The sequence below is a fragment of the Zosterops lateralis genome, assembly GCF_965231275.1.
Source record: "Zosterops lateralis genome assembly, chromosome: 30".
Lineage (NCBI taxonomy): Eukaryota > Metazoa > Chordata > Aves > Passeriformes > Zosteropidae > Zosterops > Zosterops lateralis.
The window spans coordinates 5,510,979-5,793,934 of record NC_139790.1 but is presented as its reverse complement, the minus strand read 5'-3'; the positions used below and the strand labels follow the sequence as shown (position 1 = coordinate 5,793,934).

General features: G+C 47.5%; 6 protein-coding genes and 1 pseudogene across 16 annotated transcripts in view; 3 read left to right on the top strand and 4 right to left on the bottom strand.

The window, feature by feature from the left end:
• LOC310920488 (hexokinase-2) overlaps positions 1-13,805 on the top strand; it is a 27,922-nt gene extending 14,117 nt beyond the window's left edge. The window contains exons 4-18 of the mRNA XM_083880484.1: positions 1-63; positions 1,981-2,076; positions 2,194-2,293; positions 2,569-2,752; positions 3,646-3,801; positions 3,938-4,171; positions 4,353-4,657; positions 5,240-5,388; positions 6,117-6,236; positions 6,323-6,418; positions 7,208-7,307; positions 7,412-7,595; positions 7,841-7,996; positions 8,492-8,725; positions 9,682-13,805. The exon at positions 1-63 is cut by the window's left edge and continues 57 nt beyond it. Of these exons, the coding sequence (XP_083736610.1) occupies positions 1-63; positions 1,981-2,076; positions 2,194-2,293; positions 2,569-2,752; positions 3,646-3,801; positions 3,938-4,171; positions 4,353-4,657; positions 5,240-5,388; positions 6,117-6,236; positions 6,323-6,418; positions 7,208-7,307; positions 7,412-7,595; positions 7,841-7,996; positions 8,492-8,725; positions 9,682-9,826 (2,322 nt within the window). The 3' untranslated portion in view covers positions 9,827-13,805. The remainder of the gene's footprint in view (positions 64-1,980; positions 2,077-2,193; positions 2,294-2,568; positions 2,753-3,645; positions 3,802-3,937; positions 4,172-4,352; positions 4,658-5,239; positions 5,389-6,116; positions 6,237-6,322; positions 6,419-7,207; positions 7,308-7,411; positions 7,596-7,840; positions 7,997-8,491; positions 8,726-9,681) is intronic.
• A 717-nt stretch (positions 13,806-14,522) lies between these two features.
• On the bottom strand, positions 14,523-31,230 carry GMCL1 (germ cell-less 1, spermatogenesis associated). The gene is made up of 14 exons (XM_083880499.1): positions 31,006-31,230; positions 30,447-30,570; positions 27,629-27,725; positions 27,191-27,288; positions 26,148-26,260; positions 25,600-25,665; positions 25,356-25,440; positions 25,088-25,178; positions 24,737-24,877; positions 21,306-21,375; positions 18,045-18,120; positions 17,175-17,320; positions 16,917-17,004; positions 14,523-15,830 (listed from the first exon to the last, which is right to left on the bottom strand). The coding sequence occupies exons 1-14, from the start codon at positions 31,179-31,181 to the stop codon at positions 15,702-15,704; spliced, it is 1,500 nt and encodes a 499-aa protein (XP_083736625.1). The 5' UTR covers positions 31,182-31,230; the 3' UTR covers positions 14,523-15,701.
• A 625-nt stretch (positions 31,231-31,855) lies between these two features.
• On the bottom strand, positions 31,856-42,862 carry ANXA4 (annexin A4). The gene is made up of 13 exons (XM_083880389.1): positions 42,561-42,862; positions 39,170-39,225; positions 38,002-38,077; positions 37,523-37,617; positions 37,128-37,241; positions 36,867-36,957; positions 36,140-36,219; positions 35,702-35,758; positions 35,200-35,293; positions 34,602-34,697; positions 34,113-34,171; positions 33,704-33,826; positions 31,856-33,446 (listed from the first exon to the last, which is right to left on the bottom strand). The coding sequence occupies exons 2-13, from the start codon at positions 39,170-39,172 to the stop codon at positions 33,387-33,389; spliced, it is 948 nt and encodes a 315-aa protein (XP_083736515.1). The 5' UTR covers positions 39,173-39,225; positions 42,561-42,862; the 3' UTR covers positions 31,856-33,386.
• A 7,712-nt stretch (positions 42,863-50,574) lies between these two features.
• Positions 50,575-119,832, top strand: AAK1 (AP2 associated kinase 1). Of its 6 annotated transcripts, none has more exons than XM_083880602.1 (21): positions 50,575-50,819; positions 74,202-74,320; positions 76,259-76,367; positions 78,516-78,658; positions 83,349-83,470; positions 84,875-84,956; positions 86,778-86,910; positions 88,132-88,235; positions 89,179-89,258; positions 90,006-90,160; positions 90,244-90,524; positions 90,719-90,916; positions 93,990-94,210; positions 94,846-95,003; positions 95,362-95,478; positions 97,230-97,325; positions 104,756-104,857; positions 105,885-105,986; positions 106,846-106,956; positions 109,742-109,846; positions 111,423-113,465. In XM_083880602.1, exons 1-21 carry the CDS (start codon positions 50,660-50,662, stop codon positions 111,515-111,517), a joined length of 2,793 nt encoding a protein of 930 aa, XP_083736728.1. In that variant the 5' UTR covers positions 50,575-50,659; the 3' UTR covers positions 111,518-113,465. The 6 variants fall into 6 exon arrangements, with proteins under 6 accessions (XP_083736728.1, XP_083736723.1, XP_083736724.1 ...); XM_083880597.1 differs by lacking the exon at positions 111,423-113,465 and adding an exon at positions 118,704-119,832 and having other exon boundaries at positions 50,576-50,819; XM_083880598.1 differs by lacking the exons at positions 104,756-104,857; positions 111,423-113,465 and adding an exon at positions 118,704-119,832 and having other exon boundaries at positions 50,576-50,819.
• A 2,033-nt stretch (positions 119,833-121,865) lies between these two features.
• LOC310920554 (smad nuclear interacting protein 1-like) lies at positions 121,866-125,668 on the bottom strand (annotated as a pseudogene). Its single transcript has one exon. The product of its transcript is annotated as a smad nuclear interacting protein 1-like (transcript).
• Positions 125,669-126,556: 888 nt separating this feature from the next.
• Positions 126,557-172,104, top strand: LOC310920463 (glutamine--fructose-6-phosphate aminotransferase [isomerizing] 1). 5 transcript variants are annotated; one of them, XM_083880444.1, is made up of 24 exons: positions 126,557-126,620; positions 128,018-128,124; positions 128,480-128,615; positions 130,354-130,420; positions 130,897-131,011; positions 145,729-145,836; positions 146,218-146,325; positions 147,700-147,825; positions 148,560-148,618; positions 149,600-149,734; positions 150,657-150,718; positions 151,380-151,459; positions 152,397-152,450; positions 155,033-155,138; positions 156,136-156,299; positions 156,803-156,898; positions 157,172-157,269; positions 158,369-158,489; positions 160,027-160,184; positions 161,945-162,059; positions 162,415-162,542; positions 163,324-163,491; positions 163,817-163,978; positions 171,587-172,104. In XM_083880444.1, the coding sequence occupies exons 1-24, from the start codon at positions 126,574-126,576 to the stop codon at positions 171,614-171,616; spliced, it is 2,550 nt and encodes an 849-aa protein (XP_083736570.1). In that variant the 5' UTR covers positions 126,557-126,573; the 3' UTR covers positions 171,617-172,104. The 5 variants fall into 5 exon arrangements, with proteins under 5 accessions (XP_083736570.1, XP_083736569.1, XP_083736571.1 ...); XM_083880443.1 differs by lacking the exon at positions 171,587-172,104 and adding an exon at positions 164,556-168,416; XM_083880445.1 differs by lacking the exons at positions 152,397-152,450; positions 171,587-172,104 and adding an exon at positions 164,556-168,416.
• A 10,911-nt stretch (positions 172,105-183,015) lies between these two features.
• ANTXR1 (ANTXR cell adhesion molecule 1) lies at positions 183,016-254,965 on the bottom strand (the record flags this gene model as incomplete). The annotated part of the gene is made up of 18 exons (XM_083880474.1): positions 254,399-254,965; positions 247,251-247,322; positions 246,521-246,592; positions 244,047-244,128; positions 243,134-243,167; positions 242,266-242,345; positions 240,511-240,579; positions 237,700-237,780; positions 232,449-232,509; positions 230,481-230,579; positions 224,369-224,438; positions 224,028-224,106; positions 215,926-216,021; positions 206,499-206,540; positions 199,381-199,476; positions 198,747-198,914; positions 192,846-192,926; positions 183,016-183,279 (listed from the first exon to the last, which is right to left on the bottom strand). The coding sequence occupies exons 1-18, from the start codon at positions 254,548-254,550 to the stop codon at positions 183,016-183,018; spliced, it is 1,698 nt and encodes a 565-aa protein (XP_083736600.1). The 5' UTR covers positions 254,551-254,965.
• Positions 254,966-282,956: the final 27,991 nt, after the last annotated feature.

The following is a 282,956-nucleotide window of genomic DNA, read 5'->3' as shown; positions in this document are numbered from 1 at the left end:
GACAAGAAACTCCCCCTTGGCTTCACCTTCTCCTTCCCATGCCACCAGACCAAGCTGGACGAGGTGGGTGAGGAGCTGGGACAGGCTGAATTCTCGCTGTAGGTTCCACACCAGTTTAAGCTCAGGATTTTAATTTGATTTGGGGTCCCATGACCTTTCCAGAAGGGCCACATCTCTCATTTCTGTAAAGCCATTTCCCAAGTTCTGGGTGAGAGAAGCTTAGGAACATCACTGTCCTTTTATTTTTATGAATATTTTTTGTCAGTACAATGACTCAGTGGCTGCAGGGTCAAGGACAGAGAGGATGGAACATTCTTTCAGGGAATGCAGAGCTTGGCATCACTTCCCAATAACCCTGTTGCTTGTCGTCTTCTTCAAACACACTATAAACCCCCTGTTTAAAAGAAAATTAATGTTTGCTAAGGATATGTGCCAGATTGCCTTTTTAAAAGCTGTTTGATGACAATAAGTGGTATTTGATCTCCTGGTTTAAACACAGCTGGCCAGGTTTTCATAGGAGCCTGGAGTGATTTGGGTTGAAAAGGACCTTAAGGACCATTCAGAGTTCCCCTCCCCTGCCATGGGCAGGGTCACCTTCCATTATCCCAGGTTGCTCCAAGCCCTGTTCAGTCTGGCCTTGGACACTTCCAGGGATCCAGGGGCAGGCACAGCTGCTCTGGACAACCTGTGCCAGAGCCCCTCCCCATCCTGGGTTTTTGGATTTCCCCTAATTTATCTTGAGGATTTTTTAGCTCCCACCCATCTGTGAGCTTTGACAGAGTCACGTGTGTACCAGCCGGGTGTGGTGCTGGGATGTGTCCCAGGAACTGCAGGGGTTTGGGAGCCAATGTTTCCGTGAGATGCCTCCATGGAAAACAGCTTTTCCCAGGCTGCACCAGAGCTGCAGCCGCTCGCAACCCCAGACTTGCTGAGCATCACATCCTCCCGTGCAGCCGGCGCAGGGAGAGCAGTCCCCTGTCCCCCTCTGACAGCCCCGGGCACTGATGGCTGTCACTGTCACTGTCAGCTCTGCTGGCGTTCTGGGAGCCATGACCTCGCCGGGAGACCAAACATCCTCAATCCCAGTGAGGAATGTGTCCCCTGCTGCCACCCATCTGGCGCTTGCTGGCTGCCCTCGGGGCCGGAGGGGGCAAAGCTCGCTCTCCTTGCCCTTATCTCACCCACGAGATGAGCAGCGGGCTGGCTCCATGGAGCGCAGCAATGCTGGCACGTTCTCCTGCGGGATGGGGAACGGCGCTTGTGCCCCAGTGGCTCCAGGGAGGGTTAACGCTTTCCTCCTGTAGACATGGGGTTGTAAAGAATGGGAAAATACAGAAGCTGCAGGAGGAAGCGTCTGTGCCCCGTGACCTCACCCAGGTTGCGTTGCTCAGCACCTCAGTTTCCCCAGCTCTAAGGCAGGGCAGGTGTCTGCCTCCCTAAGGAGGCTGTGGCCATAGGGTTGGAGGTTTCAAATGTAATTGAGTCCTTTTCCGCAGGGCTCAGCTCAGCCCCTAGCTGGTGTTTCTGGCCATGGGGGACTGTGAGCCCCACACCCCAAGGGATGGCTCAGGGATCATTCCATAGATACAGCGAGCCCCCCACCCCACAGTGACGTGTCAAGGACCATTCCATAGCTACAGTGAGCCTCTCACCCCACAGAGCTGGGTCAGAGAGCATTCCATAGGCACGGCAAGCCATCCACCCCTCAGGGATAGGTCAAGGAGCATTCCTTGGGCTTGTGAACAGGTTTTGCTGCAGGGCTCAATCAAACCTGGTCATGGGAACCATGTTCCTCCTGCCAGGGGAGCAACAAGCAGCTCACATGTTATTTCATGGCCATAAACTTTATCTGACACGGAAGCTGTGGCTGATAGTGCAGCTGGTGAGCTGATAACGGGGGGCTTGCCTGCAGGGCCACATGTCTCTTGCGCCAGGAGCCAGGTGTCACCTTCAAGCTTCCCTCTTGCTGTTTCCCTGCAGAGTATCCTTGTGACATGGACGAAGGGATTCAAGTGCAGCAGCGTGGAGGGGAGGGATGTGGTGTCTCTGCTTCGCAAGTCCATCAAGAAAAGAGGGGTAAGAGGCTGGGATGGGGGCACACAGGTCCTTGGTACAGGAGACCTTGGCTCTGTGAAGATGTTTTGGTTTATTTTATCTCTTTTGGGTCACCGTCTCTCATTTCCACCATCTCAGGACTTTGACATTGACATTGTGGCTGTGGTGAATGACACTGTGGGAACCATGATGACCTGTGGCTATGATGACCACAACTGTGAAGTTGGCCTCATCGTTGGTGAGCTGCAGCAAGGGGGAGGAGCTGGGGTCCATCCCTCCAGGAAAGCCAGAGGGAGATCCTGCTTCTTGCAGGCCTTGGGGTCCTTGGGAAAAAAAAGAGGGGGATACCAGTGTTGGAAAAGAGCATTGTCCAGTGCTTGTATGCTTAGTTCTTCACTTTCCTTGGTGAGTTGGGCTGTGGCCAAAGGGAAATTGGGAATAATGGGAATGAAGAGTAATGGGAATGAAGGAAAGGCAATGTCCTTGCTCACCCTGTCCCCATGCTTGGCCCAGGTACCGGTACCAATGCCTGCTACATGGAGGAGATGAGGCACATTGACCTGGTGGAAGGGGATGAAGGTCGGATGTGCATCAACATGGAGTGGGGGGCCTTTGGTGATGATGGTGTGCTCAACGACATCCGCACCGAGTTCGACCGTGAGATCGACATGGGCTCGCTCAACCCTGGCAAACAATTGTGAGCAGATTCTTGGCTTGGGCTCAGGCTCGTGGTTTGCTCAGTATTGTCCATCCTCCCATAGCACTGGTGTTACTGGGACTGGGGAGGTCATCCCAGCTAACTGGATCATTGCGTCCTCTGCCACCAGTGCAGAGAGAGGCTGTGTCCCAATCCAGGGCTGTGTCCCAAACTAGAGCTGTGTCCCAGCCTGGGACTGTGTCCCCAACCAGGGCTGTCCACCCTACCTGCTGCCCTCATGAGCCCTTCATGTGAATGTGCTGATTCCTGTTCCCTTCCTGGCCAGCAAAGTTACCCACCAGCCCAGGCAGACACTCTCACCTAATGCCCACATCCCAATCCTACAGATCTCCCATTCTCCACAGGGCTGCTGTGGCATCAGGATGATCTGGGGTTCCCTACAGACTGACTGAGCCCCTTCAGGTGGCCACAGGTTCTCTTTACAGAATGTCCACATGCCTTCATATTCTCAGTGATGGGATAAACTGCTCTGGGAGGAGATTACCTAGATTCTGTTTGGGATGGAGGTTGCCAAGAGGTTTTCAGGTCAGCCTGTGGCCACCTCGTGGCACACACAGCCAAATACACACATCGTTTAGCCAGGAGAAAAGGACACTCAGAGGGAGCTTATGGTGAGATAGGAGAGGTTTAGGTTGGATATTAGGGAAGATTTCTGCTCTGGAAGGGTGGTCAGGTGAGGTATAGGCTGCTCAGGACTGGGGTGGTATCACCATCTCTGGGGGGATTTAACAGCTCTATGGATGTGGCACTTGAGGACATGGGTGAGTGGTGGCCTTGGCAGTGCTGGGGAACGGCAGGACTTGATAAACTTAGAAAGCTTTTCCAGCCCAAATTCCATTCCCTGATTCTATCTCATGCCTCCCCACGGGCAGGTTTGAGAAGATGATCAGCGGGATGTACATGGGGGAGCTGGTCAGGCTCATCCTGGTGAAGATGGCTAAAGAAGGGTTGTTGTTTGGGGGAAGGCTCACACCGGATCTGCTCACCACTGGCCACTTTGAGACCAGATTTGTCTCTGCCATTGAGAAGTAAGTAGGATCCAGGGGGTTTCCTGGGTCCCAGCCCATCTTCTGACATCTGTGGTTGGACCATCACTGAGCAAACCTGGACCATCACACAGCAAAAGTTGGATTCCCAAGCATGAACCCCTTTTTGTCCTTCCAGGGAGAAGGAAGGGCTGCAGAAAGCCCATGAGATTCTGAGCAAGCTGGGCCTGGAGCCATCACATGAGGACTGCCTGGCCACGCTGCGCATCTGCCAGATCGTGTCCACACGCTCGGCCAGCCTGTGTGGGGCTACGCTGGCTGCAGTGCTGCGCCGCATCAAGGACAACAAGGGCGTGGAGCGGTTGCGCTCCACCGTGGGTGTGGATGGCTCCGTCTACAAGAAACATCCGCAGTGAGTCCGGAGTGGTGGGGACAGGCGCAGGGATCTGGGGGTGCTGCAGACAGGGACACAGAGAGGGATCTGCTGCTTGGCACAAGAGAAGCGCCTCCAAATATCCCCTCAGGCACCTTGTTTGGATTCCAGGGGGCCCCCAGAGGGTCACACTCAGGTCTCCTTTCCTCCTCCTCCACAGCTTTGCCCGTCGCCTCCACAAGACCGTGCGGAAGCTGCTGCCGGACTGTGAGATCCGGTTCATCCGCTCGGAGGACGGGAGCGGCAAAGGGGCGGCCATGGTGACAGCGGTAGCCTACAGGCTGGCTGCACAGCACAAGGCCCGGCAGAAGATCCTGGAGCCCCTCAAGCTGAGCCACGAGCAGCTGCTGGAGGTGAAGGAAAGGATGAGGAAAGAGATGGAGAAAGGGCTGGGCAAGGAGACGCACGCGGAGGCGACAGTGAAAATGCTGCCCACCTATGTGTGCTCCACTCCTGATGGAACAGGTGATGTGTCCTGTGTAAAACCTCTGTGTGTGAGCCCATGGATGTCTTCCATCCTTGGGAGTGGCTGGATCCTTTGCTATGGCTAGTTCCTCTTTGTGATGGGAGTGGGACAAGCCTCCAGTTTGATACTGGGCAGAGGACTGATCCTCTGGGATGTTCTGCACCTGATTTAACACAAAACCTGGCTCTGCATGGCCACAAATCCTGCCACAGAATTCTCTCCACCCTCATCCTGGGTTGTGCTCCTGGTTCTTCCTGTGGCTTGGGCAAGTGCCTGACCTTGGCTTGAAGCTTGTGCAGATCCTGTGCAGGGCCAGAAGCTGGACTTAAGTTATCCTTGTGAGTCCCTTCCAAATCAGGTTTATGATTTGAAGCCTCATCATCACCCCAAGTCTGGAGCAAACCTCTCCATCCTCTTCCTACCTGCACCCTCGGTTCTACCTGCATCCCCAGTCTCCATCCCTAGCCATGTCTCCATTTCCATCCCTCTCCCTGGAAGAGAGCAGATTCGTGTCTGCTCTGTGCCACATTCTGGATGCCCTGTGCTGGGATCTCTCCTGATGATCCTCTCTTGGGTTGCAGAAAAGGGAGATTTCCTGGCCCTGGACCTGGGAGGAACCAACTTCCGTGTGCTGCTGGTGCGCGTCAGGAATGGGATGCGGCGCGGGGTGGAGATGCACAACAAGATCTACTCCATCCCCATGGACATCATGCAAGGGACGGGAGAGGAGGTCAGGATGGGCAAATGGAGAGAGGAGAGGGGCATCTTCCCTGGGGTGGCTGGAGCAGTGCTGACCATGGAGCTGGTTTTTCCTTTCCAGGGAGCAAAACCAGAAAGTGGGGGGAGGGCTGGTGCTCTCTTGCCCTTAGAGCGGTGAGTTCTGCCCAAGGCTCTGAAGTTTGGGAAGCTGGAGGCTGGTTTTTAGGTTAGGAATGGTGTTATTCCCAGACAGACTGAACCTCCTTGAATCCCACACACTCCACAAGGGCAGATAAGCATCATCCCCATTTCCCAGATAGGAAACCACAACACAAGCAGTGAGACGTCTCCGGAGATGCATTTGGAAAGAGTTTTACGAATCACTACAGGCAGTACTTGGGGACTGGGAGTATCTCCAGTAGACTGGGCTAGAGGGCTGTGGGGATCCCTTGCAGAGAGACCGGATTCCCATGTCATGTTCCTGCTGGCCCCCACCCTTCCTGGGCCCTGCAAGATGGAGATAATGCAGGGATTTGGCCACACTGTGGGTGGGGAAGAGGGTGAAATGGAGCTTTTTGGGGTTGCTCACCTCCCACTGTGCAGCTGAGCCATGTCCTGTTCCATTTAAAGTCCTGGAAGTGATTTGAACATTCCAACTGGCCTGGGAATGGGTCGAAATCCCCAACAGTCTGGCCAGGCTGGCTTCCAGCTAGCCTCTGGCTGTGGTGGTAACTTCTCCCTTTGGCTTTGCTTGTCCAGCTCTTTGACCACATTGTCCACTGCATTGCTGACTTCCTGGAATACATGGGAATGAAGGGCGTATCGCTTCCGCTCGGATTTACCTTCTCCTTCCCTTGCCAGCAGAACAACCTGGATGAGGTAACCCCACCCCTCCTGGCTGGTACCTGGCTGTGCTTCCCACCTGGTATTGAGAGGCACTCACTGGGGGTTTTTTTCTGCAATAGGGAATTCTTCTGAAGTGGACAAAAGGTTTCAAGGCAACGGGCTGCGAGGGAGAAGACGTGGTGGGCCTGCTGAAGGAGGCCATTCACAGGAGAGAGGTGAGCAGCCATGGGGCTGGGAGAAGCCGGTGGCTGTTCCCACATCCTGGCTCTCTTTAGTGCCATTAATTGGCCCGTAAAACAAATTACTGGGCTGAGCTCAGGGTAATGAGTGTCGGAATTTTCACAGCCGCCCTTACTCATCACTTGAGGTTGAATTTTCAGACCCTGGAGCTACAGGCTGGCTCCTGGCCAGGGCTGGAGCAGACTTGTCTGGTCCTAAGCTCAGGAGACACCATCTCATTTCCTTGGCACAGAACACCCTGAGCTCCTGCCCAGGGGCTGCTCCTGGCAGGGCTGACCCGGCCCCTCAGCAGCTAGAATGTCTGAGGTCTGACCTCTACCTGCAGACAGGTGAGGCTGTGGGAAGTCAGTGGGTGCCTCCATGTCTGTGGAGGTGGATGGTCATGGAGAACAAGGAAGAACAGTTTTAAACTAAAAGAGCAGAGATTTAGGTTTTATGTAGGAAAAAATTCCTCCCTGTGAGGGTGGTGAGGCCCTAGTACAGGGTGCCCAGAGCAGCTGTGGCTGCCCCATCCCTGGAAGTGTCCCAGGCCAGGTTGAATGGGACTTGAAGCAGACTGGGCTAGTGGAAGTTGTCCCTGCCTATGGCAGGGGGCAGAATGGGATGGGCTTTAAGGACCTTTCCAACCCAGACCATTCCATGATTCTGTGACTCTATGACTGCCACAGTCACCAGACAGACAGGTCCTTTCCCAGCCATGGGACCAGACATAGCAGGAATTCCAAGTCCTCCAGGAATAACTTGTGCAATCTATCCCTCTGCAGGAATTTGACCTGGATGTGGTGGCAGTGGTCAATGACACAGTTGGCACCATGATGACCTGTGGGTACGAGGATCCGTATTGTGAAGTTGGTCTGATTGTCGGTGAGAACTGAAAGTTCTTTGCAAAGCTCCTGGTCTGTGGTCCTACACCTGCCCTGTGGGGTGTGAGAGGTATCTCAGGGCTCTGATCCTGCTCCTCTCCGCAGGCACGGGCTGCAACGCCTGCTACATGGAGGAGATGAGGAATGTGGAGCTGGTGGAAGGGGACGAGGGAAGGATGTGTGTCAACATGGAGTGGGGGGCCTTCGGGGACAGCGGGTGCCTGGATGACATTCGGACGGAGTTCGACCTGGCTGTGGATGAGCTGTCCCTCAACCCTGGGAAGCAGAGGTGGGTGGTGGTTTTGGGGGGATGGAAGGGACCCCAATGAGGCTGAGAGTCCAGGAGCAGTTCTGCCCCACCAGCCCCTTGGTGGATCCAGGGAGATGATGAGCAGGACACCGATGTGTCCTTTGTCCCCTGCCCACGGGCCTGCTGAAGGGATTGTACTGAAGGCATCTGGCAGAGCTGGAATCCCCATTCAGTCCCAGTGTCCCTTCCTGTCCTGATGTCCAGCCTCATCCTCTCCTTCTCAGGTATGAGAAGATGATCAGTGGGATGTACCTGGGGGAAATTGTCCGCAACATCTTGATAGACTTCACCAAGAGAGGGCTGCTCTTCCGGGGACGGATCTCAGAGAGGCTGAAGACCACAGGGATCTTTGAGACCAAGTTCCTGTCCCAGATAGAGAGGTAAGGTCCAGCAGGGAGTGAGCACCAGCTGCCAGTCAGAGCAGGGATGGAATTTGGGGGAAGTGCTCCCAGGGCTGGTGGGAGAAGTTCCACGTGTTTGGTCTAGAGCCAGGGTGATGCAGGATGGTGCCACACAGATAAATCAGCAGAGCCCACATAGTTCTGGCAGCACCAGTGTGGAGAGACAAGGAGGCTATGTGGGGCTAGCAGCACAGGTGGCTCTTTATCCTCTGCCCTGGGCAGAGAGGGGCCATGAGTTAACAGGGGTGTCACACTCCATGGCTTTGTTCTCAAATAGCCTCCCTGATTAGGATGTGACAGCAGGCCATATCCAGGTCTGAAGGCTGAAGCTGAAGGGGGGCTGTAGGGTCACCCCAGGCACTGTCACCCAAGCCATGAGTCCCTGGGCTCTGCAGGATGTAGATCAGGAAGGGGAAGCCATACATCCTGGCTGCTCCATCTCCTAACGCTGTCCATCCCCTGTGTCCTTCCCAGCGACTGCCTGGCCCTGCTCCAGGTGCGCTCCATCCTGCAGCACCTGGGCCTGGAGTCCACATGTGACGACAGCATCATCGTGAAGGAGGTGTGCACGGTGGTGGCACGGCGCGCGGCACAGCTCTGTGGTGCCGGTATGGCTGCTGTGGTGGACAAGATCCGCGAGAACCGTGGCCTGGACTTCCTCAAAATCACCGTTGGCGTGGATGGGACGCTCTACAAGCTGCACCCTCAGTGAGTGGCTCTGGTTGTGCTCCATTGGGGCTGCCCGGGGACAGTCAGGGAGCTCAGGGGGAAGGTTCAGGGGATAATGGGAGTGGATTTGAGGTGTTTGAGGGGCTCAAGGCTGCCAGGAGCTCACTGACCCAAACTTGAGGCCCAGCAGGAGTCAGCTGCTCCCTTAAGGACAGAGGCACCAAGACAGGTAACACTGCAGAGTGGCTCCTCCAGTGCAACTGGACCTGGCCCAGATGTAGTGATCAGGTTCAGGCAGGGCTCCAAGTCATGGGGGCAAGGCAGCTCTAACCAGCAATGTGCTGGGTCATGAAGGTTCATGGCCACACAAAAACTTGTCCATGGCAGAGCTGGCTGGCTGCTGCTGCTGTACAGTGGAGCTCAGACAGGGACAAAAGCACTGGGCTGAGCTTAAATAGGGCTCAGGAGCCTATGGGCAAAGGGAGATGCTGAAGACTTCCCCCAGGTGAGGCTGGTCAGGGCTGTTGAGGCTCATTAGTGCTTCTGAGGCTTGGTGGGACTCGAGAAGGGGCTGGGTTTAGTCATGAGTGAAGGCACGGTTGTGTTGTAACTGTGGGCTTGGGCTGAAGTGTGGAGACTTGGGCTTTCTAAGCATCATAGTGTCATCCCTGGCAGCTCTGTCTCCCTTCTTCCCTTCCCTTCCCTTCCCTTCCCTTCCCTTCCCTTCCCTTCCCTTCCCTTCCCTTCCCTTCCCTTCCCTTCCCTTCCCTTCCCTTCCCTTCCCTTCCCTTCCCTTCCCTTCCCTTCCCTTCCCTTCCCTTCCCTTCCCTTCCCTTCCCTTCCCTTCCCTTCCCTTCCCTTCCCTTCCCTTCCCTTCCTCCTCAGGGTCTGCATTGCTCTTTGAGGCCCTGTGCAAGGCAGACTGGGGGTTGGCATTTGACACCTTTACCCCATGGCCAGTTAATTCAGAACCTCTCCCTCCCCTTGCCCTGCAGCTTCTCCAATGTCTTGCACGAGACAGTGAAGCAGTTGTCCCCCAAGTGTGAAGTGACCTTCCTGCAGTCGGAGGATGGCAGTGGCAAAGGTGCTGCACTCATCACGGCCGTGGCCTGCCGCATCCGTGAGGCTGGGCAGCGGTAGAGGGAAGCAGGTTTGCCCAAAAGCTTGGTTTCAGCTAAACAGGACATTTCCTCACCCAATCCCTCTCTCTCTCTGCATACACTCACACACCCATGCATCCCCTCCCCTCTAAGCAGGCTCGTAGCTTTACTTGTTCTCTGAGGCACCATGGTGGGACTGGAGATGCCGTGGGCTCTGTACAAAATGTTGTTGTAGGAGTTTCCTTGCATGCCATAAAACCGCCTGTTGAGTAAAGCTCACAGTGTCTTTTGGCTTCTCCCTGCATTTCCAGGTGGAGCTGGAGCTGTCCCACCTGCAGCCTCCATCACACCCCAGCTCCCCTCCCACCGCTCCAAACCACTGGCCCTCCCCTGACAGCAGTAGGGATAACACTCGGATAATTAAGACACTGCATTGTCACTTTAACAGTACCTATTTATGTATGTCGGAGTTGTAGCTGTCTGTGATGTAGAAGCAAACCTCTAAGATTGGGCTAAAGACCTCCACTAGTCTTTTACCCTGTTCAAGGCTGTATTATTTCCATGAAAGTCATGGTAACTCTTAAAGCACAGGGTGCAGAATTCCACCGGCGTGGCCGCGGCTGCACTGGAGATACCACGTATCTCCCTTGGTGAGCAATACTAGAGAACCTGCTGGAGCCGGGCTGGAGGGGCCCCTCAGCCAGCCTCTGGCAGAGCATGTGCCTGGAAATAACTGGGGACTCAGGGTCTAATCTCATTTCCTGACCTCTCACCCACACCCTGAGTAGTGTGTAGGAATGTGGCATTTATATATAGGGTCGTGTTTCACCCCAGGACACCACCACCCCTTCCCTAGTGCATGTGCAGGCATGAGGAGCCACTGTCATGGGTTGGTGTCTCCCCTGCCAAGCCCCAAACTCGTGGCCATGTGTCTGCCCTGGTGTGGAGAGTCTGGTTTGCTTTGTGTCTGTGAAATAGTTGTGCAGCTGCAGCCTTTAGGTGGCACCTGGATTTATACACTGTGTATTTATGTTTTAAGAGATCTGATGTCTTTTTATGTACATAGTCTTGGGGGGGTTGTATCGCTTGGTTTTAACGTCACCTTTTCATGTTGTTGAAGAACGGTACAGAGTAATTATTTTCTTTTTTTCTTCTGTTTGCGTAATTTTTTTTTAATTTAAAATTTTATTGGGGTAGACTGGAGAAAGAGACCCAAACACCTGAGGACGGTTGTACAAGAGGTTTGGGCATTCTGACTTTATCATCAGGACAAAAGGGAAAGCAGAAAGCCAGGGACACAGCATGAGGAACAGAGGGGCCCTGTGGTGATGCTGTCAGGTTCAGGCTCAGTTTAATCTTAGGAGAGAGAGGTTTTATTTTGTCCCCTGCCCTCCCCAGCTGTGCTCTGAAGGTCACATCCATGGGTGGATGACATAACCCAGGGCCCTGCACGCAGGACTCTTGACCTCACGTCACGATCGTGGTTGAGTGCTGGTACTGGCCAAGCTGAACTCATTTCTTGGTGAGGTTACAGCAGCTGGTGTCACTCCATCCCCATGTGGCATCCTCAGGGCTGCTTAGGAGCATCCCCAGGGACTCCTGTGCCCGCAGCATCACTTGTGTGCCATGGCCAAATAAGTGCAGGGATCCATTCGTTCCAAAAGAAAACTTCATGAACTAAAAGCTGCAGGTCTCTGCCTCAGTGAGCAGATGCAGACAGAGGGTGGGGGAGAGTTTCCTGTAAATATTTAGCAGCAGTTAATGAAATTCCAGTGATGTACAAAAAAAATAATAACTAATAATCCCCATAAACAGCCCTTCAGATTGGAGGATAGAGTTTTTGTCTATTTTTATGTATATTTTTATACTGCTTGGGGTAACTTCATTACCAAAAGTCTCTCTTCTATGTTGGGGGTCAAGTTCAGTAGCACAATTTTAAAGCAAAATTACTCTTGGGCATTTTAAATGCTTATTTTTTTATAAGCCTCAAGACAACTATAACAAATAAAACCTGTGTATAGAAATTATGTACGAAACCAAGTTTAGTGGGAGTTTTAGAAGCTGTTAAATAAATCTTTGAAGGATGATACAGAAATCCTCTAATCTGGTACCAAGCAGTTTTGTGTGATTTTTTTTTCCTCATAAAACCAGCATTTTGCCTACTGAAAAATCGAAACAGAAATCTTTTTAGCTGCTGCACTGTGCAGAATTGCATTAGTGGCTGTTTTTACTTTTAGCCAGCTGTACCTCTTCTGAAATCCATAGTGTTTTCATCAGTTAGTGAGGGAAATTTTATACAACAGTAGTTTTGGGAGCAGAATGGGAAGGACTGGGATCTGAGCAGCCCTGCTTTTGATTCAGGCTCTGTTGGAGCAGGGGATTGACAGGGTGAGAGGGAAACTGGGGAGCTGAGATGCCTGGCCTAGAGCAGGGTCACCACAGCCCCCTCACCTGTCTGGGGTGAAGGAGAGGCTGTAGCTCCACAGGGGTGAGGAAGGATCACCCTTGAGCTTGCAGGGTGGTGGTGGATTTTTGGCTGGGTTTGGTCAGTGATACCCACCTGGGTATCCAAGGCTCCCATAATGCTGGAAAGCTTTTGCTTAGACTCAGAATCAAACAGGGTCTGGAATGCTCCCAGTTAAAAGCAGTATTTGAAACATTACAATACACCCGTGTTACCTGTGGGTGCAGATCCGCCCTTTTTGGGGCTGGAGTGAGGGGCTTGGGGAACACTTGGAGGAGTTTGTGCTCCCTAGGGTCCCCAGGGGGATGAGCACTGGAGGTGCTGAATGTCCATTCTGACTGTGACGGCTGAGACCAGAACCTCATGCCAAAACGTCGCCATGGGATGTTCTGTGAATGTGTTTAAAATTAAGAAGGGAAGATTAAATCCCAATTATTGATATGAAGGGAAGATCAAATGATTATCTGTAGGGACAGACAGACAGACCGCTCAGCCTAATTCGCCCAGTCTGCATCTTCCCTGCAGCAAGAAGTGCTGCTTTGTGGATTTAGGATGGTTTTGTTTTCTTGGTTGTTCCCATCTGGATGCATTTTCTTTGTGCTCCTGGCGTGCTGGGATGTTCTCCAGCCACACAGGCAACAGGGAACAGAGTCTCTGCCCTTCCTTCCCTGACAAATCTCTCCTTGTTGGTACTTTGGACAGGATTTTATTGGGTTTTTAATATATATATAGATATATACACAATCAGCAAATTACTGAGCCTTGCAAGCAGAATTTACCTCTTCCCTTCCTGGAGTCCAAGGCTGGGAGGGAGAAGCTCATGCTCAGTGGCCTGAGTGGTACAAGGGTATCAGTGGGGCACAGATCTCTGGCCTGGCAGCAGCTTGGGTGCAGTTTGACCTGTGATAACTCAGTGCCTGCTCTCCCTTATCAGGCAATCCAAACCCATCTGGCTGTCAGAGAGATAAGGGGGTGAAAGGTCCAAGTGCATGGGAGGGCAGAGATGTAAAATAGTGGCAAAATGCACCATGCAGGGGTTGTGAGGTACAAGGTAACAAAATCCTGGAATGTGGGGAGCCCTTGCCCCAGTCCTCTCCCCTCCAGATAAGGAAAATGCCTGCTTTGGGTAGATCATTCGCTTGCTCTGGTAGAAAAATGGGCACTGAAGGCAAAAAAGAGGCAATTCCTGTTCTCAAGGCAATTTGGAGAGAGGAAAATTCTTTCCCTTGTGACATCCCTGACCAGTCTGCAATCTTTCTGGCCTGAAGCAAAGAAAATGCATCTTGATGTGGGTGCTGGCTCTGCGTGGGCAGGGGAGTCATAAAGCCAAAGATTGTGTGGCTGCTGGCAGAAATGAGTGCTGTAGATTCACCTGATATTGTTCTTTCGTGTTTACAATATTTATTTTTAGCAATTGACTGCAATGATATTATATATAGGCTTCCTTATTTTTGTACTTTTCATACCGTTTTCCTAAGTGTGGTGTTGTACTGCTCAGCTCCCCTTGGCCACCACTGCTGCTCCTAGTCAGTGACAATAAATGAGAGAAAAACAACCACCACCCACTTCTGGGGTCAGTGTTGTGTGTTTCGGGTCCTGTGCTCCCTTCTCCCCCGCAGCAACCCCTTAGGATAGGCACCTGTGCCCACCCCATCCCAAATCCCTGATCCTGGCCCCTGGGAAGGGGGACCCAGCTGGGAAGGGGGTTATTCCCTTGCACTGACAGTGCCCCCATGGCCAGGAGGGCACAGGGAGACCCAGGACACCCAGGGATCAAGGGAAGGAGTTGTTGCATGGAAAAAAAAAAAATAGCAACGTGAGTTTCTTGCTCCACATCACACATCCTGGTGATACTGGGTGGGTTCCAGCAGGGGGGGAGCCCTGGTACCCAGAGGGCAGAGCAGGATCAGGCCCTGGCAGGGGTGCAAAGCCCTGCAAGGCTCAACCCACCCCCAGCTCAGACTTTGATATGCTGCAAAAAGCCACCTGGATTTAAGGTACCTACTCCCTCTGCCATTAACCAGCAGCCCCTGTTGCTTTCAATTTCCACTGAATCAATTTTAAGGAGTAGGTACTTCTAATTAAAACCAGAGGTAAGTATCTAAATAGATTTAATTTGATAAATAAATTCTGTGCCATAGCAGCTGAACACTTGAAAATGCTTCTGCCAAAGCTGTGACACAACACAAGATCACATGGAGGTGCTGAATCCACATGGTGAATCCAACCCAAAAAGCTATTCCCAGCAGGAAAGGACAGACATGGGCAAGTATTCCACTTGAAATCATTTATTGACACATTACCATGTTTTTCTATCTTGCCCAATGCATTTTTATCCTTGTTATAAAGTACAAGTGGGTTTATAGTTTTCTGACATTAAAAAAATAGGCTAAAGAGGCAAAAATTTTGAATCAAAAAATCCTGCTGTAAGAATTCAAAATTTTAAGAGACAAACATAAAACCCAACAAAGACTGAACAGACTGTACCATGACACGACTCATCCATCAAACCAAGTGGAGAGGAATCTCTTGTTCCCAGCTCTGCCTTTGGATCCTGTGACCTTGCTGAACTGATGTGAAGTTGGTGTTACACATACTACTCAAAAGGCACTCAAAAGTCACAAGTTCCTGAGCTAACATGGGATGTATTCCCAAGGTAACAGCTAAAACAAGCCACAGAAAATTTTTAGAAACTGGTATTTGGTTTGTGTGAGTAGAGTCAGCACTCAGAACTCCAGCTGAGAGCTGTGCTGACAGGACTCAAGTGATGGTGAAGACATTGGAGTGTTTGCTGTACATGGAAAAAATAATTCATTAATGAACATGCTTATTAGTAAATTAACCTGCTAAAAGACAGAATTATTGGCTGCAGTGTTAGAACAAGACCAAGAATGAAATGTTGTGTGTATGAGCTACAAAAAAGGCTTAAATCCAGCAGGTTTAAGCCTCTGTATTTAAAAGGCTTAAATACAGAGGCCTCTAATTTACAGAGATTATTTGGCCCTAATGGAAAAGGATCAGGAAAAAAGCAAAATATGGATCTGGTATTTACAGATCAGTTATTTAAAAACCCAACAAATAATACAACCAAAATCCACACTAACAAAACCCACACAACCTGCAATGTGTGCTCAGAGTCCAACAGGTAATTTCCTAAGCTGTGATCTACACAAATTCCCTATTTCCAATTTGGCTCAATTTTCACCCAGAAATGCCCAAGTGTAACCCTTCTCAAACATGGAATGACTATCACCTGACAATGCAGAACAGAAATAAAATTTAAAAAATTAAGAAGTGTAACTAGTTTCGGCCTACCTAATATCTGATCTTTTCAGAGCTGCATAGGAGAGCACTAAGGCCAGGGCTGTTGCTACAGTGTAAGGCCTGCCTGTCCAAACTTTGGAGCAGCATCCAGGGTGGGAGAGGGGCTGCCGCAGACCCTAGGGAGGTCTCAGGCTTCCAAATTATCCAGATGGGCCTCGTTGTCTGCCCTCTTCTCTGGTGATGTGTACAGGAAGTTGCAGCAGATGTAGAGGGGGAACATCAGGAGTCTGCTGTCCAAATTCATCACGATCTGCTCCTGGAGCACACACAGGACATTTGCGTGGTTGAGGGGGCATCAGAAAGCGCAACACTGACACAAAAGTCATTCTGCACATCTTAGTGACCACAGATTAAAATCAGAATATAAAAAAATAAAGCAAAGACAGTTCACCTTCACCTCAAGTTTATAACACTAACACATTCTCAGCCTGCCCACAGCTCTCACCCCAGAGCTCCCAGCTCTGCAGCACAGGGAACAGCCACAAGAAATGCTGCAGCAAATTTCCCCTTCAACATGCTTGGGAGAAAGAGACAATTTTCAGTTTTCAGGCATTCCACAACAGTTTATACTTGAAAGCAAATTTCAGGGAATTTTTTTTGGTTTCACTCTAGGAACCGCTTTTGGGGTAGCAAAATTGAAATTTCAACCTCATGAGGATACAAAACAATTCAAACTTCAAAATGGAAACTTCACCCTCCAGTGAGGATGGCATGGACAAAGAAAGCTTTTCTGTGTTCTCACCACCTTTGTATCACTGCTGGCCAGGATTTGAGAAACTTGATTAACAAGTCCCACGCATGCCTCACTAAATCCTGCTGTGAGCAATGGGTGGAAAAGGGCACTTCCTCTAAGAAAACCACTCCTCTCTGGGGCTTTCATCAATTTATTTAATAGAGTAATAAATCCGACCCTTAAACAACATGTAGACCTTCTTTTAACTCCTCAGCTTACGAGAGTCTTCAAATTCTGAATCTGCCTCTAAATGAGGAGTCTGATAGACAGATTGTGCAGAGGGGTGATGTAAGCAGTACAGGAAGGCTGGGAGAGCAACCGAACATGACACTGGGAGCAGACACCATCACCACAGGCACTAGTTTCATTAATATGGGAACTAATTTCATGTTATCAACAACACTAATGAAAATCACATTGCCCTACTCTAAATCCACTTCAAAAATTAGCTTAATTACCCACTACCTCTGACAGGATTGCCTGAGATTCCACATAAGCAATGACAACAAGAACAGCAACTCCCTTTCAAAAGCATTGGTGACTTAGCATTTTTTTAATGCCTTGAACTCCACCATTCAAGTTCAACAGCTCAAAAGCACACAGACACACCTGGTCCTTCTCCAGCGTCAGGATCTGATAGCCCGTTGTCCTGCTGCAAATCATCTTCCCACTGCCATCGAACGAGGCCAGGCGTAACCTGGGGAAACAACAGTGAAATCACTTCAGTCTCCAGTATTTTTTCAGCACAAGAAGTTTCTCCTGAGAAGATGGTAACATTTTTTAATGTCACTGACTCGGTGGCAACAACACCTAATGCCAGCAGGGCTGGCAGCACTGAGGGCATCCCCAGGCCCCCTAGGCTGGCACCTGAAGGCGATGCTGCGGCGCGGCTGCAGGCTGACGGAGCCGCTGCACGGCTGGTTCAGTGTGTTGCGCTTGAAGATGATGTAGCGGTTGGTGTAGGTCACCAGCAGGTCCAGGCCAAAGTTGAAGCCAGTCCAGCGCCAGCAGTACTGCAGGACAGAGGGGACACAAAGGGGACATGGCCCAAGGATGGGCTGTGACATGGAGTGGGAGTGCCACACCAGCTCTGAAGGGTCAGTCCTGGGAATGGGGTTTTGGGCTACACTGGGGGTTCAGGTATCCCTGCCAGCACCTGGTTGGAACAGAGAACTCAGTGGGGACAACCTGTACCAGAGGACTGTGTGACAGCAGCTGAGTGTCAGCTGTGTGTGACACATGTCACACCAGTAGGTATCAAATATTCAGCACTGGGTAATAGGGCTGATCTGTGAGCCCCAGCCAGGCCCAAAGCACTTTTCAAGTCGTCAAGCACTCTTCAAAGTCAACAGCCTTGGGTTATGTGACTTCAATGGGAAAAATTAATGTTTTCTCTTTATTTCACCTGTTACCTAAAGACACAGAAGGCCCTGGCTCTGAATGTTACACATTTTATCTAGAGAACTTCCTTTTCCACCTAAAAAGACACCAGTCATCAGAGCTCTATTTAACTGTCTGGACTAACAGTTTTCCCAGTCTCACAGCACATGAGCACAGTGAAACACCAGTTCCCTGCTCCTTGTAGAGATAATTGTTTCCATACCTCTGGGGATAAAAAAATGCTATCTTTCTACACATCATTTGGATGCAGTTTGACAATGAGGACCTACATGATTTGGAAATGCCTGACTTGTCTCAGCCATGCCAGCTCTGCAGTTTGCCACATGCCATACTTACATCACCATCTTTGGCCAGTTTGCGACCACACCTCATGCTGTTTCCTTCCAGTTCCTCTTTATTGATTTCTTGAGGCCTGAAAAAAAACCCCAAACCAGCATCTTTAAGGACACTTCAACAGTTTTGTATGATACCTTAATGTGGGGAAGATGAACAGACTGGAGTAAACTTCTCTGACCACAAAATCATGGAATACCCTGAGCTGGAAGGGACCCACAACTGACCTTTCTTTAAGCAGAGGTGTGACTGGATGAGCTCCCAGAGTCTCTTCCATCCCAAATTGTCCCATAAACATCCACCTACACTACAAAACTGCAATACAGACCAGGTTGTGACGCCTCAGTTAGGCAGACTTCTTTTACGAAAGAACTTTTCCAGATAATGAAAGAATTGCTGTTGCGATGAAACACATTCTCCCAGCCTTGTAAAAACCCAATTTTTTTTTAAACACAGCAGGCTGACTTCTTAGGTAAAACCAGAGACAAGTGCTGGGGCACAGCTGCAGGGCTCTGCACAACAACAGTGCTATGAAGCAGCAGCCACGAGACACTGGGCGAGGTTTCTCAAGGGGCTGGTTATGCAACTCAGCTAAAAAAAACCACTTCCCCTCAGTGCTCATGAAGTGCCAGAGCCTCTCAGAGCTCCTGAGATACCAGAGCCCTCATCCATGTCATCCCACACCAATGTCAGCTCCTTTCACCCAACAGTTCCCCTGAGTCCAACACAGAAAACAGCCTTGCAGAGCCAGCACGAGTGAGATCAGTCTTGATTTTCCAGAAGCGTGTTATGCATTTTGCCTCACACACCATGACATCATTAAAAAGTGTTCAAGTTACACCAGGCCAAGGGCTGGCAGTGAACTCTATTAATCCCAGTGACATCAACCCTTGCAGGTTAAATTGCAAATCCACAAGACCCAACAGTGCCCTCCAAGCCAGAAGAGATGCAGCATCTGTTCTCCTTCTACTGCTCACACTCCACAGCAACTCACAGATGAAGCTTTTATAAATTCAGCCCAGGTCTTTTCTCTTGTTTCTGTAAAAACCAGTCCTGGGAGGTGAAATGTTCAAAGAACAGGTTATGCATACAAGCTCACAACACTTCCACAAATTCACCCAGGAACCTCCTGTGTGCTTTTCCACATCTTCCAGCTGAACTGATTCTGTGGCTGACCTAAACACAGTAATGGTGATAAAGGATTTATTTCTGTTTAATTAATGACAAGTTTCATAAACATTTGTCCATAATGCTCAGACTGACATTAACAGCCCCCTCTCTATCCCTTGAGCAGCCTCAGATAACACAGAACTTCAGCTTTAACCACTTCCACCAGCTGCCACAGAGTGAACAGTGGAGTTATTCTGCTTCCTTCTTACACACTGCCAGAGAGACTGCTATAAGAAGAACTGATTCCAGTCCCAGACTCGAAAGACCTGTCTGGCTTCTGCCACAAAACACATGTTTAATTTAAAAAAAAAGTGATCCACTTTAACACAACAAGTAAACCCTGAGCAGCTACAGTTCAAAGCCACAAACTCCACTGCTAACACTAAAATATTCTACAATTCTGAAGAGTGGATGTTTAATCCTTTTAAATGCAAACTCAAAAATAGAAAGGAAACATTTTCTTCTCTTCCCCTCTGTAAATTACCATGACAAACCACATCACACATTTCCAAGCAGTGCCATTTCCATGCTGGCAGTGTTAGAATAACCAGGTACAATTACGCCCTGCACCAAGTGGGATATGGAAAAAGAGCCTTACTTCAGCTCAGATTCATGCCTTGCTGATTCCTAAGTCTGCTTCCTTACCCCTGAGGGAAAATGTGTTTGGTATTGACATGGGCAGTAGAGGTGTGAGAGGAAGAGTAGCAGAGAAGGATAAATGATAAGCTTATAAAATGTGAATTCTTTTCCTGCAGCTACACATTGGTCAAATGGCCAAAACATTTGCATTAACACAAAGGAACAGTTGCATATGCGCCCTTCTAAGGCTGCGACTTTTGGTTTTCACTGCCTTAGAAGAAATAATAAACTCGTACTGCAAAAGAGAAAACTAGACAAGCAAAAATGTGGAAAAATACTCTGCCTATTCCAAGGGCCATTGAAATCCTTAGCTGTAGTTAAATTTTAAAACTGCTCTTTTCCAAGCTGGATGATGCCCATAATCCTCACTGCAGCTCTGTGGGAACTCACTTTTCCAAAAGCATGTTTATCCAGTGGCTGACAATTGAAATGCTCCCACTGCACTGAGCTACCAAAACACATCAAAATTAGCAAATATAGCATCTTATATCAGAATTCTGATGACTCACTTCCCTATGAACTCTCTTTTCCCATGAGCCAGGAGGTGACACCTGTCTGCTCCCAGAGACGGCCACAGAAGCATTGCAAAAGCCAGCCCAAGAGAACAGCTTCAGAAACAAGCCCTGGCCACTCAAAATTCATCTGCAGGAATTGAATGTGAGAGCCACAACTGTGCACTTTACCTCCACCACTCCCTAAGGGACTGCTACTTAAGAGAACAGCTTTTAAAGGTCTTGGCTATTCTTCAGACCAGAGTTTGGGGCTTTTTTGAAGCTCCTGTTGCAACCCAACACATCCCTGCCCACAATGGCACCCGCTGGTTGACACTGCTACAGGTCAAAGGAGGAACTCAAGTCTGCTGGGTTTGGGGAGGCAACAGGCCATTTGCAGGTGCCTGACTTGGCCTTTTTCTCCACAAAACACTCTAGAAGCCAAGAGAGAAGACAAAGGCAGGATCAACTCCCCCAGCTACATTTTGCCATGGTTTTGGCGTTAAATCGGGGACCTGGCTCACTGCAGCAGGCCAAGAGCGAGCAGAAGGAAGAGAAACAGTTTGATGGCCAAAGTATCCTTAAAATGAAAGACTCAGAAATTACCCCTTCCACAGCCTCAACAGAGATTTCCAGGTGAAGTACTAGTGAGAAGCATTAACCAACATAAAGGAAAACACAAGAACTCGTGCCCCCACCCAGCATTTCTCTCTGGTCCCATCAGACCAGTTTTCCAGAGTTCTACCATTTGAGGGATGGGAGACCAGCCAGCCTAAGGGAACAGAGAGCTCCACAGAGATTAACAGTTTAAAAGCACTGAAGTATGCTCCTCCAATCCCCTCAAAAAAATGAAGTATGCTTCCCTCCCTCCTTTTAATGCAAACTCCAAAGTAATTCATGTCAGAATTTCTATGAGAGGAAGGTTTCTAATTAAAGAAACAAATAAAGCCTGTAATATACCTACCCAATATCATTGTCTTGTTCTGCTCTGAGCATGGCAAACCACTGCTGTTTGTAAACAGAGGACAGCCATTCTAAAATTAAAAAAAAAAAAAAAAGCTTGGTGTTGTCTTTGGAGCTGGGAATGGGGATGCTCATATACATTGAAATAGAGAAATAAAATGACATTGAAATAATAAAGTTACACGTATAAACTGCACAGTCTATGCAACCCAACCCCTGATACTCCCTGTGTTCTCCACTCCCAGCCCCAACCACAGGGGAAGGATAAACATCCACAACTAACAGGCAGTCACTCCAGACGATGTTCATTTCCTCAAACACCCACTGCTGCCACAAGTGATGCAACTCCACACATTTTCTCAGCACACAAAGCTCCATTCAGCCAAGGAGCTTGTTAACAAGCTCTTGGGAGAAGCTGTTTTTTGAATCCCCAGTGGAATTCTACGTAAGGTAAAGAAGAAGAAAACACAATCAAGGGATAAAAGAAAACAGTGACTTAACACAAATATGGTAAAACAAACAGAAATTGTACCCTACTAAGAATAAGCATAAACCATGTCTTCCTCGGAGAACACACAAAGATTTTATTGGCTGTATTAATGTAATGTTGCAACTAAGAGATAAAACAGAACAAAACTCAATAGTTTGTCAGGCAGTTACACAAAAGGGATCCCAAAAGCATGGGGTGTAAGAAATTCTTAGTCAAGATAACAAATGGGGCAAGGGGGCAAGGTCACCTATGAGAACCAGCTCTGGGAAATGGTCTGAGTGAGAGAACAGGGAGAGCCAATGTGACCAAAAACAAACCAGGAAGCTGGCAAATGTGACAGAAGGGAAGAGGGGAAAGATCATGGATGGAAAACTTAAAACCAGCCTTTGTCCCACTGACCCTAGAGTGAAAGTACAGACTGTGATAGGAGCAAACTGGGAATCAACCAAAGTACCACAGAAAATAAAAAACGAATTAAGGAAACCTACACAAGTGAGGAACAGAGAATGGATGTGCTAGAGGGGAAGGAAAAAAGTATCAGCAGGGAGAGCATCTTCTCTATTTGTGTATATGCACGTATCTATATTTCCTACCTCCCATTTCAGCTGCAGTTCATCTGCTGATTTATGAAGAGGGAAAGCACAGCTGAGGAAATGTTCACAAGCCACCAAGTAAAACAGAACAACAAACACTGTGCTCACAGACACGTTATGTATTCCTGTCTCTTGCACCTTTTCTGCACAAAGATCAGACTGCTGTGAACTCCTAACACAGAATTTCAGTTTTCCCCTTCAGGACATACACACACAGAGTATATAAATAAGTAAATAAATAAATAAGCACAGTACTACTTTCAATGACTTAGTGTGATTTGCTTCTCTACTTCGTTTTCATCTGGAGAACAATTTCATCTGGAATAATCTAAAAGGCTCCCAGCAGAACACAAATTACCCAGCAATGGCCCTATCTGTGCCTCTCAGGTACGAAGCATCCCCTCAAATACTGAATGCTGGCAGCCAACAGCCTGTTCCAAAGTGCAGCCCAGGAAGGATTTATCGCAACCTCCTTGTAAATGAAGAGCAAAAGTTCTGATCTAACACAGCTTGTAGCTACACCCTGGCACGAACAGATTACAAGGGCAGGCAAGTATCAAAATCTAAAAGCACTTCCCAACATGCAGATCATCCTCCTGCACTCAGGATGTCCCTTTTCCCTGCACCACAGTGCCACCCAGCCAGCACGGTGCTCATTGCAGCTCAGGGACTGCCTCTCTGCAGAGCCAACACTTGTGAGCTATGCACAAATTTCACACTCTTTTTCAATGAGCACAAGGAAATCAGCCTCAAAGATACAATAATCTCAGAACAATTCTTCCTCTGACAGACACAGGTAAAGGCTTCAGGGTTTGACAACAGACAACACTGATCCACTGAAGAGAACTATGAAAAGGCTGCCCATCACACTGTAAGTGGTAACAGCAGACATTAGGAGGAGGAAATGAAGTGTAGCTCCAGAAAATTTCTGGTTTTCAACATCTTAGTGACATGCTGACAAAGCCACTTCACAGGGATACAAATTCACTGTTCTCCTGTGTCGCCATTCAAGATCTAAATAGTCATTCACCTGAAGTTATTTTTTGTAATAACCTTTGTACTCAGCCTATAGCCTGTACCAGTAACACTCTGAAGTGAGATGGATTATATTTACTTCATACATCACTTACGCATGTAAAATATCATGTATTAAACCTGAGACCTGTTCTTTTAGGATTTTTATGCATAACAAAATGTTATCAGACATCAGCAGCAGGATGAGAAGGGGTTTTTCATTTTCCAGTGATACTGGGATGTTAGCCTTAGTAATCTCTAATAATACGAAATGGTATTTCCCTCTCTGGGCTTCAAAAAGCACTGGGGCCTAGGAGGAAGATGTATTTTATACAAGTCAAAATGCAGACAAATGAACAAGAGTGGAATACTTGAATATCCTCTCTGCTCCAAATCATCCTAAATCTCTATTAGTAAATAACATTTGTTTTAGAAGAGGGAAGAAAAGCTCATGGCATCTTGTGCTTTTCATGTTAATTTTAGGGTTTTATTCCAAATCCTATCCAAACCCATTGAGCTCTTTTTAGAAACTAATGGCTAGAAAATAGTTGAGTCTCAGCAAGTTTTATTCTCACAAAAGAAAAAGGATTTTCCGCTTATCTGGGCCCCTGGGAGCATTTAAACATTGATAAAGTACTATATATCTATTGTAGAGCATTCTGATGACTTGACCGATGAGCAGAATTGCTTATCACATGCTGATGACACCTACATGGGTGGCAGGCTTTTATGCCTGTAATTTTCATACTCAGCCTCTGCTGAATCTTCAACCACAAACCAGATGCTGGACAGGCTGGGGAAAGCACACAGAAAGTGATCAGTCAAGAAGAACCATGGAATGATTTGGGCTGGGAAAGTTCTCTAAGATCATGAGTCCAACTGCTCCCCCAGCACTGCCAAGGCCACCACTAACCCATGTCCCCAGGTGCCGCATCCACACAGCTGCTAAATCCCCCCACAGATAGGGACTCCACCCCTGCCCTGGGTAGTGTTCCAGAGCTGGACAACTCTTTCTATGACAGAATGAATTTTCCCAATATCCAACCTGAACCTCCCATGAGACTGTTTCTTCTTGTCCTGTCCCTACTCCCTGGGAACAAAGCCTGACCCACCCCCCCGGCTGCCCCCTCCTGTCAGGAGCTGTAGAGAGTGAGAAGCTTCCCCCTGAGCCTCCTTTTCTGCACCTCCCTCGGCTGCCCCTCATCAGACTCATGCTTCAGACCCTTCCCCCGCTCTGTCCTTCTTGGGACATGCTCCAGCATCTCCCTGTCTCTCTTGGGGTGAAGAAACTGAAGCCAGCAACCAAGGCAAGGCCTCAGCTGTGCCCAGACTCACCTGAGGGCAGCAGGGCATCTCTCTCCACGATTCTGGCTGAAGCCAGGTCACTGATGATGTACTGCAGCCTCAGGTGTGCAAACACGGGCAGGAATGCACTCCCCTGCGCCGACTCCAGGAAGGCAACATCACCTCCAAACTCTGCAACACACAGCACACACATTATGAGTCACCTCCCTAAATATTTTCCAGACCTTGTTTATACTGGGTTTTTTACTTATTGATTAGAGAAAGTTATTATGGGCATTTAATGGCTTTTATTTTATTACTTTTTTTAATAACTTTTGCCATTAAAATTAAGGAGTGACTCATGTTCAAACCCCAAACCAAGGCCTGGCCAACGCTTCCTACCTCTCCTGCGCTCAGCAAACCAGGCATCAGCTTCGGTTAACACCTGCTTGAAAGAGCCATTCCAAGAAGGCACGAGCTGAAGAAACATCCACTGGGCAAAACAAATAAATTCTAGTGAGTCAGCTGAAGAAGGTTTCAGGTAAGTAATCTGTATGTTAATCAGAGACATTTCCACAGTGCATTCATTTCTATAAAAGTTCTGTTACTCCATTAAATACTTTCAGTCAATCCCACAAATGTTCCACTGCATTGAATCCCAGGCAAGTACCTTTTTGAGAGCAGTGTACACATCCATTTCCACCTGCAGCACAAACAGGTTGGAGGAGCTGATCAGCTGCTTCATGAGGTTTATGCTGGAAAAAATTGTAACAGGTCAGTGAGACAGAAAAGAGAAAAAGAAAGGGAGGCAGGAAACAAGCAACCAGCAATAGCCCAGAAAGCAATCTGCAGTGAGCTCCAGACTTGGGCAGGGACTGTCCTTCATCCCTGCAAGGGAACTGCAGCCCCAGTACCTGAGCTCCTTGAAGAGTCCAACACTTTGGTGAGTCATCAGATTGTTCAAGAGCCACTCAAGGCACCTGCATGGAAAGCAAGGAATTAGGACCTCTGCTTGTTTCTATGTCAACATTCCTGCAACAGCTGCTCCCTCAGTAAATTTGCAGACAACACTAAGATGGGTACGATTGTGGATGTAATGGAGGGCAGAAGGGTTCTGCAGAGGGATCTGGACAGACTCAGTCAATTCAGATTAGGTACTTGATTTTTTCCCCTTTCTTTGGGTGGTCAGGCATTGGAATAGATTGCCCAGGAATGTGATGGAATCACCACCCCTCCCTGGAGGTGTCTGGATCTGGCTCTCGATTATGTTTTTTAGAGGTTTCAGCGGTAGTGCTGATTGGATGGTTGGACTGGATGATCTTATAGGTCTCTTCCAACCTTGATGTTCTATAGTTCTACTCTAAAAAAATATTAAAGCAATTAACCTGGTTGTTATGGTACTGTGTGTAAAATCACTGTTAACTGGCAATGTCCAAAACAGCTTGGAGACAGTAATTCTTACTTTTTCTTCACAGAGTCCAGCCCATACATCCCTGCAGAATTATAATAACCACACACAGTTTGGGCAGTGATGGTTTCCTTCATTGTTTCACCACATTGCTGGATTAAGCCATCCTGCAGGGAGGAAAAACCACACAAATGTTCTGAGTGTTCATTTCCCAACAGGAAATTTCAGACACTGTGCTGTTCATACAGATTTTCATGCCTGAGCCATCCTCAAAGTCCCACAGGCTGCAGTGGGACTGGTGCCATGCTGTTCAAAACATTTAAACCATCATTCCTCAGAAACATGGATGTTCCCTAAGAATATTTCCCATGAAACAAAAGGATAGTGAATGCCTTCAGGGTAGAGCAAACGAGCTCCAAAACCTATTTAATCTACTTTTGCATATCACTCTCAAATCACTTAATCTCACACTTCAATCTTAGTCACAGCATTTTTCAATAAACCCACTGCATGGTGTTTGGCTTTTCCCCAGTTAGCCTGAAAAGCTGATTCATTCCTCTGGGTGAAAAAGGCCACGTGGGCGAGATTGTGGAGTCCCTTCAGCCACTCAGTGTAATACCCAGGGCCTGGCCTTGGCAAGATAGACCATAGCTACCCCTCCTGCCTGAGGGGATACTTTCAATGTGCTCTGTACACAATGGCTTGGTCGGTTCTGCCCCTCTCAACGACCTTGGCCTTGTGTTTCCTTCCCCCTCGGTGTGTCTGCATTGGCTTCAGGTCACTGCCCTTACCTTCTCCTTGCCCCGCCCCAGACCCTCTACTCAAGGGGAGATGGGGATGGGGTTCTCTATCTCGCCTCTCGGCCTCCCTCCTTTCACCTTCTCTTCCCTCCCCGGCTCGGGCTGGGGGGAGGGAAATAAAATGGACTCTCCTGCTTAACAAAAGAGACTTGTCTCCTCTGTTTCCCTGTCGGAGGCTGTAACCTCCCTGGACACGATGATTACTGTTGCCATACGAAGCAACACGAGATATGAGATATTCTGAACTGCTGTGTTTCTTTTCAGGTAAAGACAGGAACAGTGGCATTTCTGACTTACGAGCTGCAGCATGCAGGCTGCTGCCAGCAGGGCGACCACGCGGCTGGGGTTGATCAGCACATCGTCTCTGTAGAGCGAGCCAAAAGCCACCTGCAGGGCTGCAAAGGGAATGGGAGTCAAACAGAGACACAACACTGAGCATGGAGCAGTAAAGAACCCTTAAATACAACCAAACCCCTTCACTGCACGCCTTCTCTATGGTCTCAGTGCTGGCTCCTTATCTAGAGCAACTGACCACAAAGAAAACACAACATGAGGCAGTAACCAATCCATTTCTGAGCTCCCACAATTTAAGCAAACTCTTCAGCACCCCTGAGAGCTGAAAAAGAGGTGCACAAAAAGAAGCTAAACCTCATGAGCCTTCTCTGAACATCACGAGGTTTAACTTAACCTCTCCTTTCAGGGTTTTGTTAAAATAAAAGGCTCCCTTTTACTTACCTTCTACATCAATATTTTGGTCAGGAATCTCCAGCTCTATGACATTCATGCTGGATTCTTTCCAAGAACCACTGAACATACTGGAAAAGTAGCCTGACTGTATGAAGGAAGAGAGAAAAATAACTCAACTGGGAGACTTCATCCCACTTGAGACTGCCAAAAGCAGCATATGGAACCAAACACGGTTAATATTTACCTTTATGTAGAACAAAATATACTAAGGGAACTTTCACAAGCTAAAACATTCTGACAGACTCAAGGGGCTGATTGTAGTTGCTGTTTCTGACACTCAAAATGCCTACAGGAAAATTTGGGCTACGTGTGTGTAACTAGAGTAAGGAAAGAGTTTGAAAAGGCCAGAAAAGCTACACAAGCTCTTTTCCCACAAACACATCACCAGTGGGAACAGAATTACTCCAAGAACTAAGTCCTTAAGGTTACTGGCAAACAACAAACCCTGCAGGCATTAGGGAATGCCAGTTTGGGGACTGGGGGGAAAAAAACAAAATAGGCATGCAAGACATACAAATTACTGTACATAGCTGTAGCCTCATACCAAGGAGACACACACACACACACACACACACCATTTACAGCAATATACCTTTTATTATTAAGTGAAAAGCACATAAAACTAGAATTTGAGAATTCCATCCAAAGAAAGGGAAAGATAATGCTCTACTAGGGTTCCTGATTTTCCTTCCCAGCAGCAGATGTGCCCATTATGAGATGCTATCAATGAAGTTTACCTGAGAGATCAAAAAAATAAAGTCTATTTGTACAGCACCACACTCCCTGACCTCTTCCCTCAGCATTTCAGCTCAGGACAGCAAATAACACAAAACTAAATTCTGATTTCATTTGATAAGGTCAGCATTTCTGTACCCTACACATATCCCTAACTCTGAAACCCACAACATATTCCTATCAAATCCAGGACCTCACTCATCTTTGTCCTCCTCACGAGGCTGCCTCAGCTTTGCCACAGAGATCAACTCCCCAGTTTCATAAGGATTTATCATTTTTATAACAGCATCATAAAAAAGATATCCCCCACTTCTCAGAGCTGCCATGACCAGGCAGAGCAGCACCTTACTGTCCTTCATGGGACTGGAGGCAGTGCTTGGCGAGAGCAGGGGAGTAGAAACAGCCAGGCTGAGACTGCTCAGGGGCGCAGAGGAGGAGTCACAATGGCATTAAGACTCATTTACATAGAGTTATTACTAACCTCCACCACTATTTTACCTACAGTAACATAACAGCAATGCAGGAGTGTGTCCTGAAACAGAACCTGCCTAAGGAGAATGGTTAACTCCCCCCTGCCCCCAGGAACACCACTCCTACAAGGCCTCTACAGACAACATCACAACTTTCAAACCCCTCTAAACAGCTGCATCCACAGAAGGGATTTCACACCCAATTTCAGTCACCAACCCACGCTAAGGTCTCAGGAGCAGCTTCACTCGAGCTGAAGCAACCACAGAGCCACAGCGACAGGAAACACCAGCAGCCTGAGGCCACAGCAGTGCTGTGCCCACCCTGCACAACTTAGCCCTGCCTGTCCTCTCCCTGGAGTGCAGAGTGGCAGTAGGAGCTGTGCCTGCCAGCTCTGCTCCTGCCATACACCCCACGGCCCCTTCAGTGCCACTACTCCCACTCTGGCTCACACAGAGGACTCTATTGACTTCAGTTTATGCTTTTTAAAAGGTTCTCACACTCCAAAAAGAAAAGGTTTTTTCCTATAAGAAAGCAACGAAACACTTCAATTGCTCGGATCATCCAAGTAATTGCTGAAGCTGCTCTGGAATTTGGGCACTGACACAGCAACAGCCATAAAAAACCCCCAGAATTTGCTCTTCATGTCACCTGTTGCACCAGAGAAACTGCAGCCACGTGCAGAGCACCTCCCAGTGCCACCCCTGCGCTGGTTCCCACTGCAGCTGACATACAAGTGCCCTCCTGTCCAGTTACAGCACCTGAGGGCTTCATATCAACCCCTGCCAAGGCCAGAACCCCAGAAAGACATGGGCACGAGTGAATTCAGTGTTTCAGGGCACAGTCATGGCTCCTCCGCGTTTCTGTCACAGCAGGAGTGACACGAACAGACAGTGAAGCCCACAGCACCTCTGCACTCCCAAAATACAGACACAAAGGAGGACACCTGAACACAAGCCCAACAGAAAATGTTTGTGGAAACAGCACTGGTTTTGGATGTATGCACTAAGGTTTATTCCTTTTTAGAATTCCTGAGAAAACATTCCTCCTGCAGCAGGCAGGGAAGCTGCAAGGAATCCTCTTGCAAAGGCTCATAACAATCGCGTAACACCTACAGAGACCCAGAACCAGCAATTTCCCTGCAGGTCCCTGCACACAAGTCCAGTGGACAGCAAAATTGAGCTGGGGCACCCCAAGCTTTAAAAATCCCTTCTGGAAGCAACCCCTTTGCCCTGCAAGAATATTCCTATCACAGGAGTCTCAGCCATTTGTTCAGCAAACAAGAACATGCTCTCAGGACATCTAAGACAACTGTCAGTACTGTTTTCACAGAGGATGCACCAAGATTAATAACAAAATAAATTAAACAAAATAATTAAGCAGTAAGAGAGAGAAGCAAAGACATGTTTCAAATATGAAGCTACAGCTCTGCTTCTCAATATTGCTAACAGGAGCTGGTCAACTGTTTGCATCTACAAAAAGAGCAAAAGTCCTAAATATGAAGCAGGAAAAAAGAAAAAATCTCCAGTCATACTTCACAGTTCTCAAACATCCTTTTATCAAAAACACAGTTCCTACTGGGAGTTAGAAAGGAGCCACTTACCTGACACAAATAAATCTTGTGCAAGTTCCACTCCTCTCCCAAAGCACAAATTTTAATATCACTGTTCTCCCCATTCAAAAACAGTGTCTGATAAATATATTTCGACGTGCTTTTCAATTTTTTCCTAGTAAAAACAAAACAACAAGCCACAATCAGTGAGACACACTCCTTGAAATTCTCCCATTACAGCGGCAACAGTCGGTTTCAAGCCCTCGGGGGATTCGTCCTGCCCAGCCCAGCGCGACTGCCATGACACCGTGCCCGCCGCTGCTGCTGGCACCTTTCCTGAGCGCCCCAGAACCACCCCCTGACCCGAGTAGCTTCATGAGAGGCCTCACCCCTCTCCCCTCCAGCCCCTGCTTCTTCCTGCACGACGGGCTCCCAGGGGAGGTTGGGCAGGGCCTTCGAGTGTCCCTTCATAGCTGCGCCCTAGCCCGGCCCTGCATCTCCCCAGCCCCTCTGCCCACCTTAGCCTGGCCCCGGCCCTGCAGCTTCCTCAGCACTCCCAGCTCCCTCAGAGCCGGCGGCCCCAGTGCCCGTCCCCCAACCGCCCTCAAACCTGCGGCCCCGGAGGTGCGGGAGCCGCTCCTCCCGCTCGGCCTCGCCGTCGCTGTCGCTGTCCCCGGTTCCCTCGGCTCCGCCGCGCTTCCTCTTGCCGCCCTTGCCCGCGGCCGCCGCCTCGCCCCGCGGCAGCCCGGCCTTCCGCCACAGTACACGGCTGCCCAGCGAGCCCATGGCCGCTCGGCCGCGTCATGGAGCCGGAGCGGGGCCGGAGCGGCAACGGCGACTCGCTCCCGGCCGGCGGCGGCCGCGGCCCCCGCAGCTCCACGCCTGCGCGGGCAGGCGCTTTTCCTGCGCCCCAAGCGGCGGCAGCCAGATAACTTCGTAATGAATATTGGTTAATGGTTTAAATTGATTTCTGGATTGTTTTTCTTAATCATTACCTATATATATATTAGTAATAAGTAGTGCTTTATTCTTAAATTACTCTTAGCCAGCGTTTAGCAAAGTTACTATATGCTGCGTTTGTAGAAAGACAGCTCGGAAAATTACTGAAACTAAGTTTTGGTAAACAAACTCTGATGCGCTTCAATGAACAAAGCCTGGGAGAGAAACGTATTGTTGAGATTGGATGTGGCGACTGTAGAATTTATGGACGACAAGGAAAATTTCCAGAAACCAGAAAGTAAAGAAGAGACAAAGACTGAGTTTATACGTTGGAAAGTCCTTACCGGAAGAAAAAGGATACTAAAAAGACTAAAAACGTGGGCTAATTAGCACAAGAAGCAGCCCTGCTCCCCATCCCGCCTAGGCCCTGTGGAGTAGCGGCCTCCTGTCGAACTCAGGAGTTCGGGACAAAACAAGTTCTTCCCGTGTCCCCTCCCAGAACACACCATCAGGTCAGGAAATACAGAAACAAATTCTTTATTAAATTTTCAACACTCAGCAGCCTGACCCAAGGCACTGAAACCCAACATGACCCACGGCATGAAAACCCATCCCCAGCCCGAGCACCTCCGCAGCTGCTGTGCTGTGCTGGGCATTTTCCTGTCCTGGGCAGAGCCCTCAGAGGAACTGGATACAGCTCTGCCTCCTCTGCCGGCAAAAGTCAGGAAGGTGTCTCCAATAGCAGCCCAGAGAACGAGAAAGAAAATTAATTTATTGGATGCCACAGAAGCATCTCCTATTCCAGCCAGCAGCAGACTGCTTTAGAAGAAAATAAGTGACAGAATTGGGGTGTGGCCACCTCAGTGTCTGAGCTTTGACAATGAAGCCTCAATCTCATCCTTCAGAACAGGATTATTATACACCAGTGGTAAAAAATAAATTGATAAGCCAAAGCAGAATCCCATTTTTGGAGTGAAAATGATGAACAGGCTGTAGGGTCTGGGGGAGAAGTCTCTCCTGGAGGTCAATGTGGACATCCATGTGAGACCCAGGCACAAGCATAGGATCTCTTACTGGTCCTGTGACATGGGGCAGCTGTCAGTCAGTGTGGGGAGATGTGGGCAGGTGTCCCAGGCAGGTCTGGGGAATTACCTCAGGGAGATTTGAGGAGCTCCCTGGAGAGCTGCCCCAGCACCAAGCTGTTGAGGTGGGGTTTTTGGGACAGGTCATTCCTTAAAAGCACCATTCCAATGACATCACTTTCCAAAGCAGGGTTTATAATACAACCCTAATTATTTATACTCCAATGATCCAGCAGAGAGACCAAAACCACAGGGCTGCTCTGGTGCCTGGTTAACCAGGTAAGAAAAAGGTTTTTCTCATGTTACCAGTGACAACTTCCCCACTTAGAGACCTAGAGGCAACATACATACACAGTACAGCCAGGCTGCTAATGTTCCACACTAACAGAAGCAAGTTAACATGTAAACATGCTTGTATTTTAGATATTTGGTTTCTTTGTGTTCTAATTACACTGACAAACTGAAGCAAACCCGTGTTCTGCAGTCTCCGTGTACCTATGAGGTTGGCTTTTCCCTGCGCAGCCTCTCACACTGTGCATCCAGGTTAGCTTTACTTGATGCATTTTGCTGGTGAACACAACAGCAAAGGGGCAGTTGGTCAGGAAACAACTTTTATACCTTTGGTTACAGCATTCTGTGTAAGAGGAGCCTCACCAGCCAGTTAGTAGGCAAATGGGTGTTCTAAGCATAAAAGTATCAAAAGGGTCAACCAGAATGGTCACTATCTAACCAGAGCATAACCTTACCTAAGTCAATAATCAAAGTAATTAATAAGGCATCTGGGGATAAAGAAAAAAAAAAGGAAAAAAAAAAAAAAAAAAAGGAAAAAAAAAAAAAAAAAGGAAAAAAAAAAAAGAGAGAGAGAGAAAGAAATCTCTATTGTGATTAGGCTCAATGAACTTAAAGATCTTTTCCAACCTAAGCAATGATCAGCTGCTTCCCATCACCCAGCAGGTTCCCCAGGCTTCCTTTAATCCTCCCCACCACACAGCCTGAGCAGAACCTTCCTGTAGTCTCCTGAGCAGTCTCCCTAGAGAGAGCAGAAAAAAGGCACACCATTAATTTTGCAGCTCCATGGAAAGCAAGATTCCTTTCAGCATAAATGACTTATTGTAGTGTTTGTATCCTCTTTGACAATTTAATAACCAAGAACATTCAGGAAGGTTTTCAGTACATAAATGTAAAGTCTCCTTAATTCCACCTCCTCTGAAATACCCAAAAAGTTGTTGAGAGGGTTTGCTTGAAGCTGCTTAGCAAATCCAAGTCTTTGTAAGATTCCAAGCTTACCTTAATGAAGGAGTGGAGCGATTTGCCATACATGGCCAGGAACTCCCTCCTAATGTAGAGCATGTCTATCTCTGAGCGGGACACCATCACTCGGATCAGCGTGCTGTCATCGGTGCCCAGGCCCTGAAGGGACACAACAACAGCTACAGCTGCACAGCACTGAGGACAGACCAGTGACAGCCACAGAGGTTTGGCCTTCTGTGGAATCCATTCCTGATTAGACCATTTTTGCATTAATGCGGGATCCATTACCAGCTCTGAGCTTCCTGAAGGAAAAGAGGACCACAGAAAGAGGACCTCAGACTTCTTTTTTTTCCCCCAATTAACACAGTTTCTTTCTCTCTAATTGCTGTCATGCTATTGACTTAAGCATGGAGAGGCAGGGGGAAAAATAGCAAAATCTCTTTACCTTCATGGATCTGTACAGTCTTTCAGCAAAATAAGCAGGTTTATTCCTCAAGCACTTTACTGTAAGGGAGACAAGAACAAGAGAATTAAAACAAACACTGAAGGATAAGGTCTTTCAAACCTTTCCAGCACTTTCCCAGTGCAGACGTTTTTTTCTGTAAAAATGCAACTCAACAAGCACAGTGCAGATAACCAGAGTCAGTGACTTGCTGTCAATTGATGTCTCCATGCCCAGTGCACGGCAATAAAATATTTTTAAGGCTTTAAAGATTACACAGAGCAAATGTTATCTGCCAAAGCAGCCCTTGGCAGAGAAATATAAAGCACAGAGCCTTCTTGCCAAGTCTTTGGATCTGCAAAGATTAAAACACTGTGGCTTGTAAAACAGTGAAAAAGAATCTGCCTCCTGAAGCTGTGCAAACAGTCAGGGCAAGAGACAGTATCTTTATTTAATTAGTTTGTAGACAAAGTTTTAAAGCAGGGAACTCACCGACAGCTAACAAAGCATCCTCAAGGTCTCCCGACATCTCAGATTTTATGCTGTCTGTGATATCCTTATTAGCAATAACTCTGTACACATCAAAAACTAGGAGGAAGAGTTGGATAAAAGAGCCAAGTGAGCTGCTTCAGTGTGGAACCCCTGAGGATCACTTTACAAGATCAAGCTCCTCATACCCCGTACAAATACTGCACCATTACCGTGACATTGTAAGCTAAATCAGGGCTGCCCCTCAGAAATAATTAATTTTAATTATCAGCCATCTTGCTAATTAGCCTACCACTGCTGCTAGGATTTTCCAGAACTGCTATTTAATGTAGAAAGTTTCCATGCTTAGCTCTGTCCCCTGGGAGTCACACTTCATTATCTCCAATTCACAGGCTAGAGGAAGCTGTATGGTTTTTCTTTTCTCAACTCCCATTTTGCCTCAGGAGGAAATAAAATGGTCTAAAAGAATTGAATCAACTGGCCCTAAGAATATCTCTTGTCTCAGGAAGGGATCACAATCAGCTAATGAACAAGTACAAAACTCCTACAAAAGTACTGTCCTCAAACAAAGGAAAAACCCAGGACACCAGAGAAGTTCTACCTCTGAGTAGGTGGCACCTGTTCCGTGTGCAGAGGATGGACATGAACTGGACCTCATCCGTTCCCCATTTCTTCTCCCCAGCTTCATACAGGCACTTGAAGACATGAACAAAGTGAGGATAATTGAGAACACCAGGTGTATATAATGAGATTTTTACTTCACAGAACCATTTGGGTTGGAAAAGCCCTCTAAGGTCATTGAGTTCAACCCTTCCTCTACACTGCCAAGGCCACCACTAACTCATGTCCCCCCGTGCCACATTCACATGGCTGTTGAATCCCCTCAGGGATGGGGACTCCAGCCCTGCCCTGGACAGCCTATGCCAGAGCTGAACAACTATTTCCTAATATCCAATCTAGTCTCCACCTGGGGCACTGCTGACTAGCACAACTTCAGGCTTACTCATCTACTTCGAGAAAAAGAGATAGAAACAGCAGGGATTCACCACACATCACACATACAAACCCAGACAGTTCTTGCAAGGAAGCAAATTATTACACACCTGAGCATCTTGTTGAGCAAGGGCCTCATCCACAAATGTTCCCTCATCTCTGTTACCCTGTGGAAATACAAGGATGAAAAATTCATTTCAACAGAGCAACTAATGGAAGTAAGTCCTGCAAATTCCCCATTCAAAAGCAGTTACTGGAGACGTATAATAGGATTCTTAACATTGAGTAATGGGTTACAAATACAGCAAAACATGATTCAGATGTGATTTGTTCTTTCTTTTGAAACAAGAAGCCATCCACTTTAAATTTAAAAGAGCATATGGCATTAAGGCATGTCAGAGTGAGGCTGGTCTCCCTGCAGAAGCTGGTGTGAAATGCTGGCGGGGTGAAATATAAGAGAACTGAAATAGCCTGAAGCACCTCATCACTGAGTGAGAGATGTCCAGCAGCACATTCCACCCCCATTATTTCCCCTGTCCTGGACTCACCGTGGCGAGGGACACGAGGACTCTGCGAAACATGGAGGATGTATCAGAGACAATGTCGTCCTCAAGAGTGGAGCCATACTCTGCCAGAGCGCACACACAGCAGATCTGTTACTAACAGGTCACAGAATCACAGGATTTTCTGAGTGGGAAGGGACCCAAAAGCATCATCACGTCCAACTCCTGGGCCTGCATAGAACCATCCCCAAGAGTCCCAGGATATGCCCAAGAATGATGTCCAAACACTCCTTGAGCTCCATCAGGATTGGTGCTGTGCACATTTTTCTAGGGAGCCTGTTCCAGTGCCCAGCCACTCTCTGGGTAAAGAACTTTTTTCTAACATCCATCCTAAGCTGTCTCCAGGATTTGAGTTGCCTCAGCAGTGCAGCACAGGGAAACAGGCATGTCCTGCTGGCCACATTGTGACTGGGACAAGCCAGGATGCTCTTGCCCTTCTTGGCTTTCATCACAGCAATCCAGCCATCATATTGAGGGATATAGGGCAAAATTAAGAAGCACAACCACTATAAAACTGGCAAAAGATCCACTATGGATAGACCTCCAGCTGACAAACATAACAACCCCACCCTATTATATTTACACCGACTCAATTTCTGTGCGTAATTCTCTTCCTTGATGCTGACAGACCCTTCTCCTGCCTCTCCACACACACCTGCTTACACACAAGTGGCTTCTGACCCAGTATGAAATTGCAGAGTGTGCTACATACCGAGTTTGTAGTTCTCATTGATGTGCCGAATCTCTGCGTTGGTGCGAGAAGCCAGGATTTCAATCAGGCAGCCTTCATCTGTCCCTGCTCCCTAGGGAATCACAGAGACAAGAGCCAAGATTTTGACAACTGTTTTGAAGGGCAACTATGACTTTTGTTTAATAGATATGGCTTAGTAAGAAACTCATAATTAATATACAATTATCCCACTGCATACTGAATTGACCATAAGCCATGTGACATAAAAAAGGATTTCCAAACCTTTAGAGCCCTCCTCAGTTCATGCACGTCATACATGGTGGTAGGAGTCATCAAACCAACGATCACCCTTTCAAAATTCCCACTCAGCTCAGACTTCAAGTCATCAATCAAATCCTAGAAGACAGAAAGAGAAGAAAGGAGAAAAAGACACAGCCTTTGAGAAGAGGAAGAACTTCTTCACCACTTTTCATCATGCTCCAGCCCTCCTTGGATGAACAGTTAACTTTGAAGTGAACAAGACCAAAAAAACCTGGCCAAGGAAAGCTTGTGCTCAGTGCCAACCATACTCTTGTGGAGACTGAGATGTTCTTCATATTTCACCTGAGTGGTACAACCCCAAAAAGTCCACATCTCCCAATTAGAGCCACAGGCAGTGATCTTTGAAGAGCACCTACCCTGCCAATAGTGCTTTTATAGGTGATCAGAACTTGCTGACGTTGGGAAACGTTCAGCTTGGTCAAGATCTCAATGATGGCATCTTCATCTGTGCCTGGAAGAAACCAATGAAAACCAGTCAAGCTGCTTGTACCAGAACCAGAGGCCTGCTCTGGCCTTGCCCAGGATGTACCATTGGCCACACATCCTTGCACAACCTGGGTCTCATCTGCGCATGAGTGCCTCAGCCCAGCAGCACCACACCACAGGACAGAGAAAACAAGAGCCAGATATTTTTATGTCTTTAGACATTTTTATGGCCAAGACTTGGATTTCCAGTGGGGTTCAAGTTGCCCAATTCCCTCCAGTGCCTTCACACAGCAGTGAGATGATGCAAATGGCTGAACTTCCCCTCAAAAAAAAAAAAAACCACCAGTAAAAACCTTCCCAACCTCCAGAGCTAAAAAAGAAGGATTGACAGTTGAGGGAGATAACTTACCAAATCCCTTCATGGCCTTCCTTAGTGCTTGTGCTTCTTGCTCAGCACTGAAAGTTGAGATGCCCTTGATTGTTGCCTAAACCCACAGGAGAGGAGTTATGAAAAGTAGCCACAAAGTGAGACATTTACAGAGTAGAGTTGAATTTAAAAAAGAAAGAAAATTCAAAAGATGCAAACATCTTTTTTGGAAAATGACAGCAAATAAAGTCCACCCTCCAAACATGAGTGATTTTATACCAGGGTACATCCTATTCTAAAAAGAAATGGTTTGTTCCACAGGGACTTCCCAGCTACATAAGAAATAAGCCACAGGGACTCAACTGAAAGGAGAAAATATCTTGATGTGGCTGCACACGGTGTATCTGCTTTCCAGTTAAATAAGGGCACACAGCCTAACATCTCTGTTCAGTCCAGCTTCTTCCCAGCAGTTTTCCATGTAAACCATAGAAAAAGCTGTTCCCATCAAAGCCCCATTCCTGACTTCTCTAAGAGCAGTTAAGGACCATCATTCTGTTAAATAACACACCAGGAAGTCCAATGTTTTACCTGAAATGGTGATTCACAAACAGGTTCTCCTGCCTCTGGTCTAATGCAATTTCTGGGGAAATACACTTCTCTTGCAAAGCTCTTCATGTTCCCAAGAAAATCATCAGCAAAATACCACTTGAGATTCAATGGGTAGAAAAATGTTCCCCTGTCCCTGGAAGTGTTTTAGGCCTGGCTGGACAGGGCTTGGAGTAGCCTGGTCTAGTGGAAGGTGTCCCTGCCCATGGCTGGAGTTAGAACTGGATGGTGTTTAATCTGTTGATGTTTGGGTTCCTTTCAACCCAAACCATCCCAAGATTCTGTAATAACAACCATAGAAATTGCTGCCTTGCAAGCTCAACCTGGAAAGAATAATATGCCTAGGAAGTTTATCTGGAGAAATTAATGTTCTTTGAATTAATATCTGATCTGGTTTTCCATTAACTCCCCAAATGCAAAAGCCTGTATGTGTGGGTCATTCTCCTCTATAACAAGGAAGCAGGAAGAGGTGATAAATTTACCCCCTTGAAGGCACAGTCAGTGACAGTGTTCTTCCTGCTGTGTCCTTATCTGAGCTCCACTCCCTATGTTTATCAGGTCAGAGCAAAGGCTCGGCAAAGCCTGGCACAGCAAACACACTCACCATCGTGCTCAGATCTCGTCAATCTGTTATTGTCTGTATCCAGGGCACTTAGACAGCTGTAATAATAATAATAAAAAAAACACTGGGAGTGTTAGTTTTCTAGCAAATAATTAATAGAATACACCTTCCCTTGAAGGTTAATGAGACTGGTTAAGTAACTATCTAATTCTCTGTCAACTAAAAGCAAGATTGAGCAGCCCAAGTGAACACTCAGGCAGCTTCCTGGAGTGTTCAGCCCTGCTTTATGCTGAGCAAAGGCTGGATCACGACAGCACAGGGCCAGAGCCAGGCTGGAAGGGATGTGGTGGACAGACAGGTGATTAGCACTGGTAATTTAATGATTCTTCTCTATTGCCTGCATGACAGCCTGGCTGAGGCTACAAGGAGAAGCAGACAGTGTTGCCCTGGGAGCAAAGAAAATAGACTTGATTCCCATGTCCTTCAAAACACATGGCTTTGACCTTGGCAGGTGAGAGCCTGAGGGTGAGCAAGGTGAGGATGAAGCAGGGTGAGGATGAAGTAGTGTGAGAATGCCCACACACTAAACTTGCCTAACCCTTCATGGATCCTGCCTGGGAGGCAGAGACATTGTGGTGTAGGTGAGCACACAAAAGATAACCTCACCTGAGCACTGGGCAGGAGAATGAATTTCCCTCTTAGTATTTTAACAGAATATTTTATATTCAACATCTCTCAGTTTGGTGCACTATGTCCTTCCTTGTAGGGTTGTAGTTTTAGACAACAAAACCCTTGAAAAACCCCGAAGCTACCTTGCCATCTGCCCAGAGTTATTAGTTCTGTTCATGATTTTGTTTTCAATCAGAGAGCCTTTGCATGGACACACCCAAATTTTCCTGTGTCCCTGATCACTCGACAGTATGTCACATACCAGGGCAAGGTTCACTTCCCTACAACCCAAGTTCATCCCAGCATCACAGGAGAGGAGTTATGAAAGGGAGACTCAAAGAGATACCTATATACAGTAGGGTTGAATTAAATAAAAAATAAATTAAAAAGATGCAAACACAGTGACAGCAAGTCAAGTCCATCCACCAAATGTGTGGTTTTATTCCAGAGTTGAGGGAGTTCTCTCATTGAAGCAGAAGCAGAGGTGCCAGCAGTGAATGACATCTCTCCCTAATTCTCCTCGTGGTGTTTAATAGCTGCTATCCATGAGCCCAGAGAGTTGTGCAAGATCAGGAGTGCGTTTGCTCCTGCTCCACATGACTCCTACAGACCTGGAATGCACAGAGCGAGCTGTTCAGCCCAGTTAACTCTGTGGTGGCACTTGCCATGGATGTGTAACACACAGGCATTCGCGGGTGCACCTCTACCTTACTACACCCTGTGCAATCCATAATTGCAACATATGGCAAGTATTAGTGTTGAGTTTGCTTTCTTTCATCTGATCATGAATTCCAGTGATCACAGTATGACCTAGACCTCAGAAAAGCCATCTTTGCTCTTCTCTAATAATTTTACAGAATAGCCAATTTTATTTGCTTTAGTTAGACACTAATTGAAGGCCCCAAATTTTACTGGTTTTTTTTATAATGCAGCTGGTTTGTACACAGAAGCAGGAATATCAGATAGGCTGGTTTAACAAGTCAATTAGAGGGCAAAATAAAGGTCAGTAGAAAGGAAAAGAGAAGCAGAGAAACTCTGAGTACAAATGAGCTGGCAGAAGGAAATCAAACCATGAAGAGAGGCTGCATGTACTGCACTCAGGGCAAATGCTCTCGCAACATCCATTAACAGCAGAAATACCACACAATATTGACTGCAAGACTCATTTCTTCCTCCTGGGAACTCTACTGGGAATTGAAAGAGCAGAGCACTGAAAAGGCAGCTGTACAAACCTGCTGCTCATTTTGCAAGCGCTAGTTTGTTCCCGATGCATTTCTGTGTGAGAATGAGCCACTGAGGTTACAGGTGGGAGAGCGAAGCAGTTCAGCCAGGCTGTCCAGCAGTGGCCCCTGTAACCCTTTCACAGCTGAAGGGGTCTGCAGGAACTGCTCATGCTGGGGTTTTAGATGAATGAAACTCTCCTAAGCCACCCCTTGGCAAGCAGAGAGAGAAAGGAATTGCTCAGCAGATTTGCCAGTGCTCAGCAGCTTAACACAATTCCTGGCCTACAGGGAAACATAGCTTCAGGACAGGAACAATACTTTGCTCTGTGTTTTGAAGAATTAAACTACGCATGCAAGTGTCAGCCAGCCAGTGCTATGGTCCTGATGTTATTTGCTTCACCCCAGAATAAAGGCCTGGTACAGTAAACCTGGCTTAGAAAAAGCTCAAAAGACTGTGCCTGGATCACAAGAGTGCAAGTGTAGGAGGGATCCCTCCCATTACTCATTTTTTTTTTCCATGGATGATCTTTTCCTGGCAGGCTTTATTAGCTAAATAGACTTTTTAAAGTCCATATCAACATCCTCTAAAAGCTGGATCCAGAATAAACTTAATTTATCAGAAAAGTGATGACACTATCATGTGTGCTGGCCAATTCAAGTTTAGGCTTGCGCACAATCAGGTTTTCCTGACTCTGCTTAAAGCACGAACACAGGAACCACCAAGGAAAGCTTCCAGCCGCTTAAGAGAATATAAACACAGGGCTTTTTCTCTCCCAGTTGAAGCTCGCACCCCTACACCTCGGATCTGGATGGAAACCCACCGCTTTGTGACCCTTCTACTTGTGAGGCAAACACTGGACTTGCCCGACGAGTTCCTTCATTTGGTGCACGTTTACCCAAACACAACCCACACCCTTCGCCGGATCAGATTTTCCACAGTTCCGTCCCCGCCAGCTGTTCCCAGTGTGCGGGATGCAATCCTGGCTGTGCTGCCGGCGTGCCCGGGCTGGAGCTGGGCTTAGCCGCACAGTCACCGACGCCGAGTTTGCAGCTCAGAAAAGGATCTCCCGTCTGCCACGAGCACCGAGCCACTTGAAATATCCCAGCGCCTCCCACACAATGACCTTTACCTGGCCACTGCCCTCAGGAGGAATAAAAATATGATTCTTATAGTCTTGTACGCCTCATTCAGCCTGTGCTCCCACCTCGAGTCACCCCCGCCCCCGCCATGCCCCCAGCACTCCAGCGGCCAGCGGGGAGGACGTGCCATCCTGGGCACGGCACAAATAGGAACCGAAACCCGCACTCCCTGTGCCCGGGAAAGGTCAGCCCTCCCTCCATCCCACAACTCCAGGCCGGAGCCCCCGGGCTGCCCCACTGCTGTGGCAGCGCTGGCATCGCTCAGCCCGGGGCTGCCACTCCCGCAACGCCATCACTGCGCGTTGGAAAGCGGGGATGGCGCTTGGGACTTTCCCAGGCCACTCCAGCCGTGCGGCCCCGTCCCCATGCCAAGGAGGTTTCCCCGTTCGCTTGGCACTCACCTGCTGTCCGGCGCGGGTCCCTGGCAGAGATGTGGAGAGCTTTGGTGGCTCTCCTAGGTGGCAAAGTCCCCGCCCTGGAGACACGCGACAGTGACGTGAAGGAGCTCTAGCCCTGCCCTGCCCTGCCCATCTCTGAACAGCTGGTTGTGATCCAGAGCAGGGAGAAGTTCCCGGGAGAGCCTCACTCACATTGCCTGTTTGGGATGTAACCCCCAAAGAGCACTTTTGGGATTATACGGAGGGCTGGCAGGCTGGGACGGCTTCCACGCTCCCCGGCATTCTCCGTAAAAGCCCCTGGGAACAGAGGGACTCTGGCCGCAGGCTCTGGTCTCTCACTCCCGCCTGCAGCAGGGCACACACGAGGGGGGAGCGAGGGGGACGACGGCGTGGAGCACACAGGCAGCAACATCCTCGAGCAAGAGTCCTGTTCTTTCCCCGGTGTTTGCGGGAATTTCTTATCCGTATCACCTGTGCTCCCACAGCACCTCTTTGGGTCTTCAGCATCCTCACCCCTTGTCTAAGAACTCTGCATTGCAAACAGGCATGATTTCAGTAAGGATGATTCTTTGCATAAAGATTATTCCTTTTGCCCCAATAAATGGCAGTGCCCTCAAGCCAAAACCCTTCAGACAAAGGGACTTCAGTTTTACGGTGATGTGACCCAGCCATGGACATAAACACAAGGCTGACAAAGGGAAATCAGCCTTGCAATAGATGTATCTTGTCTTCAAGTATTTATCCTCAGGAACTTTGGTCTCCTCTGATGCCAAAAGTGCTGTCGTTATCACGGCTAAACCAACCCTCTCAGTTTTCTTCCAGCTCATAGGACAGCTCTGTCTCATCCCTGTGCCTCTTTGCACATGCTCGTTTGCTGGAAGGGAACTAAATTTAGCAGCCGGGCTGCAGGCAAGCTGTGCCTCAGTGAGCATGTCTGTGTGGGTTGTTACAGCTCCTACTGCAGCTTAGCCTCCCAAAAGAGCCCCACAGAGCCCAGTACCTACTGCTGATGCAAGAAGACATGACCAGGGGAACAGAAAAACCAGGTTCGAGCCTCAAGCCTTTTCTCTTTTTGCACTGCAAAGCCTCTTTCCTTGCAAAATCTGGCACTTGACCCTGACCAGGATCCAGTGTGGACTAGCACATATTATAAACTGTCGCAAAGGAGAAACTCTTCTCTTTCCTATATCTGTGAAAGTTTCTATTCTCATCCCCTCTCACATCAGCAGTCCCTGCTCTGGGCCCATTTTAATACACCAGCAGAACTGTTGTGTTTCTCCATCTTACATTGCCAGTGATTTCTTTAGCCTGTGTATTTTCATCCTCCTGTTTGCTTCCCAGTCTCTTCAGCCCCTAGGACTAGAAGGCTCTGTCACTGCAGTGACTGGTATATGCAATAGTAATTATTTAATACCATAAGTTATTAATTTTCTTTACAAATTAGTTAAATATTGCACCAATCCTGCCATTCATTATTTTCATAATTTAACCTTTTCTGTCCCCCTGGGAGAGGCACCAAGTAGGAGGAATACTTAAAGATACAAAGTGTTTGTGTGGATATTTTTGGCCACCTGGAATTAGTCATGTAAGTGTAGTCCATTCAGCAGCCAGATCCTGACACATCACACAGCCAAGTTCCCTGTAATCTTGGCTGGTTTATGGGTGCTGGCTCCAGAGCCATCTGATTCAATCATGATTATTTTGACCAGAAAGAAAAAAAAAGAAAGGGAAAAAAAAAAAAAAAAAGGCACAAAAGCTTCTGAGCATACAGAGAGTTGGCTGAGCTTCTCTGGAAGGTGGCTAGAATAATAGGGGATTTAGGGAACCCTGTTGTAACTTGCTACAGGAGCTGCTCCCTTCAGGAAGGCGAAGAGTTGCTGCTGTATTTTCCTAGACAAGGTTCAGGTGACAAAGCTTTGTCTCTCCAGGAGCCCTTTGTGCAAGGTCTGCTCAGCTTTCAGCTTTGTCTTCATCTCTGAAAGGATGGAAAGGCTATTGTTTATCTTTCAGTATCTCCAGCTGAAGCACTGACTGGCATAGCTTTGCTGTCCTTGCATCCAAAGACAGCAAGGGACAAGCCCACAGTCCTAGCTCAGTGCAGTGACAGAGCATGTTGCTCTTCTGTACACGAGTATTTAATCTGTCCCATCAATTATTTTAACTACCTTTGTTACAAAGCTCTCAATCACCCAGTTTACTCAGTTGCACACATACTTTCTATTCCCATTCCATCCTGCTGTTTTCCCATCTACAAAAGACCTAATAAAAATTAAAGGTCACAGAAAAACAGACAGGGCAGTGTGCATTAAGTAAATAAATTGAGCTCAAGTAGCAGCCCATTAGGAAAGGGATATTTATTCAAAGTCCCACAATGAGAACAGAACTGAACCTCTAGAAAATGGCAGCACTTGTTTTTGCCTGAAGGACCTGACCTTTTAAATTTGTACTTCAGAAAGCAAAGGAGCCTTGTGCTAGGAGGAGAGATTTTCAGTGTGTCCTTTCATTAGCAGGTACTTTAGCTCTAGAGCTCAGGCCTTTAGCTCTAGAGAAACAGCCTCACATCATTCATTGAGCTCCAAATTCTGACATTAATGAAGTCATTCACCGAGCGAGAGTCAGAATTTGAGCCTTTGGGGATTAAGCTGGTGTTTTTAGGAGGTTCATAAGGGAAGTGCTCATTTTCATACCTGAATTTCCAAGCAGCAGACCCTGAAAATGGGGTTATTTAATGGTTGCACAAGGGCTGTGGGAGTGTATTGGATACTGTAGCTCAATGTTGTCTCCATAGCAGCAGTACCCGAAGGTAGGGTGGAGGCTGAAAACCAGCCCTTGCTTTTCTAAAGCACTGAGTTCTGTGTGCTTTTAAGAGGGTAATGAATGCTCTCATTCTGTGTATTAATATCACAATAGTCCCAAAGTGAACTGCAGTTGTTCCATTAGGGCTCGCTGGAGACATCCAGGGGCACTTCTGACCCTTAGAGCAAGGTTGTGTCCTTACCCGCTGTTCAGCACCGTGTAAGGTGAAACAGCCATTTCCACAAGTCAGAGATGTTTTGGGAAGAGGTGTTTTGAGGAAGAGGCAGCCTGGAGCTGTTGATCTATGATCAGAATAGAGCCCTTTTAACGCAAAGAGAGGAAGGAAGATGAAACACTCCCAGACCTGGGTAAGCAGTGCTTGTTTGAGGTGGGAAAACGGAACTATTCCAATTCACATAAGAAATTGGAATGTTCTTAATTCTTCATAACCATTAGAAACGCTGCTTCTGCACTCAGTATTATCAGGGGAATGCACAGCACTCTCTCTTTTAGCAATCCAGGCAGGATTTAGAACCCTGAGCACTGCTATGCTCAAAGTCAAAGTCTCTTTGGGTAGATTACATAAACATAAATGTCACATAGGGCCAAGAAGGAACTGGGGAGTAAACTGATTTGAGAAAATTCCTGTAACCCAAGATGCCTTTAAAATAAGAGATCACTTGGAACTCGGGAGCCCACATGCCTCAGACAATAATCTCTAAGGGGAGACAACGATGAGCACGGCAAGGATGAGACAGCCAGGAGTCGAATTGCCATTTCAAGTGTACATCAATCACCAGGTTCTCAAGGTGGGGATGATACTCGTGTGTTCTGCAGGCAGGCACACAGGAGGGGATCCCAGATGCTCTCACATTTCCTCATGCTGACAGCGCTTGCAGCATCTTGAGTGTGGGGGACTCTCCACACTGCTTTCCCCCAGCATATGCTATGCTGACACTGCATCAGAGATGCCTACCCACTCTGCCTTTTTCCCACAGAGAAACTGAAGGCTGCACTTGGCCACAGGTGCAGTCTGCTGTTTTCTTATATTCACTAAAGCTATATACAGCAGGGAATGCAAACAGTCCAGGGCCATCAGGTGGTCTGATGGCTTTGCTGGCTGCCTGTGTCCATGAATCCATCCAAATGGGAATGGGAGTCAGGAAATACCTCCAGAGTGGGAGGGGGATTAACGAATGTTTAATTAGCATACATATAGTTATGAAGAGGAAATGAGTAGCTTTAACTTTTTTCTTCCTAGCTAATATCTGCCTCCATGTAGTTTAATCTTACTTAGCTGCTCTGTAATTTGGCTATAACCCATTCGTAGAGGATGGAAACAGAGCTATGACTGCCCAGCTCAGGATGACTTTTCCGGACCCTACATTTAAACAGAAGTTAGCAGAGGGCGTGAGCAGACCCACGTGAGGTAGCTTGGGGCAGGAGGACACCCAACAGGATCCTGACACTTGAAACAGCTGATAAACCCCTTCTCAGGGAGAAAACCCAACCCGCAAATTTCCCTTAGTGTAGCAGCAGCTGCTATAAAGGACAGTGGGGAGCTGTGATGCAAAGTAATGTTCCTTGAGAAACACAGCTCTTTCCCACCCAGTGCTCCACCCCCTGGCTGTACACAGGGTCAATCCAGGCCATTGCGTCCCACCTGTGTTAGCCTGCAAGGCTCAATCAGCTCCATTATTTCTGGGTGTGCCATTACCTTGGATGGAAGATTGGCTTCCAGCCACAGGAAGCAGCCATTGCTGGAGCCAGTGAGGACGTCCTGCAAGGGCAAACAGGAGCACCAAGGAGGTGGAAACTTCCAGTTTTTAAACATGTAAAATACAGATCTGAGTTCTGAATAACCGTGTGATTAAGACTTAATTGTTATGCGGCGAATCCAGGAAAATGTGACTATGGCATTTTCTCCCCTAGACAGTTAAGTGTCAGTCACCAAGCACAGGAAGCTGTACCAGCTCTGTTCTCCGTCGTTGCTGCTCTTCGGGCTCTCCAGAAGGGGCCAGTGCGCCCTCGCCTTTCGGGGACCACAGGAAACCTGTCCAGGCCTGTGTTTTTATTTAGAAAATGCTGAACTGTCTGGAAAGTTTGATGAAGAGGGATGCAGCTGTATTAATGTGATTTTTCCTGGGGATTTGAATGCATTTTCTGAGCAGTGCCGGAGGACCAGGGATCAGGGAAGCAACTCTGTTGACCACACTTGGATATTTTAAACCTCATATCATGGGATTTTAGCAGCTTAAAATTTGGTGTTTAGGATTGAGCACATTTGTCAGACTCTGCAGCAGGACAAGCCTGGGAGCACTCTGGAGTCGTTCTGACATGGGAGAAGCACCAGGCCACATCTGTGCTGCAGCCACTGATCAGCTTTTTAACTTGGAGCTTTCAGGCTCAGTTCCCTCTCATTCCTGTGAAGGTCACTGGGATTGCAGCAGTGCAGCCAAGCCTTGCACCTTCTGCAATAAAGAATATCCTTAGCATCAGCAGCCGGGGATGGCTCCTGCTGTGCTTTCGCTCCCCAAAATGGTCATGGGTGGGGTTTGTGTGCCCGTGGGCTGAATATCAGAACCCCCAGCTGTGCGTGGGTCTGACACTCCCTGCATTGCACTGCAGGTATGGTTAAAAAAAGCCCTCTCAGAGCCAGAAAGGAGGCTCAGCAGAGCATCTGCAGCTCTCTGCATGCAGTGGCTTTTATCTTTTTTAGTTGGAAATGAGTCATTTCCCTGTACTGTACAGAGATGCACAATTTCTTTGGAAATTGTTCAGTTCTGCAGAGTCCCCAGAAATCCCCAGCGATGGGACCCAACTTTTCCACTGGGTGTTTTACCTGTCGTGAGAGATGCCTGGGGATTTTCACAGGTTAGAGAAATTAAAAAAAAAAAAAAAAGCTTTAATGGATAGAAGCAACTGAGACTTTACTCAGTTCATATTTATTCCAAAGGGCACGTGAACCTTCTGTATTGACCACTTGCAGTTAATTCATCACAGAGCCCCAAAGCAAAGCCAAACATGTTTCATGCAGATTAAAGCCTGCAAATGAAAAAGGACTGTTTTCACACGTGTGTTGGCTGCCTGGCTCAAATGATTGTAGTTCCAGCTGTGTGGACTTGGGATGTACTTGGAAATGAGGTGCAGTCAGGAGCCACCCTACAAATTACGGGTGGCTGAAGGTGGTCAGAGGAGGACTTTGGGGTCTGCAAGGTGGACCCATACCTTTAAGACCTGCTGTGGACAGGGATGGTGGAAGAGGTGTAGCATTATCCACAGTGAAGAGGCACAGTGGCTCAGCAGAAAAACAACCGTAGTGATGTGCTGTCAGATCTGTGTATTGCTAAATGTTACCACCAGCAATTTCACCTGCCTGTTCTGAGAGCCATATGCATCTTAAAAGTCTTCAAACACTGTGAGGAAAAATCCAATTAGACCCATTTACAACATGCTGATCCTATCTCACTGGCAGTGCTGGAAGCCCTGACCAAAGCGAGGCCGGATGAAGAAAAGGGCTGTGTGAAGGGTAAATACTTTTGTCATCCCAAAGCAACCAGGCCAGGCCTATCCACTGAGGACGGGCTGGCAGCAGGATGGCTGTAGTTATTATCATACTACAGGAAATAATAGTAATTGGGAAAACGGGACCATGCTTTGGTTTCCTCCTCCATCCCAGTCAGAGGAGAGGAAAGAGAGTGGTGTTTGTCATGGAGGTATTCATTTGGCAGCCGCATGCTGCTCGGGTTTTGTATTCTGGGGCTTCATTCCAGAAAAAACAATTTTTGCCATTTTAACATTTCCCTCTGCTGTTTGAAATCCCAGCTCTGGCCTTCAATAGTGCATGAGAAGAGGAGTCAGCTGCTCTGGATACCATAGGCTGGGAAAATCTCCTGTTTTCTGAGGAAAAAATACTGAAAAGAACCCGAAGTGCATTTAAAGTAAGTTTCCCAAGATCTGAGCTAAACTAAACCTTTCCAAAGCCTGACCCAATGGCTTTGGGCTCTGGAGGAGTTGCAGTGCATCTGATCAACATCTTGTCAATACCCGGGAGGCAAGGAGGAGAAAGCTGTAATTTAACAGCAAATCCAAGGCACAGGTTTTACAAAACCAGGTGTAAACCACTAAAGACATTTTCAGGGCTTGGGATAGCTCTGCTTTTAGGATTTTTCCTCAGGCTTTCAAAGCAGGTGCTAGCCAGGGCCTGTGTGAAGATAAGCCTCGTGCTTCAGGTTGATCCCAAGATGTCACAGCAGTGGCCTTTTATTATTATATCACAAAATCATCGAGTTTAGCGCATTATTTCAAAGATAAACGTAAATACCCGTCACTATGCAAAGCCCTAATGTGGGCCGTGCTCCCTCACGGGTAGAATTTCTGCACTCATTCCTCGCGTCGAGGAGGACGCAGACCCTCTGGGCCGCGTCCACTGTCCCCCAGGCGGCCTCCGGTCCCGACCGGTCTGAGGGGCAACCCCGCCCCGGGCGCTGCGCCATAGCCCCGTCCCGGCCCCCCCGGCACGGCGCCCCCTCCCGGCCAGAGCCGCGCAGCATGCCGGGACTTGTAGTCCCCACCGCCCCAAGGGCACCCCCTCCGCTGGCGATGGGGAACTACCACCCCCAGCGTGCCGCGCGCCCCGCCGCCATCCCGCTGAGCCCCCGCTCCCCCTCTCGCCGCGCCGTGGCGCGGGGGGCGCTCCGAGAGCTGCGGAACGGGACATTCTGGGACGCGACATCCCGGAACGCCGCGGAGCGGGACGGGACAGCCCGGGACGAGGACTCCCCGGGGCGGCGGGGCCGGGCCCTGCAGCTGGCGGAGGCGCGGGGGCGGTGCTCCTGACGGCAGCTGGGACTTCCTGTGACGGCCCATTTCCTGGTCGGATGGGGCCGGTGGGGGGCGGCGGCGGGGTTGGTCCCTGTCCCTGACGGGCTCGGTGGCCGCCGGTGACGCCGCCAGGCAGCGATGCGGGCCCCGGGCCCTGCCGGCAGCCGGCCCCCGCCGTGACTCGGTGGGGCTGTGCACGCCGGCCCTGCGGGGTGCATGGAGGCACCCGCCGTCCTCTGCGAGGTACCGGCCAGGTTCCCTACGGGTTGGGGCTCGCGGAGGGGCCCGCGGGGTTAACGCCGCAACCCCGTTATCCCCTGTGGTTTTGCAGGTGTGAGTCTCCGGGGAACAGCGCGCCTCGGCTCGGCCCCGCCAGGGGAGCGGCCCCGGGCCCCCCTCAGCGGCCGCGACAGGAGCCAGGAGGGGCTCGGGACCTGACACCGGCATCGCCCCCATCGCTGGCAGCTGCCGCCTCCTGAGACATGAAGAAGTTCTTCGACTCGCGCCGGGAGCAGGGTGGCTCCGGGCCCGGGTCGGGCACCAGCGGCGGCAGCGGCAGCAGCGGCCCGGGCAGCGGCTACGTCGGCCGGGTCTTCAGCATCGGCCGGCACCAGGTCACTGTGGACGAGGTGCTGGCGGAAGGTAAGATCCCGGTGCCTTTCCGATCGCTCGCCGTATGCTGCTTTTTCCTCCCCTGTTCCCTCCCGAAGCGAAAGGGAGGCCTTGAGTTGTCCCGGGCACCCAGCCTCCTCCTCCTTGACGCCCAGATTCTGAATATTTCATTGTCCTTGACAGAATTGCAGTCCAGTGGTGTCTGACATGTTTGGTCTTCCCATCCGTAAATTCAGTGTGGGTTTGCTGGATTTGGTGCTTTTTCTAAATGCTTTAGAAATTGAGGGATTTTCAGAAGTTAATTGTTTCCCAGTCCTAAGCTGGGAGTTTAAAAAAAAAAACCCAAAAGAAACACCCAAACCAAAATTGTCAAATATTTTGGTGCAGAGCAAGGTGCTGTAAATAAAGAAAGCAGTCTCCTTCACTCTTAAACTTTCTTTAGTTGTTACCTCCTTTCCTACCTCAGAGGATTAAATCACTGGAGTAAATTCTTTGTAGCTATGTTATGTACATAGGTAGACTAAGCAGGACTGGCATGACCTGGGATGAGAGATTTCTTTGTGTGGGGTTTCTGCAAGGGGAAGTGGTGATCCCAATGGCTGCTTTTTTTTTTTTTTTTTTTTTTTTTTTTTTTTTTTTTTTTTTTCAAATAAAACAGTTAGAGACCTAAAAATGAATCCTAGGAGTTAGAGAACTCACAACATGTGCAGGCCTTGCAGTGCAGCAAGCTGCTGATGGCATTTGTTTAATTGTAACCACCTCTGCTGCTTGAACTGTCATTTTACATTTCATTTGTTAGGAGGCTGTAAGGAACCTCCTGAATGGCTTTGGCTGGTAACCTTAGCCTTGACCTTCAGAGAGATGTTGGCCTCCTTAGACCTGCTGCTGGTCTCTCTTGCGCAGCATCCTGGGGAAATTTAGTCAAAACTAAATGTGTTTTGTTTTGATGGTGAAGGAGAGGAGAGCTGCTGGGAGAGAGCTGAGTGGGAGGACCTGTGTTAGCTTTTACAGAAAGAGCCATAAAATGGAAAAGGGACTCTGTGTACGCTGCCTGTGTTCAGATTTATAAGAATTCACTATGGTGTACAAGAAAATAGGTCTGTGACTGTTTTTTAGACTTGTTTTCTGATACGTTCTGCTGAGAGGAGCACTGAAACCAGGCTTTTAAGTAGCAGCTATAGTGATTTTTTTTTTTCTTGAAAATTGCAATATAGGTTTGCCTGGACTGATATTTCCAAGGCCCTTTTGGCCTTGGAAGCTTAGGACCTACATAAGCTAAATTTGAGAAGCTGTCACAGTCTCTTTTTAATGCAGGATGGCCCCATCCTGGTAACATGGGAAGGCAGAGGGTGGTTTTTTTTTTTTTGTTTTTTTTTTTTTTTTTCTGATGAGTAATCTGCTGGCAGGTTCTGCCCTGTGCTGACAGCCCTGGGAAACGAAGCCATGTGTCACCGGGCTCTCCTGCTCAGCAGGGCTGAGCTGCAGCAGAGGTGGAGGTAGGAACATAGATTGCCTGGGAGAAAAGAGCCTCCTTTCCCTGCCTCTTTGCCCTAGGGGAACTGCTGCTTGTGGCGGCTTTTCCCTGCAACTCCTAGTTTCTTGGCCAGCTTGTGGGATGGAGCATGGCCTGCAGCTCTGAGATCCTCACACGCAGGCTGAGCACACTGGTGAAACAGGTGCTGTGTTCTGTTCCTGTGAGGCAGAGGGGGTTCTTCTAGTGAAAGGTGCTGCCCTGGTATCTCCCTCACAGTGAGACTCTGCTGTGGGCAGTCTGAAATCCTTCTGCATGTAGAATGAAGCCTCTGAAGAGATGAGGGTAAGGTAGTATGTTGGTTTGCAGATTGTCACCTTTTGTTGGAAACAGTGAAAATGTTTCCTCTGTAGGAAAGCTGGGCCAGCTGGGAAGCAGTTTGGTTCAGAAGTGCTGTATCTCTGCATGCCAATGTCTGAGTGTGCTGGTAAATGGCCTTTTCTCCCTGACTCAGCTGGAGACCTGGCGAGCTCATGGGCAGCCTGGTCCCTGCACTCTTGATGTCTGAAACCTCAGCTGGAAAACCTCTCTGTATCTGCAGTGGTGTTTCAGTAGTGCTGAAAAGGCAACTTGTGGCTATTTCTGCTAAAAGGAAAAGTCCCCTGGGAAGCACTTCGTAGGAGGAGTAGCCTGTCTGGGAAGGAAAGGAGCTCTCATCCCCTTTTCTTTAGGAGGGAGTGGGGAGGCATGTGTTTGGGTACAGCATGTGAAACATGAAAAATGAGATGTAAAAGTGGCTTAGAAGAGAGAATCAATGAAGTGATGAATGGTGTGGAGGAGATTTGAGTTGAACTAGAACTTTTGGAATTGAAGTTTTGGAATTTGCCTCTGTCTGTCATAGCTGTACCTGGCCATCCTGAATTCTGCTGAGCAACTCTGCTGATGAGGAGTGCCCTGGCTGCAGCACTGCCTGTGCCAGGTGGCAAGTGGCTCCATGTGCCTCTGGGCTCTTGTGTAGATCACCCAGAGTATCTCCTGTGGTTAGGTCCACCCCCTACCCCTGAAAAATAGTTCTGTCTGGATACTTGCCTTCCTGGACAGGGAGGAACATCCCTTCCTTTTGGAAGGAAGTAGATGGGAATAATACAGAAGGAATTTGAGGGGTTGGTTGCGGGGTTACGATACTGGTGAATCAGTGTTTTTTTTTACAAACAGGGTGTTGCAAAAGGTGTTTCCTATTGGGTCTTTGTAGCTGTCCTGCTCTAATCCATATAATAGCACAAATAATCTCTTCAAAAGTTCCCCTCCGAGTTTGCACAAGGATTATCTGTAGTAGGAGGGCAGTGCTTCTGACCCTGGGGGTCTGCAGGGCCAGGTTTAAAGTTACACAATGTCCCAGTATGGGCTGAGAGGTGTTGTGACTGGTTTTGGGGTGAGTGGTGTTTCACAGAGCTGAAGTGAATGCCCAGGAGCTCTTGGGGCTGAGTCAGGCTGCTGTCTTGCTGTTTCCTTTCTGAAAGGAAACCAAAACAGTGTTGGACAAAATCAGATACTACTCTTTGTTTCTGCCTGTGTGTAGGGAAGAAACCAATACAAGAAAAACCCACCCCAGAGCCCCACAACCTTTTAGGGAGGTTGGTGTCCCTCTGATGGGGATCAAAGCAGCAGAAACATTGAGATGGATGTTGCCATAAATGAGGAACTTGCTAAGGAGTTTGAGAGATGTGTGTGTGGCAAAGTACCACAAAGCACGGGTACTCCTTTGAGCTAAAACAGGTTGCGGATTGCCCAAGTGTCCCATTTTTGATGGCCTCTGTGTTTTGTGTGACTCTGTACTCACAATGTTGCGAGAGAGTGCTGAGCTGACCCAAGGTGTGTAAACACTGATGGGGCATGCGTTTGGGCAAGATTTTGTTAGTCTTGCTCAGCTTCTAGCAAAAAGTACAGGCTGTGTTTCTGCAGGTCTATGAAAAGTTACTTTTAAAATTACTTACACTTTTTTGAAGGTCTTTTCCCCTTAAAGTGTGTAAGTAAGGGATTCAGGTTTAATAATTGTTGGATATCTCACTGAAGTTTTTCAGGTACGTGCCTGTGTGCTGGTAGCTAGTGTTGGTTTGAAAGCATTTAATGGTTGGTATTACAAACCAGTGCAAAGTCACAAAACCATCTTACATTTGCCAGCTGTATTTTTTCCTCTGTTTTGAGCAGAGGGACATTGTGGAATACATCCTGACTTTCCATAGTAGACCTGCAGGCTGGTGGATGTAGGAAGCAGCTAGGAGAGACTGTGAATGCCCAGCCTGTGTCTGGTGGGGTGGGGGTTCCCTAAGCACTCTGGGTGCCCAGTGGTGTGGCTGGCCTGAATGCAGAGGGTTTCTGCTGACCCCTGCCCTGCTCACCCTTGGCACCTCCTTTCCCTGCAGCACCATAACCTGAAGTCACTGAAAATACACATGAGCTTCCCCTGAAATAATTTCACTTTAAAGCAAACACTATCTGAGGTACATTTTGCAGATTTATATGATCCTCAACCCAATTCCAGTGTGGTTGTGTTCAAGACGTTGCTTTGAAGTGCATTTTGTGAGTTACTGCTTTCTAACTTCAGCCAAGGGCCAGCTGCTAATCAGCTGACTAGTGACATTTGGATTAGGAATTAAACTGTTTCTCCTCTTGGAATGGGACATGTGCTTTTTATTTTTTTTTCATTTTTTCCCTGTTGCTTTATCTGTGTTTCTTGTGAGGCAGAACATGTACTCTGCACTCTGCTCTGGCAGGTAAGGTGTTTGAGTCTGTGTTCTAGCAATCTGTTTTTCTGAGAGTAGGGGCCAGGGGAACTCGTGAAGAATCCCAAAGGAGTTATTTGGTAAATGTTGAGGTATCCCAAGTGTTTTGGTACTTTTAGCAGCACAGCTTTTGCTGGGACAACATGTGCTGTGTCCTGACATGTAATCAGGGAGGAAAAGCAGGTGTTAGTGGATTTAAGTGCATAAGAAGTTGTGTAGGCCAGAGACTAGACTGGCCTGGCCTGGCTTGTACGCTTTGTGCAGCCTGTCACAAAAGGGATCTGGGTTGTATGCAGGGGGGCTGGTTTCTTATAGGACAGCTGTGGTAGCTAAAGGCTGGTTTAAAGGCAGCGTTAGCCCAGCGCAGTCATCATCCCAGGAAGGAACCTTCCATGTTAAACCAAAATAGTTTCTCTTTCAGGCAGTCCTGCTGTGAAGTTGTCAGTTAGTATAAGAAAGCTTAGTTTTGGGATTCTGGCTGTGGGTAAATACATGGTTTAACTCTCCAGCTGGGGTCTTGTAGAAGTGTTCTAGTAGTTGTAAAGGAGCAGGTTGCTGACTTCTGGTTGCACGTGCATTGCCATAATGTTTTTATTGTGTCATGGGCCTTTTCCCCTTTGTGCAGGAACTTGTCAACAGCTTGAGGAGAGCAGGTGGGAGGTTATAAATGTGCTGAAGGCAAGCTGGAATCCACTCTGGATTTAGCACTTCTTGCCTTCCAGGCTTACCCACCTGCATTAATCATGGCTAATAAGGGGGTCTGAACTGGCTAGGTGCTACACACTTGGGGACCGGGAGCTGCTTCCCTTGAAGGTGACTTTTTTCAGTATAAATGTTCTGGGCAGGCCGAGGCTGTTGGGAAGGCAGCGTGCCAGCTGGTGCTGCTTCTCTGGAAAGTCATAACTGATTTGCCTTCACTTGTGCGAGGTGTTTACTTGTGTTCTATATGGGGAGAGAGACAGGAAGTCTCTGTGGAGAATGTGCCATAAGCGAAGTTGGTTTATGGAGGAGTTATCTTCTGATAACAAGAGGTAACTAAGTAAGTTTCCTTGGACAGGGTGCTGGCTTCCTTGGATGGGGGAAGCACAGGATGTCCTTGTAGTGGTATCATGCTGGAAGCAAACCTCTTTGGATCAGATGCTGGCTGCTGTACTTCTTGAGAGTAGGAACAATACTGACAGTGATTTACAAGTACAAGGAAAAGATTTGGAAAAGCTTAAGTGAGGCATTGCAAGGTAATTCTCATTTGTGGCTTTTTGTCATTATGGAAACTTTCTCCTTTTGTAGGAGGTCCAGGAATTGCTGCTGAATGAAATGCAGGTTATTGTTAGCTGCCCACAGTGTGATGCAGCAGAGTGAAACAGAGGGGAGCTGCTGCAGCTCCTCTAATGTGAGGAGCTCTCATTACTCAGAGTATCTGAGCCCTGGCACAGTCTGTGAATGCGTCCTTCCACCCCTTTTAGGGCTGCTGGGAACTCAGGGAGGTGAAGAAATGCAGAGCATGTATGGCCAAGTCAGGAGTTGATCTCTGGCCTTCCAGATTGGGTGCTTTAATTGCAGTCTGTGTTTCCTGTCAAGTGCTGCCTCAGTGTGATTTCAGCGAATGTGCTCTTGGCACACAAGTGATTTGGGTGTAAATTCATGGTTGCTCTGTGGCAGAACCCCTGCTGACACCAGGACCCTGGGCCATGTGTTGCAGGATTGGATTAAAGACATTTTTGGAACAAGATGCTCATAGCATCTGGTTTGCTTCGTGATTTTGCAGAAACAAATTACGTACCAGTGATGGGTGATCTCATAGATTAAAAATTAAAAAAAAGCCATCAGCAGCTGAGTTCCCTGAGCAGGGATTTGCATGTGCATCCCCCTACAGCTGAGCTGGAAGCTGGCTGGTGCTGTGATGAGGACAGGTAGAGCTGATCTTTATTCACTCTTGGTCACACACTAGATTTCCTTCCCATTAGGTGATCATAGGCCTGTGTTAGGGGGGCCCAAAATGCGCCTGTGTGAACTTAAAAAGCAATCTGACAAGCTGTTCTCAAGAGTGTGGCAGCAAAATGCAAGATCTTCTGGGGTTCTCTAATTGCATAGCTGTTGTTCAGATACCATCTTTGCTTGTCTCTCCTTCCGTAAGTGAAATGATGCTTGCAGGGTTGATGTGTGCTGTTACTGCACACGTGGAAGCAGTAAAATAAGCTCAACCTTGTCTCAAAGATGTGCGGTATGCTCCATGAGGATATAATGTGCCTGGTTCCTGTGGCTGTCACTGAACATCAGTCTCTCCTCGAGGCACCAGAGTAAGCAGGAGGAACTCTTGGTTTGGTGTGTTATACATGTTTTTATGACTTCACTGCTATCCCAGGTTGTATAGGGGTGCTATTCAGATATTTATGAGAGTGATGCAAAATTTGGACTTTCAAAGTGGTTTGAAATATTTAAATGGAACACAAGAAATCGGTGCTGATATGAGAAGCATGGAAATGGAGACCTTTTGCCTTATGTGGTGCCTTCTCTGCATGACCTACCTGCTAATTCAGTGTTACTTCAGTTACCTGTTGTAACCCTCTGAAGGATTAATGGCTTCTGACTTGGGAAGTGCTTCAGCCATAAAGACTTCTCTGGCACTGAGCTTCTGCTTGGTAGAAGGGAGCTGGATAGATGGGAAATCCTCACTTATGGCTGCACTGTGGCCACATGAAGGTTATCTGTGTCTGCTGCTGGCCCAGGGCTCTGCTGTAATGACTCTTTTCATGACCTTTGGCAAGACGTGTTTTATACTGGGGTATGTAGATGGCTGGTGGCATGAACAATACCCTGAGATTGTTAAAGAAAACACTCTCTGGAGTTGGAAGGATCTGTGAAAGCACCTGTGTGTGTGCTGGGACTCAAGCGCTGCCATGCTTGCCTTTTCACCCATCTAATGAGATCCCGCTGGTTCTTATGTTTGTGGCTTTTATTGGTTATGTTTGTAAGGAAATAAAGAAATGCATCACAGAGCCATGATGTGTGGGTTGTGGGGTAGCAAAGGATGGAGGAGGGACAATATGGCACAGAACGGGAGGGGGCAGTAGAGGGAGGTCACACTGTCCTGTCATCCTTGGGCACATATTTCTAGGAAGAACAAATCTGCTGAATGTCAGAGCCTTTCTTTTGGCCTTTACCTGTTGCTTTTGAGTCAGCCGATGTACTTGGATATATGGATATATAAGTTTACCCTTCTGTTTCTGCACTCCATTGCCAGTTGTAGTTTGAAATGCTGATCTGTCTCTGCTTTCTGGAGAACACAAAGGCTCTGTGTGTGAGGTATTATACCACCTGTGGTTCTGTGCCCGTCCAGATGGTGGCAGGGAGGCTTATCAAATTATTTTACAAATGAGAAGCTGAAGCCCATGAAGATGAAGCCATTTGATAAGGGCTGTGTAGGAGAGCAGGGACATACTTGTATTAAATACAAATATAACTCCTTGCCTGGTGTTTTAATCACAGGGTCATTAATATTCATGTCACCACAGTATCCAGGAACTTTTATCATGGACCAGGGCCCTGTGTCACACAATGCAAATGCAGAAAAAAGCCTGTCCCTACTCCTTGGAGATTCCTAGCCCTTCCCTGTGCCTGCTGATTCTCAGCACCCTGCTTGGTACCAGAAAACACTTGTGTGCTGCTGCCTTAGGAAGTGTGTTCGGAGAGAGGATGTGAGGTGCAAGCAGCTGTGACGATACAGCTGATCATGGTGTGAGAGTCAACACACAGGATATTCTGGAGATCTGATATTATTAGAGACCACAGGAAACACACAAACTCAGCCTTGCTCACCCAGCTTTCAGCAGAACGTGTGACAGGGTTAAATTTATTGGATTTTTAAAAAAATTAAAATGCTATTTTTGAAGGTGGACAGATGGTTGTTTTCTACCTTTTGTTTTAAACTTAACATAAGAAGCCCTTACACTGTACCTCTGAAAGTTTTTCTGCAGCTGATGCATTTAGTGATGTTATTTAAGTTGAGATATAAATAAATAAAGCATTTTTTTATGTTCATTTGAATTTACAAATTCAATCCCAAATGGTTACAGCCTTGGTTCCCAAATGGTTACAGCCTTGGTGAGTAACAGTCACAAAACTGCAGGTTCTGGATCCCTGCAACTGTTTCCTGTTCTGAGACATGTGACAAATGGAGTAGTTCATAGCTCTTCCTCTTCACCTGTGTATGTGTGGAAAACTCAAAGCCCTGTTTTATGTAGAGCTGATATTTTTTCCCATTAAATGCTGAATGATGGATACTTTGTGCCCCTGGCTGTATCTGGGTGTTTAAATTCCCTGAGACCTACCTGGTGGGATACCTCTCTCCATGCTTGGCATGTACTCAGGAGTTGAAAAGTTCATTGCTGCCTTCAGGCAGGGATTAGCATATGCCCTCCAGAGGGATGGAATATAACCTTAAGTTGTGTTTTCCTGTTACTCAGGGAGGTGGCATGTCAATGGCCCAAGGTTACCTGTAACCTGTAGTTACACAGCTACCCGTAACCTGTAGTTATCTGGCATTCCTGGAAAGGTTGAACTCTGGATTCCTATGTTTAAGGAGAGGAAGCTGGTTGGAGTGAAGCCTCCGTATGCTGCTGTGAAGCTGTGACAGGGTCCTGTTAGCTGTGAGCTTGGGCTCTTCCTGCAATGTGTGGAGTTCTGCTTGTAATTCTCTTGCTGCTGTCCTCAGGAGGTGTGTCTGGGTGCTGCCTAGGAATCAAAATTCCTAAATGCCTAACTTGTCTGTTGCCATGAGCTGTTCTCAGATCCTTGCATAATTGCTTCACAAATGGAGTGTGCTGTTACCATGACACTTCTCCATGGCCTGTTCTGCCTGGCCCTTGCAAGCCAGTCCAGTTAAGGACCAGTCCCAGCCCTGGCCTTCCTCTTACTTTCTCCCTCCTCTACACCTCCAGCTACAACCTGCTCTCTGTTCAACTAGTTTTGATTTTCTCTTCTCTCCTGCTGACATGATTCATGGTTTCCTTGCCTTTCCAGGGAAGCTTTTCAGCTGCCTGCAGTTGCTGCAGCTTCTTGCTGGCTTTGCAGTTTCAGTCGTGTTCACTCAGAGCCCGTGATGCCCTGCAGCATGTCAATGCCAGTGCTAATTTCACTTGGTGCTGACCAAGGGCTCAGATGCTATTAGCAGCTGCTGGGAATAATAGCAGCTGAAATGTGCTTTTTAAAGGGCTGACTGATAACTAAACAAATTATTTTTTTTAAAATTTTCTTAAGCCATGAGTTATTCATGACCCTTTTTTTTTTTTTTTTTCAGATTTACAGTGGAAGTTCAGGGACTAAAATTACTACAATAGAGAGGGACAGAGTCTGCCTTGCCAAGTAATCTATTTGGAGGCAGCACATCTTGCTGCATAGTAATAGAACACTGTTCTATCAGCTTTGGTTTTCCAAGTCTGCCTGTCATGGAGTAATGGAGAGGATGCACAGGGCTGTGCAGCAGAGCACATGCCCAGCAAATCTACCCACGTGAACACTTAAACGTGCTTCCTGCTGTGACAGCCAGTACAGTTCCATTGCCTCCAGTGAGTTTCTGTTTGTTATGAAATTGCTGTCCCAAATACTGGGAGACTTTAATACCCCTGAATTGGGGTGTCTGAGCTGTGCTCTGCCACTGCTCTTGGAGTGCCAAGCTACTGCTGCCCTTGGACTGGAGCTTCTGACAAGACTGTGGATTTAATGCACAACCTGGATCTTGCCCACTGATTGTTTTAGGCTTTTAAAATGCTGTTGCATGGCAGAGATTAATTCCCTTCCTCTCCCTTCTCTGCTGTGTTGTGATTCATGGCTTCCTCTTTTGTCTTTCTCCATGGACCTGGCTGGGAGTTGCAGGATTGTGTGAGGAGTGAGGTGTCTCCTAGAGGTCTGTAATGAAATGGGGTCCTGAAACATACAAAGAAATGAAGCTGAATGGTTTAAAATCAGCTCTATTGAAATAAACCTCCGGGGAAGTGACAGAAGACAATTATGCTTCTCCCATGTCATCCATGCAGTGAAAATGCCTCTAACTATATAATTATTTTGTGTCTGTTTGCTGTTGTGAGTGAGCATCATAGCTGACAGACTAAATGTTCACTCTCAAAACTGCTAAAATCAATAGACAACCAGTCTTGCTCTCCTAAAATCAGTAGATGTAAAGGCTGTGCTGGTGTTGTGTGTTGGATGAGGTTCCTGGTTGTATTATTTTGCACAGTTCAGGCACTCATGGCTGGGACTGCCACACCAACATTTATTATGGTGGTGTCCTGCCTTTTTAAAAGGAGAAGGTGGAGCTTGTAAATCTAAATCTGTCTTGTCATGGCCTAGATATTGCAGCAGTGACATTAAGCAAGGGCCCTATAATTATGCTGGTAATATTGGATAATCACATTAGGATACTCAACTATGGTAAATCTGTGTAGGGCTGACTATGGCCCTGCCTTCCCCTGGCTGAGAGTCTGACTCACAAACTCTGTGTAAGCTTAAACCTTTGTTGTACTTGGGGAGAAGTCTTTTGCTCAGATGTGCTGGATGTTCTAATTAAGTTTTCCTGGTGCTATTTAAAGCCTAAAGCTTAAGCAGTCCTGCAGCTAGAGCTGGAAGAGCTGCTGCTTTCTGGAGTTGGGAGCAAGAAGGGTTTGTGATAAGCAGGGCTTTGCCTGGTTAGTTCTACTCTCTTGGAAGCAGACCTTTACCCTGATGGTGGGTGTTTTCTGATGGACTCTGGAAGTATTTTTGAAGCTGGTTTTTTAGTTTTTTTTTCCTTTTTCTTCCCGCCTCCCACTGAATCCCAGTTGCATTTTGTGTGGGCACCAGGCTGACACAGATGCTGAGCTTTTTGTGCCTGGAGAACTTGGTCAGCATGAGGCTGCCTGAGGGATTTCTGCTGGCCAGCCATGGAGGCTCCTCTGCTTCCTGCTGTAATGTGGAAACTGTTGCTTATGTGCAGATTGACTTTGTGCAGGTCAAGTTCTTCACAGCTTGAATGTAGAGCTGTATGGAGAATTTCTGGCTGCGTCAAATGGTTATTATTGGAAGGACAGTGCCTAACTTTGGCAGCTGTGGAGGTGTAGGGCTGCACATGTATTTCTCTGCTATGGACAGTGTGAAACAGTGAGTTGTTACCTGCCCTGTTCAAGAACAGCTGTTGTTGTGAATATGAACCGGGTAGCACAGAATCCACCTCAGTTTCCCAGCACTGCTTTCCTCTGGCCAGGAGGATGAAGCCTGGGAAGCCCCAGCATTTGCTAGGAGGAAACAAGCTGTGCACATGCTCTGCAGGGAGGGAAGGGGAGCTGGTGATTTGCCCAGCAAAGCTTGAATATTCTTCGAGAGTTTGTCTTATGCCCGGAGGATTTTGTCCTTGGCTGGCTTAACACACAGCCTGTATCTGTGACCCTTGGGTAGTTTCTTCAACTAAAGTATCACTAGAAGTACTCATAAAATAGCTGCATTTCCTGTATGTTCACTTTAGCTCTGAGCTCTCTTGACTTTTTACGGTTGTAACTGTTACCTGTTACAATCTCCTTTAGAGTATGTTCACTATTAAATTCCTGATCTTGTTACAAAAATGCCTTCTTAGCTAATTTTCCGTCTGGGGAGATGCAGGATTCAGCTGATTCTCCTGATACCATGCACCTTTCAGGTTTCCTGTCATGAAATACTAGTTGTCCTTTATGCTTTATCTAGGTGCTTTTCTACTTTCCCTGCAGTTCTGGAGCTCTGATTGCCTCCTACAGAGACTTAAAATGGTCAGAACAGGGTTGAAATTTGAGTTACTGTGGCCATTGCTCCTTACATAGATGAAGCTGGAGTTAGTGGTGTGCCCTCACTTTTTTGCCCTGAAGATAAAATTTAAATATTCAGACTATTTAATTGGCTGTTGATGTTTCAAGATCTGATTTGGTAAGTTTCCCAGAGCAGTTCTATCTCCACTCTAGGATGAAACCTTTTAAAGTGCTGTTTAGGGGCAGTGGAAACAGCCCAAAGGAACAGATGAAGCCACAACTGGAAGCTCAGTGAACCACCCAGAGTGGGCACTGACTTTTGTTTCTTTTTAGTGTGTTTAACTCCCTGTACAGGTGACTGTGGTGAGGTCAGGCACTGAGAGATGGATCTCTCCTCTTGGAAATGAGCATGGGGAGCTTCACAGGGACTGTGATGGAAGGAAGTGTGATGCAGTGTTTTCTGCAGTCTCATTTGCTTTGTAGCTTTCAGGCCTGCCATGCACTGTAAGGACTCGTGTGTTGGTGGTTCAGAGCCCTGAGCTGAAGGAGAGCAGCACTGCCCAGAGCCCTCCTGTTTGCCCTGCAGAGACCAGTGGTTTGTGTTTCTGATATGCAGAACTTGAAATAGCTCACTCCAAATACTGCTCTGGGAGATGCTGGGACAGGCCTTTAGATTGAAGCAGTCCCTTAAACTTGGCACTGTTACACTTTAGATAAGTCAAGGGACTTGACATAAACAGCTAAGTAGAGCTTGTTATTTCCTTTGAGGTAGAAAATCTGGGCTGAGAGAGGCCCTGTTTAATTTAGTGTTATCTGCCCTTCTTAGTTGGGGGAGGCTGTTGGCAGGGGATGAGGGCTTGTTTTGTTCTTGTTTAGAACTGGACTGTGGTTTATAACACATGTGTACACAAATACATGCTCTGTTTACAGATTTTTGGGTGTAGTAAGACCAGGAGATCCACGTTCAGGCCCTCCTGGAGCAGATCCTGGTGCTGTTATGTGTGTGGTATGTCCTGAGTGTCACCTCTGCCACCTTCAGACAGTTGTGCAGCTACCACTTACATCTGTGGGTCTGTGTGTGAGCAGGTGACTGAGCACGCTCTGTCAGTGCTTTCTGCTTCAGCGTGCTGACTGTTGGCACAGTTTAGCTCAGGTACAGAAAATCCTGGTTTTTTTAGCCTGAGTTATGGGGAACAAACACCAGTTTTGTCTATGTACTCCTGAGAGGTGATGCAAGCCTATGCCTTGGGACAGACTGTGTGTTTTCTGTGCTTGCAACTTGAGGGTGAATAATCTTCACTTAAATGGATATAAAATGGCATGTAAATACCTTACTGTAACTAGAGGATTATGGAGTTGGGTGGGAGAGTGAGTCACAGGCAGTAATTAAATCCCAAACCCCAAGTGTTATGTCTCTCCAACATGTGGTACTAAAACAACAAAATGCAAACACAAAGGAGAACATTAGTACAATCACCACTGCTTTGAGTCCTTCTAGTCTTCTTGTGCTGGATCACCTGGAAAATACTCTGGGTAGCATCCTTCATCTCCATACCCAGGAGGCAGAGGCGAAAAGATGGGTTATAGCTACACTGGTGTGTAGGGGAAGAACTTGGGGTTGAAATCCAGTGGAGATTTTGGTGAGACTTCCTGATGGTGACAGGGTGACAACATCCAGGAATAAACTGCTGCAGAGCATGTGGGGAATGTGAGTAGACTGGTGAAAGAACAGGATAGAAAATGTGCTGGGAGGGACTGTGGGCAGTGTCAGTTCTGCCAGAGAGAGGCTGAGTTGGGTGAAATCCTTTGTGGTACCTGGCAGTGCTGAGAAACCTCTAGAAGTGTTTCTTCCTGTTGGTAACATGTTCTACCATAGCCAGAATGTCAAGAGAGGTTCAGAGGACTGAATCTTCAGTCCTATACTGTTGGGATGATTTTTGCCATCTCTTACTAGGATGTGATTTGAGGGGTCTGCTCTGGGCTGAGACCACCTGAAGGTGCAGTTCCAGCACGAATTTGCTTTCTGGAGCCAGACTGCAGAGCTCCTGAGAGAAGGTCTTGGGGACATGAGCTGAATGAGCAGGACCTGTACCTCACCCTGCTGCTCTCAGTGGTGTTGGCAAATTGACCCAAACATTCTCTTGTCAAGTTCTAAGGATTTTGCCCTTTTCTGTTAATCATGGGTTTTCCCACCCCAGTAATGTCCTTTTTGAACCCATGGCTCATAGAACAGAGAAATTCCTTGCAAATTGCTTGTGTTTCTGACTGTCTCTGTTCCAAAGGAAGGGTGAGCATAGATAATGTTCCAGGCTGAACTCAGTAAATCATGGATTGTACCAGTCTTGTCTTTACTTCCTTTGGTATTTTCATGGTCTTGGATATTACAGCCCTAATTCAAAGTCTGCCCCATTACTGTGCCTTCTGAATTATGTCTCAAATGACTTTAAAAACAAAATGGGGGAGTTGTATTTTTCTGTAAAGGTGTTAATGCTGACACACCTTTATGTGACTTGAAAGGTGTTCCAGATGCTTCATAAAGCAGAAAAAGCAATGTGCAGTGATCTTGTTCATTCCAACCCCTTGTTATGTATCACAGTAGAACACTTCACAATGCTGCCGCTGGTTTGTGGGCACATTTGGTAATAACAAGGAATAATACTGGAACAGAAAGCTTAATTTGGGGTGAAATATCCTGTCCTGGAAACAAAGAGCTCAGAAGTGATGCAAACGTGGGATAAAAACGGGGAAAATGGGATTTGAAATGGTGTGTTTTCAGCAGGTATGTGCAGCAATACCTTCCTGCTGGGCAGTGGAAGAGTGGAATAAAGGCAGCAGAAAGAATACTTTGGTGCAGATTAATAGCCACAAAAATAGCACTGTAATCCTAATGCAAATCATGGGGAGCTATTACTGAAATAAAAAGCCCACATTAAAATATGCCAGCAAATATTTACTTGTGTGAAGGGTCACACCAGATCATTACATGAGGCAGGATCAGTAAGACTGTTTTCTTTGGCTCTCCTCCCCGTCAGTGCTGGGTTTGTGGGCCAGTTAGGTGCTTTTTATAGGAGCTGCTGGGGAGTCTCCTCAAGACTTGTGGTGTGGTCCCAGTGGCACTTCCCAGCAGTCAGAGGAAGGTTTTTTGGAGGTCTCAGCAACCCCAGTGTTCTCAGAGGACAGGATCCCAGGCCACCTCTTTTGCTTATCCTACAGATGAGTCACTTGTCCATCTTCATCCTGGGTTTTCAGTGTGGGGAACCAGGCTTAAGGTATCCCTTTAGCTTTGTTGAAAGCTGATCTGGAGAGCTGTAGGAGAGCAGCACAGGCGCATGGAGAGCTTTTTCCTGATATGCTTGCAGAACTCTGCCAAGCTTGGCTGTTGTCTGAAATAATTACAGATTATTGTGTTGTTTAACTTTAGTCAAAATGTTTTCCTTGGCCTTTTTTCTTTGTGATGATCCCACTTTTTAAGTGACTCCAGAGCTGAGGTTTGCTATAGCCATCTCTGTCTCTGGAAAAGATGCCCAAAAGCATTGGTGCTTCAGGATCAAGAATCACATCATAGAATAGTTTGGGTTGAAAAGAGTGACTACTGTATATACACAACTTGGGAAAAAGTTGTGGTGTGTTTTTGTTGTTGTTGTTGTTTTTGCTTTTGTTGTTGGTCTTGTGGGTTTTTTTGGTTTTTTTTTTTTTTGTTTTTTTTTTTTTTTGAATGACTGTATGTTGCTCCGGTTAGAGGAGCCAGAGGTGCAGGATGGCTTCCTCAGGATGACAGCAGAGAGAAAATGGTTCTGTTGTTGCCAGTTGATGATGTCCAGTGATAGGTAATGTGCAATGCCTGTGTGGCAGCTACTTGTGGCTGTGACTGGAGGAAAAACACATTACTGTGTTTTAGTAAAGCTTTGGGAATGGTGAGCTGGAAACACCCCATGTGAGGGGAGTCACTGTGGTTTTCCTGTAACTGGATCATAGCATCCTGACTGTGGGGAAAAAAACAAAACCTGAGTGAGCCTGCCCTTTTATTTAGGAAGGTAAGTGCTAAAGAAGTTCTTCTGACTGGTGAGATAAGACAAAATATGACATAATTCTTGATGGATAAGGATCAGTAAGTATTGGAATTGTGGAAGTGGAGTGGCTTTGTGCCTGGTACAGTAAAGCACTTAAAATTAAGTGCCTGCTGGTATAGCTGGAGCTTAAAATGCCTCGCTGGCAGTCCCTGGAGGCTGAATGTTCCCAGGTCAGTTTTGGGGACATTTCAGTAGCACTTGGCTTCCCTTCAGCTACAGTGCTGTAGCACAGTGGGCTATCTGCATGCAGAGCATTGAGGGGGGATGAGATGGAGCTAAAATATAGAAAGATGGGAACAATTCAGTGGAAAACCATGTCTTGTTTGTTGGAAAAGAATTTCACCTCTGAGGAATAAAAGTTTTTAATGGCATCCACAGTGTTTATCAGGAGCTATGGTAATTCCAGGTATTGTAATTTGTTTGTGGAAGGGTGATGGAGAAAATCCAAAACGAAACAGGGATATTTTTATTTATTTTTGCAAGTGGAAATTGATGACTTGACCATTTCAAGGCCGATGATTTGAGTGCCTTAACTGAAAAGAAGAGTGATTCCTCCTCAAACCCAACATAGCCTCAGAAAAAAATGCAGGATGTGATTGGAGGAAAACCTTGGCAGTGTTTGCAGAGGGAAGACACATCTGTGGAGATGTTTTTGTAGCTGCTATTGCAGAGCTCAGATGTGCAGCTGGTAGGTCATAGAGCCGTGTGTCTCCTTTGCTCCTGGACAAGCAGCACTCATATCTCCGGGAGGAACGTTGAGCAGGATTTTAGGAGGAGGTTCTGTCTGTGTTTGGATGAGACTGTTCCTGTTTTGTCAGTGTAGCTGCTGTTTCTCGCAGAGGCTGTTAGATCAGCATAGGTGGGCAGCACAGAAATGCAATGTGTTTTGGGAGCACCGATGGCTCATGGAAGCGTCTTTGGTCCTGCAGATTCCATGAAATCAACCTGCTTTTCTGTGTGTGCACAGGGCAGAGTCCAGCCCCGCTCCTAGAATATGATTAGCTCGGGTGAACTGATCTGTTGAGCTGGGGCTTCAAAAACTGTCTGGCTACAGCTGAACTTTCTTTATTTTAGCATGGCATGGACAAAGTGTAGTGGGATTCTCCGACTGTCCTGTGCAGGGCCAGGGGTTGGGCTAGGGTGATCCATGTAGATGTCTCCACTTCAGGATATGCTGTGATTCTATGAAAACAGGCTTTTCCTGGGTGTTGTCTGGCAGGCACACCACCTGTCTGTGGACATGCCTTGTTTTCCTCTCTGCTGTTCCAGGTTACGAGGGGGAAGATCTGGAGCAGGCCTGAAGAGGTGGTGGTGTGTGATGTTACAGGTACAGTGCTGGTAGGAAGGAGATTCTCAGGACAAGACGTTTGGGGTGGTTTCTCTGCCACTCCCCTGAGCGGTGCCATCCCAGAAGAACCAGGTGGGTCTGTGGAGGGTGAGGGGTGGTGTCCAGAGCACAGCTCAGCTGATTTGTGTGATCCCAGTGGAAAACAGCTCTGGAAGTGCTTGTCACCAGAGGGTGAGGGAAGGAGACTGTGGTTCTCCCTCACCATAACATCAGTTGGTGCAGATTCTGTGCAGCAGCAGTGCTGTGCTTGGTTACAGGCTGGCCTTTCTGCCTGGCTGTGGCTTGCTGGCTGCAAGAGGATTCCAGGCTTGCAATCCATATGAATCCATTAAACTCAGCACAGTGCTATCTCCTTACCTTGGAGGAGCTGAGAGGGATCACGTGCAGCTCTGTGCAGCTGCTCTTACCTAGTTTAGAAGTGCTTGCCTGGCTGTGAGGAGTTCTGCATCCTGCTGAAATTACAGAAGGGCTGAAAACATAACTACCAGAGCTGGCAGCTGGCCAGTGCCCTGACACAAACCTGCATGGAAAATTGCTTTGACATCTGTATTGACTGGAGATAACTGGAACTTCCCAGTATTCTTTCAGCTTATCCTAAAACCTTTTAGGATAGAACATCAAGAACAACAGTCAGGCAGCAGTGTGCAGCATAACCATATTTCCATGCTGTTGAGGCAGGCCTAAAGTGCCAAAGAGATGCAAAAAAAAAAAGTTTCCCTAGTGAAACCCCTGTAGCTGATGGTAGCTCTAAGCTGATGGTGATCCCAGCTGTGTGCTGCTTGCTCAACAATATTAATGTCTTAAGGATGAACAGAGAATAACTTCTCATGTTTTAGAATGGGAATGGTATTTTAGCTTTTGCTGGCTAGTGTGGGAAGAGCGTTGAATTTCCTTCAGAACCTAAAATCACAGGCATGTGTATAGGGGAAAACTGTCCTCTGAGGTGACTCTCAGGCTTAGCTCTTGCTTTTGTCCCTTCTGGTGCTTACAAGTCTCTGGAATTATTTATTCTGTTGCAGTTGAAGCCTGCACTGGTCTCGTGCTTTTTGCTTTCCACACGTGTACTGGAAAAGAGGCTTTACCAGCAGAGATACGGGGATTTTACTGGTGCCTGGAATACTTTACCTCTAAGCTGTGCCTGTGTGTGACCCACCCTCCCTGGACATGTGTAGCACAGGCTCCTGAGCTGACCTTGGCTGATGGGAGCTTCTCAGATCCTGGGATGATCATCTCTAGGATGGAGCCAGTGCCTGGCTGTTGTCTTGCTGTTCTCTGAGAATAGAAGTAAATGGTCCTGTAATGTGTATCTGGCAGGGCTTCATCATAATTGCTTGTAAATTTGTCTTTGATCTATTTCCTTTCAACTTTACCCAGATTTAGCCAAGTTGGGATTTGGACTGGAATGATGAGGGAGAAATTGGTTGTGGTCTGGAGCTCTGGAAGCTGAAAGCCCTTGAGGCTGAGGGGGTGGTGGTGTAGATGTGCAGTGGGCAAGGAGGAAGGGTTAACCACTTGTCAGCAATTAAAAGATAAGGTAAGTGTATGATTTTCAGCATGATGCTGACTGTGAAAAACAGAGTTCAAATGGGTAACATGTTTGGGCTAAGCCTGGCTGTGGAGTGGGCAGTGACCAGGCAGGGCTGCAGCCATCCTCACCTTGCAGCCTGTGTGAGACCCCCACCAGCCTCTGGGAATGGCCCCTCCTCTGCTGCAAGTGCTGGGTGAAGGGGAACTCTGAAATACATCAGAAAATCCTGGATAAGCAGTGCTGGCTGCAGCCCAGGTGCTGGATAGCTCAGTTCCTCCCTAGGCTGTTGTGGGCTGGCTTATGCTGCCTTGGAACACTGTTGGCCATCTGGTGGGTCCTGCTGCCCCTCTGCTGTCACACCTGAGCTGTGTTTGCTCTACAAACAGTGCTGCTTCTGAAGGCCCTGAGGAGCCCAGCTCCTTCTGAACTGCTTTTTGGTGTGAATGTCATGGCTACAATTGCCCATAAAAAGTTTAAGTACTTCAGTGCTTCGAGTGTATTTGCCAGTAGCCTGTGTATGCACCTGCTCCCCAGCCTTAAAATGCTGCAGCTTTTCTGCAACAGTTTGTGGCCATTTTCTTTATCTTTGCACAGTCCTTGAGCAGTCAGTAATAAACATTTTGGGCATTCAGGAGGTGAAGGATGGGCCAAAGCTCCCAGACTCATCTCTTGTGCACAGGAAGGAGCTTGACAGAAAATCTCAGGACTGGGTGTGGAGTGCTAAGCATTCCTGCCACTATCTGTCTACCTATCTAGATAGATGTAAAAACATATATAAATAACCATAAATAACATATATAAGTTAAAACATATTTTAAAATCAAAATTAGATAGATAGATAGATAGATAGATAGATAGATGTGTATAACAGAGCTTGTGGCACAAGAAGCCCATAAGCAGATGTACCTACAGCTCTAACCTTGGCCTGGGAGGACCTGCAGCCCCAACACTCTTGGAAGGAGCAGGATTCTTGCTCCAGCCTGTGGAAATGCCCAAGCCCTGTTCCTGTAAATTTGTGTGAAAGTTGGTGGTCTGATTTCTCTGCCCTGTCTGCACTTCCTTCAGAGGCCGGGTTGGAGGGGAAGGTTCTCAATCATCTTAAAATTGACCTGTGTGTGCTGCTGGTGGACTTAGATCTTACACACAGAGGGCTCTAGACATACAAAGAGGGCAGCAAGAAGTGCTGCCCTTTGTGCTTTCCCTCTCTCTCTTCTCTTCCTGATGTTTTCCTGTTTGCAGTCCCATTCCCTTCCTGCCAGACTAGGAGCGCTGAAACCAATTAGCAATGGGAAGTGTAATAAATGCAGATAAATTCAAATTTGGGTGATATTTGTCATGCCTGATTTAAATGTGAAGCGACCACCTGAGGGCAGTTAGAAGTTCTTGATTGTGTTGTGCCTTTCTGGACTGAATCCTGGGTACAGTCAGAGACTGGGAAGGAATGCTGTGGTCTGCTTTGGCTGGGACACTGGACCAGATGATGTAGGAGTTTCATAGAAAGCGCGGCTCTCAAATGGATGTGGATCATGAAGTTTTGCTTCTCCGATGGCATGGTCACTTTCTCTAGTTTGCTGTGTAAAAATTGCTGTGTTTTCCCCAGTGGAACCAATCCTTATTTTCTCTGGACAGAGCCATGCTGTTTTTACCTGTAGTAGAATTGTCACGCTTTAATCTTCATTCAGTGGGAACTTAATAATAAAGTAACCACATTGGTGAGTTTATTTGCAGACAAATTCAACGGTTTTGCACATCTTCATGTGTGGTGTTGTCAGCTGAAGTTGCAGGAGTCAAAGATGAGGGAGAAAAGGACTCTAGGTGTAGTTGTACTGTGACTTCTGTTAGTGCAGATGTTGCAGGTTCCTCTTCCTTGGATGTGGCTTCACCTGATGTGTTTTTGTCTCACTGTTGCATTTGGAAGATGCTCCAGGCCATGAGTCTGCTGATGTCTCAGTCCTGCATCAGAACCCATTAGCACAATTTCTACTATTATTTTTTTAATATTACGAACATCTCTTTCCTTGGAGCTCTTGGGATGCTTTATCTATGTTCTCCCTTGCACAGACTGTATTTTTCTGTGCCAGCTGGCTTGTGTGCCATGTGCATATTTTAACGAGGGTGCTCTGGAGGTGACTTTGTTAATTAGCCCAGGATCCTGGTAGAGGGAAGGGACCTGTGAATGAGACATTAGCGGTTGGTCTGAAGAGGCTCCAGTCCCACTTAGCTGAAGCAAAGATTTGGGAGGAGGAGATTCTTGAGGTTAGTGAAGCTGCTTTAAAAAAAAAAAAAAAAAGAAGTTTAATAGAACTACTTTTGCTGCTCAGCTCGTGTTTCTTTCTGCTGAGCACAGCACTATAAACAGAGATCCTGTATCCTGCTGGCCTGGCCAGAGCTGGGAAAAGGGAACTGAGTCCCTGGCATGGAGTGGAGGCTTCTCGTGAGTGACTGCTCATTTTAGGAGGGGAGGGAAACCCAAAAGTCTCGTGATTACCAAAAGATTTTGAGGATGTCTGAGACTGTAATAAACTTTGAAAAACCAACCCTTTGGTGTTTTGTTTGGGTGCTTGGTGTGGGTGGGTGGTGTTGTTGTGGTTTTTTTTTTTTTTTTTTTTTTTTTTTTTTTTTTTTTTTTTTTTTTTTTTTTTGTTGGTTTGGGTTGGTTTGGTTTGTTTGTTTGGGGGGGAGGTTCCCTTGCCCCGGTATTTTTTGGAGATCCATGGAAGTGTTGTACAGATTTTTTTTTTAAAAAGGGATTCCAAACCTGGTCTCTCCAATGATTCTGAAAAATATAGGCTGTTAGGAAAGTAGGGTTTGGGAAAATTGTGTTGGTTATGGTCCCTTATTTCTTCCTGGCTCCATTTTGGATTATAAGAGGGGGAAGAAAAATCAGTGCAGTGCTGTGTTACTCTTTTCCACAGCCACTCTTTGGGCTGAAGATTCACAGCGGGATGTACAGATTTCTTCTCCAAAAACGAGACAAATGTGGCTGGGGAGAACAATAAGGCTACTGCTGTGGGTTCAGAAGCTCTAAAAAATTTCTTGTAATTTGAGATCCTCAACTTGAAGCAGCTTCAGGGACAGAGTCAGGGTTATTTTTGGGTCTGAATCGAGCAGTGTGCACAGAGGCTTCTCCAGAGCTGCGAGGGGGTTTGAGCAGCTGTGATGTGCTGCATCCCAGGGCCATGTACCAGTTTTCTGAATTTGAGTGTCCATTTTGCAGCCTGGGTATAGTTTTCAAGACCTTTAATTGAAGTCTCGATGCCTTTTTTTTTGGTAGGTTTTTTTTCTTGGAGGTGGAGGTGTGATTTTTTTGTTTTGTTTCTTCTTTCTGCTGCATCTCTGGGGCCGCTTCTAAAAGTCAGTGGGGCTTCCTTGGAGACCGTGCTCTAGTTCCTGTAGCAAACTGTGCTGTGTAAAACTGAAGGATTTGCCTGCCAAGAGACATTCCTGCTGAGCAGTTCCCATGCTGGCAGGTGTGTTACCTGCATGTGTAACTCCTGTGTCAAGGTGGAAGAGGAGCTGAAGTGTAACTCACTTGTGAGCTGGGCCTTTACAAGTCCTTGAACATAAAAGAAATATGTGTGCAGTGTGAGGTACTGGAGAGCAGATGTGGTGCTGTTGGGCTGGGACTTCAGCAGTATCATTGTGCCTCCCTTTTCACTAGTGTGCAGCACTTCTAGATGCTTGGATTTGTGCCACTCTGACCAAATTCATTCTGATCTCTGGAGCCCAGTGTGAAACTTTTGATGCCTCTACCCCTCCATCCTTGATCAGCTTCCTATTTCTGCCAGGACTACAAATGTAAACCCGTGTATTTGGATGGAGAGCTGACAGAGATATAAAAGGCTTTCATCTGAAACAAGTCAGTTTATCCTGGGAGTCCTGACTTAACTAATAGTAATGACCACAGAATGAATTGTGGGCTTTTCCCATGTTCTTCTGTCCTGATTTAAAAGCATTAGCATCAAACAGCTTGTGGGAGATGTTTCTTCTGCTTCTTGCACAAATCAGCTTTGTAATGTAACTTAGATGCTTCAAAGTTGCAGAGCTTTTTAAGTTTAGGCCTTTGGTGGTTTGGTGGGTGATCTGTAGCTCTGATTTCTGTCCAAGGCAGCATTGCTGTCCTTCAGCTTTCTTCTTTATAATGGGAATTAATAGAGCAATGAGAGGCTGTCTGGTGGGACCAGGAACTGGTGTAATTGCTTGTTTCTGTGGAGATGTTAACTGTTAACTTTGTTGCCATTAATTGAAGATTACCCTCTTGGATCCCTTTTAGATCCTAGAGATAACTGTCCAGGCAGAGCTGGAAGCTCTGGAGATGGGCATGGGAAGGAGCATTCTCACTGTGGAGTGGTAGGAGCTGCTGAGTGCCTTCCCTCTTCCTGCTGTGCTCCCCTGGCAGGGACAGGGTTGGGGGCAAAGGCCAAGAGGTTTCTTGTTGATGGACAGGTGATTTTATGTCTTCCATAGGTGGCTTTGCAATCGTGTTCCTGGTGAGGACGAGCAATGGGGTGAAGTGTGCCCTGAAGAGGATGTACGTCAATAACGAATATGACCTGCAGGTCTGCAAGAGAGAGATCCAGATCATGGTGAGTCCCTGCTCTGCACTGGGCCCCCAGGCTGGAATGCAGGGGGGTGGGAGCCTGGTCACCTTTTGCTTGGGAACTCCGTGGCATCAGGTCACAAATAGTGCATTTTCCTAGCAAAAATGGCTTTTGTGTGGAAAGACCTGACCTCTGGAGTTGTGTGAAAATCTAGTACTGAACTACTTCCTGTCCAGTGGACAAGGAAAACCTGGTACCTGAAAAAAACCCAGGAAATTCCAGGAAAATGAGGGGAGAACTGCATGTCTTAGTGGGAAAAGGAAGGGCTTAAGATGTGAGCATGGATGGGGGTGGAAGAGCCACTTTTGAACTTGTATTTAAAGATACTGATGAGTGTTTAGAGCAGCTGCCAGGTGGGGAAGGAAATATAAAATCCTCATTTTTTGAATTTACCACATGAGGTACAGGTTTTGGGTAGAAGATCTTCATATCAAAAACTCCTACCTGTAGCAATTCTGTGTGTGATTTCTGAAGTAGCTTTTAATTAGGTGTGGTTTAGCATGGATGTGAGTTTGTTGGTTTTTTTTAAGAAGGTATAGCATGGATTGGCAGCTTAGGTGACCAATAGAAGAATTGTTTACGCTTCTGGACAGTTTAGGCTTACATTAGAGATTTCAGGTGACTTGCCTTTTTTTTTTTTTTTTTTTTTTTGGCCAGTAAGGAGTTAACATTACTTCTAAGTCAGGGGTTTGGGTCTAAGCCCCGGGGGCCAGGCCCAGCCAGGCCTTTGGGGTGGTGTGGATGGCCACTGCCTATGCCAGAGCTGCCGGGCTGCAGTGTCCCCTCTCCCCTCCTGCCGATGGGGACAGGAGGAGGATTGCAGATCGGCAGTGCTATTGGTCTTGGTTTCCCTATGGCTACATGGGAAAAGGTGAGATTGGATCTCACATCAAAGGTTTAGCTGTGCTCGGTAATCTTGTTTACTTGGATTTCACTCGCTGCTGCTTTCTCTTGTCTCATTGTCTTTGGTGCCTTTGGAATAGTGGGTCGTGGAAAGTGAGGGTGAGGAGGTGCAGGGCTGCTTGTTCCTGGGCTGGATCTTATCCCAGACATTTGTGTCCTGAAGAACCAGTGCATCCCTAAAAGGAAATATTTACTTTTTTCCCAGCTTTTCTGCAATAAGGAATTACTTTACACTTAACTGCAGTTTTTGCAGCCCTACAGTGTTACAGCAGAATGTGCCCAGCAAAACCTTGATTTCTTTTACTGGTGAAGCCGAGCATCAAACTGGGCTGGCTGTCACAGATGGGAGTGTGTGTGAAGCTGGCAGTCCCAAAGAAACAATTTTTTCCTGCAATTTAGCATGTGTCTCCATAGCAGGGGCTTGGAGCCTGATCATCTTTAGGGTCCCTTCCAACCCAAACCAGTCTGTGATAAGTCATCAATATGAGAACTTGTGCTTTAATCCGTCAAGTTACTTAAAGCACTTCTAAAAGCAAGGTTAAGATTTTTTTTTCTTGTTTTAGTGGGTTTTTTTGAGTATGTGAAGATTTGAGATGTGTTTTGTCAGCAGAAGAGTTAGAAGGAAATGAGACAAGTAAGGCCAACAAGTCCTGCATGGCCACTGCCCCCCTCTGCCCTGTTCTCCCCTCCTTGTAGAGGTGGAGCAGCTCCCAGGGTCTGCCTGGGGCACCTCAGGGATTGTGCCAAAATCTGGACCAGGCCTGAACAAGTTAATTCATCAGGTTGGCTGTTTCTCTGCTGTTTGTCTCAGATCCTTCTGGAAGGAAAACAGGTAGAAACAAACCTCGGGTTTGCTCAAGCTCTGGGTGACAATTAATCCCAAGTGACAGAAGGCTTGTGCAGCGTGGAGGAGCCAGATGAAAATGCTGCTTGCTCTCCATTGCTGGTCTATGGTGTGAATTTGGCTTGTCCGTGGTGTGAATTTGGCTGGTCCATGGTGTGAATTTGTCTGTCTTGCAGCGGGATCTGTCTGGCCACAAGAACATTGTGGGCTACATTGACTCCAGCATCAACTCTGTCAGCAGCGGGGACGTGTGGGAAGTGCTGATCCTCATGGACTTCTGCCGGGGTGAGTGGAGGCATGTTGATCATGGGTGGGTTTGTCCTTCTGTGCTTACAGGGAACTTGAACAACATCTTCCTTTTGAAGAAAGAGCTGTCCCTAAGCTGCCAGGAAGCTGTTCTGAGCTGACCAAAGCCAGGACTAGGGGTGGAGAAGTGGATGTCCCATGGGGCTGTGTTGACTGTGCTAATGGGATTGGTACCATCTTTGCTGCTGCTCAGGGCAGTCCTGGACCCCCTCTGTTGTGAAGGAGAACCCTTAAATATATCTTGCTGTCATCTTTAGAGTGGTCCACACAAGACGTGGCTCCTATTAAAGCTGCCAGGAATGTAATTTTTCTTCCCTTTATCCACATCAGCGTGGTTTAGGATTGTTCTAGAAGAAGCATGAAATGGATAATGGGAAGCCAAAAAGCATTCCTCTTACCTCTAACCTTTTTGCTTGGCTGTCTGTAGCCAGACAGTCTCTTCCAGCTGTCCCAAAGCTTTGGTCTTTGTGGCTGGGATGTGATGTTTGGAACATGATACGTGTGCTGGGCTGAAATGCTTCTTGCAGGTAGAGTGTTCAGCAAAAATAATGTTTTGGCCAGGTGACTTCAGGAGCCTGTGGCTGGTTTGGATGGTGACAGCCAATGGAAATCAGTATTTTTGGGCCTGTCTGGCTTTGAACTCAAAAGCATTGTAGTGAAGACATGTGGATGGGTGTAAACATGCCCAGTGCATGCTTCTGTTCTGCCGTGTCCTCTTTGCTGCTTTGTTTTGCTGCAGGAATCTTGACTGCCTTGCACTGGGTTGTTTGCTGGTGAGAGAAAGAACTTTGGGTGCAGTTTTGCTGAAGGAATCACTCCATAAGCTCTCTTTAGGCTTCAACCTAAACATGACAAGAGCTGTTGTAAACACAAGGCCTGGCAGTACTTGCAAATCCCTGCTCAACTTCATGTGCAGAGTCCACTGTTGAGGGAGGTACAAACCTGAGTTGTTCAGATGCACCCCCCCCAGCTGCAGTACCCAAATTCTGGGCTGACGAAGTAAAATCTGTCTTTCTAAGGAGTTTCCTTTCATTGAAAAGAGGAGAACTGCAGGGTGGTATTTCTCACGTGGCTCCTGCCAGATGCTGTGCTGAGCACACGCTGGCCACTGCAGCCTTCCCACTGCAATGGTTGTTACATGCTGATTTTCCCTTGTTACTTTGCTTCTGTGGCTGACAGTTTCCAAACCAAATCAGCATCTTTGTGTGCAGAACTGCATTCATTTTGAGTGTAAAATGTTTGCAGCTGTAGTATTCATTAAACTGAGCTTTTCTTTCCTACCACGAAAGTTTTCCAGCACTTGTGATGTGGAATGATACAGTGCTGCTTAGCCAGAGCTTCAGAAAGGAGATTTTCTCTGTCTGTCTAGGGTGTTTAGAGGAGAAAAAAAAAAACCCTCTGAATTGTTTTGGAAAGGCCTTCACAGCAACAAAACCCAAAAACTGAAAATTCAGGACTCGTTCATGAAAACTTGATTTTGTTTGTCCAGAGTTTCCCTTGTTACAGATATATTTTTAGTTTCTTTGCCAGTTGACAACTTCAGCCAAGACACTTAATGTGGGGGTTTTCTGAGTGCCTCCCTTCCTCCCTTCCTTTGCTTACATGTGGCAGACTAATCTGTGGACTGTGGGTGCCCCAAATTCAGCCTTTTATTCCTCTAGTAACACAAAAGAAGTCCTATTTGGAAGAAAAAAAGAAAATTAGTTAGAATTACTTGAGTGCTGACACAGCCAGGGCAAAGTGGGCTGTGGGAGTTGGTGTGAAGGTTTGCTCAGAACCCAGGTGAGCTATAACACCTGCCCACAGGTTCTGCAAACCCCTGGGATGTAGGGGAATGAAACAAGCTGAATAAGCAGTTTGCGAAAGGCCTCCAGGGAAGGTTTGTTAGTTTGAACTCCTCATGTGCTGACTGTGGAGCCCCAGTTTGAGGAGCAGCCCAGGACCAGGGATGTCAGGGGTCTGGGTTTGGGGTGGCCAGAGCTTGTTTTGTGCCCCATGGTGTGATGTGGGGAGGAGAGGTCTCACTATGTGCCTGCTGTGATTTGGGGGGCCCAGAGGTCACTGTCCCTGCTGTGACTTGGGATGGCCAAAGCTCACCGTGTCCCTGCTGTGCTTCTGTCTTGCCAGGGGGGCAGGTGGTGAACCTGATGAACCAGCGCCTGCAGACCGGCTTTACCGAGAGCGAGGTCCTGCAGATCTTCTGCGACACCTGCGAGGCTGTGGCCAGGCTGCACCAGTGCAAGACTCCCATCATCCACAGGGACCTGAAGGTGAGCTGTGGCTCTGGGGGTGCAGCAGGGGGGGTGCATCCTCCTTGTGTCTGCGAGCTGCCCACACCCCAGTGCTGTGCTTTGCTTGCTGATAATGAGGGAAGGTGGGCATAAAAACACCTCTCTACTGGAAGATAAAAAAAGGAATGAGCCTCTCAGTGCCATTTACCATATGTTTGCTGTCTATAGATCTACTTAAACACAAATGTTTGTTAATAATTCTGTCTTGCACATGTGCCAGAATATACCTGATGAATTATTCACAGTGACCTGAAACACTGCTTATTTAATGTAGCTCACAACTAGTGTGCTATGACGTAGTTTCCTGGACCTAGATTAAAAGCAGCACTCCAGAAGTGTTGGCCTTGAGGCAGAAATCCGTAGGAGCTTTTGAAAGTGTCCTCTGGAGCTCTGACCATGAAAGTGTGTTGTAAAACTCCACATACTGAGCTGGAAACAGAGCTGGGCCACTAGGGCCAGCTTGGGAAAAATACCACGCTTGTAATCCAGCAAACAAAAGGATGTTCCCTTTGCTCTCAGCAAGCTCGTAAAATGCCATAATGAAATACTCAGGCAAGAAGGAGGCTGCTGTGTATATTTGAAATTCAGATGTGCTTTGTGGGGCAGGTTCTATTTTCAGAGCCCTCACAGATGTTTGTTTGTCCCATTGGCCATTGTTTTACACAATCCAAAGATGCCACATGTACTAAGGAGAGCCAGGTAGAGCAGGGGAAAAATCCTCAGGGTTTGGTGGGCTCTGGCATGTGTGAAATGACAGTGATGCCACTACTCAGTCAGTTTGGATATAGAAACAACTCCTGTGTCTCTTCTCAGGGGGAAACTTACCAATCTGAGTCCTGGATTTAAAGCTTTAAAGTCTACGGGCAGCTTGCAGGAATTTGTATAGGTCAGGAAAACAGGGTGAGAGGATGAGGAACAGGAACCTCCCCAGTGGACATTAACCCCTGCCCTTACCTTTCTGGTGAATCCCTGTGGGGTTTAATAAAGAACTCTGTGTGTTGCAGGGGAATAAATCTGGGACACCTGTGTTGGATTAGTGAGTTGATCTGGAGTGTTACCTTCTGCTCTGAGTTGCAGTTGAAATGGGCTGTTGGGGCTGGTGTCCAGCCCACTGTTGCCTGCTTAGGTCAGGGGAGGTTTTGCAAGGCCTGACTCTTGGTAAGCTGCGCCTAGAGTGCCTTTTCTGCTTGGAGACATGTTTTCTGTTTGAGTAATGTATTGTTTCTGTCATGGTGACATCTGGGGATCTAAGTACTAACACAGATTTAATATTTTTATATATTTTTTGACTTTATCTGTGTTAAAATATAATACTGTCAAGGCAGAGTTGCAAAGCCAGGAGAGATTAAGGACCAGAGAAGTTTTTTACAAGTTCTGGCTGTAAGGAGGGACATCCATTGAGTAAATGTTTTCTTGGGGTGAATATAACCCTTCTGAAAAGGGGGCGAATGTTGGGGCTTGGAGATCTTTTTTGCCTTCCAGCTCTTTGGTGTTGCTCTAGTGCTGGAGGTACCTGCCTGGAGGGCTCTGCCAGCAGAAGGGATGCTGTGAATGGGCTTTCAGCCCTTTCAGACAAGTGCAGCTGAAGAAGTTTCAGTGGTCCCTGATTTTGAATTAACCCAAAGCTTTGTCTGAAGCAGAACAGCCTGCTGTTGGTACAGTCCCCAGCTGGTGGGAAGTGACCAACAGCTGGGGACAGCGGCTTCTTTATCCAGCATGTCCATAGGCAGAAGGGGACATGGCACTGTGAGTAAGGACCACAAAATGATCCTGTGTCACCTCTGGGTATGTTTAGGGGTCTCCTCCTGGGCTGCTGGTTGATTCAGGTGCTGTGGCACTGCTTGCTTTGCAGTACAGGCTGTGATGTTTATTTTATGTGCTTTAGTTGCCACAAACCAGGTTGTATATATCTGGATGGTGGATGAGAGGATGATTTTTACTGTAGCAGATACGCAGCAGGACACACCCAAAAACTGTGTCAATCAACCCAGAGGATGCTGTTGACCCAAACCTCTTCTTTCCTTTCCCTGCTTTCTGCAGTGCCCAGGAAATTGTTCTTTCAGGATGAGGATGTGGTTTCTCCTGCTTTACTCCAGCAGGAGCCCTCACAGTGCTGCCCTGCTGTGGTGTGCTCAGACAGTCCCACCATGCTGTTGTCATCTCACTGCGTTCTGTTGCTCTTTGCAATGCCAAGTCTTGCCCTTGCCACCAATGAGACTTTGCCTGGAATTTGTTTGGAGGGGTCTGTTGAATATGATCTGTAAAATTGTCCAGTCCCCTCATTCGTGGTGAACCCTTGTAGCCCTGGTTCCATGCCTGAAGTATTTTGGTTTTCTGAAATTCTTTTCCCAGGGAATTTTCTATAAACAGAAGTGTTTTTGTAACTGTATCTATGTTATTCATTCCTTTTCCTAGAGGGACGACTTCTTGACGTCCCTCTGGTCTGACTAATGTGATTGAAGAGGTTTGCCTTTGTTTCACCAATCAAATTGGTCTGTGTAAAATAGTATAAAAGGGAGACACATCCCAAAAATAAAGGAGTCATTTTCAGCCTTCTGAATCTCGGAGTCTGTGTCGTTGTGGTGTAAAACAGCATCAAATCCTCATGCTGGCCACGTCAGGAGTGTGCCTGTGCCAAAATCAGTCACTGCCACGTGGCTCTAACTCTATGCCATCAAACACTGCATCAGCTTTCGAAGGTAAATAGTGAGCAGGGTAGAAGGGAAGTGAAAACATCTCTGAAGAGACCTGACAGTGCTGCAGAGCAGCCAGGAAATGTGCCCTGTGGTCACACATCCCTCCCAGATCACTACCTGAGCTCAGGAATACTGGCCTTGAAGCTGTTGCTCTCAGGAAAGAGTCACAGGTGTTGAATAAGTCAGCTAAAGAAAACCTGTCCTCATCCTTCCCCAGCACGTCTGTACAGTGGTTTTTATTACTCTGGTTCTGTTCTAGCAAAGAAGCATTTATTTTGGAAGGACTGAAGCTGACTACACTCTGTAACCAGCAAAACTTCAGCCAACTCATTATCTCCTTTTAAAGGCTTTTGTTTGAGGTCTAAATCTAACTGTGCTGGGTGTGTCAAAGGCTGCAGCCAGAGTTAGTAGTGCTGGAAGCTGGAGTGCAGCTTTCTGAGTGTTTGACCAGAAGACACCTTCGTACTCCTTTTAAAGACACTTTTCTCTGGCCTGGCAGTGGGTAGCAGTAATTTCTTTTGCTGTGTTTATTTTTTCTTTCTCCTGGCATTTGCTGATCAAAACTGGTTGCTGGATAGTCCCATGCTGATGTTTAACACACCTCACAGGGTGTTTGAGTATAAATTCACCTAGAATTCTCAGCCAGATAAAGTGGGAGGACTCTTGGGGAAATGTTGAAGGAGTATTTGCAGGGAGCAGGGAATAACGCTGCCAGTGTTGATCTGCTGGGAAGAACATCTGTGTGCAGTGCTTTATTCAAAGCAGATAGATGGCAGAGGGGGAAGGGGTGTGTTTAACCCTTGGTTTCAAGCCAACATTCTCCCCCTCAGCTGCTCTAACTTGGCTGCATTTTCTGATGCTTAAAATGCTGACTCCTTCTTTTTCTTTCATTCTTGTAAAGATCATCCTTGATGGGAGCTGTACTTCCAAAGGGCTTTGTTAGCAAATGCTTATGTGGTGGTTTTTTTTTGTTTTGTTTTTTTCTTTTGAACTGTGTGAGCAGTATGTTTTATCTCATTGTTGTATCTGAGAATTTGACACTGATTGAAGATAAAGACATGAAAAATGGTGTGTTCCCTTGAGAGAGCATGCTGTTAATGCTACTGCACAGATGAGGAGTTGGAACACAGGGATGTTCTGCCGAAGCAAAGAATGGAACACAGGATTTCACACATTTTAAGTCAGTGTTGAAACAGGCAATTTTCTTAGGTGAAAGCAAGGTAGAGTTTTGTTAATGCATAGTTGTGAGTACTGAGGAGAAGGTTTCTGCTGGTTTTATTTGTTTCAGCATTTATTTCTGTTGCCTGATTCAAGGTACCAAATAATACTTGAAAGAAAGGGGTCATCTCAGCAGACTGAGGGAGCCTCTGCTGCTACAGCCCCTGTTTAGGGACTGTGGGGAACCCAGCAGACTCTGAGAGCAAACAAATAGATGTAAGCATGAGCTGAGGTTTCTTTTGAACGAGACCCTCAGGGACAGGTAAAATGCAGGCAAAGACCTGGAGATGTGTTTTAATATCATGAATATAGAAGTGTGTGTGTTATTTGTTTGCCTCTCCTCTGTCCCATAGACAGTGAGGAGTTACAGCCCATTGTAAAGCTGGGATAGCTTAGATTTACTGTCCCCAATTCAGATGCCAGACTAGGGGCACAGTGGTTTGGGAACGTTGAGCTCCAAAGGCACTGGGACACTGAAGTCTTAGAAGAAGCAAAGAAATGTGCTTGCAGGAGGAGAAAGGAGGGGTGGCAGGATGGAAGGCAATGTTACAACTGTGCTTCTATGATTTGACTTCTATTTTTAGGAGATGTGACAGAGTTTTAAAGCCTGTTTTCTTTGCTGTCACATTAGGCTTTAGTGTCAGATGTGCCTGATATGTCTTCAGGCACTTAAAATCTGAACTCATCTGAAAAAAACACAGACCCTGAATATTTTTTTGTCTGAGTAATTCTGTCTCTGTCTGTGATGCTCCCAGGTTGAAAACATCCTGCTGCATGACCGTGGCCACTATGTCCTGTGTGACTTTGGAAGTGCTACTAACAAATTCCAGAACCCTCAAACAGAAGGGGTGAATGCGGTCGAGGAGGAGATCAAGAAGTAAGTGTCCTTTTCCTTTTCAGCTCAGCTGTAGTTTGTGTTTGAAGGGTAATTTTTTTCTTGTGCTGGGAATAATTTTGCTCAGCCTGTTGCAGCAGATTGTCTGTACTGCATGGCAGTGTCTGCTGCAGGTGAATGAGTGCCCGGGGGAAGGTGAAACAATAAATTGAGCTTGATGTAATTGCTTTGGTCCTGGAAGACTGAGATTAATGCAGAGAGGCAGCCCCACCTCGGCGAGGCAGTGACCTGTTCTGTCCTATGCAGAGTCAGCCTGTCTCTGTCCTTCATCTGTCTTGGCTTCTCTGAGCTCCAGACAGGGATGGCACAATCCCATCCTCACTGAGCTCCCCTCCCCACAGATCCAGGCACTGACTGAGGCTCATCCCAGCTCTGCATGGGAAATGTCCCGGAGATGTTCAGTCCAGCTCCTCCTCCTGCCCCGCACACTGCCAACTGTCATGGCAGCATCTCTGGTGCCCCTTGGTGCTTTTTAAAAGGGGGTTTCACCTGCAGTTCAGTGAGCCTTGGATCAGGGGTGGAGCACACTCCAGGTCCTTGGCCTTGCTTTACTTCTAACAACATCACTGCTGCAGACTTGCTGCTCCTGTTAGTACAACTTTCTGGCTAGTTAAGAATGGGTACAGATGCCTCTTTTTTGTTGGGATTCAACTATACCTGCCTAGATTTCCTAGATTTGTTTGACTGGAGTTTTCAGAGTGCTCCTAATCTGGCATTGCAGTCCCCTTGGAATGTCCTATTTGTACACTTAAGCTTACAAAATCTTCACTTTTGGGAATGCTTTCCTGTGATCAGAGTAAGCAGCAGGCAGAAATGACAGACCTGCTGGTAGGAAATCTTATCAAAAGAGCCTCATAATCTGTGGAGCAGTTTCCAGCTTTTCTGTTTGTTGTGATCTGTTAAAATGAGGCAGATTCTCACTGCGGTTTGAGGTACACAGTGACCTATCCCTTGCTACAGTGCCTCTGAGCAGGATTCCTGATGTGGAAATGGACTTTTTAGGAGCCACATATCCAGTTACAATCTCTGTAATACAGTTTGCCACAGCCTTGCAGTAAGGACATTGCAGAGGACATCTGATTACTGACCTTGTTAATGCTTTGAATCCTTGAATGTTTCTGTTCTTAAAACGACTGCACAGTTTTCTGGTGAATTGTGTGCTTTAGAAAGGATTGTGGTTACTCTTTTGGCTTCCCATGGCAGTTTGAGGGGTGTTTTATTGTTTGAGCTGTGTAGCAGGTGATGCTGTTAGAAGATTTTTCTGATAGATATCTTTAGCATTCCTTTCCTTAAAATGAATAGGAAAAGAGTGAATTTTTAATTATTTGGGAATGTGACATACCTGATATACCGCTTTTGAGCTCCCTGATCCACCTTCCCTTGCAGGTACACGACATTATCCTACAGAGCACCAGAGATGGTGAACCTGTACAGTGGCAAACTCATCACTACAAAAGCAGACATTTGGGTATGTATAGAAACCATTGGGCATCCTCCAGCCAGGTTGCTTTCATTGCCATGGTAGGGAAACAGGGCTTGCCTTGTTTTCTGAGAACCTGGACAGTTTCTGAGTGAAGAATTCCTCTGATGATGTGTCTGATGAGTTCCTGCTGAACAGAGAGGTCACTGGAGCAGACGTGTGTACTCTTCTTGTGTGGTTTGAATTTAGAGATGGATGGAACTCCAGGGTTGAGTAGGGCAAATGTGGTTTCACATCTTAAGGGTTAAACCAGAAAATTCAGGGTATTGTGGCTCATTGTGCCTGGACTGGGTTGTTAGTATGTAGAATCAAAGTTCTGGTCAGAATTGAGTAGAAACCTGAGGAAATGCCCCCAGCAGCAGCAGTGTGCTGATCTTGTGTAGCACAGGGCTGAGTTGTCAAACTGGCCAAAGGCCAAACTTCTGCACTGTTTCTGATGATCAGGGCAATCCTGCCATGCTCTTTCTTCATGGTGAGAACAAAATCCAGCTGTGGTGGAATCCATTACTGGCTAACCTTGTCAAGTGGGGAAGGCTCCTTTGGGTGGGACAGAGGTAAGAAAGAGTCTGTGCTGTTTGGAGTGGCAATTCAGCACATGAGTTTAAAATGCTAACTGGGCCCATGTTTCGTGTTTTTTGGAGCCCTGAGCTAGGAAGTAACATGGTAGAAGCAGAAGAAGAGTTTTGATGTATGTTCAATAGTTCTGCATCTACAAAAGGGAGAATTGCTGGTGTGACATCTGCTGGAATTTCCTCAGTGAGCTTGGCTGCTGCTGGGGAAGCAGCAGCTCTTGTGGGAGCAGGTTTAACCAGGGATCTGTGGGATCAGCCCTGCACTGTGCAGGGTCACTGGCTTGGAGTACAGAGGGGAGGCCACAGCTGTGACAGCGGGAAAGGACAGGACCTCAAAGGCAGCCAGAGGACAACCAGGATTTGCACTCCTTCCTGTGATGCTGTGGAAACAGGGAGATCCAAAGGCTCTGTTTTTCCTGGCATGGCAGGAATTCTGTTCCAGTGACACTTAGAGCATGTCCAGAGCAGTGTATGGTGGTGAGCACAGTGAGGCCTCAATTTCCAGGCCTGTTCCAGTCCTTGTCCTGCTGGAAACCTTCCTTTCCCTTAAATCTTACCAAGGTTTTTTTAAGCCTTTTAAGAGTTCAATTTCATTGTGAAATCCTGTGACAAAAAAAAAAATGAGTTGATGATCAGCTTCTTAGGATTAGGAAGCGTTTCCTACTCCCCCCCTCTGAGACAGTGGGAGTTTCATCATTAGCCCTTTGTGCAAAAATGGTTTTCTTTTGCAATAGATCGTGGTTCTTGCTACCAAAAACATTATGGCAGTAAGAGGGAAGGGTAGTAGGACCTGGCAGCCTGCAGAATGAGCTATACTTCCCTGGCATTTATTTATAGCAGTTGAAAGGTTGTTTGAATTTAATCTTGGAAAAAGTTTTCATTTCTCTTTGTCAGAATGGATGTATTAATGATGATGGTTGCCACTTATTTGTGCAATTACTTTGCTCTTTCCTTCCAGTGTGTGGCAGAAAGGCTTTGCCTGTTCAGTGACACGAAGGGTCATGCTCTGCGGAGCTGTGAGGAGTGTGATGATGAACAATCCCCCAGATATCTAACGAGGGAGTGCTCTACATGTGTTCATCTTCCCCTGCAGCTTTGTCTGTCTCAGGCCCCTCACAGGGTGTTGGTGCTGGCCTGACATCAGCAGGACACCCCTACTCCCTGCCATGCTCTCAGAGCTGTGCTATGCCCTGCTAGGCTCAATTTGGTGAATCCTTCTCCTGTTCTCTCTCTACAGGCCCTGGGCTGTTTGCTGTACAAGCTGTGCTACTTCACCTTGCCCTTTGGGGAGAGCCAGGTGGCCATTTGTGATGGCAACTTCACCATTCCAGACAACTCCCGGCACTCTCAGGACATGCACTGCCTCATCCGTGAGTGTCTGATAGGGGCACAGGTCTAAAAAACAGTGCAGGGGGTTTGCTCTTCCAGCCCCTGCCCCTACAGTAAAACCATGAGGTTTTCTCTCTTTTTCAGGGGCTTGCTTGCACACAGAAGTGGTTGAAGTGGTCTTCTACTAGTTTAGGAGATCACTATTGGAGAGACAGTCATGAAAAAGAGATTTCTGTTTGGCCAGGCTGGCGTGAGCTCTGTGGAAAGGCAGGAACACAGACAACCATTTGGTTTGAGTCCTGCAGAAACTTGGACAATAAGCCTATTTATGCAGAAACGTATTTCTGCAGTAATAAATCTGTTTGGATAAGGAACTGAAAAGACTACAGTGACTTAGGCTAGTGATAAGAATTCATCTTCTGTGAACTGGGAAACAGAATTGAAATGATTTATAAATATCCCACTCACTAGAGTGAATGTGTAATTAAGTGTACAATGCACTACTCTTGGCAAAGCTGGGGCAGCTCTCTTGTTTCCAGCACAGCTTTTGATTTTTTTCTTTCCCTAGCCACAGTCTTGACTCACACAGAGTTGGATGTGTTTGCAGAGCAGGCTTGTATTTTCTTTGCTGATGTGGAGGTATCTGCAGTGGTGCCTGTGGATGCCCTGTCTCCCTGTCCTGGCAGCACACTGGGGCTGGATCAATCCTTTTTCCTATGGGTTCACTTGGAAGTGCCCAGCCCACCCAGTGCTGTTCCTTGGCCAGGCAGCATTTCCCCTTCTTGCTCCAGAGGCTTCAGTAGCAGCTGCAGGTCCCAGCTCTGCTGGAAGATCTGTCCTTGTCCATCCTGACTGTCTTGCCCTGTTCCCAGCTGAGCCCATGGTCAGCTCAGCCCTGGTGAGCCTGCACTGGCCATGTGCTTTGAAGGAGACAAGACACCCTGCTAGCACCTGGTTGTACCAAATGTGGAGTCATGGAATTTTTTAGATTGGAGGGACTTTAAAGCCCCTTCAGTGCCACCCCTGCTATGGGCAGGGGCACCTTCCACCATCCCAGGCTGGTCCAAGCCCCATCCAACCTGGCCTTGGATGCTTCTGGGGATCCAGGGGCAGCCACAGCTGCTCTGGGCACCTTATGCCTGGGCCTCCCCACCCTTGGCACAAAAAAGTTTTGTTGTATCAAGTCTGATGTGCTGCCACAGTTGCCTGCCTTGCATCTGTGTGTCCTGTTGCTCTGATCTCAGTATCTCTGTCTCTTCAAGGGTACATGCTTGAGCCAGACCCTGATAAGAGACCTGACATTTATCAGGTCTCCTACTTTGCATTCAAACTGGCCAAGAAGGACTGCCCAGTGCAGAATGTCCAGGTGAGCATAGGAGTGGCCTGAGGGGGGCTCTGGGAGGGGCTGGGGAGGCAGTTGCTGAATACTGAGCATTTGGCTCTGTTCTGTCAGTTGTTCCCCAGTTCTGTAATTAGGAGGGTTTTGGTTTTTTTGTGACAGCACAGTTTGGTTTGGATTTTTTGGGTCAGAAATCAGGGTTTCTCATGTTACTTATTTCTTTTTGTCCCTGATTTACCTCCTCACCCAGTTCACCAGTGTGAGGGCCAACCAAGAGATCTTGTGCATGTGAAAATGGAAATTAGGCCATGTTTGGGAAACCGATATGATTTCCAGGCACACTCATCATAGCATGTGTAGTTTGGCCTGCACTTTGGTTTGAATACAGCAGTTCTGGATCTGTTGGCTGGGGACTTGGCATTTGAACTATATCAGACCTTACACAACCATCTGCCTCTTCTTAGAGATGTCAGCTGAAAAATGGAGTTGACAATTATTTTCTTATGCTGTTATGGACACCTGTGACAGACATTTTATTTTGTTGTTTCTACATAAATAGAAAATTTGGCTTTTTTCCCCATGTTCATGTGCCTATTTATGGTCTTTATGAATAAGAGATAGTTTGGGTTCTATTATGCCTGTGTTTTTATAGCATCATTGATAAATTCTGTCACTACTGTCTCCCAGTTGTCTTTTAAAAATGCCTAGGTTTTGCTGTGGAACTTTATGTTCTCATACTCTATGTTCAATGGTCAAAAGGCCAAGCCCTCTTTTCCTCCTTTGTAAAGACTGTCCCAAACTCCTGTCTCCCTTTGACATGAACATTGTGGTGTCTGTTATGTGTCCAACATGAGGAGTAATTGCTTTGGGAATCCCCAGATCTCCCTGTTTTATTGTGATGTTTTTGCACATTATTTGACTCTGTTTTCTGCCCTCAAAATATCAAATTGGGCGCTTTTGGGACCTGCAGAACTCTCCAATCCCTGCTAAACTCCCAGACCCAGTTAAAGCAAGTGAAGCTGCTGCAAAGAAGAGTCAACCAAAGGCCAGGTAACCCCACCTGCATTTTACTCCTTCTTTTGTTGCCTCTTGTCTCTGCTGATTATTAGCAAAGATGTATTTAGCTGCTTCTATGGGGACTTAGTTGCCAAATGGTGACTGAGCACAATTATTCTCCCATTAGTCAGGTGTGTCAGCTATCAGAAACAATCTGATATCAGGTTTCTTAGTTATCAAGAACAATTTGGTATCTACAAACCACAATGTTCACAGATGGCTGGGGGGAATGACTGCTCCTCTCTCTTACTGTGCGTTTTTGGAGCTCAGTAAACAGTGAGCAGAGATCAGAAGAGTTCAGTGACCTGATTCTGGGGTGGATGTACCAAAGTTAAAGTACCTCTAAAGATGACACTTTAGACAGCTCTGCCCAAAGGTACCAGCTGCTCATGTGCTGATCTGTGTCCTTCGTGCGCTCATTCAGAAGTCTGAGTGGTTTCAAGCAATATGTTGTAGGAAATAGTTGGATATAAGTTGAGTGGTTTTGACAAGTCCCAGCTGTCCACCAGAAGATGCCACAATTGGCAGAGAAATCAGAACTATAGTGTTGAATTAATTGTTGTGAATGCATACAGGAGGTTTTACTGTGCTTAGTGTGTCTGGGTGCCCATGAGTGTTTCACCTTTGTCAGTCACATTCATCTGAAGTGTGGGTAAGTGTTTAACCCTGCTGTGTGTTCTGTGCACCAGCTGCCCAACTCACAGGCTGTGCTCACTGCCCTTCCTTCTCCTTCCTTAACAGGCTCACAGACCCCATCCCTACGACAGAAACGTCCATAGCACCCCGCCAGAGACCTAAAGCAGGACAGACCCAGCCCAACCCTGGAATTCTGCCTATCCAGCCAGCCCTGACACCCAGGAAGAGAGCCACAGCCCAGGCAGCCATTCAGCCACAGGGTGAGCGATGCGTCTATGTGGTCCCTGCACCCCTGTGTGCCTCAGGGCAGTGACCTAATGCTGGGTTTGGGTTCTTGTCTCAGTTGCAGGCCCGACTACCCTGGGCAGTGCCCAGCCCTCACTCCCTGCCAGCACCCCCCAGCCAAAAGCAGCCCCCCAGCAGCCTCCAGCCCAGCCCCAGGCCAAGCCGGCAGTGGCACCCCAGGCACAGCCCCAGGTCCCCTCAACACAGCCCCAGGCCACCCCTCAGCATCAGCAGCAGCTTTTCCTGAAGCAGCAGCTCCTGCAGCAGCAGCAGCAGCAACAACAACAGCAGGCTGCCTACTTCCAGCAGCAGCAACAGCAGATGATGCAGGCACAGCAGGTGGGTGCGTGCACCGGGTTCATCACATCTCTGTGTCTGCAGTGCTGTAGCTTTGTGTTTATGGCAAGTTTCCTGTTCTTTTGGGGGGAATGGGTGCAGCTTTTAGGCATTTTCCAGTGCATCCCCAGTCCTCTAGCAAGATTTGGTCTAGGTCCACCACACCTCAAACCTCTCAACCAGCGGTTGTTTCCCAGTTCCCAGTGATGCAGCAAGGAGCGCCCGTGCAGCAGCAGTTGATGCAGAACTACTACCAGCAGCAGCAGCAGCTGATGGCCCAGCAGGCAACTATGCAGCAGAAGACCACAGCAGCAGCAGCTCAGCAGAAGCAGCAGCCCCTGGCACCAACGCAGCCCCAGGCCCAGCCCAGTGCGGCACAGCCGCAGGAGCAAGGGGTGAGACCTTGGGGAAAGGGATGAGGCACTGGGACTTGGGCTACAAATGCTCCTCTGCCAGCTCCCGTGTGCTGGAGACACTTCAGTTTGCTTTCAGGCCCACAGAGCCCAGATCACAGATGCCAGGGGAGGTTTGGGTTGGATATTAGGAATTTTTTTCACCCAAAGGGTTGTTCGGCCCTGGCACAGCTGTCTAAGACAGTGGTGGAGTCCCCATTCCTGAGGGATTTAACAGATATCTGGATGTGGCACTTGGAGACGTGGGATAGTGGTGGCCTTGGCAGATCTGGAGAAATGTTGGAGTTTTATGACCTTAGAGGCCTTTTCTAACCCAAACAATTCCATGATTCTGGGGCCTGATTAGTAATAATTCAGTTATTACTGAGTCACAAATGTCAGTGGTGACCTTGCTGCCTCAGGGATGTGCAGTTGTTTGGATTTCACATTCCAGAAGGATGCTGAACTTCAGAATTGTGCACTGGGTCCACAGAAAGGAGATGAGTAATGGATGAATAGAAAGCAGATGAGGAGATCTCAGTAGCTGCCTAATGCAGCTTCTCTCCATCCCCTGTCATGTTGCCATAGAAGACATGTGAGAAACTCTCTGAAACATTATTTGTACTTAACACACCAGGATGGCCACCAGAACTACTTTATGTTCCCGCTTGTTTGGAAAATTTTTGCCTGATGCTCAGAGGAAGGCACAAACAGCTTCCTGGTTGTTCCTAGCACTGGGTTAGCTTTTTAATAAATATAGTGGGAAGGAGACTTTTCCAAGGAGACTTTTGAAAGCACCATATCTAAAAATAAATAAATCAATCATCCACTTCATTAATCATCTGAATGTGCACCTAAAATAAATGCTCTTTGCTTGATGGAAAATACATCCAAATGAAGAGGAACAGGCAGCTGCCCACAGGGAGGGGCGGGGAGCTGTGCCAAGGTGCCAAAGTGCTCTGCAGGGCTGTGGGATGAAGCTGTGCTTCCATTTCTGGGCAATCCCGTCTGTTCTTCCCTGGCTTTGGGAGCTCAGAGAGGTGTCCCTAACTCTGGTTGTGTGCTAGGAGTAATCCTGGGCACTTGTCAGGAGGAGGCTGCCAGAGTTTGTGCTGTACCTGGCTGCAGGTGTGCAAAGTGGGCAGTGTCTGATGACAGCCCTGGAAGTATTCAGGGCTGGGCTAGATGGGGGGTGAGTTGCATCCCTGCCCATGGCACAGGGTGGAACCAGGTGACCTTTAAGATCCCTTCCACCCTAAACCAGTCCATTATTTCAGAGGTACACAACTCTTTAAGTCCAGGCTAAGGGTCACTTTATGCTGGCTTGTTGTGAGCTGCCAGTTAATTCCCCTCTCCTTGTTTCCTTGGAAGTGCCATCAGGAGTTCCTTTGACTAAAACTCCATAATCCATTAACTGAGCAGTGTTGGGGCAGCTGTTTGCTCTGGTCTCTGAGGTGCCTCAGGGCTCTGCCATATCCCCTTTCCTGTTGTATTTCCAGCCCTGGTTTGGGTTGGGGACATGCTCTGAGCTATTGTGTTTCTGGTCTTCCTGTTACGGTGAATGACCTGGGGCAGGTCAGTCTGTTGAAGTTGGTGGGAGATTTTTCAGTATGTGCAGACAGGTTTTGAGTGTTGCTCATTATTACCCTGTTCCTTTTAGGACAGAAATGCCTCAAATGGAGCATTGAATCAAGAGCTTTGCTGTGATTTGCTAGCACAAGAAGCCTTAATTTTATTTAATCAGCTTGCTTGGAAATTACCCTTATTCCCCTGGTAGGCTGATAAGAATGGACACATCTGGACTCTTTCCTGCTCCTGCAGCAGTCACGAGGGAAAAACAGTGGTTGGCTCATTTAAAAAATGGTAGTGAAGTCCAGTCTCTGCAGAGCAGAGTCTCTGAGCAGAAGACACGTAGCCAGGACCCGTCAGAACCTTTTCCCATTGGGAGATTCCAGCTTACTAAGCTCTCCCTTCATTCCTGCGGTGATTTTGGCACTGCCCTTTTATCTCTCAGCACCAAATGTCCTGTTCTGCAGTGACCTACATAGGGACGGTGGGTGCGTGGGGAGCAGACAGGGCACTCTGCCTCTCTGCAGTGAGTGAGCGTGCTGGAATGCCAGAGGAAAAGCAGGACAGCTCCCCATTGTTTGCCTTCTGCTGCCGGGGTTCAGCACCACACTGGGCAACTCCTGTTGCCCTCTTAGGTCTTTCCAAGCCCTTCATCTTGGTTGAAAAAGGCCTGGGAACAGGGAGGTAGTGCCCAGGCAGGGGAGGCGACATGCACAGCTTGCTGCTCTTTGTATTCCAGTTTTCCTGTTTTAAATCCAGCAGTGATATCTCCCTGACAGACATATTGTGAAAAATCATGCAATCACAAGTGATGCTGTTGTTTATCATTACAAAACCATATTTCAAGTATTTATGGGTTTGTGAGTGTAACACAAGACTAAGGTAATGGAAAAATAAAATCAGTGTGAAGAAAGCCTTTGCAGTTTTCACAGGGTTTGGTAGCTGGGCTGTCTTGGCTCACACCTAAACCAAATGTGCTTAGTTTTCTCTTCCACATTTTAATGACAAATGTTGCTCCTGTGGTCCTTGCTTTCTTTTTTTCCTTCCCCTCAGAGGAAGGTTTTTTGCACAAGATTTCTGCACAAGACATCCACCCCTTTAGGCATTTGACCCCAGTCACACGTTACATGCTGAAGGCAGTGCTGCCCTTCACAGTGTCCCTGTGACAAGACTCCTGTGCACTGTGATCTGAATTCTTACCACCTTTGCTCTGGATCTTGGCCTCTACACATGAGCAGGTTTGAGCCCAGCCAGCCTTTGCCAAGTCCTAATGGAGGTTTCACCTCTAGAGCTGCACCACAGAAAAGGAAGAGACTTTCTGCCTGTGCAGTAATCCTGAAATACTGCAGAGCAGCAAATCCCACCCTGGCCCCATTCCTTTATTTGTCTGGTTTTTCCCTCCAGACCATCCCCAGTCCATGACAGGAATGCTGGGTGCTCCAGCAAGAGCTGTTTTCTCCCCATGACTGCTGTTCTGACTGAGGACACTGCTTTTTTCCCCTGGCAGGTGCAGGCTCAGGCGAGGCAGCAGCAGCAGCAGGCACAGGGTACGGTGCAGGGGCAGAAGGTGGGCTCGCTCACCCCCCCGTCCTCGCCCAAGGCGCAGCGCGCAGGGCACCGCCGCATCCTCAGCGATGTCACCCACAGTGCTGTGTTCGGTGTGCCCGCCAGCAAATCCACCCAGCTGCTGCAGGCCGCCGCTGCCGAGGCCAGCCTCAACAAGTCCAAGTAGGTGCCCAGGGCTCCCGTGTGGGATGTGGATTGAGGGCTGGGTCAGGCTCTGGGAGGTGTTCAATGCAAAGCTCTAAATGGAGGTATGCACAAAGTTCTTAATAAGTATTTGCGTTCAAGACCTCAGTTTAGGGCTTGGCAGGAAGCACTGGAAAATTTGTTCCAAAGTCCTCATGAGTTGTCTGAGCTCCCAAAAAGCTTTGAGTGACCAGGGCCTTCTCTGGCTCACAAAAGGCAGTGTCATTTCAGCCACAGCCCTGATGTGCACTTCATTCTCACTGCTTGACACCAGCACTTCCTGGAGGTTGGACTTGATGCTCTTGGAGATCTTAATGGAGCTCTGATTCTCTAGGAGTATTTGCTAGGTCACTTTTACAGTGTCTACAGGCAAGAAGCCTTCCCAAGGGGAATGCCGTTCCTGGTAGGATGCTTGTGATGCTGGTTTTAACCCCTGAGATGTGGGTGCCCAGCCTCAGTGCTCCCAGGCTTTGGAGAATGGGAGTGCAGTAACTTGCACTGGATGTTTTGATGGGGAGATCATTAGAGTGTAGTAGCCTGGAGCAGCTGATAGTGCTGCCCAGAGGATTTCAGATGAGTGGGTAATGGCTCTTGTTTGGGACCATCACATCCAGATCTGCTTCCACCACACCCTCGGGCTCACCAAGGACCTCGCAGCAGAATGTCTACAACCCTCCCGACCTGTCCACATGGAACCCCTTTGATGATGACAACTTCTCCAAGCTCACAGCTGAGGAGCTGCTGAACAAGGACTTTGCAAAGCTGGGGGATGGTAGGTCCATGGGGCGCTTTAACACCTGCATGCTCTGGAAAGGGAAGATGCCATGGATTGGGGGTGCTTTTCGGCAGGGACTGCTTGGGTACCCCATATAATAACAGTCCTCTGGCTAATTCTTTGCAGTTTCTTTCTGTTTGCAGTTCAGTGCTGCCTCAAAGGCAGAGGTACCAGCTGCTTTGACAATACCCCTGCTCAGGTGCCTGTGGAAGCTGCAGTTTGAACTCTGCATCTGCAAGTTGGGATTTGCAGGAAGGGACTTAAGTCACTTAGGGAAACAGTGTTCTAAAAATACAGATAAGCAGACTACTTTCAGAATAGAAGTTTTTCCCCTAACTCTGGGTCTGCATTCCAGGGAAAGCTCCAGAAAAGGCAGGCAGTTCCACAGAGAACCTGATCCCGGGTTTCCAGCCAGCTGCGTCCCCAGCCCCGGCAGATGCGTTTGGTGGCTCTTCCTTCACTGCTGGGCCAGGTGAGTCTGTGAACATGAACAGCATGGAATGGCAACTCTTGGTCATAACCTCTTTGAAAGGGAAGGAAAACTGATACAAACTGAGCTAGGCCTTGGCACTGAGATCCGCAGTGAACAAGGTTGGCACTTCAGGAGAGGAGGGAATGTACAGAGGGTGCATTCCCTTGTCATAGTTGGGTGACAGAGACAGGACACTGTGTTGAGGCAGAGGTGGGGCTTGTGGTGAGGGAAGAAACTGAGCCCCTTAAGTTCCCAAGGAAGCTTCTTAGTGTATGGAAGTTCCATAACTACGTGGAGCTCATAACAAAGAGTAAAACCTGTCATGTGCAGTGAAGGAACTGGCTTGGAGGTACTGGTCAGACCTGCTGATCTGTTTGGAGGAGCAGAGGAACAGGCAGGGATAACAGTGTCTCTGCTGCAGAGTGAGGAGGACAGCAGGGATAAGTGAGCAGTGGAAGTCCTTAGAGGAAAGCACAGTTTCATAATTGACATATTAAGTGATGAAGGCAGTAATTTCTGCACTGGCTGGGCTGTGTGGCTCCAGAGCCCTTGGCTGGTCTGAGGGGTTTCTCTGCAGAAGCCTCTGCCTGTGGACCTTGTCTGGTGTCTCCTTTGGTCCTGGTGTCCCAAGGTTTTGCTGTGAGCAGCCCCTCCTATGCCAAAAACCCTTGGTGAGTGCTCCTGCTCATTTCTAATCCTTCAGCATCAGTTCTCACTCAGGGCAGCTAAGATCTGTCAAGCACAGAGATGCTTATTCCAGGAGCTCCAAATGCCTGGGATCCTTCCCCCTAGTGGAAATGCACCCCACAGAAGCAAAACAGCTCTTGGTGAGAAGAGTCTGGGAAGAGGCTAAAGAATCATTTGTGGGGCAAGAAGTGATAAATCTATTGACGCTTATTTCTATTTATAAAAGGAGATTTAGGGGTGCTTATAACTGAGCTTGATATTGGTTCTTACCGGAGAATTAGGGAGTTGAAGTCCCTGACACAGGAGTGCTCCTGGGGAATTGCTTTCTGAGTTTGTCTAGCTGTGAGCAGTTTGTGCTTGTTCCATCAGCCTCTGTGAATGCTGCTGAGCAGCAGCAGCTCCACGTTGAGCTGTAAAGCACCTTCTGCAAAGCCTGAGGAGCATCTGTGTACCCTGGGCTCTGTGGTTTCTGTACCATGGTCACTTCTTGCAGCGTCTGTCTTTAAAATATGCCCCTTGACTTTCCAGTCCTGGGGTTTGAGCCCATAGGAAGGTATCTTGGAAATCTTGGTGCTGGCCTGGGCTCTTCTGGCCCTTCTCTTTCTTTCCTCAGAGAAGGAGCCTGTCCCAGCCTGGCTGGTGCAAGATGCTGCAGCTTTTATTGCAGATGCAGAGGACCCACATGGGCTGTGTGTCCTTTGTGAGGCCTTTCACCCTTCACCCTTTTGTGCTGCTGTGAAGGCAGATAACAGTTCTTCCCTGCCGAGGAATGTTCTGAGATCTGTGGGTTAAGCTGTGTTGGAGAGCTACATGGTAACAGTAGTTTTGGGGTTTTTATGTTGTTGGTGGTTTTTTGTTTGTTTGTTTGTTTTGGTTTGTTTGTTTGGTTGGTTTTTTACTTTTTTTTTTTCTTTTTAGTAGTACAGTTGGTCAGAGTGTGCCTGTGTGTGGTTGTGTCAGGCCAGAGCTGGGGCTGTGCCTGTGCTGGGGTTTTGCTCTGTGCTTTCTCCTTTCCTCTTCTCTGTTCACTCTGCCTTTTATTTTCCTTTCCTCTTCTCTACCAGCTGAAAAAACGAAAGACATTCTGAGTTTGGACTCTAGCCCTCCTCTTCTGACTGTGCCTGATCCTTTCATTCCTCTCCCGTTATCTGACACACCAGGTAACCAGAACTGAAGGGCTGGAGGGGGGCAGAATCTTGGGCTTTGTTTTGTCCTCTTAATCTCCTGGTTCTGTTTGTAGGCACACCTGAAATCCTGGGCACTGCCAGGCTCTGCTGAGCTCACTGGCTGTGGGGATGGTTTTCATGGCAGAGCCTGGGTTATCTCATTGTTCCTAATGCCACAAATATTGGTGTCTTTAGAGGCATTCAAAGCCAAAAGTGGTTGGAGGGCTGGAGTCCCTCTCCTAGGAGGGAAAGCTGAGAGAGTAGGAGTTGTTCAATCTGAAGCAGAGAACGCTTTAGGGAGACCTCAGAGCCCCTTCTACTGCCTTGATGGGCTCCAAGACAGCTGAGGACAAGGGCCTGGAGGGACAGGACACACAGCTTCCCACTGCCAAAGGACAGGCTGAGATGGAATATTGGGAAGGAATTGTTCCCTGTGAGGGTGGGGAGGCCCTGGCACAGGGTGCCCAGAGCAGCTGTAGCTGCCCCTGGATCCCTGGAAGTGTCCAAGGCCAGGTTGGACGGGGCCTGGAGCACCCTGGGACAGTGGAAGGTGTCCCTGCCCATGGCAGGGGGTGGAAAGAAGTAGGCTTTAAGGTCCCTTCCAACACAAACCATTCCAAGATTCTGTGAGAAATAATCCCCATGTAATTAATGACCTGTTCTGACTTAATCTGTTTTCAAATTGTCTCCAATGTTGAAATTGTAGGTTTTATTATTGTTAATTATTCTTTCCTGTAAAAGTCAGTGTTCCTTTGGCTTCCAAAGTCTGTTGCATATCTGAGCATCTTGTGAAGCAGAAGTTACATGTGACCTTTTCTGATTTGGTTGGTGCTGTTGGTGCTGTTTCATTTACTTTGCAGTACTGCTTCTAAGCCTTCTCCTCTGTGCACCTTTCTGACTGCAGCAGCCAACACTTTTTAGCACAAGATTATGTAAATGCTTAGGAGCTTATTTGCAAATTGGTGGGATTTGGAATATGGGAATGTTTTTATCTTGGAGCCTCTCTCAGCCCTCTGATGAATGCGTGTGGCAAGTCCCACGTCAATGAGCCCCAGAGCACAACAGCAGCTCCCACCCTTTTCTTTAGGCCAGGCTTTGGATCACTGCTGGTTTGGAGGACCCAAGCTTCAAAATGTACTGTCAAAGTGACATCTCTCTATGGAGAGTTGAGCAGTTCAGGAGAAAAATAAACCTTTTATTCATAACTCTGTGGAACTTGCTTCCTTCTGGTGGATGCTCAAAGAGCAGAAGAAACGTGGTTTGGTCCAAAAGGGATTTTACCCATAAATGCAGTTTGAGAGTAGAAACAAAACGCTGAGTCTTTGTTCCCTGTGTGAGCACTACCAGGAGCTGACCTGCCCAGCTCTACCTTGAAAACAACCCACAGAAGGCAGCTGACTGCACATTTTCCTTCTTCTTCCCCGCAAATGCTACTGGAAGTGTTGGTTGTCCTGACTGAAGTCACCCAGGCCATTTATTTCCCCGCCAGCATCCTCAGCTCACAGTTGGACACTGATGGTGTTTCTCTTGTTGCTTTTCCACACAGCAGGACCACAAGGAGCAGCAGTTGCAGCCTCAGCTGTGGGAACTCTGGAATTCCTACTAGAGGAAAAATGCCTGTGGAGGAGTTATCAGCCTTGCCCTTGGGGCAGCTCATCAGAGCAGCAGTAGATGTAGGCTCTGTGGTGCCAGGTTGCTTCTCCTGCAGATCTGAGCCTGCCTGGTTATGGATCTCTGCAGGCAGGTGCTAACCCTGCTCTTGCTGCTCTCTCTGCTGCCTGTGGTTCTGTTCAGTGCAGTGGATCCCCTTCCATGGAGGCCAGGCCATGCAGGAGACCTGGCTTTGTTGGCCCTGAGGATTCCTGCAAAGACGTTTCCATCTGTTTGTTCTTTTAGAGTAAAACTGGAGGCCAGGAGTTCATGAATATTTTCAAGGACTAGCGCTGCAGACCAGTGGTTAGCTTTGAAACTAAGAGGGGTTGTCTGCTTCAACAGAAAATTTCTGGTTTCGAACTCAGGTTTTCAGGCTGTGTATGTCATCCAGCAGTGTTGTGTTTGTTCTTCTGTGTCAGTGTTATCCGTGGAGGAACATCCCTAGCACAGAGGGCTTGGCCCAGGGCCATGCTGCCTGGCAGCTCAGGTGTTTCCAGTGGTCAGCAGAGCTGGGTGTGACTCCAGGCTCCAACACAACACCTTGCCAGCTGCCTCAATTTTGTGCAGGAGCAGCTGAATATTTGCTTGGTGTTTGGAATATTTTCATGCCTGAGAAAGCTTTGATAGTGAATCTCCTTGCTTTGAAAACATTTACCTCTGTCTTTATGAGCTGGGAGGATGCATGGCCCTTTCAGAAGTGGAAGTGAGCCTGCAGCCTGAGCCTACAGGGCAGTGTTGTTCAGGGAGGGTTTCAGTACATGGGTGAGGTTTTATTGGGTGTTTGTCCTGTTTGTCCTACAGAGCCAGTCCTGGGGGCACTGCCCTCTAACCCTGCAGTAGCTGAGGGCCTGGCTGAAGCTCAGCTGCTTTTTCTGCTTAGCCACAAACCTCCTCCCCATGGCACTTAGAGGTGCAGGTGGCATCACCTGAGTGCTGGTCAGAGCCTTGGCCTCTCCCACCTTGCAGAGGGACAAATGCAGTCAGGTGGCAGTGGATGGTTTTCAGTGTATCCCTCCTCCTCCCCTGTGTAATGGCTGCAGTTTTTAATGGAATTGTAACTAGTAAGAGGAGCTGGCAAGAGGGATGTAAAAATATGGCAAAACATCTGTTAAAATAAGGGACAATTAAATATTCATGCTGGAAACATTTCCTTGTGTATGTGTAGGAAAATGAGCCAAGTTGTTCTTGATGAGCTTATTTCAGACTTCACCACTGACTAATCCTGGGATGTTGGTCAGGGGAACTCTGTGGGGTCATTCTGACTGATGTAGGAGGGTATTTTATTTTTTTGGAAACAAAATACTCGACGAGATGTTTTTAATCACCGTAACTCTACTCCAGGCCTGTAAATGTTGAGAAGATAACTGGGTGCCCAGCTATGCTGGGTGTTTATAACAACTGTATTTCTGCTGAGAATTGATTTGTACCAAGATGACACATTAAGATAAAGTAATTGCACATGGACAGTTGGGCATGCACAGCAACTGTGGGTGTGCACTAATGATCTGAGTTTACATCTTGAGTTGGGAAGATGCAAAAGGGAAACTCATGTAGGAACTTGATGGATTTATTGCTGTATTTACTGAGAGGACACAGTGGTGTTGTGATGATTTAGAGCAACAGAACCAGCAGACTATGAGAATCCCAACTAAATGAGTGTAAAGAGCATCCAATGTTCTTCTGTCTGGGCTTTGAGTTTGATCTTAGGGGGGAGAATTTATTATTTTACAAATACTTGAGATCTTGAACATGAAACTAAAATTGTTTGATTTTGATCTCTTAAGGAGCCACTGTTAAGTGTTGTCCTGTTACCCTCCATGGTGTTTACAAGACCTTGTGCATTTGAAGCATTCCGTTTGCCTTTATTCCCCTTCTCTTTCTGCTCGTGTTATGTAAGAACCAATCCCATTTCACAGCAACTCCATCAGGAGAATGGAAACACAGTGCTTTCCCTGGACTAGTCCAAGTACTCTGTTGCTGAATACCATGCAGGGCCTGCTTTAATCTGCTAATACTTGTTCAGTCAATAGGCAGAAAACTTCCCCAGTGACAAATCTCTGCCCACACTGGTGATTTTCCTCCCACCTGCTGACCTGGCAGGATATTCACAGCTGTGTCTCTCTTTCCCAGCTGGCCCCCGAAGGAAAGGACTCTGCTGTGTGCTCTCTTGAGCTGTGTGTGCTGTCCCAGGGCAGCCTTGCAGTGAGTACCAGCCCTGTGTGTGCGGTGCTGCTGCCCCTCCTGCCTTGGGCGTGTGCCTCCTGGTCAGTGTCCTCACCTTAGCACAGGGCTCTCCCTTCTGCTCCCTTTTAACTTGCAAGTTTTCAGGAGTTCTTGTTCTTTCTAGTAGCCTGCTCTAACCCAAAGCCTCTTTGCCTCTCTCATCTCGAGTGATATTTTTTCCTAATTCTGGTGTTTCTTACAACGCTTTCTGTGTAATTGTGGCTGAAGGGGTGTGTGGCCAGTAATATAAGCAGCATGGCAACAGAGTCTCTGGCAGTGGTGGCTGCAGATGCAAAGTCTGTGCAAACTGACTGACTGTAAACTCCATCAGGTCTGTGCATGTGTTAGAAAACGGATCTGAAGAAAAGGTCAGCACTTTCTCACTGGATTGTCCAAAGCTGTGCTTCTCAGCCAGTGCACGGGGATTTGGCCTGTTTGCTTGTCCCAAGATACGAATCCAGAGTTAATTCAATGGCTTCACCTCCTTCTTATGTTGGTGCAAATCAGATGAGAGGCTCTTGCTTTCAGTCCTGGAGGAAGTGATTTGGTTTTCCAGGCTCTGAAGCCACCAGCATCAGCCTCTTGGGGATGCTCCCAAGACTCATCAGCTGCAGGCTCTTGCTCTGCTTTTTCTGCAGCTGTTTTGCTTACTTTGACAGGAAACAATCAGTAATTTCTTACTGGGAGGAACAGGGAACTTGACAAATGTTTCACATTCTTTCTTAAAGGCTGCAGTGTGTGCCTGAGCTCTACCTCAGGAAGGGGCTGACAGGGCACTTTTTAATCCCCCTCTGTGCTTTTAAGCTTAGACACCTTCTAAAAGCTTACTATGGTCTCTCTGGCTGCTGCACAGCCTCAGCAAGCCTGCCCTGGCAAGGCTGAAATAGAGCAAAGCAGAAAACCCAACAGAAAATGAAATAACAGTGGTCAGCTTATCCTGAACTAGGTCAGCCTCACTTCCCTGCAGCTGGAAAGCATGTGGCAGGTTTTCCATAGGCTTACTGAGGAAGAGGAGGTCCCCAAGAGGCAGCAGCTGCAAATGGGAGCATAGTCACTGGGGTAAAACATGCATTTTCCAGCCGGAATTGATGAAGGCCCACACTGAGAGCCCTTCAGGAGCTGTATGAGATCAAATACCTCCATAATGGGTTATCCTCTCTTAACCTTGTTTATCCTGGGGCTTGTTCATATGTCTGTACAGGAATTATCTGGGTTTGTCTATTTGGACTTTATCTCCTTCCCCATTCATCCTGACACCTTCTTGTTTTTGTTGAACTCCCTAGCCTCACTGAAAGGGGAGAAAAGTTCCTTTAAATCATGCATTGAGGGGTGCAGTGGCTGCCTGAAATAGCACTGGCAGATCAGCACCAGGACTGAAGGAGGCAGAAAAGGAGATCTTGAACCACTGACAGCCTAAAGCTTTGCATAAAACCAGCTGTGCCCTGGACAGGAGGGAAAATAAGCATGTGGGGAGAATACCATAGTTCTCTGAATCTATGTGGTTAAAAACATGGCCGAGATCAACAGGCAACTCTGGGACCTGTCTGGGGCAGTTCCAGTGTGTAACAGGGAAAATCTGCACTATTGGAACAGAAGGAAACTGTTGTGAAAGTAAGGGAGGAGGAGCAGGACAACTGGAAGTGGGATCTGTCAGGAATGGTTGCTGGGGGTGTGGGTTTGAAGCTCCAGGGATGTGCCCTGGGAGGAGCTGGGCACTGACAGGCCCTTGGGAAGAGTCTGCCTGGAATGGAGCATGTTCCCTGTGTCTCCATGTCCCCACAGCTCTCCTGTACTGTTTTCCCAACACCCTATAAACAATTCCAGCCTCCTTAGTCCCCCTCTGACAGCATTAACAACTGCTGGTGCCCCTGCTTCCAGCCTGTCCTCTCTGCCCCTCTCTGTGCCACAGAAGCCAGGGATGGCACATGGCTGCAAATCCAGCCTCTAAAATAGATATTCTTACAGGTGGGAAGAGTTCCTGTATATTAGGGCTGCTGTTTCCATTAAATTTGCCTTTCATTTGACCTTTTTCAGGCCTGTAATGATGTAACAGGTGCCTCTTGGGCTGATTTTTTAGGTTTCCTTCCCCTCCTGGTTGCTTCAGTTGTTGGCTTTGTCATAGGGAGTAGAATTTGTCCTGCTTTGAATAAGCAGTTCCAAAGTCATTGGACTATTTTATTATTTATTTTGGGCAGTAGAAAAGAATAGATATTATTCCCACATATGTAGCACTGTAACTTAAGCTTTTCTTTGGTGTTCTCAGCATGCCAAGTCTTACAGAGCAGGATTCCTGTGCTTTTGTGCAGTTATGAGCAGGATTTCTTTGGATAGTAAACAATAACACCAATCTGTGAACTCAAAAATTGAAATACAGATGTAACAGTTTTGTAACATTCCAATGTTAGATTATGAATGGAATAACTTCAGTGAGTTGAAATGGCCAGATTTGTCCATTTGGAGCAAATTTTATTAGAGCTGTTTTGTTGCAGGTGGTTACTTCTAGTAAATCCTGAAACTGTTCTTTACCTTCTTGTTCTGGGAAGCAACTTTCATGAAAGATAAATAATTAATTTCATTTCTGCTGATCTGGTTAGTGATTGGGAAGTCACTCACCCACCAGATGAATAATTAAGTTCTTGCCCAGGCTCTCTGTGAAAATAATGGGAACCTCAGGAGCTGTGCTACTGAGAGTGACACGTGTGATTTGAAATAATTGCTTGGTACCTGGGCAGCTGTGTGACCCCAGGGCAGGCTCTGCTGCAGGGTCTCAGTGCCTAGTTCTGTTCCAGCTCCTCAAGGTTGAGTTCCCTCCTCAGGCTGAGCTGGCCCCAAGGCTCTCAGCTCTTCTGTCTCCTCATTACACAAACACTGACAAAGGATTTCCAGCATGGGGAGGGGAGGGAGGGGAAAATTATTTCTTAAATGTGGGTTTCAGCATGTTAAACTTACGAGTTTGATATATAAACTTATGGGTGGCAGTGCCAGAGCTGTGGGCTGTTCTACAGTGGCTCCTTGGGGAGAGGAGCCCATGGTGGGTGAAGATGTCCTCACTTCTCTTAGGTGGCCATGGTCCTTTGATGCCTCTGAGTGAAACTGGGGGTCAAACTTGATAGCAGGGCCTGTTGTGAATGGAAGGAATGATGGTGTTAAACTGAAGGAGGGTGGGGTTTAGATTAAAGAGAGAGTCTTTCTACAATGAAGCTGGTGAGGCCTTGGCACAGATTGCCCAGAGATGCTGTTGCTGCCCTATCCTTGAAAGTGTCAAAGGCCAGGTTGGATGGAGCTTGGAGCAAGCTGGGCTCATGGAAGGTGTCCCTGCCCATGGAAGGTGTGCCTGTCTGTGTCAGGGGTTGGATGAGCTTTGAAAGACCCAGACCACTCTGGGTTCTGTGCTGGAGCCATTTGCACACCCTGTGGTGCAGATGCTCTTCTGGGGCTCATACACAGCGCAGTGACCCATGAACTGAGCACCTGATTAATGTTGTCTTTTTCTTTCTTTTGCTTTTTCTCTCTGTTGCCTCCCTTCCTCCTTTTCCTGCTTGCCCCAGAAAAACTGATTGAGGGACTCAAATCTCCCGAGCCTGCGCTCCTGCTCCCCGACCTCCTGCCTCTGGCTGACCCCTTCGGCAGCACGTCAGATGCTGTCAATGGTAAAGCCCCCAGCCCTGTCCCCTCCTGTCACATGGCATGTCCTGCCCTGCATGCTCACCCCTGTGCACACCCCTGGCTCCCAGAACAGCCCGTTCTGCTGGGGAGACAGCATGAGGGAGGTAATGGATCATGCTGAGACAGCTCTGCCTTTTCTCTGTGAGATGGGCACTGAGCAGTGAGGATTTGGTGTCTGCACCTGAACTTCAGGTGCACTGATCTGGCAGTGATGTGGCACAGCTGTGCCTTGGGTGTTCTCTTGGTAGAAGAAAGTTAATTGCTGATTAAAGAAGAAAATGGCAAAAATATCTTTATTTCTGGTCAAGATTTTGTGTTTAACCATGGCCCAGGCACTGAGCTGGTCTGTCTCCATGGACTCTCAGCAGGATGAGGAGGAAAGGTGCTGGAAATAAACATGCTAGGCTGCTGTGAGCCTGGATGCAGCAGGCTCCGGGCAGGGTCATGATTTTGGAGTGGTGCAGAATTGTGTTCTTATCCACTTGCCAGGTGCACTGAAGACAGTGATTTGCAGGCTGCAGGTTGTTGCCATCAGCTGCTCCTGTGGGTTGGGGCCCCAGCTGGGCTCCTGTGACCAGCTGGGTATGACCTGTGGCTCTGGTAGAAAGCAGGGACATGACTCCCTGTAATAGTAAAATTTCTTCTACTTTGGCAGTTTCTGGCAGTTGTCTGAATTTTGATGATCAGTTACTCTGAATGCAAGGAGACTCCAGTGGTCACTGTTTTCCTTTTGCTGGGCAAGGATCTTGTGGCTATTTTCTTCTGTTCAGCTGCAGGGCAGGTGTTAGTAACCTGCTGCTCCACTCTGGGTATTTCAAATTGGGCTTGTACAAATTAAAATAAATAAAACCAAATAAAAGCTGAAACCAGGGTTCAAAACCAAACAAACCCTTGAGCTGACACATACTACAGAGTCAGTAAAGGATTCAGACAACTCCTGCCTCAGTTCTTTTGCATTTCCTTGCAAACTAACCTCTGGCTTCTCCTCTGCTGTTGTGCCCCTGTGGAAAGGAAAAGCTGACGTAGCTGTGGAGAGCCTCATCCCAGGGCTGGAGGCCCCACTGCCCCAGCGCCTCGTGTCCCAGAGTGAGTCGGTGGCCTCCAACAGAACAGGTTGGTGAGGCAGGAGGGGCTGGGGGGATCTGAGCAGCAGAGAGCTCTGGCTGCTTCCACAGGGGCTCCTCTTCCCACTGCTGGCACCTGGGCCTGCCTGGGGGCCTTGCTCAGGGACTGCTCTGTGGTTCTTCGTCTCCTTGGGAAGAAGTTCTTCCCCAAGAGGGTGCTGGGCACTGCCCAGGCTCCCCAGAGAATGGGCACAGCCCCAAGGCTGTCAGAGCTCCAGGAGTCTTTGGACGCTGCTCCCAGGAATGCCCAGAATGGGATTGTTGGGGTGTCTGTGCAGGGCCAGGAGCTGGTCTCTGATCCCTGTGGGTCCCTTCCCACTCAGGAGATTCTGTGATTCTGTGGTACAATGTTCCTTGAGCCCACCATCACAGACCTGTAGGTGCTGGTGCATTGTTCCCATGAAGTGATTTAGAGCTCAAGAGCAATCACTGATTTGTCCCAGAGAGGCAAGAAGCCACTCCTGGCCCTTCTCATTGTGCAGCTTTGATTGGACCATTTCCCACAGCAGATGGACTTAAGCTCTTCTCAGATGTACCTGGTGGGAGTGCCCTGGGTTTGAAGCTCCTCCCTCTCTAGAGCTCCCACTTTAACCTGGCTCTGTGGGATTCCTTTGTCTGTTCAGCTTCAGAGAGACAGAAACCCCAGCTGGAGGTGCTGGGACTCTGTGCCCTCACTGAGAGCAGTGGAATCTCATTTTTTCCATCACAAAAAATGGCAGCATTTGTGCTGGCTTTGCACCAAAACTGTGCTTGTACCCTGTTTGTGGGTGAAGGGGAATATAGGAATGTGAGCTTAACACTGTTTGTGTCCTGTTCAATGCCATCCTGGGATGCTCACCTGGATCCAGACTCTCTAACTGGAGAAGACTCTCTGCTTGACTGTTCTCTGCTCTCTAATCCTGCTGCTGACCTCCTGGATGAGTTTGCTCCTGTAGCTTTCGCAGCTCAGCCTCACAAAGGTAAACTGGCCCTCTGCTCTCACTCCTGGCCCTCCTGAGTGAAGCTGCTCCTGGTTTACAGAAACAGATGCTCTGACCTGTTCTGGTGTTTTATTGTCCCCAAGCCACTGCTTTGTTTTCTTCCCAAGCTGTTCAAACTTGGAATGTGCACTGAAGTACTAAGGGTGGAAAAACATCAAGTATTCAGCTTGACTGTAAAGACAGAGCTTGTCAAAAATGGTGTTGTTTTCCGTGGAGTGGGGATCCAGCAGGCATGAAGGGTGGGCTCTGTGTGCAGCCCTTCCTCAGTGAATGGATTCTGGGTTTGCTTTTTCCACTTGGGATTTGAGACTTGTGGTTTTTGTGCATTAATAATTCCGGAAGGGAGCTTGATAATCATCTGTCACAAGTTTTTTGAACAAAAGGAATTTTGTTTTTGTTTTTGTTTTTTTGGTTTGTTGGAGTTAGCATCCCAGGCAGATGAGCTCTTCCAGCCCTAGAGAACGTTGTCCTTCTCAGGAGTTCTTGAGTCCAGCTGCAGTGTCACAGCAAACATGAATGAGAACCTGAGGGGAGAGGCGAGGACTTCTGGGCTATTTATTGCCTTGAAAGAAAGGCCCAGAGCCTCAGTGCTGATTCCTGGGTGCCCCTTGGAGCTGGGGCATGTTTTGCTTACTTAGTGAGTATCCCTATAGAAACAGAAATGCTCTGGCCTTGGAGGAGTTGCTGCAAAAACAGTCTGTAATCAATTTTTACACTTGATGGCACTTCAGAACGAGTTTGTGCTTTCCATAGAGCTTTTGGGTTAAACAAGCAATCGTTCTAATTGCTCAGTGCTGTAATACATTCCTGTGCCACTTTACTTTGCATTGAAATGTGTGTGGAGCAGTTGCTGCTACATCCTGGGACATTGCAAAGCCTAGATGTGGTGGTGTGGGTTAATGAGAAAATGAATTTACTGCATGGCTCTCCCAGGGCTGTCCTACTGTTCCCTCTAGGATAGGAAAGGCTCATGTGTGATGAGGAAAGTGAGACTCTGTTAGTGGGGGGTGGGAGCAAGATATTAAAATCTTCCAGAAGTCACTGATGGCTTGTTTTCAAACAGTCATTTTTAGCTCCGGGTGTGGTTATTAACTGAACATCAGTCTCACTCCTTATTTTTTGTTGCTTTATCCAGTCCTGGTGTTGGTGATGATATAAACCACCCCTGGGGCAGGTGCTGCTGTCCCTGGGTGTCATCAGCATGTGGAGCTGCAGTGTTCCTTGTGCCAGTGGGACAAGGAGGGCTGGAAAAGCAGCTGTGCTCTGATCCTTTCATCAGTGGGATCTGGGCTCTGAGCAGCTGATCCTTTAGCTTTGCCACTGCAGCCTTTCCTTGTCCTTCACTCTGCCCTTTTCTGGCCCTGGAATTGGTGCTGAGCCTTCAGGATCCCTAAATGTGAATTTGCTGAATTCAGCACCAGGCTCTGTGTGTGAGAGGGGGGAGGATGTTTCTGCTTGGGGTGGCACAAGTCACTGAGCTGAGTTCCAGAGCTTTGGAGGGGCTGTCCCAGGTGGGGACACTGGCCAGCCTGTCCCTCTTCTCAGGATTGTCCACAGCTGGGCAGTGCTCTTGCAGCAGCCTCTGGAGCTGTGGGCAGCTGTATGCAGAAATGCCGTGGAAGTGGGATCCCTTGCGGGAACTCCCAGGGTGTTGAGAAGAGGCACAAATAAATAACTCTGGGGACAGAGAGGTTATGGTGACAGTTCCTGTTCAGATGAACCTTTGTGTGTCTAACACTTTGCATTGCTCTTCTCCAACATTTAGGGGTTGTTTTCCCTGAGTCTGATCCTCCAGAGCAGAGAGTAGTTCCATGAGTGCTTTCTTGCCTCAACTCTCTCCAAACCTATTAAATCTCGTCAGCTTTAGGTAGAAGTCTCCTATTCCCAACAGGAGTCAGTCAGGAATGTTCCTGTTCATGAAAACTGTCAGGTTGATGTGTCCTTGCTGGGCTTTCACAAATACTTAATACAAGAGCTGAGGAGCAGATTTGGAAGGGTATTTGAGGTGTCTAAAGTGATGCTCAGGGAGTGTGAGAGGCTCTAAAGATGCGTAATTGCCTGATGAGGTGGGTAAATCATCTCATCTCTGGAGATGGTTGAAAGTGCCTCCCACCAAATGTTGAACTGCAGCTGATGTGGTTTGAAATCAATGGAATTACCTCCTAGAACTGCCCTAGGGATCTCTAGAAAATCTCTCACAGCATCTGGGTACTCTCCAGGCAGGTAAATTCCTTGGAAATCTGACTTCATGATGCCCTTCTTGTTTTATTGCTGCAGGTGAAAGCTTAGGGTTTTGTCTCATGTAGATGACTGGAATTTCTTCTGTGTGGGTGGTGGTTTTTTTCTTTCTTCCCAGCTCTTTTCCTATCCTTGTGCATGAGAATTGGGAGCCAGAGAGCCAGACTGAGCTCTCACATCATGCTCATGATAAAGAACACCTTCAGTCTTTGGGAGCTTTACCCTAGGCCCCTAGGCCTCTACCACAACTTCTAACTGTCCAGTTGAGCCTTCACACTGGTCAGGTTTTGTTCTGGGTCTTGTTATTCGGCTTGCTTGGTTTGGTTTGATCCCTTCCACCTCTGTATTTCATTGTCTCTCTTCTTTCCTACCCAGACTTGCCAACTTTATTTCACCTTTTAAATAAAACTCCTGCTTCTAAATGCTGTCTCTGAAAACATTTAGATGTTCTAACACTTCCTGGCAATTCTAACCACCCTCTCTGCTGTCTTTGCTTCTTTACCCTTATTTCTCTTCTATGCTGCAGAAGATACTAACCTGATATCAGGCTTTGATGCTCCTGAGGGCTCTGAAAAAGTGACAGAAGATGAGTTTGACCCGATTCCAGTGTTGATATCCAAAAATTCACAAGGTAAGCCAGGATGTGGGACTGAAAAAGGGAAGGAAAAAGGCAAACTGAATATATAAATTAGTTTTGGGGCAGTGGTGCTGCAGCACATGTGATTAGTTCAAATCCTGAGCTATGAAATACTATCAGTGTGGTGTTTAGTGAGTTACCTTAGCCTTGAAATTTCTGTAGATTCTGTACTTGGGAGATTTCCATGTCCAAAACCAGATATGCAATATTTGAGTTCCCATGGGGTAATTTCTCCCAGCCTACCAGGAGGGCACAGATCCCTCATGACTGAATGCAGTGAGAGCTGTGTCCTCCCACCTTCTTACTTACTGCCCAAGCCTTTGGTCTTTTAAGTGAGCTTGGCGTGAGGCACAAGAAAGAATAATAATGATGATAATCCTTTAGAGCCCAAGACTCCTGCTGGAGGTTTTTTCACTTCTGGTTGATGTCTTTCAAATGTAAGAACCGAGTGTGAGAAGTTTGGTCCATGTCCCCACCTCCTTTGAGGAGCTCTGAGCAGACAGTCTGTAGGGCAGTGACTGGGCAGCTGCTCATTTTCACTATTCTGGCATCAGATCCCCTTAATGAGATCTTTGCCAGCAGTCTCAGCCCCTCTGGGGGGGTTACGAGAAACCAGCAGCACTGTTGGCATAACAGCAGCAATTGTGCTGTGGTTTTTAGCTCTTTAGGGACAGCAGCAGGCAGCATTTCACACCTGGCCAGTGAAGGATCAGTGAAGTGGGTCCCCTCTCTGTGGTCACCCCATTGAATGGATTTTTTGATTACAGCCTTTGATGTACTTTTGAAGGTTTAAAGACAAATCCAGGAGCTGCCTTTTTTTTTTTTTTTTTTTAAGGCTTTTTTGCTTCTTTTTTTTTTCAGTTTGGTCACAGAACCTTTTGTTCCCTAACTCCCATTTTTGGTCACAGCAGGAATGTGCTGACCTGCTCTGCTCTAGTCTTGGCTTTCAGAGGCTGACACTTGTTAGAAACAGTTCAGACATTACAAACTCTGTTTCTGCTGGAAGTCAGAGATTTCTCCCAAGGTTGGGCCAAGATAGACCACCTTGAGTGCAGGGGAGCATCTTGGGGGGTTGGAACCAGATGATCTTTAAGGTCCTTTCCAACCTAAGCCATTCTGTGGTTCTCTCCTTTAGTATCCAAGTTCCAGTTTTAGAAGGTCCCACGATAGCCCATTTCTCCTGGAAGCAGCTCAAAGCACCCTAAGATGCTCCTAAAATTGCAACTAGATTTCAGGATTTAAAATTTTGACCTATCCTTTCTGTGGCCCATGGGAGTCCTTGAATTGTTTTAGAGATCCCTTATTAAGGAGAGGGTTCTGGTTAAACTTCATGGAAAAATGGGTTTGTAGGGATTTGTTGGCTACTGTGCTGGTTTGGTTTGGGAGGGAGAGGGTGGAAGAGTGAGCAGGGGATTCATTGCTGTCATGATACAAATAAGGAGAAGAGCTTGAGCAGATTTTCTGTTTTGCTTTGACTTTTTTCTTTCTTTCTTGATCTTGAACTTCTGAAACTGTTGTGTGCATGTGTGTGTCCTGTTCAATACTGAATTCCTATCTCTCACACTTTCAGGTGGGCATTCTAGAAACAACAGTGGAAGCTCTGAGTCCAGTCTTCCCAACATAGCCAGGTCTTTGCTGCTGGTGGATCAGCTCATAGACCTGTAGCAGTGACACAGTAGCAGATGCAGTTTCTGTAACGTACCCAGACCTCCGATTTCGTTGCCAGAAGAGTTTCCTTCTGTTGTGCTTCTTTGGGGCATTTTTTTTTTCCCTTTTAATTAAGAGAAAAATCTGCCAACAGGAGACAGTCACTCACCTCTCTCCGTGTCTTCCCATGGCCTGGGAAAAGTTCTGGCTAAGTTCTCCAGGTAGCCTGTTCTCTCTAAAGCTGGTAAAACCCTGTGGGGTTCCCTTTGGACTGTTCCATGGCAGTGTCCAGGGGAGCACCACGGAGAACCCTCCTGGCCCTGCTCAGGGAGCTGTGGCTGCTCTGTGACCCTGCCCCAGCCTCCTCTTCCTGGAGCAGGGTGTGAACAGCGTGTCCCAGTCTTTGCTTTGTGCTGTTGGGTGTGGTTTTGGTTCTATTCACGTTTCCCCACGGCTGGGCAGGAGCAGGGGCCAGGTGTCAGTGGCAGGGACATCCCTCAGCTGCTGGACACAGGGTAGGAGAGCTGGTGGCTCTGAATTGCTTCAGAGGAGGAGGAAGCCCCAAGTTCCTCTGGAGCAGTCCAGCCATACTCTGGTGATGGTGCACATGAAGAGTTTTCCAGCTGCTCCCAGCTCCTGGTCTGCTGTTAAACAATCCTGCCAGGAGCAAACTGTGCTTCCTGAGGGAGGGAAAACCAGAGAAAAGGGAAAAAAGAGAAAAGAAAAAAAACCAGATTGCTAAAGCTGCAGAAATGACTCTAAGTGAAGCGTAACAAGATTTTGAACCAAATCCATGTGAGTATGGCTGTGACTAGTGTTTCACTGACCTTTTTTGAGTGAAAAGGGTGCTGTGACAGCAGCAGATGTATTTTCTGTGACTTCTTTTCTGTGTTTGACTGGAAAAAAAGAAAATCCCCTCAATCTACTGTAAATTGTGTATGAAACAAATTGTCCTACGGCTATTTGTCTATTTTTAATCCTGGTTTTAGTCAAGCATCTGGTATATGTTCTGGGTTCTCCATTTTCTCCTGTAACTGCTGTAGTGCACCCCAGTTCAGTATGGAGCCATTATTTCAGTAGACAAAGATTCCTGTGGGCCTTTCTCCACCCCAGTCTCTGTGAACATGCATGCACTTGGTTCAGGTGGTTTGAAATCAGTGCTGCTACAACTCCATGGGTTCTCCCTTTTCTTTTCCCCTTCACATGCTTGGTTTGTCAATAGCTGGATACGCTTAACTCACTTTCCTTGGCTTACCATGAAGTCTGGAATTTCTATCTCGTATTTGAAAGCCCTCTCTGAGCAGAAGGACTCTTCCTCTGTAGTGGAATTCTCCCCAGCTTCCTGGTCCCTGTGTTTGTGTTTGTAGCTGTATTAGTAACAGAGCAGTTCCCATGTGCGAAAGTGCGAGTGACTGAATGTGTCTGTGCGGACCTTGCTGAGAAGGGAAGAACCCCAAGTTTGTGACTCCTCCTTTCCTCTCTCCATCTCCTCTCCACCCCAACACTTAGTTTAACAAATTCTGTACATAGAACTCCCATCGGTTGTGTCTCTACATTACTCTTCTTTTAAAACCTACACTTATTAATAAAAGTATTGCTTAAGTGTGTTGTATTATTACATGTGTATACTGCACTTTCCAAGAGAAGCTTTACATAAGAACTATGGAAATTACCTTAGTAAAATTGTGGATAGAACTTTATTATTTTTTTGTTTTATATTCCTAAAGCACAGGCAAGTTGGACTGGAAAACATGAAGATGCTATAGATAGAAAGTTATTGTATAGTCAGATACTGAGATTATATGAAAAGAGAAATGGATTTTAAAAAGTAACCATCTACTGTATATTAGAAACAAAGATTTCTGTGAATTAAAGTACTTTTAAAGAATGTTTAAGATTTTAAATCTAATGGCACTTGTTCAAGGGTTCTGGAAAAAATGACAAATGCGCTGGGTTGTTAATAATGCTATTAAATAAGCAGATGTGAATGTTTATTTTATTGCTTTTTCAAGTAGCTATTCATGGGTGTGAGTGGAAATATAATATTTTAGAGAGGTCTGTTCTTAGACCTCTTTTATCAGAAAATATTCACCATGTGCTTGCAGAGCGAATGAAAATGACAGATGAATGGAGATTGGGGATTCATTTTAAACTCTTCAGAAACTGTCAGTGTACCATGGGCTCTGGGTTAATGCTGGTGCTGCTGAGAACTGAGGAGTTTGTGTGGAAGCTGCTGCTCTGAGGGCACAAACTGAACTTACTCCCGTGTCCTGTGGGACAAGTTTGGTGTCTGGTATTCCCCTGAGGGGCTAAGAATCAGTGTTGTAGCTTGGTTGGAGCCTTGTTTGGAGCCAAGGGAGGTGTTCCTGTCTCCTCTGAAGGGCTGTGGGATCAGGAGGTGGTCAGTGACATCAGCAGTAAGTAGAATCCCAACAGGGGTGTTCTGCTCTGCCCATGAGCGGTGCCCTCATGGTGGGATGGCAGTGGAGGCTGGCATCGACTGCTCCCGTAGATCTCTTGTCAGGGTACTGCAAACACAACTGCAGCACGTGGAGCAATTTCCCTTCACATCAGGGTTGTGCTTTGGGTGCATGAACAAACTCTGGGTTTGGGTGGCAAATGTTCAAAGGAATAGCTGGAATTTTTTTGTTGGTTCTTGCTTACTCTGAGGGGCTCAGGCTGGGAAGGGCCTCTGCCTTTGGAAACCTCCTTGTTCATCTTTAACCAGACAAGCACAAGTTTAATCAGCCACCTTGTTTCTGACAATGTCCACTGTGTTGGGAGCATCTGTCCCAAAACAGAAGGTGCAACTTCCTGAGTTTGGACTGTCCAAGTCTTATCCCTTGGGACTTCCTTGGCCAGGACTTCAGGTGCTGTGCAACCTGCTGGGACAGTGGGTGGGAGAATCTTGGCTTTGTGGCAGATCTGCATCCTCCTCCAACCCACTCATCACAGGTCAGGGCAGCTTGAGCCAATCTGTCTGGAGCAAAATTATTTTTAGAGGGAGCGATAATGGTGTTTGGCCTAAAAGCCTGCAGGGTAATGCTTCCAGTGGCTGTGCAAAGCCATCTTACTTAAAAATTCACTCACTGTGCTGTCCCTGGGGAGCAAGGAGGGGCTGCTGGCTGTTGTTTGGTTTTTGTTTTTTTTTCTGGGGGCATCTCTGCTGTGGGGCTGGGCTTGTTCTAGGGACATCTCTGCTGTGGGACTACTGCTCCTGCCCAGCACACGAGCAGGGGCCACCCCATGAAGCTGCCCTTGTGTTTTTCTGAGAGAGGACCTGCCTGTACCTTGAACAGGACTTGTGTAGCCTCTGAATGGGGCACAGCACAGCTGAGGGGGTGCCGGAGGATGCCCTTGGTGTGCAGGGGTCAGACCGTTCATGAACTGCTGGAATATGGGATATGGGTTGGTGTCTTTAACTACTGCTTGGTGCAGATGGCTGTACAAGTGTGCCAGAACTACAGGATTACATTCCTTATCCTCTGGAACTGAAGGCTCTGAATCTGCCTCCAGGTCTCCCACTGTGAGTGGCTTCGAGCAGAAAAAGTTAATCCTGCAAATTGCCACGGGTGTCACTGACCTTTGGTGCTGTGCTGTGCTGTGATACCTCCTTGCTGGAAGTGCTGTGTAGGGGTAGTTCTGTATTGTTGTTTAATGAGATTGCTTCCAGAAATTGGAATAGTTTGCTTTGAGGAATTGGAATACAAGGAAAATCTCCACAGTGCAAGAATGAAGGAGTGATAAGTCTTTTGACCCCTTTAAAATTCCAAACTAGTAATTCTACACACGGGTAACTGTGCTGATCTTTACCTGTTCCTGGATGCTCCAGGAGTCCTGCCTGACTTCGGTTTGATGAAATTAGGAGAGTTTCCTGGTGAAAGTGTAGCTTTAGACTCCAGGAATTTCTGTCTCCCCTGACCTTTTTTTGGGCTCTGCTCCAGAAGTGAGATCCTCACCATTCTGGTGAATGTTCTGCCTGTTGTAATAGGAAGTAAATATTTTCAAGTTTTCCTCTTGGTTATTTCAGTACTCTGCCACTTCAGGACACTGTTTTTCTTGGAAGCTGGGGAAACTCTAGGTGCCAGGGCTGTCACCTGGAGTAAAGCTCTCTCAGGTTGCTGTCTGAATACCTGCAGAGTATGTTCCTGGGGTACTGAGTGATGAGAGGGTTTCTTTTAAGGCTCTCCCTCTTGAAAAAGAGCCTGAGTATAGTTTGGAATCTTTTTTAGTATATATATGTGACACTGGAATCAAATATTACACACCGGTGTTGTGAAGGGTAGGGAGAACCCTCATCTCCAAGCTCTAGCTCCTGTAAAGATTTCTGCTGGTAAAGCTCATGGCTGTTTGCAGTGGGCATTCCTTAAACCTGAGCACTCACTGAAAACCAGAGAGATTCTTCCCCAGGAGTTACACCCAGATCTTGAGAGTCTGGAAAAGGGGGTGACAGACAGGACCTGCCCAGTCTCAGGAGAGGCAGATGGTAGGATATGCTCCCTCTGCAAGAGGTGCATCACTGCAGAGGGCTTGTGGGGCTTTGTTGTGTTAATCCAAGCAAATCATCAGCCTGGTTCTGTCAGGTCTCCTGTGAATGGGTCTGAGACCCTACAGAGATGGGCTGGGGCTTCAGACCCACAGGCACTGCCTCAGTTCAGTGAGATTTGTCCTTCATCCTCCTGCTGTCACTAGCTTGTAGAGTGACCCCTTTTCTGTAATTGCATCCATGTCTTTTCCTAGGGAACTGTCCCTTGAGTGCCTCAGCCTGGCTGGTCTCTGATCTCAGACCTGCCAAAGTATCCATCAGCACTGGCAAACTGAAATTCCCTGTGGTCCTGTAAGTCAAGGACACCTCTGCAATGCTGGTTTGCAAGGCCTGTAGTTACAGCTACTTGTGGGAAGCACTGGCCTTGTCTTGTTATCTTTTCCCTGACCTTCACACACAGGAACTGGGTTTTGGTTTGATGGGGTATTTCAGTGTCAGTGTAGCCCAAACCCTTTTTTAGCATGATAATCACAGCTGGAGATGAGATGTCAGAGTCCCACAGCCAGATGTTAACTAAGGTAAAATGCTGGTATGATGTTGTCTTCCTGTTGTAATGATCTGGCTGTAGCTCCTTCTGGGACCAAGGAATGTGGTAAAGAAAAGCTGCTGAGACCAATTACAGTGGGAAGGGTCTGGAAGTGGTCTCCCTCGTTCAGCATTAGAGAAACATTCCCTGGCAGTGTAAGTGGTGCTCCTGCCTTGTCAGTGAGTCCCAGACTCCCAGGTTCCATCCCTGTGTCCAGTTTTGTTGTGTTCAGGTCATTGTGACCCTTCCCTGGTGGTGTCATTCGGCAGCTCTAACTGAAAGCTGCTCCTGTTGAAGCATCACTTACATTCTGTCTCCCAGAGTAACTCAGAGCTCCTGTACTGGCCTTGGCAAGGGAGAAAACTGCTGCTGAGCTTTGGTGCCCTTCTCACATGAATGGGCAGAGAGAACATCAGAAAAAGTAATTTTTCCCAGAACAAGGTATTCTGCTTCTTGTGCAGTGTCCCCACATTCAGAGCTTCGTGCTACTAAGCAGAAGGGTTTAGATCCTGTCCTCCCTCTCTTACTCTGTCCCAAATGTCGTGGTTGCATGGGCACAGGTACTTGGTACTTGCTAGTGCACGTCAAAGTTAGAAAAAAAAAATCCACCCAAATGTGCTGTTCTTGTGCAGAGTGGGCCCTTGGTCTGCATGACCACGCCCTCCATGATGAATGCCTTTTTCCCATGGATCAGTGTGGCCTAGGGGATCCGGAGGCATCTGCATGATGTCGCAGCTGGTCTTGCTCTGGTTCAGTCTGGATCTCAGAATGTCACAGTGACCCCTGGCCAGTGTGGGACCAGCCTCCTTGGGAGGGAGCTCCACCAGAGCTGTGCTGCTCCTGGAATCCCAGAGGGGCACCTGAGGGAAAACCAGTGTGAACAACACAGGCTGCAGGAGAGAGAGAAGGGATTTTTGTAGAGTAACTGGTCAAATGGTCACAAATCTGCGCTGTCTTTATTAGCAGTGTGATGTACCCAGGTGAAGAGATTCCCAATAAATACTGGTTTTGATGCCTAATGAACGGCTACTGTGTCTTTACTTGTGAACACTGATGGAGGAGATAATTTGTGTATCCATGGGTGTGATGGAGAAACAGTGCCTAAGGGCTGTGATGGGTGTCTAAACAGGAACAATTAATCTGAGCAGAGTTTTCCCTGGGTGAGGTTCTGTCACTTCAGGGGTTGTGTTGGTTGGTGCCTTGCTGACCCTGGGTACCAACCAGCCTCCTCACCCTCCTCATTCTTCCTGCAATTCCTACTGTTTAGTTTTCATGTCATTTTTTTCCTATCCTATTGCTAACGAGTCCAATGACACACTTCTAACCTGCCTGTAGTTCTGTGAAGGTAAGAGATCTTCTGTTTTGTCTATGTGAGTCCTAAGGCAAACCCAGCCTCCTGGTGGGCTCTTGGAGCTAGAGAAGGGCAGGACAGCCTCTCCCTGCACTGCCTTGTTATGCTAATACAGAAACAAGCGAGGTCATTGGAGCTATGATCCTTGATTTGAAGTTCATGGTATGGAAAGTTTAAAAACCATTTGTCTGGCAGTGGTTAAAAATAATAGCTGCTACTAAAATAGCTGCTTCTCAGGATTTGCTAAAAGCTGTAGGCTGATGACCTTCAGTCTTTGAAATGGACCTGTTATTTTAGCAGGTTTTGGGGCACCCCCACGTATTTCACAAACAATTCCACCTATCTGTGGGCTGGCCCACAGGAAGAGGCTACGCCAAACAATAGATGTGCTTGGAGGGTAGCAGTGCAGGATGGAATGACAGAACTTGTCTGTCTGCTGGAGCTTCCGTTGGGCAGCAGCGTTGGGAAGGGAAACACTCTGCACTGGTGGCTGTTGCCATGGGTGGGTGGGAGAGAAACCTGGTGGGATGGTGCTGAGGGTGCTGTGTGTCAGACATCTCCATCCTCTGAGCAGTGGTACCTGTGGTGTCCCTGGGCTGTGTTGCAAACACCTTCCCTGGCATTTTTTCATTGATTTGCCCTCCCTCTCCTGCCCATTTTCCATGCATGGTGGCGGTTTCCATCTGAGCAGCGTGGCATTCTTGTGTAATGTACCTTTCATTATGATTGCTGACCAAGGAGATAGAGCTGGTTCAGTAACACTCTTCTCTTGTGTTTGTAGGTCTGCAGAGGGATCCAGGCCGGTTCCCAGCTGTAGCTCTTGAGCTCTCTAAAGGAGATTCTGGCAGTGATGGATTTGCTTTGTACAAAGGTCAGCCTGTGATGCTGGATGTGAAAGTGCAGCACAACTCAGAGTCAGAGTACTTGGCTAGAGATGGTCCTTCAAGCAACAGCTCCTTCTACAGCAGTGAAGGCGAGAACACAGACCATGAGGGAGATATTCTGGATTGCAGTGGGTCCAGGCCTTTACTGATGGATTCAGAAGAGGAGGAGGAGACATGCAAGTTATGCCCAGGGTTCCTGCAGCCTGTCCCCAGGCATGAGGACTCCAAAGAAGATCCCCAGTCCCAGGGTAGAGGAGGGAAGATGCTGTTCCCAGCCTTCCAGTCTTGCACTGGGGAGGTTTTTAATGAACCAGATGTGTTTGCCACGGCTCCTTTCCGAAGCTCCAGGAAAGTGCCTGATGAAGTGGATGTCTTTACCAAAGCTCCTTTTATTTGTAAGGGCAACACAGCTCTACGGCATCCAGAGGAAGCAGATGTATTTCTGAGAGCCCCTTTCACTAAGAAGAAAAGCATGGAAGAGTTGACTTCCCATAAAGAGCCATTCACACCATCTGTTTTCCTGAGCCAAGCAGGCGATGGCCGAGCTCATTCGATGTTCCCATGCCTGGATTCAGCAGCCCATGGGTCCATGGCCTTGGTGAGAGCTCCGTATCCTTCTGCTGGGTTTGCTCAGCCAGGCAATCTCCATCCCTGCTCCGTCCGAGCCATGGAGGCCCAGGAGAGCGTCCCTGCTAAAGCAGTGCTGCCGGAGCAGGGCGACGTGGCCGCTGAGAGGAGCCATGGCCATGCACTGCCCCCGGACGCTGCGCTGGGCACCATGGCCAACAAGCCTTTCCGTCCACAATCCCTGTCGAAGTATTCCCGGCACTACAGTCCCGAAGATGGGCCAGGCCTCGAGGCCAAGCCCATAGCTGCTTACAAAGTAGTGTCTCAGACCAACAGACAGGCCATAGCGGGGTCTGTCTCTGTTGTCCCACTGTCTTCCAGGACTACGGAGCTGCCCGGCATGGATCCCTTCACCTCGGCACCCTTTCCTTCCAAAGCAGCAAAGCAGAAGCCTTAACGTGCCAGGAGCTGGGGGCTGTGCTGCCTGCAGGACCACCTCGTGCAGGACCTCAAACCTCTTAGCTGAACTGAATGACATAGCAATATATACATACATACATACATATATATATATATATATATATATGTTAATTATTATATTTTTGGTCAGAACTCTATTTGCAGTGATATATTGATATATAGTTGAACCATTTAAGTTATGTTTGTCCGAATGCCTGGCTCTCAGGATCCGCGTGTCCTTTCCAGTTGCTTCTCACCTTCCTCCTCTCACTGTCTTCCCTTCATTTATTTCTTTTTTTAGATGCTTTTCTCAAACCAGCAGTATTCCATATTTTCTGGTTCTGGGTGGAGAAATGCACTACAAGATGAATTAAAAGGTTTATTAATTACAGAGCGAGTCAAGCAGGACTTGCTAATGCTCTGGAAAGGACATGATTTCACAGGTTAAAGGGTTACTGTGACTTTTGCTATCAGTGATATTCCTGCTGCTCGGCAGCAGTGGCAGCTGCGGCTCTAGGTGTACAGGTGGGTGATATCCCCACGGAGCCAGAGCAGTGCTGATGTCTGCTGACAGTCTGGGCAGTGCTGGTGAGAGCAGATCCGGGGCAGCAGCACAGCTTTGCTGCTTCAGGACTGGAACATGTGGCAGTGCTGCTGCCCCAGGGTGGGGGCCAGAGTCAAGGAAGGACTCACTGTGTCTTTGTGCTGTGAACCCAACGAAACAATCAGGCTGTTACTGTTGCTGGAAAATCAAATGCTTGTGCAAACTATCAGGCAGAGCTTTCACTTTTACACATGTATTTTCTGTCTGGTCTATGCCAAAGTGTAGGACCTGGAAATCTGTTATAGTGAAGGAGAGATGCATATTTACAGTATTAAAAGTAGACTTTATGGGGAAATTTCTGATGTAAACAGCTCCATAACTGTCTTGATGTACCTCATGTGGTGTGACTCAGCAGAGGCCACAGCCCCTTTAGACTTGTTTATACTGGCAGAGAGCTTGACTCAAAGTGAATTCTGCTTATTGCTTTCCTGGTTAAGGATGAACCTAAACAAAATCCATTTGCTCTCCTCCTGAGGAGTTATGTTTTCTATCCTGTTCCCAAAGAGCAGGACTGAGATGACTGGGACATGGACTCAGCCTGGCAGAAAAACGGAGACATTTATTGCAAAAGGCAAACTCTTCTACAAGACACAATATTTCCTTAGATGGTAACTCTCACATTGAGGCTGTGTGTGAGACACATTGCCACTTCTATAAGACGAAATCAGCAAGTCAAAGGACTTGATAACAATGTTAGAGCAGAAATACTTGGCTCTGATGGCAAACTTCCGAACCAGCCAGGGCTAGAGCTTGGCCAGAGCTTAGGCCTTGACTGGGAGGGTTTCCCTAAAATATCTTACAAACAAACTTATTAATAATCAGTGGTAACATGAACAACCTACAACCAACCAAAGGATATAAATAACATCAGATAATTCTCTTACAGCTCAATCCCTTTATAAAAACTCCATGTATTGGTGTTATGATATAAATTATATATTCAGAATCACCAATCATACTGTTTCTTGTGTAAAAATCTTTCAAGTTACAGCCCGAACCCCACAAACCAGTCACTAAACTAGTTCCATTCATCTTGTCCCTTCAGTTTCCCAAGCTGATGATGAAGTCAGACTAACAGAGGCTGGTCGGACCACCCTTGAAGGTACCCATTGTGGGCCAGAATCTGTGGAAACAGAAGCATATCCTCGCCCCCAAGTTATTAACGGAAAGGGGTCTTCCTATTTTCCACTTTTAAGATTCTTAACAAATACATGAACTTTTTCTAGGTGAGTTTGCGATCCACTGAAATGGCGTTGGGCTGGGGTTAGGTCATTCTGAATACTGAATTCAAAAACTTAAGGCTTTTTACAGTCTTTTGTGGAGACCCATCCCTAGAGTCCCTCATTTTAGGTTTAACAACATGGACTTGAGAGTACTATGGGCCCGTTCAATCGCAATGAGTTTCTCTCCTCTGCCCCTCCCCAACTCCTTCCTCATCTGTTACCTGTCAGACTCTTTCTCCTCCTCATCATCAGCCTTTGCATTGGCCTCAGATTTATCTGAAGATTCATGGAGCAGGACATACTCCCTGCTGCTGAACCCAGACTTGAGCACGTCCTTCTCCTTCAGTTGGTAGTAGTGCTGGGGCTCCATGAGGAAGGTGCTGTTGAGGCTCGATGAGCTGTTGAGGAAGGCCCATGGTGCCGTCAGAGCGGGTACTGGAGGATGGTGTGCTGCTTGGAGCAGGAGGGGTGGTCAGTGGGGATGTCGGCGATGCGGCGGTGCCGGCCCAGCAGGTAGGCGCTCTGCCTGTGGATGTACATCACGGGCAGGAACTTGTTCTTGAAGGGGCACAGCGCCAGCGCGTCTTGAGGATGTGTGCCTCACGGGGCTCGCTGTACTTTATCACCACTCCCTGGAACGTGTTAGTGTCCTCCAGCAGCGCCCTGGACAGCTCCAAGCTTGGCTTTTGCTTGTTCTTGACAGCTTTTTCTCTGGGTTTGCTCTTGAACTGCCGGAGCTCTGGGTTCTGGTTGCTGCTGCCCTTGGTGCCCTGCCAGTACTCTTGCCTCCTTTCATTGTAAAACTCCCTCTCTGGCTGCTGTTTCCGCAGGTTCTGCGTGTCTCGCTCATGGCTGTGAGCTCTCGGCCTGTCACTGGGGTTCTTCTTTCTGTCTGAGTGGTCCTTGTGCCTGTCCCAGTCACTGCTCCTGTCCCACTGGTGCTCCTGCTCTTGTGGGTGTCTCTCCTCGTTCCCCCTGCAACAGCCATCATCTCGCTCCTGCTTCATCCTGCTGGCGCTGCGCTGCGGGCTGTGGCTCCTTCTCCCACTCCTCATGTTGCCGGAACTGTGGGAACAACAAAACCCCTCCAACAACATTTTTAGTGTTAAAGAATCAAGACAATACTATACTTCTGGCCAGGATGTGCAGCAGAAAACATTTCATCCACATACAGCCCATATTTTGTACAGTCAAAACCCCATAGAAATTGATTGGTTCAATGTTCATTAGTTCCAGGTTATGTAGCTCTTAGTAATTGGTTTCCTATTGGTTACAGATCTCTTTGCCTCCGGTGTTAATTAGGTCCTCATTCTTATCTCTCCCAGGCCAGGTGTCTCCGGCCATGCCGTGGGGGGGGGACGTTGTTTGGAGTTGATGTTCCCTTAATGGCCGTTGATAGCTGTTATCATCTGTGTATCTTCTGTTGAGACGTTAAACTCATCAGGCCTCACCTGGAGGAACAACGTCTTGGAAAGAAACCCCAGCTGCTGTATTTTTTTTTTTTTCCTTCCCTTAATTCAGTTCCCCTCCAAAATCTCTCCAGCTGGAAGAGACAAGTGTTCTGCTGGATGTGGGGATTGCCTGGAAGGGAGAGGGGAAAGCTCCGACTGAGGTTCTGGGAGCCTTGGGGTGGGGAGGGAGAACACTAGAATGCAGGGAGGCTATGTTGGCTCCCCTAAGTTGCTGGCGAGTAGTGACCAGCCAAGCTCCGGTCGAGGGGGCTCGTGGAGCTGGGACCCTCCTTGCCCTGCGTGGCTGCACTCGGAGTTAATAAATATCAGTGCATAGTAGTGGTTATGGAGCTTTCTGTCCTCCATCACCATCTCGTGAAAACAGAAGTACTGTAAAGAAGTTTCTGGGTTTCCCTTGAGATGTTTCTTCAACAAAGCTGATGCTGTTATTATGTTTTGTTGTTTAGTTTTTGTTTAAATATACATCCAAAAGGTGTGGTTTGGTTTAAATGTATGTTCCCCCAAGTCAGTTGTTGCTGGATGGAATCAGGCACAGAGAATGACTGTGATGGCAAACTGTGAATTCAAGAAGAGTGAGTGTGAGAGCCCAGATACCAGTCTGTGTCACAGCCACACTGAGCCAGAGCTGCTCTTGAGCACCTAAATTTGCTTAGAAGCTGCTGGAAGCGAGATCAGGCCTTGGTGCTGTGGGATGAACCTGTGGAACAGGGATATGCTTTGCTGCAGTGAGCAGATACCCTGTGAGAACCATGTGGCTTCAAGGTGTTCCCTCTGCTCACTGGATTCAGGTTCTCCTTCCTTCTCTTCATTTTTACTTGAAAAGTTTCTTCTGAATAATTCAGTGAAGCTTCTGTCAGTGGCACGTCCGGTCTCATGGAGCCGATGCTAGAGGAGCATCACCCCCCTTCACGCTTGGAGAAAGGAAAGGTGCACTGAGGTGTGCAGCCTCGACTCCAGCCATGCTCAGCTTAGGTCAGGCTGAATTTCCAGCTGGCATTTTGGCAGCTTTTCTGCGCTTCAGGCACTTTACACAAAGAGCAGGATAACTGTGCCCCAGAACTCATGATCTTGCCAGATACATCCAGTACTTAAATGGTTTTAAATCCCTTCTGAGGGTGGAGGCAGCTCATTTGTATCTCTGCATGTGACTCATAAAGTAATGGGATTTCTGGTTATGGTCAGAAAACTCAATTTCAATGCCTGTTACTCTAATACCTTTCTCATTTCCAGCCTGTGGTCCTCCTAATCCTGCACCACCAGTGCTGCAGCCTCAGTGTGATGAGTTGTAAGTGGAAATTTCATTTTGATAGCCTCTGAAGCTTACTGTTCTAATGAATGGGGAAGAATCATGCTAATTATTTGCCACACAATCTTAATGAAGTCAGACACCGACTCAGTGTGGTGTTTTGAAATCAGTTGTCTGAAAAGAACCACTGGTTTCATGTCTTTTGTAATGCTATAGTAAAAGGTGTTCACTGCCCCTGGGCTCTCAGGCCCGGAGCTGAGTGTTATCATGTCCGTGTGACAATTCCGGATTCCTGCTGGGAGAGGGACTGGCTCTTGGTTCTCACCCACTGGCTGCACTGAAGTCTATTCATAGTGATTAATCAGAGTTTATACTCGAATAAAAAAGCAGCTAGCTCTGTGCTCACTGCTGTGGCTTTGGGCCAGTGCTGAGGGGGCCTGTTCTCCCCAGCTGCTGCAGGACTTTGGGGGTTGTCCCTGTGTCCCCTCTCCTGGTAGCCAGCCCGCTCTCCTGTTGTGACCCCGACCCCATGTGAGCACTGGCAACATGGCCTGATCATGTCCTCAGTGCCACAGCAGCAAAACCTGGTGAGATCTACTTAATTGCTGAACTCAATCACTCCAAAGTGGTAATCGGTTACTTTAACTCAGCTTCCACCAAAGACTCTTGTGTTGGGGAGTTGAATTTTGGGGTTTTGTTTCTTTCCTCACAATGTTAAATCAATGCCTTCAAGCACACTGACAAACTCCAAAGCATTTTTACAATAGTATCATGACAGTGAAATCCTGCTCTGGTTCTGAAACACATTCCTGAAACTTGATCAGCTGCATTAGTGTTTCTAGAAATAACTCACAGCCTGTAGTTTCTGTTGTAGGTGGGTAAATACCCTCACACATACCTATAGAAATTCTCCCTGTGAAGTTAGAGGGATAATGTTGATCCAGTGTTTCTGATCCCTGGCCTCCAAATGGATGGGGTGGGAGGACAGGGGGCTCACTCTGGTGTGGGATGCAGCAGGTAGAGCATTCCACACACCGAGTCTGGTGGTGGGAGAAACTCTTTTGTGTCCACGAGGAGCCGGAGCTGGAAGTATGTGTGGTCTCCACAGTGAGCCACAGTGACACACAGTGACTTGTGTCCCATGGGCCATGTTCCCTCAGTCCCCTCTGTCCCCCTGCCTGGCAGATCCCTGGGCTCAAGTTTTGCACTCCGGTTGGGATAATCTTTTCCTGGTAATCATGAAGAAATGTTCCACTTGTAAACTTACGCAAGTTTTATTAAAACTGCATCTGATGACAACCACCGTCTCCATTGTGCCTTCCTTCTCCCTTCCCCATGGTGAATATTTTTGCTGGATATAGGGAAGCTGGGTTTTAATGAAGTTTTCCTACCTAAGTGCTGAACTGGGTTTGGCCCTGCTGTTTTATCTGGCAGCTTTAAAATCAAACTGGTCTTGCTGCTTTAAGCAGAGGATATTTCAGTTTATATTCCAGAGAGAACCCTTGCCATCCAGGGTAGGACATCAGGAGCCTTGAGCCCTCTCTACAAAGCAGCTGCTCCTCAGCGGTTTTAATGCAGGGCTGGTGCATCTGGACATTTGAGGCACGGGAAGATGTGGAGGCTCACTGTGTGCTGATTAAACGTGTTTTTCGGTATCATCCAGCTGCCAAGACTTTCTAAGTGCAAAATATTATTTGGGCTTTGCTGCACTTCTTAATTTAATTTCCGTCTTGGTCTAAATGTCCATTGAGAGAGACTTTGTGCTGCCTTCTGGCTCTGCACAAAACTCCCTGACAGGAGGGGGCGGCCGGGGGTGTCGGGCTCTGCTCCCAGGGAACAGGGACAGGAGGAGAGGGAACGGCCAAAGCTGTGCCGAGGAAGCTCAGACTGGGTATTGGGAAAATTCCTTCCTGGAAAGGGCTGCCCAGCGCAGTGCTGGAGTCGCCATCCCTGGGGGGATTTAACAGCTGTGTGAGTGCGGCACACGGGTCAGTGGCGGCCCTGGCAGTGTCGGGAGCGCTAAGTGGCCGTGGAGCCCGTCCCGTCCCGTCCCGTCCCGTCCCGTCCCGTCCCGTCCCGTCCCGTCCCGTCCCGTCCCGGTCGCCTCCGCCACGCCCGCGGTCCCGCTCAGACGCTGCCGCCAGGGAGCGCCGCCGGACCTGGCCAGCGGCGGGAGCGGCCCCGGGGAGCGCCAAGATGGCGGCGGCGCGGCGGCTCTGCGCAGCGGCGGGGCTGGGCGGGCGGTAGGTGACCGCGGGGCCCGCGGCTCCCGCTGCCTCGGCACGGCTTTATTCCCGAGGGGGCTCGGCTTATTCCCGGAGGGGGCCTTTCTCGCCCCTTTCCCGTGGGACTGAAAGGGGGCCGCGTCACAGTTAGCGGCACCGCGACCTCCAGGGCCGCCCTCTGTGCTCATTGCTCTTCCCCTTCCTTTCTTCATCGCGGGCGGGGGTGACGCTTCTTCCCGGTGGACAGCGAAAGGCTGTTTCTCCTCAGTCCCTTTCCAGCCACCAGCTGGTAGTTCTTCCGGACACGCAGCTCCTGAGCACTCAGCCCTGCACATCCAGGGAGAGCCGTGAGGGGAAATTCCCCTCACCCGGCTTAGGACCTTGCACCGAGGGGTCATTCCCCTCACACCTACTCAGGACCTACACTGAAGTGTAATTCCCTGCACGCTCAGGACAGTGCAGCCGGGAATGATTTCCTTCACATGTGCTTAGGATCCTGCACGGAAGGGTAATTCTGCACCCCCACATGTGCGCGGGATCAGGCAATGAGGAGCTGTTACAGCCCCCCGTCTGTATTTTCAGGGCCATGAAATAAGAGGAAATTCCTTCCCCACAATTTACTGAAGATCGAGCAATAAGGGGGAACTTACTAGACCATAATGCGTTGGGCACACCTGCTCTGTGCTGAAGCAAAATGGGATATAATCATTATTGACTAAAGAGAGAAAAGAGAACTTCCGGGGGACCTTCATTACACATCCTGTTGTGGTTTCTACCTCGTTCCAAGCCCACAATATAGAGCAAATAACAGGATTTAGACTTTTTTTGAGGTTCGTGAGTCCTGTGCTCACTCCAGGGACGTTCATTTCATGAGACAGAGCTTCTCTCCTGTTCCATGTTTGAGTGTTCTGAGCCTCTGCAGTATTTGTGTTCTGGTTTATGACCCCCAGAGAGAGCCAGCCTCTTACTGAACAACCCCTGCAAGATGGTATTTACTGAGTTTATCACTTTTCCTCCTGTGTAGCTGATAAGGAGGAGGAGAACTAGATATAATTGATCCTTAGTATGTAATAATTATTTTGTGAGGTGAGGTGGGTTTTGTTTTTATTTTCTGATGTTCACTTTGCTTTGAAATACCCTGATGCTGTTGGCTGTGCATACAGTTAGCAGAAATCAAGTATTCACAGCTGTGAAACGGAAGCCTGTTACTCCATCACACTGTCTTGCTTTTTCTTTTGATGTTTTTCTCTTTTTTCCCCACTGTCCTCCCCCCTTTACCTTCATCTGAGCCAATGACACCACCCCAGGCGTGTCTTGCTGAATCCTGAGGCAGCTACAAGCATTTGCAATACTTTTTCTTTGGGACAGCGTAATTGTGGAATTTGCAAAATGTTAGTAAAGTTATTTTTGTCTAGGTTCTGTCATATGCTGTTAAAAGATCATAATCTGACAGCTCGACAGCCTTTCCACCAGCTTCTGCAAAAGAAACCATCTCTTCCATCTGCAGTGTGGCATCGTGCAGGTAAATACCAGTTAAAAATTAACAGATGAGCTCATTGTGGGTTTTTATATGCCATGGTAATGCTGAAAGTTTGCTGTTCATTCTGAGGATGTGGCTTTTTAGTAAATAAAAGTTAGCAAAAAAAGCTAAGCCAAGGTTCCTTTTATCCTGCTGTCTCCTGTGAGATGACGTTGCTGTGTTCATCAGTGTTCCTGTGGCTCTGGGATTGTGTTTTTAAAGCCTCATGGCTCTCCAGGCTGCAGTTCTCTGGAGCAGAGGGATCACCCGGGGCTTGCTGAGTAATCAGGACTTGACTTTCATTTAACCTCTTTAGGTTTGATTATATTACTTTTCTTCTTTGTTTTTGTCTTTGCAGTAAGAGGCATGTTTATTCAAACTCAGGACACACCAAATCCAAATAGCTTGAAGTTTATTCCAGGAAGGGAAGTGTTGGAGTCAAGGACTATGGAGTTTTCCACACCAGCTGCAGCCTATTGCTCACCTTTAGCAAGGTATTAATAAACACATCATGATTGGTTAGGGGCTTGGTCTGGGCTCTCTGCCTACACCTGATGTTTTTAAGCACAACTTTCAATCATTCCACTCCTGCTTTGTAGCATCTTGCTTGGATTTGAGATTTAATGCTGCCTAAGATGAAAGCTAGGAAGGTTTTTGCTGATGCTGTTTGTGGGTACTCCCCACAGCTGTCATGGCAGGAGGCACCATGGTCTGGTTGGTGCAGTTGGATTGAGAGGGGTTACAAATCAGTATTTGTGAGCAGTTGCTGCATCATCAGCAAGACCTCTGGCCCTGATTTCTTAAATTAATTCCCCTCAGAACACTATTCAAGTAGTTACTTGGAAATCATGTAACTGTTTAGAATTGGGAAGCAGTGAATAGCCCCCAAATACTCTGAAATAAATGCAGCAGCTCTCTTTGGCAGGTGTTTGGGCTACCCTGAAGTTCAAAACCAGTGGATTTTTCCTCCACTGAAGATTTATCCTTCATTCAAAGAAAGGCTACGGTCCTGGGCTGGATCTGTAACAGGTCTTGGGAGTGCAGCTCTCAGTAATCAAAAAGCACAATCTGGAGCAAGAATCAGTTCTTGGCATAGAAGGGGCTTGGAGCACAGTCACGAGTCTCTGGGAATATTTGGAGGCACTCCTTTTGGTTGGTGCTTTCACGTCAGTCTGTGAAAATAAACTCTGTGTATTCTGCAGATGGAAGGGCTTTGGGCAGGGGGTGAGACCCATAAATGCTGCAGTGGTTACCCCTGGAGATCCCAGGCCAAGGCAGCTTTGTGTACCTTGGCATAATTCCATGCAAAAGCAGAAGCTGTGGGCCATGGCATTCCCTCCACGAGCTGAGGGTTATCAAACATGCAGCTCTGATGTTTTCAGAGGTTTCTTGCAGGCCTGTTTGAGAACAAACAGGATCTTTTCAGGCAGAGCTCTGTGACTTGCATTAATAAATCCAATGTGAAAGGTTTCTGAGGACATCACAACATGTTTGCAGAGTGCTGAAGCTGTAGGATCTCATTGTGCCAAGGTGCATCAGGTTGCAGAGAGAAATCAACTGTCAGAAAGTGGCTTTTTGTTGTCATCTATCTGTAGAAAGACATTTTCATCCAAGATGATGTATGTGCTGCAGTGTTTGCAGTGCAGACCAGCCTGGTTGTGTGTATTGTGCAGGAACATGGGGAAAACTGTCTGTTCTGGGTGTCATTGATCCTAGATTATGGGTTTTGTTAAGTAGGATGACTTAATTTTAAAAGGGAATATAATTGTCTTAAATATAACTTGGAATAAAAATTTCCAAAGAATTAACAAAAGCTCCCTGGAGGAGAGGGAGAGAAGAGAATTATTTAATTATTTCAGACAGTTTGGTGCACTTGCATAATTCCATGGTTTAAGTATTTTTAAAATCCAGTTGATTACACATATAACTTTCATGCATATGAATTCTTTAAACTGAGTATTGGGAAATCACTTTTATCTTTTTCCATTACAGATACTTTTGTGGTAAGATTTCTGATTCTTTGATTCATTGAATTTTTGATGTTTTCCAGTCTTTCAAGAGAATATATTTATTTTCCCCCCATAGTTACAAAAAACACTCTTACAGCCTTACATTGTATTTACCTCCAAGTTCATAATTTTGTTAATCATATTGTTAATTGTTAAAATTAAAACTCAGTTTGTCAGATTGGGCTAATTTTTTCCCATTTTTCCCCCCTTTTTTCCATAACAGACAGTTATTCCGGATTGAAGGAGTTAAAAGTGTTTTCTTTGGGCCAGACTTCATCACAGTCACCAAGGTAAGTAGAGCAGAGATTCAGTTGTGCGGAAATGGCTACAGAGCAGATCCAGCCAGGCTCTCAGACAGGAACAGTGGATGTTCTAGAGAAGTGTTCACAAGTGTCCAAAGGGAGCTGCCTTTAATATAAAAGAAAATAAGTTCAGGGAATGATAAATTTGCAATCTTGAGTCTCTGAAACAGTTGATAAAAATATCTGTCAAATAATAATGTATTTTGGAGACTTTGCTACTTTTTTTAGCTAGTATTTTAAAAGCACTTGCTTGGCTTGCAAACAAGGAGACCCTTCTTTCACAATCTGAGTTTGACTGAATGTCTTTGGCAAAGCTGGACTTGACAGAACATGAAGTCCAGTCTATGCATCAAATCTGAGAGTCCTTGATGACATTTTTAATATAACAATCTCTCTGTAATGTAGCAGCAGCAGGCAGGTACTCTTCTTCATTCTTTTTATTTCCCCTCTTCTGATTCTCACAGGAGAGTGAAGACCTGGATTGGAACTTACTGAAACCAGATATTTATGCAACCATAATGGATTTCTTTGCCTCTGGCTTACCTGTAGTTACTGACGAGGCACCTAGGACAGATACAGGTAAATCAAATCTCCAGGGAGAGGCCAAGGTCTGCCTTTGGGTTTAGCTTTTGTGACATCCAGAAGTGACATCTACTTCTCCCTCAGAAAAGCATGCAGGAGATTTTAAATTTAGAACCTATTAAGATGAATGCAGGCAGGAATTTGCAACCTGGCATTCTCTCAGTTTTCTGATTTGCATATTTTTCTTTTCCCAAGCTGCTTCAGAAGAAGATGATGAAGTTGTACTGATGATTAAGGAACTGCTTGATACAAGAATCAGGTAAACAGGGAACATTGCTGCTAGATGAGTGAGTTAGTCTTGCGGTTTGGGTTTATTTAGGGACCAGTGTGTTTTTCTTTGGAAATGTGATTTCATGGTTCAGCATCTGATGTGAAGGGGTTCAAGTGAAGAACTGGCCAGAGCTGGGAATGCTGTTCAGTTGAAAAGTTCCTCTCTGGTTTTCGTGTTGAAGCTCCTGTGCCAAGCAGAGTTCTCTTTGCTGAGTGACTTCAAAGCAGGGCTTGCCCTCCACAGTGCCTTGGACAGATCCATGGCTTTAACCTGGCTGCTTTAAGAGGCGGAAACAGCACAGGCTTTCCTTTTACAGACACCTTTTTCTCTGTGTTAATGTCAGTCATAATTGTTCTTGTCCTTCCCGTCCAAGTATTCCAAAGTAGTTTATACTCCAAAGGAAGATTTCCTAGTGGAAAATCCTGCCCCCAGCAGATTTTGGCCTTGCACTCCTGTGATTTTATTGGTGCTTTTAACACAGCTAGAATTTAGAAACTGGTGGTAACTAATGAAGTCTCAAGAGTGGCTGCAGATCATTTACCTGAAGAGTATTTTTGTGCTCATTAATTGCCTTCCAAAGTGAACTGAAAGCAATAAGCAACTTGATATTTGAGGTGCAGGGGAAGATGTCTGATGTGTTTGTGATATTTGATGGTGACATATTTCCCAGCTCACAAACTACAGGAACCAGAGAAAAATTATTTTAAATTTTTAAATTTTTTTTTTTTTTTAGTTGCTGCGTTTAAAGTCATATAATTTAAAAATTTGTTTATCTCAGAGCAGACACATGGTGCTGGTTGATTTTCCTGAAAAAGCAAGAAAAGTAGAAATACAATGGAACACCTTTCCCAAACATTTGTGTTAAGTATTGAAACCAGAAGCCAAGTACCATGTTGTATAAAGCTGTGACAGTAATGTTCATGCTCCTGGCTGGGTACCTGGTTGTTTAAGCTCCCTGGGGTGTCAGTCCTTGATTTCCTAGGAACCTTTTGTAAGAGGCACGAAATTTCTGCCAAAAATTCTGGTTTTTTCCAACCTTTTAATTTCTTTAGTTTCCTCCCCCTGTACCCATCAGTGCACCAAGAAGCTGTTGATGAGAATATCAGCAGTGGTGTATCTACCAGTGTATTCTCAAAAGTTATCCATAAACCAGGCTACACATAGAGCATTTATTGTCCAGCAAATCAAAATTAAATGCAGAGCAGTTGTCAGAAGGTGCAGGATGGAGGGACTGTACATCTGAAAGGTCCTGTAGTGTGTCAAAAAGTTAATTCAAGTACGAAGAATGGAATTTAAAGTCACGATCTTTGGCTTTCTGGAATGGAGATAATTTGCTGTGGTGAGTTTATAAATGTGTCAGGTTCACAGATTTTTCTGTTAGGACTGTAGTTCTCAGAGGGTTATTTTGGAAATCAGTATAAAGAGCTTCTGTTAGGGTAACTTGATGGTTTTAACTTGGTCTGGAAAAATGTTGCTATGGAGACAGAGCTACAATGCTGGGCATTTGTGGCTGGCAGAGGGAGAGCAGGCTGCAGAAATGCTCGTGGCACTGGGGTGAGCTTATTGGGAGCTGGTTCCTTCACCCCTGAGCAGGATTAAGCTTTTCTAGTTGGAGCTATTTTCTGTCCTGCGTAAATTGTGGAGAACTGCATATTTATTTATGGAAGCAGGGCTTCTTATCACAGGTGACAGCTGCACTGCACCCTGTGGGGGGACACGCCCCTGATGAATTGGCAGTAACTGAGGCAATAATGGAGTGGCCAGAGAGTCTCCAGGCAAGCCAGGGTGTCTGTGCAGGCTGAGCTCTGCTCCAGGGTGTTTACATTCTGCCCTAAAATTTCAGTGATTCCTTCATACACTGCTGCATTCATTGCAAAAATGTTTTGCCTACTGTCCTACAGAATAACTTCCTATGTTAAATAGTCCAGCACGGCAAGAATTTTTGGAAATGTGAAGCAGGTAGTTGTAGAGAAACAGTGACTAAATCCCTCTGTCTTGATGGTTTTTGTAAGTATTAAATATTGCTTTCCTGAGGTTCCAGCTCTACAAGCTTTAAGTTGAAAATTGTGTTCCATCAGGCCCACAGTGCAAGAAGATGGTGGTGATGTTATTTACAAAGGCTTTGAGGATGGGATTGTGCAGCTGAAGCTGCAGGGGTCATGTACCAGCTGCCCCAGCTCCATCATCACCCTCAAGAACGGGATACAGAACATGCTCCAGTTCTACATCCCTGAGGTGGAAGGTGTTGAACAGGTGGGTCGGGGAGTGATCGCAGAGGTTTGCTTTTCAGTGGAAAAGGAGCTCTTCATCCCTTTCCAGTAGGAACAGGTTGGCAATTAGGGAAAACCAGGGATGTATAGATGCAGGTTTTCCAAGTCAGCTGCTGCATCTTGGCAAAGGTAGAGAACTCTGCGGGGTCCTGTAGCAGCCCGTGGGCTGGGACTTCCTGGCTGAGGAGCAGCCCTGGGTGCTGTGGGTGCCAGGCTGGCCTGAGCAGCAGCAGTGGGCCTGGGGCAGGACTGGCTGATGGTGTTGGCAGTGGGGGAGAGAGGTGACCCTCGCTGGACCCTGCCCAGTGGGCTACACCCCTCCTCTGCTGAGGAACCCAGAGCTGGACACACGTGTTGCTGATGCCTTTGTGCTATGGTGACTTGATGTGATAAAAAAGCAAGGAGCTTTGTCTCCTGAAATGCAGATTATTTGGCTTTCTCATGAAGTACCTGATCTCTGGAGTGATTGTTTTCGTGGCCTCTGTGGCAACTTGACCAGCTGCTATAATTAAAGCTCATTTCCTCCTGGCATTTTGAATTGCCAGTTTTTCTTACTTTCCTCCTGAGCCCGTTGTTGTTCAGCAGTGTGGAATAACTGCTGTTCTCCTTGGGACCAGCAGGGATTTAATGTAATAAATCCTGCAGGACTGAGAGCTTAAACTGTTTATCTGAACTACTTCTGGATTTGATTTCAGGTTGTTGATGATGATGATGATGTGGAGAAAGGAGCAAATTCTACTTGAGCTTCGTCATCTGTGGCCAAATAAACATTTACCTCCTGGTGTATGTAAACCATCTTTGTGCTGAGGAACAAGCAAATCTTGGTTGTCAGAAAAAGAGTTGTGTTTACTGTGAGAATGTACCATCAGTTCAAGCAGTTCATCCACTAATTTATTAAATGCCCTGAATTACAAAAAATTTCTTTTGGTCTACTTTGTGCTATGTGTTTAGAAAGAAATGGTGGGCTCAGAAAACAGTGATGTGTTTCTGTATTTCACACAGAAACTTAAATACTGAAAAAAGAGAAGGCAGAAGCTCCTTGGCTTTTTTGTGCAATAGCAGTATTAAATGTTTATTCCTCCAACTTGTGGGATTGACAGGACTCTGCCCTTACTCTGTAAATGGAAGCTTCAGGAATGTTAATTTTATTAAGTCTTTAAAAGCTGCTGATTCCTATCAATTTTTTGTGTGTGAAAGATAACTTGTAACATCAGCTATTCATTTTGGAGGATGTAACACTGCTATGGCTTGTGGAAAGCTGCCTCCTTGCTCATTACCACTGTGCAAACCACAGCAGCAGAAATAAAAAACGTTTGTTATAAAAAATTATATCTTCTAAAATAAATGTTAGAAAAGAATGATCCTTATCAGCTTCAGTATGTAGAGGGACTAATTAGCTCATTTAGCAGTAAAATCGTTCAGCCACCTTTAGTGTTCTGTTTAAACATGCAACATCTGATTTCTCAGTTTAATTCTCCAGTTTCAGGAGGAAGGTGCAGTGCTGGAGGGCATGGATTGCCTGTGCAGGGTGACAGAGGGAAGGAGGGACTGTGTTTGTGTTTGCTCCTGCCATATCCTGTTTGCTCTCCGGCCTTGTACTTGGCTGCTCTGCAGGAGGATGTGGCTGAGCAGGGCTCCTTCCACTCCTGCACACCATGGGAGAGAAGTATTTGCTGTTCTGACATTGAAATACATAAATGGGGCTTTGCAAGGAGCTGTGTTTACTTTTGTGTGTAAGAATGATTTCTTCCTGGTGCCTGGCTTTAGCAGATGGCTTTGTGACCAGGAATTCTGCTCCTTCTTCGTGGTGCCACCATGGAGCTGAGTTTGTGGTCCTCATTTGGCTTATGATTGGCTTGACAGCCTCTAGTGTGTTCCCCTCTTTCATCCCTTGGCAGTGTAATTATTCCAAAGAGTCCTTAAACAGGAACAGCTCAGTTGGTGGAGAATCTCCTCTATAGCACCACATCAGCATGTGGTAGCCATAAACTCCATATTACTTGGTAGAAATTTGAAAATAAATATTTTAGCTAAATACTTCTTCAGCTTTCATGGAGAGTAATAACCCGCAGTTGTTGAATTACCCTCTGAGGATCTGGAAATTGGTATGAAATTACCATGTTTTCTTTTACTCTCTGATGAACTGCAGTGCCTGTACACTGCCTGATCAGTGTATTGATAACAAAGTTTCCTGCTGCAGAGCAGGGAAGAAATGCCCGGGACAGGAGCGGGGCAGGGTGAATGAGGCTCCGAGGGGAGCAGCGTTGCTGTGCCTGCCTGCAGGATGTGTGTTCCTGCCTCTCACGCCTTCCCAGGGCTCAGTGCTTCCCTGTGCACCTGGGAAATCGGCTCCCGCTGCAGCGAGGCACTCGCCTTCCTGCTGGAAATCAGGGTGTGAAGTCAGTCCTTGTCCAGCTCCACAAGTGAGGACGAGATAAAGCACTGAGAGCGGCAGGGGAGAGCGCTGCCTTGCACGCTCCAGTCCCGGGATACCTGCCTTGCCTTGAGCCGGTGTGTCCTCGCTGTGGAACAAAGGCCGGGAGGGGGCTGTTTGCTGCCTGCGGGCTTCTCATGTTCCTGAGATCCGGTGACCTTCTCATTGCTCTCTGTCCAGCCAGGTTCTGGCAGCAAGTTCAAAATACGCCCTGTCCCATTCTTTAATGTGTCCTGACGCTGTGGGTTGTTTTCTGTGCTTTTTAAGGAAATATTTCTTTATTGACTTTTTAGTGTAATATAAAGTTGAATGAATGCCATTTTTTCTTAAGGCATTGCTCTGTTTTGTAGCCTTAGACTTTTAATAAGTTTCCAAGCAGGGTTTGATGGGGGTGGCTTCAGACAGCTTTACTGAGCTCTCCAGCTGCATGGATGTCACGCCTTGGTCAGTTATGCCTGTCCCAGTTTGCCTTGCAGATTCTTATTAATGGTTTCTTTCTCTTGCTTCTGAATGGGTGCTGTTATAGAACAGCCAGAATAAGAAACCAGAGGCCAGGCTGCGTGGACTGGGGAAGGATGCAGCCCGTGTCACGGGGGTCGGGGAGCCTGACGGGGCCGCTTGTTCTCTGCCCTAGCCCGGAGCAGCCTTGGGCGCTCGGGTTCGTCACCCGGTGATCTCCAGACGCTGAGTGCTGCGGAAAGGCCTGGGGATGATCCCGTGGGTGCTGCTCCTGCCTGGCGTCAGTGGGAATTACCGGGGGGAACATCTCCCCTCCGCTGCCGGGGTTGGGAATTACCGGGAAGGGTCTGGGAACGGGCATATCTCTGGCCCGGGTCGGCGGGCTGGGAGTCACCGGCGGTGCTCAGGGAGTGGGCCCATCCCCTCCGGTCTCTGGGAATTCTGGAGAAGTGTCTGAGGAGCAGCCCCCGGTCTGGGGTAGGGAATTCCGGAGAAAGGCCTGGCAACGGGATCCCTCTGGCTCGGAGCTAGGAATCACCGGGACACTCAGGGAACGGGCCCATCCCCGTGTCCCGGGGGTGTTTTCCCCACCCCCCCGTCTACCCTTTGTTTGCCCAGTAGCCCCGGCGGCGGACGCGGCGGCGGCAGCGGCTGCCACGTCCTGGGTCCGGGCAGGCGGGGCGGCGGCGGCGCGGCCAATGGCGGGCGCGGCCCGGGGCGGGGCGGGCCGGGGCCTGCGCCGGGCCTGGCGCGAGGGGAGCGGCCCCGGCAGCAGAGACAGCGGGGCTGCGGACCGGGAAGCGCCATGTGTGGTGAGCGCTGGGCCGGGAGGACGGCGGGGCCCGGGCCGACCCCGAGCCGGCGGGAGGAGCCGCCCGAACGGGCGCTGTGAGGCCGCGGCACAGCCCCGGCCGGGCGGGGACGGAGGGCATCGCCACCCCGGCTGCGGCGACAGGCGACCCGGCCTCGTTATCCCGGTGCCGGCGCCGCGCGGAGGCGGCTCACGCCGTGTTAGTCACTTAAAGGACGAATTGTCTCCAGGCTGTAGGGGATGTAGCGGCAGCAGACAAAGGGCCGGTGCCCCTTGGGGCTGTGAGAGCCCTGCAGTATCGGGCGGTTTGTGCCGGTGGGGTGGGCTCGGTGCCGCCGGGTGCACCTTGCCCGGGGGCCGGGGGAATCCCGCTCTGGTTCCCGGGAGCCCCGGTGCGCGGCAGGGACGGGTGGGAAGGGGCGCTCCGGTGGTGCTTCCAGCCGTGGCTCTGGTCCTGTCGGAGTCACCCCTCCTACTCTGGGTGCCAGCCGTGGTGGTGTTTTTTAGGCGTTACAGCGCCCGATAATTTGTTTTCCACGGGTCGGTCCGGGTTGGCTCGGTGTTGGCTGGGGACAGAGAGGCCGTGTGTCCGGCCTGGGTCGGCTGTGCCGGGACCGTGCCCCGAGCTCGGGCCGGGGCTGGTTCTGGTTCTCCTCTTGCCGCCGTGCCTTCCACCCTGCTTCCCCTAGCAATTCAGCCACCCTGCCTCATCCTTTAAACACAGGAATATCATTTATCCTTCCTCTTCCTATCCCGTCGTCTTCATGCTTTTCCATGGAAATTTATGCAACAGAGTTCTGCTGGATTTTCCTATTTTCTTTCCACACGATCTTCTTTTTTTTCCCCTGTATTTTTGTGTGCAAAATTATGTTCTCAGCGAGACTGTGGGTTTTACACTTAATGTGCAAGTTGTCATTTATCTCATTGTTTTTGTGGGATGGAACCAGCATTGCCTTCAAGCTGTCAAGCTGTGGAGAATCAGAGACTCATACCTCTGCTCACATTTAACACTGTATTAATTCGTGTTAAAAGTACAAAGTGGAGCAAAGCTAAGAATAGAAAGGATAATTATTATTATAAATAGCTTGCTGCAAGATTGAGGATGGTTTTGGTGCCTCTTGTTTGCCTTATTTGCGGTCTGGCTTTTGAAAAGTGCAGTCTTAACATTCTGCTCTTTGTCTTTTCTGCCGTGATAAGCCCTGAAAACACTGGGAAGTTACTCAGTTGTGTTCAGGATTAAACTTGTTTCTCCCCTTTTTGAAATTAAGTTCTTCTTGGATATTGAAACATTTCATGGAAAGAGTTAGAGAAGCATTAGGGATCATTGTCTCTGTTGCTGAGTGTTGCTCTGGGAGTCAGGGATGTGTCCTGGAGTGAGAGTGGCTGCTGGTTTGTCTGGAGCAGAGGGCCCTGATTTCCCAGGCCGTGGCAGCTGCAGGGCCTGGTGTGGTGTTTGAGCCCTCAGACACAACATTTTTGTCATGGAATTGTCAGTGGGGATTGGATAAGCATCGCTTTATCCTGCCATGCTGCCTGGTGGGTGCCCATCCACATTCAGAGTTTTACCCAGTTCACTTTACACAGAAAGGTAGTTGTTAAGATGAGATTTAAAAGAAATATATATGACAATGCTGCTATTGTTACCTGAGTTCTCAGATACCTCAGTCTGTTGCATTGAAGGGACAGCTTCAGCAACTTCCAGACTGAAATTATTAACATGGAGTTTTCAGCCTGATGTTCAGGTTTGTGACCTTAGAAAATCCCATGATCTGATGGGCTTATGGTGCTGGACAGGTAAAGCCTCAAAGTCCGATGCCTTGGTGCCTGCTATGAATACTGTTTAGATGTGCTGGGGGTTTGTTTCTAATAGTGTTAGTGAAAAATAGGGGTTTTCCTTGGTTGTGTATTAGACACGTGCTGTTTGAACACCTGGCCAGGTATGAGTTGGGTGTGCTTTGGTCCAAGTGCACCAAACCAGTTCAATGGCATCTGTGAAATAGTTCAGGAAACGGGTTTTTCAAGGGAGCCAGGCTCCATAAACTGTTCTGTAAATCAGTAAACCTGTCATATGCCATGACCAGTTTTAATGACAAAAAGAGATTGTAGAATTCAGTTCTTGGTTTACTAGTGATGACTAAAGATAAAAATGGGCCAAGGAAAGACTTGAATTTCTAGTTCTAGGGTTACATGTATGTCAGTAGGGATGTTCAGCCCTTCCACATCTGTTAGACTTCTATCTGCCTTGGAGTGGAGCATGGAGCAGTGGCTGTGGCCCAGAGTAAGTCCCTGGAATTGCTGCTCTGATTGTTTAATCTGGGCAGAAGAAATTCTGCCCTTTTTAGCTGGAGAGGGAACTGTATGCTTGGGCAGCAAGAGAAGTGTCCAGTGGACAAATATGTATACTCACACATGAGTGGATGTTTTTCTGTTTTGTTTTTTTCCCAGCCTGGAGGTGACGCATTGAGTGTCAGCTCTCCCCTGTGCAGCTCCCAGACATAACAATGACAGCAGCGAGCTTGAGCCTGACCTTGTCCTCCTCAGACTGGGCAAAAAAAAAGGGATATTTTGGGACACAGGGACTGGCACCTCCCTGAACTGCCAGGCAGCAGCAACAGGATCTCCTCCAGTGGGGCTGAGCAGCAATTCTGGGATGCAGGATTCCTTGGAATTGCCAGGTGGATGTACTGATATCAAAGTCTATGGAAATGAGTTAAGAGTAACAGGAAAAAGAATTTGGAAGTAAACACAGCCTGAAGGCTTTTCTACTTTTGTAGGAAAAGGATTATAAGAAACAATTCCTTCATGTATCTCGAGACACCTGAAAGGCGTGATTAATTTCATTTGCCTGTGAATGTGTAATGAAATTAAGGAACCTGAGGTCCAAAAAGTTCATGGGGAAAATAAAGTTCTCAGAAAAAGTATTGTGACTGTCAGCTTTAGATGTCAATAATGTCCATTTGTTGAAAATGTTATTCTGTTAAAATTACCAACTCTTTATCAGGAATTTTTTCTGTAGCTGGTATTAAGAAGGCCTAGGATTTGTGTTTGAGTGTTAAAAATCAGTTCTATGAGAGAGCTGAGTGTCAGAAGCAGCTGAATGCCTTTTCTAGTGTTTCCCCAGGTAAGGTGTTTAAGGCAAACCTGCAAGAAAGGAAATGTTTTATATTCTATATTATATTGTTCAAGGTATTTCACTTGAGAGAAATGCATACAGAACTTATTACTATGGATCTTAGTGTGATTGGTTACTATGGATCTTATCGTGATTGAAGAGTTGTCTGATGAGCTGACATGCTTTGAATTGGTCTTTGCAGTCCACACATGGAAAGTCCTGTGTCAAGTTAATAGCTGAAATGTTTTATTATGCTGTGAAGTGTTACTGTTCTAATTCTGAATTGCATTGGTGTTGAGTCCTGAGGTGTGCCAGTGTGTTCCAGATAGGGGTGTTGTGTTTTCTGAGGTTGCCAGGTAGGAATTCCTGCTGTGTCCTTGCTGCTCTCTTCTTGTAGCTGGGAATTCACAATTACAGACAGCGCTGGATGAGGGGGAAGTGCCCAGGGTTGTTTTTTTGTGTCACGAGTATTTCACCTCGAACAATGCCAGCTCAGGGCTCATCAAAGCAGAGTGATTAAACGTCATTATAGATCCTGGTTTTCTGGAGTGCTTCCTCCTGCTTGCTCGCTCTGCAGTGTTACAGAGGGCAGGTGTGACATTATTGCTGAAAGCATTGCATGGAAGGGCATCTAAATGTACACTGAAACAAAACCCCTGGTTGGGGTCTGCTGGGGACCTGAAAATCCTGTTGGGCTGGTTTGGGGAATGGTCTGCTCAAAGTTTGTACATTTTCAGCATTTCACCTGGCATCCAGGCTGGTGGTGCACCATGTGGGACTCTCCTGGAACTCCCTTGGATTTGCCTTGGAATTCTATCCAAACCAACTTTTCCATTGAGCGATTTCAAAGAACTGTAACTTTGATGGAGAAGTTGTCACTTCTGTGAGGGCTTCTGACAAAGCTCTGTGTACTTGATGTCTTCTCATGTCTTGAGCTGTGTTGATTGATGTGAATATCAGCTCAGGGAGGGAGGGAGCAAGGCTTGAACAGGGCACTGTGGCTCAGAGGAAAATGTGTCTCTGGTGTGTGACAGAGACCTTTTCTGGGCTGAGCTGGGATGTGGAGTTACATGTTCTGTGTGCCACCTCAGCTGCTTTCTGTGGCTGCATGAAGTGACCCTTTGTTCACTTGGTTTGAGTAGGAGGAAGGATTTCTTTGAAGGGACACGGTCACCTGGGCCATTGTGTCACCCAGGCATCGTGGGAATCCTCACTGCACACTGACACACGTGAGACCTGCGGCTCGAGGTCTGATGCCAGAGAAAACTCACTTCAGAGACCCCTTGGTGGCTGCTGAGAGTAGGAAATATTTTTCAGAAAAATAGATCAGTGAAGTGTCAAGAGCACTTCTCATCTATTTTTCCTCATGAGTGTTTCTGTCATGGGTAGTGGAACTGTACTTAAAATTGGAAGTGGTTACAAGGTGTGATTGCTCAGATATTCCTGAATGATCTGGTAGTTGAGACAGTAAAAATGCTGTTTTCTACATGGGGATTCAAATTTTCCCCGGCTATGAAGTATTACATCATTACAGGATGTTTGTAAAGGGGAAAATGAAACACATTTGTAAATATTTCCAATAAATGAAGTTTATGTACACATAGTTTATCATGATAAGTAGCACAAATGGGTGATAAGCCTTCAAATATTGGATTTTAGCCTGCAGATTAGTAAGTCATGCGTTTAGGAAGACTTGTGTTCTTTTACAGGAGACTTATTGTCTCAGTTTTTACTTTAACGATGTGTCATTTATGCATATTCTATTTTTATTTCATTTTTTTCTGTTTTCTCCGAGGTGAGTTTTAAACTTCCCTGTCTAATTTGCCTTCTCATTTGTAAAATGTGTTCCGCACAGATGAGTTCTTAGAATTTGATTTTCCCAGTGACATCTCCATTATCATTCTAGCTATTTTCCTCTCAGGATCTAAAAGCTGAACTGAATCAAAACTGTATCTCCTAGCATCTGTTTTTTTGGAAGAGCATGTCCATATTTCACAGCATTAACACTGTGTTTGCATTTCTTCTGGTTTGTTTAGTTTTCATAGTCTCTTTTCTGAGAAGCACTGAATTCCTTGGGTTGGTTTTTTGGGGAGTGTTGGGGTTTTTTAATGACATTATTAGTCTTGGATTCAGTTTTTTTTTCCCCAGGCCTCATGAATAATCTTCATATAACTGTGCTGTAATTAATAGCTGTTTTCAGTGCCTGAGACAAATGCCAAGTTGGCTCCTTTTTGGATGGGTGTTTAGTGTTTTCAGTACAGGCAGGGATAAACACTGGCTTTCCCTCTCCTCCCAGCTGGGCCACCCCTCCCTGTGGGGAGGCCACTGCCACTTTGTGCCCATTTCGTTGTGCACTGCCAGTGTTTGGGATCTGGAACAAGGAGTCAGGGTTTGGGCTGTTGGTTGAGTTTTTTTTAATTCAGGTGTGACTGACCTTGCTGAAATCGGTGGAGAAAACGTCTCAAGTCACCTGTCTGTTTTGGGTTCAGATTCAACAAGAGTGTCCAAAGTCAACCCTTCTGGAGGGAACCAGTTGTTGGTTCAGAATAAGCTGCAAATCATTCTGCCAGAAGCCATCCTGTGGTCACAGAGCATTCCCTGACACTCTTTTTTTTGTCCCTGCCATCCCTTGTTCCCAGTCCCTTCCCTCACACCCTCATCCCTGCCATCCCTTGTTCCCAGTCCATTCCCTCACACCCCTTGGACATGCTGCTCCCTCCCTAGGCTGAAGACACAGCTTGGCTGAGCTGGGTGTGAGGTGGTAGAGCACACAAAGTGAGTTTGGTGTTCTCTGCTTCCCCTCCACCTCCCCTCGAGTTCTTCTCTCCCCTCTTGGCATGTTGCACAGGTATCCCAGTGTTCCTTCCCCAGCCTTTCCCTGCAGCCTGTCCCATCTGTGCCCGTGGCTCGGCCCATGCCCTGATGGGAAGAAGGGCCCTGTCTGTGCTCCATCAGTAGGGCCCTTATGCCTCTCTCACTGGTGCTGTTCTCTGGGAAGGACGTGCAGGAGCCAGACTGGCCATAGCCAGAGGAATTCAGTGCTCAGATCCCAGAGCACCTCAGCACTGCTCATGGGTCCCTGTTTGTGATCCCACTGGGGTGGCCTTTGGTGCTGTGCCCTCGGATGACTTCCTGGGTGGCTGTGCCTGAGTGGGGCTGGGCTGTGCCATGGCAGGGGAACTGAGATGCCACCGAAGGGTGCAGGGCTTGTAGGTGTTTCTGGAGAGATCTGTGAGTGGCCCAGCAGCATCAGCGTGAGTGTGAGGCTCCAGCGATCGGATGGGAATGGGATCTAAGGTACATGAAACACAGAGAGGTTACAGTTCAAATGGTTTAGCTAATTTGGAAAAATGCAAGCAGCATTCATGTTGGCCTTGATTCTGGAGACTCTGGAATAGTTGTACTTTGAATGATGTCAGGGGCAGGCTGCTGCAGCCCAGCTGCCTTTGGAAGAGTTCACATGTGCTGGTTCTCTTTGCTTTGTGGTGTACTGGTTTTATGTGTAGCTCTGCCATGGGTCTGGGTGTCTGCAGAAGGAAAGGGGCTGCTCCATCTCCTGCTAACAAAGCAATCTGCTCTGTGCTCCTTCCTGCTGTAAGGCCTGCAAATCATTTAAGACTTTGGGGATATAGCTGAACATGCTATCCTTCAGCTAGCTGTCTGGAGTCAGCTCACTTGCAACAGGGAGGCTGCTGTTTGCCTGAAGGTGGCAGCTTTTAGAAACAGAGTGAACAAAGTATCTCAAATTGGAAGACTTTTTTTTTTTACCCAGGAGGATGGGGTGGGGATGAGGGTTTGGACATGGAGAGCATGGGGCAAAGCATCCTTCAGAGGTTTGGATTACAGCAGAGGCAGTTCCCTACTTGCAGGGGTTTGTCTGCTGAGCTTTGAGCTGTGGATAGGGAGGTTTGTGCAGGGGGAGCTCACCCTGTCCATGGAGTTACTGGATCCAGCACTCAGGTTGAACAGGCAGGCAGCAGCAGCCCTGTGTGCCCTGTTGGTTTGGGATGTCAGGAGCAATGGAAATGGAACTGTGAATTTTTATAAATTTGGTCATGATAATCTTAAAGGCAGAAGCTTAAGAAACAAAGTGAAAAGCTCCTTTTCATTTTTTTTTTCCTTCATCTGACTAGGATTAAGAAAGAGGAACACTTGAATGTGCATCTAATTATTTTCCAGCACTAGGAAGAAAATCAGTGAGTTGTGGTGTCCTCTGTTGGCAGCAGAGCTGTAGGGAGGTGTAACTTCTAATGGGAAGGGGAAGTTGAGGACAACCTTATCCTGACACCTGTCTATGGTCCCTCAACATTGAGCAGCCCATACTTCTACTTATAAAATAAAGACATCAACAGGCTCTGAATTATTTAGTTTAATTCCAAAACACAAACAGCTTAAGAGTGCAGTTTTTCAAATGTTCTGTGGGTGAATGTAAGGATTTATGTTCTGAAAGCCACCTTGGGAGTAAAACTCAGGAATAAAAGTTCAGGAGCTGTGTGGCAGCACCCTCAGGACAATAGCAAAGATTTGGAATGCCTTTAAAAGGGCTTTGTCTCTGTGTGTGTCTGACTGAATTTCTTTCTTCTCCAGAGGTTTTGATAAAGTTTTTTAAATTACAAACCTGGAATTCCCAGTCACTTATACTGATGGATGTTTGTGTGAAACTGTTTTTGCTTTTACTCCACACAGATTTTTTCTCCTTTCAAATGTCACAGGGTGAAGCTATAGGTTTTGAGTATGGATATTTGTAGCATCCTGTAAATGTCTTCTCATCCTGCTGCTCCATGGTGGCACCCAGAGGAATTGTTCTGAGCCAGAGCTGACATTAGAGATCGAGGAATTTGTGTAAAAATAGGAGCAGCAACTCCTATTCCTTTGAAACGTACAGTAAAAAGAGCTCCATTAATTTGGGAGTCTTAGTTTGCATGAGTGAAATTATTTTTTTCTTAATGAGTCTATGGGAGAAGCTTGGAAGAAGCTATTGGAGGAAGAACTGCTTTCTCTGATGGTTCTTCAGCTCCATGTGAGGGAACCTTGACTAGTTCACCTGCAGGGATGAGTTTCCTGTGTCGGGTGTTGTCTCCTGACAGCTCATCCTTTTGCGTAGGTCCACCTTATGGGGAAATTCCTTCTCCCATCCTGCCCAGGCCTGTCCTGCTCAGTTGCTTTCAGTATTTTTGTGTAGTTTGATCTCTTGACTGTCAGTGATGTCTCTGTTGAGCCTTGGTTGGGGCAGGCAGAGCTGGGAGTGCAGTGGGAGCTTCCTGCAGGCACAGACTGCTGGAGTGAGAACCTGGTGCTCACACAGAGCTTCCCCAGCTGTGATTTTGGTGTGAGATGATTCTCTTTTCCCCACACAGGCATCTTTGCTTACCTGAACTACCATGTTCCTCGGACGAGACGGGAGATCCTGGAGACCCTCATCAAGGGGCTGCAGCGCCTGGAGTACCGGGGATATGACTCTGCAGGTACGTCTCTTAGAGCTCTTTTGGGAATTTAGGCTTTAAGTGATGGTTTTCCTGGTGTGATTGTGAATGGTTTCTACCACCTTCTGGTTTTGAAGAAAGCTGGAACATAAACTGGATATGCCTGAGGTTAGAGGTTTGGATTAACTTCAATGTACAGATTTCTATAAGCATCCTTGATTTTTTTTTTTCCCTAAAGCTTTAAAAATTGCTGACAAGGTGACAAAGGGAAAGCTTATCTAAGGGGTTTCTTGCCTTTATGTGGCAAGCCAGCTTTTGGAAAGGGCTCAGGAAGAATCCAAAAGGGCAGAATTTGTTTACATAAAATATTGTAATAACTTCTGCGCTTGACTCTCTTTCTCCGTGTTGCATGGTGGTGCTTAGGTGTGGGACTGGATGGCGGAAATGACAAAGACTGGGAAGCCAATGCTTGCAAAATCCACATTATCAAGCAGACAGGGAAAGTGAAGGCTCTGGATGAAGAGGTTCACAGTATGTATCTCCCTTTCCTCCTTTCCCTTGACATGTCCTCTCAGCTCATTTGTGTTTTGAATATCACCTGTTTTACCCACACACACTAATTTCTAATAACTTGTGTGTAAAGAGCCAGAGGTGTAAATGCTCAGGGATGAGCTGTGAAGAGCCTAGTGATCCTGTGGTTGTTGGTGTGAAGTTAGAGAGAAATTGTGATTTTTTCAAGACAAATGAGTTGCATCCTACTAAAGTAAAATAGGCCTAAAATGCATTGTGGAAAACAGACAAGAAAAGCTCCAAAACAAGCAACCAGAAAACTCCTTGAACTAGGGATAGAGGAAGCGTAATTATCAAGACCTAGAGCTTGGGCAGAAGGAGAAATGCTGTAGGAACCTCCCCAGCTGGGTTTTAAATGTTCCCTTGTAACACTTGTCCCAGCTGGAGCTGTCTCTCCGTGGGACTGGGCTCTGCAGTGGCTTTAGGAGGGCTCTGGTGTGTGTCACTGTCATGCTCATGGGACTGTGGACACCAAGGGCTTCGGCGTCTCTTTCTGTTCCCTTTATTTAAACCTCAATTCATTAAATGTGAGCTCAATGCAAAAATGCACAAAGTTGTTGGGAGTGGAATACAGGCTATGTGAGGGCAGGGAGATGCTTTTCAGAGCAGTCAGGATCTCAGTTTCACATTCAGAAGCTGCTGTGTTGGTGTAATTCAAATCTTTTTAACCCATTCTTATGTTCATCTGAGGCACAATGTGCTGAGTGTCCCAGAGGGAGGTAGGCCAGTCTAATTTTAGTATAAACCAGGAGTCAAAAAGCCCAGACAAGGTGGGATGTGCAGTACAGAAATGGGAGATGAACAGAGGACTCCTGAAGTGCGGTTTGCCTGCTCAAGAAAAGGACAACTGTGTGTCAGGACACACAGTTTAAAAGAGATTGTTGAAACTCTTGTGGAATAAGAGGAGTATTTTTTTTTCCAAAAAAATATTCATGCTCATGTTAGACTTTGGAGAGGTAGGGGTTAGGGATGCATGAATAACCATGGTGGTGTGCAGGGCTGGCTCAGCCATGGGTGACAGGATGGCAAGGAGCACTCCTGATGGACAGTTCAGAGTTAGATTCTTCCTTAAAGGTTGCTTTTTGTTTTGGCAGAGGGAGGAATGGAGGGCTGTTTCCTGTATGCATTTGCCCTGGCCTGAAACCCCTTGAGGTTTTGGTTGGCCTTTGATGGTCCTGAAGGTTTTTTCCAACCTTGACAACTCAGTGATTCTGTGTCCTGTGGGATTTGCTGACCCTGTCAGCATTGCTGTTCTGTAGTCCTCAAGGCCTGGTGAGACTCCTAGCCTGACCTGGAATATGGACAACCCCTCAGGACTAAAACTTTCTGCTGCAGAGCAACAGGACATGGACCTGGACATCGAGTTTGACGTTCACCTGGGGATTGCCCACACGCGCTGGGCTACGCATGGGGAGCCCAACCCTGTCAACACCCACCCACAGCGCTCCGACAAGAACAATGGTCAGTGCCTTCTCTGGCATCCTCAGCAACTCCTGGAGCCTCTAGGAGAGCTTCTGACCCCTCCATGTCCTCGGAGGGGTGCCTGGATGCACACACTGGGTTCATTCAGGCTGTGGTGCTGAGCCCAGTTGCGGTGAAGCTCCAGGGCTTGGACTCGGGTTTCTGCCATGGGGAGTGTTCCCTGCAGTGAGGGATCCCAGGAAGGGTTGGGTGCCCAGGGCTTGGGTGGTTGCGTGGGCACAGAGGAAGGAGGAGAAGGAAATGGGATGGTGAGAATTTTTGTGGCTGTTCTTTGGAATGGAATTTCGTAAGCTTTTTTCCCCCTTATCCCTGCTGTAGGGAGAGGGGTTTATGTGCCTGGGCTGTCGCAGCATGGGGCTGTCGCAGCATGGGGCTGTTACAGGGTGGTCTGTGCTAGGTGTGGCTGCCCAGGGGACAGCAGTGCTCAGCTGGCAACAGCAGCAGCACAGAGTTCATTGCTCCCAGCAGGATGGAATCTGCCAAGTGCTCAGGTGCCCCACAGGCTTTGCAGGGTCTGAGTGACCTTAGTACCACCCACGTCACTGTTATCCTCCCCAATTCCCAGCCATGCCATGGAGGCAGAGCAGGGGATGGCACCAGGAGGTGAAATGTGCTTTATTCTGCCGAGGGCCTGTCCCACAGTGACATGAGTGGGCTCTGCTGCCAGGCTGGGGTTGGCGTGAGGCTGAGCAGGGCCTTTCCTCTGTCCCCAGAGTTCATAGTCATCCACAATGGGATTATCACCAACTACAAGGACCTGCAGAAATTCCTGGTGAGTGACTCCTGGGGGGTGAGACCCTCCCTCCCTCCTTTCTCACTCCCTTTTGCTCTCACACCCTTCCCAGCTCATTCCCCCTCTTGTATTCTCACTCACTTTCCCTTTTACATTCCCCACTCTCCCCATTCCTTCATTCATGTTGCTCCACTCATCTCTGAATGATTTCCCCACTCACAGTACCTCTCACCTCCATTCATGTTCCTCCACTCACATTTTTGCACTCCCACCCATATTTGCACTCACACCACTTCCCTTACACTCACAGACTATCCTACTGTGAGCACATTCTCACATTTAAATCCACCATTCCCTCCCTACCTTGCTCGCACTCCCCCCATTCCCCCACTCATATTCTGACACACTCATCACCCTGCTCACACCCCTCACCTTCCACTCCCTCCTCATCCCCCACTCATTCTCCCACTGAGACTTTCCCACTCAGACCCCTCTCTGTGTCCCTTCCACCCTGACTCTCCCCCTCACGATCTCACACTCTTTTAGTCTCAAACTCCACCACTCCCTTCACAGTCCAACTCACTGCCCTCTCCTCCTCTCCTCATATTCTTGCAATTTAAAAGGCAGGAAGGATGGAAGGAAAGTGTGAAAAGAGGAGAAAAGGAAGGAAAAAGGAAAGGCAGGAAGGTAAAAGGAAGAGGAAAAGCAGAGCAAATAATGGGAAAAAGGGAGAAAAGAGTAAGAACAACTGCAGTATGGAAGGGTAAAAGGGAAGGAAAGAAGGAGAGATGGGAAAGAAAAGGAAGAGCAGGAAAAAGTAAAGGGACGAAAAAGGAAAGATAAGGGAGAAGGGCAGGAGCAAAGAAAAGAAAAGGAAGAAAAAGGCAAGGTGAAGGAAAGGGAGAACTAAAAAGAAAGGAAGGCTGGGAAGGAAGGAACATTCAGGAGGAAGGGAAGGAGGGCAAAGCAAGGTGGAAGGGGAGGCAGAAGGCTGGTCACCCACATGGGCTATCCCTGCAGGAGAGCAAGGGCTATGACTTCGAGTCTGAGACGGACACGGAGAGCATCGTCAAGCTGGTCAAGTACATGTACGACAACCGCGACAGTGATGACATCAGCTTCTCCACGCTGGTGGAGAGGGTCATCCAGCAGCTGGTAATGTGGGGGACATGGAGGGGCAGCTGGGGATGGGCACAGTGGGACACACACCCACCCCCTAAAACAACCCCTGCACTCCAGGGTTACCAGGGCATTGCAGCACTGGCCATGCCACTGCTGCAGAATGCTCTGGGGCACGTGCTAAGGCATGGGTTTGTCTCTCCTGGCTCTGACTTTTCATCTCAGGTGTACATTTGGTTTTCTTGGACATTTGTCAGTATTCATCTGGGAAATGTCTCAGTCTTTGGGCATGGCAGCACCTGGAGACTGCCAGCCCCTGGCTAGGGTGGTAAGGAGCAGGGAGGCAGCCGTCCTGGGAGAGTCTGTGCTGCTTCCAGTCTTTCCCAAAACTCCATCTGGGATTGCTGCTGACCCCTGGTGGGAGCTGCTCTGTGGAGCCTCTGCCTTCACTGTGTGGTTGTATGCAGGAGCATGATCCACCACAGTTCACCTCTCACCCCACAGCACCTGGTTCAGCTGAGTTTTCACTGGTTTACTTGCCAAGGGCTGTTTTAGCAACAGCCAAGAACTTGTGTTGCTGGCAGGTTGTGGCACCTCACCTGAGCAAATACCCTGAAGTTTTGGTGCTTCTTTTAGAAGATCTTTGCCTCTGCAGGTCGCCTTACTGCACCCTCAGTTAAAGCAGAAGCCATTTGGATAACCAAGGGAGTCTGAGTGTCCCTCTGGGGGTTCAGGAGACTAATTCAGTGGTTGAAGATGCACTGCCAGGCTCAGGGGAGGGACATCCTTCCAGGAGGAGGGGGGCTGGAGCTACAGGCAGTTCTGGAAACATCTGTGAAACGTCTTTGGTGTCTGTTCTGTGTGCACAGAAACACAGGAGCAGTTTCTGTGCTGGGAACACTGAAACAGTGCCTGGGCCTCAGCTGAAGGGATAAACAGTTTGTTTCTCTTGTTGCAGGAAGGTGCTTTTGCCCTTGTGTTCAAGAGTGTTCATTACCCTGGGCAGGCGGTCGGTACCAGGTGAGTGTTGTCATGGGAAGGAACATTCTTGCAACCTGTGTGTCACTTGTTATACTCTCAAGTTGGAAGACAGAGTAGAGATCATTCTCATCACACTGCTGGGGAGAGGGTGATTGTTTTTAACTTCCTTTCTCTTGTTTTCCATTTATCATAACAGAAAGTCCCCAGAAATATTTTGGAAATTTCTTACTGACCAACTGTACCACACTTGTATCCTCTCACTGTGATTTGAGAGGAGATGATTTTACCTTTTCCTTTATGCTTGCCCTTGTGAGAGCACTTGGACCTCCACTTGGCCTTTGGAATCTGGGCCAGCTTCATATTTAGGTTTTCTATCCCACTTTTTAAACACTAACATCGGTTGGGGTGGTTTCACCGGGGTTGAACTTCTGTGCCAAAACCTGTTTGTAGGTATGTACAGTGACAAATAGTCCCTGGTTCAGGTGTGCAGTAACTCTTGAGAAGTTTGTCTAACCCTGACGCAGTTTCCTCACATCCTCATGTGTTTTATCCTGTGATCCTTTCTGTGTTTGCAGCAGCAGCTGCTCTGGGAGGCTCTGGTTGTGCCCTGGCGCAGCTGAGCTGCTGCTGTGGGGGCAGAACTGCTGGGTGGGGCATGGGGGTGTCCCCAGGTGCTGAGGCTATCCCTATGTCCCTGCAGGCGAGGCAGCCCCCTGCTCATCGGCGTGCGCAGCGAGCACAAGCTCTCCACCGACCACATCCCCATCCTGTACCGCACAGGTGAGTGGGGAGCAGCTCCCCTCAGGCTGCAGGGCATGGGCACACACAGCTGTGTGCTCTGAAATACAGCTTTCAGCTGGAAATTGTAAATTAAATAATTGTTAGAGACTTTTTTTTAAGAGCAAGTTTTTAACCACGCATTCTACCCACCATATAACTCAAGTTGGCCGCTAGTGTTGTACACAAAGCTTCAATGTCCATTTATTGCAAGAAAAACACATCTTAGGATGGTAGAATAGTATGGTCATGGAATAGTTTGGGTTGGAAGGGACCTTAATGCCCATCTTGTTCCAACACCCCTGCAGGGTGGGCAGGGACACCTTCCACTGTCCCAGGGTGCTCCAAGCCCCATCCAGCCTGGCCTTGGACACTCCCAGGTGTGTTGGAATAGTTCAGTATAATAAATTAAACAGTGTAGTTAAACTGGAGTCTCTGTTCTGCATGTGGCAGAACATCGGCATTTGTGATTCTGGTGGTTTTCAAGAACGAGGACGAGAGAGCTTTGCAGGCTGGAGCTTGGCACTGTTGCAGACCTTGCCCCTGCCACCCCCTGTCATTTGTAGATGCTTTGTGGGACAATGTCTGTTCATGTGGTCTGTCCATCCTGCTCTCACACGTGTTCTACCACCACAGACACCCTTGAAAATGAAAAATTACTAAGAATTACCCTGTAATTCCCTGTTGTCAGAGGGGTCTGAGCCTGTTCAGTCCCTGGGACCTGGACTTGTGTTCTGAGCAGTGCAGGGATCCAAGGAATTGCTGTCCTGTCCTGCTGCTTCCTAACAATAACTGCTGATCCCCTGCTACAAGAACCAGTCCCAGAAGCTTTGCCTTTTAATTGGATGATTAACAGTAATATTAATGTATTTATGTAACAGTGTATTTTTTACTGATTATCTCAAGTTTGGTTTGGTTTTTTTTCCAATTGCACTTTCAGCTGTACAATCTATGGATCATTCTTTTGATGGAATATCCATAAAAATGGAGGAAGGTGCCGACCAGAGAAAAGTTAACACTTGAAATTTCAGGCAAATCTTCAAGTTCCTTGGGAAAGGAATCATAAATGGGACCAAGATGCATTGTCTTTTTAATATGTGGTTATTGCTTTCCGTGCAGTATAGTGAAATGTGGGAGAATCAAAATTCCTTCTTGATCAGAAACACCATGAGCAACACACAGGAATATCCACTCACCCCATTTCGAACATTGGGACATAATGCTTAGCATATGTGCAAAAACTGATGACAGTGCAGGTTGTACTGAGTGTTCCTGCAGCTCTGGCTACAGAAGGAAACCGTGAATTACCTTAAAAATAAACCCCACTAAAGCAGGAGGCTGCTACTAATCCTAATGCAAGCATTGCTCAAAATTCCTTCTGGAATTTGGGTTGTCAGAGCTGTGTCCTCCCCCTGACCATGGTATGAGTCTGAGTTGCAGCCTCTGGTGGCAGCACTAAGGTTAGCCTGAAGTTGGGACTTCCTTCCCCTGTTCATTTATCTGGGGGACCATCTGTTACTCACTTGAAGTGCTTTAAAGGCCAACCCATCACAGGATGGGATGAGCCAAGCTCACATCTGAAGTAGGAGAGCCCTTTTCTGTGAGGGGGAGGATCTAGTTGTTAGTGGCTGTAAATAAATGGGATTCCACCCTCAGCAGAGGCTCAGTGGCCTTGGGCATTCCCTGGGTAAAATATCTGAGATCTCTCTTGCTGGAGGAAAAGCAAACCTGGGTTTGTTGGGAGATGAACTGTGTTCTCTGCCAGGAGCTGGTTTATCTAACTCTGAACATCAGGCGAGATTTTGCTTTCTCTTTTACCCAGTGTACCTCTCTGTAGAAAGTTTTTGAATTTTTTCTGTAGCCAGGTGAGTTCCCAGGGGCTCTGAGGACCCAAGTCCCTCAGCACTTAGAGGCACTGAGGCTTTTCTGAGAAATTGCCCCCCTTTCCCATTTTTACTGTTTAAAAGATTAAAATATTCTTTCTGTGTTGCTCCTAAATTGTAATAGATGAGGGGTTGGTGCAGTAGAGCAGCAGTCAGATTATAGATAAATGGACAATCTATGGACAAATCTGCAGATAAAATAAAAACCATAACTAGTTGAAAATGCTCACTGTAACTCCCCAACCCAGCCTTGGTAACTGCACACACAATGCATGTGTGTGTGTGCACAATAAACACCCTCCAGTGCAAAATCTGTAATGCAGGAAAGCAATGCAACATAATAAAGCCAATGCAGGGAAATGTTCTGTATTGAGAAACCAAATTTGCATGTTCTGATAAGGTCTTGGTGCTTCTGTGGGGGAGTGGCCACTAATAGCTCTGCTCTGTCCCTTCTCAACACCAAATCAGTCTGTCATGTCTCAACAACAAAGGCATTGCTTTCCTCATTCACTGACTTGATAATTGAACTGGAAGATCTAAATCACTGGTTGAGTGGACCTTTTTCACTGAGTATCAACATGAAAGCAGTATTTTTTGTTTACATTTTCATCTGCAGAAGTGGAAATCAGAACACCACGAGCTCTACTTGCATCACTGAATTAGATCAGTGTTTAGCAGGTGAAACAACATAAGGATTATGGAATAAATATAGAATGGAGTAACTTGAGTGTTACTGTTCTTCAGCAATAGTCCCATTTTGGGAGATAAGCTGATTAATCCACCCCCACCCTCCCCATACCTTGCACAGTGACTGACAAATAATACTGCTCAAGGCTGGTGCTGAGCAGTAGGTGTTGGGAGCCTCATCTGCATCCCTCATGAGCTTCACCGCTGAGAAGCAGTTTGGAGGAGGAGGAGGAGGATGAGACAATACTGGGAATTGCCAGAGTACTCCAGAAACGATCTGTGGTAAAATGCTGAACTTTTAGGACAGATTTTTCCAAAGCTGACTCTCAGCGCTGTGTCCTCCAGCACCCCGAGATACCTCCGTGGCAACAGGTCTGATTTTCTGATCAGGATGAGGTAGTTGTGTTTTGTAGTGCAGGAACAACACTGAGCTCTTAATCCTGGATTTCCTGAGCTGTGTCTGATCAGTGAGTTCAGCCAGACAGAAATAGGTTTTGGTTCTACCTGTGGTGCTCAGGGGAGCAGGGTGGGCACACAGGTGGCAGCTCTGAAAGAATTTTCACAGTCCTGAGAGAAACAGACAAAAAAAGAGCAATGCTGCTCCATTTCTGGGGGAAATATAAGTCTGACCAAAGAGGAACATGGGAGAAACTTAAAATAATCATTTTGGCAGGTTAATGGGACAATATGGCTGCTCATAAAGCACCTTGGATTCTCTGCTAGGGGAGCCACACAAAACTAATTTGGATTTTTTCCTGATACTTTCTTCTAAACTTCAAAGTGCACTAGTAATACATTTGCAAAATTAGTAAAATGCAACAAAACTCTTGCAAGCGAAACTGAGGATGGGCATAGCAGCACAAGTGCTGCTGTTCCTTTTGCTGTGCCCACCTGCAGATATGAAAATAGTGCTTCATGTTGGTACCATGCCTTGGGGGGTCTCTGCTGGGTGTCACCTGTGCCGAGGTGTGTCACCTGGGCAGCCCCTGACCCTCCTGTCTCCTAGGAAAAGACAAGAAGGGAAGCTGCAACCTGTCCCGAGTGGACAGCACCACCTGCCTCTTCCCCGTGGAGGAGAAAGCTGTGGAATATTACTTTGCTTCTGATGCCAGGTAGGGTTTTCCAGCATCTCTGATATATGTAGAAATATCTTTTTTAAAGCTGTCTTGAACAGGAGAGGGGGAGGCTGTGGTTTCTTTCTGAATAAGGTAAATTGTGTCCATGTGGCCATTACTTTACAAATACTAACCAAAACAGACTTTCTGTTAAAATAATGAACACTGGGCTTGGAATAGAGTGTTAACCATTCTCCAGGCTCATCTGTTGGTAAGATTCCGCAGTGATTGGAAACCTGAGAGAGTACTGACCTAAATTAGCAGGACGGGTGCTAATTATGAGGGAAATTATATTGATTCTCCAGGAATCTCTTCACACATGCAATTCCTTCATCATTGAAGGTGGCATATTGTAATTCCAAAGGAGTGAGGAGAGACCAACTTGGCAGCAGCCTTAGCAGAGTTTTTGGGATTCTCTGGTCCAAGAGAAATGAGTGCTTGCTCCAGGAGTGTAAAAATACTGCTGTGGTTGACAAATGCAGCTCTTTCTATCAGAGAATTGTGGAGATTCTCAGGACACCTTGATGTGTTCTGCTTTTAGAGCTCTTCAGTGACACTCCAGGGAGTGCTGCTGGGCAGATCTTGGGTGCCTTAACAGGGGACATAGATGTCCCTGTTTTTACAGATGGGCAAAGTGAGGTACAGGGAGGGACAGTGGCTTATCCCTGGAAAAACCAAGGAAGGAACCTGTTCCTGTCTTTGAGCAGCCTGTGCTCCAGGGCAAATCCCTCTCCTCTTGACCTCATAGCTCCAGACAGATTCCATTGTTGCACATGCTGCTTTGTCTGAGCAATTCAGAGCTTCTCCTTAAAGTAGGCCCTGAAATCAATAATGAGCTGGGTGGAAAAAATCCAGTTCCGTTGGCAGGGTGGAAATGCAGTTTACAGAAACGGCCTGACTTTAAAAGACGAGGAAATTCCTCGACTCTAGAGCTGCATGTGGGATGAGAGGAAGCTGCCCAGAACAGGGTGTGATGTCCCCTGTGTCCCCACAGTGCTGTCATCGAGCACACCAACCGTGTGATCTTCCTGGAGGATGACGATGTGGCAGCCGTGGTGGACGGGCGTCTGTCCATCCACCGTGTCAAGCGCACAGCTGGTGACCACCCGGGCCGGGCCGTGCAGACCCTGCAGATGGAGCTGCAGCAGATCATGAAGGGTGAGAGCTGCTGGCTGGCACCTGGGGGGCATGGATGCTGTGTCAAGGTGCAAAGGGCTGGAGTCACCTGGTGCCATCCCTGCCCTGAGTGATGACAGGCACTGCTTGGTCCAGTTTGGAGCATCCTAAAGACAGAGGTCCCACAGCCTGGTCCAGTGCTATATCACCCTCATGGGGAAACAGGTCATTACAAGTAGTGGGACTTTCCCTCTAGTTGTTGACACCTTACTGAGGAGAATTGTGGGGCTGAGGATTTTGCCTCCTGCTCAGAGCCATCTGGTTTTTCGAAGACTTATTCCTCACAACTTGCCAGTTTGGATCTGCCCTTCACTGACCCCTTCCAGAAACTTGAATCAAGGTCTCATCATGAGCTGATGTTTTGGCAGAAAAAAACCTGTCAGTTTAATAATCTTTGGCTGGTCCAAGCTTTTCCCTACTTACACAGGAAAAATGGGAATTACCAGGAGGTAGTGTTCTGATTTGTTTTCTGTCTTGCTTCATAGGTAACTTCAGCTCATTCATGCAGAAGGAAATATTTGAACAGCCAGAATCTGTTGTTAATACGATGAGAGGAAGGGTCAACTTTGATGACTACACTGGTAATTGAGCTTGAGCCTTCCTCACTCCTGACAGCTCAGTATTCAGCAGTTACTCACGGTGGTTACAGGGGACAAAGTGGGTGATGAAAACCTTGCTGGTGTGAGATGAAGTATGTCACAGTGCCTCTAGAATTCCATGTGCTGGTGGCAAGATCCCATTTTACGACTTTTTTTGCTTGGTGGATGATGGAGATGGTAACATGCTGTTAGCACCAGTGATCTTGGGAACTTCTACCTGGTCACCCTGATTTTCCTCTCCAATCTTGCTCACAGTGAACCTGGGTGGGCTGAAGGACCACATCAAGGAGATCCAGAGGTGTCGGCGTTTGATCCTTATCGCCTGTGGCACAAGTTACCATGCAGGAGTGGCAGTGAGTGCTGGGCTCAGTGCCAGAATCAGAGAGTGGGGTGGGCTAAAGGGACCTTAAAGCTCATCCAGTGCCACCCCTGCCATGGGTAGGGACACTTCTTACTGTCCCAGGCTGCTCCAAACCCCATCCAGCCTGGCCTTGGACACTTCCAGGGATCCAAGGGCAGCCACAGCTTCTCTGGGCACCCTTGTGCCAGGGCCTCCCCACCCTCTCAACAAAGAGTTTTGTGCTACTAATCTCAGCTAAGTCTGCCCTTTCTCAGTTTAAAGCCATTCCCCTTTGTCCTGACACTCCATCCCTTGTCCCAAGTCCCTCTCCAGCTCTCTTGGAGCCCCTTAGGCACTGGGAGAGGCTCTGAGGCCTCCTTGGGAGTGTATGGAGTGTGCCAAGCAGATTAAGGATTGATTTCAGGTTAAGGATTGATTCTTAACCTTAGTCAGGTTAAGAGTAAGCAAGTGCACACAGGTGAATGAATGAGGACAGTTGTGAAAGCTGCAAACTTTCTTTAAACCAGACTCAGGTTACAACAATAGCAGGAGGAAATAGAAGCTGATGAACTTGAACTTAGGGAATTGGTTCCTGTGGCTTCCATGGCTGTGGAAAGCTTTGGAAAACGAAACCTGCTCTGTTGAAAAAGGCAACTGGCAGGGGAGGGACTATGCAGGAGCAGAATGCAAACACTACAGCAAGTCAGGGGCTGCCAGGAGCCAGGTGAGATCTCGGCTTGGCCTGGATGTAGGTGGTGGTTTGAGTTCTTCAGGCTGCAGTCTGATACACACACAGGACACTCAGCATTCCATAATTTATATGGAGAGGTTATATAATAAGTGAGACTTATTTAAAAGAAACCTCCATTTTGAGGGAGGAGTTGGCCTCACAGGCTGGTGAGGGTGGTGTCAAGGCAAGGTTGCTTCTCATGGGGGGTTGTTGGTGATTTGAGCATGAGCAATACTGAGTGAGTAAAGTATAATCCAGCACTAATTCTCACAAGGGGTTTTAACAGTAATATTTTCCAGTGTGTGGCAGCTAGAAAGCTTTTCTTGTGCAAGCACTTACAAAGATGATGTAACATCTGACTTCGTGCGCCTCCTTGTGCCAGACCCGCCAGGTGCTGGAAGAGCTGACTGAGTTACCTGTCATGGTAGAGCTGGCCAGTGACTTCCTGGACAGGAACACCCCTGTGTTCAGGGACGATGTCTGCTTCTTCCTCAGCCAGTCAGGTATGGGCTCCCCTCCCCATCCCTCACTCCCTCCTGCTCAAAATTGAGGGAGGAAGCAGCAGGGCCCACTTTGGTGTCTCTCTGGGGGACTGTGTGTGGTGATGTGAGGGAGGACACTCAGATTCCAGGGGTGGGAGCACCAGGTTCTGCTCTCTCCCTCTGCAGCTGCTACAGGGCTCCTGTGGCTGACAAGTGTAACAGGAGTTGTGTTTCCTTTCTCTGTATCAGTCAACAGACTGCAGAGTCCTGCTGAGCTTGGGATGAAGGCAGCTCCACAGCTTCTTTGGAACAGTTTGAGTTCTCTAGTTAAAGCACTACCATATGGTGGATTGGAGCCACAAAAGTTAAACTCTCAGACATGAATAACAAAAAAATCCAACTAACTTGGAATGGAGTAGGAGATAAAAGGCACACTGAGGCATAAAAAAACTTATATGAGATATTTCATATTTTCAAGTACAACTGTGATACAAAACTACATTTTTTCTCCTTAGTTGCGTTTCAGGTTTTCATGACTGATCTTCAACTGTGACACTAAAACCAGTCAGTACTTTGTCTCCACAGGTTAAAACACCCTTTTGTGAGCAACTTTTTTCTTCTCTGTAGTGATTTTTTTTCTTCTCAGCACCACGTATGTCAGAATATCCTCTGTGGGGGGCTCAGGGTCAGGTTCTCCCTGGGGTTTTTGAAGACAGGTTTTTGTGTCCCTTAGAGCCTGTCCTCTCCCAGTCTACCGGGAACACTCCTGAGGCCACACAAGGGGCTTCATCCTTCCCCGAAGTGTTGGATGTGGCAAACTAACAAAGATTTTCCTGGAACCTGAGCTTGCTCATCTGGCAGTGCATACCTAAAGTAAACACTGAGCTCAAATAACTTGTTCCCCCCACCAATAAATCTGTTTTTAGAGTAGATTCCCACCCTGCATGTCTGGCTTTGAGTGGAACATTGTGCAGGACAGGTTTGGGCACTAAGGACAAAGGTACCAACCTCACCTTGGGGGTTGTGTTCTTTCCTGTCACCTTGCATGTGCAGGAGTGCTCAGAGCTGTGTCCTTTCAGGACTAAAGCAAACTGGTGACATGTGCTGGAAGGCACAGCAGCTTCCATTCACAGCCCATATCTGGAGCTCTGCCTATGAGCAGCTCAAGACATCCCTGAAATGTGTTTTCCCCCCATACCTCCCTGCCCAGATGAATTTTTATTAACCAGGAAAACAAGTAAAGTTGATTTTTATTAAAGGGACAACCTGTGAACTGCCTTTTTTTAAACCATAGCAGAATACTGGCTTTTCCTTACAGCAAATGCTGCAGATAGGTTTTGTGTTTTCTGAGTGTCACTGCCCTGTGTTTAGAGTTCATACTCAGTGTGCTGGGGCTGAAGTGGCCGCTGCCACCTCCTTGGTTTGCAGGGAGCACAAACCCTGGGGCTCTGTTTGGGGAGTTTGTGCATTTCGCACCCATAGTGGCAGCAGCACTGAGCACCAGGCTTCCTCTGCTTCCTTGTGTTTCCAGTGCTTCCCTGTGTTATCTGTGTTCCAGGGGAAACAGCAGACACTCTGATGTGCCTTCGGTACTGCAAGGAGAGGGGAGCCCTGACTGTGGGCATCACCAACACCGTGGGCAGCTCCATCTCCCGCGAGACCGACTGCGGGGTTCACATCAACGCGGGCCCCGAGATTGGCGTGGCCAGCACCAAGGTGAGGCACGGCCCACACCCCTCCCTGATTTTATTTGGTGTTCCTGCTTCTGGAACCCCTCCTGGCCTGACTGTGACAGGGCCCCCTGTTCACTTGCTACTGCTGATGGCTGTGCAGTTACAGACCAGCACCCTGAGTGTTCTCTGTCCTGGAGCTTGCAGAGGGCTTTTTTTGGTCCCTTCTAAAACAAATAATGCAAGGAAACTGCATTAAACATTGAAAACGAATGGGTCTCAGAGGGAATGATTCCCTAAGAGGCCAGAATTCTCTCTGCCATTGTTTGCCTTGAGGTGCAGGCTTAAACTAACGTCAGAGATGAAAAAGGAAATTAATAGAGAAGATAATGGAAACTTTGTCTGCATGTAACTCCCTCACTGGCTCTGCTTTACCAAAGAAAATGGGATATTAAAACTATACTTTTAACAAATGGGGGAATGGTCTTTTACAGAAACCTACTATTTGTGTCCAGATAACAGGATTATTCTGGCTATGTGTGATACAGTATAAAATAACTTACTTTGCTGCGTTTCATTTTGGTGAAGTGCTTCTGCATGGTGAAATCTGCTTTGGTTTAGTTATATTTAGAGGCGAGATGATGTCAATCTGTTACATAAATTCAGCCAAAAACCACATTTGAGTTTAATAGTTCATTGGGGAATTTGATAATGGAAAATTCATGAGTCTCTTACAAGAAACTCTTGAACGAGCTGTTTGTCCCTGTTGTTTTCATATGGCCAACAGTTACAGTTTGGAGATAAATGGGATTTTTTCCTCTGATGATGTGGGGAGTTACTAAAGCCATGCATATATGAAATAAGAACTTGAAAAGTTTCTGGCCTGAGGTTGCCCAGAACTTCCTTTTGAGAATATTCTAAACAGCCCAGGCACGTTAATGTGGCTGCTGGGTGCTGTGGACTTCTGCAGCCTCCAGCTGCACAAAGCAGAGCGGTCTCCATTCCACAGCAGACTCCTCTAGGCAGCACAACTGCAGCTTTTCTGGATTCCCTCAGAGTCATTTCAATCTCCTCCAGTGCACCAACATGGAAGTTTGTCTGGTCATTGCTCAGGAAGGGACAAAAATACTCCACACCTTGATCTTACCTCTGGATGACTTCACTGCCAGTCTGGCCCCAAGCCCTTTTCATAATGTTTGTCCTGCAAGGATCTCAGATGCCAAACTGCAGCTGCTGTTTCAGTGTCTCTCAGGTGTCTCTGTGACCAAACCTGCCCTGATGTGAGCCCTCCTGTCCCCTGCCTGTGCAGGGATTCCCCCCAAAAGCAGGGACAGTTCTTGCAGACAGTGGAGGAGTTCAGGAGATCCTGTTCTTAAAGAAGGGAGGTGGGAAATCACAGCTGCCTTTATGTTCCCTGAATGTGGTCCAAAAAAATCCCAACTGGTTGAGATTGGTTGTCATGGACTTCCACCAAACATCTCCAGTCAGCGCCCTGCTGCTCTCCAGTCTTCTCAGGAGTCACTTGCAGTAAAGGAGGACATGGGCATGATCACAAAATAAGGCTTAGCAATTACCAGGGAATCTTAGAATATAAAATCTTGGTTGTTGTGTCTTAATCTCCTGGAGTATGAGGAGATCATTGCATGCCTCCACACTGACATGTGCCTTGTGAGCCCACGTTCATTTTTGCTGTTAACTTGGAATTAAAGCTGCCACTTGGTGTCATGTTGAGAACAAAGGCACAGCTGGGCTGAGGATTTCACCTGTTTGGTGCAGCAGTGACATTTCTCTCCTGCCCCACACCAGGCCTACACCAGCCAGTTTGTGTCCCTGGTGATGTTTGCTCTGATGATGTGTGACGACAGGATCTCCATGCAGGAGCGGCGCAAAGAGATCATGCGGGGGCTGAAGGGGCTGCCAGGTAGGACCCTGGGCAGGGAGAGCTCAGCAGGGCTGGACCCTGGGCAGGGAGAGCTCAGCAGGGCTGGACTCCGGGCAGGGGGAGCTCAGCAGGGCTGGACCCTGGGCAGGGAGAGCTTAGTAGGGCTGGACCTGCAGAGAGGGGCTGGGGGGGTTGGGTGGGTAGCAGGGCTGTCACGATTCCTTGTAGCCACGTTCTATCAGGTGTCTCCAGGCCACCAAACTGGACAAGTAAAACTCTGAGCCCAGGGGTTTTACAGGTCACTGCTGGCTGTGTGAGTGAGGAGTGAGTGGGATGTGCAGTGTGAGGCACACACATGAGCACATTCAATCTTGCTTCTTCCCCTTCCCTCTAGACTTGATTAAAGAAGTGCTGAGCATGGATGATGAGATCCAGAAGCTGGCCACAGAACTCTACCACCAGAAGTCTGTCCTCATCATGGGACGTGGCTACCACTACGCCACATGTCTGGAGGGAGCCTTGGTACGATTTCTTTATTTAAAGCTGGTGCAGACACAGCCACAGACTTCAGACCTTTGCACAGGGAGCAACATCTGACTCCAAGTGCAACTGTGAATGCAGTCATGGCTCTGATGTGTTGGCCAGCACTGGGTTAAATGGAGACCTTGGCACAGGATGCTCAGAGAAGCAGTGGCTGCTCCTGGATCCCTGTAAGTGTCCAAGGCTAGGCTGGATACTGGGGCTTGGAGCAGCCTGGGACAGTGGAAGGTGTCCCTGCCCAGTGGGACTGGGTGGGTTTCAAAGTCCCTTCCAACCCAAACTGTGCCATGATCACAAATACCTAAAAGTGACTGTGACATTGCTGAGGCTGCTGCTGGAAGAATCCCACATCCCAGCCTACAGTGGATTGGAAGGGTGTATTTTTCATGTTGACAATGGGAATGCTTTACTGGGCACCCTAATCAATGGAAGACTGAGTACATACTTTCCAATTGCAGTTTTTACATTTGAGGAGATTCCTGTTATTCTCATTGTTGTCCCCACTGCCATGCAAATGTGTCCTCTTTGCCTGCCCATTCAGGCTGGGAGGGTGGCTGTGGTGGTTTGGTGGCACAACTGGAAGTGTTGGTGGCTGCAAACAGCCTAGCCCAGGGGCACTGCTTGGATCTGAGTTTTTGGCCTGACTCATCTGCATCTGAGAGGAGCCAGAACTGAATTTTACAAAGTGCAAGAATTCAGAGATGGTTTAAAAAAAACATTACAAGGTTGCTCAAAGCTTTATGAATTCTTTTCCTCCCTCTAGAAAATTAAAGAAATCACCTACATGCACTCGGAAGGGATCCTGGCTGGGGAGCTGAAGCACGGTCCCCTGGCCCTGGTGGACAAGCTCATGCCTGTGATCATGATCATCATGAGAGACCACACCTATGCCAAGTGCCAGAATGCTCTCCAGCAGGTCATTGCACGACAGGTGAGAGCCTGCCAAGGTCTGCAGTGCACCAGATGTGATGCTTTTAATAGAAAAGTAGTTCACAGACACCCAGACCATTCATTTTGGTGTCACTGCCCACATGTGAGTTCAATAAATACTGTGGGCATTTCAATAGTAGTTTTTGCAGCAATTGCAGAAGCTTGGCATGGTCTGTTTAACCCTTAAATACCCCACAGGGCTGCCCAGGGCATGTGAAGCTGTTTGGTTCTAAATTAAGTAATAAATTTTGCCATTGGCACTCTACACAGAAGCGAGAAAAGAGCCTTCCAGATCTGCTTTCCTTCAGCATTTCCCTCTGTTGCAGGGCCGACCTGTGGTGATTTGTGACAAGGAGGACATTGAGACCATTAAGAACAACAAAAGAACAATCAAAGTTCCCCACTCAGTGGACTGTCTGCAGGGGATCCTGAGTGTGATCCCTCTCCAGCTGCTGGCCTTCCACCTGGCTGTGCTCAGGGGCTACGATGTGAGTACAGCATTCCTTCCCCCTGCATTCCTGTGTGCTGCCGTGTGCTGGGTGATGCTGCAAGGCTCAGGGGGTTGTCTGTGCCACTGCTTGAGCTGCTAGAATGCCCAAGGCCAGGGGCAGTCGTGGCCAGTACAGAACTGGGAGGAGGCCCAGTACACACGGCTGTCTGGTGCAACTGAGCTGGGACTTGTGTCTGTGGTCTGGTAGGAGCAGCCAGGCTCTGGAGGGCTGGTAGGGAGCTAAAGGGAAGGTGACAATACTCAGAAGGGTGTTTGGCAAACAGTTTGGTGTTAGCTGTTTGATCTTAATACAGACACTGGCCTGTTCTCAGTGACCTCTTACCACCTGAACACTGGAACAAGGTGGACTAAAGGGACTCGCTCCTTAGTTCTGACAGAGGAGTTGTAACAATTAAGATTGTGGACTTTTTTCTGCACTGATTGTCCTAAATTAACGTGAGAATATGTTGGATTGTTTTCAGTTGAAACACAGAACAGACATTCCACATGTTAAAAAATTACACACAAAGTGTGTAAATACTCACAAGCCTGTTCTTTCTCCTCCCTCTCTGCAGGTTGATTTTCCAAGAAATCTGGCCAAGTCCGTAACTGTAGAGTGAAAGATCATCTGAATCATAGGGGCAAAGGGGAATTAAATGAAAGACTTTTTTTGGTACCAAAATAACTCGATTTTAAAGCCCCCTAGGTAAATCTTATTTTGGTAAATCTTTGTTTGTGTGTAAGATCACCAAAATTCCATTACATTAGTGATTGTCCAATTGATTCCACATGCTATGTCAGTGGCTTTGGGTTTTTTTGATCAATAGACTTCCATGAAAGATGTTAAATGGTTTTCCTTAAAGATTGCTGAGTCTTCTAGGTAAGGGGCCCTCCACTTTACTCTGAGCTGATATCATTGTCTCTTACCCAATGCGGCTCATTCCAGTCACTGATGAGAAACCTCTGAAGGAATTAATCAATGCCCTGTCATGCTTTCAGGCAGTGAAGCAGGACACCAGAACACACAACTGGAACAAGAGCTGGTACTGGTCATGCTTATGCAGATATTTTACCAGTGAATAAAACTGCAGGCAAGCCTTTGGGGTAAATTCCTGCCTCAGGTGCAAAAGGGAATTCAGCTGAGCTGTCACAGCCTCCTCGATCCTGGGCACGTGGTGAATGTGCCAAGGAGATAACACTGCTCCAGAGGGGTTTTATCTCTGCCAAAAACATAGCAAGTGACAATCTCATAGCCACGGTGGCCACGGCGCTGTGTGACCCCAGCATGGCCAGTGGGATCCACCCTAGCTGGGACTGGGAGTTCTGGTACAGAGGGTGAGGGCACAGAGGAGGGACCAGTGCTTGCTCTGAGCTGGTGCCTGTTGCTGCTGGTGGTTGTTTGGGGTTTTTTAAAACAAGTGGAAATTTTCTTGTGCTGAGGATTTTCCCCTCAAACTGAGGGGCACTGGGGCACTGTGAGCACACCTGAGTGACCCAGCTCTGTAACACACCTGAAGGGGATAAAAAGGCTCCATAAATATGACAGGAATAAATACTTGGGTAATATTTCTGTAACAAGCTTGAAGAGAATCAAAAATTACACAGAAAATGTATCTCCAGGACTCAAAACCTAACTTCATCAAAGTCATCAAAGGGCAGTTATATATTTCCTTATGTGAAGGTGAATTTCCTCCCATTTTGCTAGGTTTTGAATTAGCTTTACATAGGCACCATAAAACCATGCCACAAGGTATAAAATGGTGCTGGTGCATATTCCAGGTCATTTACTACCCATGAAAAATGGTCTTTAGCAAATGCAGTGCCTGGAGACTGCCCAGTGCTCTGCCAACTCCAGTTCCCTTGGCACAAGGTGCCAGTGCTGAGCAGCCATGACCCAGGCTGGTCTATGGCTGCCCTGAGCAAGGTATTCCCAAGGACTCTGTGGCAATTCTGCTTTGTATAAACCCACAGGGACTACTTCACTTCAATTCAGTGTCAGCTCAAGGCTCAGTTTCATTATGAGAATGAAATGCCACATGCTTGGAAACAGCTTCTCAAAGCCAGTGTATGTGTTTATTAATCAGTCATATTCAGACTGTTAATTTATGAACACATTGTGCTGCCAGTGTCTGTTTAAGAACAAAGCAGTAAATACTGCATTTTAGTTCAGCAAATGCTATGTGTGAGCCACTGCCCTGTGACAGTTGTGCCTTTGGCTAAACATACTCCCTGCTTCATTGGAGGATGATAATTGTCCTTAAGGAAAAAACAAGGCAGGTGAACTGCTCACGGGTGGGAGACAGCTTCTCTTCCTCTTCCTCCTCCCACCAGCTTGCTTAAGAGAACCTGTGCAGGGCTGGATCCAGGCCTGGGTCCCCTGGGTCCCCCTGGCACAGGGATATGCAGCGTCCCATCCCTTTTTCTCAGAATGGGATCTCATGTGAAACAGTCCCACAAGGAATTTTTTATGGCGCTTTTTCTCTGCCTGCAGCCACATTGCTTTTACCCAGCCTTGCACAGAGGGCTGCTTGTGGGCAGGGGGCAGACACCCCTGTGAACACAAGCTGCTGTACAGTAGAAGTCTTTTAGTGCAAGCTGTTACACATTTGTGAAAGTTGTGTACAAAGAGGACCAAAGAACAGGAGTCTGAGTTAGAAATGTCCAGTTTGACAGTGGAGCTATAGACGTTGTGCTGAGCTCTCTGGGTTTGTGCTGTGCCAGACAAATCCTTGCTCCTTGTAGCTGGAGGCATCGATGGGGCAGGGGAACAGGTAGCGCCCACCCCCTCCTCCTGCCAACAAACTGCCTGGAGTGTCAAATTCTGCCTGCCAAAACTGAGGGCTTGGAGCTGTTGCAGTGAGGCTGATGGATGCTGTAGGCTCAGTCTCAAAGGATGCTCTGGAGCACACCTGTATGAAGAATTTCTCTGCTGAGTGTGGCAGGGAACCTGCTAATCTCGTCGTTGTTGTTGTTGCCATGCAGTGTGAAGTGAGAATGTACAAAGGACTCTTTCTAGCTTTCCTTACCTCATTTTGTCCACATGTTGCATTTTGATGAACAGATGATGTTTCTCTTTTCCTTAGAAAACTTCTAGGGTGTCTTGTGGTATTTATTAACAGCCAGTCAGTCTTCTGCTCTCCCAAATGAATGTTTTGCTTCCTGAGCCAGTGAAATTTTCTCCTTCTTTGCTGAGGTGTTGAAAAAATCAGTAGCCCTGTCTCTAAAATTGAGCCACAGGTAAATACAAAATAGAGATCAAGGCCTTTGCCATCTGGAATAGCAGCTTCTATTCCTGCCTACTTTGGTCACAGTTCATTTTGGTGTAATTCTGTTTCTCACCTCCAGAGACTCAGAGGGAAGCCCTAAGGTCTTGGGGGGTTTTAATTACCGAAGACCAGAGAGCTCCCAGCTCAGCACATGTTTCTGTCCAGCAGTTGTCACACAGATTCCACACACATGGAAATTAAGCTGCACATGGTATATGCTGCAGCCAGAAAGGTTTCCTCCCCCCCCCCTCCCCTCCGCCAGGCTCTGCTGCATGAGGGCTATGGACAGTTTTTTCCCAGATTTGCCATAGTCAGCACTCTGTGCATGTTCTTACCAAGAGCCCATCAGTGCCTGGGGGCTGTCCCTGGGCTGGGCCATCTCCTGTGTGAGGTGGGACAAAAGCTGCCTGGACACCCTGTGTTGAATCAGGCTCAACCCTCTGTGCTGAGAGAGCCAAAACATCACCCAGAGCCTTTCCCAGCCTGTGGGATGGAGCTTGTGGGCCTCACACAGAACCCTCAGTCTGGAGCCTTGAGCCCAGCCCAGACAACAGAGGTCTGGTTGAGCTGCAGAGTGAAGCTTCTAAAGACACAAATCAAACTCACACCAGTGCAGAACTGGGTCTTTCCCCTCCCTGGCTGTTCCCAGGAGTCCTTGATGCCACAAGCAAGGGGCCTGGTGGATGTGTTGGATGGAGAGAGAGACTGAAGCAGCTTAAGTAGCACGTCAGTGTTTAGCTGTGGCTAATTTTATATCCTACCTGAATGTACCAAACTTGCCTCAAAGCATGGAGTCCCTCCTCTTCACCAGAAACAGGAAGAAGAAGAAACAGAAGTATTGGGGTTGGGGAAAGAAAAAAAAAAAAAAAAAAAAAAAAGGAAAGAAAACTATTTGCCTTCAGTTCAGTTTCTGTAAATAGACATTTGAGTGGCAAACACACATTTCTTCCCTTGTAGATTCTCTGCTTCTTCTGTACATATCCAGCTGGCTTGGGTTGTGGGGACCAGACTGTACCATATTTCCATTGTGTGCTGTATGCAGAAGATGTCTTACTTTTGTGTGTAGTGTTCTATAATTTGGGTTTTGTCTCTTTGCTTACTTTTTTTGTATCTCACCCTTTGAATAAAATCAAGTGCCCTACATTAAACAAACTGAATTACTGGTCTTTAGTTAAATCTATTAAGAACAGAGGTAACCCCTGTGGAAGTTAAGGACTGGATGTACAAAGCAGAAAACCTCAGAGCTTAACTCGCCTCTTTCCTCACCAGCGAGGCTGTTTTCAGGTCAGACATTCAGCCTGTATTTCATTTTTCATATTTCACCTGTCCTTTCCTAACTGATTTTTCCCCTCTACAAGAAAGCCTGTGAAATCTCCCTAAGGCAGAACTGCTTCTGTACCTTAATTCTTATTTAATTACCTTAATTTTCACTGAGACAGCTGCAGTCAGCACAGCCCATACCTGGCCTGTGATCAGTGAGTGTAACTCACATTCTAAAACTTCTGAAATCTCAGCTGCTTTTCCAAGGAAGAGCCTTGTGTGGGTGAGGCTGAGCTGGGACCTCGAGGGTTAGGTCAGACCATTGCTGGAGGCTCAGGGCTTGGACAGGGCTAAAACACCTGGGTAGCTTTGTGAGGGAATCCCATGGTGACAAAACACTGTCTGGAATTCCACCCCCTTTCTCTTGGACTGTTCATGGATTCATTTCCTCAGGAATCTTTGCCTCTCCACGGGAGCAGCATCAAACTCCAGCGTTTGTTTTCTTAGACAAAGGCTAAGAAAAAGCTCAAGCTTCTCCTCTTAAAGACATTTCCTATACAAGAATCAGCACTGAAACGTCCCAAGGCTCCTCTCTAGGGCTTGGACTTGCAGTGTGGCTGTGGTAACACAAAGAAAGTTGGATGCAGGACTCTGCACAGAAGTGCTTCAACCCTGCACAGTTTGTCTCATATAAGGTGATAAATAGACTCCCAGAAGCCAAGTAAGACACGGGCACAAACATTTGGTTTGAATAAATTACATGACTGACTGCTCCAGAAAGGCAGCACCTGTTCCTTGCCTCGGACAGGTAAAAGCTATTGCTAATTGCAGTAATATTGCTAATTGCCTTCCCCAGAAAGGCGCAGGCACAGCCAGCCTGTGGGGTGAGGACACAGAAGGTGACAAAGCCACCTTCTGTGCACCGGGAGGAGCAGAAGACAGCAGGAAGCCCTTGGGAGCAGCAGCTGTGACCAGCTGGGCAGTTGTGGCTCCTGAGCCCTGGTGCTTTTAGCAGCCCCCAGGAACCATCCCCAGTGCCAGAACAAGCATCCCCAGGGCCAGAGCAGCCCTTCAGCACTCATAGCACCAGCCAGGAGGCTTTAAGGGCCTCAGCTTTAGTGACAGCTGACAGGACATCCTGGGAAACATGGAAAAATGCTGCACAGGGATGGGAATTCCCCTCAGTGGGACATCCTGGCGAGTTCCAGCTGAGCTCTGCACAGCCCAGTGCCATTCCAGGAGACAGGAGGCAGCGCTGTCCTTTTCCAAACCCTCTGCTCCTGCCCTGGTGGCACAGCCAGACATGGATGGACCTGCATAGCCACGGCTCCTGGACAGGCATGTCCTCTTCAGCTTCAGCCTAGGCAAAAAAGCTGTGTTTCTGCAAGCCTGACTCCAAACCCACTCTGGGTGCTTCAAAAGAGGCCATTTCTGACCTATTTCCATGCATTTATCCTGTAATTGAAATACAATTCAGGCACCTGAAAGAAGAAAAGCTGCCTCACTAGAATGGTCCATTCAGTGCTGAGGAGGTTACCCAGCCCCTCAGGAAAATCAGACCCACAAATCAGACAGGACAGGACTTCTTCCCCCTCCTCAGCCTCATTCTTCGTTGTTTAGATCAGATAAAGTATGTTCCCATGGTCCTTAGAAATTCCTGTGGAAATGAGCTTAAACAAATAGGCTGTGCAGAGACGCAGGATCCTGCAAGGCAGAGAGCCCAGGTTCACTGGGACACTCATGGTGGCACCATAGCCCTGAGCTGGGCTCAGTGAGGCTCCCCAGGGCACTTGGACCATGTGCAGGAATGGGCCAGCATGGGAGGCCTGGCCAGAGTAGGGGGAGGTTACCCAAGGTCCTTGTTCAGGACAAAATTACCAATTACCTGCACAGGCAAGCCCCAGCTGCGCAAAGGGCAGCAATCAGCAAAGCTGCAGGGGAGTAGCTGGACTCTCCCAGCTCCTCCATTCCCTCCCAGCTCCTCCATTCCCTCCCTGCTCCTCTCATTCCCCCTCCCTCCAGCATTACATGCACCAGGGAGGGGATGGCCAGAGCCTCCCAGCCAGAGTGGACAGTCCAGCTCTGCCTGCACAGCTCCGTGTCCCCAGCAGGGCAGGGCAGGGGACACACAGGTGCTGCAGGGGTGGAACTGCCTCTCCTGCCCATGAGCAGGGAGTTCCTGGCAGGAAGGATTGCCTTCCTCCCCTCCCTGCTGTTCCCAGGACCTGTCCTTGAGCTCCCAGCTGGGTCCTTCTGGCTGGGGCTGGGCTGGACACAGCCTGAACTGGGGGACATTGGCACACCCGAGGGCTGTGCCTGGAGTTGGCTGTGAAAAGCCACCCTCCAGTGCATGGATGGTGGGAAAAGCTGCCTGGAGCCACAAAAGCTCCTCTCCATCACGAGAGCAGCACAGACAGAACGGCCCTTGTGGTCATGGTCACTCTGAGCTGTGGCAGGGTCTCATTCCTGCTGGCATTTCCTGCAGCAGCTCTTTTCCCCAGCCCTGGAACTGCTGACAATGAGAATTCTCCTCTGATCAGACAGCCCAGCTAGCCCTGCCTGAGGAAACTCCAGGCACATGTGCCCCACACCAGGACAGGATGGCCACACTCAGAGGGTCACCCCTGACCTCCCTGGTGACACAACACCAGGCCTGAGCCTCCAGCCATCACCCACTGGAATTCAGGGGCAATTTCACAACTGCACAAAGCTGGGAATGATGCACTCAGGAAAAATTCCCACTGGGACAAACCACAAGGAGGGACAGGTTTCTGTGACCCAGGGAATGTGTGACAGCCCTTGCTGATAGACAATGGCTGTTCTCATCCTCCTCCTCTCCACCTGAGCCTGGCACAGCCACGTCCCCTCCCTCAGGCCCTTAGGAAGGCTCTTACAGAGCCTGAAGTGTTGGATGAATCAAGTGTCTCTGTGGATGGATGCAGTGGCTCCAGGATGTCCCCACAGGACCCTAGCCAAGCCAGGCGGGGGCTGTTGTTTCCCTGGCTGCCTGTCCCTTTTTCAAGTGGATCATTCCCTGTCCCCAGGGCTGTTGTTTTTATGGCTGCCTGTCCCTTTTGCAGGTCGATCGCATCGCTGCCTCCAGAGACTGAGCACCAGCAGTGCCCCCGGAGCTGCTGCAGCACCCGAGGGCCTCGAGGAGCAGGAGCCAGGGGTGAGCAAGGGCAGCCAGACCCTGCCTGGGGATGACACCATCTTCAGAGTGACACTGGCCCTGGGGTGACACTGGCCCTAGAGTGACCCCATCTCAGGGGTGACACCAGCCCAAAGGTGACATTGGCACTGAGATGATGCCATCCCAAGGGTAGCACTATCCTAAGGGTGACACCATCCCTAGGGTGACACCATCCCAAGGGTGACAGCACCCTTGGATCAGCCCAGCTCCCCTTGAGGCCCCAGTCTTTGCTCCACAGCCAAGCCCAGCACCCTAAATGTGAGTGTTGAGCACTGAACAAAGCCTAGAGCCATCCCTGTGTAGGTGACACACTCAGAGGTAATTCTGCTTGCTGGTTGTGTTTAGCACTGGAATTTTTGTCTTGTTTGTAGGTTTTAAACAATAAAAGTCTCCATAGATTACCTAGGTTTTTCGAGCAATTACCAAAAGTGGAGTGTTTTGCTTTAGAAATGCCAGTTTTTCTCTTCTTGGATGGTATCTTCCCTCCTTGGCTTTTGCAGCCCTAGAAACAAAGTCAAGTTCATGAACCCTCCCTGCTCCCCCTTCTTTCCCTGTTTAGTGACAGTTCTGAGTGCTTGGACTCAAATTTCCCCCCTTGTGTCTCCTTGAGACAGAGTTGAGGGCTGGGCCCTCAGTCCTGGTGGTGACTTTGTCATAAGAGGCTGGCTGGAGAGTCCTGCACTTTGTTCAGCACCCTCGACCCATGGAGCAAGGACAGTTAGTGACAAATACCCCAGTCCAGCCCAAAAATCCACTGAGATCTCCATAGCAAGCTCCTGGGAATAGAGAAAACCTTCCACAGGATTAAATGAGAAAACCCCAAGTCCGTGTGGGATGCAGAGGAGCAGAGGTTTGGTGTCCACACCTGGGGAGCCCAGCATGAATCAGCTCCTCTGATGGAATGCATTTAAAAATTAATACAGAACAAAAATGTTCCAGGCTGCACAACCTTAATTGGACTGACAAAACCAGGCTGGGAAAAGCTTTGATGCTTTGGCACAAACCCAAAGCACCGGCTGGCCCAGCCCCTCCTGCCCCTGCTCCTCACCAGCAGCTCTACTCCTGCTGCAGACTGCTGCAGCTCTCTGAGAAATTGCTATCTGAGACAGCATCCCCCTTCCTCCCTGGGCTACAGATCCCCTGAGCTCCTCCAGCAGACTCCTCCCTCCTCCCTGGAGCATGAAGAGCAGCTCTGGGATCCATCAGCGTTTGTGTATCACACACTGCAGCACTCTGGGCTCGGCACGGAACATCCTACAGCTCATCCCTTCCCTGCTGCAAAGAAGGAGGAGAAGAGAACAAAGCCAACCCAGACCAGCATCCTGAGGTTCCAGTGCAGTGATTTATCACTGAGCTGGCTGCAGACAGGCACACAGACAGGCACCCAGACAGATAGACAGACAGACATCCCCAGTGCAGATGATGCTGCCTCGCTGTCTCCCTGCGGACTTCACTGCGATTAAATCACATTCCAACAAGAGCAGAGAGGCAGGAAAAAAATCAGTCAGGAATTTCTGGACAGGAAATAGATGGGAAGAGGAGGGAAAAGGAGTAAATGGGAGTGTGAGGGGCATGACCAGTTCACTGCTCTGTCCTCTCCTGCAGCCAAAGGGGGAGGTACCCACAGGGTTCCCATTCCCACAGGCTCCTGTCTGCATGGTGGTGGCACCCCTCACTCTGAAGTCTGTGCATGCTCAGCTGAGCCGAGCTGAGCCCAGAAGGAATTGGCATCACTTGAATCCAAAGGCATTTTCTTCAAATACAGCAGGGAGCACAGGGAAAGGAACTTCTCAGAGAATTCCCTGACAGGCACATGGACACTGCAGTAACCATCCCAAATGAACTCAAGTCCCTTCTTCTGTTGGCCTAGCTCAGTATTATTCAGGAACTCACTTAGCTCCTGTTGGGGTTTGTCTGCAGCAGGGAGGAACCAAGGACCAGGGCCAGGGCCACTCATGGTGGCAGCAGAGCTCCTTTGCAAGAGGAGCCCATCACTGCAGGACCACAGCTGTCCCCAGCTGTCACTGGGATAACTGGGGAGGAAACTCTCAGAGAAACCACCCCACACAGCCTTCAGCCATGAGTCCCACCAGATCAGGCCTCTAGAGAAGGGATCCATGAGGCTGTCTGTGAATGTGACCCTGTCAAGATGCTTTAGATGTCTGCCCCAGAGCATAGAGTCACAGCTGTCATCTTGAAAAATACATTAAACCTTAAAAAGGCCTCTGGTAAAAAGAAAGAAAAGAAAAGTGGGCAGAGAGGAGGAAGAAAAAATGGTTTATTTTTCAGTTTTGGCCAGACCACAGTTTTCAGTAAATATTCTTTTCAGATAAATAATTTGCCATTGTTGTTTTCAGATAAATACAACAAATAAAGCTCTCTTGTTTAAAGCCTAGATCTACTTTCTAGGGAAATTAAAATATTTCCTCTGGGGACTCAGTACTCTCCTCCCTTAAATACCACAGCAGACATGGAGACATGAAGATGCTCTGCTCTGCACACCCCCAGCAGTGCCACCCATGTCCCTTGTGTCCCTCATGGTCCTCATGTCCCACCCCTGGGTCCTGTGGGAAGTTTCCTCCCTCCCTGGCAATCCCACCCAGTGATTTCTGTGATTTCCCCTCTTCAAACTGGTTCCACAGCTGTTCTGCTGTGGGAGCTCAGATGTGTCAGAATTCCTTTTCCAAACCCAGATTTGGATTCACTGTGAATTATTTATGGTGCTCCTGCCTGCTAACACTGAATAAGCAAAGATCCCTTAAGCCAACAGGATCCCTACCTGCAGTTCCCCACAAAGATCCATGTTTGTCCTGCTGAACCAGTAGATTCTCTGGTGATTTTCCAGCCGTTTGTGCCTTCTTTTTTTCTCCCTTGCATTTGGGTCTGTTTCTTATTTATTTAATTTCGTGTTCTGAGAATGTAAAAATGTGCCACCGTGGATGAGGCCGGTGGCCTGGGTGGTCCCACTCTTGGCTAAGCCTGTGCCTCAGTCAGCCAAGCTGCTGCAGTCAGAAATAATTTGGAAGGTGTGGAAAGTGAAGGCCAAACCTCGCAGTCCTTGTTCCATAAAACCTCCCGCAGAGCACAGAGGGCAGGATGCCCCCACACCTCCAGCACCAGCAGCTGTCCCCAGACACAGCTCCTGCTGTTCTTCAGGGCAGGCAGGAGCTGTCAGTGAGAGACAGACCCCCTCACAGAGAGAGCCCATCCTGGAGATGGGCAAATCAACCCAACAGGGAAATCTGGGCTGGAAAATGGCACAGGTTGGGACCAGGACCCCTCTGGTTGGTGCCACCAGGCACTGAGGGGGTTTAACCAAGCACAGCTGCAGGAACCTGGGGGATGATGCTGCACCACCATGGCCAGAGGCAAAACTGGCCTCAGACAAGCAGATAGAGTTACCTCTGTATTAGCAGCAATACCTAAACTTTCCCCTGCATGCTCTAGAGAACATTTGGATTTTAAAGAGGCAGGAATCTGCTAACAGAAATCAGTCCTGGGTTTCTTTGTCAAAAAACTCCCCAAATTATTCAGTTGTGCCAGCCCAAAGGGACCACAATAGAGCCATGCATAAAGCCAGAGGGACCAGGGAGAAAATTGCTGAACACTTTTCTTGGGGTTTTTTTTTGCCTCTAAAGGTTGAGGTTGTCACATGTACCGCCAGCTCACCCATTGCCACAGTCAGGAATTAAAACTGCATTTCTTTGTGTTATCTGGGTCAATACAAATTTCCTCAGTCTCCATAAGTGCATCTTATAAGACTCTCCTACAACAGCAAAGGAGCAAAGACTTACTGTCATATCTGGAGGAGGAGTTGCTGTCACAGGAGGATCTGAGGGCACTCAGGACACAAGTGACAGCCCTGCCAACAACTCCCTCTTTCATCCTTGACAGGTTATTTGCCTCCACATCTTCCTTTAACAAAAAACAAACTTATTTTATTTTGCAAATAGATTATTTTTGCTGGATTATCTAAGGCTGGGGGAGCAGCCTGCACCAAACCACCCTGACCCCTTCCCAGACAGGGACAGGCAGAGGCAGTCCAAGTGAGGATGACTTCAGAATCTGACCTTCTGAGCTGGACTGCTCAAAAAAACCCAACCAAACAAGAAACTGTCTGATGCTACTGCAGTTATTTCAATATGTTTTCAGCAACTGGAAATCTCTCCCGTTTCCATGACAGGCTGTGGCACAGACAGCTGGGATCACTTTCAGCATCGCACACCCCCAGACACTCATCCTGCCTCCCCAAAAGTTAACAACTGCCAAATCACACCAAAACAGGAGTTCCCAAGTTCTGTCCCATGGGATCAGCCGTGGCAGTCCATGGAAAGCTGCCCCTGCAGCCCAGGCTGGCTCCCTTGCCTTAGACACAGCTAAAAATACCCCATTCATTCCCAGTGTTGTTTTTCCACATCTGCTGTTGCTGTGGTTACAGGAGCCCTTGGGAGCAGGGAGGGGAAAGGCCTACATTGTGGGGAGGATATTTCCAGGTGTTTCATCCTTGCATCCTTTAATTTAAGGTATTTAGGAGCTCACAAGTGTGTATACCTTAAATAAAACCTAGGAATCAATCCCAGCCAGCCTTCTCCTCAGGCTCTTCAGGAATTTTCATTCTGTCTGATCCCTGGCACTGCAGAGTCCACAAATCCCACTTTCTCTCAGGACTTTTCCCAGCTTTTCCTTCAAACAGCTCCAGGTTTGTCCCCACAGGTCACAGCCATGGTGAGCTGGGATATTCCATGGGAATGCTGACAGGCAGGCAGAGCTTGCCAAGGCCAAAGGTGCTCACATTTCACATGTCACCAGGAACAGACTGAAGGAATGCAGACATTCCCTGTTCTTGCCTGGCTTTTCCTTTCCCAGAGACTTTCCATTGAGTAAGAAATACCTCAAGAAAGGATCCCGACACTCCTGTTCCCTGGTGAGCCCACACAGACCTCAGGGTCTCATGGGCAGCAGGAGAGAAGCAAAATGCATCTTATGGAGGCAGCTAAAGATTCTCAAACCCAGAGGAGATGCCAGGGAGGACTTGAAATGGGGATGGAAAGTGGAATTTAGAAATCCCCAGCTTTTCTTTCAAGTAGGAGTTACCTCATTGCTAAGTTCAGTTTCCCACTCCCTGTGGTATTTTTGCACGCTATGGTTTCTCCATCCCTGTTAATTCCTCCAGCTCTGGAAAAGGCACCACGATTTAATGTCTATGAAGAACTACAGAATTCCCTGCTCAGGCTGCAGCTCTGGCCACATCCAGCATGAGCCAGGATGTCCTCTGGGTGGAAGAGACAAGTCCTCCACCATCAGGGACACCTCACTTTGGAGGACAACTGTGCTGACCTTGTGGCATGAGAAAACATTTTCCCTCATGCTCTGCACCTTTCCAAGATACTTTTCCTTCCCACATTACCAAGAAGGACCCTTCAAAACATTTAACTATTAAAAAGTACTTAATCTAAAAGTTTTGGCAATGTGCTACAGACTTTCAGCCACTGTCTGCATCCGGGATGCTTTATTTTACAGCTCACGTTATTTTTACAAGTTATTTTATAGCTGTTTCTGAAATAAAAAGATGCGTTACACTCTCCAGCAGCGCTGCAACAGAGAGGATGCTGTGTCTGAGTCCCCTGGCATTTCCATCAGCCCCACACAAACCATGATTCGGATGGGGTTTTCTCTTCCAAATTTAGGGAGAAAAAAAAGGCCATTTTTTTCCCTGCCAAGTGAGTAGCTCCTCAGCTTTCTCAGGGCAGATGGGGAACAAGCAAGATTCACGTGCAGGGAGAGCCCTGGGAACAGCTCCCAGAGACAGCCACTGCTGTACCCTGGCCTCACCTGCATTCCCTGGCTGGAATTGTGTGTCCAGCACAGCCTCTGCCCAGAGGGACAAAGCCAGAACAGAGCAGCATCTGAATAAAATGAAGAGAAATCCCTGCCAGGACTCCTCATGTGGGCTCCTTGCAGCTGCCCCAGCCCCATCCCAGTCTCCCCCAGTTCCCTGCTGCACAGAGGAGTTGCTCCCATGGCTCTGTGCCACCCCAAACCCCTTCTGAGCTGCCCAGTGCCCTCAGCAGCCTGGACTGGGAGCCCAGCACTGCTCCAATGGGCTCCCTGGCTCCAGCTGCTGCAATGACTATGGCTCAGGGTGGCCACAGACCAGCCGTGTACTCGTGGTGCTCTGGGGACGCTTGGCTCCAAAATAAACCTTCTGTCTGGGGAAATCTGCCCTGCTTTGGTCTGGTGGCAGCACAGTGGGGCTCCCTGGGACTCAGGGGCCAAGAGGTTCCTGGGCAGTGGGGCTGGAGCTGATGGAAATTCACACCACCCTGCTCAGGTCCCCGTGTTCTCTTGGGTTTTTCTCCCCAGAGCAGTGATGGTTCTTTAGGCAGAGCTGCACAGGCACTTCTGGGTATTTTCCTGCCCTTACTGACCCAAAGCTTCCATCAAAGCAGGTTTGCATCCTTTCTTCTGAGGTTGGGCTAAGTCAGGTTTAACTTTCTTGGTTTTTTTTCACCTGACCTCTTTTAAGCAAAGCAACTGAGATTTTCTTTGAGTTTCCATTAAAAAAACACCTTTTGTCTGAGTGACAGCAGGACCTGCTGAGCATGGTGGCTTCCTTCTTGCATTTACCAGGTACAAGTTTGGTTTGAACACAACACAGCAATAAAAAAGCAGGCTGAGCCCAGGCTTGCAGGGTCTGATGTGCTGAGGGAACTGCCAGTTCACCTTTTGAGAGGCAGGTAAAACCTGGGTTTGTGTGCTTGGGAAGGGGCTGGCTGGACCCAGAGCCAGAGGCTGAACTTTCATGCTTTTCTTTGTGGAATATTGAAACAACCGTATCAAAATCCAGATAAGCTGGGGTAGTTAAACTTGGTTGGAATAACCAAGTAGTGGTTGTGGCTGTGCTCTGTTAAAGGTACCTCTGGTAAATGTTCCTGAGCCAGTTTGTGTGAAATGGGGGATTCTGGGAAGAATGGACACATCCCAAAGAAAATAGCTTTTGTGTCAGAAGTGCTTTTGGCTGTTGGGAAGAAAACCACCAAGTCTGAGTTCCCCAGGATAATGAAAAACCAGTTTATAAAAATTTGTTGCCCAGAATTTGCTTCACCTTGGCAAGGAATTGCTCAGAGCCCAACAAAGATTTGTGTAGTTCTTTAATAATAACATCAAACTCAGCAAGAGTAATGACTGATTTAACAAATGACACATGCAACAAACAGAGAGAGTAAAACATCATTGCACAGCACTGGCTGAACTGACAACACGGAATTCAACATCAAAACAGGGACCGTTCTGCTCCTCCCCTGCACCAGCACCACAAACAAGGCAACATTCCCAATTTGTTACCCCCAAAACTTGCCAGAGCCCTCAGAGCCAGCCCCTTCCCCAAAATAAACAGTGACAGAAAATATCTTCACACACCAGGGAGCAGAGAGAGAATTCAGGTGACTACAGAGTTCATGTGGGTGAGCACAGCCAGCAGCAGTTGGTAACACTGGGCAAGTAAAATAAAATAGAATAAAACAGGATCTGAACCTTTGTCAAAGGCTCAGCCCTTGGAGGCTGCCAGGCACTGACAGAGAGTTTTGGATGAATGAGAGACAAGGGGAGGAATCAAAGAGCAAAAGTAACAGCTGATGGTTTGTTCAATGCCATCAGACATCTGGTACCTGCTGCTCACACCAGCCCAGCTGGAGTCTCTGAGGTGGCACACCTCCTTTTAATGTTAATTAAAAACATTTAATTAAAGGCTGGCTGGTGTGGACTAGGAAAGGTTCATAGACAGAGAGTACAAAGGGCACCACAGAGCAGTGTGTGGTGCTCCAGCTAATTCGACCTCATTTACATGGCATTAATTGTCAGTGGGAGCTGGTTTGAATTCAGGACCAAGTTTTCACTCTTGGTGGCCTTCCATTAAGTTCTGAAATTCATCTTTAGGGTCCAGCATAAAGGGAGTGTGGCTTTTAAAGGCATGTGAGGTACTTTTGGGAGCCATTTTTGCAGCCAGATTTAGGTTGGTATTAAATCACAGAACCCTGGAATGGTTTGGGTTGGAAGGGCCTTAAATCGCATCCAGTGCCACCCTTGTCATGGCAGGGACACCTCCCACTGCTCCAGGCTGCTCCAACCCCAATCCAGCCTGGCCTTGGGCACTTCCGGGGATCCAAGGGCAACCACAGCTTCTCTGGGAATTCCATCCCAGCCCCTCACCACCCTCACAGGGAGGGATTTCTTCCTAAATGCAAGCCAGGTACAAAATTCATCACCAGATGTGCTCTAATTTTTGTGGGAACATTAGGAAGGATCACCAAAGCCAAACCTCTGCAGAGTTGTGTGGGTTTTTTTCAGGAGCTCCAGTCAGATCCCACCCAGATCCACGTGCAAAAACCCCTTTGCCAATGGATGGATGGCTTGTGTGGCCTGGAGCTGCAGTGCCTCAATTAATGCCATGTAAAACAGGTGCTCGTCACTACAGGAAATATTTGTACATTTATTAAAAAAAGCAATACAACCATAAAGAAAACAATACAAGCACAGCTTGATACGATAACATGCCATGAAATGTCATTGGCTTTATAATAATTTACTACAACTTGAAAAATGTTCTTTTATCCACAACGGATAGGAAATGCTTCCATCTAACATATGGTAAGCATGCAGCAACAATATGTACAACAAAAAATTTGGAGCTTGTTTTTTATTCTTAAACTGGATGATTACAAAGGGAGCATTTGAAAATCCTGATTTTTCTGGCCTGATCTAGGCTTTATTTTGCTTCTTTGAATCTGTAGGGTTTGTTTTGTTTTTTTTTTTTTACTTAGTTTGGGGAGAATGAGAATTTCTATGTGCATCTGCAAAAATGTCATGGAGAACACGCTGCTTTTATATTTTCCCCCAGCAGTAGGTTTATTGGCTAACTGACACTTAAAAAATTAAAATTCTCAATGCCGTGTAGTTTAAAATCAACTTCCTTCCCAAACATTTTTGAAATGCTGAGGATCTTTTGGGGACATGGATCCCGTGTTACACTACTCCCAGTTTTCACACCTTCCACTGTGAAACCAAAGCAAACCAAATCACACCAAACCAAACCAGACCAGACCAAATCAAATCAAACCAAACCAAACCAAACCAAACCAAAGCAAGGAGCTCTTTGCCTGACCAGATCCCGTCCATCCATGAAGGAGCCCATCCCAGCTCAAGTGGGGGTGTTAAGGCTTCCCTTCCCACCTGCCAGTGCCCTCCTGTGGAACCAACCATGGCCTGTAACTGGTTCAACTGAGATGAGGGAGCAGCAAAAGGGGAATTTGCTCTGGGTCAGGGACTGCTCCGTGCTGCCTGCAGACAGAACAGTGGGGGGATCAAAGGGCTTTGGGGGGCACAGCCTCAGCCTGGGCTCAGTCCCAGCTCCTCAGGACTGATGGATTTATCTCATGTAAGGGCTGACCCTGACCTAGCAGAGGGAGGGAGGGACCCAGAGCCTTGTGCCAAGGGTTCCCTGCTGTCTTTGCCCAAAGACGCCCAGGACAGTTCTCCATTGAGTCTCTTTTCTCTGTTCCCTTTCCTCCTTGAGAATTTCTTTTTCCTTTTTTCCCTTTGTTTTGGTAGACAAACTAGAACTGATATTTCCAAAAGCACTGAAGGAAGTACTTGGCAAAGCATTTCTTTATCTTTTAAAAAACGAGATGAGAACCCTTTGCTATTCATAGAACTGCAGTTACAAAGGTGGTTTCTCTCCTGTGAGATTTGCAGAGAGAGTTTTGTGAGAAGTGATCCCAAGGGTGAATCAGGGAGCTCTGGCTGAGGGGCTGAGGGATCTCCCCTGGCTCTGGCCCTGGGCTGCAGGCAGGTGCTCAGGGTGGCTGTAGGATACAGGAGTGTGCAGGAGATGCTCTGGGGTGTGCTGGGGATCCCCTGGAGGTGAGGAGGAAGCAGGAGAAATGCAGCCAGTGCATTTCTTGGCAGACTGTTTCCCATCTGGCCTGTCCCAGGGGGATTTGCCTCAGTCAATACTGCTAATAGGAGTGATGCTGTTGAGAGCTGACAAGAGTGGCTCTTCTCCACTCAGAGCTGGGGAGGCAGCTGCTACTTGTTTATGAAAACAAAACAAAACAAAACCAACAAACCAACCAAAACAAACAAACAAACAAAAAAAACCCCAAAAAACCCCAACCAAACCAAAACAAAAACAAACAAAACAAACAAACAAACAAACAAAAAACCCCCCAAAAAACCCCAAAAACAAACAAACAAAAAACCACAAAACAAAACAAAACAACAACAAAAAAACCCCCACGTGGAAATATTTTTAAGGTGAAAGAATTCAATTTACAGAAAACACAGGGACGCATCAGTGGCAACCATTTCAAACTTATGGCAACAAGGAGCCCGAACAGACTGGATTTAGGGAACTCGAGACCAAATCTCTGGTTTACATTCAGAGTTTTTCCCTTTGAAGTGGGAACTAGCATTAAATTACGCTGCAGAACTGTAGAATGATGGAACTAGATGGACAGAATTGCCTAAACCCAATGCCAAGACTCTTCTGTTTACCACACCTTTCCCAAATTCCTCAATGGTTATGACCTCCTCTGTCCTGCGGGGAACAGTGAAGGCTGACCTGTCCTCAATTATTCTTCGTCCTCAGGAATGGGGTTTCTTTTCTTGCACAATCCGATTTCCTAGTGACTCTGTTTCCATTCACCTGCACTTCCACAAACCAACATCCTCCAATCCACACGCCCTTCTCCTTCCCAGACCCTTGGAGTGACAATCCCTTCTCGTCTGCAGTTCCTGCTGGGTGGGAACGGATGCCTGTCATCAATTCTGCCCAGGTTTATGGGTTCCTGTACCTGCAGAGCTGCTGGTGTCACTGCTCCCTGGCAGCTGGCAGTGAGGGGCTGTCACTATCCCACGTGTAGATGTCCCCAGGTCGCTGGCTGGGGTTCTGCTCTAGCAAGAGTCCTGTGCAGTCCTTCCTGGGCAGAGAGCTCGCCGTTACCGGTTCCTTTTTTGCAATGAGTCCTATGGTCACCGTAGTGAGGCACAGGGAGGCGTTGGGGACCAAGAGGTGGCACAGCCTTGCTGGGATGGAACTGGAGCTCTTCTTGGCTTTTCTTGCTTCAAGAGTTTGGCGGCACTGATGCTCAAGGGGTTCAAGAAACAAAAGAAAATGAAAGGAGGAGACGTCTGCAGGGTCGCTGGTGCTGCTGTCACCCATTCCAGGGGGCTGCAGGTCCCCCTGGCCCCCTAGCTGGGTGCGGTACAGTACTGCTGAAAAAGCCCCCTGGACACCTCTGAAGGAGTGGGGGGACCTCCTTAGGCCGTGGGGCGGGGGGGGGGGCGGGACGGGGGGGGTGCCCGGCTGGGGGGGGGGGCCTGGGGCGGGGGGGGCAGCGGGGGCAGTGTGGAGGAGGGGGAGGGGGCGTGGGGGGAGCTGGGAGGTGGGGGGGTGTAGATGGGGGCAGGGGGTGGGGGGGTGTAGATGGGTGCCGGTGGGGGGGCAGAGGGGTACGAGTTGTTGAGGGGGTATTTGGGGGGGGTCTCCGTGTTCTTCACCCGGGTGAAGTTGATGCAGCGGCCCTGGAACAGAACAGGAGGAGGGACAGAGTTACTGGGAGAGGCATTCTCACCATCACGGCATGGCTGGGACCTCACAGACCATCCCATCCACCCCTGCCATAGCAGGGACATCTTCCACTGTCCCAGGCTGCTCCAAGCCCCGTCCAGCCTGGCCTTGGACACTGCCAGGAAGCCACAGCTTCTCTGGGCACCCTGTGCCAGGGCCACAGCACACTCTGAGTAAAGAATTTCCTCTTAATATTGGACACAAATCTGCCCTCCATCAGCCCAAGGCTATTCCCCTCTGTCCTGTCCTTCATGCCTGTGTCTCAGAGCTGGAGTCAGAGCACACATGACCCATGGTTCCTGCCTCCACAGGTGCCTCTTCCCACACTTCAGTCTTAAACTTCCAGCAGCACAAAATCTGGGATTTGCCCTTTTGGAGCCTCTCTCTCCTTCAAACACCTGGCTTTTGTGTCCCATTCTAATAATTTACCAGGCAAAAGGGAAGATTTCTTTAACTAAGACATTTTCTTGCTCAGAATTTTTCCTGAAATGCATCCATTCTTCATCAGGACGTCTTGATATCCCAGTGCTTGTGAGAAGCCAATAAACTTGCTCTTTGGTGCTAAGCTACAGTTTGTTGTACAGTTTTAAACAAAACCTTTGCCCTCTGAGCTATTTTTTTTCCCCTCACAAGTTCCACCTGCAAAAGATCCCACTGTAAATACTCAAATGTCAAAATCAGCATTACTGTATTATGGATTCATTCCTTTAGATATGAAATCATCCAAAAAGGCACTAGAGGATTTCTGAATCCATTCTTTATTTTTGGATTGGTAAGTATGAGCTTATTTTCCATTTTACTCTTTTCTCTACCAAAGTAAATGTTTTTCCTGATGAATAAATGCCAAATAGAGCATCGAGCCCCTGTGATCTGCAGCAAATTTGTTGGGGTAACATTTTTAATCCCTTGCACAGCTCTGCATCTCCTCCCCGCTGTCCCCAGCCTGGGACAAATGCTCTGCAGGGAAGACCCATGGGAAGGAAGATCCTGGAAGGATTTGACAGGGACAGGAGGAACTGGTGTGGAGGAGCTGGTGTGGAAGTAACACAGAGTTATCCAGACAGCTCCTCTCCAAGAGGAGGATGTGGAGAAACATCTGCCTGAGCCCCATTCAGCAGAGGGAAAAGGGTTCCTGGCCAAGTGAGGCTATGGAGCAGCCCCAGCCGAGCTCAGCCTGGCTTGGACAAGCAGAGGTCCTTTAGGGAAAACAAAGATTTCACAGTGCCTTCAACATCGAGTTCAAGATGACCCAGCCATCTCTGGGCAGGGGCAGCTGAACCCTCCCATCCCCTCCCTGGGGATCAGTGGCCATGGACATGGCTGTGGCAGTGCTCTCCTGGGGATCAATGGTGTCCCTTATCCAGTCTGTCCCCACACCAAGACATTGTGGGGTGAACAGGGGAGTGCCCAGGTCCATACAGAGTTTTGTCACCATCTGTTTCCTGAGCTGTTCCCTGCAGGGGCCAAAATGCCCATACAAAATTAACTACAGAGTGACCGGAGGCCCTGAACTCCCCCCAGCACCTCCAGCACTGCCATGGGCAGGCAGAGCAAAGCCTGAAGTGAGCCCCACACCCTGCCCCATCCCACAGCACCCAGACCTTTTTGTTCTCATGAGCTCTTGCCTCACCTCTAATGTTGTTTTAATGCACTTTGCTGAGATTTTAAGTAAATACTGTGGGACAGTCCTGCTGAGTGAAGGAAAGTCTGAACCTGAAATTAACCAGTTCTACTCAGAAAAAAAACCCCATCAGAATGTTATCCTTGTCCCAGTGCCACATCTCCTGCCACATCTCCACATTGAGTTCAGACTATTATTTGCACTAGTTTTGTTTTCTTTATGTATGTTGAGAATAAAATAAACCTGAACAAAAAGCAGCAGTCAGAAATCTCAGCCAGAGAACAAATAGCTGCAGTTGTTTTTGTGTGGAGAGATGTTCTGTCTGGATGCTCCAAGAGTGAGGTTATGGAGCTGCTGATCCAAATGGAACTGAGCACTGCCCTGAGAGCATTCAGGAGGATGCACTGAAGCTCAGAAATCCCTGAGTTGGGGCTGAGGTGTGAGGACTAAAAGCCTTCTAGTGCTCACAGATGCAGGAGTAACCTGGGAGCAGACGTGACAGCCAGAGCCGGCCCAGAGCTGGCCCAGCAGCCAGTGATCATCAAATCCCTCTGCCCCACTGCCCTGTGCTCTCCCCTGCCCTAAATTAGAGTTGAAAGCTCCTTCACACTAGATGGAGTATGCTCCATCAGCTCACACTGCCCTTCCCCATGTCCCCCTGTGGCCCAAGGCAGCTGTGCTGCCCTGGGCTGGTGGGACCTGGCTGGCAGCACCTTCTCCTCCTGTGCTGTGGTGAGTGCAGGGCACCCAGCCCGTGTGGAGGGCAGAGACAGCCCAGGCCTCCTCCCCTCTGCCCAGAGCTGCCAGCCCGAGGCACTTCTCATGTTCCAGGGCTCGGCATTGCTCTCACCCCAGCAGATGGGGCCGAGTGCCAGGGAGGTGTTTGCAGTCCAGATGGGCTGAGATGGACTTGGGTAGCTCCAGTGCCTCAGAGGGGATGGGGAAGCCAACAGCTCCTCAGGGAGGAGAACTGTCAGACTGAATGGCAAGGGGATATCCAGGAAACAAATTACTGTTCCCTTGCACAGGAGGGGCAGAAAATGTCTAACTGGTGCCCTGGGCACAAATGCAAAGAAGGCCCAGGAGGAAAGAGATCTCCTTTGAGTGAAAAGCTGGATATTAAACTACGTTGCAAAGGTGCAGAGGTTGTACTATGCAGAGTGTGAGCTCAAACAGGACCTGACTCACTCTGGACTCATGGCCAGAGCTGTGTTTTCCCACCTGCACTCAGCCAAAGGGGACCATGAGTTGCAGCTGGGCTTTGCACCCCTGACTGCAGCAGGAAAATAAAACAGGAATTCAGGGCAGGGAAGGGGGTCCCAGGGCAGTGCACACCCTCCCCAGGACCCAGGAGATATCTCTTTGACAGAGAGAGAGCATTTTTCTGAAGCAAAGATGAAAAATGTTTCTGTTTCTCTTGGTTTCCTATCAAGCTGGAGTTAATACCTGGAAAAATATCAAGATTTTAAGATCATAAAACACTGGGACTGGCTTCTTTTGCCTGGTTTAAAGAGAGGCCCTGGAAAAGATAAGATCCTTAATGTTGTTTTGTATGGGTCATTGGTAATTCAGACGTTCCATAAACAAAATCCTGGTTTACCCTGTTGTTATGAGAAGAGGGAGAGAGAAATAAAAATAAATACAGAAATAAAAAAAAAGAGAAAGAAAGAGAAGAAGGAAAAGAGAGAGGGGAAAAAAGGAAATTTAATAAACAACTTGTGATTTGATACCTAAGTCTCAATCAAGCATGCACAAAAACTTGTAGGAGGCACTGGCCAAACGAGTAACCTTCCCACCAGCCTTTTGCCATGGGGTCAGCACTGGTTCTGGAGCTCACAGAGGGGTTTGCTATTCTGAACCCCTACCAAGGTAACCCCCAGTTCCCAGGCGGATTCTGTGACAAGGCAGGATCCTGTGAGCTTGAAATATCCCTGCTTGCAAACCTGAACTGGCAGCCTGTTGCCTTTTAAATCTGTCTGGAGACTGGAGCTGTTAACTCTTCTAGGCTTTGTTAGGCACAGCCTAAGTGTGCCTGGTACTGCCAGGAGTCCTGCAGCAAAGCTGAATGGTCACCTGGCTGCCTCTGTGCCTCTTACTCACCGAAGGAGCATTAAATCTGTCTCATTTCATGATAAAACATCACCACAATGAAACCATTCCCATCTGTGTCTCGTTCCTAAAGACAGAGCCTTTGTCTCAGCCTTGCTCATAAAACTTGCTCATCCCAAGGTAGTCCTGCCAGCTTGGCCACTCAATAAATAAAAAGTTGGAGACTTGATCTATTTTCTCCCAAATCAAGAGGAAGAATTGCATTGATAAGATCATCACCCTGACAGGGTTCTATTCACCTGGTCTCTTACTGCAGAGGCAGCACTGAAAGCTGGGCCCTTATGGCTTACTTGAAAAGATTTCATGAAAAGCACTGCAGGGTGAGAAAGTTTGGAGCAAGTCTTCTGCCAGGTCCCAGTACTACAAACTATCTTAGATCAGACGTTTTAACTCCCAGGAATAGACTGGTACAAAATGGTGTTTCCTTCTGAAGCCAGTGAGGAGCTGGGATTTACCCCAAAGGAGGAGGATAAACATCAAAACTAGTGACAAGTAACATTACACTGAACTCCAGCTTTACCAGGGGCAGTTTCCTCCACCACAGGCAAGTATCCTGCCTAAACTCAGCAGGAAAAATCAGCAGAAAGCCCGCCTAACTTTTCTTGATGCCTTGATATGGTTTAGTCTATCCAGATGTTAAAGAAATGGTTTAATACTTATATTTATCCAATCCTATTATCCTCCAGCAACCCAAAAGCTGGACTTACTGGAGAAAAGAAGAAATTAAAGATAATGAAGAATTTAAAATAATTAAATAAATAAGAGCCTGTTTAGAGCATCAGTAAAGTAATGTTGGCTAATGACTGAAGTAGATAAACATAAACATAAAAACATAACAAAAACTTTAAATAATACAACTACAACTAAGATGTCTATAGCTATGCATATGGGACTCCGTGTCTCAGGGCCCACAGCACAGAGGGTTCTGCCAATCCAACCTCCAACCCTACTCATGAGTTACTCATCACTTCTCATCTGCACCTGGCTCTCCAGACCCACCACAACCCTGAAAACACCCCAACGACAACCCCTGCTCTGCCAGCTGTTGGGGCTGATCTGATCACACCATGAAGGACTGACCCAGCTGGGGGAACTGCTGAAGAGGAAACAATCAAAGCTCCTCCAAAAAGAAGTGAAACAAGATGATAGAGGCTGCTACCCTGCCAAACTCGAGTGTGGGAGTGAGCTCAATGGCCCCAGACTCTGCTTGTGCCAGAGTTCAGGAGCGTGGCTCTCCCAGAGATGAGTGGGCATGTGGATGTCAGCAGCAGCCCTGATGGCTTTTGCAGGAGCTGCTTTTGGCTCATTCCTGCTGTGCGGTGGATGTCATTTCCAGGAAGATCTCGTGGCTCTTCCTGCTGCCTTTCTGGAAAGAGGTGGTTCAGGCTTGGGGAAATGCTGAGTGACACATCAGAGACACCTCAGCCAGGCTGGAACCTTTCACCTGGGGGCTGAATAACAAAACCTAGGTAGGAGGATGAGAGAGAAAAACTTAAATGAAAAATGAAGCACATTCTTTTGGCAGCAACAACTGGAACATCCACGGCAGTGGTAAACACCCCTCTGGAGAGGGAGAGTGAGCCTCAGCCTCCAGAAAGCAGTGACCTGAGAAGGATCTCCCTGCCCGCAGCTTGGGCAAAGAGGACAGCGCAGGATTTGGGACGGGATTTTCCACAATGTGAATGTGAGAACAGAGCCTGATGGATGTTTCCACCTTCCATGACTCAGCACCCTGAGCAGTGCTAAGGGCTTGAGGAAGTGGGAATTTACTGCCCACTGAGTACTGTCCTACAGTGTTTGGTGAGGAATAATTCTCATCCCCACAGTCCCTGCTGCTGGGATTGCCTCAGCTTCTGACGTCAAGGCATAACTTTTAATTCTGTCTGGGATAAATCCTGCCCTGGATCAGGTTTGACTGGACCCTTTAGGAGATGTCTCAGGAGCTCAAGGACCAGCTCTGCTTCATTCTCCCAGTCCCAAGCACTCTACAGGAGCAGATCCCAGGCTTTTGGCTTTGGAGCTGTTAGTTCCAGGAAAAGGCACTAATGTTTAGGTTAACTTTTCCATGGCTGTTAACGGAAAACCACACTGCAGCAGAATGTGTGGAAAGGTTATGGTTTTGTTCTCAGGCTCTACTGCCTGTCAGGAGAAATCTGTGAGCTGGGATGTAAAGATGGATTAAACAGCAACTCCTTGTTAGTGCCTGGGTGGCTTTGGGTCTGCAAGAACAAGAATCCTCACAGGGACATGTGTAGGGGTGACCTGGGGGGCTGCACAGCTGGTTTTACTCTCAGGTCTGAAAAGGGACTGTGCCTGGTGTTTAAACCAGGAGGATTTGAAATCCCATCTCCTGGTTTCTGGACTTTGTTTCAGAAGGTTTCCATTCATGACACTGAAATCAGACAATTACATTATATCCAAATTTCTTTGTCTCTAAAATAGGCTCCTCATTCAAAATAAGGCAGGAGCCAGGCGATTTTCCAGCATGACAGGTTTGCCTGTGTGCTTTGTGGTGTTCCTCACCAATCAGCACTACCTGGCCATCTACACATCACCCTTCACTGTGGCTACTCAATAATAGAACACATTTCATGGTTTCAGAGAACTCTCCACAGAGCCATGGGATGAATTGCAAAGACCTTAAAGCCCAGTTCCACCCCCTGCCATGGGCAGGGACACCTTCCATAGTCCCAGGGTGCTCCAAACCCTGTCCAGCCTGACCTTGGACACTGCCAGGGCTCCAGGGGCAGCTGCAGCTTCTCTGGGAAACCTGTCCCAGGGCCTCCCTACCCTCACAGGGAAGAATTTCCTCCTAATTTCGTCTTTGGATGATGCATGGGAGCTGCGCATGGGAAAATGAACTAGCAAGAAAAACTGTTCCTTGTGGTTAGGGGAGGATTTGAACTACATTAACAGAATATTCCAGCTGGTCTCACAGATTCCCTGTTTAGAGTTCAAATGAATTAGTACCACCACAGTGTCCCAGTGGTTCTCCTTGTAGCTGCCCATATTTTCTCTTCCCCCTTGCCTTGGATAAGGCTGAATTCCTGGTTTAATTTACACCTGTACAGCTCCTGGAATGATGGGTTTGGTTTTAGCTGACACCTGGAGCACAGGAATACACCGCCACAGGGAACGAGGCCCCAGGGCATGTGGCAGCACTCTCCCAATATTTTCAGCTTTTCAGATTTAATTTCTTTGCATTTCAGCACTGTATGGGAAGCAAGAGACAATGAGTTATTTCCCAGACTGGTATTTGCAAGTGCACAACATTCTCCAGCAGACAGGGAAAGTCAAGGAAAGGACATTTGATTTTGCAGAAACAAGAAAGGACAGAGAAGAAGGAAATTTTACTGTGGGCCCACCATGGAGTGATTCCACCAATAAACTTCCAAAAAAAAGCTCTTTTCCCTGGACCTTCATTAATTTGGGTAGGATACATCTTTACACATAATTACACATGACTTTGTTATACCTTTCTTCTCTTTATACCTTTCTATATATATATTCACCTATGTAAGCACAAAATGAAAATGCAATTAATGCAATGCAATAACAAATTAAAACACAGTTTACTCCCTAATTGGAGAGTTCCTGGCCAAGTCTGAGCTTGAAACACATTTTAATAATCTCATAAATTCCTGACAGAACAACATTTATCAAGGAAGTGCAACTGGCACTTCAGAGAAACATGAATGAATTGTTTGGATCCTGTGAGCAATTTGCACAAATAAGAGTTCCTGTATTCCACTATAAAAGTGATTAAATTCTCTAAAAAATGTATATATATTTACATCACCTCTCTCTAATGATGTTTCCAATGTAAAAATAACCTCATTAATGCTGACAAGAATGTAAACCTAGTCCCTTGAAAATGTGGGAAGACCACAGGAATCCCATGTGATCTCACATCCTTGCCTTATTGGAACCATCTGTGTCTGTTGGTAACCTCAGACCCCCTATCCTCAGGTCTGACTCCAAAAAAACAGAATTTCATCATCTTTTTGTGCATCTCAGCCTCTCTGGGTGCACTTCAAAACAGATCCTGAGCACCCCTGGATTTTCCTTTTGCTCTGGGCTAGAAGAGCAGTTGTTAAAAGCCTCCTGCACACCAGACCAAGGTTTGTTCCTGCTGGGGCAGTGAAGAGCTGCCAAGGGGCTGCAGGAGTAATGACAGTGTCCTCTGCTGACAGGGACACTGGACCTCTGCAGGAAGCTGGGGTTCCACACTCTGGGCAGGGATCCCTTCCCTTGTGGCAACTGGAGAAGTCTCAGCTCTGCCTCCAACCTCATCTCACACTGGATCCCACCTTTCCTGCCCAGAAAGGGCTGTACCTGGAGATGTACCTGCTGCAGGGAGGGAATAGCCCCAGGATGAGGTATCCTCACCTTCATGAAAGAGCCAAGGGCATGAACAGGGGCAGTCTGAGGTCATAGGGAGCAGGAGAGGACTGGACTCTTCAGTCCCATGTTATCCTCTGCCATGGGTGTGAGCTGTGTCAGTCACTGCCCTTGCAGCACTGTCTGGTCCCACACTGATGTAGGCAGGGCACATCTTTTCTGACAATTCCACAGATCCCTGGAAGCTGCATGGGCTGCAGCACATAAACAGCAGCAATTACTCAGCTCAGGGATTGAGGTGGAACCCTTGCTTCATTCTGTGCAAGGAATCCTCTGAACAGCTCAGCTCGTGTGCTGGAGGGGATAAAGTCACTGATTATAGTAAGGGATTGCTTATATATGAAAATGATGTAACCCTGGGACTCAGTCCAACTCCTTTCCAGGCTCCAAAGCAAACAGAGTTGCCTTTCAGTTATTTTTCATCTGGCTTCACTTTTTTCTCTTTATCAGTGGGTGAATTAAGGAGCCCATTGAAACAGCACTGAGTCTGAAATCTGCTTCTCTTTCTCCAGGAAAGAGGAGAAAGAAAGAGGTACAAACTGCTATCAAAACAGCTCCTCCTTGCAGCTCTCAGGAATATCATATGGTCAGAGGCTCCTGTGTGCAAACCCCAAGCTCCTCTTTACTACCCATATATATTGCCTGCAAGGGTTTGAGTATTTATCCAGCCTGAGAAGGTTCCACGTTTGATGTGTGGCTCCCTCTGAGGCTGCTGGTTCCTGTGAGATGCTCTGGTAAGCCCTGGTTCTCTTTTTCCCAGGGCATGCCCCTGGCTGGCAGCTTGTCCAGGGCTGGCACTCTGGACCTGCTGGTTTGTTGCTGGATAACTTGGAGGTGTTTATTCAGAAATCCACTCAGAGCTCTGGAATAGAGCTGATCAGTCTGAAACTGCTCTGGGGGCCTGCCAGGGATGCAAAGCAGAGCCCAGCACTCCTGAGAGTACCTGAGATGGGAATGATGGGTGACCTGGCCCCTGCAGCATCGGGATGAAGTTGGACAATTTAATGAATGAAAATCACAGAATCACAGAGTATCTTGCTATCAAACCTGACCCTCCCCTGACACAGCTCTGGCCATTCCCTCGAGTCCTGACAAAACATGCAGGAATATCCCTTACTATTCATGAGAATTTCTCCTGTAACTGGTGGAGAGCAGCTCTGTGCTGCAAGAGCAGAGTGCTGAGCTCTTCCAGGGATCCCTGCACCTGCATAGTTCGGGCTTGAAACCACAGCAGCCAAACCCCACAAACTGTTGGCAAACAAAGCTGACAGATGCGACTGAGAGTTTGCTTCTGAGCTGTCAGGAGTGCCTGTCTTCAATCCCAAAGTAAAGGCAGGCAGAGGAGTTTGCTGTTCCCTGCTGCAAGGAAGGGTTTGGAGGTGCTGGTACCTTGTCTCCTGGCTGGGGACGCATCACGGACACGCGGTCGTATCCCTTCCGTAGCAGCACCCAGAGGGCATCCAGCTTCCCCTGGAATGAAAGCAAATGGTGTTTGTTATGCTCTGGGCCAAGTGCAGTGCTCAGACCCAACAGGTTTTACCCCATCATTTCCAGCGCCTGTAGGAGATGCTGGAGAACAATGTTTTCTCTTACAGACACTTCCTGTGAACTCACTTCAACTGCAAAGGAAGAGCACTCAGATGTCTGACAGATAACAGTGTCTCTGACTTTTCCAACGATATTGTGCGACTCAGACACCTTCTGAGCTCAGAGAAAGACTAATACCTACACAGCTTCAGGCATCAGAGCCAGCAAAACATTAAATCAGTGCAGACAGTGAGCATTGAACTCATGCAAAGCCTTTCCGAACTGCTGAGCCTCCTACTCTGGCTGAGCAGCTCCTCTCCAGCCCTTGGTGACCACTGTGATATGTGAGAAAGAAATCTCATTTATGTCTTGAAACAACCTCCTGGGGAGAACTGAGTGAAACCTCATCTCTGTGCAGTGCCAGGAAAGCTGAGCCCCAGCCAGGGACCGTGTGATGGCCAGGTCGCCTGCCCTGGTAGCCACCAAGGGAGGGCTCTCCCAGGCTCCCCAGGCCCTCCCCATGTGGCAGCTCAAATTTGCACCTTTTCCAGACAGTTTTACCTGTCTTTTCAAGCCCTCCAGCCCCACTCTGAGCTCAGAGGCAGCAGCTGTCCCCTCACTGGGTGGTCTCACACCCCACACATCCAGACACAGACCCGGGTGAGGTCTGCTCAAAACCCAAAGTGTTGAAAGCTCTTGCAGACAGAGTCTGGCTGATGTGTGGTCAGACCCTCCCTGCCATTCCCTGCAGTTCAGCCCAAGCATTCATCCTTGACTGGAATTTAGCAGCCAAGCCTGAGGGTGCTCTCCAAATGAGGGAGAAAGAAACAGCAGGAGCAGCCCAGGGCTCTGGAATGCAGAAATATTCACCAAATCACCTGCTCTGAAACATTCACCTGCTGCTGAAAGATTTCTGCTCTACTCCCACTCCAACAGGCTGGGGTTTCCTTTCCAAAAAGGACTCAGCTCCTAGAAGAGCTGCAGGAGGTTTTGCACAAGGGCACACCTTGGCTGCCTCAGTTCAAGGCCACAGACAGGTCACGAGTCAGGATTATTTGGTCCAACTCTCTTCACTTTCACTTCATTTGATCCTTGGTCTGTGAAGAACTCAGAACCTGAGATTTGTAGGAATTTCTGGGATTTCTGTTTTCTGGAGAAATAGATTTTCTGTCTATCGTATTGTCTACAACAGACAGTATTTATTAATGTTTCCATGATTGTTGTTCCTAATGCTCTCAGTGCTGTGATATTAGAGCAGGAACCATGAGCAAAACCACTACTAGCAAACTTTACTGTATCTGCAGAGATAAGCCACTGTTAGAATGTACAAAATTATTCCTTGGTACAAGACTGTTTTCTGCAGATAAGAGCATCAAACCCAAAGGCCAACTCCTGACTGGATCCAGGAACTCTTGTGTGATAACTCTTTCCTGGAAATAAGGACTACAAAACTCTTGTGAGAGCAGAAATGTCTTGTGTAACTATCGTGGGACAGGTTTAACAAATGGAAATGCGAGCTGGATGTTGCAGAGGTGGTGGGAAAAGAGTAAGTATCCCCATTCAGAGTAAGGCAGCTGATTTTCCTGAGGGCCTGCTCTGAGTGTGTGAACTCCAGGGTCTGTGAGGGCCAGACTTGACACTCAAGGTGTTTGGGAGGTCCTTTGTGACCCCAGGTCTTTGGTGTCTAACTACAGACTCCCTTTCATGGGGGCAGGGTCCTTCTCTTCTCTTTCCAAGGAACCATCAGGGCCATAATCCTCTCTGGGATCTCTATTGTTCTACCAGTGTGTTCAGCCAATGGTTCAAAGCTTATTCGGGAGTTGCAGGGACACATGGTTGGAGGCAGACACGTAAAATGACTGCATGGAATTTGTTTCCATAGGATATGGGGAAAAGACTTCCTAAGGTGAGAGCCAGGAAAGTCTGTGATTCTCAGAGAGAGGCAAGAAACTTTTCTGTCAGATTCTTCTGCACTTGGACAGCAGAACTCCTTAGACCTGAGGGGAACCATCCCTTCTATTCCAATCCATCTTTCCTCTGCAGCAGAGCTGGTTGAAACTCTTGATCTCCTGTCCACTCTGACAGCTTTAGAAATAAGTACCTTTTTCTTCCATTTTTCCTTTAGGAAACCAGAGGTAAAATGACAACTTTCCATGGAACAACAACAACAAAAAATTCCTTTTTACTTTGCAGTCCTAATTTCCAAGAGCCTACCATGATTTCTTGGGAAAAGCCAAGAGCTCCATCTTTGGGAGCCTCTGGTCTGCCTGAGACATCTGGGTGGAAGAGAGGGAGTGTGCATCATGGAAAGGATGATGGTTGAAGAAATGAAACGCAATGCTTTCACTTGGAAACAGAAGCACTCCTGTGCTCCCCATGGATGGGTTGTGTCTCCATGTCTGGAACTAGCATGAGGTCACTTCGAGAAAAAAAGAGAAAGGTCTGAAGGCAAATAAAGCCTCGAGTCTCACTAGATCTGAAGCCCAGAGAGAAGAAACAGTCAGGGCAGATGACAAATGAAGGAGTACAGAGTTCCAGCCATGGAATTTCCTCTGAATTCATGGTTAATTCAGCACTGCATTAACCCTGAGTTACCTCAGTGTTCCTGAGACCTGCTGGTGTCAGGTAGAGGCATTTTTGGAGCTGTCTGTAAATCCAAGCTGCACTTGGGCCTCTCTGGCCAGGCTGCTGTGCCATGGCAGCTTTGTGAACAGAGACAGGAGGGACAAAGGCTAGAGAACTGCCAGGGACACATGGCCCAGGCAATGCTGGAGTGGCCTCCATGTGGGATTCACCTGAGGTTTCCTTTGGAGAGCACCACTTGTTGCTTCAGCCTTAGGTTGGGGTCGGTCTCTTGTTCAGGCAGCAAGTGACAGGACGAGAGGAAATGGCCTCAGGTTGTGCCTGGGGAGGTTTAGATTGGATGGTGGTAAAATTTCTTCACTGCAAGGGTTGGAAAGGCTTAGCCCAGGCTGCCCAGAGCAGTGATGGAGTCCCCATTCCTGGGAGTGTTCAAAAAACCTGTGCAAGTGGCATGCAGGGACATGGTTTATTGCTGAACATGGTGGTGCTGAATGGATGGCTGGACTTGAGGACGATGGAGAGCTTTTCCAACCTTAATGATTCTGTGACTCTCTGATTCACTTTCATCTATGTTTTGTGCTGCCCTTCCCTGTCAGATGAACTGAGGGTTTGGTGAGTTTCTTAAGAAGTATTCAGATTTGTCATTCCCCTTGGGTTATCATAACTGGCTTTTCAAATAATTGAAATGACATTTTAAAAGCAGGACAATCCAGTTGCCACCATGCTAAGAAGTAACAGCAGCAAATCAGAATAACAACAATAATAACCCAAATCTGTTAAGTGTCAGTAGTCACATTTGGTAGCAAATAAATCTCTAGAGCATTTAACAAAAGCAATCTATCCACTCTCAGCTGACTACCTACTTATAGACATGACTCTGGGAAAATTGAAAAATAGAGGAAGAACATTCTAAGTAGAGGCTGGTACTTGTGCAGTGTGGAGAAGAAAAGGCCTGTGACCAGCAAGATAACTGGTCCTAAAATCTGAATTTCCTGGCTCTTTACCAGATTCAAACATCCTCAGTTCATTGTTCCTGAAGTTTAATTCCTTGCCCTTGTCCTTTGCTCATGGTTTTTAAAGCAGCTTGTTACAGCCATGTTTTTCTGTTTCTGAAAGGGGTGTTTCAACCACCCAGTGGAGAGTGTGGAAATTTAACATTTGCTTTAACCACAAACAAATTAACATTTAACATTTGCTTTAACCTGGAGCATGGGGATGAGGGAAAATTCAAGATAACTATCAGGAGACATTTCTTATGGGTAAGGTCTGGGAGTCTGTGAAGTATTCCCACCAAGAAGTGGCGGGAGCCTCTCTGTTATTTTAAAATCCAGACTGGACAAAACAAGATGGATCCCAGCCAGTGCTGCCCTGGCTGAGGGTCCACCCACAGGCAGCTCCTGGGCTGTTCCCACCTTCCCTGCAAATGCATCTTCTGTACTCACACCTCCAGGACACAACTTTCTGCCAAGACTATGGATGAATGTTGCAAATTTTACTAATTCCTTACTGCCCAGGGAGAGCAACAGCAGACTCTGCTCCATAGGAATGATCCTTCCTGGGTTTGGTGAGTGCTGATGACTGTCCATGAGGAAAGTGTTGGAGACAGTTATCCTGTCTCCATACACTTTTTGGGTGCAGCTCAGTAAGGGGTGTGGTGGCAATTAATAATTAGGTAAATTCTTATCCAGGCTGCTAAATACTATCCAGATGTGGAACACTCCAAAGTTTTGAGAGTATTTGAATACAGCATTTTGGATTGGAACTGTCTCTATCCTGTAAAAAATTGGAATGGAAGATAAGAGAGATATTTCTAAAGGAATTAGGAATATCACCCATGAGATGCTGCTAATATTTGTAGGCACCCTTATAACTGAATTCTTCTTGTTATGAAGCATAAGCTGTTCCAGAGTCAGAACTAAACCTCAGCCCTACATACATTGAATCTTCTCTCCAAGCCTCTCTTGAACTTTGGAAAATTTCCATCCTGGACACAGATCTGCAACAAACCTGATCCCTCTTTCAGAGCTGATTTCCCATCATGCAGAATTAATCCTGAAAATTCACTGAAAATTTCCTGGGGCTGTGGTCTAACAGCATCAGCGGGGGAAGGGGAGAAACTCGGGAGAATCTTCTGTGGGAAAGGACGCAGCTCTCAAGGAATGAGCTCTGGTGGCTGCACCCACACGGTTCCAGCTGCCTGAGCAGCTATTTGGGGCTCTTTGTCTTAAAATTAGTGTTTCTGTCAGCTCAGCTGCAAAAACCAACTGTGCTGTATCTTGGCTGGATGAGGTCATTTCCAGGAGCAAGGAAAACCTCCCAGGTGGGCCTGGTGTGTTTTCCAAGTGTACTGATGCAGAGTGAGAGTGCAGCTCATTCAGGAGCACGGGGCTGCCCAATGGGATTGGGGTATGCTGCATTCTCCACTCGGAGCTGGGGCTGCCCTATGGGATTGGGGTGTGCCTCATTCTCCACTCAGAGCTGGGGCTGCTGCCTCCAACCTGTTCCACCATGGGAGTGAACAACCGTCACAGACACGTGTTGAAGTCATTACAACACGACTGCAAATGACTTGTTGGGAGGCTCTGCTTAAGAGAGGATAATCTTCCAGGGGGAAAAGAGAGCAAGCTCCCCTCCCGAAAACCCTCTGGGTTTTCCTCCAGAAACCACCTGGGCTCCCCTAAGCATTGCTGCCATTCCTACATCTGGACTTGAACCAGCTGCAAGATCAGGGACTGAGTAGAGCCCAGACATGAGGCTTGCCCTGGTTCCTTGGGCACCACCTGGAGCAGGTCAGGAATCAGAGGCAGTTCAGGGAGCCCTGGGTGCTCTGCAGGGTGGGACATCTCCAGCCTGGCTCATGGCTTTTGTCTGACCCCCATGGTTGCTGCTGGGCAGGAAGGAAGCAGGACTGTAAAGCCTTTGTTTTCATTCAGAGAGGCACTTTCTCATTCCCCAAGAAACACAGTTCCTAAACCTGACTGAACAGGTGGGAAACTCCCAGTGCCCCATGTGGCTCCTTTCCACAGCACCTCCCTAGGCACATGCTCAGGGGGCTCCCTCAGGCACAGCCACTCCAGCAGCACTTGGGATCATGGCTTTGTGGGCAGATCTCATCCTTGGATGTGAACACACACTACAACAAAAAGATCTCCTGCACACACCCGAGAGGGCTGGACTTACCTTGATGGGGGAGTACCACTTCCGAGGGGATGAGGGCTGGCGCATGTTGCTCCCGAGATTCCTGGGCTCAGGGAACTCGTACTCCTGCTCTGGCATCTTCACCCTGGCATTCTTGGCCTTCTCTAACTTGGCACCTTCCTCCGTAGAGCCCTTTTCTCCCCAGCGCACCTGGAAGGAGGGATCAGGCTGTGTCACAGACCTGCTGCAGGAACAGAGCCCTGCCTCTGTGTTTTCCCAGCATCCAGATCCAAGCTGAAGAGCAATGCACAGCTGTGAGGTTTGTTTCTAGACTGCAGCCCAAATTTTGAACTTGTCCTTCATGGTGGTTTATGAGAAATGTGGGAGTGGGGAAGCTTTTTAGAAAAACTAAAACCATTTCCTTGAAATTTGTGTGGCAGTGCTGCCCCTGTATCCCAGGCATGGACCAAGATGTTGCTATATTAGAGAACAAAGACGGTCCCAAACCTCAGAAATCTATGTTTGGCTCTTAAATATTCCCATACAAAAATGGTCTGGACTCAGATGCACCAAAAGAACCTCAAGAAGTTTGTGCCTGTCTCCTGAGTCCCCTCCTGGGTGGGTTGCAGGGGGATGTCCCAGCCCAGATCTGACCCCTGACCTGAGATTTCCTTACCTCCATCCGTTTGATGCCGCCCACTCCTCGTCCACCATAGTAAGAGGCATCAACTGTGGGCCACTTCTTCTTTGGCAGCCCATCATCATCTTCTTCCTGCAAAACAGGAAAACAAGGGAGTGGCACTGTCAGGAACAATGACCAGGGATGGAAAGGAATTAACAGCCCCAGGCTCCATTGTCCTTTGGGCCTGCAGGACAGGCAAGGTTCTGGTCTCTGCCTTGTTATTTTCCAGAGGATGTACACTCATGAAAGGACAATGTTTCATGACATAAACACCACCACTTTAAAGGTACAGTCCAGCTCCAGCAATAATGAGATTTTGGGATTTTTCACCTCTGCCACCCCTTCCCTTCACCTGGGACTGGGCAGAGGCAGCCTGGTGCTCATGGTTCCCTGTGCTGCAGGCACCCTCCAGAGCCCAGGTGAATTCCCATATTGGAGTTCAGGTCTCACAGGATGCAGGGAAAGAGCAAGAAAATGAGTAAATTCTCTCCTGAGTGATGGCAAACTCAGGGTACCTTTGGAAAAGGTGGGAATGGCAGGTTTATTGAGAGGAGCTGGCCAAGAGGAATAGGATGGAAAAGCCTCATGGAAAAGTCACAAGAATGGAATTAGCTCCTGTAATGAACTTGGGGCAGCTGGCCATGGAAGTTCATGTTGCTTCAGTGAGCCCTGTGGCTTGTGCCAGAGAGAGTCAGGCCCCGTGTGAAAAATGAGACTTAAATTCTGTCCTCTCCTTGCTCCATGCAGGCACATCACCAGCCCCAGAGCTAAACGTGCTCTGCACTGCATGGTGACATTCAGATATGAGTGATCAAGAAAATGCCCTTAAGTTTATTTAAAACAAGTCTGCTAAAGCTTTAGCGAAATTCAAGCTATTTTAAATTCTCTGTTGCACTTTGTATGGTCAGAGTGTACATGGAGCTCTTATAGTGCCTTTCCCTTTAATTTCTGCAGTTCAGGCTGTGAACTGGCAAAGCAGAAAAGCAGAGTTCATCAAAAACGTGAAGTATTTCCTGTGAAAAATGTGGAGAGAAAAGAAAAATGGTCCCTCTCTTTTTTCTTCTTCTTTCTTTAATTTTTCACAGGGATTTGGCTAAACTCCAAAACTTAGGAGCTTTCCAAAACTGGAAAAGCCAAAAATACTTTGAAATTGAAACTCCCCATCAGGAAAACTGAAAAACTGGGTGGGGGAAAAAAATCCAAGAAAAACTCCGGCTTTCACGGCAACCAAAAGCATTTCAGTTTATCAAAACACACAGAAACTGGGCTACAAAATGTGTCCTGATCTAAGGGAAGGGTGAATAATTGGTCACAACTACCAGGTTCTTCTCTTCTCTCTCTCTGTCCCAGGCAAAGCTGCTGAGGCTAATTGTTGCAACCCAAGAACTCAACATCTCTGCATGAAGTTTTCCATGAGGACTTTCCCCCCACCCCCAACCCCAAAAGTAGAAGCAAAGCCATCTAAATATTTTCCTTCAGCAATTCTCTTTCTCTCTCTTCAGTTCAGCACAAACCGGACTTCTCACAACAGGAAATACCGAGGTTTAGGAAATCTCCCCCACAAGCCCTTAAAAGCTCTGTGAGTCCGTTTGCTGCGAGCCGAGAGCCAGGACAACAGCACATGCACAGAGAGGCAGCACGGACACTTGAAAAACAAAGGAGTCACAAGTTTTCTGCAGAATGAGCCTGTTTACATGCTTGAAGGGCAGGGGAGGTTTTGCAATACAAGCAAAAAGCCCCCACCAGCGATGTCCTACACACTTGACTAATGTGCTCACGACGCTCATGAGGAGCTGGCGGAACTGCAAACTGGGGGCAGGGCAGGGAAGAGCAAGAAAATGAGGAGGCACCCAAACCCCACATCCAGCACCCCAATTTGTGAGCCAGGGATTAATTCTCATTCCCCACCTGCTTCACCTGTATTTTTCTACACGTGGCCACAATGGGGTTTGTACCTGAGGAGTTCCAGCTCTGACCCAGCTGCAGCATCAAAAACAGCCCCAGAAAATCCAAGTGCATTTAAGGATGCTGGAAATTGACTGTACAGAACTTGGCAACTTTCCACCCCCAAAATCTGCTTTAGATGGAGCTAGAGTTTCTTTTAACAAATAAGAAGAAGCAAGATGGAGCTGCATTTCACAGTCAGGGATCCAGATTCGTAAGTGCTGGATTGCAGAAAACAAAGATCTGTGTTTATCTCAGAGGCAAGGCCGGGCTCTGGACACTTTGACCCTGACCCGAGGAAACCTCATCTGTGGGTAACACAAGGATAGTTCAGGCTCCACAAGGGACATCTGAACCACTCAGGGTAAGAATTCAAACTAAATTTGGCCAGACATTAAAAAAAGTAATTTTGGACAACTTACCCCTCTCCCCACCCTTATAATTATTTTCCCAGTTGTCTCTGCAATGCCTGAATTTTGTCAGAATTCAGCATTTATAGAGAGCTCTGCCTGCACCAAGGGCTGAGCCACGACACAGACAATCATTACTCTGTTTGAGAGATGTTATCATTGAACTTTAGTGTTAAGAGAACACAGGCAAATCCAGGTGTCCTCAAGACTCCTTTCTACCCTTTCTCCCAACACTGGAGTAATTCCCAAATCCCATGGCTACCTCTCAGTTGCTTTGTGACACTTTGGAGACACCTTGCTGTTCTCAGAAAATATTTCCTCCTGCTGGGGAAGGTTTTGCTTGGTACCTTGGTACCATTAAAAGCTCCCCAGAATCTTCTCCGGCCTGAACTTCAGCTTCATACAAGCTCATCCTTGAGACACAAATGTTTCTCAAACCAACCTTTGGTGGCCTTGATCATCACAGAAACTCCCCATTTATCCTGGTCCAGATCCTTGGAGGTCCTGCCTGAGGTGAAGCCCTCCAAGAGCAAAGCACCATATGTGCACAGGTAAGAGGGAGCCCTGGTTCTGGTGAAAGGAAGATTTCAGCTATTCCCACTCCAGAGCTCAGACACCAAGCTGCAGGAAGGTGATGTTTCTATAAGGTCATGGGAATCAACACCAGGATGGGATTGAACCCAGCTCCCACAGCCTCTGCACTGGGCCTGCCTGGATATTTCACATTAAATTTGCTAGAAAACTGAATTTTGACTATGAAACACCATATCTCCATGGTGTAATACCTGCACCTCATCTATGGCCAATAACAGCCCCACTTTTTTTCTTTTAAATGCCTGTCTCTTGAAAGGTACTTTTTCTCCTCCTCCCATATTTCCACAACTCACTGTAAAAATGGAGTACAGGAAAGGAGAAGCATGGCATCCCACTGGGACCTGGCTTCATTTTAGTAATAAATTTCCTGCCTTGGTGTCGATAAAAATTCCTATCAGATCCTTTCTCTGGAGCTTATTTTGCTATCTCCCCAACATGGCTTTCCAAAAGGAGCAAGGAAAACAATTTGAAAAGAATAATGAACAGCAATAATTGAACAACTTGGTCTAGTGGAAGGTGTTCCTGCCTATGGCAGGGGGTGGAACAGAAGGACCCTCCCAACCCAAACCATTCCATGATAGTAAGTGAGAGTTCAAGCAGCACTCAAAGCAGCTGGATGTCCTTTGGTCACTCTCTGTCCTCATGAATGTGGGAGAGATCAGATCCCAACAATCAGTGTGGATCCAGCTGAACAGGGGGTTCATTCCTTGGCTCCACAGCAGCTGCCCTGCAGGGAGTGAAGTCCCTCCTGTCCCTGCTGCCTCCCAAGACAGTACTAAAACCCCTCAGGGTCTGGGCCAGTGCTTCTGAATGGCCCAAGCACCTCGCTGTGAGTGTTTGCTGTGCTGTGTGTGGGTAAGAGGACAACAGACATAAGAATTATCCCATTACGGGCTGGTTGGTGGCTTGGCTCTGGTACCGCGTCAGGGATGTCCGTGGCTGTTGGGGGGCAGAGCAGCAGGGAAAAAAAGAGACTGAGTGATGAGGAAAGGACAAGCTGTGGGCATCTGGATGATCTGCCTGGCTTTGCCAGACTCCGGGGAGCTTTGTGTCCCTGGAGTGCTGCTGTGGGAACAAGTGGTGCCTGGACAGATCCAGCTGGGGGTTCCTCTGACTGCAGCCAGTCTATCCAAGACTGACAGCAGCAGAACTCTGGCCTGGGCCAGGGACTGAATAGGGAATTGTTGGAAGCTGCAGAGTCCTGCATTTGGTGTTTTTTGGTGTATTTTGAGGATGGGTTGCTATAGCAGAACCAGCTTCAGCCTTGTGGTGAGCCTCTGCTCTGAGCTGGGCAAAGCTGTTTCCAATAAACTCAGCCCAAAAGTGATGGGGCACAGGAATAAAAGCAGCTGTGTCTTCCTCCAGCAGGGCTAGAAAAAGCCTTCCTATTCACTGGAGGTAGAAGAATGTGGTTCTGATCCACCTTCAATGACTAATCACAGGCCAGAAAGGTGCTCCTGGCTTCTCCAGGCACTCACCTCTTCCACTTGGCATTAACTCAATTCTTCCTGGCCTAAGTGAAACCACCTGTCCTACCCTGGGCTTCACCCTCAGCATCCCAAGCTCCCCAAGCAGCACAGTGGGAGCTGACAACATTTGCAATTTCTGAATGAATTAATTGGGAGTTTCTGGCCAATAATGATTTCCTTCACCAACAGTGAAGTGTCTCCTATGTGTCTCAAAGGGCCTCTGAAACAGAGTTCAGTAAAACCTTTGGTGGGTCTGACAGCAGAGGCTGCTTCCCCCTCATTGTTGGAGTGTAATGCATTCTCCTTCCTCCTGTGGGCTACAGCTTCCAAACCTACTGATGTGCTGATGCAAGAATTCCTCGACTTTTTTTTTTTTTTTAAGTGGCCAAGAATTTAGTGAGAAGAAAAAAAATCCAACTGTAACCCTCTTGCCAAAGGGACCATCAATCCCTCCTGCTGGAGAGGAGCAGCTGCTGGATTCCTGCAGGGGAGAGGGATATCTGCAACACTTAAAAACTGGACTGTAGAAAATCAGCGCCATCTTCTATTAGTTTAGAGTGAAGTAGAAAATCTTGAGGCTTCAGTCTTCTGAGAATGCATCACACCACTGTCAGTCCCACTCTGTGGACCAGCCTCTCCAGCAGTAAATGCACCAACAAAATGCATCTTTCCAGAGCTGCTAATTTGTCACTAGTGGGAAGCTCTTCTGTCTGGGAAAAAGCAGTGCAAGTCACAGCTTCAAGCCTTACCGATTTCCAAGCACTGCCCTGATGCTGTACAGCTTCTAAAATAGCATAAACTACATTTTGCTTTCTTGAAAAACCTTTGGCTGCTAAATGTGGAAGTTGGCTCTGGGATAACTGAGTTTAGGGGAGGTGCTCTGGTGGGAAGCACAGGTGAAATTGTACCATTAGAGCAGCTCACATATTGTACAGATGGATGTCCCATCCCTGGAACTGTCCCAGGCCAAGTTGCATGGGGCTTGGAGCAAACTGGGACAGTGGAAGGTGTCCCTGGCCATGGCAGGAAATTGAATGGGATGGTCTGTGAGGTCCCTTCCTACCCAAGCCAATCCATGTTGTAACCAAACTTTGCCATCCCAAGGTCGCTTCTTGGACTGATGAGGAAGCAGGTAAAACACAGGTCCTATGGAATGCCAATTTTCATTCACTCTGCAGGGCCCTCTCAGGGCACAACCAAAGCCTGGACAAGTTGAATTTCAAGCTGCAGCTGTGATTTTGCAGCAACTGCTGTGCTTTTGCAGCACTTACTGGGTTGACCAAAGACTTCCTTATAGGTGACGCACATCTTCCTTCTTAGGGGATGTAATTTCCCCCTCCAGTTCTTGGCCAGGGAGCCAGCATTCCAGAATGATGTATTTTAATTAATTTCAGCAATTGAATCCCTTAGCTTGGAGGCATGTGTGGTGCAGAACAAAGCATGTGCAATTTGAGGTTAGTATTTTCCTTTTCATTCAGAGGACAGAAGCTGACAAAGCTGGTGGATTTTCACACAGCCCAAACGAATGCCTGCTCAGGGAAATGGGCCAGGTGCCTGCAGAGAGAGGCATAGGGGCCATTGGGTCCAAATGTAAACCCCCCTTGGATCTGTTAATGATCTGATTTGGAGCTTGTTTTGAAGTGCCCCAAGGTGGAGGCTCCAGGGCTGGCCTTGGGTCCCACTGCCCTGGACAGTGCAGGGAGAACCAAGGCTGGATCCCTGCTCCTCGCAGAGGCCTGAGTTTTCCTGAACCTTTGCTCAGCCCATACTCCCTGGGCCAGGCTTCATGGAGAGTAGAGAGCACCATTTCACAAGCTTTTCCACTTGCAAGCTGAAGCAGGCAATGAATTTGTCTCCAGAAGCAGAAAGCAAGGTAAACTACCCAACCAAATCACTCTGAGCACAGACCTAAGGCTAATTTTACTTGCATATTTAAGAGGAACTGATCCAAACCCTAGTGAAGTCAATGGAAAAACTCCCATTGCCATCAGAGTGCCCTGCACAGAGCTCGGGGATGCAGTGAAATCCCACGTGGAAAACACTGGGAGCAGGGCAGAGACTCATTGCGTGCTGAAAGCAGGAGCACAGAGAAAGAGGCAGATAGAAAACCGGGCCCATTTCTGAGCACAGTCTGCTCAGGAATGGTGAGAGAGCTTTAACCATTTGTGGCAAGGCTCATTTAAAACTTGTAAGAAGAGTTAAGATGGAAGCTTTAATGTTGATTTAGCGTTTGTTGATTACTCTCCATTAAAACTTCCCTGGCTTGTGTAGCTCCACTGATGTTGAGAGGATTTTGCTGGGGTTTTACATCTGCTCTGAATGTGCCTCAGACAGTGCAAGGACCAGGAGCTTCCTTTTCTCACAGCAACTGTGCTCCAAGGGCTCAGCACTGGGAGCTCCTGCCAGAAGTGATTCTATATCCCAAGCCACCAAAATCATTACCGTGCCATTCCAGGAAGGCAGTTAAGCACATGTTTAGGTTCCACTAACTTCAGAGTTAAACACAGGCTTAAGGGCTGTCCCTTGTGTGAATCACAGCCTGACTCTGTTCTGATCAAGTGAGGTATTGTCTGAGCTGTCCTTTCCTACCTGCTCAGTGGAGGCACTGAACTTACAGATTTAATCACCTTTTGTGAGGAGACTGAACAAAACATTGTCCTAAACACCGAGGAGACCAGGGGTCAGTGTCACTCACCTCGCTGTCTTCTGCAGGAGGTGGGGGAGGCTCCTTGATGATCTAGAAGGATTAAAGAGAAAGAGAATCATAAATTCATGCTTTGTTCTTCAGCACGACTCAAATGTCACCAAAACAACAACAACAACAACAACAACAACAACAACAACAATAATTCAAAGGAGAAAACAACTGGATGTGCTGCTGGAACACCCCTGTTACACCTCAGTGTAATCACAGTGTGTCGCTGGGTGCCACTGTCACTGAGGGGGAGCAGGAGGTGTCCCAAAGCCCTGCCATTCCTAATGACAGCTCCACCACATTGCTCATTAGGTGACCTCTGCCCTGTGTGAGGCAACAGAAAATTCAAAGTCTGATATCCCTGATTCTCCTAATCCCAGTTGTAGCCACAGTCAGTGCTGGCTCTAAGCATGATGAACCTGAACAACCACAGTAAATCAGCATCTCCTTCTCCTGCCCTCTGCATATGTGTACAAATCCTGCCTCAAATAATTTACAGTCTGAACAAAGGCTGGAAAGCAAAACCGACATGAAGAAAAATGCCCTGGGAACATTGCAATGCAGTGATAATCCCCAGCCTGTCTCCCAGATCATTCTTCCTTTTTCATTCCAGAAGGCTCTGCCACCTCATGCTCTTCACATTCATGCTTTTCACATTATCAGGTTAATATAGTTCACTGTCATAAACTTTAAAAAATACAAATAAATAAATAAATAAATAAATGTATACATGGCTCACTGAGGTTTCTAATAAAGCAAGCAGGGTGAGGTTGCAGCCTGGTCCAGGATATTCTCCATAGAAACCATTTCAGTTTATGTGGGTGTGAGGCCATTATTTCATGCAGAAAGTTTGCATCCAGGGCTTGGCAGGCAGTTGGCTTCTCCCAGAGCCCTGCATCCAAGAGCAACAGAGAAGTTTCCAAGGGGAGGGCAGCAACACCAAGCACGTCAAACCCTGTGCCTCACCCCGGTACACCTCACCCTGCACAGCCCCAGCCATGGCATGGCCCCAGGATGGGTTTGCTCTGGGAGGCTGAGTCCATCTGGACCAGGCAGCTTTTTCTGTGCACACCAGGCCACGAGGCAGGAGCTGTCTGAGCACCAGTGGAGGTGATACTGAGTGTCCTGAGCTCTGCTCAGAGCTGGGTGTCAGGGCAGAGGCTGCCCTGGCATGGGGGACACATGTGTCAGCTTCAAAAACACCCTGAAGAAAACCCCAAAAATACAGTCCCAAACAGCAACAGCTTGGCTGTTTAAATGCAGAAAGGGAAAATTACAATCACATTAAAGGCCCTGAAGATATAAATATTTACAGCAATTCATGTCACTCGTGTTTTTCCTCCTGTGATGAGCTCACTGTTTTTATTTTCCTCTGCAAAGCCCGAGTCATGCAATGTGGCCATTAATGAGGAGCATGTGCCTCTGGCTGGGAAGGAGACAGGGCTGGAGCAGTTGTGTCCCAGCCCAGGGCAGTGATGAGTGCTAGGCTCTGCAATTATCTGCTCCTGGCAACTGGGCTTCTGTTTTGGTGGCCTCCAGCACCTCAGGGAACCCCTGCTAAAGAGGCCTTGTGTTTTAGGAACCAGCACTGAATGTGGGTATGCACAGGAACCCAGAGCACACAGGGAAACACAAAATGACTCATGAGGAGGAGTGTGGTGGAGCATTGCTCATCCCCCATCCTGGCACAGCAGAACTGTAGGTCTGGTGTGGCTGGTGGACCCTGTTAGGGAGGAAGGAGGGGGGATGGCCCTGAGGAGCCTGAGATGACTAGCTGAGCTGGGGAGTGAATGGCACAGCATCCATCTCCCTGTCTACCCTGGGATCCCCAGTTTCGGTGGGATAGAAATGATGAAAACAATGAAAATGACAGAAAATTATGAAAAGTAGATAATATGTGCCCAGGGAAGTTTGGAATCCCCATCTCTGGAGGTGTCCAAGGAAGGCCTGGAGCACTCAGTGCTCTGTGCTGGGTGACAAGGTGGGGATTGGCCACAGGCTGAACTTGGTGATCTCAGAGGTCTTTTACAACCTAAATAATTCTGCGATTCTGCAAAAAGTGGAGGAAAAGTTGTCTGCATGCTGGTACTACTCTGTGGAAAGGAAATTCTGGATATCAGCACCATCAGAGGTGTAAGATGATCTCTTACATGCATTACATCTCTTACAGCATGATCTCTTCTGTGTCCATTGACACAATAAATATTGACAAAGTGTGCAAGGCACCAAAAGACATAGGAGACCTTTTCAGAATAATTTTCATCAGTCTGATGGGTGGCATTTGTCAACAGACCTCCTTTTGAACCAAATCCCTGAACACAAACCCATCAGACACTGAGAAACTTCAGATATCTGACCCAAAATATACCTGCTGGAAGCAGCCTGGTTCCCTCCTGGAGCATCCCCTGCTCTAGTGGAAGGAACATAATGGGTTCCAGTGGAGTTTCTCTCATTTACATTGGAATGAAACATCAGAATAAGCCATCCAAATTTGGTCCAGCTAAGCATCCAAAAATAACTTCTCAGCCAGTATCACTGGAGATTATACACTTGGAAGTGAGGAGATGGCTGTTTTCTCATACATTAGCATTCCTTCCCATATGCATACAAACACACAAACTGACTGACTTCTGTAAACAGATCAAGTGTTTTCTATCACAGGCCAAGAGGGGAGAAAAAAAAAAAGACATTCCTTCCATTTTTGAGTGCTTTGCATTTCTAAGAGCAACTGCACTCCCTGTAAATTGGCAGCATGGATTGGTTAATTTGGACATGTCTAGAGATGGGGGAGTTCAGTCTCCTGTGCCTTTGAGCCTGTATGACCTTTCAAACTTCAAGTCTTAAAAAAAAAAAATCTCATTTCTGACTTGCTGCCTGGGCCTTCAAACAGCACAAATCTTTTCCTTCTCCCTTTTGGATTCTTACAGTTATAGTTCTGTGTGCATGAAATCCTTACTCTGGGGCACTGAGCCCCTCGCTCTGGGACATGGGAGGCAGTGAAGCCAATGGCACCTTGGTGCCATCTCACAGCATCTCACAGCAGTGGGTGTAACAGGAGCCCAGGGCAATGCCGAGGGCCCAGGCCCACAGGTCCCATGCCAGGCACAACCTGAAACAACTTAAAAGAGTGAAAATGCCATCACAGGGACCCTGTGAGGACACAGACCACATAGCCACCTTGCTGTGTGCTGGCCAGGTGGCCACCAGGACCTGCAGAAGGATCATCTGGGGGCAGGCCAGGCCCAGCACAGTGCTCCGGCGAGTTTGGCTTGGCGAGCCCGCAGTGTTTGTCCATATGTGCTACAAGTGTTTTGATGATCCTGAGCCACTCCTGGGAGTGCTGAGTCTCCCGTCCCTGTGTTTGGGAGAAGGACACAATAGTTCAGCCCTGGGTTTGCTCTCTAGATGAAGAACACCTGAGGGGTTCTACACCATCACCACACTACAAAAACCTGGTAAGGCTTTTTTTGTTTCCAAGGGTGAAAGCCCCTGGGGTGGAGGTGGCCCCTGGCTTTCCTTGGCATGGGAAGGAACTTTGAGAGCAGTTGTCAGCACTTCCACACACTCAGCCGGGAAAATTCAGGACAGGGAAGTAATTCTTTGCCTTTCACCACAGATCCCAACATGCACGTGAAGGACAGGTCTTTGTTAGCTGAGACACTCCACGTCTCAGATATGTAGAGAAGCAGCTGTTTCAGATGGATAACCCAGTGGCAATGCAGAGGAATGCTATTAGCCACCTCCTGGAAGGTTAAAAACATTGGGAAGGATGAATTTGCTGTTGCCCTGAAATTTCTGTAGCCATGCAGGCATAAGAAAGCATATGCTGAATCCAAATTTTGCATATTCCAGGAATGTGTCTAGGATGTTTTTTGTCTTGGGAACCCATAAAGCTCCACCAGCTCTCAGTGTCCAGCAATCACACAGTAACTATCCCTGGAGTTTTAGATGATAAATAGGGGCAATGTTTCTTGTCAGAGGAGCACATCTGCTTTAGAATGGGACAGATCATAATTTAAAACAAAGCAAACAGTACAAAATAAGAAATTAAGGACTTAGCCTCTAATTAGGACTACAATTTGGAAGCATGCTGTTAACTGAACAGATTATTTTTGTCCTTAATTACCTTCACTCTTCTGGAAAACAATGAATATATATTCTTGCTATCTTAATAAACAAGGAATTTTAATAGCATTAACTATGATCCATTTGACTAATTTCCTATTTTTTTCTCCTTTCATATTTATAGTTTTGACCTCACAGTCCTGTGACTGTTTCATATTTGAAGTATGAGTTGGGTAAAGGAACATTCCCTTTTTATTTCTGTCATATCTTCTATGTCTTCTCAGTATCCATTAAATCCTTGGAGATCTGCTCTACACTTCAAAGCTAACACAAGCAGGGGCCTGTCCCAATTTCTTCACCTGCAGTAAAATACAATCTTCTTTTTTGCAAGCAAAAGGTAAATGAAGTCCAATGGAAAGAAAGCTCATCCTTTTAAGTTCACCGCTCTTGGCAGCCAGGGAGCTGATTCAGGAAGCCCAATTTTAACTGATTAAAACTACAAGAAAAGACTGCTTCAACCCCTGAGATTTGGAGATGAACTGCACAAACCAAATTCAATACAGGATCATAGTGCATGTCAAAATCATCCACTTCTGAAAGACAGGACATCATGGAGAGTAAAAGGCTCCATTTTAATTAACCCTGGCACAGTTTGGAGCCGAATGGGGCTGTCATGCAGCTCTGCAGAGAATGCATGCAAAAATGCAGTCTTCATAGGTCGTTCTGATTTATTAAAAAACTATGGATATTGATCTAATACCAATATCCAACTATGACGGACAAAGACTCTCTAACAGTTTAAAGTTAGAAAGTGTATGTTTATTACGGTGCGGGATAGCTCCCAAAAACACACGCGCAATTTACAGATCATCACAGGGTCTTTTATGTACAGGAATATTGAATACACAAACTACAAATGCATATTCATAGCTCTGATACCTCCCATTCCCCGCTTCGTATGGAAATTAGCCCAAACAGCCATCAAGCATGCGTAGTTTGTTCTTTGAAATGGGTCGGTGGTCTTTTTTATAGGGTGGGGTCCCAAAATGATGAAGTAAGATGGGTCTTCCTCCCTTGACTTTTTAACCTTTAGTGTTCGTGACAGCTAAATCCTGTTGTTCCCAGGACTGTTTGATTTATGATTGTATTGTATTCATGGGGTCTATTGATTATTCAGGATGCAAAAGCCTAGTTTGACAGCTTCCCTGATTTATCAGTTCCTTCTAAGATTTATCAGTTCCTTCAGTCTGGCTTCTGTTAGCAAAAGGGAAGTCCTAGCTACATTATCTCAGCACTATCTATTTTGACTACAGTCTTTAATTCTTTTAAATCAATGCCTCAGTTCCCTTTCCTGGGCTGTTCCACTCACACAGATGAACCAGGCCAGAGCCACTGAGGTGTGCTTCAAGTATCTGACCCACTTTCTTTGGAAGACTATAGAAATTATATCCCTTTCCTGGGCAAAGGAAAACCACGGTCACCACTTTGAGCTGTGAAGAGGAGCCCTTGCCCACACTCACTGATTCCTAGTGAATTTTCTGGTTAAGTGTTCCTGTGCTTCCTTCTCCCCAGATCAGCTCAACTGCAGAGAAGCTGTGCCTCATCTGCTCATGGGAGTGGGTGGGAACCAGAATCTACGGATCTTTGTAAGGAATCTCCATCCAGCTGACAGGGACCCTGCCATTTTATAGCTCTTCAGGGTAGCTGCAGAGCCTATGCATTTCCTCTCCTCTCTTCCCCCGCTTTAGCCATGTGGTTTTAATATATATTTTCTGAATTTTCTCCATCCAGTTTTTTTGTTTCCAAAACTTCTGGTCAGCTGCAGTACAGACTGAGAGCCAAACAGATTGCTGGGTTCTTCCATGCTTACTTCCAGAAAACAGCTTTAAAGTTAAAAACTGGTGTTAGATTCTTAAATACCAACAGCTCATTTATCTGCCAGCCACACCCCTGCATTTAAAATCACTGTAGTATGAAAATGAGTGAGGTGGGGCAGATTTTCTATGTGGGCAAATAACCCAGCCCAGCCCCTCAGGCCACCCTGGATGGCTGCAGAAGGAAGGCAAAGACTCAAACCTGGGAGGAAGTGTGATGGATGAGCACCATCCCAGCAAGGGAGACCATCCCAGCAGAGCCAAGCCTTCCAGCTATTACATTAATTCTGCCTTCACTGTACATCCAAACACTTTAAGCAGCTCCTTTCCCAAGCCAATCTAACAATGTGCCTGCAAAGTCCTCCTTAAGACAAGTTTTGGAGGTTTATTATCTCTTTGGCTTACCTCTACATTAAAACCTATTTGATTTATATGAACATTAAACCTGAGGCTCATGTTGGCCTCCTATCCAGAACAATTACACCCTTGGGCAGCTGAACAGCCTCTTGCACACACAGTTCCTGCTGTGGATGTCTGGACTGCTCCAGGTTGTGCTGTGCTCAGGGAAGAGGATGAATAGGAAGACAAGCAGTGACTGGGTGAAGCCAGGAGCTGAGATCTGCTGCTTGGCTGATCTGCTCTGACCTCAGGAAAAGTGGTGTCTGTGTACTTGTTTCTTTCTTACCATCATTCTTGTTATGAGTACAGTGGTGGGGAGTTCAGAACAGCAGAATTGTTTCTTTGTTTTCTGTTATCCAATAAACCTCCTACAACCTTTGGAGAGGTTAGTGCCTGCTTCTCATGCTTTTGTAATATCCTCCACAGGTATCCAGGGAAATTTTGCCTGTGCTGGTACATCAGGCACAGCAAAGACTTATTATTGTTCTGATCTACTAAGCAACAATTGCCTCTACTGTAAACCAAGTGGTAAATTCCAGACTTCATCCCAGAATACTTCTGAGACCAATAAACTTGGATACATTTGGAAACAGCATTCCTTAATGGGAATGTGCCAAGGAGATACTGGGTTCCAGATAAACCTCCAGAGTGAGTCTATTGACTCCAGTCCATTTACTCCAGGGATGAAGCTGGCTCAGTGTCTTTCCTGAAGAACTGCTGGATAGTAATGGCTCCTATTTAATTAAAAAGCATGCCAAGAGGAATTTCAGGGTTTAGAAATGTGCTTGTCACTCAGAAAATTTATACTTGGCAAGAGAAGAGGTGTTTTTTTTTTTTTTTTTTTTTTTTTTTTTTTTTTCCCTCTGGACACATCCACAATTATCTCTGAGACATCCTTGAGCTGGGATCCACAGTGATGTCTCTGGGTCTGTGGTTTGGTTATTTGAGGCTGGAGCTCTGGTCTGTTGTGCAAGGCAGTTCCTCTGCCCTTAATTCACTTCTGACAACACTGCATTCCTCCCTGTGCCACTTCCAGACCAGTCACAAAGCTCTGCTGGGCTCTCTTTCCCTATCCCCAAGCCTGACAGACTGGGACTCTTCCACAGGTTTATCTTTAATTTCACAGAATTTTTGGGTGAGCAGTGCACCGTGAGGCATCCTGGCTTCTGATCCTCTGCCAAACACACCAGATGCCCTCCCGGAGAGGTGGAAGAGATTTCATACAGGCTCTTGGAATAAAATCTTTCCAACAGCTACAGGGAAGTGTTTGACTACCTCGGAAAAATATCAGTGAGATAGTCCCCACTTGCAGACCTTGCTAGGAGGGAATGTGGGAGGTAAAGGAGGAGAGTGAGGAAAAGCTTTTATCTACAACAAATGTTTTAAGTGGAGAATTTAAATCTGGAAAATATTAAGCTTATGAAGTTTCGTGTGGACCAAATACTCCCTCTCTCTGCTGCACCCACCTTGCTTATCTGGACTATTTTTCACACATGTTACATGACCACTGTCTTCACAGGATTCCACTACAGCAGAGCCACAGTGCCCTCACAGTGACAGCTCCACATCCCCTCCATGCCCTGCTGCTTTTATTTACGCCTTTTTCTCATCAGCTTCATCTTTCTGCTCTAACAGAACCTTAAACCAGCAGCATCACTGACAGCATTTTCCCCTCTGTCCCCTCAATTCTCCTAGTGCAAATGTCTGCACAGGGCACATCTCCACTGACTTCCATGCAGATGTGTCAACAAAAAGCTGGCCCAGGTCTCTGTGCCATCTAGTTTAGATAAATAACTCAACAACCTGCCAATCATTTGGCCAATTTTAGAACTTTTTTTTCCCCCTGAAAGTCCAAATAAATATTTTTTCCATTCTGGTTTTCATCTTGGGACAGAGGTGCCAAACTACTGTGAAGAGAAGCATTTTATCCCCATTTTCAGCCAGGAACAGAATAGAAAAGATTTTTCCTGCAAGATTTCCATCCTTGCTCTGGATAACACATCTCAGCACAGAGACTCATCCTCCAGTGAGTGGCTCCTGCAGTGTATGGCTCCAAAGCTCTCTGCTCTGCACTGTAGGTTTGGTACAACATGGTGCAAATTTACAACACTGGGTCTGTGATTTAAAATTAGGAATAATGATGGTGACCCAGAAACTGGAGCCAGGTTGGGCAGCCTTAAAAGCAGCTTCTGAAATGTTACAAGCAGCCAGTCACAAACTCAGGCTCCAATTCTGCTGACATTTGTGTGTCCCCAATTCTTGTTCTATATTTGCAGCATAAGCAAGATCCAAAACAAGAGCAGAGCTTACCCTGCATTTTGAGTTCCACAGAACTGAGTCCTTGCCCTGATCCTCACTAGGAAAGGCAATGTCAGGGCTCAGCAGGGATGCTCAGCTTGTAAGATCTGTGCAGACAGACAGCAGGATCACCAGAGATGAGAGCTCATCTCAAGTCCTGTGATTTCTTTCTTGCTTCCCTTGACCTCTTCCTTCTTTCCTGATTTCTCTCTGCTCTTTTAAAACATTAACTCTGTGACTGTGCTGTTGAACTTCTATGAAAGGGCCTGAAGGAAAGACAATGCTCAGTGAAGCACAGTCAGACTTCCACTGTCACTGGTATATTCAACGAGCTTTTCAGACATGGTGATCCAGGAACCACAGTTCATCTTGCAAAAATTTGGACACTTAGAAATGTCTCTTGCTTGCACCTGAGGCAGAACCAGGACTCCAGTGTGGGTTGATCAGTCTTGCCCTTCTACAGGAGCCCTCCAGCGTGGGTATGCTGGATATAGAAAATCCAGAACAGGCATGGCAAAGAATACATTTCTGCAAACTATTTCCATTTTGTGACTAAAACACAAGACTAAAAGGACACAAGGTTTGAGTGTTGGCAACATTGCTGTTCCATAGGTCTAATCCATGGCTGGGCAGATGAAACAGAAGCCCAAAGTAGAGCCAGCAGTGGCAGAAATGCCGCGCCATTCTGGGATCTGTCCTGTGGAAAACTCTGCCTCCTTCCCCCCCACCCCCCTCATTTCTAACTGTTGGGCAGCACTGAAATGCTGCTTTGTGCTGATGGTTTCACTTACCACGGTGCAGCAGAGGGGCCAGAACCACCAGAGCAGAGCCAAAGCCAGCAGGAGGAAGAGGATCAGCAAGGCGATGGCCAGGATGGTCCCATCGGACTGGAGGAGAACAGAGAGAGCGTGTGATACCTGTGACACACAGCTGCCCTCACACATCCCCCCTGTGCACCCTGCCCCCAGCTGTGTCCCAAAGTCCTTTAATGATAGTTATTAATGTCACACTCCATTTAATTTTCAGACAAGGTGCAGCTTTCCTCTGTCCTCACACATCTGAATGTAGCACCTGCCCTCCCCAACAGCTCACTGCAGAGAGGCTGAGACCTCTCATTCACTTCACAGGTTTTGCATCAATTTTCTAACCCTTGCAGTTACATGAAACAGTTCAGATTAAAATTAATGTAACGTTCCTCAGAATATTTACATGAAGGCTTAAGAAAGATTTAAAGAAGAGCTCATAACAGAGTCATGAAATCAGGGAGTGGTTTGGGTTGGAAGGGACCACAAAGCCCATCCAGCCCCATGCTTGCCATGGGCAAGGTCACCTTCCACTATCCCAGGGTGCTCCAAGCCCCATCCAGTCTGGCCTTGAACACCGCCAGGGATGGAGCAGCCACAATATTGGCAAAGTTTCACTGAAGTTTAAGCAACTTCTTTGCAGCTCTTCCCTCCTGCAGTACAAACAGCAACATTGGTGTTACAGCTGGCTCCAAACAGAAAACTTGCAGTGATCTCCAGGAGCCCATGACCCAGGTCCTCCTACTCCTCTCAGCTGTGCTGACTCAGAGCAGCTCTTCCAGGAACTTTTCAAGAGATCTGAACATCCAGCACAAGGACACGCAGGGAGTTTCCCCATCATTAATTCCAGAAGATCCCCTTCTCTCCAGCTGGGACTCTTTTCCCAGTTAAAACACATTTGCATTTCTCCAGTATTGATCAGCACTGCAAACTGCTGCACAGGCCAGCACAGTTCAGCTGTCAAGCCCCAAATGTGCATCACTTCTTGCTGCTCAGATTTAACCCAAACCAGATGTCCCTGTGTCCCTGGGCTGTGCCAGTCTCCCTTCCCACTCCTCCCCAGGATCCTGCTATTCCCAGTCCAGCAAGGCCTGACCTAAACCTCTCTGAGATGTTCCTGCTGCAAGAGTCAGACATTCAGCAAGAGGAGGTAATCCACACAGGAGAAGAATTCACCCAAGGCATGTCTGGGAATGGAACATGGACCCCAACACACACACAAAAAAGCTCATTTGAGAAGACAGAGCTGTATATTTGGGGCTATTCATCCAAACAGCATAAAGGCACATCCATCATCTGCAAAATGCAACCTGCTGGTATTCAATGCTTTAGAAAATATGATGTAAATGCTTTACTGCCTTAAAATTGTAGAAGAAATCATGCTTTTTATGTCTAATCATTATCTGCCCCCGTTAGCCCCATATTAAAACAATTATTTAAGAGTACTCTAAAATCAATTTTCAAAAATACAAAATAAAGTGGCTTCTGAACTGTTTTCTAGGGACTTATTGTTTATTTTTAAAAATAGAATTTATTTTTACTTTCCTTCTCCCCAGGAACAACCTGTAAAGGCAAATTTTTGATACCCCAGTACATCTGTTCGTCTGCAGTGCAGCTGGCCTGGCCAGCTGGGGTTTTGTGTATCACAGCAGAAAACCAGTCCAGAGGACTGGGCAGGACTACAGCTGCCAGATCTTCCCAGTCTCCCTCAGAATTTAGCTGTTACTGTGTACAATGTCTATGGTTTTATACAGCTCAGATTGTGCTAAGATAGAAGCTGCCACTTAGCCAAGCTGAATGATAAACAGGAACAAAAATCTGCCTGCTCAAAAACTTTGCAAAAGTTCCACTGGCATTTTGAGATCTCCCTCCCAGTCTTATATATAGCTGGTGAATAAGGGCTGAAGCATTTCAAATGTCTGTTTTCATTCTATTTTTTTTTTAATCAAAATTTGGAAGAACAGTGCAAATGCTCATGGAAACACTGAACCATGGAATAATGCAATGAGTGTGTTTAATACTTATTGAATACAGGCTGGCAATTTAGACAGGGAAAACAACTTTCATTTTAAAAAGAGAATTTTTACAGTAAACTAGAAGTTTTCTCATAAGAAAAGATCAATGGAGAAAAGCCTGGCCAGCCCCTAAACAGACACAGGTATCTGTGATGGGTGCTGCTGTCACAGGGATTACCTGTGGGCTGGTACCCACAGGGAGATCAACAAGCTAAAACTCCACAACACCTGAACAGCTGACAAGAGCCAGACAGCAAAGGTGCTCTCAGAGCTTGTGCCAAATTACTGTAAAACTTTAGCATTTTGCTCTCTGCTTTCTGAGAGCTGCTGGAGACCTGGACAGTGCTTGCAGTTGGTCTTTTGAAACACCTTGTTATCTTACCAAGAAATAGTAATAGAAAAATAGTGGACTCTTTGGATGGCCTCTCAAGGTGCTCCACATCTCGTTTAAAACTCCCCCATGCAGACTCTGAAACAAATAAGCTGTGGAGAAAGAGAGGCAGCTGTGCCTTGAAGACTCCTTTGCCCTGCCAGAGTCCAGCAAGGCCAAGAAAGTGCTGCAAGTATTGCTGGCAGTGGAAGTACAATGGAAAAGAACCTCTGGAAGACGTTGTACAAGAGCAGTGGCAGGAAATCTGGAGCAGGACATGCTAGAAGCATTTCCTCATATATAGGAGGTGTATATATATATATAAATAGAGAGAGAATCTCAGAATCACAGAGTGGTTGGGTCAGTAGGGACCTTAAAGCTCATCCTATTCTGCTCCCCTCCCATCATCAGGGACACTTTCTGCTATCCCAGGCTGCTCCAAACCCCATCCAGCCTCCACTCAGCTGTGGAACTGTCAGGGGCATGAGAAGCTGGGCTGGGACTGCAGAGTTCCTTGGCCAGGAGATACCAGCCTGACCCAGCTCCTGGAGTGCAGGTTCTCCCCAAGAAAGGAGGGAAGGGATGGCAAAGTCTGGTCCAGAAACTTCCCTGTGGTGTTTCCTGATGACCACTGACCCACAAACCCTGGGATATGTTCTAGAAGGTAACAACTCCCTCGAGGCACACATACATGATCCCAGGGAAGATCCGACCCCTAAGCTTGGCATGAACAATGAACGAGGTGCACATTCCTTTAATGCTTAGGGAGGAGGGATGGCCCCTCCAACCATGGTGTGCCACGGAAGAAATGACTCATGCTCAGCATTCCTTTGCTGTTCCCTGCTGAGATCACTGCCCAAGCAGGCTCCCAAAATTCTGCCCCGGGAAGCACGGGTGCAATCATGAGGCAAGACAAAGCTGAGGCAGAATCTGTGGTACTAAACCCCTCTTTCATCTTACACATCCTTGATGCTTCTAATGCAGAAATGAAAATGTATCAGTTCATAGAGAAACAGAAATCAGTTCATTGGAATTTCGATGGAATTATGGCTTATTCCTGAAGGTTTTCCAAAAGATGCTGCAACACAGCAGACAGGCTTTTTTTTTTTGTTATTGCATTTGGGTTTGTTTTGTTTTTTCTAATCTTATTTTTTGTTTAAGATTTTATTTCCTAGTTTCTCACTTTACTGTGCACGCAGCAACAGAAACCGACCACCATCATTCATCGCATGCAGGATTTTTTTTTAATATAACAGAAACAATGTGGCCTAATTTCTAAAAGGAAATGAAAACTAACTGCCCTGCAAGGTCAGCCTCTTGTCCATGTCTGTGTGGAGCTGCTTGAGTGGGTGCCAAGCTCAGCAGGGGATGCGAGCATGAAGCACCTGCTTGAGGTCACCCAGCAAAGGTGTTCTCAGCTCCTTTCCCCTTGTTCTCTGTGCTGAGACATGAAACGCCTCTCTGGCAATGATTTGTTTCCCTCCTCTCCCTCCAGAGCTGAAAGGACGAGAACTGCAAACCCTTTTCCAGCATTCCGTTATTTGCTTTACAACCCAGTGCAAACAGCAGTCAGCCTCCCTTCCCCACAGGCTGGACAAACCCAGAGCAAGGGACAACTTCTGCCCTGAGAAGTTCACCCTCCAAATAGAGCAGGCAAACACCTCGTGGGAAGGCGTGATCATTGCACCCTCTGTTACAAAGGAAAATCTTTGGTTGGGAAAACAATTCTCTAACCCTCGATTGCTATTTATCCTTATGAAACTCTCAGTGTTTATCCTTATGAAAACACTGAGCTTTCCCCCCAGCCCCCTGAGCTGAGCAGGAGGGGCTTCTCACTGGCAGCTCCCCAGGAATTTGATGGGGTAAGAACCTGCCAGCATGACCTGGACATACACAACAACAACTCTGGGATAAGTTTCCTTCTGAAACTCAGTTTAAATTGAAATCACATTTCCAAGAGAAAAACATTTCAATAAAATAAAACAAAACGTTTTGTTTCAGAGTGCTCTGTTTCAATCTCATTATTAAGTGGGGTGCACACGTGTGCAGAGATCCTAGATTGCATTTCCTATTTAACCTCAGCACTGTCACAGGAGCACAGCCACAAACTATTCTGATGTTCTCAAATTAAAGCTTTTCAAAACTTCCATCCTGTCCTGCCCCCACCTCCAATTTATTTCTCTTCTGTGACTCCCTGTTTCCCAACCCATAGGAACATGGATTTTGCAATATGACAACCACACTTCAGGATATTACAAATCAGCCCATGCAGCAATATCAGAGTGAAATAATCACTGCACGTTTAACTTTTCAGGTGACCTGTGAAGTAAAAACCACTCCCTGCCTATTACACTTACAGCATTTAAGAGCAATTTCTTGTAGAAGCAAACCTGAAATGCTCTGGAGCTCCCATCGAGCAATGCCTCATTTAATAACAAACACCTAGGTCAAGGGCCCAGGAAATTCTCATTAAATGGACTCTGAAGCCTCAAAAAGCCTCAATTGATACCCCAGGGAGTGCCTTTGAGGGGCGGGGCGGGGGGGGTGGGTGGGGCACTGATCATTGGCACAGCCTAATTGTGCAGCTCAGAACAAAGTCACAATTGAGAAAACCCCATTCTGAATTACATTACATTAACATTGAATTACACTTCTTTTGAATTGAAAACAAAAAACAACAAACCCAACAAAAACAAGCCTTCAGTGAAAGGTCATTGGTTTTTACTACCAGGCTGTAGTCCTCCTCTGACTTTCTCCACATTTAAAGGTCAAATCCATCCACTATTGATTAACACAAAGGTGCAAATTCCTTCATTCTTTCAAAGTGTCACAGGAAGAAAGTCCGGATACGCGGGTGTAGTGAGGCTGTGCCAGTCCCCACCTCCTTCTGGGAGCTGCAAAACCTCTCCAGGTTAAAATACCAAAGCTTTAGCTGACTGATGGCTCCTACAGCTTTCAGCGGGAATTGTCAGACCAGAGGGGCTCTTTCTACCCAAAATAGTGGGGCCTGCCCCCACCTGACACCTCAGCCAACATCCCAAGCCATTTATTGATCTGGTGACATTCCCTGCTCTCCCAGCCAAGATCTGCCCAGGAAGAGCTGCATTATGCTGTCCCTGCAGTTTTGGGTTTGAGAGCTACCAGTGCAAGAAGTCATGAGTGGTTTTTCCTCTTCTGGGAGCATTTTAGAAAATTAACAAAGACTTATTTCAATTCCCATCCTGGCTTCTCTCCGAGATGTTCTTTCTGCACAGCAAAACTTGGCCCTGTCTTCCTGCCCCAAACACGGCCTTTGCAATTCTTTCCTGTCTTGTACATTCCCTTTCCTACATTGCTTGGTGTGCAGTGCCTGGGGACATCTGCCCATTCACAACACAGTATTCAATACTTTCCTCTCTTCCAGTTTTCAAACTCCTAACACAGCACCAGGAGTAACTCCTTTCCTAAGAGCTCCCCAACTTCACCAGCCATCACTTGCTAATTCTTCCAGCAAGGGGTCAAAATTCAGCTGACTTTTCTGACTTCATTTTTGGTCTTTGCTTGCCAGGAAAGCAGATATCTGCTTCAGCTATGCTCTTAATTGAATTTTTGCTTCTCTGGATTAACTACAGAGAGTCCTTGTAAAAGGACAGTTGATAGAAAATGACAGCTATTGCTTGCAGAGAAAATGGGATTTGTGCAGATCATTTACATGTTGCATAGGAAGGATTTGTTGTGGAGTTGCACCAGAATATAAATGGCAAAGCTTTTCAGACTGTGGAGCTGCTGGCTTTGCTCCTTCTCCCACTAAACACCCATTCCTGGGGGCAAAGGGGGTTGGAGTTCAGGGTATTGGCACCAAGGTGAGTGTGGCACTGCTGCCATTGGGGAGCTTTTGGAGAGGGAATTCCAGACCTGCTCCCAAGCCTGACCATTCCAGAAACACAGCACAGAGGGGAACCCAATGCACTGATGGCTGGCATGCACAAAGGGAAGATAATATTTGGTTTTTCCCTGTGTGTTACCATCACTTCATTTCCCAACTCTCACTCTCCCACCTGAGCTGTAGATGGTCCAACAGACCCAATTCTAGGTCTGAAGTCAATTAAACAATTTGGTGCTCACTTTGTATAGAGGTATTTCCAGGACTGGAGTCCTTGTAACCTTAATTAAAGAGAGCATTGCAGTTTCAGTAAACGGTTTTATCTTTAAAAAGAATTCAAAACTATAAAACACTGCTACAAAGACAAAATGTGTGTTTGCCCAGGAGCAATGGGCTTGATTACTGAAGCTTGAGGTAGAATTTGCAAAGCAGCCACAGAATGTCTCTGCATCTAGCTTCAAATGAGGGATTTGAGTTGTGGCTGCTCAATTGCATAGCAGATCCAGGTTCCCAGTCTGGAGGCATTGGAGTAACAGGCAGTGCCGTGAAGCATAGGCATTTTCAAAAATTTCCTTACAGATGTTAAACAACAGAAGACAAACAGATATTTCATCTCTTATAACCTGCAAATAGTAATTCTAACCCTGGAAGAAAGCATATGAGGAAGGAATATTTTTTCTCAAAGAATTGTTTCCCAGGTCCTGCCTCATGTGAGTAAAACACAGTAAACTGCTATGTGCTGGCAACAGGCAAATACTTTTTTGTCAGTGATCAATGAACTAGAAACTAAAACTTGACCAATAAAATAAATTCCCTTCTTTTAAGATATAAGGAAATCTTTGTCAGTTTTGGAATATAACCTCTCGTGTAAGCTCTGAAAACTCTCCACACAAACTTGTCCTTGTTGAACAAGGATCAAGTTCAAGTGACACAAAAGCCTTTTTTCAGCTGGTGCCTCAGCCACAGAACCATTCTGGTAACTGATGTGGTTGGCCTCTCTCTTGTTTTGCACGGAGACCCAGTCACCTTGGCTGCACAGGGACAAAAGCAGGCTGGGGACACATTTTTAAGTCTTTCTGGCATCACTGCTCTGGCTTCTCAAAAATTACTTTAAGGCAGTTCACAGGAAAATTAAAGCAGTGCCTCACCCATGGCCTGGGCAATTATAGGTCTCCCTATAGATGAATAAATCTGAATGCACTGAAACATGAATGACTGCTGGGAATTCCAAGTGAATTTCTTCACTACTCCCCTTCCCCCCCCCCCCCCCCCCCCGCCCCCGCCTGACCCATTTCATGCCCTGTTCCCAACAGCCAGCATGCAGCAGAAGCAGCATCTTCAGCATTACTGGGAATTACAAATTTCATCATTCTGGTCCCAGCAGAGCCTGAGTGCAGCAATTCCCAGTGACAGCCCCCACAAACCCCACTTCAGGGGGGAATCCAGCACATTTCTGGCCTTGTGCTGGTTTCCATGCAGACAGGTTAATCACAGCTGCTGGAATTGCTGCAGAGGGATCAGCCCAGGTAAGGAAGGTCAGCAGAGTTGCTCCTTGTTCCCTGGGCAGTGGCCAGGTAGGCACAGACACCTCCAGGGCACTGCCAGTCCAGCCCTGGTCCCTGTCCCACCACAGACCTGGAGCCTGAGGTGTTCACTGAAGACTCAAGGGCTTGGCCACACTAGGGCACACATGTCACACTGCCACACATTCAAACACCCTCAAGGGGGGGAACACTTCCTTCACACTAGCCAGACCCAACCTGGCAGCCCTGCTGCTGATGGAACACACACCAGGTGTTAAATCTCAGCATCCCACAGAAGCATTTTAGGAATCAAAACTTACACAGTGTGTGCTGGAGATGATGACAGAGCTGGAGATGAAGCTCAGACCATCGTTCATACTGACTTGAAGAGCTGCTTCCCTGAAAAAAATGAAGAAACAAGTCAGGCAGCTTGTGCACAGCCCTCTGATACCATGCTGTGCCGTAGGCTGCTGGTGCTCAGAAAGCCTCTTGCACAATAATTCCCACTGGTGGTGCCCTGGTCCCTGTGCTCCAGAGCACAGCTGCCACTGAACACGACAGAATAGCAGCTTGGGATCCAAACAGAACAAGAGAACACAGGGAAGAGACCCAGACCCATCTCTCCACGTGCAGAGTGAATATTAGGGCAGGAAAAACATACATGCCAACTTCCCTTAGCACAGGCGCTGGGCACAGCAGGTAGGTGTCCTCCACCACAAAAGGCTTCTCATCTGCAAAAGAGAAATAGTAGGATATACTGCCAAATCAGTCATATAGGCCTTAAAGAGCAAGTTTAAATAATGGTTTTCCTTACTCTTGATACATAAACAAGATGGGGGATGAAGAGCTGCCTCACATGTCTGAGCCATGGCAGAGCTGAAGGTGTGGAGCTCTTTGGAAGGTCAGAGTACAGAATCACTCTGTGCAGGAGCCCAGGTGCAGTGGCAACAGAGATATCCAAGTTAAGAAAGTTGTATATTAGGGAAAATGTTGCATTTTAAACAGAAGCATCTGCACCTTAGTTAAACCTTCCAGCCTGAATTACACTGGTTTTAAAAGTGAGTGAGAGAAACTACCAACAGGCAATTGCCTCAGAAGCAGGAACATTGACTGATATTCCACTTCTGTAGACTTGAGTCAGAATTTTGTACAACCACTGGTAACCAGACAGTAGGGGACCCTGAGGAGCTACCCAGCCCATTTTCCAGCTGACTGGATGTGCTGTGGTGGCAATCTGGTCCCACAGTACTGTTCTCATCCTGATTTATGATGATATCATTAACTCCCATGAATTTATGACATTGTCTCAGCACACACATGCCAAGAAAATGAAGATCAGTGTCTTGTTTTCTCCTTTGCTAACTCTGGCAGCTGAGGCCAAAGGCTTCTTTGTGCCAGCATTCACTAAAACAAAAGCTGCTTAATCTTGCAAAGCCTTTTACTTAGATTAGGTTTTTGTTTCTTTCTTTCCCTTCCCACTCCCAACTCCCATCAGTCTATGCCTCTCTAGAAAGTTTATCAGCCTCGTGTGCCCCGGGGGAGCTCCTGGCTGGCCAGGCTGGCTGCAGGCACAGATTAGTTTATTTGGAGAATGTTTGTGTTTCACCACAAAAATGAGTGACTGTTTCCCTCTGCTCTAAACAAAAGAGCATCCATTTGGTTTGCACAACTCTGGCCCATCTGACTCCTGCCTGGAAAACTTACAAGGGGAAAGCAAACAAAACAACACTTCTCATCTGTGCTTGCAACGGGGAGTGAGGCACTGTCCTGCTTTGCTGCAGGACACATTGTTGTATCCCAGTGCAGTCAGAGATGGGCTGAAGGCTCCCCTCATCCTCGTGTCAGAGGATGGATTCTGTGGTTTGCACTGCTGCCAGCTGACAGTGGTGCTGGAAGGGCTGGGAAGGGAGGGTGGAGTGCTCAGCTTGCTGCTAAGTTTGCTGCCCTGAACGTCGTTTCAGTTCTGGGCTTGGGGCTGGCCAGGGGCTGGAATCACTTTGTCTCCTTGGACGTTTTACACAAGGGATGCCCAGGCCTTGATCACCTCCCAGACACCAACCACGAGCATGGCTTGAACACCCCCAGGAAAAGAGCTCAATGCCTCCCTTCTGAGAAAGGCTGCCCACAGTAATGAGTACAACTTCCTCCTATCTGTGCATCACTCCTTCAAGCAAAGTAAGGCTCTTGATGTATAAACCCCCTTAGACGACCCAACTTGCCAGTCCTGAGGCCTGAGAAGTGTGCAGGAACAGAGGAGGGTCAAACCTCCCACAAAAACACATCTAGGCTCTGTGGATGCCCTTTCAAGCAGGTACCTGATACTGCTCAGACTCCTGCAATTCTATACTCAGTGTTCCTGCACCTGAACAGCTCAATGTAGCCTGGAAAATCTATTATTCTCAGCAACAGTGAATAATTTCTTATGCCATTAGCAGGGTGTAACTTTCTGGCAAGACAGGACTTGGAATATTTCCTAACCATAATAATAAAAGCTTCAACATATGCAGGATGCTTTAACACAAAAGAACAAACTTAAAGGAAAAAAAAAAAAAAAAGGAAGAGAGATACAAGAACCCAAAGAAAGTGACTAAAGAGATAGTAGCACTTTCTTGTAGTCATATAACCGTGCCAAAATTTAGTCTTCCTCTTGGTTAATGGTTCACCCAAGAACTCACTGGTGCACTGAAATCTGACTGCGAGGATCCCTCACAGAAGGGTTTAGGAAAACTCAGCATTCCAAACTGCTACTGCAATACCAAGTGCTGACTGCAGGTCCTGCAGGATCTGCAGTAGTTTGGTCCAGAAAATGCTGCAAAAGCTGTTTGCCAAGCTTCCCATATATCACAGATCAACAATTTCTTTCTGCTCTCCCTGTACTCATGACCTTAATTCAGCTGAATTTCATCTCAGAGATGCTCTGCCCTGGTCTCCTGCCCCTGCAGTGGGGGAGACTTCAGTCCAGCCTGGCTGGGGTGGAAGCTGATGCTCTGAGAGGACTCTGCACATCATCGCACCTGAAATGGCAGCTTCGAGTCATCCTGAGCACTTTCATTGTCCCTTCATCACCTCAGATGAGTCAAAACACCTCCCTAATTCTCTGCCCCACCTACCAAAGCTGGTTTTCTGTTCCTCCTGGCTGACTCCTCCTCTTGTGCCACTTTAGTGACAACTCTGCAAGCAAAGTTTGTGTTTCAAACCCATTCTGTGGGAGCTGGGAATGCAGGAAGACACTGGAATGCTCTCTGAGCTACAGAAACTGCCTACAAGAAAGAGCCATAAATAAGAAATGTTTTGCTAATGCTGCAATGAAAACCACATTGAGATCAGCTGTAATTGCTCTGCTCTGTGCAGAGACACAAGAGCTCTGGGTGCCAAAGCTTTGCAGAGCAGAGTGAGGGGACGGGAAACAGATAAGCTCAGAGCAGCGATATCACATTCCCAGCAGTCTCTGGATGCAGGGACTTGCTCTGAGGGGTTCATGTGCTGAGCAAACAATTGTTCAAGGAGCTTTGAGGCTACAGGAGAAGCTAGCAGAGTACCCCAGGGCTGATCTGCTCGGGAAGCTGCACCACCAGCTGCACCTGGGTCCCTCCAGGAGCCCCGGGCCAGCACGGCTCCAGCCCCAGAGCTGTCACCATCAGCTCTTCATTGGTGCCACGAAGGGACCACCCTGGTGCCCAGCAGTACCTGGAGCACTGGGGGAGCCTGGCAGAGCTCCCACCCTGCATGTGGGATCTGCTCCTCACTCAGCACATATCACAACCCCCCTCCCTGCCCTGGGCTCATCCCTCCACTCAGCCTGGGCAGCTGCAGGAAGCTCTGCTGGAGAAAAAGGCACAGGGAGACTGGGTTAAAAGTTCTGTCACTGCAACTTGCTGGAGGCTGGGGCAGCATTTGAAAGAAGAACAACCATTTTCTTCCTTTTTCATATTCTTCGACAAGCAATGACTTCAGCCACCCTTCAAAATCAGAGGCCAAGCTCTCCTTGGTGCATGTTCTCACCCTGGGAAGATTAGAGGCATTTAATCTAATATTTTGTCCCTCATAAAGGTCACAGCCCCCAGAACACCTCAGGGAGTTGGTATAGAGAGGGACATTCTTTAGCACCATCATAGAAAGAGAAAAGCTGCTGTTAGAAAATAACAATAAAAAAAAAATCAGTGGAGGGTTACAGTGATATCAAGGCAGGGAAACCAGAGGTTAGAGAGTGGAACTGCAGAGCAAAATTTCTGTGCTGAGTGTGACAGGGCTGCAAGAAAGTAAAGAGGATAACACAAGAAAAGTTCTGTGCTGCCTGGAGAAATGAAATAGGAGCAATATTTCCGGCTTTAAAAACAGGAGACAATTTTTAGGAGACATTTGTTGGGCAGTGTGGGGATCCAGTCCCCCATACATCCCACTGCTGACCTCCTGCACTGTCCTGCTCCCAGTGTCTGAATAAAGCAAATCCAGGCCAGTTTGTGAAAGGATGGGGTTTGGCCAAGCATCCAGAGCATTCACCAGAGTACAGCAGATCCTGCCCCATTCTGCTGTGGTGCCTGCTCCTTCACCAACCTTTCATCTCTCCATTCAGCTTTAAATTGCTTAGGACAGAGCTCAGCCTCTCTGCCCAGAGCTATCTTTGCTGGCTCCTGCACAATCTGGGCAGACTCAGACATTTTAGCACCACAGAACAGTCATAAATCACTGCACTGGATAATTACTTTTAACTCTGTACAGGCTGAACCCAATTCTCCCAGGTGCTGCTGCTGGCAGGAACACCCTGCTGCTGAACATGCATCTGATTACAGCTCTGCTCAGCCAAATATTCCTCATGGTTTCTACAGATGTTCCCTTTTTTTTTATCCCATAGCTATGAACATTATGAGTCGATGCTCTCTTCAGCTGCCACTTTTCCTTGCCAATAATCCCAATAAAACCCCATTAGCTCATGCCTTTAACCTCAGCACGTCCTAGCCGTGCTCACTATATCTCATCTGGGATAATTTAAGGTTTCAGGAACTATTGGCTTAGTGTTATCTTTAAAAATACCTCCCTCCCTGATACAATCAGAGGTAGAGAGGTTTGAAGCAAACAAAGACAGCTGAGCTTTCCAACCTCCATGAGGTTTCCATAAAATCCTGGTTCTGTTCTCTCAGGCAGAGAGTTTGAGTTGGGAGCAGTAGGAAGGGGCTGCAGGCTCTGGGATCTCCCAAAGAGCAGCTCAAACACAACAGAGCTCTGCCAGTTCCCACCTGGAGACACCTGGCTTTGGGAACTGCTGAGTTCCCTTGCTCAGGGAGGGGCTGAAGCCAGAATTTGGGTTTGTGGCCTTTTCCTGCCACAACACAGCTTCAAACAGAGCACCTAGAGAGGTCCTGGTGCAGTGCCAGAGAGGGTGAGCTCACTCTTCACCTCTGCAGCAATTGAGGACACCATGAATGCATCGGGTCAGAAGGCAGGAAACGTGGCTGGCCTTTATCCTCATTTTCCACAGCTATTCTGTGGACACAGGAAGACAGTTTCAAATTCAAAAAGCCCAGGGGCTGCATTAGGACAAGTTGATCTTTCCTGAAAGTTACAATGGAATTGTGATGACAGACACCATAAAAAGTGACTGGGTTGGACTTGCAGTCAGCACAGAGGGAGGAAGGATTCCTCCTCCTCCTCAGCAGTAGATCACAGTGTTTTGGGTGAGAGCACCCTCACACACCATTCCCTGTGTTTGTGCCTCTCCAGAGAGAACCCTGAGCAGTGGGAAGCAGAGGGATGGCATTCCCAACTCCCTTAGGATGCTCCCAGGAATAAGTGCCCTGCTCCAGAGCCCTCCAGCTTCTGCTCCTCACATCCTCAGTGCTAGTCACATCTGAATTAAGCAAATGTGAACCAGGGCCAGCCAAACTTTCTGCTTGGTGACATAGGGATTGCAAGAGCGTTTCCTCCTACAGGAGGCCACACAACAGCACAACTGTCCCACACCTGCCCAGGGCTCACTGACATCCTACAAAGGGCAAGCCTCAGCAAAGTGCCCCTGCTCCAAAGAACAAGTTACTCAGATGCTCAAAATACACTGAACCTTTAGATCTCCACCTTTCAGAGCTAATTAATGCATTTATTTAGTACTGAACAGGGTCAGGACTACCTCCAAAACAATCAGGCATTTTCTGAACAAATCCTGTGTGAGGAAGGATGAATTCTGCTGTCACTGGTGGTGCCAGCTGTGAGTTATCTGCGTTCCCATTAGGGTCAGAGGAAAGCAGGAGGTTCCTCAGTGCTGCCAGCTCAGTGGCTCTCAGTGTACATCTCAAACAGACTAGACTCTCAGGAGATAATTTGCTCCTCTTACCTCAGTTCTCCTACTGGGGGAACTGCAGAGGGAACACCTTCCTAAGCTTCCCAAGAAGCACAGCAGTACCAGAACCCCTGCTCCAGCACAACTCCCACCAGCAGGGAGGATAGAGCTGCATCAGCAGGGCACTGAGCACCCAAAAACACAGGTGAGGGGAGAAACCTGATCCCCCTGCACACAGGCCAGGCAGGCACTGGGGGATGCTCTTTGAAGCAAGATTCTTGCCTTCAAAGGCACAGGATTCCTCATCATCTGCTCACATACTCGCTGTCAGTCACAGCACACAGTGCCACCAGCAACCTGCTTCTTAAAAAGTAATCCCTTCTGCATCCTGTAAATTAAAAGCTCCTCATCCCGTAACAACTGCTCTCACAACCAAGATGTTTGCAGAGCCAAATGTGTGCCAGTGCAGAGTCAGAAAGGAAAACAAATCCAAGGAGCTTACTGAGGGTGACTGTGTCGTTGATCCTGAAGCTGCAGAGCACCCGGTCGACGTTGCGGGCGTGGCGAAAGCCATTTCCCCTCACCACAACCTGGAAGGACTCTGCCAAAACAGGCACTGGGTTATTATTGATGCAGAGCAAGTCAGGGAATGGTCATCTAGATTTTCATCTGCTAAAACTGACAGTTTCACAGTTAAGTTTAAAACCTGTTAAAAATGTAATTTCCGTGCTCTCCCTTCCCAATTTCAACTTGAATTTTTAGAAGCAGGAGACACCTCACCACAGATACACTTTAACTGGCCTGCAGTGGAAACATGAAGCTTCAAGGACACTGAACTTTTCCCTCCCCAAGTGTCCATTTTAAATGGCAGAAAGTTATGGGTGAAAAAAGGCAAAAAAAAATCTTCTAGTGACAGATAATTTGGAGAAGTTTAAGTCTTCCTTTCCCAAGTAACTGCAAAGGAAGCAGCCCCCACAACTCCTGTGACTCTCTGGGAGAGGCACTCGGCTCATCCCCACTGCAGTTTGGCTGGGGGATGTGATTTGAACACAAAATTGTCTAAGACAAACCAGGAGTAACCTTAGTGCATCAGGGACACCACTCCAAGATTTAAAATCCCCAGGAGCAACAAGGAACCTTGTTTTTGCAGGTTCAGGTCTTTCCCCTTGCAATTTACAGCCTCCATCTTCTCTCATCTCCCCTGAGGACCCGCACACTGTACTTGTCAAGAAAAGCAGATTTGCTCTGGAATCTGGGCTCCCTTCCAGGTCCCACTTGTTTGCAGCCAAGCTGCAAATCATCCCAGCACATCCAGGGAAGCTGCTCCAGGCCCACTTCATGCTAGGGGACAGTTTTTGGGAAGAACACAAGAGCTCTGTTCTGGTGAATATTCAAGGAATATTACAGAAGTCTCAACCTCTGGGGGATGAAGGTTTAAGTACAGTCAAAGGACAGCAACCAGAGATATCAGCAGGACCATGGGAACCTGACTCTGCTTGGGGATGGACTAAACAGCCCAGTTCCCCCTGCATGGCCAAATCACCCAGAAACTGCCATTTCAGAATGATGTCACTGCTGAAATCCATCCCTACAGTGTCTTGGGCAAGTCAGCAGTGCAAGAGTGGCCTCAGGTAACACAGAGCCCTCAAGTTTGCTCCTTGCAAACAAAAAAAAAAAAAAAAGGAAAAAACTGCCACCATCCTTCAAGGATGGTGAAGCAACATGAAAACTTGAGGTGTCACAACTGTACCTGCAAACATTCATTTTGAGGACACTAATGCATGTAATTTATGTAGTCAATGACACTTTCATCAGTCTCAAAGCTCTAAGAGATTACCTGCAGGCCAAGAGCAAGGGACTGTTTGCCCAAAATTGGAGATGAGGCCCTGAACTGAGGATCCAAATGACTGATGGCATTTTCCAAGGATTGCTCCTCTTGTGTCCTGGCCAAATTCTGATGCAAACAGTTTTTACAAACTCCTCTGCATTTCCTCTCAGCTGCTCTGCTGGGCACAGCTGTTCCTACCCCTGTCCTCCCATTATGGCACAATGGCTGGGAGTGATAATATCAAGCACTTAGAAAGTGTTAAGATGTCTATAAATGATAAGCCATCTTCTGGCCCATGACTATAAGCATAATTGTTTATCATTTGAATAAGTATGTAAATATCTTTTTAAGTGCAGTGCATCTACTTCAAGTCTGGCACAGCTGAGACTGTGGTTTGACAGAAAAATATTTATGCAAAACTTTTGAATTCAGGCCTTTTCTGTGAGAAAATCCCATTTGACATCACTTGGCAAAAGCAGGACACCTGCAAACTATCCTAAGGTGAAAAAGAAATTCACTCCCCAAAAAGGTGAAATATTTAGACCCCAGTAAGTAGTGAATCTTGCACTCTCCAGCAATTAGAGATGAACTGAAAATTGTATTTCAGGCAACATGAAGAACCATAGCTTCTTTCATACTTACCCCCTGCACAGATACTGGAAGGCTCTGCTGCCAGGATTTCTATACAGGACTTCTTCAAAATCTAAATGAGACAAAGTGAAGTACCTCAGTCTTGTTTCCATAGAAGCAGAGATGAGTGAGTGTGCACAGTTTTCACATAAACATTTAACTCATCAGAGCATTTTGCATTCGTGGCGCAATCACAGCTCTTGACTGTCCACTCTGAACCACCCAAGCAGATGTGGCTGCCCTCCTTTGAGCTGTTGCTGGTTGGAAGGTGAGGGATGCCAGGCTCTCCCCTGTCCCACGGCAGTCCTGGCTTTGTGCCCTGTGTTCTGCACCCCATGATTTGAAGTTATTCATGATCTGCAACACCACAGGGCACTCAAAGGGCTGTGGAGGCACCATCACTGTCCTCTCTTTGCAGCCGCACCTCTCTCTCCAAAGTTACTCTGGATCCAAAACTCCAAATCAAATATCACAAGTTTAGCTTAAACGAAAAAGTTTAGCTGTGCACTAAAACATCCCAGAAATACTGACAGAGCCACTTGTCAAGTCTCACTCGAGGGGCTGCAACTTCTGTTTTTAACCTGATTTATGCAAACTCACCTGAGGGCACCCCCAAAGCTGCTCTGCGACTCCAGACAAAATTCTTCTCCATTTAAGCCAGGCTTAACCGAAGCAGAGTGTCTTTGGAGGACTGTCCCTGGCTTTAAGCACTTTATTGCAGCGATTTACATAAACGCTTAAGCTCAGGCTTGGCCGAGTGCTCAAGGCAGAGGAGCAAGCTGAGGCTGGACACTCTTTATTCCCTCATGGTGCTAAAGTTTCTCAGGTTGTGCCCTGCAAGCAGCAGTCTCTGCCCTGCCTTGCCCTGCAGACCAGCCCCAGCTCCTCCTGCACAGCCTGAGCTGTGCCAGTGCCTGGGACAGAGAGCTTGGGGGGCTCAGCCCCAGCTCCTGCACAAGGCAACACTGATCAAAATTCAGCTCAGCTCCTAGAGGCAAGCAAATGTCAGCCAAGCATCATTTGATTACTCAAATAGTTTTTGTACATGAAAACTATTTCCCCCAACTTTAAATTGAAACATCTGTAAGGAAAGAGCAGCAACCAACACAATAAACCCTGTAAGAAAAAGATAACTTTTTTTTTTCTCCATGGCCAAAGCTCCCTGCCTCAAATACCTAATTGCAAAAGCTACTCATAGAGCCAGGCTTTGTTTTTAAAAACATTTAAACAGAAGTTTAAGTTACTCAGAAAGCAGGACTGAAAGTACCAAGAGATTGCAGGAGGCAGGATGGTCTGAACTGGTGGCAGCCTGACAGGTGAGAAGAGAGATTTGCAGGAACAAGGTTTTACAGGAACTGTCAAGTGGAAAAAAGAGAAAGTCAACAGTTGATAACAGAAGTAAGAACCAGTAGAAGAATTTAAAATAGACAGAATAATTTCTCTTTACAGAGTATGTAAAATACAATCAGTACTTTTTTTAATGAAGCAAAACCTCACATGGTTAAATTTGAGATTAATAACTTCTACGCAGCTATTTGCAAACACTCCTGCTGTAAGGCAGCTCAGAGGGGGAAATAGCAGGTGTCTCATTTAGATGATATAGATCTCCCAGTCTAGTCAAATCCCTTTACATGACTATAAAAAACTGGCCTTAAACACTTTTATGGTGCCAATTGCAATATTTATTTTGATTTAGATTAAGTTTCTAATGCTCCAAAAGCACACACCCTTACTTAAAGTGAACATCAGGCAGAATTATTGCAAAAGGCAGAACTATTGCAAAAAATTCCTTTATGTCTCTTCCTCATTAAAAAATACATTCAAAAAGGATTCAATGTCTTCATTGTAGAAGATTTCATGAGATCTGCCTTGGTGGGCTAGAGCTGCAGCTCATCCTTGTGGTCTGGCTTCCCAAGGAAGCAAATCCCATGGAAGGGTGGTGATGCCATCTTCTGACACATTTCTCTTTCTGCCAGGTGAGGCACCAAGGGCCCAGAGCCAGGAGAGGCCCAGGAGGTCACTGGGCCCTTTTGGAACCTAAGGGAAGAAGGGGAGTGAAACTCCGCAGCTGCTGGAAGCTTTCACTTAATATTCTGCTCACAATGAGTACACAGCCAGATCACTTCACCACAGTTGCTGCATATTCCTTAGACATTTTTTCCACCAAATTTGGGAATTCTAATTAGCAAATAGGATGCCGAACTGGAATAGAAGGTTACTGCCTAATTAGTGTTAGTGGAAATGACCTGCAGTCTGATGCCAGGTGCTCATTAGCAAGGTCTGTTCAATTACTGAATGCCAAAGTCTGTTGCCAATTAAAAACCAGCCATTTATTTATTGTTTCCTGTCCAATAATATATACATGAGCTAAGTAAAATAAATATGTTTAAGTCCCTCTTAAAGATGCCTTTGGGAGAAGAAAGAAATAGAAAGCTGATAATACACCATTAAAATTAACAAGGAACACTGTGGAGCTGAGTCTGGGGGGTATCAGCTGATAAACATGTTCTGCATCCATTATGGAATTTGCACTTGCAGGACATGTCTGTAATTAACTTTCTCCCATCCCTATCCCCACTCAGGGGGTCTTCACCACTCTCCCTGCTTCAGAGAATCTACAGGGACTCATCTGCCAATGAAGTCTAGACAGACAGCTCAGGATGGGCACACAAAGCCACCACCACATTTCTCACAGTGTCTCACTGATGCTCACAAAGAGTTCTCTCCTAATTCCTCACATGGTACACATCCAAGGCAGGGAAAACACTGCAGTTTGCCCCAGGAAACATTTGTGTAACTGAAGAATTCAGTGTATATTCCCAAGCTAAAACTTCCTGGGGTGAAGGAGCACCTTGAAATGCCACATCAATTCTGAGCTGCTGCATCAATCCTGAGAGCTGAGACATGACCTGAAAAACACTGAGAGCAGCTGAGCACCACTGCAAGAGGAGCTGACAGAAATTAAACTTGAAAGGATGAACAATTTGTGCAATTCATACAGACACGAGACAGCCCCAGAGACTACTTCATGCTGCTTCATTTCTCATCCATCACAACTGCTCCCTGCAGCTCTCAGACCCCTTGCTAAGGGTTACAGCTTTGAGATAAGCTCCAAACTGATGCTATGGTTTAACACATGGCAAGGATCAGGGAGTTTTCCTGTTCCAAGAGCAGCTCCTCAGTTAGATCCTGTTACAGGCTCAAAGCAAGACGATGGCAGGATCCCATCCTGACTTTCATATTGCTTCATGTTCCTTGCCTCCAGCACTCCTACCAAAGCTGTACTGTACTGGACAGGAGATGAAGTTGAATTTCAGGTTTTCTTCTAAGACTTGCTTAATTTGCTTTAAATTGACACATTATGATCCACAGAAATTTTTCATAGCAAAGGAAAATTTAATAAAATAATTCAGTTCCTTCCATTCGTTTCCCAGCCTGCAGCAATCAGTCAAATCTGTTGCTGCTCCACATTTGTTCCCTCCTGACAAACTCAAACCACTCAGTCATTAACAGGGGGAAGCTGGAGTTTTAGCAGTGGCTTTTGCATGATGAGAAAGAAAAAGAAATTGGTTTGCTTAATAAAAAAGTCACACTTGAACTCATGGGAGAGAAAGGCCCATACCCCACAGTACACTGAACACCCTCAGCTCCCACTTTAAGAATGGTGTTTTAAGGCATGACCTCAGTGTAGGATTGGATTTTCCTCTCAATTTCCAGGGCTTGGAAGAGACAATCCTTCCTGGAACACCGGGAGCAGATCTCCTGCAGCTGCTCACTTCAAACCCTCTGGCTCCCACAGAAAAGGAGGAGCCAAGAACATTCCCAGCCCCACCACCCTGAACATCTTTTCTCAGCAGATCCAGCTGAGGCCAGCCCCCAGCTCCACCCACTTCCCTGTTCCAGAGGGACTTCCAAGTCCACCAGCTCTGCCCGTGCAGAGGGTCAGGAAAGACTCACTCGGGACAAGGCAAGGGGGAAAAGCCAGGACAGTTCACACCAAATCCCTGTAGACCCACACAAACCCAGGTATTCACATCTCCAGAGTTAATTAAAATACTCATCTCCTCAGACTCATCACTGGATCTTTCCTTCCCCTGTGGCATCAGCCTGATCCATCTGCTCTCTGCGTGGCTGAGCTTCCTTCCTGTGACAACTCTTACACAGGAACTGAAGGAAGTTTCCAAATACCAGGGCTCTTTCACCATTAACATTCCCTTTGACCAGAGATGCTCCTTTGTCTGCTCCAGCACAGGGGTGCTTTTGGCAAGGATTAAAAAAGTAGGGAAGAGGGACCTGATTTTCCAGCTAGAACAGGTTGTTTGTTATTCTCTGGAGTGATTAATGTCCTCCTTGTCATTCCTTTCACACACAAAACCACTTCCCTTCTTGCCAGGCTACTGCAGTGACTCCTCTCCAGTGCAAGTGCTCAGGTCACAGATTCATCACTGTACAATTGCACTTCCCTGTGACCTGCCTTCCCAAGCTGGGAAATCTTGCACCACTCAGCTGGAGCAGTTCTTGACTGGCTGCCTGGTGGCTGAAACCTTCCCACTCTGCTCTGTACAACTGGAAGGGGAGTCAGAGATGCTGCTGGAATTCATTAAAAACAGCTGCAAAGGGAAAGCAGGGCTGGGAAGCAAACTATTGCTTTGTTGTTGTTTGCTTTCTTAAATGACATGCAACACCTGATTGTCCAAGAGAGCTGAGGCAGTAGATCCATGCTTAGACAGTGCCAGAAAAACCAATAAACCAGGGATTGTATTCCATGTTCATGTGAGAGCACCAGGGAAAATTGAGCCTGTGCTGAGGAAAAGGTTTTGCTGAAATTGCATTGTCCAAATAGTGTGTAACCACTGTAAACAAAAAAATCTGAGCCCCTCAGTGAATGCCCCCTCTCCAGCTCCACGTTGTAGCTTTCATCAGGGTTTTGTCACCCAAGCAGCCTGTACCCAAATGAGAACACACTTCCCATCCTTTGGAGGCAGGGGAAGGACTCGAATTAGCCCAGCCATGGAACCTCTCATATGCTGCACCCAATCCCTGCAGGAAATGCCAGGAACTGGGAATAGGGAAACGTAGAGACCTATTGATAAACTCAACCTTGAAGCAGCATTTTAGTACAAACCAAGGTTGGTTCCCTTGGACTAAATGATTCAGTGAATTATTTTTCAGCAGGTTTGGTTTTCACAGGAAAAAGAAACCTCGATCTGTGCAAGGTGACACCAATGTGCATGAGTGCAAACACCGGGGTGAAAATACTCACAGAGTCTATGATCCCCTGCAGGGCTTCAAACCCATCGTTCACTGGGAAGACGTGATCTTTGCTGTCAGCAATCCGGGCCAGCTGACACAGTGGGGAGAGGAAATGAAATAGAAATGTAAAGAACGAGATCAATTAGCCAGCAGGCAGCAAATTAAGACTTCTCCAGATTAACTTGCTTGCAAATAAAACCCTCAAATGCTCAACTACTCTCTCTGAATTGCCACTGCATTGTGGCTTATTGAGCAGTAAAATGTTTATCTTGTTAACCTGATTGACTTTATAAAGCTCTATATCAGGGATCAGAAAAGACTTGGACACAAGACAGAATGTGGTTTTCACTGGTGTCTGGGGGCTAATGATCTTTAGAGAAAAGGTTGAACCCAAAATAGGGCGCCCGGCTAGCTCAGTTGGTAGAGCATGGGACTCTTAATCTCAGGGTCGTGGGTTTGTGCCCCACGTTGGGCGCCAGACTGTAGAAGCATCCGTGACTTACAGGGACAAGGTACTCTGCAAACCTGAGATATTCTAGAATATGTGGTTTTATTGCAAGGGTCGTGGGTAGAAAGGGCCTTCCCTTCAGCCACCAGCCTCGGCTGAAGGGAAGTCCCAGAGAGAGAACAAGAGAGCGAGCAAGAGGGTAAGCTGGCAAGAAGAGGGGACCGAGAGAGCAAGCTGGCAGGGGTTAGAGTGCAGGGGGAAGAGAGCAGAGGTAAGAGCAGGGAAAGGAGAGTGAGGTCTAGAGAGAAAGAGCAGAGGAGAGCCAAGAGAACAGGGATCAGAGAGCGAAAGGTAGGAGAGCCAAGACAAGAGAGCAAGGTCCTGGTTACAATACATTATATCTCCTTTTGTGATGAATATTCTAATTTACAGTGACCAACCAATACAAGACACAAAACCCTTTAGAATCTACATACAGCCTATAAGAACTATTACATTACCATGTGTTATATTTTAAACTCTAAAAACTACTCTTTAGACTTTTCTGTTTTGCTACATTGACCTTTGGATCCCTTAGCCAGCAGAAAGGTATTGTTCAATCAAAAGGGATTCTCCTTCAGCTGGCTAGGCTATTGTCTTCAGGTTATACAGTAACTAAGACTCGGTATCCTACAACTCAAAGTAAGCTTTCATTTTGATTACAGGTTTCATATTTTCAGAATCTTTTGCTAAGCAATCATATTTATAAGGTTTCCCTGATTCATCTTTCCCAACACAAGACAGAATGTGGTTTTCACTGGTGTCTGGGGGCTAATGATCTTTAGAGAAAAGGTTGAACCCAAAATAGGTTGACTCCATAATCATGGAGGTCTTTTCCAACCTCAAGTCTTTTAATACCCAGTTCTTCCAAATTATATCCCATGTAGAGATACAGGCCTGATTCATCTTCCTGTCAGGACAGAGATTTGACTACTGGGCCTATGTTCAACCATCAGAAAGCCAAAAAGAAGGAAGCAGGGAGATACCAGGAGATATTTTCTGAGTGGAGATTGACAGGTCTCAGAGGAGCATTCAGAAACTTCTGTAATGAGGAGGAGGGGCCTTCCTGAGGTGGTGGTGAGTTCAGGGGAGCCAGGACATCACCTGCAAAGAGCTGCCTGCAGGTTCAGCTGCCAAGAGCACACCAAGGGTTAAGGCAGAACTCTAAGCCCAGCTCAGCAGTAATGAGCTCTCCATGCATCTGCTGGAGCAGACTCCTTGAGTACTGCAAGGCCAAGGTTTGTTCCAGTAAATCTTCCCTGGCAGAGGTACCAGCAGCCTCTCTGGAGCTTCCTGGAGGCAGCAGAGCAGCCAAAAATTCCTCCCAAACCCCGCAGGCTGCCCCTGTCCAGCTCCTGCCACTCAGAACCCCCAGCTCTCCAAGCCCTGCTCTGCACCCAGAGCCATCCTTGGGCAGCTTTGCCCTGCTGCTCCAGGAGGGCAGGGAAGCAGCTCATTGCTGGCTGGCTGAGCTGCAGAGGTTGCTGCAAAAAAGCTGGATGTTTACAGCTCCCTCAGTTCATTCCCCTCAAGCCTTTCTCCTCACCCCTCATCTGGGACTTCAGACACAAGTAATTTTTTCACCATCTAAATGCCTTCAAGGAGCAGCTCTCTGAGGTCTGCTTTAGGTCTGGTCTCTGTGCCAGTTTTATTCCCTCTTAGCTTTTTCTATGACTTTCTTTGGGTTACACCAGTCTCTGGGGTTGATTCAAAGGAGATTATTCCATACCAAGTGTGATTTGACTCCTTTTCTGAAAGCTGGAAAAACCTGGAAAAATCTTCCAGCCTCTACTTGTGTGCAATGGAGCTGTGCAAGTGCTTCACTCATGTTAGAAAAATGTCAGCTGTTACTGTGTGAAATATAATTCATGAACATACTAATAATCAAATGAGAAATTTAGAAGTCAGACAAAACAGTATGAAATATTTGTCACTGATGAAGGTAACAAATTGCTTTTTACAGTATAGTTTTCCCCTGAAAGAAAAGCTGCAGTGAAGCTGAAGGGTTATATGGCAATACTTCAGTTTTATGGGGAAAAACATCCCTACAACTTTTTCCTGCCTCCAGCTCAGGCCAGACAATTTGCTGTTCTCCCTGTGTCTTTCACCTGTTTTTCTCCAGCATTAGCAAGAGTAGCTGGGGCAGGCAGAGGAGCAGGTTCAGACAGAAAGGGACCAAAATCCAACAGCAAGACCCAGCCATGTCAGATGGGCACTTCAGCCAGGCAACAGAAGGAGAGGAAAACCCTTGGAGAAGCCTTGAGCAGGGAATCCAGGGCTGTGAGTCCCTGTCCAAGCTTTGCCAGGCACTCAGGGTGCACGACACTCCCTCACCTGGGTCTCATTGAAGTCTTTCACACCCACACAATACACGGTGGCTCCCAGATCCCGCGAGCGATTTGCCTGAGAGGGAGAGAGGAGACATGACATGGTTACCAACTGGGTGGGATGCAGCTTCCTCAAAACTTGTGATCAGAAATTTACTCTTATTCTGTAAACTGAGCACAGGGGAAGCTTAGCAAAAGACAACTTGAAAAATTTCCTTCCCAAATCTGTAAAATTAGATTTTATCTGCTGCTAGAGTTGCTATTGTTTAGTAAAGCAACTCCCAAGGTATTTGGTGGATTTTTAAAAACCTAATTAGTTCACCTTTCTAGCTTCTCCAGCTTCCCAAAATATGTCAGACAGGCTAAATCAACTTTCATTTCATAATTTAGGCCACAGCCCAGTATTACAGGAACCTAAAATGCTTTTGTGTGTTTTGTTTCAGACAGGTGTGCCCAGCCTCATGATATCCAGAGGTGAGAGACCCTCCATTCCATCTGCCCTAAAACTGCATCACTCCCAGTGCTTACACAGTACCCTGAACTAAAGGGAGACAGACCATCCACAAGTTTGATTCTCCCAGGCTGCTTCATTGAAGTTGCATTTACTGTTCCAAAGGCAACTGCTCCAAATGCCCAAGTATGAATGTAGTAATTTAATCGCATTTCAGCAGAACACCTGATGTGATTGTAAACTCCTTCCCTGAAGAGATGTTAGTGAGTCAGATTGAATGGGAGGACTGCAGCAATGCAAGTTGTTCAACAGCAAAGAGGTTTTTTAGCAGAAAAGCATTATTCCAGTTTTACTCTGGGAAGATTTCAACCCAAACAACTGGAGCAACTCACAGAGTAAGGGCTGAGTTCAGGATCTCCTTCCACCAGCCCATAACTGTTCCTCCCCAAACCAAAACAAATATAATACTTTTGACCTTTCAACTTGTTCATTCACCTCTAAAAACAAACTTGTTTTTCTTGTGGATTCTTTATTTCAGAAGCAAAATAAAAAGAGATGAACCATAAGGAGGGGACCTGTGGATTCAGGACATTTGCTGGAGCAATATTGGTTTTACTCTACAAACCTATTCTTTTTGTTGTTTTTGGATTTAATGCTGCACTTTAGACAGGCTAAGAGGAAAAATTCTGTCTATAGTAAATTCATGCAGAAATACCATATTCAAAGTTTAGATTATCCTGGTTTGACTGACAAGGGCCAGTTGTTCATCTCTCCAGAGAGGATGTCCAAATGACAGCAGCAGGAACATTCTGCAACAAAGCTGTCAGCTCATCCCACTGTTTAACATTTTGTACAATTCAATAATTTAATGAGGATGTTGAGAATATGTGCTTGAATCTTGGAGATATCTGTGGAAATGTCAGACTGGATGACCTGAAGGATTTTCTGATGTGACAGAGGCCACCCTCTTTATGCAGTCATTACTTCTTGTGAGAGAAAAAATAGTGAAAGTGAGAATATTTAGCATTTCCCAGAGCAATCCAGTAAATACTGAAACTTTTCAGCTGTGAACAATTCCTTCTTCTGGTGTTCATTTTTAACTGTAAGTTTTAACTCCTCTCTTTTCGCTTTCTCCTTTCTCAGCTGCGGTGAGTCAGAGGCTGCTGCTGTAAGTTCTTTAAATTCATGTCTTCAGAGCACCAAAGTGGAGTTTTCTCATTGGGGAAAAAGGTTTTCCTTATCTTTTGCATTCACAGCAGCAAGCCCAGACATTTCACTGTCTCCCTGACTACAAATGTGTAAGTCACTTACCTCCCTCTCAGAGTAGAAAAATAGATCTTCGTGGAGCTCTCCATCTGTCAATGCAATGATGACACTGGCAGTTCTGTAACCTGAACACACAAACCTCTTTAGTCCCTTGGCTTTGGTTGTGTTTGTTAAACCACCTCAGAAAACATCCTGCCTGTGGACACTCTCAAACGGCATAACTGTGGTGGTATTTCAGACCAGTAAATGAGACTGCAGCCATCAAAAACCCCATGCATTTTGTTCCTAATTAGCTCCTGATTTTATTAATGCTGTCAATTCAAGAAATCCAGAGGGGTTTTTTCAACTTGTGATAAAAGGCTCAATTGGGATTTAAACGAAGATGGTGGGAAAAGGGCCTAAAATCTTCAAGAATCCTAAGTAACATTTTAGGAACATCATTAAACCTTGCAGCCTTCCCTTCCAAAAGAGAAAGTTTTTACATGAATTACAGGGAAGGAAAGGACAAACATTTTTCCAGTTGTATGCACTTACTGCTGGTTTTAATAACTGCTGCTTAAAAAAATCTTTTACCTAACAGCTTCTCCATGTACTTGTATTTTGGAAGGAAGAAGAAATGGTTGCCTGAGCCCTCCAGCAAAAATAAGGTACCAGACAGTTTTGGTGAAGGTGGGAACCTGCAGCCAGCCTGGCTTCTCCCTTTTGGCCTGAAAAACTCTAACTCCAAATCCTTAAGGCTCTACTTGTTCTTTTTCCTTTTCATACTTCTCTGACTAGCACCACATCCCTGCAAGAATAGAAGCCACCCCCACCCTTCCCACAGAAAGCTGCATTTTAGATCTGTTAAAGTTATCAGTCAAAGAGAAAGAGAAAAAAAAAAAAAAACATTCAATGGATCAAGAAGGCCTCTCACCATGAACATTTTCGTAGTAAATCTGTTCACTTGCCTGAAATCAAATCAGAAGATTATGAGTAATAAATCAATAATAAGGTGTTGTGAACTTCTATTCATGCAGCAGAAAGGGACAATGGCAGGGAGGATGCCACATTTACAGTTCACACATGAGCCCTGCTTTCAGACATCTGATTCAGAGAGCAAGGTTCTTGCCTGGGGTTTTGACTGCATTCCTGCAAGGTCTCATCAGCCAAACCAACCCCAGTGCTGTCTCCCACTATTCTTCTCTCTGAAAATCCTATCCACTTTCATCCTTGAGAAACATCCAATCCAAAATATTCCTCAGTGCCTCCAGATCAGCTATTCCAATTGCAAATAAATCAACAGCTCTATTAGGTTGCCTGAGTTTCTGCTGTGTTCACATTTCGATGATGGGGCAGCACTTTCAGTAGGCAGACAGTTCAAACCCCTCCCAAATAACCACGTAAGACAGAGGTGGGAGGGAGTGCAGGTTTAGAGAAACTCCCGAGCTTGCAAAACATTTAAAAAATATGCTCAGAAGGAGAAGGTCAGAGCAGGCAATAAGGTCTGCAGTTATTTGGCTACCCCAGGAGTGAGCTGTGACCTCATCCAACTCAGCCCATATAGGACTGACAGCTTCCCATCCTTCCTGGACACAGAGCCATGGGGGACTCAATGCAACTGCCTTCTCCTAAGCAGAAAAGGCAGCTCTGCCCATTAAAGCTGAAGGCAGAAATAAAGAGAATTAGTAGAGTTTGCAGCTCCAGCACTGAGTCCTTACACTCCCTGTACTTGTTGCAGCAAAGGGACAAGGTCCCACTCACCCACCAGAGTTCTCAACCAGCCCCCTGTGTTCTACAGCTCCTGAGGAGCAGAGACACTGCTCAGGCACTGAGCCTGCACCAGTTACCCTCTCAAATCCTTCGTGCATGTACGTGTCCCCTCCTGGCAGCACCTTCTGCAGCTCCTCCAGGCCCTGGCGGATCTGCTCCCTGCAATGAAAGCACTCTGTTAGATCCAGGAGCAAAGCCACCAGGATATCCTGACAGTCAGGTGGAGAAGTGCAGGGAAGACCCAGGCATAGAGAGAGGGGAAAGAGTTAACTCAGTGTTTGCACAGGGGAGGTGCCTTTCCAAGGATGTGGAACACACAGTTGTGCTCCCAGTATTCCCACTGCCTGGGGAAAGCATCACAGCAGTACTATCCCTGAGGTCAATATCCACACATTTCATACATTTCTTCCTAAAAACATATTCCCTGCTCAAACCTCAGCAGCTGACTTGCACCTGGCTCACTTTCCTCACACGTTTGCGGACTTGAGTAAACAAACATCATTAAACAGCTACACAAAATGGCACTCAGACCATACTGGCAACTCCAGTTTATGTGGAGCTACATCTTCAGTTCCTTGTTAAACTGGCTGGAAGATTGAAGCCTTTCTCAATGCTTATTGTGACTCAGGGTATGTGTTTTAGTTCTTTACAGGAGTACCAGGCCCAGTGACAGATCAGCTGCAGGCTCTGTGGGGTGGGCAGTGATTTGTCTTTCCTCTGAGTGGCAGACACCAAACTCTGGAAGCCAAGCATAGGCCAGGAATCTTTAATGCAAGATAAAACCCTGCAGTGTGTGGGGTGTATCTGAGCAAACTGCACAATCTCCATGGGAAAGGGATGAAGTCACTGCAGGCAGGGCCACACGGGCGTGCCAGGAGTCACTTCTGTCTCTACATTTTTTAACCACTTCAGAAAGGCCAGTTGATGTGATCACATACTCAGAGCTTACACTGTGAGGCTGATGGCAGCAGAGCATTGACACTGCGCAGGCTGTACAGCAGAGAGTCCCTAGGGAGCAAAGACTGTCTGCTTTTGACAAGGGTTGAATTATCAAACTTCCAAGAACCCATTTTGTACCTGTGATATCCCAAACTAGTTAGACACTCTTATAAGGTTCCTCCTCTCAGGCACCCATGCACATATCAAATCAAAGCTGGGTATAAAATGGAGCATTTCCTGTGATTAAAACTATCTTTCAGAGGTTAATACTGAAATTTTAAAACATGCAGCAAAAGTAATTAAAATGTGTCAGTCCAGTCTCATCAGACACACAGAGTTTTCCCAAAAGGAATGCTCAGCACCCTCAACCTTCACATTCAGATGCTGGAACACCACACAGAGGCAGGGATGAGGTGGGGGGAAGTTCTCCCAGGTAAGAGAGGCCAGTGTGAGCCAAAGCAGAGCACACCCCTTGTTTGTCAGTGCCCAGTAAAACCCAGCAGTCAGCTGGCTCTGAGACTAACTCCATATCAATATCCTGCTCCCAGCCAGCATTTCTGGGGCAGCTGGGTAAATATGGAATACATTCCCACATGGGAAACATTTCATTCTCACAGCTCAGAGCCTGAGCAGAAAGGAGATCTCTGCACTAGAGTTTGCTCCTAGGGTGGGACAGAACAAGAGGCAGGGAACAGGTTTTCCTTTGGCACCCAGTTAAATAAATGTGGCTCATTCTCTTTATCTCTGTTGCAGCAGCAAGTGGCAGGAGATGCTCAGACTGGCTGGGTTTAAGGACATTTTCAAGGCCAGTGTGAGTGTGCACTGCTCTGTAGGAAGGCAGCCAGCTTCCTCCCCATGGCAGCTGCTCTGGTATGTGATTTCAGACATCCAATATGTAAAACACATGCTGACTTATACACTCCACACATGTGGTACATATATTTTTGCTCCACGTGGCAATGAAGTTAACAGAGGAAGTGAGAGCGATTTAAGGACCTCATCCAGCTTTCCTTGGAAGTCAGAATACAATTTAAAAAAAAAATAAATCCATCCAGTAGATTTTATTTGGATTAACTTGGGGGTCTGTAAGGGGGTGGCAGGAACATGCTTCACAAATGAGGCAATCTGTTATTGCCAAAAAATCCACACCCCTGAAACCCATCCTAAACACTGTTTGTCTGTGACACACCTTCAGACCTTCAAGGAAATCATGTTCCCCTCTACCCCAGCAGTGTGGGTGTCACCTCTGGCTTCCAAGCCTGCTTTTATAGGAAGGGAGTTTCACCTATCTGTTTGCAGAAGAAACTCCCAGAGGCTTCTCTGACAAGATCCTGAATCTCTGGGGAGTGCAGGCTCCCTCAAGGAAACCACTGTGAGCTAAAACCCTGACAGCTGACAGAAAGACATTTAGAAGCTGAAATTAAGTAGGGAGCCTCTGCCTTGAGAGGCCTTAGTGCATTCCAGTAGGTGAGAATGGGCACATGACTACCAACTAAACTTTGAAGCACAGAGGTGCCACACCATCGTTCCCAGTGGGATGGAGATCACTGAGGAAGGTGAAGGAAGCTACAAGAACACAGCCGCTGCTGTTGACCTTTAAACCTTTTCTTACCTGTCTTCTGTCAACCTCATTAGAATTGTTCCTCTGGTTGAAAAAACAATGAAGGACATCCTCAGCTGAGGGCTGGAGAAGAGGAAAGAAGTGAATTAATTTGGTGGTCCAGAGAAGAGCTCTGCATGTGTAACACAATCACACAGGACACTGCTATCCCAGTTACAACTCAGCAAGATGAAAATGTATTTTGCCCTGGGCCTTCTTAGTCCAGGGAAACCTTGGGGAATCCTTGTAAAAGATGTAGAGAACACTTGTATCACAACCTTAGGATTGCTAAAGCAAGAAAGGCTTAAATGCATGCTGGTATTACCACGGAGACAAGGGAGGGCTCGTTACCTCTGTCACAGCACATTCCATTCCTTATCCTGAGGGATTCCTCATCAAAGCTCAAGTCATTCAGGGCCTGAAAGCCACAGCCACAGGCTCTCCCTGCAGCCCCAAACTTCTGTACCTCAGGCAGCAGGTCAGAGATAGAAGGATTCCTCCCCCACAGATTTGATACATGGAAGGATAAAAGCAGGATCAAGGCAGGAATAAATGGAATTATTTTACCTTCCCTCATTTCCCATGGAACAGGGGTGTGGGGAAGAGCAGTCAATGGAAGATGTGAGGAAAGCATTAAGAACTCTTTCTTCACCACTTCCCCCCATGGGAAGCAGCACATGCTGGGACTGAGAGCCACTGGCACCCCCTCAGATCCCATCCAGGCACCTGCAGCCCTCCTTACCTTATGAACTTGTGGGCCAAGTGCTCCACAAAATGATAGATCTCATTCCAGTGATGCAGGACGCTTCCTGATCTAGGGACACAATGATTACAGGACACATCAGTTTAAGTTTTCCCAGCCATTTGTTCTGTCACACATTGCTCAGTGAAACATTTGCTTCTGTTTTGCTCAACACTCACTGCCCATGCTCTTCTTTTAAAGAGAGATCAAACTGTAATTGACATCTCCTACTTAGCTTTAAAAAGCAAGAACAATTCCCACTCCATGCAAGTGTTTGAGGCTGCCCTTGGCAGTAGGTCATGGCAGTTAGGTGGGACTTTAACACAAATTTAACCAAATAAACCCTATGTGAGTGAGGAGCAGTCTCTCTGCACAATGTTTTAGATTAATTCCACTCACTCACTTCCAAACCATTATACAGAGCTTTTAGCTCAAGCGTATTCGAAGAATTACATGCAGTTGCAGGAACAGATTATTAAATTTCTCCAGTGTTTCTACTGTGCCAGAGACTATGAAAAGTAAAACACCTAAGTCCACATCTCAACTGCTCTGGTTAATTCTTTCACACTTCAGTTAAAGACAAAACAAACCAATTTTGCTCCTCAGGAGAATAAACTATAGGCTATAATGGGATCGGATTATTCATCTTTATGTTGTAAGAACAAGGAAAAAAATCGGTTCATCAGAATCTTTCAGCACAAAATGTCCTTTACTGGCATAAACACTTTCATGAACACTGGAATATTGGTTTTGGAAAAAAATTTCTTTCCTAGAGTTGGAAAATAAATGTGTCATCACTTATTTAATTAATTGAGTACAATTAGAAATATTTATATGGGAAATAACCATTCTAGCTTCAACAGAAGCTTCATTGATCTGCAGCCTGAGGAAGAAAAGATGGATGTTTGAGATGGTTTTTCACTTCACAGGAAGAAAAGGCAAATGAGTTATTCTGTTCTACCTCAGCTCTGAGAATGCCAGTTGAGAGCCAGAGCAGGTTCCCCCGGGCTGGTGCAGCCACCCCAGCTTGGCTGCTCAGGGCATTGCTTCACCTGTAGAGGGGCACACAGAGCTCATCCTGTGGGTCACAGACATTTCCTGTCCCCTTTCCCCACACCTGCTTTTCATTCTCAGCCATTCAAGAAGAGCCTTGGCTTCCCCCTCCTGCCCCCTGATTCCTGGAGCTACTCTCTGTGTGACCCCCATCTGTCCATGCACTGAGTACCTTTGCTCAGGTACAAAAACATCCGGGCCCGGTGCAAAAACTGTGATCCTGCCAACTCTTGCTGCACAAAGGACATGATCCCCAAAGCCCAAAAGCATTGGTTTATGATCAGTTGAAGGATGGCCTTACAGACACCCTGCTTGGGGCACAACTGCAGGGCCGATAGCAGAGCAGGCAGGATCATCAGCAAAAGCTCTTAGTGCTGAATTATTTCTTTCTTTCAGACCAGGACATGACACGATGGCTTCTTTTCCACAAAAATGTGTGTCAAAGAGGACCAAAGGAACACCAATAGCCAAGCTCTTGATAAAGCAATTAAACCACAGACAGTGGGAAAATTAGTGTTGTAAGAGATGAGGAGTGATACACATCAGGACTTGCTCTCAGACAGGAAATTTAAAGCCTGCTGCATCCAAACCCTTAATTGATAGAACAGAGACACACAAAGCTCAGCCCCAGGTGCAAATTCCCCTTGGATGTATGGGATAACTCTGAGACCTTGAATTCCACAGACACTCCAGTCCCAACAGTGCCAAATAGCCCAAATAATTTCCTAGCACTGGCCTGGAAAAGAAGTATTTATTGTCTTTAGATGGTGAGGCATAAACGAAACCCTTGACTTCATAGCAAGGGTCACATCAGTCTTCAGAAGGCATGGAGAGCCAAGGCTTTGTTAATCATAAACTGATTAGTCCTTGCTTCAGTGAAACAAATGTTACTTTAGACCATATATTCACCTCCCAAAAACACACCTCAGTGAAGATTCCCACCTCTCCTGACCCATCTGGGGACCAGCAGCCCCTGCCCAACCTCCTCTCAGCCATCAGGTAAAACAACCTTTAAGGAAAGTTCTTCCCACTGCTACAATCATTAAACCAAGCCCACTCTAGCCACAAAAAGAGGATGGTTTCTGCTCAGTTTTAGGAGTGGGATCGTTGGAATAGTCTGCAATCCAGTTTCTCCCTATCTCTACCAGAGGGACCTGTAACAGGGGCCCAAAATGAAGGTTCACACTTTTGCGCACCACAAATTGTCCTTCTTGCACAGCAATTCCCACCTGAGGCAGACAGCTCAGTCTGCCTGGAGTTCATTTCTCCCTCTGGTGTCAGGGGCCAGAAATGCCCAGGTCTGCAATTAGGAAAAAGCACTCCTTGTAAATGAAATGTGTTTTCTGAAACACACTTCAGACTTCTTACATTCTTCACTTGGCATAAAATGGATAAACCCAATACAACCAACCTTTCTGCATCCAGAACAAAGTTTACAAAACTACCATTAGCTCACAATGCCCACCTCCTTGAGCTGTGTCATTCAGCAACCACACTTCCTTTGTACAATGAGGCAGGCCAAGAACTCTGAGTAGGGCAAGTATTTCTAAAGTCCAACTGTAAGATAAGAAAAGCCAATTTTCAAATAGTTCTCTCTTCATAGTCCCAAAAGAAACAAGATGATTAGCAAGCCAATGCTTGGCAGCTGAATGGTTGATGCTATAAACTTGCAATTTAAGAAAAGGCTCATCGTGAGGATGCCAAAATCCCTTCTGGAGAAGGGCCCAATAAATGGAAATTAAACCTAAGTAAACCTTTCTCTTTAACAAGAGTGATACATTCTGTGGTCAGCTCCACTGGCATTGTACCTCTAAGGGGAATGCAAGTGTTGAGAGACACTTCAGTGGCTCTGTGACTCCAGCCAAGCCCTGCCCTTCAGCAGGTGCCTTCCTTCTCCTCACTGGGACAAGGTGCTCCAGAACCCAAAGCTCCAGCAGCTCAAACCTCCCTAGACTTGGTCTTTCTTTCACTTTTTAGACTCCACTTTTCCATTTCTGCTGTTGTACCTTCTCAGAATGCCTGTGGGTTTATTCACTTCACAGACTGGAAGAGTCACAGAAACAAACCCATACTCTTACACCAAGACCTCACCTGAGTTAGTGCTCTGCAGCTGACAGGAGGACATAAAGACACTTGGTTCAGAGGATGATGTTGATCCGAAAATCTCCTTAAGCTTTCCTGGATTTGGACCAACTCCCAGAAGTCTCATGGCTCTCAGAGATGGCATTTACCTAAGAAGTTGTGCAGCATCTCTTTATTGAGCTCTTCAAAAATAACACAAATGAGCCCAAAAGCATCCTTTGTCTTTCCAAAGACTTCAGGAGCAATTCTGAAAGCCCTCCATAGCACAAAGGCATCTGAGAAGTGATGCAATTCTTTGAGGAAATGCTGTTATCTTGTGCCACACTTCACACCAGACAGCTCATGGGGACACTGCCAAACACTGCAGGTCACAGGGTCCACAGAGGCTCAGTTCAGAGCAGGATAAGCCTCCAAGCTCAGTCTCAATCCAAGAACATTCTCCTCCTGGCTGGCAGGGTGTATGCGAAAAAACCAACTAATAAACAAGTAGCCATGGATCATCAGACAAACTACAGAGTGCTGCAGCACACACTCAATCCTGGCTGGAAGGGAGCTCCTGCCCATTCCTTTTACCAAGGAATGGTTATCTAAGATGCATCACCAGGTAAAAAAGCACATCCACAAGTCCCAACTGGCAAGGATTTCACACATGAGCTCAGCTCACTGCAGTTGCCTGCTCTTGGCAGAATTGGGAGTTAATTACATTCCTTCAGGCAATAAGCAAAAAGACACAAAACAGCACAAATTTCTCCACCCCGCCTTGCTGGCATCTCTCAGCCCTCATGCTAACACAGAAAAATCATCCCTCCACATCTTTGTAAGCTCCTGCCATCCCAACAAATAGCACACCTTGCTCTGGATGCAGGCCTGTGATCCTGGAAAAAACCCAAGGAACTACTCCCTAGCTCAATGAGGAGCAGAGATGGTTTTGAATTTCTTTCTGCAGACCCTCAGTGTTACCATTCCCTACCTCAGGCTTGTGTTTTTTTCCTCTGAGAGCAGCTGGAACTTTCTGCAGCTCTGAGTGCTCTGGTCTAGGGTTCACTTTCTCAGGGGAAGGAGCAGATCCTGAGGCTCAGGCTCCTGCCTGGGCTCTGCCTGTTCCCATCCTGTTGTGGCCTTGTGCCTTCCACACTCTGAGTGCAAATCTGGACTTGGAATCCTGCTTAAATCACAGTAACTACAGCTACTCAAGCTCCATTCAAAGAAACAAACATCAGCCTCTCCAGAGCAGGAGCTTCACCTCAATGCAAATGGTTAAAAATATCCTTTGTCTGGTTGGATAAGGAAGGGATCCACAGCTTGAATTCCTTGTTTCCTTTTGCCAAGGATTCCTTTCACACATGCACAGTTCTCTGCATATTTTCTGCATGTGGGTAGAAATCTCTCATTATCTGCACACCACAGGAATAATCCTTGTGATGCATATAAACTGCAGCAAAAGGCTGCTCAGAAGACTCAGGTGTTATTCTTTTTTCCTTACCTGCAAATAAATTAATTTGGGAGCTGCCCCTCAATGTTCCAGATGTGCTGGTGGGAGGTGTTTGGGCAGCATGTCAGTTTGGGGTGGTCACAGTCAGCATTAATTAATCACATGGAGAATATTTTTAGAATAACTGGACAATTTTAAAACAACTGGACAATTTGTCAGCAAAGACAAACATTTGGGCTTTTAAGCAACATCTTACTGCTTCCTCATTCTTCATTCTTAATGAAGGCCCTGTATCTTAACTTGCAGCAGGCTGTTAATGCCTTGGCACCAACTCTTCCAGTGTGTGGGAGCCTGAACCCACAAATCCTCCCAGCATCACAGGAACACAAAAAGAGAGGCCACCATAGACGAGCTCTCCCAAAATAAGCCAGGCCTACCTTCCACAGCACTGGGCTTATCTTGGTGTGACCTCCACCCTAAGGTGTTCAGCACCTGCACAGAACCCAAACAGCAAAGAGCACACAAGGAAACCCTAAACAGCTACTCTAAAGAGCAAGTAGCAACTCCAAACAGCAAATAGCTACTCTAAATAACATAAAGCTACTCCAAAGAAAGTACAGCTTGAGACTAAATGGAGAAAATAGACACAGTTTGAGATTTTGCAATCAAAGGACAAGAGGCATGGTCTTGTGCAAGGTCCCTCACCATCACATGGGGTGGAACCAGATGATCTTTAAAGACCTCCAAACTCAAACCATTCTATGATTCCATGAAAGTGTTAAAGGATATGTGATAACCAACTCCACCACAGTAAATCTCTCATCAGAAGTTAAGTGGTGTAATGGACTCAGGAACAGCTGAAAAGCCACAATGCTCCTCTAAAATTCCACTGGAGACCAAGGACATTTTTACATCAGATCCTGTTCATTTCTGCACCAGAAAAACCCCAGGAATAGGAATTCTGCAACTATCAAAGCAGGATTTTTTTTTTTTTTTTTTTTTGATACCTTGATACATACACTGGGGTCAGCCTGCCCGCTTTAAAGCTTGTGCCAAGGCTTGTGTTTCCACCCAAATCCATAATCCTGTGAACGAGGCTCAGAAGTCATGGATTTTAGTGAGGGAACTTGCATTAGGAGCCTGCTGAAGTTACATATCTCAGAGGTGTAACACAGCACATCCATGAGATTTGAGAAAACCTTCAGTCCTGCTTCAGCTTCCAGGGAAATGCAGTTGACACAAGCTCCCTGCAGTACAAATCATGCTCTGGGTTTGTTTGGGTTTGTATTTTTTTCATTTGTAGCAATAGAGTTATTCCAACTAATAACTGAAGAGGAGCAAAATGAATAAGCCAGGTAGATCTTTCCGCTGAAAAAAATAAATAAAACTTTCCCCTGGAGCATCGGGACAACTGGCACACTGAAGCAACCAGTGTCTCAGTCTTAGATTTTACCCAGTATTTTGTAATAAAGGGTTATGTAATTCCAAGTCATTTATACTAATGGAATGTGGGAGCTATTGCAAAACACTCCAGAGGATCAATCAGAAATTTCATCTGTGAGCACTTTTGGCAACTTGCAAATACTTTCCTGTCTCTGAAATTTATGGTTATTAATGCCAGTGCCATGGCTCTGGCAGGCATCACCTCCAGTATTTGCAAGCCTTTGATTCAAAATAAGTACTCTTGATCAAGAAAATCAGGACAATCATTTCAGCTAGTATTTTAGATTTTTTTTTTAATGGTTGTATTGCTTTCCAAAGCTCAGCACAAAATGATTCCACATTGCTCCATCCACATCTGAAAAAAGTAGCACTCTTACAGTGCCAAGGAGATGACACAGCCACAATTAGCGATGAAAAAGTGAGCTAGGGAGTTATCTTCAGCACAAACAGCTAAACAGTCAAAATATGCATTTGATTAACAGAAGAAACAAAGAAAGTGTGACTCAGCTAGGGAAAAAGAAAATTCTTTAAATGAGGCACTCGAGCTGTTCTCTATCCCAGCAGCTGAATTCAGCCTCTTCCAAAGGGAGCAGCCCCTCTCTGGGCTGGTTTTTACCTGGAATTGCTGCTCTGGCCAGAGAGATGAGGAGGCAGAGGAGCAGGGACACAGCTCAGGGGCAGAAGGGCACGAGCAGAGCTGTGGGTGAGCGCTCCCTGCACGTTCTAAGCCCTGGAATTGGTGCCTGCAGGAATAATTCTGCACTCCCTGCTCTTGTGCGAGCCTCAACCTCCTTGGCTCACGGGGAAACCAGAGGGAACCAGGGTGCTGCCCTGCTCCCAGCTGCTGTTTTAAGAAATTCGATTGCACGCTCAAGTTTGAGTACATACAAAGCTTCCGTATTGGGAAAATTTATAACAATGTTATTACAGAGCACAACGGGATTTATCCACTAGATCTACCAAAGAATTTACCACAACAATAAATCAAGCAGTCAGGAGTTGCAGAGGTCCCTTGGGGACAGAGTGACTTCTACAAAACCTATATTCAAAGAAAACCTCCTCAGTATCAGTGTGTGACATTCCAGTTCATGCCTAGCAAAAGAACTCTGTGAAAAAGAACAAAGTAGGATTGACTTACTTGTCCAGAATGAAATACAAATCAAATCCCCCGTAGCAGGCAGGACCACCATTCTCTCTCTTTCCGCTGTGTCCATCACAGGTGAGTGTAAAAATTGCTAGGAAGGCACACTTGAAGCCAAATCTCAAGATGCTTTGCTTTGCAATGGCCATTATATCCAGAGAGGAGGAGAAAAAGAAATCTCTTCTTCCAAGGCTCCTTTATTTCACAGGTTCCTCCACAAAAGCCATTCAGTGACCTTTAAAAGGCATAGATGTATACTGTATTCCTTAAAACTCCACTTGCAACAGTTGTCCACAGGAATTGCAAGTCTTTCCCCCTTGTTTCGCTTGCACTTCTGTTTCTTGGTTTCAGATTTCAAGATGCACAATACTGTATTTCACTTTTTTTTTTTTTTTTTTTTTTTTTTTTTTTTTTTTTTTTTTTTTTTAAAGGGACTTGACCCTCAGTCTCCCTTGCAGCTCTTGGAAAGCAGCACCATTGTTTGCCATGAGCAGAAGCAGCCTCCTCACAAATCTTGCTTTGTCAGAGACTTCAGAAAATACAGGGAGGGTTTGTGGCTCCCCCCTCCACCCCCCACCCACCTCCCCATTATTATTGTTATTATTAAAGATGGCAAGCACTGCTTTTCCTTAGCAAAAGAAGCTCAGAGAATGCCATCTCGTGGCCAGAACTCTGAGTCTGGTTTGTAGCAGATTTGTGCACTGAGCACATGAACAGCCCATAGCAGCCCCAGGTACCAGGACAGAGGCTGAGTGCTCTCAGCAGGACCCAGCTCTGGGCATGGAATTGCAGCCTGGGCTGCCTTGGGATTGACCTAAAGCCCATCCCATCCCACCTCTGCCCTGGCAGGGACACCGTCCTCTATTCCAGCTTGCTCCAAGCCCTGTCCGCCTGGCCTTGGACACTTCCAGGGATCCAGGGGCAGCCACAGCTCCTCTGGGAATTCCATCCCAGTCCCATTCCACCCTCACAGGGAAGAATTCCTTCCAAATATCCCATCTAACCCTGCCTTCCTTAATCTTAAGGCCATTCCCCCTTGTCCTTTCACTACAACTTTGTTTCCCACCCAGATGGAAGAGATTTGCAGACATCTTTTCTTCCCACATAGGCAATATTTGAGTTTAAAGACCTTTAAAAACTTGGGGCAGCTTCATAGAAGTGAAGCGCCGTGCCAGACTTTATGCCTTCCCAGTCCTGAGGAGTACTCAGCAATGCCTGTGCTTATGAAAGTCTGCCCCAACTCACCATCCTCACCAAACTCAGTTCAATCTCTAAAGCCTAAACTCTCCCTCTTCCAAGGAAACTCAGGGGAAAATGTAAATTCATCTACACTCACGTCTCCTTATCTCTTTCCACAAACAGCACCACAGGCTCTAAAAGCAGAGCAGGACAGCTCAAAAGGAACACCATTCCCCAGTGAGGGAGCCCCTGTTCCAGTAAAAGCTAAACTGGAGATACCAGGAGCTTCCAAACTTCCCACAAACCCTCAGGCCACACCAACAAACCCAATCTCCTAAGTGCCAATACCTGGTGAGTGGAGCAGCTTCAGCTTAACCGGCGTTTTAGGGGATGCAATACACCTGACTTTCTAGCTGCCCTGCAGTGCTTAAAGCATTAAATTTGTCTTTAAAACATGCTCAATAAAAGCTGGAGGAGGAGATCAGATTCTTTGTATAGCTGTAGATTCAGACTGACAGAAGGCTCAGGAAAGCTTGGGGAAAAGCCAAGGAATGAAGTGTCAGATGAATCTATGAGTGCTCTGAGATGGAGGGAGCTGCTGACAAAGTGGAACGTGAAGCTTTACCCTGAAATTCAGAAATTCTTGAGGAATAATCCTCTTCATGTGCCTGCCTTAAGAGTGTGTATTTTTGTTGATGATCTGGTAAGAGCAGCACCAGCACTCAAGCTCATGTGGGATACAGGAGGAGTGTTGGAATTTGTCTGACCACCTCCCTCACTAAAAATGCCAGAAACAAAAACATTATAAACATTGCAGGTTGTGTGTGAGAGACCTACCAGTGCTTGTGAAGACTGAGTGCATGCTAGTCCTTGTGTGAGAGATAATAATGAGGAGTTTTAATTGCACACAGCTGTGCAAAGGGTAATTAAGCTCCAGCTAGTGCCCTTGGGTTTGGGAGCATCTTTGGGTGACTCTGTGGGTGGCTCTCTTTGACTCCCATGTGTCTGACCTGGGTGATGGGTAATGGCTTTTGTCAAGGTCTAAAAATCACATTCTCTGTTTTTCAGGGGACTTCAGGAAGCTGTTACAGTAGCATGTGGAAGCTCCCTACACTCCCCAATGTTATTCTCACAATTAAATTATCACATCACAGGAATTCCTGCCTGGTGGCAGCACGTCCTTTGAGTCCCTGGCTGTATCTCCAGTGCTGTAATTCAGCATAGCCGTGCTGGTACTGGCATCACTGCACTCTCCTGGTGCTGTGGGATAGCAGATGCCTCTGGATGGTAGTGGGACGCCTTTTCCATCTCAGTTGTGCAACTCGAGGCTGACACTCAGTGGCCAAGAGGATTTCTTTCTTGGCCGGACTGCTCTAATTTTTCAAGGGATCAAGAATTCCCGGGGGTGGAAACGCCTCAACTGATCAGCCCTAGGCTGATCCAGACTGCCTCCGAAGGTGATGAGGCTCCTCAACACCCCCAGAACACTGATGATATCATGGTGGGAGGCAGCACAGCAGAGGTTGAGTGGCTCATCTTGGGGCATCCTGCCATTTTGTTAGAGAAGAGAAAATACTCAGTCTTGATTGTAAAGATTTGAGCAACAGGAATCCCAACCTTGCCTTATTTTAGGAACAAAACAACTCCATAAATCCCAAAAGGAGACTCCCCTTCCCCTAAAAAAGCAAATTCATTACTGTTCACTTATTTTCTTCTGCCTTTTGTGGCCCCTGAATTAAGATTTTTAATGTGAGGCATCTTTCCCCAAACAGAGAAGGAAGGTCCTAATTGTGAATGCCTTGTTTGTACCATGCACACCCTGGGGCTTGCCCAGCTCTCTGGCTGTCCTGATATGAAAAGAGCAATGAAAGGGCTCAATTAGGGCAAAATATTTTTGTGGAGGTGTTCTTAGATGAAAAAGCATAGAGTAACAACAAACAGGCTGGAGTTATTCCACGATGAAGGAATTTAATTGATAGCTCTGCTCACCAATTGATCTGTTTCAGTACTCAAACCTCATGAAGATACCCCTTGAAAGGAGAGATACCAGGGGAATAACTCCATCAGGGTTGGATTTGGACAGCAGCTACAAGACTGCTGCTGGAGCATCCATGCAAGATTCAAGGAAGGTATGATTTACACAAAGTTATCGTTATGGCAGTATATGAGGGCCAAATATTGAAGGACATTGAGTTTGATGCATGATCCGAGATTGAATTGTGGTCCTTCAAAAAGAAGAAAAGAAAAACAATTACCGTGAGGCATAGACTAAGATGTTGCTAAGTGCTCTGTGCATTCACTGACAGCCCTTAATACCTGACACATTGCATTCCCCTTTTCAATCCCATTGAGCCCTCCCAGGTGACAGAGTTGATGCTTAAAGCAAGCAGTGACTAGGTGGATTCCTGCTCTGCCAGAATGTAATATCCTGAGCCTGAGCTGGAAAGCATCTTTCCATGACAGGGCTGGAGACAATCAGCTAGCAGGAAGGCTCAGAATACTTTGATGGTGCTTCAGGATTAACTCCTCTGAGTAAAACATAGTTTCCTTGGATATATTTAAAGCAAATGTGGGTTTTTTCCCATCAATAAAGAAATTGTATTGCAAGTGGTCAATTTACAATTGAAGCATACACAGCAACTCAGCTAATCTATTCCCATCTCCATAGCAATGGCTGCCCTTCTACGGGAGAGCGCTGGTGTTGCTCTGAGCCTGCCAGGTCCGTAAGAACTGCTGCACTGGGAATGTTTGAGCTGTGTGAGGGACAGATTCTCTTGGAGTCCCCAAAGAGCACCAGCTCTGTGGCTCAGCAAGGAATGCTCATAAAGAGATGCTCTTGAACACCCCTTGGGATTTCCCGTGCAGAAATGGGGGGCTGTGTTGCACAGGCTCGTGTGAGTCGCAATGGCTGGGCATTACATGGCGAGGCTGCTGCCCGTTCCTGGGCATGCCCAGTCACACGGGCTGTGCTGTTCTGAAAGAATCCAACCAGGTGTAGGTCATTAAAGCCCTGGGGAATGAGCTTGTTGCCCCTGGGGAAAACCTACAGGGATCAGATGCACTTGTTTTAGTGTCGTAAAGCACAAGGGTTTGGTGGCTGCCTGGGTGAACTCATGAGCAAGGTCTGACCTGTAGGACAATGACTCTTTGGCCAACCCTTCTTCTTGACTGGGCGTTACAGGGGAGTGCAGTGTGAGCTGAAACAGTCTGTGCCCCAACTGAAGCCCCATTAAGCTTCCCTGAAAGGAGCTGTAAGGGGTTTTGTTCGGGTCATTTATGGGGGCTGTGACACCACCCTGTTCCAGTCCTGATCTGTAGAGGTGGCAAACACTTTGTGCAACTGCTCTGGAGCCCTTGGTTTGTGTCCGAGTAGAGGTGGAAGGGCAGCAATTGTGCCTTAGTCCTTTGCCTTTGCCCCAAGGGAAACAAATGCCAGGTCACTTAGAGACAGAACTCTTTGCTTGCACTCACCATGAACTTCATAAGCCACGTAAGTTGAGAGTCCTCGGCACATAGAGAAGGTATCTGGTCCATATGATTCAAGGTCACGAATAATTCTCTTGACAAGGGTGAATGTGATCTCCTTTGTAGGGGGTCTTGGACGATTCTGGTTCTAAGCATCAAATAACACCATTCAGCAAGATCAGTGCCCTGATCCGTTTAACTGCAGGTATATTCATAACTTTACTTGTTATAAACATTTTAAGAATAATCTAACATTGGCCAAACATGTAAACCTTTCATTGGAAGCATCTGAACAAGGGTATTCCAATTTTCAAGAGTTTAAAGTTACATTGTTGTAAAATGTCATTGAAATTGATAAAAATATCTAATTATGGTGTGATGATCCTGGCCTTTAAAGTACCAGTGAGTTTTGAAAATAGCAAGGTCTCATGTATCAGTTTACTTAGCATGAAGTACAACTTTCTAAGTAACTGCTTCTTTTTCAATCTTACCCTGATGTCTGCAGCCAGCTGAGGGAGTGCATCAAAGCTGGGCATCTCTGTTCTGTTCATTATGGAAAGATAACAAGCTTTCTCTGGCAGCACTTTGGTTGCCATAAAGCCCTGTAAAATAAAGTTATTGACCACTTGGAAATTAATCATTAATACTGGAATATCATACATATTAAAAAAAGTAATAAAACTATTTTTACTGAATGTATGAGCCACTCTCTGAACAAGCTCTCTCTCTGCACTCACCGTGTCATAGTTCCAGATGGTTTTCCAGGACCCACGGTTGGTCTTTTGCTCAATACTTGCCACGAGCCATTTCCTATTGATGGTCATAATTTGGTAGCCTCCACCAATGGAGATTTTCTTGCTTACTTCAGTTTGTTGATGCTAGAAAAACAAATGAAAGAATACTTAGGTTTTTCAAAAATGAAAAGTTCTAGGAGATCTCTGAAGTAGGGAACATAGAGAGAGCATCCATGTGAAAATTGTTCACTGTACTTACGTGATCAGCAAGGGCTGGAGTCAGAACAAGTCCAAGGAGGACTGCAGTCAAAATCTGAAAAGAAAATCAAATACAAAAGTGTAACTGTAAAATTGCCTGGCTGACAAATCTGGTCATGAGAATCCTCCTTCGCTCTTCCTGATCTGATGTTTAAGGGTCCTCCTTGGATGCTGTTTTGCTTTCACCTGGGGATTGCATCAGTGCCCCAAAAGGGAGTCACTCTTGCTTTACCCCAGGGTGCTGCAAAGTAGACACATTTCACACTTGCTCTTTCAAGAGTGGAATCCCAAGTTGTTTCTCAGACCTGTGCAGGCACACACAGGTATTTTACAAGAGTGAGCAGAAAGCTTTTCCATTTCTTCTGCTCTGGCATTACAGGGAAGGCCTTGATCCACTAGGGCAGTGCTCCAGTTGTGCAAAAGCATTGACAACAATGGACGTGGATTAAGGTTCCTGTTTTCTGAATAATGTACAGTCAAGCCATGAAAAATTCCTTACCTTCTCAGCTCCTCTGGGGAACACGGGCTGAGTTGCTAATTCTGGAGGGGCAAAATGCCCCCAGAGAAAGCCTTAATGTTCCAGAGAAGCAGAAGCCCTTCTGAGGGATAAAGGAATGGTTTGAATCAAAGTTTCAGTTTATAAGGAAGAAAAGCAGGCATACTTACAAGGAGATTCATCCTGACTGCAGAGCTGATGTTGCTGAAGGCAGAATAAATGATGTGAGCCTCCCACCTTTTATATGTTTTGAGAATTAGGTGTGGAAGGGCTGAATGCTGCAATAAAATTATTTTGTCGTTTGTTTCCCTGTCACTTGTCCCTGAGAATTATTTCCTGGTGTAACTATTTGATAAACATGGGGATTGTACTTTTGGCAATTTTGATGATTATGAGGTAGGAATCTGTTGGTAGGCAAAAAACATAAATACGTTTTATTGCCTCCTTCCAGCAATGCCACGTGTACGATGTGTTCTTCTGCTCAAGCATAACCCCAGTGCCAGAGTGGTGTGAACTTTCATTGTGGTACTCCTTGGAGCTGTTCTTGATGTTCCAATTTTTTGAATAGATTAAAGGAGTTTAAGGATTTAGCTTTGTGGATTCCCAGCAGTGTTTCACTCAATAAAGCATTAGCCCCAGTTGCCATGTTTTGGGGAATTATTGCTCTTGGAGATCAGATTAAAGGGGAGATGATTTCTGGCCTCAGAGAGGAGTCTTGGGAAGCTGTCAGTGCTGTTGTGTCAAATTTTACATTCAGTCTTTACCCTGACCTGGTATTCATGACCGTACTGGGAACTCTTAGAGGGAAATGTGGGAGTGACACTGATTATATCAGGAATATTGGTTACCTGACCCAGGCAGGGAACAAGGGATAATCACTCATCCCCTGACAGCCTTGGAACATTATTCACCTGTTTCACAGCCTGAGTAGAATGGGACCATTGTTACCAACTTGGGATAGGCCACAGTGGAAATCTCCTGTGGACTGAGGACAATCATCTCTTGACTCTGTAAACAGTGCTAAGTGGGGTCATTGAGCTGCCCTGGACTGCAGTGGGATCCACAAGCATTTTCCGTGGAGTGGGATGTCTCCTGGAGCTTGCAGAGCCTCAGGTTTGCAATACTCAAAGGACTGTTTCTGAAGACTGGGCTGGTATCCCCCACTCCTCGAGATTCAACCCTCACCCACTGAGAAATGCAAAGGCATTTGACCTATTTCAGTGAACTCGAGGGGAATTTTTAACAGGTACTTTTGCACACCTAGATATAGATGTAGGCAGCTCTGGGCCTGTGTATGTGCATGAGGAGTGATTAAGGTATGAATGTTTCTATCTTGATTCTATATTTCAGTCTTCGTTGTAATTGTAATAAATACTACTGAATCACCTTGTAAATGAGTCAATGATTAAACACTCTTAAACCCTTTGCACCCCTGGACTCTGTCTATGCCATTCTAAAGTGATTTTAATTTGGTTTTCCTTTGCAGGTTTCATCCATGCAGTAAGCAATAGACTAACCCTTGCCACTGAATTCTGTTAACTTGTACTTTCACAAACTCATGTTGAAACCTGCTTTTGCCAATACCTGTTATGGTGATTCTTTAAGTGACTGAAACCACTCATTCACAACACCCTGTTAGCAAGAGGAGCCAGGAAACCACCAAGAAGAGAAGCAATCACAATCTGAAAAGAGCATTTGAAATTCACATCATTTTAACATTGTGACTGCTTATCTTGCATCAAGTTATTTTCTGTCTTAAAATAATTCTGACTTCCAGTTTACTTTGTGTACAGGCTCAGCATTTTCTGCAGTGGGATCCAGCTGAAGAGGATTTAAGTATGCAGAATTATTTGTTATGTTAAATTAATTTGTGTTAACTATTGTGAACAATTGTTATCATGGAGACATTCCCTTAAACATAGAACTAGTCCAAACTTTCATTTTAAAAGATTTGATGAGAAGGATCTGAGTGCGCATGGGGTGTCTCATGTCTCATGGTTCTCCTACGCTCTCAGCAAACAGTTGAGCCTAACTTTATATGACTTGCTGAGAATGCTGATTTGCCTTTCAGTCGTGAAGGAGAGAATATCGTCCTGTGGACATCACACGAATGCCCCTGGAACAGACCACTTCTGTCTTTCATGTCTGAGCAGGCAGGTGCACTTCCATCCCTGCCAAAACAGGGATTTCACCCCTGCAGTCCCCACCCCTTTGGCATTTTCACTTTGGGAGCCCTGCTGAAATCACTGAGAGTTCACTCAGTGCCAAGAAAAGCTCAAAAGCATTTAAAAGCTGCCCAGCTTTTAAGAGTTTTATGAGAAAGTGATAGGTGTACTTACAGGGAACTTCATTTGGATGGTAGGCCAGGCCAGCTCTGCTGCTAATTGATGTGTACTCTTACTTTTTATACATAATATCCCAAAGTTAAATCTGAAAATGGGTTTACCTTATTGGCAGGTGCCCTGTGTTCACAGAAGCATGACGAGTTTCCTGGGGAAGTGCTCTGATAAGAGGAGGCTTTGATACCTGCCTGATTGAATTCATTGCATACAGGGAAGTGAGGGAAAACCCATGAGGGTCATGGTAAGCTCAATGTATTTAACAGTCGCTTTTAAATGGAAAAAGAACTTACAATCAGAAGCAGAGCACAGATTCCCAGTAAGCTTGTAGTGATGCTTTGTGCCAGTGTGGCAAAGGACTCAGCCTGAAGTTGTGTCTCTAACCAAAAGCACCATTCAAACCAAGGGGGTGGTAATCTTGCTATGTTAAAAATGTTAAGTGAGTCCCAGGGGATGATGAGGTTGGTTCTAAATCATAGGAATTGCTGAGTTCTTTTGCTGACCTTCCTTTCTGAGCTCATTCAGGATCTGCTTTCTGCTTGTCAGACATGGCCCTGAATCTTCACAGAGCCTCTTCAGGAGAGCAGAATGTGATTATGGACTAAGGCCTGATTTCAGCATGCCAGAAACTGAGGAATGTTGCACGGCTGGTGTGGTACTGAAGACAGATTTGTATTCAGCTGGATAACCTGGGGCATCCTGCCATTTTGTTAGAGAAAAGATTGTAAAGATTTGAGCAACAGGAATCCCAACTTCGCCTTATTTTAGGAACAAAACAATTCCATAAATCCCAAAAGGAGACTCCCCTTCCCCTAAAAAAAGCAAATTCATTGCTGTTCACATCTTTTCTTCTGCCTTTTGTGCCCCCTAAATCAAGATTTTTAATGTGAGGCATCTTTCCCCAAACAGAGAAGGAAGGTTCTAACTGTGAATGCCTTGTTTGTACCATGCACACCCTGGGGCTTGCCCAGCTCTCTGGCTGTGCCTTGTGTTGAGAGCTGGCAATGAAAAGAGCATTCAAAGGGCTCAAATGGGGCAGAAGAGAGACAATAAAAATATTTTTGTGGAGGTGTTCATAGATAAATAATAGTAGAATAATGACCAATAAGCTGGAGTTAATCCATAATTAAGAACTTTATTTGAAAGATCTGGTTACCAATTGATCTGTGTCAGCATCTCAATCCCCAAGAACATCTCTGAAAAGAGATTTGAGGGAAAAATGGCATCAGGGTTTGCCTTGGGAAGCAGCTCAGAGCCTCTGTACTTGATTGAAGGAAAGGTAAGGTTCTCAGGCCTTGATGCTGCCACAATAATTCAGGTCCACAAGTTTGAAGACATCAAGTGAGATACATGATCCTTGGTGCAGTTGGGGTCCTACACAAACAACATTAAAAAGCCCCCAAAAAACGAAATTAACAAAAAACCAACAAACAAAAACCAAATCAACAAACAAAAAGAGGTACTGGATTAGATATTCTTAAGTGCTCTGTGCATTTGTTGACAGCCCTTAATATCTTGGCACATACCACTTGCCTTTTCAATCACATTGAGCCCTTTCAGCTGCCAAAGCAAGCTTAAAGCAAAACAAGCAGTGAGTACATGGAACTACTGCTAGGCCAGAACGTGACAGCTGGAGCCTGAGCTGTAGAGTGCTTTCGAAAAGAGGATTGGAGACAATCAGCTTGGAGAAAGGCTCAGAATACTTTGATTCTTCAGGAATTCTTTGGTGCTTCAGGATTAACTCCTCTGAGTAAAAAAAATATTGGTATATACTTCAAAAGAATGTAGTTTTTGACCTCAATACAAGAACTTCTGTGATGAAGAAACTGACAGCAACTCAGCAGATTTATACACATCTCCAGAACAATGACTGCTCTTCTACAAGGATGCATGTGTGTTGCTTGCCTTGAGTCAATCTCAAAGTGGAAGAGCAGCAATTGTGCATTGGTCATTCCTCAAGGGGAAACAAATACCAGGTCACTTAGAGACAGAATTCCTTTGCTTGCACTCACCGTGAACTTCATAAGCCATGTAGGTGGTGAGTCCACTGCACATAGCAGTGATGTCTGCTCCGTAGGAGTTGAGGTTGTTGACCAATCCATTGGTGACAAAGGTGATCTTCTTGGTAGGTCTTCCAAGACTGATCTGGTTCTAAACAACAAATGCAGCATTCACAAAGATCAGTGTCAGGAGCTGCTTCACTTTTAGCCTTATTCCTAGCTCTAGAAAGATGACTCGGGGCTGGGTGTTTGAGTCCAAACTGTCTTTAGGGACACCTTTTAATTACTTGGGGCCTGTGGGACCTCTAGCAAACCTTGAAAGCAGCAGCCAAGGCCGAGCTTGTTCTAAGGGAGTCAAGGTGCAGGGAGCTGAGGAAAAGTGGCAATGCAAGGAAAACACTTAAGAGGAGTGTGACCTCTCTGTGGAGCAAGATCTCCTTCCAAAGCCTTTGCTTAGTGTCTGCTCTCACTCCTCAGATGCACTCGGGCAGCTGGCTGGCAGGAGAAGTCTCCTCCTGAATTCTTTCTGCCCTACAGGTCTTCCTGCTATTTAAAGCATGGGTTTTTACGGATTTTGTTCTCAGATATCAAGGGAAACCTGTGTTTAGCAAAGGGGAATATGCTGAATGCTGAGATCACTTTTATAAAATCTATGCTAATGTGGATGGCTGAACTAAAGGAACATGGTATACAGTTCTCTTCAAAAAGTTTGAAAGCTTACTAAAATACTTTTTCTATAAAATTGAAATATTTTTTTCTTCCTCAATTAGATCTTCTGAAGAAAAGATATTTTTCTAGACTTTTAGAATGAGACTTTGTGAAACGTACTTAACAAAGAATCTAAAGTCTTGGTTCCTAAGGTAGTAAAAAAAGTCAATTGAAATAATGACTTAAATAATTGGAAAAATAATCTAACTAATATGGGATAGAGACTTAAATGATGAACCTGCACTAAAGGAATCCAAACAAGGATATTGTAATTCTTGAAAGCTTTCAAATGATGTACCCAAAAAATATCACTGAAAATATCCATGAAATTAACCATTAAAATGGCCTTTAATTTACCAGTTGTTTAAGAAGGCTTTGAAAACAGCAGTGTTTCAGCAAAAAAAGGAATTTCAAATACTGTACAATATTCCAAGCAATTGCTGACTTTGAATCTTACTCTGTTCTCCGGAGCATATCTGATGAGAGCATCAAAGCTGGGCATCTCATTTCTGTTCATGGTGGAAATGTAGCAAGTTCTCTCTTGCACCACTTTGGTCACAATGATGCCCTGTAAAAAAAAGTTGTTGAGCACTCGCAGTTTGGTTATCCACCTAAAAATAGGGTAGAATCTGACCAACAAGAGTGAAAAATGTTGAGAGTTTCTACACTTTCTCTTTGACTCAGGATAGTCAGAATATAGAAATATGCCCTGATCCTGGGACAGCTATACTACGAGCCAGTCTCCATGTAAACTTTCTGAATGAGCATCCTCCCTGCCACTCACCATGTTGTAGTTCCAGATGGTTTTCCATGAGAACTGGTTGCTCCTTTGCTCTATAATCACCACATGTGAGGGTGTTAGGGTCATATTTTGGAAAATACACGCACCAGAGAAATGGCAGTTGTTATCCACCTGTTGAAAGAGAAAAGCCAAGGGAAAGATGTTTTGCCTTTGAAGGGAGACAGTGATGTCCCCAAAGCATTAGAAAAATCCCTGCTACAATGAAAGTGCTGCAACTAGGAGGTCCCAGCACATCCCTGAGATGTTTCCAAGGGACCCAGAATCAAGGCTGTGGCATTGGGCAAAGGCCATAAGAATACTTCTCATGGATTCAGTGAATCATTGCTGCATCTGACAGCTGTCATCTGGTGCCTTTAGAGGTAGATGCATTCAAAAGGAATGGCAGGACTAAATCCATGCTCAAGGTCCTGGACAGAAACCTCTGCTCACCCATTGCTCTGTTTAAAGCATCTGCACCCTCAAGCAGAAACATTTCAAAAGAGGAGATTCCAGGCAAAAAATAGCATCAGGACTGACTTTAGGCAGCAGCTTAGAAGCCCTCGGAACTGGTTATGAAGAAGGTAAGGAATAAGGTTTTCCCACCTGTCCATTGCCACTGGAATTACCATGGCAGTACTTCAGATCCACAATTCTCAGAACATCAAGTGTATAGCATGATCCCAGATTCACCTGGGGTCCTTGAAAAGCAAGAAGAGAAGAAAAAAGCCCCGATGAGCTAATGCCTAAGACATTGGCAGCCTTTCTAAAAGACGATACTGGTGCTGCGGAGAGCCAGAGAGATTCTGAAGAACTGCTGCATTGGGAATCTTTGAGCTGTGTAAGGGAGAGAATCTCTTAAGGCCCCTAAGAGCACCAGCTTTGTGCCTCAGCAAGGAATGCCCACACAGACATCCTCTTGCAAACACTTTAGGATATCATGTTCAGAGACTGGGGGCTCTCTTGAACTGACTATTTTGAGTCACAATGGCAGGGCATTACATAGTGAAGCTACTGTGAGTTCAGGCAGCAAGACTCCTACACTTTCCCGGAAAGGAGCTGTAAGGGTTTTCTTTGCGTCATTCACGGTGGCACTGACACCACCCTGTTCCAGTCCCGATCTGCGGAGGGGCCAAACACGTTGTGCTGAAGCCCTTGGTTGGTGTGTGTCTCAAAAGTGGAAGAGCAGCAATTGGGCCTTGGTCATTCCCCAAGGGAAACAAACACCGCCTCACATGAAGACAGAATTCCTTTGCTTGCACTCACCGTGAACTTCATAAGCCACGTAGGTGGTGAGTCCGCTGCACATAGAGAAGACGTCCGCTCCGTAAGAGCTGAGGTTGTTGACCAGTCCATTGGCGACAAAGGTGATCTTCTTGGTAGGTCTTCCAAAACCGATCTGGTTCTAAAGCATCAAATAACAGCATTCACAAAGATCAGGGCTGGGATCTGGTTCCTGCTAGGCATATTCCCTAGGGGAAAGGCTGTGGAACAGGGAGGCGCCCCCTTGCGCCCCAAAAGGCAAAGGGAGTCTGGCCAAGAGCAGCTGCAATGCAAAGTTCTGAGCTGACCAATGCAGTCTGCTACTGAATAGTCTGCGTAGGACCTTGAGATCTTGCCAGGCCACAAGGATCAAGGCCCTTGAAGGGCTCCTGAGAGCAAGGCTATGCCCTGCAAGCTGCAGAGTTCAACATCCTCGCAAAAATCGGAGATGAGGAAGGGAACGCTGCAGACCCTTTCTTCTTTCGGCACAGCATTCCTATGGAAAAACTCCCAAGCCCCACTACTGTTGAGAGAAAGACAATCCTGCCACTTGTGACAACCTTGTCCACTCCAGAAGGAAAAAGCGCATGAAGAAATGGGCCAGTGATCTCCAGGGTCAGGGCTCTGCTACTCCTTGGGAACCTTACCCTGCTCTCCTGTGCCAGGCGGGCCAGATTGCTGAAGCTGGGCATCTCGCTTCTGTTCATGATGGAAATGTAGCAGGTGTTCTGTTGCGGGACTTTGGTTGCAATGACGCCCTGTAAAAATAAAGTTACTGAGCACTCGCACTTCATTCTTCCAAGCCTTGGGATTGGAGAAAACTCTTTGTTAAAACGGGAACGAGTTCCCAGAGTTCCCGCCCAAAATCGTGCACTCAGCAGGGTCAGAAAAAGGAAGCAAGCCCCGTCCCTGCGCCAGCTCTGCCCGCAGCCAGTCTCCTCATGCGCTTGGCGAACAAGCGCCTTCCCTGCCACTCACCGTGTTGTAGTTCCAGATGGTTTTCCAGGACCCGCCGATGCTCGTTTGCTCAATGACTGCCACGTGCCATTGCCTGTTGATGGTCACAATTTGGGACTGGCCAGCGATGATGACTTGCGTGTTGTTGCCGATGCCGCCGGGAATCTGCTGAGATTAAAAAGCCAAGGGAAAGAGGACGGTTTGCCTTGGAAGGGAGACAGCGATGTCCTCACTGCTTCCGAAAACTCCCCGCTAAAATAGGAGAAGCGACGCCCTCCCCCCGGGAAGTGCCAGCCCTGCCCTCAGTCTTTTCCAAAGGACACCGAGTCAAGGCTGTGGTTTTAGGCAAAGGCCGTAGGAATTCTTTTCATGGATTCAGCGAATCATTGCTGCATCTGACAGCTGCCATCTGGCGCCTTTGGAGGTTGACGAGTGCAGGAGGCCTGGTCACAGCTAATCCATGCTCAAGGTCTTCAATGGAAACCGCCGCTGACCCATTGCTCTGTTTCAGCATCTGCACCCTCAAGCAGGAACCTCTCAAAAGGGGACACGCCAGGCAAGAACGGCATCAGGGTTGGCTTTGGACAGCACCTCTGAAGCCCCTCCTCTTTGGTTCAGGAAAGGGAAGGGCTAAGGTTGTCTTACTTGTCCATTGCCATTGCCATTGCAGTACTTCAGATCCACGACTCTCAGGACATTGAGGGTAACGCATGATCCCAGGTTCACTTGGAGTCCTTGGAAAGCAAGAAAGGAGGGAAGAAAACCTGATGAGCTTATGCCCAAGACCTTGGCTGCCGTTCAACTCGTCAGCAAGCTCCGACCTGAGGGACAGTACTTCTTAGGACGACCCTTCTCCTTGACTGGCCATTACAGGGGAGCTCTGTGTGAGCCGAAACACTCTGGCCCCAAATTTAGGCCTCCGGAAGCTTCCCGGAAAGGAGCTGTAAGGGTTTTCTTTGCGTCATTCACGGCGGCACTGACACCACCCTGTTCCAGTCCCGATCTGCGGAGGGGCCAAACACGTTGTGCTGAAGCCCTTGGTTGGTGTGTGTCTCAAAAGTGGAAGAGCAGCAATTGGGCCTTGGTCATTCCCCAAGGGAAACAAACACCGCCTCACATGAAGACAGAATTCCTTTGCTTGCACTCACCGTGAACTTCATAAGCCACGTAGGTGGTGAGTCCGCTGCACATAGAGAAGACGTCCGCTCCGTAAGAGCTGAGGTTGTTGACCAGTCCATTGGCGACAAAGGTGATCTTCTTGGTAGGTCTTCCAAAACCGATCTGGTTCTAAAGCATCAAATAACAGCATTCACAAAGATCAGGGCTGGGATCTGGTTCCTGCTAGGCATATTCCCTAGGGGAAAGGCTGTGGAACAGGGAGGCGCCCCCTTGCGCCCCAAAAGGCAAAGGGAGTCTGGCCAAGAGCAGCTGCAATGCAAAGTTCTGAGCTGACCAATGCAGTCTGCTACTGAATAGTCTGCGTAGGACCTTGAGATCTTGCCAGGCCACAAGGATCAAGGCCCTTGAAGGGCTCCTGAGAGCAAGGCTATGCCCTGCAAGCTGCAGAGTTCAACATCCTCGCAAAAATCGGAGATGAGGAAGGGAACGCTGCAGACCCTTTCTTCTTTCGGCACAGCATTCCTATGGAAAAACTCCCAAGCCCCACTACTGTTGAGAGAAAGACAATCCTGCCACTTGTGACAACCTTGTCCACTCCAGAAGGAAAAAGCGCATGAAGAAATGGGCCAGTGATCTCCAGGGTCAGGGCTCTGCTACTCCTTGGGAACCTTACCCTGCTCTCCTGTGCCAGGCGGGCCAGATTGCTGAAGCTGGGCATCTCGCTTCTGTTCATGATGGAAATGTAGCAGGTGTTCTGTTGCGGGACTTTGGTTGCAATGACGCCCTGTAAAAATAAAGTTACTGAGCACTCGCACTTCATTCTTCCAAGCCTTGGGATTGGAGAAAACTCTTTGTTAAAACGGGAACGAGTTCCCAGAGTTCCCGCCCAAAATCGTGCACTCAGCAGGGTCAGAAAAAGGAAGCAAGCCCCGTCCCTGCGCCAGCTCTGCCCGCAGCCAGTCTCCTCATGCGCTTGGCGAACAAGCGCCTTCCCTGCCACTCACCGTGTTGTAGTTCCAGATGGTTTTCCAGGACCCGCCGATGCTCGTTTGCTCAATGACTGCCACGTGCCATTGCCTGTTGATGGTCACAATTTGGGACTGGCCAGCGATGATGACTTGCGTGTTGTTGCCGATGCCGCCGGGAATCTGCTGAGATTAAAAAGCCAAGGGAAAGAGGACGGTTTGCCTTGGAAGGGAGACAGCGATGTCCTCACTGCTTCCGAAAACTCCCCGCTAAAATAGGAGAAGCGACGCCCTCCCCCCGGGAAGTGCCAGCCCTGCCCTCAGTCTTTTCCAAAGGACACCGAGTCAAGGCTGTGGTTTTAGGCAAAGGCCGTAGGAATTCTTTTCATGGATTCAGCGAATCATTGCTGCATCTGACAGCTGCCATCTGGCGCCTTTGGAGGTTGACGAGTGCAGGAGGCCTGGTCACAGCTAATCCATGCTCAAGGTCTTCAATGGAAACCGCCGCTGACCCATTGCTCTGTTTCAGCATCTGCACCCTCAAGCAGGAACCTCTCAAAAGGGGACACGCCAGGCAAGAACGGCATCAGGGTTGGCTTTGGACAGCACCTCTGAAGCCCCTCCTCTTTGGTTCAGGAAAGGGAAGGGCTAAGGTTGTCTTACTTGTCCATTGCCATTGCCATTGCAGTACTTCAGATCCACGACTCTCAGGACATTGAGGGTAACGCATGATCCCAGGTTCACTTGGAGTCCTTGGAAAGCAAGAAAGGAGGGAAGAAAACCTGATGAGCTTATGCCCAAGACCTTGGCTGCCGTTCAACTCGTCAGCAAGCTCCGACCTGAGGGACAGTACTTCTTAGGACGACCCTTCTCCTTGACTGGCCATTACAGGGGAGCTCTGTGTGAGCCGAAACACTCTGGCCCCAAATTTAGGCCTCCGGAAGCTTCCCGGAAAGGAGCTGTAAGGGTTTTCTTTGCGTCATTCACGGCGGCACTGACACCACCCTGTTCCAGTCCCGATCTGCGGAGGGGCCAAACACGTTGTGCTGAAGCCCTTGGTTGGTGTGTGTCTCAAAAGTGGAAGAGCAGCAATTGGGCCTTGGTCATTCCCCAAGGGAAACAAACACCGCCTCACATGAAGACAGAATTCCTTTGCTTGCACTCACCGTGAACTTCATAAGCCACGTAGGTGGTGAGTCCGCTGCACATAGAGAAGACGTCCGCTCCGTAAGAGCTGAGGTTGTTGACCAGTCCATTGGCGACAAAGGTGATCTTCTTGGTAGGTCTTCCAAAACCGATCTGGTTCTAAAGCATCAAATAACAGCATTCACAAAGATCAGGGCTGGGATCTGGTTCCTGCTAGGCATATTCCCTAGGGGAAAGGCTGTGGAACAGGGAGGCGCCCCCTTGCGCCCCAAAAGGCAAAGGGAGTCTGGCCAAGAGCAGCTGCAATGCAAAGTTCTGAGCTGACCAATGCAGTCTGCTACTCAATAGTCTGCGTAGGACCTTGAGATCTTGCCAGGCCACAAGGATCAAGGCCCTTGAAGGGCTCCTGAGAGCAAGGCTATGCCCTGCAAGCTGCAGAGCTCAACATCCTCGCAAAAATCGGAGATGAGGAAGGGAACGCTGCAGACCCTTTCTTCTTTCGGCACAGCATTCCTATGGAAAAACTCCCAAGCCCCACTACTGTTGAGAGAAAGACAATCCTGCCACTTGTGACAACCTTGTCCACTCCAGAAGGAAAAAGCGCATGAAGAAATGGGCCAGTGATCTCCAGGGTCAGGGCTCTGCTACTCCTTGGGAACCTTACCCTGCTCTCCTGTGCCAGGCGGGCCAGATTGCTGAAGCTGGGCATCTCACTTCTGTTCATGATGGAAATGTAGCAGGTGTTCTGTTGCGGGACTTTGGTTGCAATGACGCCCTGTAAAAATAAAGTTACTGAGCACTCGCACTTCATTCTTCCAAGCCTTGGGATTGGAGAAAACTCTTTGTTAAAACGGGAACGAGTTCCCAGAGTTCCCGCCCAAAATCGTGCACTCAGCAGGGTCAGAAAAAGGAAGCAAGCCCCGTCCCTGCGCCAGCTCTGCCCGCAGCCAGTCTCCTCATGCGCTTGGCGAACAAGCGCCTTCCCTGCCACTCACCGTGTTGTAGTTCCAGATGGTTTTCCAGGACCCGCCGATGCTCGTTTGCTCAATGACTGCCACGTGCCATTGCCTGTTGATGGTCACAATTTGGGACTGGCCAGCGATGATGACTTGCGTGTTGTTGCCGATGCCGCCGGGAATCTGCTGAGATTAAAAAGCCAAGGGAAAGAGGACGGTTTGCCTTGGAAGGGAGACAGCGATGTCCTCACTGCTTCCGAAAACTCCCCGCTAAAATAGGAGAAGCGACGCCCTCCCCCCGGGAAGTGCCAGCCCTGCCCTCAGTCTTTTCCAAAGGACACCGAGTCAAGGCTGTGGTTTTAGGCAAAGGCCGTAGGAATTCTTTTCATGGATTCAGCGAATCATTGCTGCATCTGACAGCTGCCATCTGGCGCCTTTGGAGGTTGACGAGTGCAGGAGGCCTGGTCACAGCTAATCCATGCTCAAGGTCTTCAATGGAAACCGCCGCTGACCCATTGCTCTGTTTCAGCATCTGCACCCTCAAGCAGGAACCTCTCAAAAGGGGACACGCCAGGCAAGAACGGCATCAGGGTTGGCTTTGGACAGCACCTCTGAAGCCCCTCCTCTTTGGTTCAGGAAAGGGAAGGGCTAAGGTTGTCTTACTTGTCCATTGCCATTGCCATTGCAGTACTTCAGATCCACGACTCTCAGGACATTGAGGGTAACGCATGATCCCAGGTTCACTTGGAGTCCTTGGAAAGCAAGAAAGGAGGGAAGAAAACCTGATGAGCTTATGCCCAAGACCTTGGCTGCCGTTCAACTCGTCAGCAAGCTCCGACCTGAGGGACAGTACTTCTTAGGACGACCCTTCTCCTTGACTGGCCATTACAGGGGAGCTCTGTGTGAGCCGAAACACTCTGGCCCCAAATTTAGGCCTCCTACACTTTCCCGGAAAGGAGCTGTAAGGGTTTTCTTTGCGTCATTCACGGCGGCACTGACACCACCCTGTTCCAGTCCCGATCTGCGGAGGGGCCAAACACGTTGTGCTGAAGCCCTTGGTTGGTGTGTGTCTCAAAAGTGGAAGAGCAGCAATTGGGCCTTGGTCATTCCCCAAGGGAAACAAACACCGCCTCACATGAAGACAGAATTCCTTTGCTTGCACTCACCGTGAACTTCATAAGCCACGTAGGTGGTGAGTCCGCTGCACATAGAGAAGACGTCCGCTCCGTAAGAGCTGAGGTTGTTGACCAGTCCATTGGCGACAAAGGTGATCTTCTTGGTAGGTCTTCCAAAACCGATCTGGTTCTAAAGCATCAAATAACAGCATTCACAAAGATCAGGGCTGGGATCTGGTTCCTGCTAGGCATATTCCCTAGGGGAAAGGCTGTGGAACAGGGAGGCGCCCCCTTGCGCCCCAAAAGGCAAAGGGAGTCTGGCCAAGAGCAGCTGCAATGCAAAGTTCTGAGCTGACCAATGCAGTCTGCTACTCAATAGTCTGCGTAGGACCTTGAGATCTTGCCAGGCCACAAGGATCAAGGCCCTTGAAGGGCTCCTGAGAGCAAGGCTATGCCCTGCAAGCTGCAGAGTTCAACATCCTCGCAAAAATCGGAGATGAGGAAGGGAACGCTGCAGACCCTTTCTTCTTTCGGCACAGCATTCCTATGGAAAAACTCCCAAGCCCCACTACTGTTGAGAGAAAGACAATCCTGCCACTTGTGACAACCTTGTCCACTCCAGAAGGAAAAAGCGCATGAAGAAATGGGCCAGTGATCTCCAGGGTCAGGGCTCTGCTACTCCTTGGGAACCTTACCCTGCTCTCCTGTGCCAGGCGGGCCAGATTGCTGAAGCTGGGCATCTCGCTTCTGTTCATGATGGAAATGTAGCAGGTGTTCTGTTGCGGGACTTTGGTTGCAATGACGCCCTGTAAAAATAAAGTTACTGAGCACTCGCACTTCATTCTTCCAAGCCTTGGGATTGGAGAAAACTCTTTGTTAAAACGGGAACGAGTTCCCAGAGTTCCCGCCCAAAATCGTGCACTCAGCAGGGTCAGAAAAAGGAAGCAAGCCCCGTCCCTGCGCCAGCTCTGCCCGCAGCCAGTCTCCTCATGCGCTTGGCGAACAAGCGCCTTCCCTGCCACTCACCGTGTTGTAGTTCCAGATGGTTTTCCAGGACCCGCCGATGCTCGTTTGCTCAATGACTGCCACGTGCCATTGCCTGTTGATGGTCACAATTTGGGACTGGCCAGCGATGATGACTTGCGTGTTGTTGCCGATGCCGCCGGGAATCTGCTGAGATTAAAAAGCCAAGGGAAAGAGGACGGTTTGCCTTGGAAGGGAGACAGCGATGTCCTCACTGCTTCCGAAAACTCCCCGCTAAAACAGGAGAAGCGACGCCCTCCCCCCGGGAAGTGCCAGCCCTGCCCTCAGTCTTTTCCAAAGGACACCGAGTCAAGGCTGTGGTTTTAGGCAAAGGCCGTAGGAATTCTTTTCATGGATTCAGCGAATCATTGCTGCATCTGACAGCTGCCATCTGGCGCCTTTGGAGGTTGACGAGTGCAGGAGGCCTGGTCACAGCTAATCCATGCTCAAGGTCTTCAATGGAAACCGCCGCTGACCCATTGCTCTGTTTCAGCATCTGCACCCTCAAGCAGGAACCTCTCAAAAGGGGACACGCCAGGCAAGAACGGCATCAGGGTTGGCTTTGGACAGCACCTCTGAAGCCCCTCCTCTTTGGTTCAGGAAAGGGAAGGGCTAAGGTTGTCTTACTTGTCCATTGCCATTGCCATTGCAGTACTTCAGATCCACGACTCTCAGGACATTGAGGGTAACGCATGATCCCAGGTTCACTTGGAGTCCTTGGAAAGCAAGAAAGGAGGGAAGAAAACCTGATGAGCTTATGCCCAAGACCTTGGCTGCCGTTCAACTCGTCAGCAAGCTCCGACCTGAGGGACAGTACTTCTTAGGACGACCCTTCTCCTTGACTGGCCATTACAGGGGAGCTCTGTGTGAGCCGAAACACTCTGGCCCCAAATTTAGGCCTCCTACACTTTCCCGGAAAGGAGCTGTAAGGGTTTTCTTTGCGTCATTCACGGCGGCACTGACACCACCCTGTTCCAGTCCCGATCTGCGGAGGGGCCAAACACGTTGTGCTGAAGCCCTTGGTTGGTGTGTGTCTCAAAAGTGGAAGAGCAGCAATTGGGCCTTGGTCATTCCCCAAGGGAAACAAACACCGCCTCACATGAAGACAGAATTCCTTTGCTTGCACTCACCGTGAACTTCATAAGCCACGTAGGTGGTGAGTCCGCTGCACATAGAGAAGACGTCCGCTCCGTAAGAGCTGAGGTTGTTGACCAGTCCATTGGCGACAAAGGTGATCTTCTTGGTAGGTCTTCCAAAACCGATCTGGTTCTAAAGCATCAAATAACAGCATTCACAAAGATCAGGGCTGGGATCTGGTTCCTGCTAGGCATATTCCCTAGGGGAAAGGCTGTGGAACAGGGAGGCGCCCCCTTGCGCCCCAAAAGGCAAAGGGAGTCTGGCCAAGAGCAGCTGCAATGCAAAGTTCTGAGCTGACCAATGCAGTCTGCTACTCAATAGTCTGCGTAGGACCTTGAGATCTTGCCAGGCCACAAGGATCAAGGCCCTTGAAGGGCTCCTGAGAGCAAGGCTATGCCCTGCAAGCTGCAGAGCTCAACATCCTCGCAAAAATCGGAGATGAGGAAGGGAACGCTGCAGACCCTTTCTTCTTTCGGCACAGCATTCCTATGGAAAAACTCCCAAGCCCCACTACTGTTGAGAGAAAGACAATCCTGCCACTTGTGACAACCTTGTCCACTCCAGAAGGAAAAAGCGCATGAAGAAATGGGCCAGTGATCTCCAGGGTCAGGGCTCTGCTACTCCTTGGGAACCTTACCCTGCTCTCCTGTGCCAGGCGGGCCAGATTGCTGAAGCTGGGCATCTCGCTTCTGTTCATGATGGAAATGTAGCAGGTGTTCTGTTGCGGGACTTTGGTTGCAATGACGCCCTGTAAAAATAAAGTTACTGAGCACTCGCACTTCATTCTTCCAAGCCTTGGGATTGGAGAAAACTCTTTGTTAAAACGGGAACGAGTTCCCAGAGTTCCCGCCCAAAATCGTGCACTCAGCAGGGTCAGAAAAAGGAAGCAAGCCCCGTCCCTGCGCCAGCTCTGCCCGCAGCCAGTCTCCTCATGCGCTTGGCGAACAAGCGCCTTCCCTGCCACTCACCGTGTTGTAGTTCCAGATGGTTTTCCAGGACCCGCCGATGCTCGTTTGCTCAATGACTGCCACGTGCCATTGCCTGTTGATGGTCACAATTTGGGACTGGCCAGCGATGATGACTTGCGTGTTGTTGCCGATGCCGCCGGGAATCTGCTGAGATTAAAAAGCCAAGGGAAAGAGGACGGTTTGCCTTGGAAGGGAGACAGCGATGTCCTCACTGCTTCCGAAAACTCCCCGCTAAAATAGGAGAAGCGACGCCCTCCCCCCGGGAAGTGCCAGCCCTGCCCTCAGTCTTTTCCAAAGGACACCGAGTCAAGGCTGTGGTTTTAGGCAAAGGCCGTAGGAATTCTTTTCATGGATTCAGCGAATCATTGCTGCATCTGACAGCTGCCATCTGGCGCCTTTGGAGGTTGACGAGTGCAGGAGGCCTGGTCACAGCTAATCCATGCTCAAGGTCTTCAATGGAAACCGCCGCTGACCCATTGCTCTGTTTCAGCATCTGCACCCTCAAGCAGGAACCTCTCAAAAGGGGACACGCCAGGCAAGAACGGCATCAGGGTTGGCTTTGGACAGCACCTCTGAAGCCCCTCCTCTTTGGTTCAGGAAAGGGAAGGGCTAAGGTTGTCTTACTTGTCCATTGCCATTGCCATTGCAGTACTTCAGATCCACGACTCTCAGGACATTGAGGGTAACGCATGATCCCAGGTTCACTTGGAGTCCTTGGAAAGCAAGAAAGGAGGGAAGAAAACCTGATGAGCTTATGCCCAAGACCTTGGCTGCCGTTCAACTCGTCAGCAAGCTCCGACCTGAGGGACAGTACTTCTTAGGACGACCCTTCTCCTTGACTGGCCATTACAGGGGAGCTCTGTGTGAGCCGAAACACTCTGGCCCCAAATTTAGGCCTCCTACACTTTCCCGGAAAGGAGCTGTAAGGGTTTTCTTTGCGTCATTCACGGCGGCACTGACACCACCCTGTTCCAGTCCCGATCTGCGGAGGGGCCAAACACGTTGTGCTGAAGCCCTTGGTTGGTGTGTGTCTCAAAAGTGGAAGAGCAGCAATTGGGCCTTGGTCATTCCCCAAGGGAAACAAACACCGCCTCACATGAAGACAGAATTCCTTTGCTTGCACTCACCGTGAACTTCATAAGCCACGTAGGTGGTGAGTCCGCTGCACATAGAGAAGACGTCCGCTCCGTAAGAGCTGAGGTTGTTGACCAGTCCATTGGCGACAAAGGTGATCTTCTTGGTAGGTCTTCCAAAACCGATCTGGTTCTAAAGCATCAAATAACAGCATTCACAAAGATCAGGGCTGGGATCTGGTTCCTGCTAGGCATATTCCCTAGGGGAAAGGCTGTGGAACAGGGAGGCGCCCCCTTGCGCCCCAAAAGGCAAAGGGAGTCTGGCCAAGAGCAGCTGCAATGCAAAGTTCTGAGCTGACCAATGCAGTCTGCTACTCAATAGTCTGCGTAGGACCTTGAGATCTTGCCAGGCCACAAGGATCAAGGCCCTTGAAGGGCTCCTGAGAGCAAGGCTATGCCCTGCAAGCTGCAGAGTTCAACATCCTCGCAAAAATCGGAGATGAGGAAGGGAACGCTGCAGACCCTTTCTTCTTTCGGCACAGCATTCCTATGGAAAAACTCCCAAGCCCCACTACTGTTGAGAGAAAGACAATCCTGCCACTTGTGACAACCTTGTCCACTCCAGAAGGAAAAAGCGCATGAAGAAATGGGCCAGTGATCTCCAGGGTCAGGGCTCTGCTACTCCTTGGGAACCTTACCCTGCTCTCCTGTGCCAGGCGGGCCAGATTGCTGAAGCTGGGCATCTCGCTTCTGTTCATGATGGAAATGTAGCAGGTGTTCTGTTGCGGGACTTTGGTTGCAATGACGCCCTGTAAAAATAAAGTTACTGAGCACTCGCACTTCATTCTTCCAAGCCTTGGGATTGGAGAAAACTCTTTGTTAAAACGGGAACGAGTTCCCAGAGTTCCCGCCCAAAATCGTGCACTCAGCAGGGTCAGAAAAAGGAAGCAAGCCCCGTCCCTGCGCCAGCTCTGCCCGCAGCCAGTCTCCTCATGCGCTTGGCGAACAAGCGCCTTCCCTGCCACTCACCGTGTTGTAGTTCCAGATGGTTTTCCAGGACCCGCCGATGCTCGTTTGCTCAATGACTGCCACGTGCCATTGCCTGTTGATGGTCACAATTTGGGACTGGCCAGCGATGATGACTTGCGTGTTGTTGCCGATGCCGCCGGGAATCTGCTGAGATTAAAAAGCCAAGGGAAAGAGGACGGTTTGCCTTGGAAGGGAGACAGCGATGTCCTCACTGCTTCCGAAAACTCCCCGCTAAAATAGGAGAAGCGACGCCCTCCCCCCGGGAAGTGCCAGCCCTGCCCTCAGTCTTTTCCAAAGGACACCGAGTCAAGGCTGTGGTTTTAGGCAAAGGCCGTAGGAATTCTTTTCATGGATTCAGCGAATCATTGCTGCATCTGACAGCTGCCATCTGGCGCCTTTGGAGGTTGACGAGTGCAGGAGGCCTGGTCACAGCTAATCCATGCTCAAGGTCTTCAATGGAAACCGCCGCTGACCCATTGCTCTGTTTCAGCATCTGCACCCTCAAGCAGGAACCTCTCAAAAGGGGACACGCCAGGCAAGAACGGCATCAGGGTTGGCTTTGGACAGCACCTCTGAAGCCCCTCCTCTTTGGTTCAGGAAAGGGAAGGGCTAAGGTTGTCTTACTTGTCCATTGCCATTGCCATTGCAGTACTTCAGATCCACGACTCTCAGGACATTGAGGGTAACGCATGATCCCAGGTTCACTTGGAGTCCTTGGAAAGCAAGAAAGGAGGGAAGAAAACCTGATGAGCTTATGCCCAAGACCTTGGCTGCCGTTCAACTCGTCAGCAAGCTCCGACCTGAGGGACAGTACTTCTTAGGACGACCCTTCTCCTTGACTGGCCATTACAGGGGAGCTCTGTGTGAGCCGAAACACTCTGGCCCCAAATTTAGGCCTCCTACACTTTCCCGGAAAGGAGCTGTAAGGGTTTTCTTTGCGTCATTCACGGCGGCACTGACACCACCCTGTTCCAGTCCCGATCTGCGGAGGGGCCAAACACGTTGTGCTGAAGCCCTTGGTTGGTGTGTGTCTCAAAAGTGGAAGAGCAGCAATTGGGCCTTGGTCATTCCCCAAGGGAAACAAACACCGCCTCACATGAAGACAGAATTCCTTTGCTTGCACTCACCGTGAACTTCATAAGCCACGTAGGTGGTGAGTCCGCTGCACATAGAGAAGACGTCCGCTCCGTAAGAGCTGAGGTTGTTGACCAGTCCATTGGCGACAAAGGTGATCTTCTTGGTAGGTCTTCCAAAACCGATCTGGTTCTAAAGCATCAAATAACAGCATTCACAAAGATCAGGGCTGGGATCTGGTTCCTGCTAGGCATATTCCCTAGGGGAAAGGCTGTGGAACAGGGAGGCGCCCCCTTGCGCCCCAAAGGCAAAGGGAGTCTGGCCAAGAGCAGCTGCAATGCAAAGTTCTGAGCTGACCAATGCAGTCTGCTACTGAATAGTCTGCGTAGGACCTTGAGATCTTGCCAGGCCACAAGGATCAAGGCCCTTGAAGGGCTCCTGAGAGCAAGGCTATGCCCTGCAAGCTGCAGAGTTCAACATCCTCGCAAAAATCGGAGATGAGGAAGGGAACGCTGCAGACCCTTTCTTCTTTCGGCACAGCATTCCTATGGAAAAACTCCCAAGCCCCACTACTGTTGAGAGAAAGACAATCCTGCCACTTGTGACAACCTTGTCCACTCCAGAAGGAAAAAGCGCATGAAGAAATGGGCCAGTGATCTCCAGGGTCAGGGCTCTGCTACTCCTTGGGAACCTTACCCTGCTCTCCTGTGCCAGGCGGGCCAGATTGCTGAAGCTGGGCATCTCGCTTCTGTTCATGATGGAAATGTAGCAGGTGTTCTGTTGCGGGACTTTGGTTGCAATGACGCCCTGTAAAAATAAAGTTACTGAGCACTCGCACTTCATTCTTCCAAGCCTTGGGATTGGAGAAAACTCTTTGTTAAAACGGGAACGAGTTCCCAGAGTTCCCGCCCAAAATCGTGCACTCAGCAGGGTCAGAAAAAGGAAGCAAGCCCCGTCCCTGCGCCAGCTCTGCCCGCAGCCAGTCTCCTCATGCGCTTGGCGAACAAGCGCCTTCCCTGCCACTCACCGTGTTGTAGTTCCAGATGGTTTTCCAGGACCCGCCGATGCTCGTTTGCTCAATGACTGCCACGTGCCATTGCCTGTTGATGGTCACAATTTGGGACTGGCCAGCGATGATGACTTGCGTGTTGTTGCCGATGCCGCCGGGAATCTGCTGAGATTAAAAAGCCAAGGGAAAGAGGACGGTTTGCCTTGGAAGGGAGACAGCGATGTCCTCACTGCTTCCGAAAACTCCCCGCTAAAACAGGAGAAGCGACGCCCTCCCCCCGGGAAGTGCCAGCCCTGCCCTCAGTCTTTTCCAAAGGACACCGAGTCAAGGCTGTGGTTTTAGGCAAAGGCCGTAGGAATTCTTTTCATGGATTCAGCGAATCATTGCTGCATCTGACAGCTGCCATCTGGCGCCTTTGGAGGTTGACGAGTGCAGGAGGCCTGGTCACAGCTAATCCATGCTCAAGGTCTTCAATGGAAACCGCCGCTGACCCATTGCTCTGTTTCAGCATCTGCACCCTCAAGCAGGAACCTCTCAAAAGGGGACACGCCAGGCAAGAACGGCATCAGGGTTGGCTTTGGACAGCACCTCTGAAGCCCCTCCTCTTTGGTTCAGGAAAGGGAAGGGCTAAGGTTGTCTTACTTGTCCATTGCCATTGCCATTGCAGTACTTCAGATCCACGACTCTCAGGACATTGAGGGTAACGCATGATCCCAGGTTCACTTGGAGTCCTTGGAAAGCAAGAAAGGAGGGAAGAAAACCTGATGAGCTTATGCCCAAGACCTTGGCTGCCGTTCAACTCGTCAGCAAGCTCCGACCTGAGGGACAGTACTTCTTAGGACGACCCTTCTCCTTGACTGGCCATTACAGGGGAGCTCTGTGTGAGCCGAAACACTCTGGCCCCAAATTTAGGCCTCCTACACTTTCCCGGAAAGGAGCTGTAAGGGTTTTCTTTGCGTCATTCACGGCGGCACTGACACCACCCTGTTCCAGTCCCGATCTGCGGAGGGGCCAAACACGTTGTGCTGAAGCCCTTGGTTGGTGTGTGTCTCAAAAGTGGAAGAGCAGCAATTGGGCCTTGGTCATTCCCCAAGGGAAACAAACACCGCCTCACATGAAGACAGAATTCCTTTGCTTGCACTCACCGTGAACTTCATAAGCCACGTAGGTGGTGAGTCCGCTGCACATAGAGAAGACGTCCGCTCCGTAAGAGCTGAGGTTGTTGACCAGTCCATTGGCGACAAAGGTGATCTTCTTGGTAGGTCTTCCAAAACCGATCTGGTTCTAAAGCATCAAATAACAGCATTCACAAAGATCAGGGCTGGGATCTGGTTCCTGCTAGGCATATTCCCTAGGGGAAAGGCTGTGGAACAGGGAGGCGCCCCCTTGCGCCCCAAAAGGCAAAGGGAGTCTGGCCAAGAGCAGCTGCAATGCAAAGTTCTGAGCTGACCAATGCAGTCTGCTACTCAATAGTCTGCGTAGGACCTTGAGATCTTGCCAGGCCACAAGGATCAAGGCCCTTGAAGGGCTCCTGAGAGCAAGGCTATGCCCTGCAAGCTGCAGAGCTCAACATCCTCGCAAAAATCGGAGATGAGGAAGGGAACGCTGCAGACCCTTTCTTCTTTCGGCACAGCATTCCTATGGAAAAACTCCCAAGCCCCACTACTGTTGAGAGAAAGACAATCCTGCCACTTGTGACAACCTTGTCCACTCCAGAAGGAAAAAGCGCATGAAGAAATGGGCCAGTGATCTCCAGGGTCAGGG

Excerpts from the sequence above, each read along its gene's own strand:
- AAK1 (XM_083880597.1), top strand. The coding sequence starts at position 50,660 with ATGAAGAAGTTCTTCGACTCGCGCCGGGAGCAGGGTGGCTCCGGGCCC. Across the intron at positions 89,259-90,005 it reads AAGAGTCAACCAAAGGCCAG|GCTCACAGACCCCATCCCTA; the intron begins GTAACCCCACCT and ends CTTCCTTAACAG. Across the intron at positions 90,525-90,718 it reads AGATGATGCAGGCACAGCAG|TTCCCAGTGATGCAGCAAGG; the intron begins GTGGGTGCGTGC and ends GTTGTTTCCCAG.
- GMCL1 (XM_083880499.1), bottom strand. The coding sequence starts at position 31,181 with ATGGGCTCGCTGGGCAGCCGTGTACTGTGGCGGAAGGCCGGGCTGCCG. Across the intron at positions 17,321-18,044 it reads AACTGGCCAAAGATGGTGAT|TACTGCTGGCGCTGGACTGG; the intron begins GTAAGTATGGCA and ends TCTGTCCTGCAG. Across the intron at positions 17,005-17,174 it reads CGCCGCAGCATCGCCTTCAG|GTTACGCCTGGCCTCGTTCG; the intron begins GTGCCAGCCTAG and ends TTGTTTCCCCAG.
- LOC310920463 (XM_083880443.1), top strand. The coding sequence starts at position 126,574 with ATGGCGGCGGCGCGGCGGCTCTGCGCAGCGGCGGGGCTGGGCGGGCG. Across the intron at positions 131,012-145,728 it reads GGCACCTAGGACAGATACAG|GCATCTTTGCTTACCTGAAC; the intron begins GTAAATCAAATC and ends TTCCCCACACAG. Across the intron at positions 146,326-147,699 it reads TCTGGATGAAGAGGTTCACA|AGCAACAGGACATGGACCTG; the intron begins GTATGTATCTCC and ends TTTCTGCTGCAG.
- ANXA4 (XM_083880389.1), bottom strand. Across the intron at positions 36,220-36,866 it reads CAATGAGAACTACAAACTCG|AGTATGGCTCCACTCTTGAG; the intron begins GTATGTAGCACA and ends GCGCTCTGGCAG. Across the intron at positions 35,759-36,139 it reads TCCTCGTGTCCCTCGCCACG|GGTAACAGAGATGAGGGAAC; the intron begins GTGAGTCCAGGA and ends GTATTTCCACAG.